The 288,358-nt window shown below is 44.9% G+C and overlaps 3 protein-coding genes across 3 annotated transcripts; all 3 read right to left on the reverse strand.

Annotated features, from left to right (window-relative positions):
* Positions 1-12,348: 12,348 nt before the first annotated feature.
* On the reverse strand, positions 12,349-221,593 carry LOC138666644 (zinc finger protein 850-like). The gene is made up of 22 exons (XM_069754836.1): positions 221,287-221,593; positions 173,097-173,246; positions 168,252-168,431; positions 168,046-168,169; positions 167,865-167,962; positions 167,560-167,650; positions 144,264-145,510; positions 83,577-84,145; positions 82,419-82,610; positions 81,700-81,805; positions 81,457-81,613; positions 80,513-80,720; positions 80,293-80,345; positions 62,694-62,897; positions 62,389-62,577; positions 62,169-62,301; positions 55,043-55,184; positions 46,610-46,789; positions 46,403-46,526; positions 43,023-43,120; positions 42,752-42,842; positions 12,349-15,504 (listed from the first exon to the last, which is right to left on the reverse strand). Exons 1-22 carry the CDS (start codon positions 221,368-221,370, stop codon positions 13,970-13,972), a joined length of 5,955 nt encoding a protein of 1,984 aa, XP_069610937.1. The 5' UTR covers positions 221,371-221,593; the 3' UTR covers positions 12,349-13,969.
* LOC138664126 (zinc finger protein 707-like) lies at positions 87,529-95,902 on the reverse strand. The gene is made up of 4 exons (XM_069750563.1): positions 95,292-95,902; positions 89,499-89,596; positions 89,225-89,315; positions 87,529-89,158 (listed from the first exon to the last, which is right to left on the reverse strand). Exons 1-4 carry the CDS (start codon positions 95,422-95,424, stop codon positions 89,028-89,030), a joined length of 453 nt encoding a protein of 150 aa, XP_069606664.1. The 5' UTR covers positions 95,425-95,902; the 3' UTR covers positions 87,529-89,027.
* Positions 214,076-215,734, reverse strand: LOC138664122 (uncharacterized). The gene is made up of 2 exons (XM_069750553.1): positions 215,249-215,734; positions 214,076-215,097 (listed from the first exon to the last, which is right to left on the reverse strand). Exons 1-2 carry the CDS (start codon positions 215,593-215,595, stop codon positions 214,212-214,214), a joined length of 1,233 nt encoding a protein of 410 aa, XP_069606654.1. The 5' UTR covers positions 215,596-215,734; the 3' UTR covers positions 214,076-214,211.
* Positions 221,594-288,358: the final 66,765 nt, after the last annotated feature.

Here is a 288,358-nt window from a genome sequence, read left to right on the forward strand (position 1 = left end):
GATTAGACCACATGTTACCACCACATAGTGACTGAACAATACCACATACAGGTGATTAGTACAGTCACATCATGACCAGACCACATAGTGACCAAATACTATCACATACAAGAGAAATACCACCAAATCATTACCAGATCACATATTGCCACCACATAGTGAAAGCACTACAATATTGATAATTAATAAAAACTACAATACTAATAACACTAATATTACCACCAGTGACTTTATACACTGGAGCTCTGTATACAGTGTCAGTGTACAGGCAACACAGTGATCATTGGTGACATTATACACAGGAGCTCTGTATATAGTGTACATGTAATGCAGTGATCACCGGTGACATTATACACAGGAGCTCTGTATATAGTCAGTGTGCAGGTAATTCAGTGATCACCAGTGACATTATACATAGGAGCTCTGTATATAGTGTATAGTGTACAATATAGTGTATAGTATACAGGTAATACAGTGATCACTGGTGACATTATACACTGGAGCTCTGTATACAGTGTCAGTGTAAAAGTAATACAGTGATCACCAGTGATATTATACACAGGAGCTCTGTGTATAGTGTCAGTGTACAGATAATACAGGAATCACCATTGACATTATACACAGGAGCTCTGTATATAGTTTCAGTGTGCAGATACTACAGTGATCCCCAGTGACATACACAGGAGCTCTGTATATTCTGTACAGGTAATACAGTGATCACCAGTGACATTATACACAGAAGCTCTGTGTATAGTGTACAGGTAATACAGTGATCACCAGTGACATTATACACAGAAGCTCTGTGTATAGTGTACAGGTAATACAGTGATCACCAGTGACATTATACACAGTAGCTCTGTATATAGTATCAGTGTACAGGTAATACAGTGATCACCAGTGACATTATATACAGGAGCTCTGTATATAGTTGTCAAGGATGTGGTTTGTGGAACCACTGTGCCACAGACCGCAGAGAGATTGGAGGGGCGTGACTAATCAAACGCCTGACTGTTCACTAGAGCCTCAGATGGTGAGGTTAGATTTGGCTCCCAATGAAGGCCAGGTGCCACTCCATGACAGACCAACAGATGCGCAGCAGCTTAACCCAGAGGACAGACTGTAGGGAGCAGCTGGCAGAGTTTGTATTATAATGCAGCAGACAGAGTTCGCATCAGAGTGCAGCAGGTAGGATTTGCATCAGAGTGCAGCAGGCAGGATTTGCATCAGAGTGCAGCAGGCAGGATTTGCATCAGAGTGTAACAGGCAGGATTTGCACCAGAGTGCAGCAGACAGGATTTGCACCAGAGTGCACCAAGCAGGATTTGCACTAGAGTGCAGCAAGCGGGGACAGGTATGCAACCTTACACAACTTAGACTGCAAAACAGGAAGGTTACAGGCACCTCCCCAGTGGGGAAGAAGCGATATTTACATAATGTCCCAGAGCTATTGGCTGGGGAGGAAATAGCAAGTGCACGCACTGACCCTTAAAGAGGGTGGGAGTGCATGTGCACATAACCTAAGGACATGGTTAGAGGACTGGCTGGAAGCATGCAGAGCATGGGAAAGGGAAGAACTGACCACAGCACGAGAAAGTGAAGTTACACCCCAGAGACCCTGCATGTCAGAGCAGGGATCCGGCATGATGCTAACAATAGTTTCAGTGTATAGGTAATACAGGGATCACCAGTGACATTATACACTGGAGCTCTGTATACAGTGTCAGTGTAAAAGTAATAGAGTGATCACCAGTGACATTATATACAGGAGCTCTGTGTATAGTGTCATTGTACAGGTAATACATTGATCACCAGTGACATTATACACAGAAGCTCTGTACATAGTGTACAGGTAATACAGTGATCACCAGTGATTTTATACACAGGAGCTCCGTATATAGTGTATAATGTACAGGTAATACAGTGATCATCAGTGACATACACAGGAGCTCAGTATATAGTGTATAGAGTACAGGTTATACAGTAATCACCAGTGACATTTTATACAGGAGCTCTGTATATAGTTGTCACAGACGCGGTTTGTGGAACCACTGTGCCACGGACCATGGAGAGATTGGAGGGGCCTGACTAAGCATACACCTGACTGTCCACTAGAGCCACAGATGGTGAGGTTAGATTTGTCTCCCGATGAACGCCAGGTGCCACTCCATGACAGCACGGGTGAGTGAAGTGACACCCCAGAGACCCTGCCTGTCAGGGCAGTGATGCGGCATGATGCTAACAATAGTTTCAGTGTACAGGTAATACAGGGCTCACCAGTGACGTTATACACAGGAGCTCTGTATATAGTGTTGGTGTACAGATAATACAGTGATCACCAGTGACATTATACATAGGAGCTCTGTACACAGTATACAGTATATAATGCAAGTGTACAAGTTAACACACTGACTCACCGGTGACGTCTGTAGTTGAAGTCTTTCATCTTCATTCAGTGCAGGCTGCCATCACTTCTACCAGCCAGGACTCGTTTCTGCAGAAAATAACACAGTTCTCTATAGATGATCGCTTCCAGAGTACATTCCCCACTATTTTCTCCGACTTCTACAGTATGTCAGATGAAGAAAAAAAAGACAGTGCCACCCTGCACAGTAGCAGGACCCCCTTTTGTTCTCCCTCATGGAAGACAGTAACCTCAAAAGTAATGCTTACCTGGCCCAGGCCTCCAAAAACAAATTCACTATCAGGAAGCAGTGGACCGATTAAAGATGGCTGCAGCACAGGTGCAGCAATACTGATAAAACAACCACTCTCAGCCTACCAATCCATGGAGGGATGGTTGTTTGGTATATTAGTGCACAAAAGATACTAATCTCCCGTCTCCAAGACTTTACACGTGCTGCGCCGATTCTTTGGAATGCACTACCTAGGTTAATACGATTAATCCCCAATCCCCACAGTTTTAAGCGTGCCCTAAAAACTCATTTGTTCAGACTGGCCTACCGCCTCAATGCATTAACCTAACGATCCCTGTGTGGCCTATTTATAATAAAAAAAAAAAAAAAAAAAAAAAAGGTTCCTCGCATCATGTTCTCATACACTTTATGCAGTATTAGCCCTCTGTGTCTGTACTGCTACATACTTAGGCAGGTAACTGGTTCATGCAGCTTTACATGAACACCTGAGCCTTACACTATAGCTGGTCCGAATAACTAAAGCAATTGTTACCATCCACCTCTCGTGTCTCCCCTTTTCCCCATAGTTTGTAAGCTTGCGAGCAGGGCCCTCACTCCTCCTGGTATCTGTTTTGAACTGTATTTCTGTTATGATGTAATGTTTATTGTCTGTACAAGTCCCCTCTATAATTTGTAAAGCGCTGCGGAATATGTTGGCGCTATATAAATAAAATTATTATTATTTATTATTATAATCTGTATGTGGCGTTATTAACATACAGGTGAATACATTTGTTTGGAGGCCTGGGCAGGTAAGCATCTGTCTTTTTTTGTGTGTTTAAATTTTTTTGGAGTATTTCTTAGTCCTCTTTTTGTGTCGATAACCTCAAAAGTAAATTAAATTACAGCAGTAATAATGTCCCTTGATTGGCCCCTACAGTGCTTATGTTCCCACTTGCACCATAAACCAATAATGTATGTTCCTCATCCTGACCTCCATACAGTAATTATGTCACCCCTTAATTTAAGAAGGTGCCAGATCCTGGGCCCCTTTATTTAATGTTCCCATCCTGGACCCCAATGTCCACTTTAATAAGATCCCTATCCTGGGCCCCTTCCAATAATAATGTCCCCATCCTGGACCCCTTTAAACAATGTCCTCATCCTAGGCCCTTATGTCCACTTTAATAAGGTCCCCTCCCTGGACCAATATGTCTGCCCCTACGGCCACTAGCTTGCCCAATCTGCTCTGTGACAGGCCGCGCGCTGACGTCACATAGCAGTAACATTGAAAGTCCACCAGCCTATCAAAGGCTGCAGGAGTCAGTTATTGAAACTACTATGTGACGTCGACGCATGGCCTGTCACAGAGTAGAGTGCCCTGTCATAGCTGCAGCTGGCATCCAACTTGATGTGCGTCGCCACCAGGGTCAGCGCTAGGTTTTCCTGGACCTCAGGCGAAAGCGTATCAGTGGGCCCCTTTAACACATGCCACGATTCCTGATGCACAGATAAAAAATACAGGTATAGTACAATATATGGGCACCACATAGGCCGCCATACAGTATTATGGTCACCACATAGTGCTCCATACAGTTTTATGGGCAACCACATAGTTCCCCATACAGTTTTATGAGCACCACTAAGTCCTCCATACAGTATTATGGGCAACCACATAGTCCTCCATACCATATTATGAGCAACCACATAGTCCACCATATAATATTATGGGAACCTCATAATCCTCTATACAGTATTATGGGCAACCACATAGTCCGCCATACAGTATAATTGGCACCTCATAGTCCGCCATACAGTATTATGGGCAACCACATAGTCCGACATACAGTATTATGTGCAACCACATAGTCCTCCATACAGTATTATGGGCAACTACATAGTCCTCCATACAGTATTATCGGCCCTATATAATGCTCATTCATACAGTATATCACGGGCCGCATATAATGCTCCTCCATACAGTACATCATGGGTCCCATATAATGCTCCTCCATACAGTATTATGGGCCCCATGCTCCATACAGTATTCTGAGCCCAATGTTCTTCCATACAGTATTAGGCTTGGTTCCCATTGCGCCCATTCACGGCAATGGGAACGCGCAGCACTAGCGCGTGCCATGTTCGGCACGCGCTAGCGACGCGCCGGTGTTTCCTGGCGCGCCACGGACGCTGCTTGCAGCGTCCGAGGCACGCCCGCGGTCCGTTCCTTGCTCTCGCAGATCGGGGATCTGCGAGAGCGGGGGACGTTACCGCGACCCCGGGACGCGGCCACATTAAAAACATTGCGTTAGCGCAACCCACTAGCGCTAAACGGGTTGCACTAAGGTAATGTGACCCTAGCCTTATGGGTCCCATGCTCCTCCATACAGTATTGTGCACCCCATGTAATGCTCCTCCATGCAGTATTCTGGGCCCCATGCTCCTCCATACAGTATTCTGAGCCCCATGAACCTCTAAACAGTATTCTGGGCCCCATGCTCCTCCATACAGTATTATGTGCCACATGTAATGCTCCTCCATACAGTATTCTGGGCCCCATGCTTCTCCAAACAGTATTATGGGCCCCATGCTCCTCCATACAGTATTATGGGCCCCATGCTCCTCCATACAGTATTATGGGCCCTTGTATTGCTCCTCCATACAGTATTCTGGGCCCCATGCTCCTCCATACAGTATTCTGGGCTCCATGCTCCTCCATACAGTATTCTGGGCCCCATGCTCCTCCATATAGTATTCTGGGCCCCATGCTCCTCCATACAGTATTCTGGGCCCTATGTTTTTCCATACATTTTATGGGTCCCATGCTCCTTCATACAGTATTATGGACCGAATGTAATGCTTCTCCTTACAGCATACTGGGCCCCATGCTCCTCCATACAGTATTCTGGGCCCCATGCTCCTCCATACAGTATTCTGAGCCCTATGTTTTTCCATACATTTTATGGGTCCCATGCTCCTTCATGCAGTATTATGGACCCAATGTAATGCTTCTCCATACAGGATTATGGGCCCCATGCTCCTCAATGCAGTAATATAGCCCCATGTAATGCTTCTCCATATAGGATACTGGGCCCCATGCTCCTCCATACAGTATTATGGGCCCCATGCTCCTCCTTACAGTATTATGGGCCCCATGTAATGCTCCTCCATACAGGATTATGGGCCCCATGCGCCTCAATGGAGTGTTATAGCCCCATGTAATGCTCCATACAGTATTCTGGGCCTCATACTCCTCCATACAGTATTCTGGGCCCCATTATCCTCCATACAGTATTCTGGGCCCCATGCTGCCCCATACAGTATTCTGGGCCCCATGCTCCTCCATACAGTATTGTGCGCCCCATGCGCCTCCATACAGTATTCTGGGCCCCATGCTCCTCAATACAGTATTCTGGGCCCATGTAATGCTCCTCCATACAGTATTCTTGGCCCCCTGTGTCTCCATACAGTTTTTTGGGCCCCATGCTCCTCCAGACAGTATTCTTGGCCATCTGCGCCTCCATATAGTATTCTGTGCCCCATGCTCCTCCATACAGTATTATGCGCCCCATGTTCATCCATACAGTATTCTGGGACCCATGTAATGCTCCTCTATAAAGTATTCTGGGCCCCATGCTCCTCCTTACAGTATTCTGGACCTCATGCTCCTCCATACAGTATTCTGAGCCCTATGTTTTTCCATACATTTTATGGGTCCCATGCTCCTTCATGCAGTATTATGGACCCAATGTAATGCTTCTCCACACAGGATTATGGGCCCCATGCTCCTCAATGCAGTAATATAGCCCCATGTAATGCTTCTCCATACAGTATACTGGGCCCCATGCTCCTCCATACAGTATTATAGGCCCATTGCTCCTCCATACAGTATTATGGGCCCCATGTAATGCTCCTCCATACAGGATTATGGGCCCCATGCGCCTCAATGGAGTGTTATAGCCCCATGTAATGCTCCTCCATACAGTATTCTGGGCCCCATGTTGCCCCATACAATATTCTGGGCCCCATGCTTTTCCATACAGTATTGTGCACCCCATGCGCCTCCATACAGTATTCTGGGCCCCATGCTCCTCAATACAGTATTCTGGGCCCATGTAATGCTCCTCCATACAGTATTGTTGGCCCCCTGTGTCTCCATACAGTTTTTTGGGCCCCATGCTCCTCCAGACAGTATTCTTGGCCATCTGCGCCTCCACATAGTATTCTGTGCCCCATGCTCCTCCATACAGTATTATGCGCCCCATGTTCATCCATACAGTATTCTGGGACCCATGTAATGCTCCTCTATAAAGTATTCTGGGCCCCATGCTCCTCCTTACAGTATTCGGGGCCCCATGCTCCTCCATACAGTATTCCGGGCCCCATGCTCCTCCATACAGTATTCTGGGCTCCATGCTCCTCCATACAGTATTAAGCTCCCCATGTAATGCTGCATACATTAAAAAAATCAAAACTCAATTACTCACCTAAGCCGTTCCCACCACAGGTGCGGTGCACTCAGCGTCTCTCCCAGCTCTGCAATGCTCAGGACAGAGAGGCTGAGCGTGCAGTGATGATATCATAGCTCCCTCTGCCCTGAGACATCGCAGAGTCAGAGGCCGCTGAATACAGTACAGCTGCCGGGAACGAGGAGAGCGGAGAGGTATTGGAGGGGGGAGCCCATACCAGCGCTGGCATCGGGCTCACCCGACTCACGGACCGCATAGTGTGTCCCCCACCTCCCCCGGTCGCCCAGGGCCCCCAGCGCTTACCTGGGTTCGCCGGTGGTGCAACCGGCCCTAGTCATTGTGGTGGGTCAGGACCGCGTGCATATGTCTGCTCGTGCCTCTGCCTCCTGTAGTTTCAAAGGGCCCTGTCCCTAAAATGTTTTTCCCCTTCTTCCTCCTTCTCTCTGGGGCACCCCGGGCATTTCAACGGTGTCCCGGTGAGCCAGTCCGACAAATGAGTCAATTGAACAAGAGTACGGTAAACAAGTCTGTATTACACAAATAGACGTAGGTGCAGCAAGAGAGCTACAGTTGAAGAACATACAGCAAACAGGGAGGTACTAGAAGTAGTTCATATGCAGTACTGCAGCAAGCAGTCTCTTGGGAGAGGCACACACGAGGGAATGCTGATTAGAAGATATAGTTCATAACAGGGCTGGCAGTCTCTGAATAACTCCCAAAAGCAGTGCAGAGCTGAGAGCCTCGTAGGAAGTCCAAAACAGTCAAATGTACTGCCACTGTGTAACAAGGTGGCACGTGGTGGTAGTCATAGTCGAGTCCACTGGGTCACAGTCAGTGAGCACCCTAAAACATCGCATAGCACTCGGCCCAGTATTCATCTATGGGGCAGCTCACATCAGCATTTTTTTCTCAGCGGTTTTCAACGTGTGAGTGAAATTGCAGCATGCTGCGATTGTCACCGACACTCGACCGAGTCTTGGCTCACTCGCACCCATATAAGCCTATGGGTGTGAGTGAGACAACGCACATCACTCGGGGGGGTTGTGAGATATATGCTGACCCCGGCAATGGAGGAAATGGAGAAATTCATTTCTCCACCTCCTCCGCAGCTGTGCTCCGATCCTCTCTGTGTGAGAGGCTCAGAGCATAGACGCATGACAGTTGACTCCAACTCGCAGCAGAGCAGGAGCCGATGGTCATTAGAATATCACATCCGATGCTCTCGCATCGGATGCCATATGCTAGTCTGACCCCAGCCTAACTCTGGACTCCATTCAGCTATGTGCTTCTTTTCAGAGGTGCGCAAAACTGTGCTTGACTGCGCTTTTATGCACACCTAAAAAGACAGACACCACCGGATCATAGGAAGCCACACGGCATCCACAGTGACTCCATCTGCCTCATTATAGGGAATCTTCTAACAGAGGTTCCATCTCAATCATGTATTTCAGAGATTTACACGGAAAGCCTGATGTAAGGGCTCAGCATAGAGCACAGAATAAATATGAGCCCAGCCTTACTGTGATTTTTGGGAGGCAGAATGAACAAACTAAAAGTATGTGAATGTCACAATAATGTCAAAATGCCATATTGTGATTTTAGTTCTAGAAGGTACTATGGCACAGACACGCTGTGGATTCGACCCCCCTTTCTCCCCCACTGCATTCGCTGGTTCAAGAACAAAGCCCTATGGCAGACATACTCTTTGCAACTTGATACCAATGTGTAGCAGCTCATTGAATAGTTTAATGGCTTTTAGCTGCACCAAACAAATCTCTCTACCCATTCCCCCCTCCCACCTGGTACTGGTTGAAACTGGTATATAGAAACCATGAGCTTCTATTGTTCTATTACAGTGATATATAGGGGCACCGATCTGGGCTAGAGATATAATAATTATATATTCTGCATGTCCATCGATAAATCCATCACTCGCTGAAACCGCTAGCAGCTAAACGCAACAAGTGCAAAGTGCAGGTTCCTCCATAAGCGGTTCAGGTAATTACTCTGGGTTTACACTTAAAATAATCTCCATGATGTGGGGCACATTCTGATCATCGTGTCTTTCGTATACGAGACTCATACAGCGAGCTAGGCGTAAAAGTAGTTTTCATAATTCTAAGTAAAGGGGAGGTTTCAGCCTCTAAGTGAGGTAACCACAGGAGGAGTGCCTGGATTTTGGGCTGTGAGATAACTTAGTGAGACAGCAGTCTTCAGTGTCTTTTGTCCGGGGTCTAGCTGCTGTACAGATGCCTGCTATGCATCTAGATGTGCGCCTCCTCCTCAGCACACGGCCAACCATGATGATGCAATGACATAACGACCTGTAAGTGTTCTTTTCAATTTTAATCCTTCTTTTATTTGTAATTGTATCGTACACATGATTTGTCTTCTTTATAATATCTTTTTATACTTTGAAAACACTGCCTACCTTTTTAGAGTAAAATATAAAATTACTAGCTTGTGTCTCCATGCTCTATAATGAACTGTCGCATCCTCTGAGGTACGCTACTGATGTGGGTTGGCTCCGGACCCGTTAATAATTAAGAAAATCGGAGCTGGTGGCAGCATACTTTGTACTGTGCAATTGGGCGTCTTTGCAGTGACTGGCTGTGTTGATAGTTATTGTTCCCGCCTCTGTGGGAGTAGTTATATCACCCTCGCTGCAGCATGCCCAATATCTAGTACATAGCAGGCAGCCTTTCTGATGACTAATTACCCTAGGTACAGTACCCTGACTGACCTGAGTGTAAGGGGGCGCCAGAGAGCTGCAAGTTCCAAACCAGAACTGGGAAGTGCGATATAGAAAAATCCCCTTCAGAAGGAACCAGGGGCAACCAAACAACCCCTGTTTGTGACAAATTGGTGTGAGTGGTGGGGATAATAAAGGTATCCTCCCCGTGAACCGTGACATATTGGTGGGATCCCGGTGGGATTCGTGACAGTAAAGTATTGGTTTTATTTATTTTTTACGGTGTTGATCATGTGGTATAAGTGATTAGGCAACTTTGTTCTTCGGGTCAGTGCGATTACAGTGATACCAGAGATTGAGACACAGGGGTCAGCGGGTGCTCTAGTCTGCTAGCATAAACCGCATGGACCAGGGATCATCCCACTGAACATCTGCTAACCTTTTACTGAGGGCATAATACTACTCAGACAACACCGGTAAAACAGTGTGGCAACACTTTATTGAACCACAAAACAGGCAAACAACATATAGAACAGTCCCAGCAAAATACCCAAGATGATGAAAAATTACAGAGACACACTCTTCCGCTGATTCGCCGGGTAAAGAGCAGCTGTGACTTCAGATCTTCCAGGGCCGAATACCCCACCTGTGGAACGCACATGAGGTAAAAACAAGGTGACAGTCCACTGAGGTACAAGGCCAGGTGACAGGAGGGTCACATCCTGGCTTCTCTGAACATCTCCATGGAGTCAGGCGACCGGTGGATGACAATGTTGGCTATCCCAAACGTATCAATGGTTCTCTGGTGACTGGTGGGTCCAAATCCTGACTACCCCAAACATATCCATGGTTCAGCGATGGTCATTGAAGCAGATCTGTATTCTTTCAGCCACTGGGTCACTTAAGCAGGTATCCTGTAAAATGTCAAATCTGCTTCCCTTGTGATGGAGCCATGATCTGCCAACTGTCCTGTAGAGCAGAGGTGTCAAACTGCATTCCTCGAGGGCCGCAAACAGGTCATGTTTTCGGGATTTCCTTGTATTGCACAGGTGATAATTTAATCACCTGCACAGAATGATTCCAGCACCTTGTGCAATACAAGGAAATCCTGAAAACATGACCTGTTTGCGGCCCTCGAGGAATGCAGTTTGACACCTCTGCTGTAGAGTGTTCCTGGCTGTGGTTTTGTAAAGAGCCTCTGGTTCTTTGGCTCTCTGGATCTCTTGGCTCTCTGGATGTCTTGGCTGTCTGGATGTATATTGTTAGATGCATACTCCACTTATAAAGCTCACAATTGTTGTCCTTTAAAGGGACTCTGTCACCCCCTCCAGCTGTTATAAACTAAAAGAGCCACCTTGTGCAGCAGTAATGCTGCATTCTAACAAGGTGGCTCTTTTAGTTTTTGGTGCATTTATTCCCAAAATAAAGTGTTTTATGACTTCTCCAAAATACCTGTCTTTAGCCAGGGAGGCAGGTCCTCACCCCCCTGCTTGAAACGCCACACTGCCGTCACTCAAAACTTCAGGGGCGCCGCCCCCTCCGCGCTGTTTTCGCAAGAAATCCAGCACCTGCACTGTGTAGTACTGTCTAGTGCAGGCGCAGTGAGTTCTGGCCGTCTGACGTCACAGCCAGGCTTGCAGACTGCGCCTGTGCGACCAATGTGGCCACCCACCTTGGGAATCCCAGCCCCGCAGTGTGTTATGCATTATGCACAGTGCGGGGCTGGGATTCCTGGGCATGTGCACTGCGTGTGTGAGCGGGGGACCTGGGTGAGTGGCTGACGGCCAGAGCTCACTGCGCCTGCACTAGACAGTACTACACAGCGCAGGCGCTGGATTTCATGCGAAAACAGCGCGGAGGGGGCGGCACCCGGCACCCCTGAAGATTTGAGTGACGGCAGTGTGGCGTTTCAAGCAGGGGGGTGAGGACCTGCCTCCCTGGCTAAAGACAGGTATTTTGGAGAAGTTATAAAACGCTTTATTTTGGGAATACATGCACCAAAAACTAAAAGAGCCACCTTGTTAGAATGCAGCACTACTGCTGCACAAGGTGGTTCTTTTAAGGTACCGTCACACTAAACGATATCGCTAGCGATCCGCGACATTGCAGCGTCCTGGCTAGCGATATCGTTCAGTTTGACACACAGCAGCGATCAGAATCCTGCTGTGATGTCGTTGGTCGCTGCAGAAAGTCCAGCACTTTATTTCGTCGCTGGACTTCCTGCTGACATCGCTGAATCGGCGTGTGTGACGCCGATTCAGCGATGTCTTTGCTGGTAACCAGGGTAAACATCGGGTGACGTCACCGCTCTGCTTTCCGGCCGCTGTGCTTACACAGGGCAGAGAAGCAGAGCGCCGAGGGACAGACAGCGGAAGGTAAGTATGCAGTGTTTGTTTTTTTTTACTTTTACGCTGGTAACCAGGGTAAACATCGGGTTACTAAGCGCGGCCCTGCGCTTAGTAACCCGATGTTTACCCTGGTTACCGGCATAGTTGGTCGCTGGAGAGCTGTCTGTGTGACAGCTCTCCAGCGACCAAACAGCGACGCTGCAGCGATCCGGATCGTTGTCGGTATTGCTGCAGCGTCGCTTAGTGTGACGGTACCTTTAGTTTATAACGGCTGGAGGGGGTGACCGAGGCCCTTTAAGCCAATATCCAGAGGTCAAGAGGAAGATATGATGAAGTTAATTTGCATACATCACATACATCATGGTCTTCTAAAGATAACAGACAATAAGTTTTAGGAGCTGATATAAGAGGCAAACATTAGCTATTCAAAATGATCAAAATTCAATGTTTAAAGACTAATATGACAACAGAATATGGTTCTTGACCAACTCAAGAACAAACGCGTAAATGCTAAACTCAATATATAGACAATAGTCTATTTCAGATAAATTGCTGTGTTGTCACACCAGATTTATATTTTTTTTGTTTGTCTGCTGTCACACACTGACAGACACTTTTTATTACGAAAACTGGATTGCCATATTTTCAGAGCTATAATTTTTCCATAGTTTTTCTGACAGAGTCATGTGAAGACTTGTTTTTTGCAGGATGAGTTGACGTTTATTGGTATAATTTTCGGACACAACTTTTTTTAATCACTTTTTATTCTGATTTTTGGGAGACAGAATCAACAAAAAACAGTAATTCATATATTATTATTATTTTTTTTTTTTTATGCATTTCCACATGTAGTAAAATTGATAAGGCAGTTTTATTCTTCGGGTCAGTACGATTACAGAGATACCTCATTTTTTTATGTTTTAATGGTTTTGCACAAAAACTATTTTTATTTTTCTGCTGACAGACCCATATGGAGGCTTGTTTTTTGCAAGACAAGATGACGTTTTCAGCTGTACAATTTTTATGTAAACTGCTTTTTTATCGCGTATTTTTCCATCTTTTGTTCAGTAATATGATGATAAAACATTGTTTTTTTACCTTTTTTTGTTTGTTTTTTTACGATGTTCGCTGAAGGGGACAGTGGGACAGTTTTATAGAGACTAGTGGGACAGTTTTATAGGTCAGGACGTTCCAGAAGGGGTGATATCAAATATGTGTACTTTTTATTTTATTTTAAACATAAATAAATGTATTTATTGGATTAATATTTTTCTTTTTTTTTACAATTAAAAAAAAATAATACTTTTACAATTTATTAACTTTTTTTATACTCTTTTACATTGTCCCCGGATGGGACATCAACTGTTTAATGACAGATCGCTGATCACAGAGCCATATCTATATGGCGGTTTGTGGGAACACAGATCCTGCGGCGCCGTGTATATACAGCGCAAGTCGGGAAGTGGTTAACTGATGCTATCTATAAATGAACAATGAGCCAAGTTGTGCCCTTTCAAATACCTGTCTCTTCCTAAGCCAACAATAGGAGATATTCCTTCTAGTACAGATCATTTGCTAAACCCCCTCTAAACTGAGAATCCAGGAGCTAAGGTGCCAGGATTGACACCTACCTCCAGAAAAAGCCCCTTTGTGCTTACAATACCAGTATATTCAGTTTCACCCTTTTGTCAACTAAATGTAACTCTACTGCCTTATTGATTTTCCTTATTGATTATTTATTTCCCTCGCACTCTACATGAGTTTAGATGATGAAGAAATGATTCCCAGGTATAACATTTCCCACATTCTTAACATTAAAAATGGTTTCTACCCTGTATGAGTTCTCTGATGTGCAACAAGTTTTGAACTCGAACTATAACATTTCCCACATTCTGGACATAAATATGGCTTCTCTCCTGTGTGAATTCTTTGATGTTTAATGAGATCTTGTCCCTGGATAAAACATTTCCCACATTCTGGACATGAATATGGCTTCTCTCCTGTGTGAATTCTTTGATGTTTAAGAAGATCTGGTTTCTGGATAAAACGTTTCCCACATTCTTGACATGAATATGGCTTCTCTCCTGTATGAATTCTCTGATGTTTAAGAAGATCTGATTTGTAATTAAAACTTTTCCCACATTCTTGACATAAATGTGGCTTCAGCCCTGTGTGATTTCTCTGATGTACGTGGAAATGTGATTTTTGGTTAAAACATTTCCCACAATCTGAACAAGAAAATAGCTTTTCTCCTGTGTGAGTTCGCTGATGCATAATGAAATGTGCTTTCTGGTTGAAACACTTGCCACATTCTACACATGAATATGGCTTCTCTCCGGTGTGGATTCTTTGATGTTTAAGAAGATCTGATCTCTGGATAAAACATTTCCCACATTCTGGACATGGATATGGTTTCTCTCCTGTGTGACTTCTTTGGTGTTTAAGAAGATCTGATTTGTAGTTAAAACTTTTCCCGCATTCTTGACATAAATGCGGCTTCACTCCTGTGTGAGTTCTCTGATGTATACGGAAATGTGATTTCTGGTTAAAGGATTTCCCACATTCTGAACATGAAAATAGCTTTTCCCCTGTGTGAATTCGATGATGCATAAGGAAATGTGATTTCTGGTTGAAACATTTTTCACAATCAGGACATGAATATGGCTTCTCTCCTGTGTGAATTCTTTGATGTTTAATAAGATCTGGTCTCTGGATAAAACCTTTCCCACATTCTGCACATGAATATGGCTTCTCCCCTGTGTGACTTCTGTAATGTGTAATCAAATTTGACTTATGGTTAAAACATTTCCCACATTCTGAACATGAAAATGGCTTTTCTCCTGTGTGAATTCGCTGATGCATAAGGAAATGTGATTTCTGGTTGAAACATTTCCCACATTCTGGACATGAATATGGCTTCTCACCTGTGTGAATTCTTTGATGTTTAAGAAGATCTGGCTTCTTGGTAAAACATTTCCCACATTCTGAACATGAAAAAGGCTTCTCCCCTGTGTGACTTCTGTAATGTGTAATCAAATTTGACTTATGGTTGAAACATTTCCCACATTCTGAACATGAAAATGGCTTTTCTCCTGTGTGAATTCTCTCATGTGCAAGCAACTTAGATTTATGTTTAAAATATTTCCCACATTCTGAACAGGAAAATGGTTTCTTCTCTGGGGGAATTATTTGATGTTCAACATTACTTTTGCCGCTTTCATTTTGCTTATCAGTCTGTGATGAATCCAAATAGGTGACTGATTGAAAAGGCTCTGATGATTCATTTTTGCTTTGAAGGGCTGGTGATATAGCTGGAATAATGGCATGCTCTTCATATATATCCGGTTTGACACCACAGTCATCTGCCAAGAATAAAACGGATTGTATTATTTTTCAATATCGATGCCTTATATTTCATATAATTGCTATATACATAATTCTATACAAATCAAAGTATAATGAAACTATGACCTAAGACAGTGGTGAGCCGCCTGTTCACAAATCCCATTGTACTGAACCTCTAAAGTACAATGGACAAACATAATACACAAACGTAGAACATTTTTGAAGTAATAAAGGGAGGATTAAAAGTAAGCTTTATTACTTTACAATCGATAGCAACAGATAAAAATATACACCATAAAAACATGTAAGATTCGTAAAGGGGTATTCCCAGCTCTGATCATCTATCCCAATATGTAGTAGGTGTAATAATAATAATAATAATAATAATAGGAAATATGTCCAATTAGAAATGTAGTATAGTTCTTCTGACTCGCTATGTTGCTCATCCCATGTGCAGGGCATTGCATTAGCTTATGTGTCCATGGTTACTAGTACTACCACTCATATGGTGACTGTTAGTTGCTAGTCATCATAACCATGGATACCTAAGCTACTGCAATTCCCTGGACATGGGGTAAGCGACATAGAGAATCAGGAAAACTATACCACATTTCTAATTGGAGGTATTTGCTATTATTATTACACATACTATATTTTGGGATAGGAATTTGGAAATGAGAGTACCTCCTTAAAGCCTTCTTCACACGTTAGTGTCTCTGGTATGTCGTGACAGTTTTCATACGTATCGGAGACACTTAAACATGTAGACCCATTCAAGTGAAAGGATCTGCACACATGTCAGTGTGTTTCCACGGACCATGTGTCTCTGGGAAAGGCACGCTGACATGACTTTTTTAGCAGCAGCATGGGCCGCAAAGCATCTAGCACACATGCACACTAATGACATCCGTGTGTCATCAGTGTGACAACTACCGGCGCCTATTTGCACTTATCCCCAGCGCCAGGTGTTGAAGACAGCTCACATCATTATACCCTGCTCTGCCTGTAATCAGCGTGAGCAGGGGACAATGTTGAGAGTTGTATTCAGCCCCCGCTGTCTACATAGAGTAAAATGAACTTTAAAATAAAAAAAATCATATTATACTCACCTTAATACCTAATCCAGTGAAGCCATTGTCCCCTGTAAAGAAACAAAAATGAAAAAAAAAAAAAAAACACAATATCACACCACCTGTCCAAAGTTGAAAGAATCCAAATTGTCCCACGCTATAGTCCATCTGTGCGACATTTGCTCATCACCATGAGCGGTGACCCGAGGCGACCGCTCACGTTGAAAAACTGGGGAGAATGACTTGTTGCACCCTGATTTCTCATGGTGAACTGCGATGATCTCACTGAGCTCAGCACAGTTCATGGGCTGCAGTTCTCGCTGCAGGGAGTCATTTTTTCCAACTCTTCAGTGGGAGCGGTTGCCTCATAAGGGTATAAACACACGTAGATTTGCCTGTGGAATTTTCTGTGCAGATTCTTCTCTCTCTTGTCAGAAAACGCAGGTATGGATTTGATGAGTTTTTGATGCCTTTTTTATGTGTTTTTGATGCGTTTTTTTCATTGAAAAATAATGTTTACACATACAGATAGATAGATAGATAGATAGATAGATAGATAAATAATACCAAGCCCGATGTTTAGTAATAAACTGGTAAAATGGTACATAAAGAGTTAAATAAAGACACACACACACAAAATCTGTTTTGGCTGGAGTCACACTAGCGAGAAACTCACTCGAGTCTCGCACCTCAATACCCAGCACTGCCGTGGCCGGCACTGGGATCGGAGAGTTCAGCTACATAGAAATACATGCAGCCGCACACTCCCGTCCCAAGTGCTGGTGTAACACGCCAGATTAACCTCCCGCCCAGAATATACCAGGGGTTAAAGTGGCCTAGGCCACATTATACCCTGGGTATATTCTGGCCTAGGCCAAACTATACCCTGGGTTATACATTGGCCTAGAACAGATTATACCCCTCCGGGTCAGAATATACCCCAGCTGCTGTAAATTAGATTTTTCAGGCTTTTGAGAACCATTGCGTGATATACTCAGTAACGGGGCACCAGATAGCACATGGGGTCCCAGGCAGAACACAGGGGCCTAGGTAGCACATGGGGGGGCAGAGACAGCGAATGGGATCCCAGGCAGCACACGGAGGACAGAGACAGCGAAAGGGGTCCCAGACAGCTCACGGGGCCCCAGGCAGAACACGGGGGAGGGAAAGGCACAGGCAGCACACAGGGCCCCAGGCAACACACCGGGGCCCAGGCAGCAAAGAGGGTGCCAGGCAGCGCACAGTGGTGAGAGGCAGTGCACAGGGCCACAAGCAGAAAACAGGACCCCAGGCTGTACACGGGGGTCTCAGACAGTGCACAGGGCTCCAGCCAGCACACAGGGGCCCCAGGCAGCGCACGGGACCCCAGGCAGTGCACAGGAACCCAGGCAGCACACAGTGGCCCCAGGCGGCACATGGGGGGCAGAGACAATGAACGGGGTCCCAGGCGGCACACGGAGCCCCAGACATCGCACAGGGCCCCAGGCAGCGCACAGTGGCCCCAGGCAGCATACAGGGGACCCTATCAGTGCACGGTGCCCCAGGCAGCACACGGGGGCCCCAGGCAGCGCACAGGAACCCAGGCAGCACACAGTGGCTCCAGGCAGCACATGGGGGACAGAGACAGCGAACGAGGTCCCAGGTGGCACATGGGGCCCCAGACATTGCAGAGGGCCCCAGGCAGCACACAGGGGCCCCAGGCAGCGCAAAGTGGCCCCAGGCAGCAAACAGGGGCCCCTGGCAGTGCACAGGGCTCCAGGCAGCACACGGACCCCTGGCAGTGCACGGGGCCCCAGGCAGCACACGGGGCGCCAGGCAGCGCACAGGACCCCAGGCAGCACATAGTTGCCACAGGCAGCACATGGGGGCAGAGAAAGCGAACGGGTCCCAGTAAGCACACGGGGGCCCCAGACAGCGCACAGGGCCCGACAGCACACAGGGCCCCAGGCAGCGCACAGGGCCCCAGGCAGTGCACAGGGACCCCAGGCAGCACATGGGGGGGCAGAGACTGCGAATGGGGTCCCAGGTAGCACATGGGACCCCAGGCAGAACACGGGGGCTCCAAGCAGCGCACAGGGCTCCAGGCAGCACACAGGTCGCCAGGCAGCGCAGTGGCCCCAGGCAGCATATAGGAGCCCCTTAGCAGCGCACGGGGCCCCAGGCAGCACACAGAGGCCCCAGGCAGCATACAGGGGCCCCTGGCAGTGCACGGGGCCCCAGGCAGCACATTGGGCCCCTGGCAGCACACAGTGGCCACAGGCAGCACACGGGGGCAGAGACAGCGAACAAGGTTCCAGACAGCACACAAAGCCCCAGACAGCACACGGGGACCCAAGACAGCACACAGGGACCCAGGCAGCACACAGGGGCCCTAGGCAGCACACAGGGTGCCAGGTAGTGCATAGTGGCCCGAGGCAGCCTACAAGGGGCTGGGAGTACACGGGGACCCGGGCAGCACACGGGGGCCCAGGTAGTGCACAGGACCCCAGGCAGCAGTGACCCCAGGCAGCATATAGGGGGCAGAGACAGCGAATGAAGTCCCAGGCAGCACATGTGGACCCAGGTAGCATATGGGAGCTTCAAGCAGCGCACAGGGCCCCAGGCAGCACACAGGCGCCTCAGGCAACGCACAGGTCGCCAGAAAGCGCAGTGGCCCCAGGCAGCATACAGGGGCCCCTGGCAGCGCATGGGGCCCTAGGCAGCACAGAGGTCCCAGGCAGTGCACAGGGCCCCAGGCAGCATACAGGGGCCCCTGGCAGCGTACAGGGCCCCAGGCAGCGCACAGGACCCCAGGCAGCACACAGTGGCCACAGGCAGCATATGGGGGGGGGGGCAGAGAAAGCGAACGGGTCCCAGGCAGCACAAAGAGGCCCCAGACAGTACACGGGGCCCCAGGCAGCGCACAGGGTGCCAGGCTGTGCACAGTGGCCCCAGGCAGCAAACAGGGGCCCCTAACAGTACGCGGGGACCCAGGCAGTGCACAGGATCCCAGGCAGCGCACAGTGGCCCCAGGCAGAGACAGCGAATGAAGTCCCAGGTAGCACATGGGGCCCCAGGCAGAACACGGGGGCTCCAAGCAGCACACAGGGCCCCAGGCAGCACACAGGGGCCTCAGGCAACGCACAGGTCCCCAGGCAGCCCACAGGGCCCCAGGAAGCATACAGGGGCCTCTGGCAGTGCACGGGGCCCCAGGAAGCACACAAGGGCCGCAAGCAGCACACAGGGGCCCCAGGCAGTGCAAAGAGAGGCAGAGACACCGCATGGGACCCCAGACAGAGCACAGGGGGGCAGAGACAGCGCATGGGACCCCAGACAGCGCACAGGGAGGCAGAGACAGGGCGCAAGGGGGGGGGGGGAAGAGACCGGTGGCTTTCTGTACCGCAATATATTGCAACTGAATGTGCCTCCTCAGATGCACATTTATTTGAAAATTGCGGGTCAGGAAACCAGATTGCGGCACCACTTCTTGACGGTTCGGGCAACTACCTGTTATTTTTACAAGCAGTGTTACTGAACTGGTGAGAGCCCCCTGAATCACACCACTGCAGCCAGTGTCTTAGGGTATGTTCCCACAGTCAGTAAACACTGGGGGTTAGACGCTGCATACATCCGCCATGTCCAACCCGCAGCGTCCAGATGTTACAGCATAGTGGATGGGATCTGAAGAAATCTCATCTCCACTATGAGTTCACGGATGCCTCCGGCTTCCCTGCGTATACGCACATGCGGAGCGTCTTTCCAGACCACAGCATATCAATTTAGCTTGCAGAGACGCTCCGTCTCTGCAAGATTAATATCACCGTCCAATGTATTGGACGCGGTGATTCCACACAGTTCAAAGAACACAGGACGAATCACCGGCGTTCAAAAACCGGCAGCGCTTTGGACAGAGCGGACATGTGCTGTCTCCAAAGCGCTGCTGGTTTCTGCCTGTGGAAACATACCCTTAGGATATGTTTCCATGGTCAGTAAATACTGTGGAATGAACGCTGCGTACAACTGTGGTGTCCAACCCGCAGCGGCCAGATGTTACAGCATAGTGGATGGTATTTCAATTAATCCCGCCTCTACTATGCGTGCATCGACAGCTGCAGCTTCCCTGCGGAGACGGACATGCAGCGCCTCTTTCCAGACAGCAAGCATGTCAATTTATCTTGCGTAGACGCTCCGTCTCTGCAAGATAAATGTCCCCGTACACTGTATTGGATGTGGTGATTCCACACGGTTCAATGAACACATGCGGAATCACAGCACGTACAAAAGTTGGCAGCGCTTTGCATGGAGCAGACGTCCTGCGTTCAAAGCACTGCCGGTTACTGACCGTGGGAACATACTCATATATATATACTAGATGGTAGCCCGATTCTAACGCATCAGGTATTCTAGAATATGTATGTAGTTTATTTATGAAGATTTTAGAATAATACATTAAATACACAGGATTTGGACTGCGCCTGTCGATGATTGTTCGCGGCCGGCCACGTAGTATATAGCACAGCCACGTAGTATATTGCACAGCCACGTAGTGTATTGCACAGTCCATGTAGTATATTGCACAGCCACGTAGTATATAGCACAGCCACGTAGTGTATTGCCCAGCCCGCGTACTATATTGCCAAGCCCGCGTAGTATATTGCACAGCCCGCATAGTATATTGCACAGCCCACGTAGTATATTGCCCAGCCAACATAGTATATTGCCCAGCCCACGTAGTATATTGAATAGCCCACATAGTATATTGCACAGCCATGTAGTATATTGCACAGCCACGTAGTATATTGCACAGCCACGTAGTATATTGCACAGCCACGTAGTATATAGCACAGCCACGTAGTATATTGCCAAGCCCGCGTAGTATATTGCACAGCCCGCGTAGTATATTGCACAGCCCGCGTAGTATAATGCACAGCCAACATAGTATATTGCCCAGCCCACGTAGTATATTGAATAGCCCACGTAGTATATTGCACAGCCATGTAGTATATTGCCCAGCCCTCGTAGTATATTGCCCAGCGCGCGTAGTATATTGCACAGCCCACGTAGTATATAGCAACGTAGGCATCATATCCCTGTTAAAAAAAAGAATTAAAATAAAAAATAGTCCTATACTCACCCAGATCCAAGTGAGGCCTTTACCGATACTCCTCGCGACGCTCCGGTCCCAAGAGTACATTGCGGTCTCGCGAGATGATGACGTAGCGGTCTCGCGAGACCGCTACGTCATCATCTCGCGAGATTGCAATGCATGGAGCGGTCACCGGGGCGTCGCGAGGAGCGGGAAAGGCCTCGGCTGGATCCAAGGGGCCTGACGGACGGTGAGTATATAACTATTTTTTATTTTTTTATTATTTTTAACATTGGATCTTTTTACTATTGATGCTGCATAGGCAGCATCAATAGTAAAAAGTTGGTCACACGCGGTCCGTTAACGCTGCCATTAACCCTGTGTGAGCGCTGACTGGAGGGGAGTATGGGGCGGGCACTGACTGCGGGGAGTAAGGATCGGCCATTTTGTCGCCCGCCTGTGCCCGTCGCTGATTGGTCGTGGCTGTTTTGCCGCGACCAATCAGCGACTTGGAATTTCCGTGACAGACAGAAAGACAGACAGAAAGACGGACAGACAGAAATATTGAAGTGACCCTTAGACAATTATATAGTAGATATATAAACTTCTCACGTGTGTCTTGCCTCTCTGTTGTGTTTTCTGTCTCTCTTTTTACATCTTTTCTCTCTCCCGCTCTGATTTTTATATTTCCTTTCTGCCTTCTTCTCCCTGCTTGTCTGTGGCTCCACCCCCGACATTTAGCCCCACCCCTCCATGGGTCTTCACAGTGTGGGAGCTGTGACGCTGCTGGAGGGGAGGGATCCAAAGCTTCTGCTGCTGACTGCAGGTGCGGTGCAGGGGGTGAGTAGTGTCACAGCGTGTGTGACTGTGTGCCCCTGCTACACTGCAGCCAGCAACTCTTTGCACGGCCGCGCACACTGCCAGCGCTCTGCTCCAGTCCTCACTATGCAGAGAGGGAAGGAGCAGAGAATGAGTGCGCGCAGCCGAGCTAATACCCGGTGTTCCAGCACGCCGGCTTAGTACCAGGAGAGCAGAAGTGAAGGGCCACTCGGGGCCCCTCTCTGCTCCCCGGGCCCCATACGCCAGTAATGGCTGTAATGCCCTGATGGCGGCCCCGCCCCGGGGTATAGTTTGGCCTATGCCAGAATATACCCGGGGTATAATGTGGCCTAGGCCACTTTAACCCCGGGTATATTATGGGTGGAGGGTTAATCTGGCCTGTTACACCGGGTATTGAGGTGCGAGACTCATGCGAGTTTCTCGCAAGCGTAAGCCCGGCCTTAAACGCAATATCTGTTTCATTTTAAAAAATGGGAAAAAAATTGTATGGGTTTCCGTGCAATTTTCAAGTCCAGAATGGGAAAGCCAGCGACTGGGGGCCGATGTTTATAGCCTGGGAAGGGGTTAATACCCATGGAGTTTCCCAGGCTATGAGTATCAGCCCGCAGCTGTATATTTAGCCTTTACTGGCTAGTTAAAATAGGGGGACACCCCCCCCCCAAAAAAAATGGTGGGGTCCCCCTATAATTTATAGCCAGAAAGGTTATGCAGACAGCTGCAGGCCGATATTCGTAGCCTAGAAAGGGACCATGGATATTGGTCCCCCACTGGCTACAAATACCAGCTCCCATCTGCCCCAGAAAGTGCACATCTGTAGGATGCGCCAATTCCGGCACTTTAGCCTCTCTCTTTCCATTGCCCTGTAGAGGTGGCATATGGGGTAATAAGGGGTTAATGTCACCTGTGATTGTAAGGTGATATTAAGCTCGGTTCGTAATGGAGAGGCGTCAATAAGACACCTATCCATTACTAATCCTATAGTAGTGAATGAGTTAAAAAAAGACACAGCCAGAAAAAACTATTTTAATATTCTTAATTTCATTATACTTACAACCACGCCTAATTACTCGAAGCCATCGATCACCTGCAAAAAATAATAAAATAATAAACCAACCGTATACTCCCTGTACGACGCAGTCCAATTAACCCCTTAATCCCATATGACGTACTGGGATGTACTTAATTCCCAGTGACGGGATATTACGTCATAGTCGATCGGCTGCGATCACGGGGGGAGAGCGGCCGATCACCGCCGGGTGTCAGCTGATTATTACAGCTGACATCCGGCACTATGTGCCAGGAGCGGTCACGGACAGCTCCCCGCCCATTAAACCCCGGAACACTGCGATCAAACATGATCACAGCCTTCCGGTGGCATAGGGAAGCATTGCGCAGGGAGGGGGCTCCCTGCGTGCTTCCCTGAGACCCTTGGAACAAAGCGATGTGATCGCGTTGTTCAGAGGGTCTCCTACGTCCTCCTCCCTGCAGGCCCGGATCCAAAATGGCCATGGGGCTCCTTCCTGGTCCTGCAGGGAGGTGGCTTGCAAGCGCCTGCTCAGAGCAGGCACCAGCAAGCCTCCCTGCAGTGCCTGTCAGATCGCTGATCTGACACAGTGCACTGCAAAGTGTCAGATCAGCGATCTGACACTATATAGTGATGTCCCACCCTGGAACACTGTAAAAAAGTTAAAAAAAAAACAAATAAAATTAACATGTGTAAAAAAATTTTTTTTTAAAATTCCTAAATAAAGAAAAAAATTAAAATAAATATTTTTCCAAAAAATACATTTCTTTATGTATATGAAAAAACAATAAAAGTACACATATTTAGTATCGCTGCATCCGTAATGACCCGACCATAAAACTATCCCACTAGTTAACCCCTTCAGTGAACACCGTAAAAAAAAAAAAAGAGGCAAAAAACAAGCTTTATTCTCATACCGCCAAACAAAAAGTGGAATAACACGCGATCAAAAAGACGGATATAAATAACTATGGTACCGCTGAAAACGTCATCTTGTCCCGCAAAAAATGAGCCACAATACAGCATCATTAAAAAAGAAAAATTAAAAAAGTTATAGTCCTCAGAATAAAGCAATGCAAAAATGATTATTTTTTATATAAAATAATTTTAATCGTATAAAAGCGCCAAAACATAAAAAAAAATATAAATGAGGTATCGCTATAATCGTACTGACCCGGAGCATACAACTGCTTTATCAATTTTACCAAACGCGGAACGGTATAAACGCCTCCCCCAAAAGAAATTCATGAATAGCTGGTTTTTGGTCATTCTGCCTCACAAAAATCGGAATAAAAAACGATCAAAAAATCATGTGCCCGAAAATGGTACCAATAAAAACTCAACTCGTCCAGCAAAAAAAAAAAAAGACCTCACATGACCCTGTGGACCAAAATATGGAAAAATTAGAGCTCTCAAAAAGTGGAGACGCAAAAACTATTTTTTGCAATAAAAAATGTCTTTGATTGTGTGACAGCTGCCAATCATAAAAATCTGCTGAAAAAAACCCACTATAAAAGTAAATTAAACCCCCTTCATCACCCCCTTAGTTAGGGAAAAATAATATAATAAAAAAATGTATTTATTTCCATCTTCCCATTAGGATTAGGGCTAAAGTTAAGGTTCGGGCTATAGTTTGGGTTGGGGCTAAAGTTAGGGTTAGGGCTACAGTTAGGGTTGGGGCTAAAGTTAGGGTTTTGATTACATTTACGGTTGGGATTGGGGATTTGATTAGGATTATGGTTGGGATTAGGGTTAGGGGTGTGTTGGAGTTAGGGGTGTGGTTAGGATTCGGGGTGTGTTGGGCTTAGGGGTGTGGTTAGAGTTATGGTTGGGATTAGGGTTAGGGGTGTGTTTGGGTTAGAGTTTCAGTTGGAGGTTTCCACTGTTTAGGCACATCAGGGGCTCTCAAAACGAGACATGGCATCCGATCTCAATTCCAGCCAATTCTGCGTTGAAAAAGTAAAACAGTGCTCCTTCCCTTCTGAGCTCTCCCGTGTGCCCAAACAGGCGTTTACCCGAACATATGGGGTATCAGCATACTCAGGACAAATTGGACAACAACTTTCAGGGTCCAATTTCTCCTATTACCCTTGGGAAAATACAAAACTAGGGGCTAAAAAATAATTTTTGTGGAAATTTTTTTTTTATTTTCACGGCTCTGCATTATAAACTGTAGTGAAACACTTGGAGGTTCAAAGTTCTCACAACACATCTAGATAAGTTCCTTAGGGGAATCTTCTTTCCAAAATGGGGTCACTTGTGGGGGGTTTCAATGTTTAGGCACATCAGGGGCTCTCCAAACACAACATGGTGTCCCATCTCAATTCCAGTCAATTTTGCATTGAAAAGTCAAACGGCGCTCCTTCCCTTCCAAGCTCTGCCATGCGCCCAAGCAGTGGTTTACCCCCACATATGGGGTATCAGCGTACTCAGAACAAATTGTACAACAACTTTTGGGGTACAATTTTTTCTCTTACCCTTGGGAAAATAAACAATTGGGGGCGAAAAGATCCTTTTTGTGAAAAAATATTTTATTATTTTTACGGCTCTGTATTATAAACTTCTGTGAAGCACTTGGTTGGTCAAAGTGCTCACCATACATCTAGATAAAGTTCCTTAGGGGGTCTACTTTCCAAAATTGTGTCACTTGTGGGGAGTTTCCATGTTTAGGCACATCAGGGGCTCTCCAAACGCAACATGGCGTCCCATCTCAATTCCAGTCAATTTTTTGCATTGAAAAGTCAAAGGTGCTCCTTCCCTTCCGAGCACTCCCATGCGCCCAAACAGTGGTTTACCCCCACATATCGGGTATCGGCGTACTCAGGACAAATTGTACAACAACTTTTCGGGTCCATTTTCTCCTGTTAACCTTGGTAAAATATAACAAATTGGAGCTGAAGTAAATTTTTTGTGAAAAAAAGTTAAATGTTCATTTTTTTTAAACATTCCAAAAATTCCTGTGAAACACCTGAAGGGTTAAAAAACTTCTTGAATGTGGTTTTGAGCACCTTGAGGGGTGCAGTTTTTAGAATGGCGTCACACTTGGTTATTTTCTATCATATAGACCCCTCAAAATGACTTCAAGTGTGATGTGGTCCCTAAAAAAAATGGTGTTGTAAAAATGAGAAATTGCTGGTCAACTTCTACCCCTTATAACTCCCTAACAAAAAAAAAATATTGGTTCCAAAATTGTGCTGATGTAAAGTACACATGTGGGAAATGTTACTTATTAAGTATTTTGTGTGACATATCTCTGTGATTTAAGGGCATAAAAATTCAAAGTTGGAAAATTGCAAAATTTTCAAAATTTCGCCAAATTTCCATTTTTTTCACAAATAAACGCAGGTAATATCAAAGAAATTTTACCACCATCATGAACCCCAATATGTCATGAGAAAACAATGTCAGAATCACTGGGATATGTTGAAGCGTTCCAGAGTTATAACCTCATAAAGGGACAATGGTCAGAATTGTACAAATTGGCCCGGTCATTAATGTGCAAACCACCCTTGGGGCTTAAGGGGTTAACCTCACTTTTCTCAATTGCCCTGGTGCAGTGGCAAGTGGGTTGATGGTTGGATTGGTTGATGGCACCTTTGTATTGTCAGGTGACACCAAGCCCAGAGGTTAGTAATGCAGAGGCGTCTATAAGACATCACGATTACCAAACCCCATAGTCAAATTGCATTAGAAAAAAAAAACAAAAAACACACATCCAGAAAAAAGTCCTTTATTTGAAAGAATGACACAAACTCCTTTAAAAACTCCTTTAACAAACTTAAATTATACCACACTCACATCATCACCCAGTCCACTGAAGCAAACGTGCCCTGTAACAGAATTAAAATAATAAACAACCATATTTTTCACCTGTCTGCCAAGAAGATAATAATCCATTTGTCCTGTGACGTGTCTAGCTCTGCTACATCTAGATGGCAGGCTGCTTTGTTGCATGATGAGACATGATGAAATGTTTTCAATAGTCAGCAAGAACTAGTTCTGGGTACATGGTAAATAAAGCATGACTCTGGGTAACAGGGGGGCTACATGAGTTACATTGAGTTGCATTGCTGTAAATGGTATAAAATACTGCCTCGTGTTTCAATAAGTCAGAAAAGTGATTTGCTCACAACCTGTGTGCATTCCTTTCTCCAACGCTTGTGAATTTGAGGGCGTAACCTCTTAATTTGGCTTCACTGGAGATCTGGCATATCTGACTTATGGTTTTAGATTCTTTAACCCCTTTCTGGCATTAGACATAATATTCCATGTGACCTGAGCCTATTTGACCACGGATGGAATATTACGTCTGAGCAATCGGCCGCGCACACGAGGGATGCGCGGGCGATCGTAGCCGGGTGTCAGCTGATTCTCACAGCTGACACCCAGCACTTGGTGCCAGGAGTCGTCACAGACCGCTCCCGACACTTTAAACCCAAATCGAACATGATCGCAGCATTCCGGAAGCCGGCACAGGGCTGACAGCACCTCTGCCTTTGGATCGGAGACCCCACGGTGTGATATGGGGTTCCGATCGCTGCCATGGTGGCCCAACGTCGTCATGACTACATCCGGGACACCAGACCTAGCAAACTTGTTGATCATGTGCAGTGCATGATCATCAACTCTCCCTGTCAGTGCAGCGCTGACAGCTTCTATGGCTTTAAGATGCTGATTCATCTGCATGCTATAGAAGTGATCAGCCTGCCAAAAATGATTGTCCCATAGTGGGACTAAGTAAAAAAGTAAGAAAAAAAAGTAAAAAAAAATGTTTTAAATAATTGTAAAAATATTTTTTTAAAGAATAATTATAAAAACAATCAATATATATTCTATCACTTAATAAATATATGAATGAAAAAAAAAAAACGGTTGTTACTTACTGGTAATAGGATTTTCCACGACAGCACCCTATGAGAGAGGGAATCCGCCCACCATCAGGACAGGAACCTACAGGTTAAAAAGGGGTGGTCCCCCTTGCCTCCTCAGTTTGTGTTTCAGAGTAAAAGGGGAACTGCTGTCCAATTAGTACATGATAATCTAAATTATAAAATCTATAAGGAACACCTTCCACTAGAGTGCAAGAATCCAGTGATTAACTACGGGGGGAAATGTGCGGGTGCTGTCGTGGACTCTGTAAAATCCTATTACCGGTAAGTAAAAACCGGTTTTCCTATCGCCACGACAGCACCCTACGAGAGACTTTCAGAGACTTTTCAACTGGAAGGGACCACAGCACTAAGTACTGATCGCCCAAAGTCTAGGCTGGAGTTGGATGATAGATCAAGACAGTAGTGCCTATAGAAGGTGGAAGGTGATGACCAAGTTGCCGCCTTACAAATTATGTCAATGGAGACATCCGCTTTTTCCGCCCAGGATGATGCCATAGCTCGAGTGGAGTGGGCCTTGATCCCTTCTGTTGGAGTTTCCCCCTTAGCTGAATAGGCCAAACTAGAGTTGAGCGACTTTTACTTTTTTCAGATCGAGTCGGGTTTCGCGAAACCCGACTTTGTCAAAAGTCGGGTCGGATGAAATCGGCCGATTATTGCAAAAAGTCGGGGGCCGACTGAAACACGAAACCCAATGCAAGTCAATGGGGAATCAAAGTCGGCAGTGAGTGGAGGACAGGAAAACACCTACATTGCCCATTTTAATGCCAAAAACATCAATTCTTATTACTTAAGCTTGTCAATCTTAATTTACTTTATAATAATAGTTAGGTATTGAAAACTGGGGGTCATTTGGCTAAAGTTGTGGGGAGGTAGGGCTGGCTCAAGATTTTCGTTGGCCCAGGAAATGCGGAATACGTCACGGCGGTGGAGCAGGGAGAGGTAAGTATTTCAATTTTGCAAGTGCTGTGATCCTGAGCAAGCAGGGGGGGGCCCATTCGTTGGCACTGGCACAGGTCCCCTCATAGTACGGCGGTGTGTTTGACAGCGGGTGGCGCCTCCCACCGGCATAGAGACACTTTTGTGTACTATGAGGTGCCCTGTGCCAGTGACATCGCCAACGAGTATGCCCCCCCACCTGATGAAGGAACCTGCACTTTCATCAGCACCTTCCTCTTTGTCCCCGTGTAAGGTGCTATAGTATGCGGGAAGGGCAACCTAACTTTCAGCAGAGTCAGATTCTGGCTGTGTAGAGTGCAAGGGAAATGTATTGGTCTCGGTCAATGTACCAGCAGACTCATCTAGCAGTGGCTGGGCAATGGGCAGGATGAGGAGGAAACACAGATATAGGCCCAAATAATAAAGTAGGCTAAATGCAGTTCAAAATTGGTAACAGGACAAAACAGGCGCCATTGCTTTGTTCAGTGGAGGAAAACTGTAATGAGTTGCAGACACAGTTAGTAGGCCCAAATAATAAAGTAGGCTAAATGCAGTTCAAAATTGGTAACAGGACAAAACAGGCGGCATTGCTTTGTTCAGTGGAGGAAAACTGTAATGAGTGGCAGACATAGTTAGTAGGCCCAAATAATAAAGCAGGCTAAATGCAGTTCAAATGTGGTAACAGGACTAAACAGGCGGCATTGCTTTGTTCAGTGGAGGAAAACTGTATTGAGTGGCAGAGACAGTTAGTAGGCCCAAATAATAAAGTGGGCTAAATGTCTGCCAAAAAATTGTTCATAAATAAACAGGTGGCATAGCTAGGTTCAGAGGTGGGCTCCTCTGCTGAGTAGCAGACAGTGGTAGTAGGAGCAAAGTATTAACTGGTCTAAATGGAGGCCAGGGCCCCTGTATATTTTAACTATCATCTATCATTTCAACAAATTTGTATTTGCAGTGCCATTGAAGGATTTAACAGCACAGACTACACAGTGGTGGAGCAGGGAGAGGTAACTATTGCAAGTGGTAGAGCACTGTTCGAACTGGGGGGGAACACTCTCTCGTGGGCGGCGGTACTGGCACAGGGCCCCTCATATTACGAAGGTGTGTCTGACATTGGTTGTGCACCACCACCGTCAGAGACACTTCATTTGTACTATGAGGGACCCAAGAGTGGGTCCACTCTCCTGTCTGGGCAAACTGCACTCGCACGGGTGCTTGCACCAGGTGGTGATCACGGCCCTGTGGGGGGAGTCAGCCCATTTAGGGAGGTATAAAAATGGCCTATGGTGGACATTCAGCTGCTGCAAATGGAGGAATTGGAGAAGTCATTAAGAGGAGGCGAAAAGCAAGATATTTTTCAGGCAAGCTACGTGTCAGCAGGGGAAGGTGGGGCAAAATAATTTGAAATCCATGATTGGTTCATTTTAATGAAGGTTAGATCATCAACATTCTGGGTAGCCAAACGTGTCCTTTTTTCGGTCAGTGTTGAACCAGCGGCACTGAAGACTCTTTCTGATAGCACACTAGCAGCAGGGCAAGCGAGCGCCTGTAATGCATATTCTGCCAATTCAGGCCAGGTGTCTATTTGAGATGCCCAGTAATCAAAGGGGAATTACCTGTGAGAGAGAACATCGATAAGGGAGGAAAAGTAGTTCGTAACCATACTGGACAAATGCTGTCTCCTGTCACTTTGAATCGATGCAGCAGTACCTGCCGTGTCAGCAGTCATTGCGAAATCACTCCACAACCTGGTCATAAAACCCCTCTGTCCAACGCCACTTCGGATTTGTGCACCTCTAACACCTCTGCCATGTTGCCCCATACGGCTCGTGTGAGAACCATCACCGCCGCTGTGTGCTGGGAATGCCTGAACCAAACGGTATTCAAGAGTTGCTTGTTTGGTAGCCAATATTTGCTCAAGGTTCTCATGTGGCATGATATTTTGTAATTTTCCTTTATATCGTGGATCCAGGAGGCAGGCCAAATAGTAATCGTCATCGGTCATTGTTTTGATAATGCGGGGGTCCATTTTTAGGATACGCAAGGCATACTCAGCCATGTGGGCCAATGCTCCAGGTGTCAATTCACTGCTTGTGCTGGGTTGAGGAGCACTTTCTTGCAAATCAACATCACTTGTGTCCCGCAAAAACCCTGTACCTGACCTTGCAACGCCACCAGTTTCTATTGCCCCCTGAGAAGCATCCTCCTCCCATAAATATTCATCCTCATCATCCTCCTCCTCTTCGTCCGCCACCTCATCCAGGAGAGTTCCATGAGCAGACAATGGCTGACTATCATCAAGGCTACCCTCCTCCTCGGCTGCAGACACCTGCTCCTTAATGTGCGTCAAACTTTGCATCAGCAGACGCATTAGTGGGATGCTCATGCTTATGATGGCGTCGTCTGCATTTACCAGCTGTGTGCATTCCTCAAAACACTGAAGGACTTGACAGAGGTCTTGTAGCTTCGACCACTGCACACCAGACAACTCCATGTCTGCCATCCAAGTGCCTGCCCGTGTATGTGTATCCTCCCACAAATTAATTACAGCACGCCTTTGTTCGCACAGCCTCTGAACCATGTGCAGTGTGGAGTTCCACCTTGTTGCAATGTCGATTATTGGGCGGTGCTGGGGAAGATTCAGCGATCGCTGATGGTTCAGCATACGGCTGGAGTGTACGGGCGACTGGCGGATGTGCGAGCAAAGTCTTCGCACCTTCAGGAGCAGGGCTGGTAACTCCGGATAATTTTTGAGGAAGCACTGCACCACCAGGTTCAATGTGGGAGCCAGGCAAGGTATGTGTTTCAGTTCTGAAAGGGCTATGGCAGTCATAAAATTCCTTCCGTTATCACTGACTACCTTGCCTGCCTCAAGATGTAGACTGCCCAGCCATGACTGAGTTTGTTGCTGCAAGTACTCGGCCAGTACTTCCGCGGTGTGTCTGTTGTCGCCCAAACACTTCATTTGAAACACAGCCTGCTGACGCTTACCACTAGCTGTTCGATAATGGGACACCTCGTGTGCAACACTGGCAGCTGCGGATGGAGTGGTCGTGCGACTGCGCTCTGTGGACGAGCTTTCGCTTCTGGAGGAGGAGGAGGCGGAGGGGTGACGATACCTCCACATTTGCTGCTGGTGGTGTCCTAACCGGTGGGCTTACAGTGAGGGAAGCAATGTAGCTTTGCTGACTGCCTTCATTCTGAGCAGGTGCACCAACAGTACGGGACATTTGGTAGTTAGTCCAGGCTTGCAAGTGCATGCTGGTTAAATGTCTAAGCATGCACGTTGTATTTACATTTTGAAGATTCTTCCATCTGCTAAATGTCTTTGAGCATTTCTAACTTTTGACTGATCATTCGGATCTTGGTTAAAAAATTGCCACACTACACTCTTCCTACTATGGAATACCTTTTCAGGCATTGCACGCTGTGCTACTTTCACCGGATGGCCGCGCTGTCCTAAAACTGTTTTTGTTTTTGACAAACATTTTTGGCCTGATATGGGCCTGCCAGATGACAGCTTTTGCGATGTAGATGGCTGCTGCGGATCATCCTCCTCCGCTTCTGAGCTACTGGCAGCGGCACCCTCTTCCCCCAATGGCTGCCAATCTGGGTCAACAACTGGGTCATATATAATCTCCTCTTCAATGTCATGTGCACCTTCCTCTGTGTCACCGTGTAAGGTGCTATAGCGTTTGGGACGGGGCACCATAGTCTCATCAGGCTCAGATTCTGGCTAAGTACACTGCGAGGGCAATGTAGTGATCTGAGTCAATGGAACAGCATAATAATCTAGCTGTGGCTGTGCATCAGTGCACTCCATGTTAGATTCATCTTGTAATGGGCAGTTAACAATTTCCCTTTCTAACCCAGGCACGGTATGTGTAAAGAGCTCCATGGAGTAACCTGTAGTGTCGCCTGAGGCATCCTTCACTTTTGGTTTGGGTGAAGGACACAAGGAAACGTCTTGTTCCTGACCGGGAGCATCCACTGACGATTTGCTGCTTTTATATTTGGAACTTTTTGAAGAGGAGGCGAAAGAGCTAGAGGCTGAGTCAGCAAGGAAAGCCAGAACTTTTTCCTGCTGCTCCGGCTTTAAAAGCTGTTTTCCTACTCCCAGATAAGGGAGCCTTCGAGGCCTTGTGTATCCAGACGATGACGCTGGCCCAACACCTCCAGCCTTAGGTGCTATTGTGCTTTTGCCGCTACCACCAGATGCACCACCACCAACAGTACCAGCTGGCAACCACCGCCCACGGGCTCTTCCACCAGACTTCCTGAGTTTTTGGAAAATCTAACCAAAATAACAACCGTTATATGGTACTGTAAAACAAGGTAGAAGGTGTTTATAAACTTGTTGAGAATTTGAATCTCCCTTTTTGGGGAGACTGAACCAAAACTCAGGCCCAGTGTATATAACAACGCAATCTAAGTGGCAGAAAGTGGCTGGCTGATATACGACAAACTAACAGGACTGAAGTATAGCCACTTTGTGAAAATTTGAATCTCACTTTTTGGGGGGGAGACTGAACCAAAACTCAGGCCCAGTGTATATAACAACGCAATCTAAGTGGCAGAAAGTGGCTGGCTGATATACGACAAACTAACAGGACTGAAGTATATCCACTTTGTGAGAATTTGAATCTCACTTTTTTTGGGGGGGGGGGGGGGGAGACTGAACCAAAACTCAGGCCCAGTATATAAAACAACACAATGTAAGTGGCAGAAAAAATAAAAAGGACTGCTGCACACAAAAGTGTGGACAAATAAACAAGATAACTGTGCAGAAAGGAGCAACAGGATTTTTGCTTTTAAAAAAGCAGTTGGTTTGCACAGCAGCGTGCAAACAGCAATGCAGCTATCAGGGAGCCTTATAAGGCAGCCTAATAAACTTACAGAGCTGATGCACAAAATATATATACTGTTCCTGCAAAAAAAATGGTGGTGTTTGACAGTGGAAATCGCTGCAGCACAAGCAGTTTTGGGGGTTAATCTTCCTCCCTAACTATATCCCTTCTTCTGATGAAGCTGCAGCAACCTCTCCCTATGCTAAGAACGGCAGAAGTAAGATGGCGGTCGGCGTGCACGCCCCTTTATAGCCCCTGTGACACCGTAGAAAGCAAGCCAATCACTGTCATGCCCTTCTCTAAGATGGTGGGGACCGTCATCACGCGGCCCACACTCTGCGTCCTTCTTCATTGGCTGAAAAATGGCGCTGAAAGCGTCATACGAAACACGACTTTTGCGCGCAGATCGGCGACCTCATGGCCGATCCCACACTAGGATCGGGTCGGGATTAATGAAGACATATCGCATCTCTAATCCATCTGGCGATAGAGTTCTTTGTAACACTCAAACCTTTCCTTTGAGTCTGGAAGGAAACAAACAGAGCCCTACTCTGCCTCCAGATTTACTCTACACTGATCTTCTAACGTCTAGAGCAGTGTTCTCCAACTCTGGTCCTCAAGAGCCACCAACAGGTCATGTTTTCAGGATTTCCTTAGTATTGCACAGGTGACTGAATGCTTGCCTGTCCATGTGATGCAATTATCGCCCGTGCAATACTAAGGACCGGAGTTGGGGAACACTGGTCTAGAGTATGGAACCTCTGTTCTTCTGCTGTGACCGGATTATCGTAAAAGGACGGAAAGTAGATTTCCTGGCTTCTGTGAAATTTAGAAGCTACCTTTGGTAAATTTTTGCTGCGGATCTGCAGCGTTTCCGCAGCTGCGGATCCGCAGCAGTTTCTCATGCGTTTACAGTTCAATGTAAAACTATGGGAAACCAAAAACGCTGTGCACATGCTGCGGAAAAAAACGCACGGAAACGCAGCGGCTTACATTCCGCAGCATGTCACTTCTTTGTGCGGATTCCGCAGCGGTTTTAAAACTGCCCCTATGGAAAACCGCAGTTGGAAAACCGCAGTGAAAACCGCGGTAAATCCGCAATAAATATGCAGCGGTTTTCCACTGTGGATTTATCAAATCCGCTGAAATCCACTGCAGAAAAATCCGCAGTGGACCTAGAATACGTGTGCACATAGCCTTAGGCTGTTTTTAGGGTCAGCACCTTGATTGAGGCAGAACTTAAAGGCTCAAAGGGAGGTTGTGTTAATGCATTCAACACCAAGTTCAAATCCCATGGCGGTAATCTAGCAATATTTACCGGGTTACATTAGCCCTAATAAATCTAGAGATCCATCTATTTCCTGCCACGTTACTGTTATACAAGGCTCCCAAAGCTGACAGCTGAAGTCTAAGGGTATTCACTGACAGCCCCAATTCTCGGCCTTTCTGTAAGAATTCCAGAATTGCCGGAATCGGAACATAATCTGTTAGGGGATGTTGATGGAACAATAGAAATTTTTTCCAGACTTTAAAGTAAATATTAGTAGTGATCTCTTTCCGGCTAGCCGACACAAAAAGAGAACTTAGAAATCCTCCAAAAATTGAAAAAAGTCACAGAGAAAAAAGCAGAGATGTTTACCTGCTGAATACCTCCTTTTGTGGTATTAGTGCACAAAAAGATAAGAGATAATAGTCTGTATGTGGCATTATTCACACAGGCAATGCAGAGCATCTGGTTTACAGCCTATTAGTAATGCACATACAGGCGGGCTGCCCAGTGCTACAAAATGCATGCTGTGCGAACAGAGGCCAACAGTTTATCTTTTTGTGTAATAATACCAAACAGCCAACACTAGATTGAAAGTGGTTGTTTCATCGGTATTTTTTGCACCTGTGTCTTTGCCATCATTAATCGGGTCCGCTGCACCCTGCCAGTGCATTTGGTTGGAGGCTTCAGCAGGTAAACATCTCTGCTTTTTTCTCTGTTACTTCCTTCTGGCTAGCTAACAAGGTAGAAACGAAGGCCTCTGAAAATCCCCTATGCCTTAGTAACTCCCTCTCAAATTCCACGCCGTCAAGTGGAGAGCTTCCACCTGAGGATGACGGAATGGGCCTTGAGAAAGAAGCTTCGGGCTCCATGGCAACACCCAAGGGTCAGTTACTGACATTGCTCTGAGTAAAGAAAACCATGGCCTCGGGCCAGAAGGGGGCAATTAGTATTACCCTCGCCCCTTCCTCCCTGATCTTCCTGAGAACCAGAGGAATCAAGCACATTGGGGGAAAAGCATATGCCATAGGAAAATCCCACTGAACCTGCAGGGAATCTACTATGTATGGTGTGTCTGCTACCCGAAGTGATGCAAACTTCCCGACCTGCCTGTTGCTTCTTGTGGCAAACAGATCTATGACAGGCAGACCCCACACCGGACTATTTGTTTAATATCTGTCGGGACAATTCCCTCTGATGTAAGAAATGACGGCTGAATCTGCCTCCACATTTTGTTCCACTCTTATGTGGAGTGTCGATAGAGAAAGGAAGTGAGTCTCGACTAAGGTAAGTATGTCTGCTGTGGTGGACATCAGTGATTGTGATCTTGTCCCTCCCTGATGGTTGAGGTAGACTACCACTGTCATGTTGTCGATCTGTACCCGCACATGTAAACCCCACAGAGACGGTAGAAACTGAAGGAGTGCATATTTGACTGCTGTGAGTTCCTTTACGTTGGAAGAATTTTGGGTTTCCAAGACTGACCACTACCCCTGGGCTAAAACGTCTCCCATGTGAGCTCCCCACCCTACTGGGCTGGCATCGGTCGTGACTGTATTGTCTGGTTTTAATCCCCACTGCACCCCCTTTGACAAGTGGCGAAGGTCCAGCCACCAATTTAGATTGCTGAGAGTGACGGTTGACAATCTGAGTCTTTCACTTAAGCAACCCTGAAGTCTTCTGTCTGCTTCGAGAATCTCGAATTGTAACATGCGGGTGTTGGACTGAGCCCACCGAACGGTTGGTATGCACGATGTCAATAAACCTAGTAAGGACATTTCATTCCTTAATGTTAAATTTGGATCTCTTTCTACTGCCATGACTTTGTGAATGATCCTTAGTTTTTTGTCCTCTGGCAGGAAACACAATTGATCTTTTGAGTCCAGAAGAATGCCGAGGAAAATCTGACGAGTTGAGGGTTCTAGCTTTGACTTCTTTAGATTGATGAACCAACCAAGGCCCTGCAGGGATGATATTATACTGTTTAGACGGGCTCTACATTTTATGACTGAATTTCCCACAATCAGGAAATCGTCCAAGTAGGGTATAACCATGGTATCTCGTTCTCTGAGATGAGCCATTACCTCTGCAATTACCTTATTAAATACCCTTGGGGCAGCCAAAGACAGACAGCCCAAACGGCATCGCCGTAAACTGAAAATGTCTGACCTGATCGTTAAGCCGAATAGCCACTCTGAGGAATTGTTGGTGATCCTTGTAAATAGGCAGATGGTAGTAAGCATCTTTTAGATTCAGCACTGTCATGTAACACCTGGGAAATAGAAGTTTAGTTGTAGATGTAATGTATTCCATTTTAAAGGTGTGATATTGTACAAATGTATTACATTTTCGCAAGTTTATGATGATCCTAAAGGAACCATCAGGCTTGGAAATTAGAAATAAGGGAGAATAAAACCCCTTCCCATCTTGATCTTTAGGCACTTCTACAATAACTTCTTTTTCCCTCATCTGCCGAATCTCTATTTCTAGGGCCTGCTGTTGATCTGGAGAATTTAAAGTTGTTGATACAAAGAAATTCGGAGGTACACTCCGAAATTCCAATTTTAGCCCGGACGCAATTATCCCCAAGACCCAAGTATTAGATGTTGTCTTGGCCCATTGGTCAAAAAAATAATTCAATCTACCCCCCACTGGGAGGGCTGTGTTATCGATAGTTGCGTCTACGTCTTGACGTTGAAGTGACACCTTTCTTCTTTGGCTCTGCCGGTTCCCAATCACGGTCTGAATAAGTCTTCCAGAAAGGCATCTGTCTCCTGAAGGCATTTCTAAAAGTAGGATTAAATAATTTAGGAAATCCTTTCTATTGTTTGCCTTTGCAAGGATATCACGGGGCCAAATAAGTACTCACCCCTGCATAGAATCGCACATAACTTTGCTCTAGCTTGAGCATAACCCTTCCAGCTTTTAAGCCAGAGTGCACGTCGGGCAGCTTTTAAGCCAGAGTGCACGTTGGGCAGCATTTGAGAGGCCTGCCGATCTGGCTGCCAGTTTTATAGACTCTACAGACGCATCCGCCAGATATGCTTATCTTCGCGGATTTGAGATAGAGAATCAAGTAACTTGTCTCTAGGAATCTTGGCCTTTAGCTGCTCCTCCAGCTGACCCACCCAAACCATAACAAATCTGGCAGTACAGGTGCTCGCAATTTCTGGTTTAAAGGCTCTGGCCGACGATTCTCAAACCTTCTTCAAGAACATATCCGCTTTCCTGTCGGATAGATCTTTAAGAAGGCTTATATCCTCCAGGGGTAGAGTGGATGATTTTGATGTGGAAGCAACAGCCGCGTCCATCTTAGGCATTTTTACCCACTCAGCTAGTACCTCGTCATCAAAAGGGTATCTCCTGTTTGCGGATGATGGCAGCAAGAAACACGGGTATTACATACCTGGTAATGTGTTTTTTCATGAGACATGACGGCACCACGAGAGAGGGGATCCGCCCATCAAGGACAGGAAACCTTCAAGATAAAAGGGGCGGCTCCTCTCTCCACATCAGTTGTTTTACAGAGTACGAGAGGAACTCCGCTGGTTAGTGTACACATAAATAATACATCCTATACGGTTCTATTCACCGATACCCCAGGGAGTGTATAATACAAATAATGCTAATAATGCACCCAACTAATGACGTGATCAAAAGGGTGGGAATATAAGGGTGCCGTCATGTCTCATGAAAAAACACATTACCAGGTATGTAATACCCGTGTTTTTCCATCATACATGACGGCACCACGAGAGAGTTACAGAGATTTGTATTCTCTTCTAGGGAGGGATCACTGCTTGTAACACTCTTCTCCCAAAGGTGAGATCAGAGGTAGCAGATAGGTCTAGCCTATAATGTTTAAAGAAAGTAGACGGAGAGGACCAAGTGGCCGCCTCCCAAGTGCCACCGCTGGGTTCTGCGCGCGCACCCTGCACTTACTTCCGGTGCGCGCTGCTCTGCCAGCGTCCATGCACTCACCTTCCAGGCGCGCATCCGGCCCTTACTTCCGGTGCGCGCCGAAGATTCCTGTCCTCCTGCCCCAGTGCCCTGCACAAACGTTCCGAGCGCTGCTGCCCAGCGATGTGCGCACGCGCGGCCGCCTCCTGGGATCATGGCGCCGGCCAGGCAGGAAACTCTGCAGTGTCCCCTCCGTCCGACACGCCACGCTCACCTCCAGATCCATGCTGTCAGATACCGCTCCACACCTCTCCGCTTGTCTCAGGTACCGATCAAGGAAGGAAGGAGAGGAGGGAAGGGGAGGGGGTGGGCTGGGGGGGGACCATCTGCAGTGCTCAACAGGGATGGCATAAAACCTCCAAGGAGCCTTACCTAGCCTGGGCACCGATGTGTCTCACAGGCTGCATGGCCACCATAGTCAACAGGGAGGGAGCACCTTTGTGACCCCGAGGACAATTGGCAGGTGGATTTTTTTTTTTTTTGGTAAAAGGAAAGGCCTCCGAGGCTCCAACTTCACCCGGGCATTCGCCTCGCGGGCTGTGGCCATGCTTCGCTCAGGGGGGGCATGGTATACATTGACCCCCGAGGCGACTACGGGTACCTGGTGACAGGTGCAGCAGACAGCGCCTGCCCAAATCCACCCGACCCAGATCCCGGCATCCTCTTCAATCTTCATCAGATGTCTTCCATCTTGAGGGTTCCCCATCAAGGACAGGAAACCAACTGATGTGGAGAGAGGAGCCGCCCCTTTTATCTTGAAGGTTTCCTGTCCTTGATGGGCGGATCCCCTCTCTCGTGGTGCCGTCATGTATGATGGAAAAACCCTTATCCTGTTTGTCCCATTCACATTTAACAAGATCTTTAACTGTATCAATAACTGGAAATGATTTGCGATTTTTCTGACACAGACCCGCAAACATGATGTCCTGGGTTGATTTGGGTTATTTATTATCTGCAACCCCCATGATGGTGTGAACCGTTCTAACTAGCATGTCCATATTTTTAAAGGGAAACATGGTCTACCTTCCTCGTCCGAGGAAGATAGCGCTGAGGATTCTGAATGTTCATCCTGCTACCCTGCTATAGATGGGCTGAACTTAACTAGCTTTTCCATGACGTCTGCTTTTAAGGGAACTCTTAATCTCTTCCTGGATAACAGCTGTTAGATCAGATGTACACAGGGGAGCATCTTCTTCTAGGGTCTGGCATATGCAGGCCTGACAAAGATTTTTTATATAGCTGTCCGGCAAAAGTGCTGTGCATAAAGCACACTGTTTTTGTTTGCTTTAGCTGTTTTTTTAACCTAAAACAAAGCACAAAAAGCGGGGAAATTCAGCTAGTAGGTGCACATCAAACACTCACCACAGAAAGCTGTCTAGCGGAGTACCGGTTCCGGAGGAGGAGAATCTCTGCGTGACGCTGGGGCACTCGAGTGCTGCCGCCCCCGTACCACTCCGCTGCCGCTTCTAGAGCGGAGCTACCGCTGCCCTTCCTGTGCTGCTCGGGCACCTCCGACACCTGTAGGTGCTCTGTATCCCCCACAGAGGACATCTTGCTGCACGCCCCCAGCTGTCCCCTTTCCCTCGGCTGGTTAATAAATTGTCGGGGGACCCCCACACCAGTTTTTTTACAGAAAATAATTTTTTTTATCAGATTACACTTGTCCGTTTTCCTCGCAGATGAATAAGAGCCCTTAATGTGACTATAATGTGATTTTTTATTTTGTTCTAAATTTTACACTCTATTTAGACAGCGGGGGCTGAACACAACTCTCAATATTGTTCCCTACTTCAACTGATCGCAGGCATAGCAGAGGACAATGATGTGAGCTGTCTGCAACACTCGGCGCCAGGGATTAGTGCAAACAGTACCGCTGATTCCCAGGCGCAGGTACATGTGATACTGATGGGGCACATGGTTGCCACACGTATGAAACACATGGACACGGAGCGGGATAAAGGTTTATTATTTTTTTATTTGTTCGTTTGTATGTATGGATGTATAGAAAAACAGCAGCGCATGCAGGATAGGGGAGCATATAATAGGATGGGGGACAAATACCAAGCTGAGGGAGAATATACAAGGATGGGGGAGGATATACCAGGCTAGAGGGACAAATACAAAGATGGGGGAGCATATACCAGGCTGGAGGGACATATACAAGGATGGGGGAGCATATACCAGGCTGGGGGAGCATATACCAGGATGGGGGAACATATACCAGACTGGGGGAGCATATACCGGGTTAGGGGAGCATATAGCAGGTTAGGGAAGCATATTCCAGAAAGGGAGAGCATATACCAGACTAGGGGGAGCATGTACCAGGATGGGGAGCATGTTCTTGGATGGGGGAGCATATACTAGGCTAGGGGAGCATATACCAGGATGGGGAGCATACACCAGGATGGGGGAGCATATACCAGAATGGGGGAGCATATACCAGGATGGGGGAGCATATACCAGAATGGGGGAGCATACACCAGGATGGGGGAGCATATACCAGAATGGGGGAGCATATACCAGGATGGGGGAGCATATATACCAGGATGGGGGAGCATATACCAGGATGGGGGAGCATATACCAGGCTGGAGGAGCATATACCGGGATGGGGGAGCATATACCAGGCTAAGGGAGCATATACCGGGCTGGGGGAGCATATACCCGGCTGGGGAGTATATACCAGGCTGGGGGAGCATATACCAGGCTGGTGGAGCATATACAAGGATGTGGGACCATATACCAGGATTAGCTATGAACCCGTTCTACGCCCGAGTTGTGAGCATTTTTATTGGTACATTTTTGTGCTATATTAAAGGGAACCTGTCAATAGAAATAACGTTGTTAACCTGCAAATATGCAGTCAATATGCAGGTTAACAGTGCTATTATGCTGCCTGGTGCCCTCACGCAGGTGAGGATAAAATTATGAGCTCATACAACACATCACGTAAAGCAGGGCATCAATAATCAATTGTGTACAGAAGGTATAAACACCTTTGTACATAGAAGAACTTCATATGCTGTCATGCCACATCTAACCATAACTACTCTGTAATGTCACTTTTCTAAGCAGCCTTCGCAATGTAGTCCATGGTTGCGCTGGTGGAGATGCTGCACTAAATTCACAGGGTCACTTAGTTCATTGTGTAAGAGTCAAAATCTGTTATTACCAGAGCTAAGTTGTTACCTGGCTTTGAGTAGATTATTACCGGACCCTACTTCTAAATCCTTTCCTGATCAGCCTACATATTTTTGGTGACTTCTCACTTGACTATCCTTCAAGGACCGGTAAGGCCACTAGAAATTCAACATATAATTACAGTAGAATCTGTAACTTCTCTGCATTTAGTGGTTACTACTCACCTGGGTAGCCATATGTAGGAATCTCCTCTTTACACCGCTCATCACCCCTCACATATGTCTCTGTAGTATTAATATGGGTCAGGTCTTCACTCTGAAATAAATATTATAATAGTCACAGACAGAAGGAGAAGTCACATCTATGATGAGCTCTAATCCTGCCATCTCCACCGTTCACACAAGTAAAAAACATATAATACTGGAGGATAAAGACTAAGACTAAGCACGAGACCTTCACATAGGGGAGATCTCATGACACATTCTCTCCATCTACCTGATGATCCTGAGGAACATTGGGATCTTCCGGTTTACAGTCCTGTGCAAGAGGAGGACGGTGACATCTCTCTGATGTTGTCCTCTTACTGGATAGATCTGAAGGAAACACATAAAGAGACTGAATTCATTCTTTACATACAGATAATTAAATGCCTTGTGTATTCACAGCTTTCAACCTCTGAAACACATAAAGACGGTAACACCCTTGACCTGGTCTTCGTGTGGCTCTGTTCAATCTCCAACCTAGATAACTCATCGCTTCCCCTCTCTGACCGCAACATTCTCTCCTTCACGCTCACAAATCCTCGCCCACCCAGCAAACTCCTACCTACCACACATTCAGAAATCTACAAGCCATTAACCCTCAGACACTTTCAGACTCCCTACACTCATCACTGTCCCCAATCTCCTCTTTTTCATGTCCTGATCTGGCTGTACACCACTACAATGACACTCTTAGAAGCATCCTTGACCAAGTACCGTCCCTCACCCTCAGAACCTACAAACACCAAGCAAAACACCCCTGGCTCACATCGCAAACTCAACTTCTCCGGCGATACTCTAGGAGTGCTGAATGCTTATGGAGGAAAACTCGCACACCAGAAGACTTCACCCACTTCAAATTTATGTTAAGAACCTATAACTCTGCCCTTCACCCAGCCAAACAGACCTACTTCACCACCCTGATCTCCTCACTAGCCAACAACCCCAAGAAACCTTTTGACACCTTTCACTCCCTCCTCAGTCCAAAAGCACAAGCCCCTATCACAGACATTTATGCTGATGACCTTACTTCCCTCTTTATAGAGAAAACAGATTGTCAGTCAAGAAATTTGCTCCCAACCACCATGTGCTGTGACTCCCATCCCTCCCTGCATTTCCCCTGGCTCACTTTCCACATTTCATTCCATCACAGAAGAAGAAGTCTCCAGACTCCTCTCTTCTTCTTGTCCAACTACATGCACTACCGATCCCATTCCTTCACATATACTCCAGTCTCTCTATCCTGTTGTCACAACTCACCTATCTACAATCTTTAATCTCTCCCTCTCCTCTGGCATTTTCCCATCCTCCTTCAAACACTCTATCGTTACTCCATTACTAAAGAAACCCGCTCTCGACCAATCCTGCACAAATAACTACAGACCAGTCTCCAATCTCCCCTTCATTTCTAAACTCTTGGAGCACCCAGTCTACTCCTGCCTTACCCGTTACCTCTCCACTCACTCCCTCCTAGACCCTTCACAGTCCGGCATCCGCCCCCTACAGAAACTGCACTCATCAAAGTTATCAATGACCTTCTGACAGCAAAGTGTAATGGTGACCACTCTCTGCTCATTCTTCTCAACCTTTCTGCAGCTTTCGACATTGTTGACCATCGTCTCCTACTCTCTAGGCTCCAGTCATTTGGCATTAAGGACACTGCTCTCTCCTGGTTCTCTTTCTATTAGTGATGAGCGAATATACTCGTTACTCAAGATTTCCCGAGCAGGCTCGGGTGACCTCCGAGTATTTTTTAGTGCTCGGAGATTTAGTTTTCCTCACCTCAGCTGAATGATTTACATCTCTTAGCCTGCTTGATTACATGTGGGGATTCCCTAGCAACCAGGCAACCCCCACATGTACTTATGCTGGCTAACAGATGTAAATCATTCAGCTGCGGCGATGAAAACTAAATCTCTGAGCACTAAAAAATACTCGGAGGACACCCGAGCGTGCTCGAGAAATCTCAAGTAATGAGTATATTCGCTCATCACTACTTCCTACCTCTCTGACTGCTCCTTCAGTGTTTTTTTTCGCTGGCTCCACTTCATCCCCTCTTCCTCTCGCTGTCAGGAGTACCTCAGGCCCCAGTCCTTGGCCCCCATTGGACAGACCATCAGCAGATTTGGCTTTCAGTACTATCTTTATGCTGATGACAGATAACTATACACTTCATCCCCTGACATTACCACTGCTGTACTACAGAACGCCAGTGACTGTCTGTCCGCAGTCTCCAACATCATGTCAGCCCTCTGTCTGAAGCTCAACCTCTCCAAAACTGAACTTCTGCTATCAAACCCCCCCCCCCCCCCCCCGTCTACTAACCTCCATAAATCTGACATTTTCCACTCCATGGGTGGCACCATAATAACACCCAGGCAGCAGGTGGACTGCCTGGGTGTTATGTTTGACACCAGTCTCTCCTTCACCTCCCATATACAATCTCTTGCCTGCTCTTGCTGCTTACACCTAAAGAACATCTCTTCTCACCAGTGAAACAACAAAAACCCTCACTGTCGCCCTGATCCACTCCCTCCTAGAAACTGCAACGCTCTATTAATTGGCCTCCGTTACTCAACTTTCCCCTCTACAGTCCATACCTAATGCAGCAGCCAGGGTCATCCCTCTGTCTAATTGGTACTCGGATGCGTCTGCTCTTCCCCAGTCCTTACATTGGCTGCCCATTCATTATAGGATCCAATTCAAAGTACTTGTTCTCACCCACAAAGCTCTCCACAGTGCAGCACCCCCCTACATCTCCTCCATCATTTCTGTCTATCAGCCTAACCGATTGCTGCTCTCTGCAAATGACTTTCGACTAACCTCTGCACTAATCTGCACCTCACACTCCCAACTCCAAGACTTCTCCAGCGCTGCGCCAATCCTCTGGAATGCTCTACCCCAAGAAATTAGGAATATCCACAATTGGCATAGTTTTAGGCGCTCCCTCAAAACGCATTTATTCAGAGCGGCGTATCATGTTCACTAATCTAAGTCAATTTATGTGTAAGTGTGCATGTGTAGCCCATTCACCAGCTCCATCTATCCCTCAAGATGGCTGGACCATCATTGTATATATATCATTGTAAATACACTCCTGTACTTTGTATCTCCCCCAACTCATTGTAGATTATGAGCTGTCACAAGCAGGGTTGTTTTATTTTGCTTTAATGATTGTATTGTTAACGTTGTTACTTATGACTTGTGTTTTGAAACGGTTAGGCTTTGTGCCCACGTTGCAGAATGTTAGCAGAATTTTCCTGAACAAAACCGGACTACTTTCGCAGGAAATCCACTAGTGTTGTTTTTTCGCAGCTTTCCACTACTATATTAGGAGATTTTCCTCAAAATTAATGAACATGCTGCGTTTTTTTCCGCAATGTGTTTTTTTTTTTGCGGAAAAAAAACGCAGCATGGACATAAAAATTGCGGATTGTATTCTAATAATGGGATGCTTAATGTAAACTTTTTTAGCGTTTTCGAAGCGGAAAACCGACGAAAAAACACTAAAAATCCTGAGCGTAGGCACACAGCCTTAAACTGTAAAGCGGTGCGGAATATGTTGGTGCTATATAAAAATAAAGATTATTATTATTATTTAGTCCTGTCTATTACCTGGTGATGTGAGGGGCCAGGGAACCTCCATCATGACGTCCTTGTACAGATCTTTATGTCCTTCTAAATACTCCCACTCCTCCATGGAGAAATAGATGGAGACATCCTGAAACCTTATAGGAACCTGACACATACAATGATATCGTCATCCACCCCATCCCTTCATAGCATTACTGTATAATGTCCCAGCATTCCCAGCAGTGTCACCTCTCCAGTCAGCAGCTCAATCATCTTGTAGAGAAGTTCTAGGATCTTCTGGTCATTGATGCCCTCATGTTTCAGGGGGTGAGGTGGAGGCCCCGTGATTGAGCTAAGGGGTCTTTCCCATCCCTCAGACACAGGGGCCTGACAGTGCTCACTAGAGGTCTTCTTCACTATTGTGTAATCCTGGTTATGGAGAGACATATTAATAAATCACACTACAGACAATTCCAGAGTCCTCACCTCTCCAGTTCTGTCCATCTGTTATTCCTATAGATAATAATGATGTTGTGAAACGAAGCCATGAAATATGTGGAGAACTCTTGCAGGAGGTGCCACTGATGAAGAGAGGCTGCCATCTGCTGGCTAGGCAAAATCAAGTGGTACCAAAGTATGCTGGAATGTTTGCAGGGGGAGTGACCTTGTGTGCTTGACTGGATCAGGTGACCCACAGGAAAGACTTCCCAAATATATAAAAGCCCTGCACGCCCATCAACGAGGATAAAGTGACCAATGACCTACTAACCGCCAAGAGCAAGCGACACTACTTTGTCCTCCTCCTCCTGGACCTGTCTTCTGCCTTTGACTCTGTGGACCACTCCCTCCTGTTACAGATTCTCTCATCTTTTGGCATCACAGATTTGGTCCTATCCTGGATCTCATCATATCTAACTGACCGGACATTCATTGTCTCCCTCTCCCACACCACCTCCTCATCTCGCCCCCTGTCTGTCGGTGTTCCCCAAGGCTCAGTTCTAGGACCCCTACTCTTCTCCCTCTACACCTTCGGCCTGGGACAGCCCATAGAATCGCACTGTTTACAATATCATCTCTTCGCTGATGACACGCAGATCTACCTATCTGGACCCGACCTCACTTCCTTACAGACCAAAATCCCACAATGTCTGTCTGCTATTTCATCCTTCTTTTCTGCTCGTTTTCTAAAACTGAACATGGACAAAACAGAATTCATCATCTTTCCCCCACCTCACTCTACCCCTCCACCCGACCTATCCATCAATTTCAATGGCTGCTCACTTTCCCCGGTCCCACACGCTCGGTGCCTCGGGGTGATCCTTGACTCTACCCTCCCTTTCAAGCCACATATCCAAGCCCTTGTCTCCTCTTGCCGATTCCAACTCAAAAACATTTCCCGGATCCGTGCATTCCTTGACCATGAAACCACAAAAACACTAGTACATGCCCTTATCTCCCGCCTCGACTACTGCAACCTCCTACTCTCTGGCCTCCCCTCTAGCACTGTGGCACCACTCCAATCCATCCTAAACTCTGCTGCCTGACTAATCCACCTGTCTCCCCATCACTCCCCAGCCTCTCCTCTCTGCCAGGCCCTTCACTGGCTTCCTATTGCCCAGAGGCTACAGTTCAAAACACTAACAATGACATACAAAGCCATTCACAACCTGACTACTCCATGCATCTGTGACATGGTCTCCCGGTACCTACCTACACACAACCTTTGATCGTCTCATGATCTCCTTCTCTACTCCTCTCTCATCTCTTCCTCCCACAACCGCATCCAAGGCTTCTCCCGTGCTTCCCCAAAACTCTAGAACTCTTTACCCCAATACATCAGGCTCTCGCCTACCACGGAAACCTTCAAAAGGAACCTGAAGACCCACCTTTTCCGACAAGCCTACAAACTGCAGTGATCCCCAGTTTACTGAACCGCCGCATGACCAGCTCTACCCTCTCCTAGTGTATCCTCACCAATCCCCTGTAGACTATGAGCCCTCACGGGCAGGGTCCTCTCTCCTCCTGTACTTGTGAGTGCCTTGTTTTACTCATATTTATTGTACTTGTCTATATTTGCCCCGTTCACATGTAAAGCTCCATGGAATAAATGGCGCTAGAAAAATGTATAATAACAATAATATTATTATTATTATTTGGCACCAGGGAAGGGATCTGGGCCCACGTGCTCCAGAGACACCATTGAGACCAGCATGGCAGGCCTCAGGGGGAGTATATGCCACCCAGATGTCGGTAACTGTCTGTCATGGTCTGGATTTCCCAGAAGATATCACCAAGAACGGCTTACACTGGTCAGTCAGAAGCTGCTCCCTGCGCTGGTCAAGTCTCAGAGGCCCGACTATGTCCATCAAGAGCTGATGCCTAGTCCTCTCCGCCTTGAGCCTGAGAGACTTCCGTTGATGGTCAAGCCGAGAAGACCCATGACCCATCACTTCCAGCTATCAAACAGCAACGGGGTCGGCTGGGACTAGGAGTACAGGTTGGAAGGGGGCCGGTTGGCGCGTTAGAGGCTCAATGGGGTTTAATACACTATTTTAGGAAGAGACTTGCAGCCTAGTAGGAAAACCCGGTGACCCCTGCTAGAACCAGAGCTTTGAGTGAGAACTCACGTGGTGACCCCAAGACTGGGCGCACCACCTTTGTAAAAAGGACACTAACATTAACTAGTGAAAGACTGTTTTGTTTATTCTAAACCTGTTGTTATTCCCTCTACTGTTAAATTGAATAGCTACTAACACTAATTGTTTAAAAGTTACTGTTGTATATTGATAGCATTATATCAACCCTTGGATATTTCCACTTCGTGATCTGTGCTCGTTGCATCCAGACACCCGCATTACTTTTGGCGTATTTGGCAGGATGCAACTTTCAGATACAGAGATGGCGGACCACTCTGTGACCAAGCCCGGCAAGGGAAATATAACCTTGGGGGCTATGGTCAGCAACCTTCCGAAGTTCACAGGGAGCAGCGCATTGCTGTGGGACTGGGCAGAGATGCTGAAAAGTATGCTACGCATGGATTCCCTGACCTTTTCCATTCAGGCCGAGTTAACCCTCCTGACCCTTGATGGGGAGGCCTGGCAGACGGTTATGTACCGCCCACCTAGGGACACTGTGGAAAACATCATCTTGGAGGATATGCATGGTGACACCACGCACTTAAGGCACCTCCGCATGCAGTTGTTCCAGCGGGTCCAAGGGGAAAGTGAGACCATAGCTCAGTGTCTTAATGCATTGCAGGAACTGACGACTCATATCACCAAGAAGACACAAGACAGGCACCTAGGACTGGGTCTCTTGGATGAAGTGATGCGGGACCAACTCGTTGCTGGACAAAAGGACTCCTCTTTGAAGCAGATATTAAAGGAGAGCCCATGTCTGAATCCCAGTCTGGGTTTCCTTGAGGTAGGGGGTCAAAGTTACAGTCTCGGAGAGAGAGACCCCTGTTCTCATCGCCGCTGTCCGGAGTCATGAAGAAGTGGTCACCCCTGAGTCAACATGTACTGATCCCGACTGGGTGCAGGAGATACATCAAGAGATGTGTGACATTCGATGTGAGCTGTGCAGCATCAAGGGGACCCTTGCTGCCAATCCTCCAGCTGATCACCCGAACTCACGTGAGAGGAGGTCAGAGGAGGAAAGTTGCTCCTTCTAGATCACAACATGTCGCGTACGTACCCCATCAGCGGAACGCGACTGAGAGTGTTGGACCTGAGGTGGAAGGGGGCACATTTCAAAAGACTGTCCGAATTGAGAAAGGTGGAGACGGGGGCGCCAGCTAACTAATGCACCCCACGGAAATGGAGTATACCATGGGGTTTCGAGCCTCAGAGGGTGGAAGAGAGAATTCTGAGGATATTGTCTCAGCGACAAATTACCTGGGCTGAATTCAAAGGGCAAAGCATTCACTGCTTGATTGACATGGGGTCTCAGGTGACCACAATGCCTGAGCCATATTTCCAAAGTCATTTTCCCAAAGTTGCATGCTCCAGAACAGAAAACACCATCCGACTGGTGGCGGCTAATCAACTGCCTATCCCAGTAGCAGGAGTAGTGTGGTTGTTTGTTCGGATGTGGGGGAAGGATCTGGGCCGAAAAGGAATAGTGTTGACAAAGGGGTCCAGAGGCAGAGGACCCATTGTAACCCTGGGCATGAATGTGCAAAAAGAGGTGGGACAATTCTTAGCTGAGGGCCCTGATAAAAACAGATGGACCCGTTCCACCCGTGACCCGGCAAGTAAAAAAGGTGTTCTAGCAACTAGTGTGAGTCAGCGAAATTCAGAAGTTACCCACTGCCTCCCAGTATCTTGGCAAAGTATTGATATCGTCCGAAGCCACAGTGACACTGCCAGTGGGACAGACTGTACTCACTATGCCAGTACTGGCCCATGTATCCTTAGAGAGTGTGGACATCCATGTTGAGCATATTGATGGAGAAGAAGCGATCTCCAGATTATTGGTTGCCCGCACCCTGGCCACCGTGCGACAGGGACAAATATATGTGTGCTGTAAAAATGTAAGTGGAGCAATTCTACAGTTGATCCCCAACAAGAAGTGGTTCGAGTTTATATAATGGCAGAAGATCTCCCCAGACCTGATGCTATAGGACTGACACCTGTGGGAAGAGACCCATGGACCAGAGCGGTGTCGCTTGATAGTCAGGAAAGCCAAAGCGAACCACTGGCTGGACTTCACCTCTTGGAACAGATGGAGGACAACCTCACTGAGTTTTCCTCGAGGTAAGTTTGGCAGGTTGAACAGTTATTACAGCGATATCGAAGTGTTTACACAGCACAGCATGAAGAGGACTTTGGGTGCACCCATACTTTTTCTCATGAGATCCCTACAGGAACAACTGCTCCCATTCAAAAGAGTCATCAGCAGGTCCCACCTCAGATGTACCAGAAGGTGAAAGAACTGTTGGCCCGCATACTGCACAATGGCATGATCTGTAAGAGCCAGAGTCCCTTGGCGGCCCCCCATTGTGTTCCGAAAAAAGATAGTATCCTGAGTGAGTTTCTCCGTGGACTACTGGAGGCTGAACACATGTACTGTACGGGACTCCTATCCCGTCTCCAGAACTGAGGAGTCCCTATCTGCGTTAGGAAAAGCCAAATATTTTTCCTCACTTGATTTAGCCAGTGGCTACTGGCAATTCCCGGTGGCTGAGAAGGACTGCCAGAAAAAAGCCTTTGTCCTCCCTACGGGCGTGTTCGAGTTCAACCGGATGCCTTTCAGACTGTAGAATGCACCAGGAACCTTTCAGCGGTTGATGGAAAGATGCTTGGCAGACCTGAACTTTGAAGCCACTTTGATCTATCTGGATGATATAATCATCTACTCCGCCACGTTTGAAGAATATCTTCACCAGCTGGAGCAAGTGCTGGGGCGGCTTCAAAGACAAGTATTAAAAATAAAGCCCCAGAAGTGTCACCTATTCAAGTGAAAAATTGAACACCTGAGACACATCCTGCCTAGTGAGGGAGTTTACCCTACCACAGAGAAGGTGGCTGCAGTACTGAAGGGGCCCACGCCTACCGACCTTAGAAAACTGTGAGCATTCCTAGTGCTGAGCTGGATACTACCGCAGTTTCATAAGGGACTTCGCCAAGATTGCGGTACCACTCAATGAGTTGTTGCAGGCCCAGCTGGGTAGCCAAACGTCAACCCATTCAATTGGGCCCATGACAAGAGTTAGCATTTCAGGCACTGAAGATGACATTGACAGATGCCCCAATTTTGGCCTACCCTGACTTCTTGCAGCCCTTCGCGCTGTACACCAATTGAAGCCTTTAAGGTCTAGGGGCACGATTGGCTCAGGTACAATAAGGAAGAGAGTGGGTGATCACATATGCTAGTAGGTCACAGAGACACAGAGGATCCGGACAATTACAGTTCGCTCAAACTAAAGTTTCTGGTGCTGGTATGGGCCATGACTGAGAAGTTTGCTGAGTATTTGTCAGGGTCAGAAATACACATGTGGGCGGACAAGAACCCCCTGGCTCATCTAGAAAATACAAAGCTGGGAGTTCTAGAACAGTGGTGGCTCTCAAGGATGTCTAAATATCAGTACAAGATCTCCTATCGGTCCCAGAATACGCATGCAGATGCCTTGTCCCGAATCACCCAAGCCGGACCAAAAACAGACTTAGATGAAGAGCTTGAGAGTGATGAGATCCCAGATTTTAAGCAGTTCGCTGCGGCTGTAGTAACCACTCAGGAGTCTAGAGAAGAGCCCAGACTCCCCCAAATTCTTGGCCACTCAAGGGACGAGTGGATACACCTGCAACAGTCCGATCTGGAGCTGGCAAGGCTGAGGAAGTGGGTTTCCCTGGTGCAAAGGCCTGATCAGGAAGCTAGGGCTGCTTTGACCCCAAGTATCCTGCAGATCTTCGGCCAGTAGGAAAGGCTCTTCCTGAAAGATAGCCTGCTGTGCCTAAGGATTCAACACCCTTGAGAGTTCGATGTTACCTGGCAAGTAGTGGCTCCAGAAGTGCTGATAATGCCACTCGCTAAAGAAGCTCATGAGAGTGGTGCCCACTTCGGTGTAGAGAAGACCTTTTGGTGGTTGCAACGACTGGTGTACTGGCCCTAATTGCGGCAGAAGGTCAAAGGAGTTTCCCAAATATGTAATCGGTGTGAGCTTAACAAACCTCGGAACAGAGGGCTCCTATTTAGGATATCCGAACCTATGCGCTTTTGGAGGTCCTGATGATCGGAACTTCATACAATGGCTACGGATATTGCTTGGTGATGACTGATCACTTCACCAAGTTCGCAGTGGTGACGCCGACCCTGGATCAGACAGCCGAAGCTGCAGCCAGAGCCATCTGTCAGGACTTAATTCACATACATGGATGCCCGAAGTGAATTCCCTCCGACCAAGGGGCATGCTTCCAGGGGCAAGTAATGGATGAACTGTATTGTATCTAAGGAATTGACAAATTGAGAACCTGGTTGAGCAGAAGTTTCGGGAAGTGGAACATTCAAGTCAATCTCCAGTGTCAGGAGGACAACCTCAGCCAGGGGACTGTGTATTGGTGCAGGCCAAACGACCCGGGAACAAGCTGGATCATCATTGGTAGGCAGTACCCTATGAGTGGTGGTGAGGAAAATTTACCCGGATAACTCAGTCTACAAGGTTTTTCCTGAGGGAGATGACGCTGTGGCACCTCGGGTGTTGCACAGAAGTATGCTGTGACCCTGCTCTCCTGCAGCAGAAGGCTGTAATGAGGCAGGGCCCCCAACAGAATTAGCTGAGGTCATGCAAAGCGGAGTCTTAGAGGAAGAGGGAGAAAGGCTTGCAGGGCCAATGAGTACTCCGGAGATGCCGATGCCGCTCTCAAGTGTTAGAGAAAACTAACTTGGAGTTAATTTGCCAGCTCCAGAGGCTGAGTCTCCAAGTATTCCAGACGCGCCTCTATAGGAAGATCTCAGCTGGACTGAGCTGGCCAACGCTGGAATTCCTCCTCCTAACTGTCTGGTCCCACATACAGCAGAAGACCAAGGAATGCGTTCAGCTGTTGGCCGAACTCGGCATACCTGTGGTGAAACTTCGACCTCAAAAGAATTCTACTCACCTAAGGACTAGTGAGCAAAAAGGGGGCATGAATGTAACAAGAAGCCATCACATATCTGGAGGATTTTTGCAGTAGGTGCCATTGATGAGGAGAGGTTGCCATCTGCTGGACAGCTGAAATCAAGTGGAACCAAAGTAAGCTTGAAGGTTTGCAAGGGGAGTGACCTTATGTGCTGGACTGAATCAGTTGACCCACAGGAAAGACTTCCCTGCTATAAAAGCTCGGTGCACCCATCCATGAGGAGATTTGGTGAGAAGGAAGGTAGCGGGGCAGACGTGCTCCAGAGACATCGCTGAGACAAGCGCTGCAGGACTCAGCGGGGAGTCTACGCCACCTAGGTGTTGTTCTCCGTCTGGCAAGGTCCGGATTCCCCAGAAGATATCCCCAAGAACAGCGTACACTGGTCAGAGCCAGAAGCTGCATCCTGCGCTGGATAAGTCCCCAAGGCCCAACTACGCCTGTCAAGAGCTGATGCCCAGCCCTCTCTGCCTTGAGCCTGAGACACTTCTGTTGAAAAGCCAAAAAGACCTGTATGGAGACTGCGACAGGAGAGGCACGCCTTCGATTGCGGAGGAAACGTGCAAGAGAGCAAGACCATCACTTCCAACTATCATCAACGGTATCGGGGTCAGCTGGGACTATTAGTACAGGTTGGGGGTGGGCCGGTTGGTACATTGGAGGCTCAATGGGCTTTAATAGACTACATGAGGAAGAGACTTGCAGCCTAGCGGGAAAACCTGGTAACCCCTGCTAAGGCCAGAGCTTTGAGTGAGAAATCACGTGTAGTGATGAGCGAGTGTACTCATTGCTCGGGTGACCTCCGAGTATTTATGACTGTTCGGAGATTTAGTTTTCATCATGGCAGCTGAATGATTTACAGCTAGTACACTCACTCATCACTAATCTTGTGGTGACTCCCAAGACTGGGCGCACCACCTTTGTGAAAAGGACACTAGTGAAAGACTTGCTTGTTTATTCTAAAAGTTTTATATTCCCTCTTCTGTAAAAATTGCATAGCTACTAACACTAATTGTTTAAAAGTTAGTGCATTACAATGTAATTTGATGTCATCAGAATCTCTCACCTCTCCAGTAAGCCAGAAGAGGATCTCCAGGGTGAGGTGTAATATCCTCTCTGCCATCTTGTCTCTGTCCATATCCATCCTTGAAGGGTCAAGGCAGATTTTGTAGTAGATGTCAACGTAAAAGACAAAGTTTATCAGGAACCTGAATGAAAAGAAGGTGAAATTCTGTATAATCATACAAAATACTATGGAAAAAAAACAACAACAAATTACTGGGTTGGTGCTGCTAGTTGAGAGCAATAACCTAAAATGTAGAGTTCAGACTAACACCATTGCAGGTGCCTCTTCATGGTCTTCCCTCTATGCAGCGACACCGGTTTCCTCTCCTTCCATGCAGGTACACTGGCATATTGACTACCCCAGCCATGCGGGGTGGTCCCCAGCATGTTACCTTCTTCCTGGCTGGTGTGCGTACCGCACCTCCCAGTACTCACTCCCGTGTTCGTAGGGGGGCAAGATTCACACACAGTAAAATGTCTCCAGTCATTAGCTGGGAAGCATTTAGTTTAAGAGTCCACCTGCAAGATGGCTCCCAGCCAATAGCTGGGAGGCATCTTGTTGAAAAGCCACCCTCCCCAATAGGGTGACGTTAAGCACTGCAATGATTTATTAGTGAGTGAGGTGGTCTCCTAGTGAAATTGTGAGGTCCCCTGGTACTGATGTGGCCAGTGCCCTAAACCCATAGTCCCTGGTCATTGTGAGGACAGACCTGAATCCAAAGTTCTTTGTCCTTGTGCGAAAAGTCCTGAACCTTGTCTTTGGTCCTAGTGCGGCCAGTCCCTAGATCAGTATCTGAGACCTGTGTGTCTGAATGTGTGATATCTGAAGCCCCTGAATATCCGCACTGTAACCGTTCTATAGAGGATCCATAACTTAGTAGTCAGAATGGAGCCCTAGACCTATCCGTGTCTGCGTACCTGACCTTTGAGGTCAGCAGCTGCAGTACCGTGGACTGCCTAGAATTGGTACCTGGCGGTGAACTGCAGCCAAGCCTGACTCCACTATCAGGAGCTCCAGTGAACACCTGGAATCACGCTAGGCCCCTCCTATGTAAGCCTGGCACAGTGGGCCCACAAATCACGTGTGCCACCTTCGTGCGTAACACAGATACCAAGTATCTTTCAAGTTTCAGTTGGAATCACAAAAAAACTTAAAAATTAATATAGATTAAGGAGTATGAGGCTGTGGCCTCTGATACAGCTAGGGGGGGTTTGTTCTCCCCAGAATGTGCATGCAGACGGATGAAGTCCATAGGTGTGCATGACAGTCATGGATTTCCGGTCCGGGTTTTCCAGGTGGCTGAAGGCCACAGGATTGTGTGTGTTTAAAAGCCCTGCAGTAAGGGGTATAGGAGTGTCAGGTGTCTGGCCAGTTGTGCGAGGTGCACATCAGTGTCAGTCTGGTGTGTGCTGGTCTGCAGAGTGCATGGAGGCCAGCAGAGCCAGCATCCAGGGCAGCTGAATAGCCTGGCACCCGCAGCGTACACAGAGATGCAAGTCGTCCATGGTACTGGTCTCGGATGGGGACAGTCCTGTGCCCGGAGGTGGATATCCTGTGCCCGTAGGAGTCGGATGAGGATGAGGATAGTCCTGTGCCCGGAGGTGGATGTCCTGTACCCGAAAGAGGACTAGCATGTGTAACGATTGTAAACAGGTGGATATGGTGCCCGGCTGCTATCCGGAGGATATCCTGAACTGTGTACGACTGTGTGAGTAATGAGTCTGTAAGAGACTGTGATACAGCGATGCAGGACACCCACAAGAATTAGTCAGAGGAGGGCTGGCGTGAGTAGTGTCTGCAACATATGAGGCTGTGTGTACGGAGACGTATAGAGACTGTGAGATGGCGTGCGGTCGCCCAGGGAAACTGGACAAGGGAAGTCTGGCCTGTTTAGGGACCGCAAATCTAAAGCCATGTGATATGCATTACTTTGAACTGGTAAATTGATCACTGAAGTTATATGCATTTATGTGAAGTGGACTTTAATGCTGTGAAGAAACACATTAGAAGAGACTTTTGTGTTTGAATTTGTGGGTCACTGCTTCTTCACTGCGTACGATGCTACTGCAACTTTACAGGAGTTATTGAATAGTACAATTCAATACACTGCCTATTGGTTTCCAATGGAAATCAAAAAAGAAAGAGTGACAGACTATGCATAGCTGCCACGGCAAAATTCTTGACATGCCCTTAACTGCACCCATAGCCGGAACCATTTACCGTTTTTTCCTACCCTCGCTAGATGAGATGTCAGAAGGGGGCATGATGGCAGTCAGGGATATTCCGCAGACTGCCTGGGATGACAGGACATAGACCCAAATCTGAGACTGTTCTGCTGTATTCGGGATCGTTGGGACCTATGGAATTATTGTTTGTTCATTCCTTCATAGTTTTAGCCGTCAGAACTTTTTCATTTTTACATAAGGTTCACTATATGAGGTCTTGCTTTTTGAGTGAGACGAGCTGTAAGTTTTTTTTTTTTTTAAGGCCATTATGCAAAACACGTCTGTTTGGCTGTGTTCACACATAACCTGCTTCGTTTAGGCTTTCACGCACTTCTTTTATATGGACGTGGGAAGGATACACAAGGTAGTTTTTTTTTTTTTACTATTTTGTGTTGTATGACTACCTCAATTAAAGGTATAAATATTCAAAGTTTGAAAATTGAAAAAAAAATGTATAAATAAAAGCAAAACATATAAACCTAAATTTACCACTAACAAAATACAATGTTTCATGAAACAAATAATCTTAAAATCACTCAAATATGTGGAAACATTTCAGCGTTTTTACCACAGACTGTAAATTTACATGTTAGATTTGAAAATTTTTGCTTGGTCACAAAGTGGAAAAAAAAACTGCAATAAATCATTATTCTAATTGTTCTTTGTTATTTTATAGGAAGAACAAAAATCAGACTTTTATTTCAGCTCTAGAATGCAGGTACATAGAAATACACTGGTATATAGAAATGTATCTCCATGTATCAGTACAAGAAGTTGTGTGTTTTTGAACCGCCAGGGCCCAGACTTGAAGTGAAGAATGAGTTAATTAGAGCACAGAGATGCCTGCCTTCCCTCAGCGTCAGAGAAGGAACTAGTGAGCACTAAACACAGTGAGCGGGCAGGAGAGGAGGCGACTTACAGGTGCAGCGTGAAAGTCGGTACGTTGCCCTGAATGCCATGGACTGCACCACCAAATTGGGACTGTCCTGCTAGACGGTTGGAAGCAATGAATAATGGGGAATCTCCAGCACCTACCTCCACCCACAGAGCCGCACTCCACATATATGTTCTGTGCGCACAGGACCTGTGATGAGGTCACATGAAGGGAGGAGTCAGGGGTCACATGATCAGGGGCCTCAGTGTATGGAGGACTCTGCTGTGCTGGTTGTCATGGTGCTGGATGAGGGGAAGTTTCTGTGTGGGGTCAGGAGGGGTTTACAGGGTGGATGTAGCAGAGCCGTGTGTGTGCGAGGTGTACGGAGCGGAGCAGTGTGTGTACATGGTGTACTGAGCGAAGCCACGTGTGTACGAGGTGTGCGGACCGGAGGCGCATGTGTACAGGGCGTATGGAGCAGTGTGTGTTCAGATATGTTGTCCACATAAATTATATACTATAGAGGAATATACCCGTCTAACTCCACAGTGCAGGAGGACGATAGATAATAAATAATAATAATCTTTATTTATATAGCGCCAACATATTCCGCAGCACTTTACAGTTTAACAGTTTCAAACGCAAGTCATAAGTAGCAACGTTAACAATACAATAATTAAAGCACAATTAGATGACCCTGCTCGTGAGAGCTTACAATCTGCAATGAGGTGGGGGAGATACAAAGTACCGGAGCTTATTTACAATGATGTATTTACAATGATGGTCCAGCCATCTTCAAGGGGTGGGGGATAGATGGAGATAGTGAATTGGCTACACACGTGCCCTTACACATAAAATTACTTTTATTAGGGAATGTGATAGGCCGCTCTGAAGAAATATGTTTTGAGGGAGCGCCTAAAACTATGCAAATTGTGAATGGTCCTAATTTCTTGGGGTAGAGCATTCCAGAGGATTGGTGCAGCGCGGGAGAAGTCTTGGAGACGGGAGTGGGAGGTACCGAGTAGTGCAGGGGTTAGTTGGAAGTCATTTGCAGAGCGCAGCGGTCGGCTAGGCCGATAGACAGAAATAAGGGAGGAGATTTAAGGGGGTGCTGCACTGTGAAGAGCTTTGTGGGTGAGAAAAAGTACTTTGAATTGGATCCTATAATTAATGGGCAGCCAGTGTAACGACTGGCGAAGAGCGGCTGCATCTGAATAACGATTAGCCAGGTAGATGACCCTGGCTGCATTAAGGATAGACTGAAGAGTGTTACAGTAGTCCAGGCGGGAGTGTATCAGGGCAACAGTGAGGGTTTTTGTTGTTTCCATGGTGAGAAAAGGGCGGATTCCAGAGATGTTCCTTAGGTATAAGCAGCAAGAGCGGGCAAGGGATTGTACAGTTAGGGCCAGAAATATTTGGACAGTGACACAAGTTTTGTTATTTTAGCTGTTTACAAAAACATGTTCAGAAATACAATTATATATATAATATGGGCTGAAAGTGCACACTCCCAGCTGCAATATGATAGTTTCCACATCCAAATCGGAGAAAGGGTTTAGGAATCATAGCTCTGTAATGCATAGCGTCCTCTTTTTCAAGGGACCAAAAGTAATTGGACAATGGACTCTAAGGGCTGCAATTAACTCTGAAGGCGTCTCCCTCGTTAACCTGTAATCAATGAAGTAGTTAAAAGGTCAGGGGTGGATTGCAGGTGTGTGGTTTTGCATTTGGAAGCTGTTGCTGTGAGCAGACAACATGCGGTCAAAGGAACTCTCAATTGAGGTGAAGCAGAACATCCTGAGGCTGAAAAAAAAAGAAAAAATCCATCAGAGAGATAGCAGACATGCTTGGAGTAGCAAAATCAACAGTTGGGTACATTCTGAGAAAAAAGGAATTGACTGGTGAGCTTGGGAACTCAAAAAGGCCTGGGCGTCCACGGATGACAACAGTGGTGGATGATCGCCGCATACTTAATTTGGTGAAGAAGAACCCGTTCACAACATCAACTGAAGTCCAGAACACTCTCAGTGAAGTAGGTGTATCTGTCTCTAAGTCAACAGTAAAGAGAAGACTCCATGACAGTAAATACAAAGGGTTCACATCTAGATGCAAACCATTCATCAATACCAAAAATAGACAGGCCAGAGTTAAATTTGCAGAAAAACACCTCAAGAAGCCAGCTCAGTTCTGGAAAAGTATTCTATGGACAGATGAGACAAAGATCAACCTGTACCAGAATGATGGGAAGAAAAAAGTTTGGAGAAGAAAGGGAATGGCACATGATCCAAGGCACACCACATCCTCTGTAAAACATGGTGGAGGCAACGTGACGGCATGGGCATGCATGGCTTTCAATGGCACTGGGTCACTTGTATTTATTGATGACATAAGAGCAGACAAGAGTAGCCGGATGAATTCTGAAGTGTACCGGGATATACTTTCAGCCCAGATTCAGCCAAATGCTGCAAAGTTGATTGGACGGCGCTTCATAGTACAGATGGACAATGACCCCAAGCATACAGCCAAAGCTACCCAGGAGTTCATGAGTGCCAAAAAGTGGAACATTCTGCAATGGCCAAGTCAATCTCCAGATCTAAACCCAATTGAGCATGCATTTCACTTGCTCAAATCCAGACTTAAGATGGAAAGACCCACAAACAAGCAAGACCTGAAGGCTGCGGCTGTAAAGGCCTGGCAAAGCATTAAGAAGGAGGAAACCCAGCGTTTGGTGATGTCCATGGGTTCCAGACTTAAGGCAGTGATTGCCTCCAAAGGATTTGCAACAAAATATTGAAAATAAAAATATTTTGTTTGGGTTATGTTTATTTGTCCAATTACTTTTGACCTCCTAAAATGTGGAGTGTTTGTAAAGAAATGTGTACAATTCCTACATTTTCTATCAGATATTTTTGTTCAACCCTTCAAATTAAACGTTACAATCTGCACTTGAATTCTGTTGTAGAGGTTTCATTTCAAATCCAATGTGGTGGCATGCAGAGCCCAACTCGCGAAAATTGTGTCACTGTCCAAATATTTCTGGCCCTAACTGTATATGGGAAGTGAAGAAGAGATTGGTGTCAAATGTAACACCCAGACAGTGTGCCTGCTGCCTGGGTGCTACTATGGTGCCACCCATGGAGAGGGAAATGTCAGGTTTAGGGAGGTTAGTAGACGGTGGGAGCAGAAGAAGTTCAGTTTTGGAGAGGATGTATTTCAGATAGAGGGTGGACATGATGCTGGAGACTGCGGACAGGCTCGCTGAACTGTCCGTAGATCCTAGTTTGCTCTTCACTCCCTGAATTGTCCCTAGATCCTAGTTTGTCTTCGCTTGGTGAACTGTCCGTAAATCCTAGTTTGCTCTTCATTCCCTGAACTGTCTGTAGATCTTAGTTTGCTCTTGGATGGGCCTTGGACAGTAGAGGAGTTGGAGGAGGCAGTGAGTAAACTCCAAAATGAAGAAGCCCGGGATCTTATTGTTTCCCAGGAGAATCCTATAAAGAATATGGAGGGATCTTGTTACCAGAATTATTGGGCTTTTTGAGGAGCTCCATCAGTAGGAAGATCGCCGACATCTATGAATGAAGCAATTATTTTCTGGGAGAAAACCCTGAATCCCCAGACTCGTATTGTCCGATATCCCGACTCACTGCAGATAATGAAGTATTATCCAAAGTACGGTACTCGCCAATACAGGGCCGTCCCGAGAGATTACGGCGTCCTAGGCGAAACTATTTTGTTGCGCCCCCCCCTCTACCCTTGGCAGTAGATGAAAACTTGGGATATAAATTTAGGCGCAAAATAAACCACAACAACGATTAATTAACTCTCTCCTAACTCTTTAACCTTCTGAGAAGTTGTATAGGACAAATATATACAAAGTAATCAATAACACAAAACAAAAACGACCATGGGTAATTAAAATTTTTGTTTCCTTGCCTTTTTTTTTTTAAAGGATGACACCAACTCACCGAGATTAATTTGTTTAGCAACTTCAGATTCTATCGAAATTGTTGCCAACCCAACCAACCTCTCTTGCGTCATATTTGCCCTTAAATAGGGTTTAATTAGCTTTAGTTTTGAGAAGCTTCTCTCTCCTGAGGCCACGGACACAGGCAGAGTCAAACGAATTCTTAGAGCCACCACCAGGTTGGGTACACTTTCTTTCAAGTCAGATTTAAGCAAAAGTTAAAGAACGTCTTTTGGTGATGAATCTTCTGGAACACGTCTTGACATTGCCTGCAGTTCACCACATATGTCTATGGCATCGATGTCTTTTACTTCGTTGTGTGTAAGAGACTTTTCCAGAGCTTTACACTTATCCAGAACAAATTTGCTTAGTTTTCCCTCAAGTGAACGGATGTGGTACAAAAATCCAAATTTCAATTCCATTTCTTTCAGCTGAGTGAACCGCTCATCAACTGAATTTATAGCACTATCTAAGATCGCAACGCAAAAGTTAATTTTGATCTCTGTTTCTCATCTCTTATGGGCTCATCTTTCCCTTCGTAAGAGAACTGTCTGTTTTTCTTCTTTAAACGTTTTGGCGCAGAACTTGACTCAAAATTAGCTGGTATGCCAAGCTCTTCTGCGATTTCCCTTGCATCAACTAACAGCTTCTCAAACTCTTCATCGCTTCTTAATGATTGCAGATATTTCTTTGTTTTGTCAAGGTGTTGAGAAGCAGCAGCTAAATCGAATTCTTGTGACTGAAGTAACTTACTAGTCAAATTGATTTCGTACAAAATGTTGAACCATACTAGAACAGATGTAACAAAAGAAAAGGTTCCAACTTGTTTAGCCAGACCTTGAGCTTCTAGCCGAGAGACATTTCCAGAGCTTCCTGTGAGACTAATATTTTCTGCTGTCTATTAGGGCATCATGGACTTCGCTCAATTGGTAACGGAGGGGGGCCAGAGCATCAATTCTAAAGCAGTTAATACAAGAGAAGATAGTATTCTGCTACAGATGGATCTGGATAAGTTGGAAACTTGGGCTGAAAGGTGGCAGATGAGGTTTAACAATGATAAATGTAAGGTTATACACATGGGAAGAGGGAATCAATATCACCATTACACACTGAACGGGAAACCACTGGGTAAATCTGACAGGGAGAAGGACTTGGGGATCCTAGTTAATGATAAACTTACCTGGAGCAGCCAGTGCCAGGCAGCAGCTGCCAAGGCAAACAGGATCATGGGGTGCATTAAAAGAGGTCTGGATACACATGATGAGAGCATTATACTGCCTCTGTACAAATCCCTAGTTAGACCGCACATGGAGTACTGTGTCCAGTTTTGGGCACCGGTGCTCAGGAAGGATATAATGGAACTAGAGAGAGTACAAAGGAGGGCAACAAAATTAATAAAGGGGATGGGAGAACTACAATACCCAGATAGATTAGCGAAATTAGGATTATTTAGTCTAGAAAAAAGACGACTGAGGGGCGATCTAATAACCATGTATAAGTATATAAGGGGACAATACAAATATCTCGCTGAGGATCTGTTTATACCAAGGAAGGTGACGGGCACAAGGGGGCATTCTTTGCGTCTGGAGGAGAGAAGGTTTTTCCACCAACATAGAAGAGGATTCTTTACTGTTAGGGCAGTGAGAATCTGGAATTGCTTGCCTGAGGAGGTGGTGATGGCGAACTCAGTCGAGGGGTTCAAGAGAGGCCTGGATGTCTTCCTGGAGCAGAACAATATTGTATCATACAATTATTAGGTTCTGTAGAAGGACGTAGATCTGGGTATTTATTATGATGGAATATAGGCTGAACTGGATGGACAAATGTCTTTTTTCGGCCTTACTAACTATGTTACTATGTTACTATGTTACTAATTCTACTTTCCCACCTTCTTTCGCTTAGAGGTTTTAGAGTCAGAGATGGCAAATGACGCACGAGTACTTCCCAATGCAGAGTTGACGAAGAGAAAAATACGTAGAGATTTTGAACTAACAACAAAAAAGTTGTCGCTCCAAAACAACATTTAGCGGCATCGTTGACGACTAAGTTTAGAGAATGGGAGCTGCAAGGCACAAAGAATGCACGTGGGTTTATGTCCAAAATTCGTCTTTGTAGTCCAATGTTTTTTCCCTTCATGTTGCTCCCATTGTCGTAGCCTTGCCCTCGTAAGTTGTCCACAGAGAGCGACAGTTCTTCAAATTTGTTCAAGACAGCGGCTGTCAAACCACCTCCAGTTGTATCAAACAGGAATGAATCCCAAGAAGTGCGCTTTAATTTCAAACTTTTTGTCTTCTGATGTGGAAACAAACCGAACAATAATAGTCATTTGTTCAACATGAGACACGTCTGAAGTACAATCCAGCACTACAGAAAAGTATTTTTCAGTTTTGACATCGTCAAGAATCTTTTCCTGAATACCATTACTTAGCAGTTGAATCATCTCATTCTGTATTGTTTTTCCCAAATAATGTGTATGAATCTCTTTGTCCCGGATTTTCCAAATGTGCTCACACATGACGGGATCGAACATAGCCAAATACTCCACAAATTTCAAAAAGTTCCCATTATTAGATGTAAACAATGCATCATTTGATCCATGGAATGCTAAGTTTTGCGTACCTAGTACCCTCACTAGAGCCATTAACCTTTCTAACATTTGATGCCAGTATTTTTCTTGCTCTTCAATTTTGCGTAAGTGTTCTTCGTCAATGGTCTTGTTCATCTTAAGTCTATTTTCGAGTTCCTTCCATTTTTGAAAGCTAATCATGTGATCTTTGCTTTTTTTGTGGCTGGCTAAAATAGCAGATATGTTTTTCCAGTCATTTACACCATCAGTACCTAAGGCTGAGCGTTTGATGATTCCTAGTTGAAGTGATTGGAAACAACGTGCAGCAAAAACAAAAAACTGAATTTTTCTGAATAGAATACGTTAGCCAATTGCGTTCAAGACTTTCACCATTGACAAGATGACGTTTATAGTGAACACAAGAAAATTTTCTACGATTAGTGTCCAAAGGAAAATCAAAATCTTTAACTTGTGTGGGGCCGAGTTTTACTACATGTAGGCGTAAGTCATCATTGATTACGGTCCACGTAGCGGGATCGTCCGAATAGTCTTTGCGTAGTATTTCTATAGATGTACCAGCCTCCATGTCAGTACTGGTACTTTGATCAGACCTACCACCAGATATTAATGGCTGTAGTTCACTATTTTCAGCATGAGAAACAAATTCTATTTCCACATTCGATATTTCAGAGGCAACAGAAGCCGGTTGTTCCAACGTTTGGAATTCCACGTCTTCATTTCTATTGCTTAGATATTTTAAAAATGACCCTTTGATCTTTGAAAGTAATTTCTCCTCCTCAGCTTTTCTTTTACGGTTCTGAAACCCCGAAAGTTTTTTCTTCTTATCAGCCATGACTCGTTACAACACACAGCATTTACCTAAAAGTTAACGCGCCGATTAAAATTGTTATCTAAACATTATATAATACGATTTTACTTTTAAGACAAAAACCACAAATTTCTTTAACAATTTCCAATGTTTCCAATATTTTTGAAAATCAAAACAATATACCTACCTTGCAGCGCCTAACACTTTCGAACCTAGGCCAAAAATTTACTAAAAACCTCCTATTTTCTATTTGCATTCATGAAACCTCATGGAACAATGAATCTAATGAATATACAAAATAACAGCAATGGCTCACATGATAAAGCATGCAAACAGTAGAGACATACCTTGAAAATATTATAATCACGCGCGCTGATATGCAAAAAACGTAGATACTATCTATCTCCCCTGCCTTAGCTGGCCTGACTGGCAGTCCAGCCAGGCAGTCTACGCCAATGCGTCAAAACAGACTCCTCCCACTAGCCACATCGACTGCTGATGACATCTATCAATATAATCGCCAACTAGTACCTAAAGTCCAAACTACGTATAAATAGGCCATATGGTACACCTACCTTTTTAAGTATACGTATTTTTTTCTCGTCTCGGGCGCCCCCTTAGAGTAGTGTGTGCTAAGCGTGCATTTTTGGTTGTTTGCTTTGCTTTGCCAACATTTGAAAACTTAGGAGCAAAATAAACGCGCGGGATCAAAGACCTGTCAGCAGACGATGCAAACGACTCACGTCCGTAGTTTAGCGCCTCCTTTCCGTGCGTAAATTGAAGCTCAATGGTTTTTCTTTTAAATTTATGGTAAAAAAATTTATGTACACTTTTCTTTCCATCCCTAAAACTTTTTGCCTTTTGAAAAGATTTTTTATAATTTTTTTTCTATTTTTTTCTCTGGCGCCCCCTTTAGGTCGGCGCCCTAGGCGGCTGCCTAGTTAGCCTATACGTTCGGGCCGGCCCTGCCGCCAATAGTGAAATAAAATGATAGTGAAAGTGATCCATGAAGACAAACAGGATTTATGCCGAACAGATCTACGGCATCAACTTCAGCCTGTGATATCTTACTGTACAGATGAGTAGTAACGAGGCTGGAAATAGAGCAATAATGTCCCTGACGCTATGAAAGCTTCCGACAGCGTCCAGTGGAATTATGTATGGAAAGCACTGGGCAAAATGGGATTTGGTCATAAGTTTATAAATTGGGTCAATGTTCTCTATGGGTCACTGTCCGCTAGATTGAGAGTAAACGGTTGATTGTCAGGGCCATGTGAGTTGGGCAGGGGTACACGACAGGGGCGCCCCTCTCACCTCCTACTAGTTCCATTAGCAATGAGCCACTGACATGTAAACAGAGATTCCAAGGACTCAATTGGTTTTGCATGTAATAACTTCACAAAGAGGGTGAGTCAGTGTGCCAATGACGCTACTGTATGTGGGCAATATAGAGTCATCTGTGGGCCAATAATGACAGATATATAATGGAGTTTGGTGCGAGATCAGGCCTAAGCATCAATTGGGATAAGTCCTCTATATTCCCACTGACTCTCTCCCACATATGGAAACAATTGCAGCAGCTCGGACACAAGTGGTGGAACAGATTAAATATCTCTGTGTGGTGGTCGGGTCTAATATTACAGACTATATAGTGTTAAACATTAACCCCTTACTAGACAGATTTACATCCAAAATAACTGTGTGGTGTAATTTCCTCCATCTGTAATAGGTTGGGGGAATCTCATTAAAGTGACTTTGATGCAACAATTGTTGTATTTGCTTCACAATTCCCCATATTGGATCCCTCCTTCCATATTCCAAAAGGTGCAGTCATTGTTCAGAGAACTGATATGGTGCAAGAGAAATGCAAGGATAAAACAGGCGCCACATCAAAGGGACAAAACTGAAGGAGGTTTGGAGATTCCAGATCCATGGATCCATTTTAAAGCTTCGCAAGATGTAACATTTTCATGGGTGGTGAAAAAGAGAGTCTGGGCAAGAATGGTAGTCATGTCCTTCAAGACAATAAATGTGTGTCACCCATATAGGTGGTGGAGGTGGGCACTGAGCACAGATAGAGACCGACCTTAGCAATGATATACAAGGTGTGGGACAGGGGAAGAGACTGTAGCGGATTAGGGAATATTCTAATGTTACCCCATTATGGCAAACTCAGAGACTGTTGGAGTTTGACAAGTTGGCTGGTTTCAGAGGTTGGGAATCAAGGGAAATTCAGACTTTAGATCAGTTAGTAGAAAATTGAACACTTAAAAGCTTTAACAAACAACAAGAGTTTGGATAGCATCACAGCCTCTTCTTTCGATACCTACAACTTAGGCATGCATATCTGACTCAACTTAGCGCTGTAGCACCGGATGTACAGAAAAATTATTTACTAGTCTCAATAGTGGTGGCAAAATACACAACCGGACTAATTTCAAACATCTATCAGCAACTCTTACAGTCTCACATGGGAGACCATCCCCTGATAGCTACATTAAAATAGGAAGCAGATGTGAGGCTGATTATGGAAGAACAGTAAAAAGAGGTATTGGAGTTCACACCTAGACTGTCCCCATGGGAATCTCAGAGCCTCTCCCAGATATACCTTGTACATAGGAGTATATAGAACAAGGCTTTCTTTTTAGAATTGGGGTACGTCATGCAGATTGTCCAAGATGTGGAACAGGAGATGCACATTTTATCTTTAATAAAAATGGTATTTGGTGATTTCTCTGGAGTGTTATTTTTGTATTTGTTTCCATGAAAAAAAAATCAAATCCTTGGAAGATGACAACTTTATTGTATTTCATGTACAACAATAACATAATGATATCCTGTAACATTGATAATATCTTTGTAAAAACTTTGTGTAATTTTCTTAATAAAAATGATCTAATTAAAAAAAGTGTGTCTCAGTCCAAGAAATACGGTAAGGCTACGTTCACATTTGCGCTGTTGGGCGCAGCATCGTCGACCCATACCGACGCATGCATCATGCGCCCCCCATCTTTAACATGGGGGGCGCATAGACATGCGCCGGAATGCGTTGTATTGCGTTTTACAACGCATGCGTCAGTTTGACGCACCAGACAGGGCACGGAGGACGCTACTTGTAGCGTTTTCCCTGCGCCAAAATTCAGGAACATTGCTTATGTCAACGCATGCGTCAAAAAACGCAGCGTTGTGTATTGCGTTGTTGGTTGCGTCGATGACGCAAATGTGAAGGTTACCTAAGTTCTATGGTAATTTCCCTTTCTCATTTAACTACGTATATTATGTTTTTGTACAATTTGTCAATAACATATACAGTGGCGAAAATACTGTAAATATTCGATGCACTGTTTTTGTATGTTTTCGCATCTACAAAGAATGGAGAGGTCAGTAATTTTTATCATAGAAATACTTCAACTGTGAGAAACAGAATAAAAATATCCAGAAAATCACATTGTATGATTTTTACATAATTAATTTGCATTTTATTACATGAAATAAGTATTTGATACAATATAAAAAGCATTAAACTACTCCACGAGAGAGGGGATCCGCCCCTTAGGAACAGGAAACCCACAGATACAAAAGGGCGGCACCTCTCCTACGTATCAGTTGTATTACAGAGCCTGAGAGGACTACCGCAGTTAATGACAAGCAAACACAACATTATATACAGTTAAATACAATATCTTTAATAAAATAACAATACAGATATCACATGTGAGAAAATCTTTTTCTTTTTTTTTTTTTACATTCTAAGGATGTGCAACCCCCACGTGAATAGGGAGGGAACTAAGGGTGCTGTCATGGGCCTCCGAAAAATGCCGCTACCGGTAAGTAGCTTAATGCTTTATTCGGATGTAAGCCATTTTAGGGAGGGACCACAGCCTGCAGCACCCTTAACCCGAAGGTGAGATCTGAGGAGAACCCCAAGTCCAACCGATAGTGTTTGAAAAAGGTGGAAGGGGATGACCATGTGGCCGCCTTACATATCTGATCGATTGACACTCCAGACCTTTCCGCCCAGGATGATGCCATGGCTCAGGTGGAATGCGCCCTCAGATTCTGTGGAGCCGGACCCCCACCTGCCGTGTAAGCCAGAGATATAGCCTCCCTAATCAATTTAGCTAGTGTGTATTTTGACGCTCTAACCCCTTTCCTAGGACCTTGGAAAGATAGGAATAGTGCATTATCTTTCTTCCAGTCATTAGTAAAGGTACCGTCACACATAGCGACGCTGCAGCGATACCGACAACGATCCGGATCGCTGCAGCGTCACTGTTTGGTCGCTGGAGAGCTGTCACACAGACAGCTCTCCAGCGACCAACGATCCCGAGGTCCCCGGTAACCAGGGTAAACATCGGGTAACTAAGCGCAGGGCCGCGCTTAGTAACCCGATGTTTACCCTGGTTACCATCCTAAAAAGTAAAAAAACAAACGCTACATACTTACCTACAGCCGTCTGTCCTCGGCGCTCTGCTTCTCTGGTCTGGCTGTGAGCGCCGGGCAGCCAGAAAGCAGAGCGGTGACGTCACCGCTCTGCTTTCCGGCTGACCGACGCTCACAGCCAGAGCAGGAGGAGTGCAGAGCGCAGCGCTGGAGGACAGACAGCGGTAGGTAAGTATGTAGTGTTTTTTTTTTTTTACTTTAACGATGGTAACCAGGGTAAACATCGGGTTACTAAGCGCGGCCCTGCGCTTAGTTACCCGATGTTTACCCTGGTTACCAGCAAAGACATCGCTGAATCGGTGTCACACACGCCGATTCAGCGATGTCTACGGGGAGTCCAGCGACGAAATAAAGTTCTGGACTTTCTTCCCCGACCAGCGATCTCCCAGCAGGGGCCTGATCGCTGCTGCCTGTCACACTGGACGATATCGCTAGCGAGGACGCTGCAACGTCACGGATCGCTGGCGATATCGTCTAGTGTGACAGTACCTTAACTGAAAAATATTGTAAAAGGCATCTCCTGACATCTAATGTATGGAGTTCATTTTCTTTAGGGTTAGAAGGAATAGGGATAAATGAAGGTAAAACTATCTCCTGCGTTCTGTGAAACTGCAATGCTACCTTTGGTAAGTAGGCTGGGTCTGGCCTGAGGATAACTCTATCCTGTAAAAATTCCATATACGGGGGAAGTCTAGAAAGCGCCTGCATGTCTGCGAGCTGATGTTATAGCTTTTAGAAAAGCTGTTTTGAGGGATAACATTTTGATTGAGGCTTAATTTAAGGGCTCAAAGGGGACTTTTGTTAGAGAAAAAAGGACTAGATTTAACTCCCACGGTACCATTTTATTTTTATGTAACGGTCTAGCTCTATCGACTGCTTTAATGAATCTCGACACCCAATGATTGTTGTCAATATTACACGAGAACAGGGCACCAAGTGCTGACACCTGTACTCTCAGAGTGCTTGTAGAGAGATTTAACTCCAACCCCCTCTGCAAAAATTCTAATATTTGGCGTATCGGTACCCCTTCATTGATGTCAAAATCTAAGAAAGTTAGGAACTTTCCAGGTTCTGGAGTAGATTCTTGTTGTTATTTGCTTCCTACTTTTTAAAAGGGTATCTACCAAATTTGGGGAGAAGCCTTTATTTTTTAATAATGACCGCTCAAACTCCAAGCCGTTAAATGGACTCCCTTCACTTGTGGATGGAATACCGGCCCTTGGAAAAGTAAATTCGGAATGTCTGGTAGCACCCAGGGATCGTCTACCGACATTGTTCTGAGCCATGCAAACCAGGTTCTCCTGGGCCAGAAAGGAGCAATCAGAATGACCTTCGCACGATCCTCTCTGATTTTCCTCACCACTAGAGGTAACAGGTTCAATGGTGGGAAGGCGTAGGCCAGAGTAAAATCCCATTTTTTGAGGAATGCATCTACTGCCAGCGGGTTTTCCCTGGGTTTCAGAGAACAAAAGTTTTTTACTTTTTTTGTTGTCTCTTGTAGCAAATAGGTCCACCACTGGCCGACCCCATCGGCAGGCAATCTGATTGAAGACGTCTCCATTTAGAGACTATTCCCCTTGTCTTAGTATATTGCGGCTGAGAAAGTCCGCTTTTATATTTTCCTTTCCTCTGATGTGGAGAGCAGTCAAAGACTGAAAATTCGTCTCTGCCATCTGGAACAGGCGATCTGTGACCTGCATCAGAGTCTCGGAACGTGTTCTGCCTTGATGATTTACATAGGCGACTGCCACCTGGTTGTCCGAGAGGATCCTGATGCGGTGGCCCTGCAGATACATGAGGAGATTTTTAACTGCAAACTCAATTGCCAGTAATTCCCTCTGATTGGATGAAGATGTTATGTAAGGTTCCCATCGTCCCTGAACCATCATGTCATCCATGTGAGCCCCCCACCCTGATGAGCTAGCATCCGTAGTTATCACCGTAGTTATCACCCGGGATATATCTAATACCCAGGGAACTCCTGCCGATAAATTATCCCTATCCAGCCACCACTTTAGGAATTCAATAGTTGCTGGTTTCAAGGTTATTTTTCCTCCTAATACACCCCTCAAGATTTTGTCATTAATCGACACATCTTTTTGAAGGGGCCTAGAATGAAATTGTGCCCATCTTACTGCTGGGATGCATGATGTAAGGGACCCCAGCAGGGACATAGCTTGTCGAAGGGTCATAGAGGGTGTATTGATCGCCTTTAATACCTGATGCTGAATCTGATTTAATTTATTTTCTGGAAGGAGACACTGTTGTGTAGTTGAATCTAATAACAACCCTAAAAACATTTGAATTTTTAGGGGCTGCAACCGGGATTTCTCATAATTAATTATCCAGCCTAGGTGTTCCAATCTAACTTTAGTTACCTCTAATTGAGACAGTGTTCCCCAGAGTTCCCTGCTATGAGGAAATCATCGAGGTAGGGAACAATAAGAATATTAGATTCCTGCAAATGAGCAGGAATTTTTGTAAATACTCTAGGGGCAGAAGTTATACCGAAGGGAAGAGCTCTGTACTGAAAATGGTGAACTACTCCCCCCATTAATACTGCTACCCTCAGGAATTGCTGGAAATCTTCATGAATGGGCACATGATAATAGGCATCTTTTAATTCGACTACTACCATAAAACTTCTTTTGAACAGCATTTTTATTGTTGAGTTGATGGACTCCATCTTAAAGGTATTTTTAACCAGGTAACTATTAAGATGTCTGAGATTTATAATGTCTATAAAGGCACGGATGATTGACCTCGTGGAGACCAAAACATCCAACACCGCAGAGACACCATCACGTGTTTCTCAACGCAGTGACCCAGAACACTGCCCCCAAATATGCAAATGCATGTAGAGGAGCTGCGGAGACACCATCACGTGTTTCTCAACGCAGGCAGTGAATAGCCAAGCCTTTCCCCGGGAAGTAACAACCAAGGGAAGGGCAGCATCCAATAAAGGAAAACATCCAATAAAGGAAAACCACCTATGCCAAGCATGGTATACATCCACAGACAGCTGTTTCAGGGTTTTTGCCCCTCATCAGTGTGGAGTAGGAAACTGGCTATCAGGAGCAGTGCCTAGTAGAAAGTCTATAAAGGCACGGATGATTGACCTCGTGGAGACCAAAACATCCAACACCGCGGAGACACCATCACGTGTTTCTCAACGCAGTGATACAGAACACTGCCCCCAAATATGCAAACTACCGTATTTTCCGGCGTATAAGACGACTTTTTAACCCCTGAAAATCTTCTTAAAAGTCGGGGGTTGTCTTATACCCCGGGAATCGTCTTGTATGCCGGGTGTATATGGTGGGTGGGTGGGGGAGTGGTCCCGATGACGGAGGGGGCGTCTCACAGGAAAGTGTGAGTGGAGTATGCCCCATTACCTCACATTGTAGCTGCAGCCAGCGTCAGCGTGGGGTGCTTGGGAGCGTCGGTTCCTCTTGGTACAGCGTCGGGGCTCTGTGCTGTGGGGCGGCAGTGGCGGCGTATCTTCCTGCAGAGTCAGTCGGGGCTCCTACCGCATCTCCTGAAAGCCCGGAGGCGCCGGCAGCTCCATTGCTGCGATGCGGTGGCCTCCGGGAAAATGGCCGCTGGGGGCGGCACATGCTCAGATTCAGATATCGTCCCGAGATATCTGGAAAAGTTAGGGGGTCGTCTTATACGCCCAGTCGTCTTATACACCGGAAAATACGGTACATGCATTTGCATGGTTTTCCTTTATTGGATGTTTTCCTTTATTGGATGCTGCCCTTCCCAGGGAAAGGCCTGGCTATTCACTGCCTGCGTTGAGAAACACGTGATGGTGTCTCCGCAGCTCCTCTACATGAGATTTATAATGGTCCTATAAGTCTTATCAGGCTTCTGAATAAGAAATAGGGGAGAATAAAACCCCTTTCCTCTATCAGACTTTGGAACGTCTATAAGGACTTTTTTAGCACAAAGTGACCACACCTCTTCATCTAAAGCAGATTGTTCCAGGGGAGAAGAACGTATAATTTAAAATTATCCCATGGGGTACGGATAAACTCAAGCGTGAGACCCCGAGAAATAGTGTTTTGTACCCAAACACTATTTGTGATCTCTGACCATTCTGAATAGAAATGCAATAGTCTACCCCCCACCGGGATTCCTAGTCATTTGTCCTCCTTCTTTCTCTCCTTTGAGGAACGACGTAACATATATCCTGTACCTCTTCTACGTCTATCGTCCCATCTAGACCGATGTCTTACAGGTGAAAAGGCACGCTTCCTTCCCCGACCAAATCTCTTCTTAATAAAGGAACGACGATAGGACCCAAATAGTGTCATGGGGAGCCTAGGTAGACTAAAGCTAATAACCCGGGCCCCTGCGATTTCCCTCAGACTAGGGAAACCCTGTCTGTTCCTCTCCCAGAGAATACACTGATGGTGTGCTTGTCTGGGCCGCCAGGCCTGACCCTGACTCCTGATTCAGTACTAATCTGAAACCTCCACCCTCCACCCAGTGATAATCCTCACACCAACCCTTACAGAAAGCACAGACAGGGAAAACCAAAAATGCACCACGCCGCAAACACACCCAGGAAAACACTATAATGTGCACAGGGCAAAACAAACACGAATAAAGGAAGGAGAAATATGACAAAGGTTCATACACCACCAGATATGATATTTCCACTTCAAGACCACCACTCCGAACCGAGATCACCAGGCACAAGCTATAATCGGCGACGCCCAAAGTTCAGAAGAACTATTTAAAGGCCGTGGGCGTGCCCCAGCCTCCAATCCGAGTATGAGCTAGATTAACCCCGGACAACCTAGATAAAATCTAGCCGGCGCCACTGAGCGCATAGTGGACGAATTCAGAATTACCGCTGTCTGTCGGACGCCCTAGTGTGAATAGCGTCCGACATGACAAATAGATTAGGGAACTTCTTTTTGTCGTCCCCTGCTTTCTCTAGGAGTTCTTCCAAGGTGGGACCAAATAAATATTCTCCTTTGCACGGAATGGCACAAAGCTTTGATCTCGTTTGTATATCACCTGGCCAGCATTTTAGCCACAGGGCTCTCCTAGCCGCATTCGAGAGTCCCGCTGCTCTAGCAGCCATTTAAAGAGAGTCAATGGAAGCATCCGACAAGGCAGCTGCCTCCTGAATCACCGGTAAAGCAGTAAGTATAGAGTCCCTGTAAGCTCCCTCTTTCAACTGGGTCTCTAACTGATCCAGCCAAACCATCATTGATATGGCTGTACAGGTTGAAGCTACCACAGGTCTTAAGGAACCGGCCGCCATCTCCCAGGAACCCTTTAGAAAAGTATCCGCCTTCCTGTCAAGGGGGTCCTTAAGGGTTCCCATATCTTCAAAGGGGAGAGAGGCCCGTTTTGCCACTTTGGCTATTGCCGCATCCAACTTAGGGGCTTTCTCCCAATTGAACACTGCCGGGTCATCAAAGGGATACCTGCGTTTCTGTGCTGGTGGTAAGGAACCTTTTTTCTCAGGCTTCTTCCACTCCTTATTAATAAGTTCTTGAATATTTTCATTGAGCGGAAAAACTCTACGCTTCTTTTGCTCCAGTCCACTAAACATAATTTCCTCCTCGGAAAGTTGGGGTTTTGGTTCTGTTATGCCCATTGTTCCTCTGACCGCTTTAACTAACTTATCTATCATCTCAAGGGGTAGACAGAAGCGAGCGGTGTCTTCATTCGAGGAAGAGGACGATGCAGCTGAGCCGGAGAAAACTTCCTCCCTATCTCATCCGCTGAAGAATCGGAGAACAATGGAGCTTTATATTTAGAACTTCCCGCTTGAGATAGGCACTTTATGGATTGTTTGACTTCCATCCTGACCATCTCTTTCAGGCTTGCGGCCATAGTAAGGGATTCTTCCGCTACTTGAGGGGGCAAGTAAGGCAATCTAATCTATGTAGATATATGCTCTCACCCCTCCCACTTCCTGAGACCACACCGTCTGCTGGATACAGGGGGCACAGTTTTTTAGGGCATGAATCAGGTAAGGGAACCCCGCAGATGCCACATTCTGTGTTTCGCCTTACTGATGCATTTCTTCCCCTATAATAAAACATATGAGGGGGAATCACATCACTGGGTGAACTTTCACGAAGATCACTTACCAGCCGCTGCCCAAAAAAAATACCGGAATGAGGGGGATTCTTCCTGACTGATGCTCCAGACCCCTGTCTGGAGGAGCTTTTGCAGCCAGATTCACTATTCCTTCTGTCGTGTTCCTTTACTTTGGGCTTCTGAGACACCTCTTCCAGCAGCTCAGGCTGCTGTTCATGCTCATCCTTCATACTCACAAAATGAGGCCAGAAGCAAGGACCCACGATCTGGAGTTCTTCATATAACCCCTTCTCCGGTCAGTAGATATGCCCAACGCTCTCCTGATTTGCTGCCTGCCTCCCCCAGGTGCAGGAGGTCATCTCCGGGGTCTGAATTTCAGCGGCGTGCAATTATCGGTGGGCGCCACCATCTTGGATACACCGCGCATGCGCGGGACCCCGAAAACCCAGAAGTGACTGCCGGCTCCGCCTCTGACATCACCCCGGCTCCCAGCGCTTCCTGTCGGCGCTTAGAGCAGCGTGGGACACCGGCTAGCCTGCTGCACACCGGGTGGCGCCAATTGCGCTGCCGAACACACAGCCCCCAGTCAGACCATCCTACCAGGAAGAGGAGCCCAGGGGACATACTCACCTAGCGCTGGTCCCGGAGACAGGACACTACCGGCGACCGCTCTCTGCCGAAATGTCACTGCCGCGCAGCCCTGCCAGGACCACCATGACATCTCCAGAATCTCCGCACTGGCCGAGGTAGGAGACCCCCCACCCCCCCGAGTCGGCCGGCCGGCGATCCTTTTTTAAATTCTGTAGGATCCCGTCCCTTTAGGAACAGGACACCAACTGATACGTGGGAGAGGTGCTGCCCTTTTGTATCTGTGGGTTTGCTGTCATGGGAGTCCAAATAAACAGAACTTAATATTTGGTACAGAAACCTTTGTTTGCAATTACAGAGGTCAGACATTTCCTGTAGTTCTTCACCAAGTTTGCACATATTGCAGCAGGGATTTTGGCCTACTCCTCCATATAGACCTTCTCCAGATCTTTCAGGCTTCGGGGCCGTAGCTGGGCAACTGAGTTTTAGCTCTCTCCTAAGATTTTCTATCAGGTTCAGGTCTGGAGACTGGCTAGACTACTCCAGGACCTTGAAATGCTCCTTACGGAGCCACTCTTTAGTTGCCCTGAGTGTTTTGGGTCATTTTCATGCTGGAAGACCCAGCCACGATTCATCTTCAATGTTCTTATTGAGGGTAGGAGGTTGTTGGCTAAAATCTCACAATATATGACTATCCATACTCCCTTCAATATGGCGCAGTCTTCCTATCCCCTTTGCAGAAAAGTATCCCTAACGAATGTTTCCTCCACCATGCTTCACAGGTGGGACAGTGTTCTTGGGGTTGTATTCACTCTCCTTAATCCAAACATGGTGAGAGAAATTGATACTAAAAAGTACTATTTTGGTCTCATCTAACCACATGACTGTCTCTCATGCCTCCTTTGGATCATCCAGCTGGTCACTGACAAATTTCAAACAGGCCTGGACATGTGCTGGTGTGAGCAGGGGACCTTGCGTCCCCTGCAGGATTTTAATCCATGACGGCGTAGTAGGTTACTAATGGTAATGTTTAAGACTGTGGTCCCAGCTCTCTTTAGATCATTGACGAGGTCCTCCCAATTGTGACTGATTCCTGACCTTTATCAGAATCATCCTTACCCCACAAGGTGATATCTTGCATGGAGCCCCAGACCGAGAAAGATTTACAGTCATCTTGTTTCTTCCATTTTCTAATAATTGAGCAACCAGTTGTTCCCTTCTCATCAAGTTGCTTGCCTATTGTCCTGTGGCCCATCCCAACCTTGTGCAGGTCTACAATTTAATCCCTGGTGTTATTAGACAACTCTTTGGTCTTGGCCATATTGGAGAGTTTGGAGTGTGATTGAGTGTGTGTACCGGTGTCTTTTATACAGGTAACGAGTTCAAACAGGTGCAAATAGTCTTAGTTACTTTCTGTAATTCTCTCCGTGGTGCTGTCATGGACGACCGATAAAGTCTTAGTTACTCACCGGTTAACTGTGTTTTTCAGATTCCATGACAGCACCACAGAGAGAGGGGATCTGCCCTTCAGGAACAGGAAACCTACAGATACAAAAGGGCGGCACCTCTCCAACGCATCAGTTGGTTTACAGAGCACAAGAGGACCACCAAGATTAACAGCATAATTAATATACAATGATACTACTGCTAACTATTCACCCCGAGTGACTTATATAAACAAAAGGAAGAGGTGTACACCCAGAACTGAAGAAGATGGGAGGGTATGTACGGGTGCTGTCATGGACTCAGTTACTCACCGGTTAATGGTGTTTTTTGAAGACTTTATCGGTCGTCCATGACAGCACCACGTAGAGAATTACAGAGAGTAACTGTTTAGGGAGGGAGTACTGCTTGCAGCACCCTTACACCGAAAGAGAGGTCAGAGGAAGCACCCAGGTTTAATCTATAATGGTTTTAGAATGTGTTTGGAGAAGACCAAGTAACAGCCTTACATATTTGGTCGATCGGCACCTCTAACCTCTCCACCCACGAGGTAGCCATGGCTCTGGTGGAATGCGCTCCAAGGTGCCGGCTTGCCCTTTGAGACGTACAGTATGCCAGCGAAATAGCCTCTATCTCTTAACAGTGACCGAGGCCAACCGCCCGAGGATGGTAGACTGGGCCCTGGGATAGGAGATCTGGGATGTCTGGCAAGACCCATGGTTGGATATTGACATGGTCCTGAGGCACGAAAACCACGTCCTTCTCGGCCAAAAGGGGGCAATTACTATAACTGTGGCCTTGTCCTTCCTGATTTTCCTCACCACCAGAGGAAGTAGACACAGGTGAGGAAAGGCGTAATCTAGCCTGAAGTTCTAGTCCATGAGGAGGGCATCTACTGACAGAGGATTTTCTCTGGGGTTCAGAGAGCAGAATTGTGTCACTTTTCTGTTTTCCCTTGTGGTGAAAAGATCTACCTCCGGTTGAGCCTATCTTTCCACAATGAGGTTGAAGATGGCGTCATTTAGTGACCATTCTCCTTGCCTCAAGGTGTTGCGGCTTAAGAAATCTGCCGTAGTATTTTCTATTCCTCTTATATGAAGAGCTGTCAACGAGAGGTGTTGCTCTGCTAGCTTGAACAGACAATCTGCTTCGTTCTTCAGTGGTTTGGAACGGGTTCAGCCTTGATGATTGATATATGCCACGGTGACCCGATTGTCAGAGAAAATCCGCACATGGTGGCCCTGTAGATAGACAAGGAGTTTTTTAACTGCCTGTTCCACTGCTGTTAACTCCTTTAGGTTAGAGGACATTTCCGTCTGAATCTGGTCCCAGAGTCCCTGGATTAATATCTCACCCATGTGAGCCCCCCAACCAGAAGGGCTAGCGTCTGTGGTGATTATACGGGTTACATTATATTCCAGGGGACCCCCGTGGACAGGTTATTATGGTCTAGCCACCATTCGAGGGATATAATAGTGTTTCGGGACAAGGTTAGCTGGCTTTCCAGGTGTCCCCCCAAAATTTTTGGTTGCAATAACACTTCGCCCTCAAGTACCCTTGTATGATACTGGGCCCATCGGACCACTGGAATGCAGGACAAGAGAGAGCCTAACAGAGACATCGCTTTCCTGAGGGACATGGTGGGGTTTTTGGATGCGTTTAGCACCTGAAAGTGCAGGTGATCTATTTTTTTGTGAGGCAAACGGCATTCCTCATGAACCTGGGAATCTAAGGTGAGGCCCAGAAAACTCTGTACTTTCATGGGCTGTAACTGGGATTTTTTGATATTTAGTAACCATCCTAGTCGCTCCAGGGCAGACTATCGTCGAGATAGGGGATTACCAAAATATCAGATTCATGCAGGTGGGCCATGACCTCAGCTACGACTTTAGTAAATACCCGGGGGGCGACCGATATGCCAAAGGGGAGTGCCCTATACTGGAAATGCCTGACCACCCCATCTAACCGGACCGCTACCCTCAGGAATCGTTGGTGCCCTGCATTAATGGGGATATGGTAATAGGCGTCCTTTAAATCCAACATCACCATGAAGCAATTTTTAAACAGTAATTTTATTGCGGTATTAATAGTCTCCATTTTAAACGGTTGAATGGTCAGAAATTTGTTTAGAGCCCTAAGGTTGATAATAGTTCTGAAGGAGCTGTCTGGTTTGCGTATTAGGAATAGAGGAGAGTAGAATCCTTTACCCCGTTCTCCTTCCGGAACCTCTGATAGGACCCTCTTACTGAGTAGGTCGTGAATTTCCGTTTTCAGGGCCATCTGTTCTGCCAGAGAGGACCTGAGCGGGGTAATACTGAAGAAATTATAAGGGATTGAAGAGAACTCTAGCTGTAGACCTATAGCTGTTATTCCCAAAATCCAATTGCTACTGGAAATTTCTGACCAGGCCAGGCAGATAGTCTACCTCAAAACCGGGGCAACTAGATATTGGGGTGGCTTTTTTACCTCACGGGATGGTTCTTGACGTCCCCAACTTCCAAACATGAATCCAGTACCTCTTTTCTTTTTATCGTCCCATCTGCCTTGGTCCCTGGCCGGCCTTCTGCGAAAGAACCATTTCCCTCTGAAGTGGTCGGTAGACTGGGAAATTTGTTTTTCTCATCTCCGGCCTTCTCCAGCAGTTCGCCCAGAACCAGACCGAACAGGTATTCTCCTTCACATGGAATAGCGCAGAGACGTGACCTGGCCTGAATGTCGCCGGGCCAACACTTTAGCCATAGGGCTCTGCGTGCCGCATTTGATAACCCTGCAGCCCTAGCTGCCATCCTTGCAGAATCTGAGGATGCATGAGCGAGAAAAGCAGTGGCATTCTGGATTGTCGGCAGGGATTTTAATATGGATTCCCTAGAGGCCCCATCTTCCAGCTTAGACTCTAGCTGGTCCAGCCAGACCATCATTGATCTGGCTGCGCATGTCGCAGCTACTGCAGGCCTAAGAGCATCAGCCGACATCTCCCAAGTCCCTTTAAGAAATGAAGCTGCCTTCTTATCAAGAGGAAGAAGCCATGTCATCGAAGGGAATGGAGGATTTTTTAGAAGCCTTAGCCACCGCTGCATCCAATTTTGGTGCTTTATCCCACGTGCTCACTAAGGGATCATCAAAGGGATATCTCCAATTAAAGGTCGGTGGTAGGAAGCCCTTTTTTCCCGGCTTTTTACACTCCCTTTAGATAAGGTTCTGAACTTTATCATTAAGAGGAAATTACTTCCGTTTTTTTGGGTCTAGTCCACCGAACATTAGGCCTTGCGCCGACAGTTCTGGTTTTTTGTCAGCTACCCCCATGGTGGATCTAACTGACTTAATCAGTCTGTCCATCTGGCCTAGCGGGAAGCAAAATTGATTAGCATCCTCCTCTGAAGAGGATGCAGAGGAGATGGAGGCTTCCGAACCATATTCCTTCTTAGGGACAGTAGACGAGTCTGAAATGCTAGGTTCCCTTCTTCTCTTGGAAGGCCCCCCCTGGCACAAGGACCTTACGGAATCCTTTACTTCTCTCCTGATGATCTCTCTAAGGTCTGAAGTAAAATTAGGAGATTCTTCCGCCACCTATGGGAGCGGAAAGATCCTATGTCATTTAAGTATTACAACCGCTAAAAAAAAAAAAAAAAGTATCCCATTCCTTTTTTCCCTACTGTTTGTCGGACGCACGACTGACATAGTCTCTTAGGGTAGGCGTCTGGCAAAGGGCAACCACATAGTGCACACTGCTTATTCTTAACTTTACCAGCGCTTTTACCCCTAAGAAAAAACAGGAAACAGGGTACGTTCACGAAGGTCTCTTACCCAGGCAGCAGCGGTAGGTACCGGATTACTGGGGGAGCGAACCAGATCCTTCAGTCTGGATGAAGTCCTGCGACTGGGCTGATCACTGCGTCCACGGGTCTTCTGCTGTGGCTTTGCGTGGGACCTCTTCGAGGCCCTGTCCTGCTCCTCCAGCAGACCGACGGGAGCTTCTGGCTCATCCATGGTGCAAAATAAGCTCACAAGCAGCTCTGCAGCCATTACTGTGGCCTTAAATAGGCCTTCCCCCAGATCCAGAAAAAAAAATGGCAGGGGCGTGGCCAAGGTTCTGACCCCCCATGCAGGTTACCGCCAGTATTCCTGCCGCTCTCCCGCCGCCGCCATTACTGCAAGCAGTCGCAGCATAGCGGCGCCTGCAGCAGAAGCTGGCCGGCGTCCGACTTCCGGTCCCGTCACTTCCAGCGCCGAAAAGGAGAGCGCAGGGATGCGCAGGGAGGTCCGATACGGCGCCGCCGCCCAACCACGCCGCCACGCACACAGAATGGCCGACGACACGCAGGGCGAGCCCTGAGGACACCGGACGAACTCCCGGGAGGGGGGAAATACTTACCTCGCTGGCCTGCTCCATCTGCTCTGCTCACTGTCGTGGAGCCCTACCCGTAGCCACCGTGACACTTCCAGGGACCCGAACTGATCGAGGTAGGAGACCCCCTCGCTACCTGCATTGGACAGCCGGCCTGGGTTCCTCAGATAATCACGGATGATCTGTAGGGCATCCTGTCCTCCAAAAACAGGAAACCAACTGATGCGTGGGAGAGGTGCCGCCCTTATGCATCTGTAGATTTCCTGTTCCTGAAGGGTGGATCCCCTCTCTCGTGGTGCCGTCATGGATGACCGATAAAATGCAGGTAATGAGTGCAGAGTAGGCAGCTTCTTGAAAAACTAACAGGTCTGTGAGAGACAGAATTCTTGCTGGCTGGTAGGTGATCAAATACTTATTTCATGCAACAAAATGCATTTTAGTTATTTAAAAATCAAAGAATGTGATTTTCTGGTTTTTACTTTTAGATTTTGTCTCTCGCAGTTGAAGTATACCTACTATAAAAATTTCAAACCTCTCCATTGTAAGTGGAAAAACTTGCAAAATCAGCCGTGTGTCAAATACTTATTTTCCCCACTGCATCGTTTCTTCCCGTATAAGTTATTTTTGATGTTCAACAAAATATGATTTTCCAGTAATTCACTCTAGGTATGATAATGACTTCTCTCTTTATAGGATTTTGACTTCTAATTCCTCATGTTTGGTCCTGTTAAAATAAAAACACTTCTATAAACCTCCTATGCCGGCTCCAGTGGTGTCAGCACTTGTGTTTCAGGGGCTCTGCTTGTTATGTAATGTGAGCCCTGCATCCAATTAGTGCTGGCTTCACTGTTCCTATCTTCGGACAAATCGAAATATAAGAAGTCAAAGAGAAGTCGCAGCCCTGGCTTCCTGTTAATGTTAAATACGTCTGAGGGTGGGAACAGTGAAGCTGGGGCTGATTGGGCACAGGGCTTATGTGATGTAACAACCTCATATGACCCCAAGAATGCGAGTGCCGATACTGCCAAAACAGCACAGGCACGGAAGGTGAATATGATTTTTTTATTTTAATGATGCCTAATATGACGACAACCCCTTTAAGAAAATACAATTTGCATTTTCAATATTTCCCATATTAAGAACATGAAAAAGGCTTATCCCCTATGTGAATTCTCTGGTGATTACCCAAATCGTATTTCCGGTAATAAACATTTCCCACATTCTAAACATGAAAAAGGCTTCTCCCCTGTGTGAATTCGCTGGTGCCTAACCAAATCTGATTTCCGGTTAAAACATTTCCCACATTCTGAACAAGAAAAAGGCTTCTCCCCTGTGTGTGTTCTCTGGTGGAGATCAAGATGCGCTTTCTGGGTAAAACATTTCCCACATTCTGAACATGAAAAAGGCTTCTCCCCTGTGTGGGTTCTCTGGTGGTGATCAAGATTCGCTTTCCGGTTAAAATATTTCCCACATTCTGAACATGAAAAAGGCTTCTCCCCTGTGTGGGTTCTCTGGTGGTGATCAAGATTCGCTTTCTGGTTAAAATATTTCCCACATTCTGAACATGAAAAAGGCTTCTCCCCTGTGTGAATTCTCTGGTGATTACCCAACTCAGATTTCTGGTAAAAACATTTCCCACATTCTGAACATGAAAAAGGCTTCTCTCCTGTGTGAATTCGCCGGTGCCTAACCAAATCTGATTTCCAGTTAAAACATTTCCCACATTCTGAACATGAATAAGGCTCCACCCCTGTGTGAGTTCTCTGGTGTATAACAAGACCTGACTTCTGGTTAAAACATTTCCCACATTTGAAACAAGAAAATCTATTTTCTGCTGTGTGAATTTTTTGATGCTTAAGAAAAGACTTTTGAAGGGGAAAACTATTTCCATATTCTGAACATAAAAATGGCTTCTTTGCTTTAGGAGCAGTTAGTTTTTTAATGCTTATTGTGTGACTTTGATTTTCCTTAGTAGTCGGTAATGAATCAGAGGACAGGATCTGTTTGAAAGGATCAGATGACAGATATTTGCTGTGAATGGATGATGGTATATCTGGAGTAATGGCATTCACTTCAATTGTATCCTGTAGGATCTCAAGATCATCGGATTTAAAAATTGAAGATGTCAGCTGTCCCTCTGATCTCCTGGTACAGTCATCTGCTGAGAAAAAAAAACTTATTTTTCAATAAAATATCCTCAAATTTTATATTTCTGAACATTTCTACTTAAACGGTCAGTGAAAATGGCAAGTTATGTAAAATATTTAATCATTCACCAAGAAACTGACAGTTCACAGTAGAATAGAAAACTTTATAGCATGAACCAGTAGAACGTGGTGTCCAACTGTTTTTTCATTCTGCCTCCCACATATGGAATAAAAAGCCACCATTGTTATGTAACAGAAAATAATGCCAATAATAAGTTACTGTATACTCATCGTACAAAAAACAAGTCCCCACTCAAGTCCATAATCTGTCAATGGAAAAACAGAGTTTTTCACATTATTAGTGGCTCAGTCTCTTTAAAAGAGACATGGCTTCCATAAACAAATCCAGCAAAATCTGCTCTCCCAAAGTCAAATCTCTCCCTCGCTTCTGAGCCTTGTAATGTGCCTAAACCACATTGGTTTATGTGGGGATATCTACTGCTCTGTTTTGCCATTTTGTCATATTAGTGCATCTGCAAATGATGTGGTTATATCTCCTCTGGGACCTGCTCCTATGACGTCTGCTTCTGTCACCAGGCGCTGCCTTATTCATTCTGCAGGTGCTGGAAATGGAGGAGACATTGAAAACAATCTCTGGGCAGTGCAGACTCTGTCCAGTCACTAAGAGTAAGGACGGTGTCACACTCGGCGTATGAAAATATGGTCCGTTTTTTACGGCTGTAATACGCAGAAATGTTCCCAAAATAGTGATCCGTATGTCATCCGTAGGCAGGGTGTGTCAGCGAATTTTGCGCATGTCGCGCATGTCATCCTCCGTATGTAATCCGTACTGCGAGATTTTCTCGCAGGTCTGCAAAACGGACATACAATGGATCCATGGTCTCAAATATTCGTTAAAACATATATACTGTATATATATATATATATATATATATATATATATATATATATATATATATATATATACACATATATATATAAATATGGTCCGTTTTTTACGGCTGTAATACGCAGAAATGTTCCCAAAATAGTGATCCGTATGTCATCCGTAGGCAGGGTGTGTCAGCGAATTTTGCGCATGTCGCGCATGTCATCCTCCGTATGTAATCCGTACTGCGAGATTTTCTCGCAGGTCTGCAAAACGGACATACAATGGATCCATGGTCTCAAATATTCGTTAAAACATATATACTGTATATATATATATATATATATATATATATTTTAATATTTCATACAGCGCTAGATAGCAGAAAAGCCAGTAATTCAATTGCCGGCTTTTCCTATCTCCTCCTCAAACCCGACAGGATATGAGACATGGTTTACATACAGTCCTCATATGAACTCGAGCCTGGGAACTTTTCAGAATATTTTCCCACGCTCGAGTTCATATGAGGACATCCAGCAAAGGGCGCATCACCGCGACTCGAGGTAACTACAGGTCATTCCCCTGCATTCGATTTATTCCCCGGGTTTTTACAGCCATGAGCACAGCTGCATTAGCAGAGCTCCTGGGTGTAAAATGATTTAACCCCTTCAGATACATTTACAGCGTGGGACAAGACTGAACGACGGAAGGTATGGAATATTGTTGTTTGTTTTTTTTTCTTTGTTCCAGGTGACAAGGGTCTTCAGGTGGATTAAGAGTATAATAAAATATTAAAACACCCTGTGTCTTTATTTCATTAAAATACTTTGTAATAATGCGTGTGTTTTATTAACCATTTCTTACTATTGGATTAATAATGGATAGGTGTCATAATTGATGCCTCTCCATTATTAATCTGGCTTAATGTCACCTTACAATAGCAAGGTGACATTAACCCTTCATTACCCCATATCCCACCACTACACAGGAGTGGGAAGAGAGAGGCTAAGTGCCAGAATAGGTGCATCTTCCAGATTTGCCTTTTCTGGGGTGGCTGGGGGCAGATGTTTTTAGCTAGGGGGGGGGGGGCAATAACCATGGACCCTGTCCAGGCTATTAATATCTGCCCTCAGTCACTGGCTTTCCCACTCTGGCAGAGAAAATTGCACAGGAGCCCACGCCAATTTTGTCCGCGATTTAACCCTTTAATTTAATAGCTAGAGCCCCCAAAATTTACACCAAGACACTTCTTACATTACTAAAGAGGAATATGTAATAAAAGAAGGGATATGAGATGGTTTACTGTATGTAAACCATGTCTCATATCCTGTCGGGTTTGAGAAGGAGATAGGAAAAGCCGGCAATTGAATAACCGGCTTTTCTGCTATCTAGCGCTGTATGAAATATTAATATATATATATGTATGTGTGTCACTGATATATATATATATCCCTATACTATGTGTAGACATTTATTTTATCTATTCTATTATATTCTGTCAGTGTGATTTTACTATACACCTCGCTGAATTGCCGGCTTTTCTATAGAACACCGCTGCATATTTCTCGCAAGTCACACTGTTGGTCCCTGTGTAATCCGTATTTTTCTCGCCCCCATAGACTTGCCGATTTTTTTGCGCAATACGCTGACAAACGCAGCATGCTGCGATTTTCTACGGCCGTAGAAGACCGTATAATACGGATCAGTAAAATACGCCTGATAGGAGCTGGGCCATAGGGAATCATAGTACCGTGTGCAATCCGTATTTTCTGCACCTCTCATACGTCCGCAAAACTCGCTAGTGTGACGCCGACCTAAGGTGCCTGCGACCTGTGAGAACCATCCAGTCTGGCAGTATAGGTGTGTTTAAAAGCACAGAATACCTAGAACTTATCCAAAGATATAAAAATATCGAAAAATATACATATATATGTATATTAATAATACCCAGGTAGTCGTGGTGTGCTGAGAAGATTATTTAGTGGAAACCACTACAGAGAAAGCACCAAAGCCAGAGTAACACCGAACATGAGGTTACCAGAAATTATACAGGCTGAGTTCAGATTAAAATATGCCTTTATTCATAAAAAAGTGGCAAATAGTTACAGTAAAAATATATAATATTAAAACCAAATGTGCGCAAGACTAGGACTAATAGGTTATGATTATTCACAGCAACCCCAGAAGGAACACAATATAAAGATGGTAATATATTACTTCAACTGTGTATACACATTTTTCTATAGAAAATAATTGATTTTACCATAATAAAGTGAAAAAAGTGCATAGATCAAATAAATCATCAATTAAAATTTATATATATAGACAAAGTGCATACGTGCAAAAAAGATCACATATTCAAGGGCAAAAACATGTGCAAAAAATATGCAGTGCTAATAAGTACATATAAAGGCTGGCACAGTGAAATGCATGCCCTATACCTGGGATAAACACTATAGTGCAAAGAAAGAACAAAGGAGCCACATATATAGGGCCAGAAACGGTGTGCACAATCACCAAGGAAGTCACAGTATAACCAAATGCGTACAAAAGAAATAATGGCACAGTGAAGTATATGTCCTATACCTGGGGAATGAGCTGGGTCCCGTCTCTGCGCAGAGGATAGGGGAGCATATAATAGGATTGGGGACAAATACCGAGCTGGGGGAGAATATACAAGGCTGGGGGAGCATATACCAGGCTAGAGGGACATATACAAAGATGGGGAACATATACCAGGCTGGAGGGACATATACAAGGATGGGGGAGCATATACCAAGATAGAGGAGCATATACCAGGCTGGGGAAGCATATACCAGACTGGGGGAGCATATACCGGGTTAGGGAAGCATATACCAGAAAGAGGGAGCATGTACCAGGATGGGGGAGCATATACCAGGATGGGGGAGCATATACCAGGATGGGGGAGCATATACCAGGATAGGGGAGCATATACCAGGATGGGGGATCATATACCCGGCTGGGGGAGCATATACCAGGCTGGAGGAGCATATACCAGGATGCAGGAGCACATACCAGGATGCAGGAGCACATATCAGGCTGGAGGAGCATATACAATATATCAGGACTAGCTATTGAACCCGTTCTATGCCCGGGTTGTGAGCATTCTTATTGGTACATTTTTGTGCTATGTTAAAGGGAACCCGTCACTAGAAATAACATTGTTAACCTGCAAATATGCAGTCAATATGCAGGTTAACAGTGCTATTATGCTGCCTGGTGCCCGCACGCAGGTGGGGATAAAATTATCTTTATTTTTAGCAGTATGGTAATTTCAAAAAAGTTTGCTCACTTCTGCATCAAGATGTTTATTCTTCCCAAGTGAGCTCATACAACACATCACGTAAAGCAGGGTATCAATAATCAATTGTGTACAGAAGGTATAAACACTTTTGTTCATAGAAGAACTTCATATGCTGTCATGCCACGTCTAACCATGACTACTCTGTAATATCACTTTTCTAAGCAGCCTTTGCAATGTAGTCCATGGTTGCGCTGGTGGAGATGCTGCACTAAATTCACAGGGTCACTTAGTTCATTGTTTAAGAGTCAAAATCTGTTATTACCAGAGCTAAGTTGTTACCTGGTTTTGAGTAGATTATTACCGGACCCTACTTCTAAATCCTTTCCGGATCTGCCTACATATTTCTTGGTGACTTCAAAACAGTTTGGCTTCTCACTTGACTCTTCTTCCAGGACCGGTACGGCCACTAGAAATTCAACATATAATTACAGTAGAATTTGTGACTTCTCTGCATTTAGTGGTTACTACTCACCTGGGTAGCCATATGTAGGAATCTCCTCTTTACACCGCTCATCACCCCTCACATATGTCTCTGTAGTATTAATATGGGTCAGGTCTTCACCCTGAAATAAATATTGTAATAGTCACAAACAGAAGGAGAAGTCACATCTATGATCAGCTCTAATCCTGCCATCTCCACCATTCTCATTACACAAGTATAAAACATATGGTACTGGAGGATAAAACAAGACTAAGCACAAGACGTTCACATAGGGGAGATGTCATGACACCTTCTCTCCATCTACCTGATGATCCTGAGGAACATTGGGATCTTCCAGTTTACAGTCCTGTGGAAGAGGAGGACGGTGACATCTCTCTGGTGTTGTCCTCTTACTGGATAGATCTGAAGGAAACACATAAAGAGACTGAATTCATTCTTTACATACAGATAATTATAGGCCTTGTGTATTCACAGCTTTCAACCTCTGAAACACATAAAGACGGCAACACCCTTGACCTGGTCTTTGTCCTGCTCTGTTCAATCTCCTACCTAGATAACTCACTGCTTCCCGTCTCTGACCACAACATTCTCTCCTTCACGCTCACAAATCCTCACCCACCCCAGCACACTCCTACCTACCACACATTCAGAAATCTACAAGCCATTAACCCTCAGACACGTTCAGACTCCCTACACTCATCACTGTCCCCAATCTCCTCTTTTTCCTGTCCTGATCTGGCTGTACACCACTACAATGACACTCTTAGGGTACCGTCACACTGAAACGACGCTGCAGCGATACGACAACGATGTCGATCGCTGCAGCGTCGCTGTTTGGTCGCTGGAGAGCTGTCACACAGACAGCTCTCCAGCGACCAACGATCCCGAAGTCCCCTGGTAACCAGGGTAAACATCGGGTTACTAAGCGCAGGGCCGCGCTTAGTGACCCGATGTTTACCCTGGTTACCATCGTAAAAGGAAAAAAACCAAACAGTAGATACTTACCTACCGCTGTCTGTCCCCGGCGTTGTGCTTTCCTGCACTGACTGTGAGCACAGCGGCCGGAAAGCAGAGCGGTGACGTCACCGCTGTGCTTTCCGGCTGGCTGGCGCTGACACAGGATGCAGGAGGAGTGCAGAGAAGCAGAGCGCCGGGGACAGACAGCTGAAGGTAAGTATGTACTGTTTGGTTTTTTTACGTTTACGCTGGTAACTAGGGTAAACATCGGGTTACTAAGCGCGACCCTGCGCTTGGTAACCCGATGTTTACCCTGTTTACCAGTGAAGACATCGCTGAATCGGCGTCACACCGGTGATTCAGCGATGTCAGCGGGAGATCCAGCGACGAAAGAAAGTTTCAAACGATCTGCTACGACGTACGATTCTCAGCGGGGTCCCTGATTGCAGGAGCGTGTCAGACACAGCGAGATCGTAACGATATCGCTGGAACATCACGAATCGTACCGTCGTAGCGATCAAAATGCCACCGTGTGACGGTACCCTTAGAAGCACCATTGACCAAGTACCGTCCCTCACCCTCAGAACCTCCAAACACCAAGTAAAACTGCCTTGGCTCACATCGCAAACTCAACTTCTCCAGTGATACTCTAGGAGTGCTGAACGCTTATGGAGGAAAACTCGCACACCAGAAGATTTCAACCACTTCAAATTTATGTTAAGAACCTATAACTCTGCCCTTCACCTAGCCAAACAGACCTACTTCACCACCCTGATCTCCTCACTAGCACACAACCCCAAGAAACTTTTTGACTCCTTTCACTCACTCCTCAGTCCAAAAGCACAAGCCCCTATCACAGACATTTGTGCTGATGACCTGACCTCTCACTTTATAGAGAAAATAGATTATGTCAGTCAAGAAATCCGATCCCAACTACCATGTGCTGTGACTTCCATCCCTCCCTGCATTTCCCCTGGCTCACTTTCCACATTTGATCCCATCACAGAAGAAGAAGTCTCCAGACTCCTCTCTTCTTCTCATCCAACTACATGCACTACCGATCCCATTCCCTCACATATACTCAAGTCTCTCTCTCCTGTTGTCACAACTAACCTATCTACAATCTTTAATCTCTCCCTCTCCTCTGGCATTTTCCCATCCTCCTTCAAACACTCTATCGTTACGCCATTACTAAAGAAACCCGCTCTCGACCCATCTAGCACAAATAACTACAGACCAGTCTCCAATCTCCCCTTCATCTCTAAACTCTTGGAGCACCCAGTCTACTCCCGCCTTACCCGTTACTTCTCCACTCACTCGCTCCTAGACCCTCCACAGTCCGGCTTCCGCCCCCTACATTCGACAGAAACTGCACTCATCAAAGTTACCAATGACCTTCTGACAGCAAAATGTAATGGTGACCACTCTCTGCTCATTCTTCTCGACCTTTCTGCAGCTTTCGACACTGTTGACCATCGTCTCCTACTCTCTAGGCTCCAGTCACTTGGCATTAAGGGCACTGCTCTCTCCTGGTTCTCTTCCTACTAGCGATGAGTGAATATACTCGTTACTCGAGATTTCCCGAGCACGCTCGGGTGACTACCGAGTATTTTTTAGTGCTCGGAGATTTAATTTTCCTCACCTCAGCTGAATGATTTACATCTCATAGCCAGCTTGATTACATGTGGGGATTCCCTAGACACCAGGCAACCCCCACATGTACTTATGCTGGCTAACAGATGTAAATCATTCAGCTGTGGTGATGAAAACTAAATCTCCGAGCACTAAAAAATACTCGGAGGACACCCGAGCGAGCTTGAGAAATCTCAAGTAATGAGTATATTCGCTCATCACTACTTCCTATCTCTCTGACTGCTCCTTCGGTGTTTTTTTCGCTGGCTCTACTTCATCCCCTCTTCCTCTCGCTGTCGGGAGTACCTCAGGCCCCAGTCCTTGGCCCCCTTCTCTCTCTACACGGCCCCAATTGGACAGACCATTAGCATATTTGGCTTTCAGTACTATCTTTATGCTGATGACAGATAACTATACACGTCATCCCCTGACATTACCACTGCTCTACTACAGAACGCCAGTGACTGTCTGTCCGCAGTCTCCAACATCATGTCGGCCCTCTGTCTGAAAGTCAACCTCTCCAAAACTGAACTTCTTCTGCTCCCGTCGTCTACTAACCTCCATAAATCTGATATTTCCCTCTCCATGGGTGGCACCATATTAGCACCCCGGCAGCAGGTGCGCTGCCTGGGTGTTATGTTTGACACCAATCTCTCCTTCACCTCCCATATACAATCTCTTGTCTTCTATTGCCGCTTACACCTAAAGAACGTCTCTAGAAACCGCCCTCTTCTCACCAGGGAAACAACAAAAACCCTCACTGTTGCCCTGATCCACTCCCACCTGGAAACTGCAATGCTCTATTAATTGGCCTCCCTGTTACTCGACTTTCCCCTCTACAGTTCATACCTAATGCAGCAGCCTGGGTCATCCATCTGGCTAATTGATACTCGGATGCATTCGCTCTTCTCCAGTCCTTACATTGGCTGCCCATTCATTATAGGATCCAATTCAAAGTACTTGTTCTCACCCACAAAGCTCTCCACAGTGCAGCACCCCCCTACATCTCCTCCCTCATTTCTGTCTATCAGCCTAACCGATTGCTGCTCTCTGCAAATGACTTTCGACTAACCTCAGCACTAATCTGCACCTCCCACTCCCAACTCCAAGACTTCTCCGGGGCTACGCCAATCCTCTAGAATGCTCTACCCCAAGAAATTAGGACTATCCACAATTTGCATAGTTTTAGGCACTCCCTCAAAACGCATTTGTTCAGAGCGGCCTATCATGTTCACTAATCTAAGCCAATTTATGTGTAAGTGTGCATGTGTAGCCCATTCACCAGCTCCATCTATCCCTCAAGATGACTGGACCATCATTGTATATATATCATTGTAAATACACACCTGTATTTTGTATCTCCCCCACCTCATTGTAGATTGTAAGCTCTCACAAGCAGGGTTGTCTTATTTTGCTTTAATGATTGTATTGTTAACGTTGTTACTTATGACTTATGTTTTGAAACTGTTAGGCTATGTGCCCACGTTGTAGAATGTTAGCAGAATTTTCCTGAACAAAACCGGACTACTTTCGCAGGAAATCGGTTCGCGTTGTTTTTTTCACGTTTTTTTGCATATTTTTCTGCAGCTTCCCACTACTATACAGTGGGGCAAAAAAGTATTTAGTCAGTCAGCAATAGTGCAAGTTCCACCACTTAAAAAGATGAGAGGCGTCTGTAATTTACATCATAGGTAGACCTCAACTATGGGAGACAAACTGAGAAAAAAAAATCCAGAAAATCACATTATCTGTTTTTTTAACATTTTATTTGCATATTATGGTGGAAAATAAGTATTTGGTCAGAAACAAAATTTCATCTCAATACTTTGTAATATATCCTTTGTTGGCAATGACAGAGGTCAAACGTTTTCTGTAAGTCTTCACAAGGTTGCCACACACTGTTGTTGGTATGTTGGCCCATTCCTCCATGGAGATCTCCTCTAGAGCAGTGATGTTTTTGGCTTTTCGCTTGGCAACACGGACTTTCAACTCCCTCCAAAGGTTTTCTATAGGGTTGAGATCTGGAGACTGGCTAGGCCACTCCAGGACCTTGAAATGATTCTTACGAAGCCACTCCTTCGTTGCCCTGGTGGTGTGCTTTGGATCATTATCATGTTGAAAGACCCAGCCACGTTTCATCTTCAATACCCTTGCTGATGGAAGGAGGTTTGCACTCAAAATCTCACGATACATGGCCCCATTCATTCTTTCATGTACCCCGATCAGTCGTCCTGGCCCCTTTGCAGAGAAACAGCCCCAAAGCATGATGTTTCCACCACCATGCTTTACAGTAGGTATGGTGTTTGATGGATGCAACTCGGTATTCTTTTTCCTCCAAACACGACAAGTTGTGTTTCTACCAAACCGTTCCAGTTTGGTTTCATCAGACCATAGGACATTCTCCCAAAACTCCTCTGGATCATCCAAATGCTCTCTAGCAAACTTCAGACGGGCCCGGACATGTACTGGCTTAAGCAGTGGGACACGTCTGGCACTGCAGGATCTGAGTCCATGGTGGCGTAGTGTGTTACTTATGGTAGGACTTGTTACATTGGTCCCAGCTCTCTGCAGTTCATTCACTAGGTCCCCCCGCATGGTTCTGGGATTTTTGCTCACCGTTCTTGTGATCATTCTGACCCCACGGGGTGGGATTTTGCGTGGAGCCCCAGATCGAGGGAGATTATCAGTGGTCTTGTATGTCTTCCATTTTCTAATTATTGCTCCCACTGTTGATTTCTTCACTCCAAGCTGGTTGACTATTGCAGATTCAGTCTTCCCAGCCTGGTGCAGGGCTACAATTTTGTTTCTGGTGTCCTTTGACAGCTCTTTGGTCTTCACCATAGTGGAGTTTGGAGTCAGACTGTTTGAGGGTGTGCACAGGTGTCTTTTTATACTGATAACAAGTTTAAACAGGTGCCATTACTACAGGTAATGAGTGGAGGAAAGAGGAGACTCTTAAAGAAGAAGTTACAGGTCTGTGAGAGCCAGAAATCTTGATTGTTTGTTTCTGACCAAATACTTATTTTCCACCATAATATGCAAATAAAATGTTAAAAAAACAGACAATGTGATTTTCTGGATTTTTTTTTCTCAGTTTGTCTCCCATAGTTGAGGTCTACCTATGATGTAAATTACAGACGCCTCTCATATTTTTAAGTGGTGGAACTTGCACTATTGCTGACTGACTAAATACTTTTTTGCCCCACTGTATTATATAGTGGCAAATCCGGAGATTTTCCGCAAAATTAATGAACATGTTTTTTCCATAATTTTTTTTTTTTGCGGAAAAAATCGCAGCATGGACATAAAAATTGCGGATTGCTTTCTAATAATGGGATGCTTAATGTAAGCTTTTCTTTTAGCGTTTTCGAAGCGTGAAAACGACAAAAAAAAATGCTAAAAATCCTGAACGTAGGCACACAGCCTTAAACTGTAAAGTGGTGCGGAATATGTTGGTGCTAATAATAATAATCTTTATTTTTATATATTATTTAGTCCTGTCTATTACCTGGTGATGTGAGGGGCCAGGGAACCTCCATCATGACGTTCTTGTACAAAGCTTTGTGTCCTTCTAAATGCTCCCACTCCTCCATGGAGAAATAGATGGAGACATCCTGAAACCTTATAGGAACCTGACACATACAATAATATCGTCATCCACCCAATCCCTTCATAGCGTTACTGTATAATGTCCCAGTATTCCCAGCAGTGTCACCTCTCCAGTCAGCAGCTCAATCATCTTGTTGAGAAATTCTAGGATCTTCTGGTCATTGATGTCCTCATGTTTCAGGAGGTGAGGTGGAGGCCCCGTGATTGAGCTCAGGGGTCTTTCAAATCCCTCAGACACAGGGTCCTGACAACGCTTACTAGAGGTCTTCTTCACTATTGTGTAATCCTGACATTTCCAGAGTCCTCACCTCTCCAGTTCTGTCCATCTGTTATTCCCATCTATATATATAATTGTCTAAGGGTTTTTCCGTCTGTCTGTCTGTGTCTGTCTGTCTTTCTGTCTGTCTGTCTGTCCTGGAAATCCCGGCTCTCTGATTGGTCGAGGCCGCCAGGCCTCGACCAATCAGAGACCGGCACAGCATCGACGTAGAAATCCCGCGTCTCTGATTGGTCGAGGCCGTCAGGCCTCGACCAATCAGCAACGGGCACAGCGACGATGATGTCATAATGGTTGCCATGGCGACGATGATGTCATAAAGGTTGCCTCGACCAATCAGCGACGGGCAGTCTGCCGCGAATTCTGGAATCATCATTGTCCATATACTACGGGGATATGCATATTCTAGAATACCCGATGCGTTAGAATCGGGCCACAATCTAGTAGATAATAATGATGTTGTGAAACGAAGCCATGACATTCAGTGTCTCCCTCTTCCACACCACCTCCTCATCTCGCTCCCTGTCTGTCCTCTCCCACACCACCTCCTCATCTTGCTCCCTGTCTGTCGGTGTTCCCCAAGGCTCAGTTCTAGGACCCCTACTCTTCTCCATCTACACCTTCGGCCTGGGACAGCCCATAGAATCCCACGGTTTACAATATCATCTCTTCGCTGATGAAACGCAGATCTACCTAACTGGACCCAACCTCACTTCCTTACTGACCAAAATCCCACAATGTCTGTCTGCTATTTCATCCTTCTTTTCTGCTCGTTTTCTAAAACTGAACATGGACAAAACAAAATTCATTATCTTTCCCCCACCTCTCTCTACTCCTCCACCCGACCTATCCATCAATGTCAATGGCTGCTCACTTTCCCCAGTCCCACACGCTCGGTGCCTCGGGGTGATCCTTGACTCTACCCTCCCTTTCAAGCCACATAACCAAGCCCTTGCCTCCTCTTGCCGATTCCAACTCAAAAACATTTCCCGGATCCGTGCATTCCTTGACCATGAAACCACAAAAACATTAGTATATACCCTTATCATCTCCCGCCTCGACTACTGCCACCTCCTACTTTCTGACCTTCCCTCTAGCACTCTGGTACCACTCCAATCCATCCTAAACTCTGCTGCCCAACTAATCCACCTGTCTCCCCGTTACTCCCCTGCCTCTCCTCTCTACCAGGCCCTTCAATAGCTTCCTATTGCCCAGAGGCTACAGTTCAAAACACTAACAATGACATACAAAGCCATTCACAACCTGACTCCTCCATACATCTGTGACATGGTCTCCCGGTACCTACCTGCACGCAATCTTCGATCGTCTCATGATCTCCTTCTCTACTCCTCTCATCTCTTCCTCCCACAACCGCTTCCAAGACTTTTCCCGTGTTTCCCCTATACTCTGGAACTCTCTACCCCAATATATAAGGCTCTCGCCTACCACGGAAACCTTCAAAACGAACCTGAAGACCCTCCTCTTCCGACAAGCCTACCGCATGAACAGCTCTACCCTCTCCTAGTGTATCCTCACCCATCCTCTATAGACTTTGAGCCCTCGCGGGCAGGGTCCTCCCTCCTCCTGTACTTGTGTGTGCGCCTTGTTTTACTCATGTTTATTGTACTTGTCTATATGTTCACATGTAAAGCGCCATGGAATAAATGGTGCTTTAAAAATGTATAATAATAATATTTGGCACCAGGGAAGGGATCTGAGCAGATGTGCTCCAGAGACACCATTGAGACCAGCGTGGCAGGCCTCGGGGGAGTATATGCCACCCAGATGTCGGTAACTGTCTGACAAAGTCTGGATTTCCCAGAAGAACGGCTTACACTGGTCAGAGCCAGAAGCTGCCCCCTGCGCTGGTCAAGTCTCCTAGGCCCGACTATGTCCATCAAGAGCTGATGCCCAGTCCTCTCCGCCTTGAGCCTGAGAGACTTCCGTTGATGGTCAAGCCGAGAAGACCCATGTGGAGACCAACAGGATAGGCACGCATGCAATTGAGGAGGAACGGTGCAAGTGAGCAGGGCCGTCACTTCCAGCTATCAAACAGTAAGGGGGTCGGCTGGGACTAGGATTACAGGTTGGAAGGGGGACGGTTGGTGCATTAGAGGCTCAATGGGGTTTAATATACTATTTTAGGAAGAGACTTGCAGCCTAGCGGGAAAACCCGGTGGCCCCTGCTAGAACCAGAGCTTTGAGTGAGAACTCACTGGTGACTCCCAAGATTGGGCGCACCACCATTGTAAAAAGGACACTAAAGTTAACTAGTGAAAGACTTTCTTGTTTGTTCTAAACCTTTTGTTATTCCCTCTAATGTTAAATTGACTAGCAACTAACACTAATTGTTTAAAAGTTACTGTTGTATATTGATAGCATTATATCAACCCTTGGCTGTTTGCACTTCGTGATCTCTGCTTGTTGCATCCAGACACCCGTATTACTTTTGGCGTATTTGGCAGGATGCAACATTCAGATACAGAGATGGCGGATCACTCTGTGACCAAGGCCGGCATAACCTTGGGGGCTATGGTCAGCAACCTTCCGAAGTTCACAGGGAGCAGCGCATTGCTGTGGGACTGGGCGGAGATGCTGAAAAGTATGCTATGCATGGATTCCCTGACCTCTTCCATTCAGGCCGAGTTAACCCTCCTGACCCTTGATGGGGAGGCCTAGCAGACGGTTATGTATCGCCCACCTAGGGACACTGTGGAAAAGATAAAAATCTTGGAGCATAAGCATGGTGACACCATGGACTTAAGGCACCTTCGCATGCGGTTGTTCCAGCGGGTCCAAGGGAAAAGTGAGACCATAGCTCAGTGTCTTAATGTATTGCAGGAACTGACGACTCATATCACCAAGAAGACACAAGACAGCACCTAGGACTGGGTCTCTTGGACGAAGTGATGAGGGACCAACTCGTTGCTGGACCAAAGGACTCCTCTTTGAAGCAGATATTAAAGGAGAGCTCATATCTGAATCCCGGTCTGGGTTTCGTTGAGGCAAGGGGTCAAAGTTACAGTCTCGGAGAGAGAGACCCCTGTTCTCATCGCCACTGTCCGGAGTCATGAAGAAGTGGTCACCCCTGAGTCAACATGTACTAAGCCCGACTAGGTGCGGGAGATACATCAAGATATGTGTGACATTCGATGTGAGCTGTGCAGCATCAAGGGGAACCTTGCTGCCAATCCTCCAGCTGATCACCCGAACTCACGTGAGAGGAGGTCAGAGCGGGAAAGTTGCTCCTTATGGATCACAACATGTCACGTACGTAGCCCATCAGCGGAACGCGAGTGAGAGTGTTGGACCTGAGGTGGAAGGGGGCACATTTCAAAACACTGTCCGAATTGAGAACGGTGGAGACGGGGGCGCCAGCTAACTACACCGTGTTCCAAATTATTATGCAAATGATATTTTTCTCGGATTTTCCTAAATGGTCGGTGCAAATGACAGTCAGTCTGATAAAAGTCATCACCCGTTAGAGTATATATTGAATTTTATTGAAGAAACTTCCCAATGATAACAGTATAATCTCCAAAATGAATAAAAACTCAAAATGCACTGTTCCAAATTAGTAGGCACAGTAGAATTTCTAAACATTTGATATGTTTTAAGGAACTGAAAATGCTCATTTGTTGAATTTACAGCATTAGGAGGTCACATTCACTGAACAAAAAAGCTATTTAACTCCAAAACATCCTAGCAGGCCAAGTTACATATTAACATAGGACCCCTTCTTTGATGTCACCTTCACAATGCTTGCATCCACTGAACTTGAGAGTTTTTGGAGAGTTTCAGCTTGTATTTCTTTGCATGAAGTCAGAATAGCCTCCCAGAGCTGCTGTTTTGATGTGAACTGCCTCCCGCCCTCATAGATCTTTTGATTGATGATACTCCAAAGGTTCTCTATACTAGGGTTGAGGTCAGGGGAAGATGGTGGCCACACCATGAGTTTATCTCCTCTTATGCCCATAGCAGCCAATGACTCAGAGGTATTCTTTGCAGCATGAGATGGTGCATTGTCATGCATGAAGATGATTTTGCTCTTGAAAGCACGTTTCTGCTTTTTATACCATGGAAGAAAGTTGTCAGTCAGAAACTCCATAAACTTTACAGAGGTCATTTTCACACCTTCAGGAACCTTAAAGGGCCATAACAGCTGGTTCCCCATGATTCCGGCCCAAAACATGACTCCTCCACCTCCTTGCTGATGTCGCAGCCTTGTTGGGACATGGTGCCCATCCATCATCCATCCACTACTCCATCTATCTAGACCAGGGTTGCTCAACACTCATCAGTAAACAAGACTGTTTGAAAATTAGTCTTCATGTATGTCTGGGCCCACTGCAACCTTTTCTGCTTGAGAACACTGTTTAGGGGTGGCCGAATAGTAGGTTTATGCACCACAGCAAGCCTTTGAAGGATCCTGCACCTTGAGGTTCGAGGGACTCCAGCGGCACCAGCAGCTTCAAATAACTGTTTGCTGGTTTGTAATGGCTTTTTAGCAGCTGCTCTCTTAATCCGATGAACTTGCCTGGCAGAAACCTTCCTCATTCTGCCTTTATGAGCACGAACACGTCTGTGCTCAGAATCAGCCACAAATCTCTTAACAGTACAATGATCACGCTTAAGTTTTTAGGAAATATCTAATGTTTTCATCCCTTGACCAAGGCATTGCACTATTTGATGCTTTTCGGCAGCAGAGAGATCCTTTTTAGTTCCCATATTGCTTGAAAACTGTGGCCTGCTTAATAATATGGAACATCATTTTTAAGTAGTTTTCCTTTAATTAGAATCACCTGGAAAACTAATTATCACATGTGTTTAAGATTGATTTGAGTCATCCATTGAGCCCTGAGACACAATACCGTCCATGAGTTTATTTGAAAAACAAAGCAATTAAATCATTATGACACGTAAATCCAATTTGCATAATAATTTGGAACACGGTGTAATGCGCCCCACGGTCGTGGAGCATACCATGGGGTTTCGAGCCTCAGAGGGTGGAAGAGAGAATTCTGAGGGTATTGTCTCCGAGAGGCAAATTACCTGGGCTGAATTCAATGGGTAAAGCATTCACCGCTTCATTGACACGGGATCTCAGGTGACCAGAATGCCTGAGCCATATTTCCAGAGTCATTTTTGCAAAGTTGCTTGCTCCAGAACAGAACACACCATCCGACTGGTGGTGGCTAATTAACTGCCTATCCCGGTAGCAGGAGTAGTGTGGGTGTTTGTTCGGATGTGCAGGAAGGATCTGGGCCAAAAAGGAATAGTGTTGACAAAGGGGTCAAGAGGCAGAGGACCCATTGTAACCCTGGGCATGAATGTGCAAAAAGAGGTAGGACAATTCTTAGCCGAGGGCCCTGATAAAAACAGATGGACCCGTTCCACCCATGACCCGGCAAGTAAAAAAGGTGTTCTAGCAACTAGTGTGAGTCAGCGAAATTCAGAAGTTACCCACTGCCTCCCAGTATCTTGGCAAAGTATTGATATCGTCCGAAGCCACAGTGACACTGCAAGTGGGACAGACTGTACTCACTATGCCAGTACTGGCCCATGTATCCTTAGAGAGTGTGGACATCCATATTGAGACTATTGATGGAGAAGAAGCGATCTCCAGATTATTGGTTGCCCGCACCCTGGCAACCGTGCGACAGGGACAAATACCTGTGCACTGTAAAAATGTAAGTGGAGCAATTCTACAGTTGATGCCCCAACAAGAAGTGGCTCAAGTTTATATAATGGTGGAAGATGTCCCCAGACCTGATGCTATAGGACTGACACCTGTGGGAAGAGACCCATGGACCAGAGCGGCGTCACTTGATAGTCAGGAAAGCAAAAGCGAGCCACTGGCTGGACTTCACCTCTTGGAACAGATGGAGGACAACCTCACTGAGTTTTCCTCGAGGTAAGTTTGGCAGGTTGGACAGATATTACAGCGATATCGAGAGATGTTTGCACAGCATGAAGATGACTTTGGGTGCACCCATGCTTTTTCTCATGAGATCCCTACAGAAACAACTGCTCCCATTCGAGAGAGGCATCATCAGGTCCCACCTCAGATGTACCAGGAGGTGAAAGTCTTAGTTACTCACCGGTTAACGGTGTTTCTCGGAGTCCATGACAGCACTACAGAGAGAGGGGATCCGCCCTTCAGGAACAGGAAAACCTACAGATACATAAGGGCGGCACCTCTCCCACGCATCAGTTGGTTTACAGAGCACAAGAGGACCACCAAGGTTAATAGCATACATAATAAACAATAATACAATATTAACTATTCACTACTCGTGAATTATATAAGCAAAGGAAGAGGTGTACACCCAGAACTTAAGAAGACGGGAGGGTATGTACAGGTGCTGTCATGGACTCCGAGAAACACCATTAACCGGTGAGTAACTAAGACTTTATCGGTCGTCCATGACAGCACTACGGAGAGAATTACAGAGAGTAACTAACTAGGGAGGGACTACAGCTTGCAGCACCCTTACACCAAAAGAGAGGTCAGAAGAGGCACCCAGGTTCAATCTATAGTGGTTATAGAATGTGTTTGGAGAAGACCAAGTAGCAGCCTTACAAATTTGGTCGATCGACACCTCCAATCTTTCCGCCCACGAAGCTCTAGTGGAATGCGCTTTTAGACCTTCAGGCGCCGGCTTGCCCTTTGAGACGTATGCCAGCGAGATAGCCTCCCTGATCCATCTAGCTAAAGTAGATTTTGATGCTCTATGACCTTTCCTACTACCCTGATAGGACACGAATAGGGCGTTATCTATCTTCCAGGGATCGGTTACTGCTAGATATTCCAGGATACATCTTTTTACATCTAAAGTGTGTAGCTTCCTTTCCTTATCGTTAGTAGGATTGGGGAGAAAAGATGGAAGAACTATTTCCTGTGTTCGGTGGAATCTGGACACTACTTTAGGAAGATATGCTGGATCAGGGGACAGTATTACTCTATCATCCCTAAGCTGCATGTAAGGGGGAACCCTGGATAATGCTTGGATGTCGCCTATCCTACGTGCCGATGTTAGGGCTACCAGGAAGGCTACTTTAAGGGATAGATTTTTAATAGAGGCTGAAGTAATTGGCTCAAATGGGGCCTCTGTCATGGCTGAGAGGACTAGGTTTAGGTCCCATGGCATGACCCTATTCTTTACCATTGGCCTAGACCGTTTTGTCGCCCTGATGAATCTGCTGACCCAGTGATTTTCAGCAATATTACAGCCAAAGAGGGCCCCTAAGGCTGATACCTGCACTTTAAGAGTATTTGGGGATAACCTCATATCTAATCCCTTCTGTAAGAATTCCAAGATCTGGTCAATCGGTATTGACTGCCCTGCTATTACCCCCGAGTTCTGAAGAAATCTCTTCCAGATCCTGACATAGATTTTTGTGGTGATTGTTTTTCTGCTTTTCAGCAGAGTGTTAATGAGGGCCGGAAAGAACCCCCTATCCTTTAACAGCGCCCGCTCAAAATCCACGCCGTCAGATGAAGGCCAACCACCCGAGGATGGTAGACTGGGCCCTGGGATAGGAGATCTGGGATATCTGGCAAGACCCATGGGTTGGATATCGACATAGCTCTTAGGCATGGAAACCACGTCCTTCTGGGCCAGAAGGGGGCAACTAATATCACTGTGGCTTTGTCCTTCCTGATTTTCCTCACCACCAGAGGAAGTAGAGACAGGGGAGGAAAGGCGTAAGCTAGTCTGAAGTTCCAGTCTATGAGGAGGGCGTCTACTGACAGAGGATTTTCTCTGGGGTTCAGAGAGCAGAATTGTGTCACTTTTCTGTTTCCTTTTGTGGCAAACAGGTCTACCTCTGGTTGACCCCACCTTTGCACGATGAGGTCGAAGATGGAGCCGTTCAGAGACCACTCTCCCTGCCTCAATGTGTTGCGGCTTAAGAAATCCGCCATAGTGTTTTCTGCTCCCCTTATGTGAAGAGCCGTCAATGAGCGAAGATGTTGCTCTGCTAGCTGGAACAGACGATCTGCTACACACATTAGGGATTTGGAACGGGTCCCGCTTTGGTGGTTTATGTATGCCACGGTGACCCGATTGTCCGAGAATACCCGCACATGGTGGCCCTGTAGATAGACAAGGAGTGTTTTAACTGCCTGTTCTACTGCCGTTAACTCCTTCAGGCTAGAGGACATATCTATCTGACACTGATCCCAAAGCCCCTGGACCAATGTATCCCCCATGTGAGCCCCCCACCCAGAAGGGCTGGCATCCGAGGTGACTATACGAGTTACATTATATTCCCAGGGGACCCCCGTGGACAGGTTCTCTCGGTTTAGCCACCATCCGTGGGATACAATAGCGTCTTGGGATAGAGTCAGCAGGCTCTCCAGACATCCCCCCAACCTTTTTTGTTATATCAGCACCTCGCCCTGAAGTATCCTTGTATGATACTGGGCCCATCGGACGGCTGGAATACAGGACGAGAGAGAACCTAACAGAGACATGGCTCTTCTAAGGGACATGGTGGGGTTTTTAGAGGCATTCAGCACCTGAAGGTGCAAGCGATCAATTTTCTCTTGCGGCAAACGGCATTCCTGAACCTGGGAATCCAGGGTCAGGACTAAAAATCGCTGCACCGTCATGGGCTGTAACCGTAATTTTTAATATTTAGCATCCACCCCAGACGCTCCAGAGCAGACATCACTTTATGTAACTGTTCCAGACAGTGATCTGCCGTATTACCTACGATAAGGAGATAGTCTAGGTAGGGGATTATTAGAATGTCGGACTCATGAAGGTGCGCCATAACTTCAGCCATTACTTTGGTAAACACCCGAGGGGCGACCGATATACCAAAGGGGAGGGCCCTATACTGGAAGTGTCTGACTACCCCATCCAACCGTACCGCCACCCTCAGGTATCGTTGGTGACCTGCATAAATAGGGATATGGTAATAGGCGTCCTTTAAATCCAATACTACCATAAAGCAGTCTTTAAACAGTAGCTTTATTGCGGTGTTAATGGTATCCATTTTAAATGATTGAACGGTCAGGAAATTATTAAGAGCCCTAAGGTTAATAATTGTCCTGAAGGAGCCGCCAGGTTTACTTATCAGGAATAGCGGAGAATAGAAGCCACTACCCTGTTCTCCTTCTGGAACTTCAGATAGGACATTCTTATTGAGCAGGTCGTGAACTTCCGTTTCCAGGGCCGCCTGTTCTGCTGGAGAGGACCTGAGCAGGGTAATCCTGAAGAAATTCTGAGGGATAGAGGAGAACTCTAGCCGCATACCCGTAGCTATTATCCCCAAAATCCAATCGCTACTGGAGATTTTGGACCAGGCCGTGTAGAAGGCAGATAGTCTACCTCCCACCGGGGCGACTAGTCATTGGGGTGGTTTTTTGACCTCACGGGATGGCTCCTGACGTCCCCCACCTCCAAACACAAATCCAGTACTTCTCCTTTTTTTATCGTCCCATCTGCTCTGGTCTCTAGCTGGTCTCCTTCGAAAGAATCTTTTCCCTGCGAAGGGACGTCTGTAAGAAGTAGTTGGTAGATTGGGAAACTTCTTCTTCTCGTCTCCAGCTTTCTCCAGCAGTTCGTCTAGGACTGGACCAAACAGGTATTCCCCTTCGCACAGAATAGAGCAGAGACGGGATCTGGATTGAAGGTCACCCGGCCAACATTTCAGCCATAGGGCCCTGCGTGCTGCGTTTGATAGTCCTGCCGCTCTAGCCGCCATTCTTGCAGAATCCGCAGATGCATCCGCGAGAAAGGCAGCGGCATTCTGAATTGATGGTAGGAATTTCAACATAGAATCTCTGGAGACTCCCTCTTCCAATTTGGATCCTAGCTGATCCAGCCAAACCATCATTGATCTGGCTGCACATGTCGCAGCTACAGCAGGTCTCAAGGCACCCGCCGACATCTCCCATGTCCCTTTAAGGAACGAGTCAGCCTTCTTATCGAGAGGATCCTTTAGGGAAGCCATGTCATCAAAGGGGATAGATGATTTTTTAGACGCCTTAGCCACCACTGCGTCCAATCTTGGTGCCTTATCCCATGTGTTCACCATGGGGTCCTCAAAGGGATATCTACGTTTAAAGGCCGGTGGAAAGGAGCCTTTTTTCTCTGGCTTCTTCCATTCCCTTTTGATGAGGTTCTGAACCTTGTCAATGAGCGGAAAAGACCTACGCTTTTTTGGGTCTAGACCGCCAAACATTAGGTCCTGCGCTGAAAGTTCTGGCCTTTCGTCAGCCACCCCCATGGTGGATCTAACTGATTTAATCAGTTTGTCCATTTGGTCCAACGGAAAACAGAAACGGTTAGAGTCCTCTTCCGAAGAGGACGCTGAGGAGCCAGAGGCGTCTGAATCATTCACCCTACTAGGGCCAGCGGACGAATCCGAATCTGAGGCGCTAGGATCCTTTCTTCTTTTGGAAGGCTCCCCCCGGGACAGGGATTTCAGGGAATCTTTCACCTCCTTTCTGATAATCTCCCTAAGGTTTGACGTAAAATCAGGAGATTCTTCCGCCACCTATGGGAGCGGAGAAAAGGGCTTTGTAATTTTAACCCGGTGCTACCGCTATACCGTGTTCCCATCAATTTATTTCCTACCGTCTGCCGCACACACGACTGACAAAGTCTCTTAGGGTAGGCGTCTGGCAAAGGGCAAGCGCATAGCGCGCACTCCTTGTTTTTAACTTTACCAGCGCATTTTTTTCCCCTACGGAAATAAACATAGGAAAAGACTGCATCAGGGTACGTTCACGTAGATCTCTTACCCGGGCAGTAGCGGTAGGTACCGGATCACTGGGGGGGGTCGGTCCAAATCCTTTTGTTTAGATCTGCGACTGGGCTGATTACTGCGTCCGCGGGTCTTCGGCTGGGGGTTCGCATGGGACCTCTCCGAGGATCTGTCCTGCTCCTCCAGCAGACCGACGGTAGCTTCCGGCTCATCCATAGCTGCAGATGGGCTCACAAGCAGCCCTGCAGCGCTCTGTATGGCTATATATAGCCCTTCCCCCAGATCCGGAACATGTGCAGGTGCGTGGCCCAATCCACCCGCACACCTGCAGATCCTTGCTCCACCCCCCCCCCCGCCCTCAACCGCCCTCCCCCCCCCCCCCCGCCCCGCCGCATGCAAGATAGCGGCGTTTTTTGTTTTTAAAACGGCCGGCATTTCACTTCCGGTTTAGGCCCCGCCCCCTCAGTGCGTCACTTCCGGTATTGGGCAGAGAGCTCAGGGACCGCCGGTCCCCCCAGCCTCCCACCGCCACACTATCGCCGCCCACAGCCGCAGCATAGCGGCGATTGCGGCAAAAGCCGTCGACCGACCCCCGACTCCGGACCACCCCCCCCCAAACCGGAAGGAGCGCACAGGACGCTGCACCGCACCGACGGGGATCAGAGGTGGGGAAAACCGAGGCCCAGGGGGGTGAATGGACCTCAGGGGGGGGGACATACTCACCTCGCTGCCACTGGGGATGGACGTCCACCGGATGCCGCTTCACGCTGCACCGCTCACTGTCGTGGAGTCCTACCCGGACCCACCGTGGCGCTTCCAGGGACCCGCACTGCCCGAGGTAGGAGATCCCCTCGCTACCTGGGTCGGACAGCCGGCCTGGGTGTTGATAGGTGATCGAAGTATCTGAAGGGAATCCTGTCCTCCAGGAACAGGAAACCAACTGATGGGTGGGAGAGGTGCCGCCCTTATGTATCTGTAGGTTTTCCTGTTCCTGAAGGGCGGATCCCCTCTCTCCGTAGTGCTGTCATGGACGACCAATAAAGAACTGTTGGCCCACATACTGCGCAATAGCGTAATCTGCAAGAGCCAGAGTCCCTGGGCGGCCCCCCATCGTGTTCAGAAAAAAGTTAGTATCCTGAGTGAGTTTCTCTGTGGACTACAGGAGGCTGAGCGCGTGTAATGTACGGGACTATTGTCCCTTGTCCAGAACTGAGGAGTCCCTATCTGCGTTAGGAAAAGCCAAATATTTTTCCTCATTTGATTTAGCCAGTGGCTACTGGCAAGTCCCGGTGGCTGAGAAGGACTGCCAGAAAACAGCCTTTGTCCTCCCTACGGGCGTGTTCGAGTTCAACCGGATGCCTTTCAGACTGTAGAATGCACCATAAACCTTTCAGCGGTTGATGGAAAGATGCTTGGCAGACCTGAACTTTGAAGCCACTTTGATCTATCTGGATGACATAATCATCTACTCCGCCACGTTTGAAAAATATCTTCACCAGCTGGGGCAAGTGCTGGAGCGGCTTCAAAGACAAGGATTAAAAATAAAGCCCCAGAAGTTTCACCTATTCAAGTGAAAAATTGAACACCTGAGACACATCATGCCTAGTGAGGAAGTTTACCCTACCGCAAAGAAGGTGGCTGCAGTACTGAAGGAGCCCACGCATACCGACCTTAGAAAACTGTGAGCGTTCCTAGTGCTGGGCTGGATACTACCGCAGTTTGTTAAGGGACTTCGCAAAGATTGCAGTACCACTCAATGAGTTGTTGCGGGCACAGCTGGGGGAGCCAAACGTCAACCCATTCAATGGAGCCCATGACAAGAGTTAGCATTTCAGGCATTGAAGATGACATTGACAGATGCCCCAATCTTGGCCTACCCTGACTTCTTGCAGCCCTTGCCGCTGTACACCAATTGAAGCCTTTAAGGACTAGGGGTACTATTGGCTCAGGTACAATAAGGAAGAGAATGGGTGATCACGTATGCTAGTAGGTCACAGAGACACAGAGGATCCGGACAATTACAGTTCGCTCAAACTAAAGTTTCTGGTGCTAGTATGGGCCATGACTGAGAAGTTTGCTGAGTATTTGTCGGGGTCAGAAATACACATGTGGATGGACAAGAACCCCCCGGCCCATCTAGAAAATACAAAGCTGGGAGCTCTAGAACAGTTGTGGCTCTCAAGGATATCTAAATATCAGTACAAGATCTCCTATCGGTCCCAGAATACGCATGCAGATGCCTTGTCCCGAATCACCCAAGCCGGACCAAAAAAAGACTTAGATGAAGAGCTTGAGAGTGAAGAGATCCCAGATTTTAAGCAGTTCTCTGCAGCTGTAGTAACCACTCAGGAGTCTAAAGAAGAGCCCAGACTCACCCAAATTCTTGGCCGCTCAAGGGACGAGTGGATACACCTGCAACAGTCCGATCTGGAGCTGGCAAGACTGAGGAAGTGGGTTGCCCTGGTGCAAAGGCCTGAACAGGAAGCTAGGGCTGCTTTGACCCCAAGTATCCAGCAGATCTTCGGCCAGTAGGAAAGGCTCTTCCTGAAAGATAGCCTGCTGTGCCGAAAGATTCAACTACCTTGAAAATTCGATGTTACCTGGAAAGTAGTGGCTCCAGAAGTGCTGATAATGCAGCTGGCTAAAGAAGCTTATGAGAGGGGTGTCCACTTCGGTGTAGAGAAGACCTTTTGGTGGTTGCAACGACTGGTGTACTGGCCTTAATTGTGGCAGAAGGTCAAAGGAGTTTCCCAAATATGTAATCGGTGTGGGTTGAACAAACCTCGGAACAGAGGGCTCCTATTTAGGATATCCGAACCTATGCGCCTTTGGAAGTCCTGATGATCGGAACTTCATACAATGGCTACGGATATTGCTTGGTGATGACTGATCACTTCACCAAGTTTGCAGTGGTGACTCCGACCCTGGATCAGGCAGCCAAAGCCAAGGGGCGTGCTTCCAGGGGCAAGTGATGGATGAACTGTATTGTATCTAAGGAATTGACAAATCGAGAACCTGGTTGGGCAGAAGTTTCAGGAAGTGGAACATTCAAGTCAATCTCCAGTGTCAAGAGGACAACTTCAGCCAGGGGACTGTGTATTGGTGCAGGCCAAATGACCCGGGAACAAGCTGGATCATCACTGGGAGGCGGTACCCTACTGAGTGGTAGTGAGAAAATTCACTCGAATAACTCAGTCTACAAGGTTTTTCCTGAGGGAGATGACGCCGTGGCACCTCGGGTGTTGCACAGAAATATGACCCTGCTCTTCTGCAGCAGAAGGCCATAATGAGGCAGGGCCCCCAACAGAATTAGCTGAAGTCATGCTAAGCGGAGTCTTAGAGGAAGAGGGAGAAAGGCTTGCAGGGCCAATGAGTACTCCGGAGATGCCGTTGCCGCTCTCAAGTGTTAGAGAAAACTAACTAGGAGTCAATTTGCCAGCTCCAGTGGCTGAGTCTCCAAGTATTCCAGACTCGCATCTATAGGAAGAGCTCAGCTGGACTGAGCTGGCCAACGCTGGAATTTGCCCTAATTGTCTGGTCCCACATACAGCAGAAGACCAAGGAATGCGTTAAGCTGTTGGCCAAACTTGGCATACCTGTGGGGAAATTTCAACTTCAAAAGAATTCCACTCGCCTGAGGACTAGTGAGCAGTAAGGGGGCAGGAATGTAACAAGAAGCCATGACATATCTGGAGGATTTTTGCAGGAGGTGCCATTGATGAGGAGATATTGCCATCTGCTGGCCAGCTGAAATCAAGTGGAAACAAAGTAAGGCTACTTTCACACTAGTCCGTAGGTAAGGGCCGTCGCAAACCGTCGGCCCGACGTACAGTGTGATTGATTAGCACAACGTGGGCAGCGGATGCAATTTTACAACGTAATTGTAATGTCCGGGGAGGAGGGGGCGGAGTTCCTGATGCGCATGCGCGGTCGGAAATGGCGGACTCGACGCACAAAAAAACGTTACATGCAATGTTTTTTGTGCCGACGGTCCGCCAAAACACGACGCATCCGTCACACGACGGATGCGACGTGTGGCCATATGTTGCAATGCATCGGTAATACAAGTGTATGGAGAAAAAACGCACTTTTGCAGGACACATTTGCAGGATGCGTTTTTTCACCAAAACGACGCATTGCGACGTCCGTCACACGCTAGTGTGAAAGTAGCCTTAGCTTGAAGGTTTGCAAGGGGAGTGACCTCATGTGCTGGACTGAATCAGGTGACCCACAGGAAAGACTTCCCTGCTATAAAAGCTCTGTGCACTCATCCATGAGGAGATTTGGTGACAGGGAAGGGAGCGGGGCAGACGTGAGACCAGAGTTGCAGGACTCAGCGGGGAGTCTACGCCATCCAGGTGTTGTTCACCGTCTGGCAAGGTCCAGATTTCCCAGAAGATAACCCCCAAAACAGCGTACACTGGTCAGAGCCAGAAGCTACGTCCTGCGCTGGTTAAGTCTCCAAGGCCCAACTACGCCTGTCAAGAGCTGATGCCCAGCCCTCTTCGCCTTGAGCCTGAGAGACGTCTGCCGATGGTAAAGCCGAAAAGACCCGTATGGAGACTGCGACAGGAGAGGCACACCTGGGATTGCGAAGGAAACATGCAAGAGAGCAAGACCATCACTTCCAGCTATCATCAACGGTATCGGGGTCAGCTGGGACTAGGAGTACAGGTTGGGGGTGGGCCGGTTGGTACATTGGAGGCTCAATGGGCTTTAATAGACTACATAAGGAAGAGACTTGCGGCCTAGCAGGAAAACTTGGTAACCCCTGCTAGGGCCAGAGCTTTGAGTGAGAACTCACGTGTAGCGATGAGCGAGTGTACTCGTTGCTCGGGTTTTCCCGAGCATGCTCGGTTGACCTCTGAGTATTTATGACTGCTCTCAGATTTAGTTTTCATCACGGCAGCTGAATGATTTACAGCTAGTACATTCGCTCATTACTAATCACATGGTGACTCCCAAGACTGGACGCACCACCTTTGTGAAAAGGACACCACGTTAACTAGTGAAAGACTTGCTTGTTTATTCTAAAAGTTTTATATTCCCTCTTCTGTAAAAATTGCATAGCTACTAACACTAATTGTTTAAAAGTTATGGCATTACAGTGTAATTTGATGTAATCAGAATCTCTCACCTATCCAGTAAGCCAGAAGAGGATCTCCAGGGTGAGGTGTAATATCCTCTCTGCCATTTTGTCTCTGTCCATATCCATCCTTGAAGGGTCAAGGCAGATTTTCTAGTAGATGTCAACGTAAAGGATAAAATTTATCAGGAACCTGAATGGAAAGAAGGTGAGATTATGTACAATCATACAAAATACTATGGAAAAAACAACAACTAATTACTGGGTTGGTGCTGCTAGTTGAGAGCAATAACCTAAAATGTAGAGTTCAGACTAACACCATTACAGGTTCCTCTTTATGGTCTTCCCTCTATGCAGCGACACCGGATTCCTCTCCCTCCATGCAGGTACACTGGCATATTGACTGCCCCAGCCAAGCGGCGTGGTCCCCAGCGTGTCCCCTTCTTCCTGGCTTGTGTGTGGAGCGTGGGGTACTCGGTACCGGGTCCTTCGGTTCACAGGAGGATGTCACGGTGGCTGACCCAGTCTGTGGCCCTGGGATGTCCGTGTAAAAGGGAAAGGTCTTTAAGGGGATTGTTCGTGACGCCCAGGGCCGGCTCCAGGTTTTTGAGGGCCCCGGGCGAAAGAGTCTCAGTGGGCCCCCACCTTTAAGACATACCCCAATTCATGATGCCCAGATACGGCAGAGAAATGTATAGTACAATGCCAGGTTTCACTTCTTACATGAGTGACAGCTATTGTAAATTCTGCAGTGTATATATACAGGACAGGAGGAGCGGTACTGTGCAGTGTATATATGCACAGGACAGGAGGAGCGGTACTTAGCAGTGTATATATATAGGACAGGAGGAGCGGTACTGTGCAGTGTATATATACAGGAGGGGTGGTACTGTGCAGTGTATATATACAGGACAGGAGGAGTGGTACTGTGCAGTGTATATATACAGGACAGGAGGAGTGGTAGTGTGCAGTGTATATATACAGGACAGGAGGAGTGGTACTGTGCAGTGTGTATATACAGGACAGGAGGAGTGGTACTGTGCAGTGTGTATATACAGGACAGGAGGAGTGGTACTGTGCAGTGTGTATATACAGGAGGAGTGGTACTGTGCAGTGTATATATATACAGGACAGGAGGAGTGGTACTGTGCAGTGTATATATACAGGACAGGAGGAGTGGTACTGTGCAGTGTATATATACAGGACAGGAGGAGTGGTACTGTGCAGTGTATATATATAGGACAGGAGGAGTGGTACTGTGCAGTGTATATATATACAGGACAGGAGGAGCGGTACTGTGCAGTGTATATATACAGGACAGGAGGAGTGGTAGTGTGCAGTGTATATATACAGGACAGGAGGAGTGGTAGTGTGCAGTGTATATATACAGGACAGGAGGAGTGGTACTGTGCAGTGTATATATACAGGACAGGAGGAGTGGTACTGTGCAGTGTATATATATATATATAGAAGGAGTGGTACTGTGCAATGTATATATACAGGAGGAGAACATCCCAGAGAACTCCGCAGTGCAGGCTCCTGGAGACCCCCGGATTCCTGCATATGCACCCCACATCCCAGAGAGCTCCGCAGTGCAGGCCCCTGGAGACCTTCAGATTCCTGCAGCTGCACCCCCACATCCCAGAGAAATCTGTAGTGCAGGCTCCTGGAGACCCCCGGATTCCTGCAACTGCACCCCACATCGCAGAGAGCTCCGTAGTGCAGGCTCCTGGAGACCCCCGGATTCCTGCAGCTGTACCCCCACATCCCAGAGAGCTCCGCAGTGCAGGCTCCTGGAGACCCCCGGATTCCTGCAGCTGCACCCCCACATCCCAGAGAGCTCCGCAGTGCAGGCTCCTGGTGACCCCCAGATTCCTGCAGCTGCACCCCACATCCCAGAGAGCTCCGTAGTGCAGGCTCCTGGTAACCCCCGGATTCCTGCAGCTGCACCCCCACATCCCAGAGAGCTCCGCACTGCAGGCTCCTGGAGACCCCCGGATTCCTGCAGCTGCACCCCCACATCCCAGAAAGCTCCGCACTGCAGGCTCCTGGAGACCCACTGGAACTAAAGTAGCTCAGTCATCTCCCGCCATAGAGAACACGCAATATGCGGTCACGCTCGCAGGGTAGGTCCTGGCAGCCAGCCTTTTACCTCACAACCAGGCTCATGTCCACTCTCTGCACAGACCGGACTCCGGAGCACTGCAGCCAGCCAGGGGCAGAGAGCAGAGCAGGAGAACATGCTCTCTCCGCCCACAAAGTCACGGCTGGCTACGTTCTCCTAACCCCTATGTGCCTGCTGCCTGCCTGGCTGCACTGACTGAGTGAGAAGATGCTTGTGCCGGCAGCTGTATCTATGACAGCGTGAGTGGGCCCCCCTCTCTTGCCAGGGCCCCGGCATTTGCCCGGGTGCTGACGCCGGCCCTGGTGACGCCACTTGTGGTATTCGGTCATGGTGACTCACACTGCTTTAAAGGGGTCCGCTGGGGTGATGTTATGGCAGCTAGATGGTATACCTTCCCACAGGTGAAGTGTACCCCCAGGGCTTCCCGGTGCGTACCGCACCTCACAGTACTCACTCCCGTGTTCTTAAGGGGCAGGTTTCGCACATAGTAAAATGCCTCCAGCCAGTAGCTGGGAAGCATTTAGTTTAAGAGTACACCTGCAAGATGGCTCCCAGCCAATAGCTGGGAGGCATCTTGTTGAAAAGGCACCCTCCCCAATAGGGTGATGTTAAGCACTGCAATGAATCATTAGTGAGTAAGGTGGTCTCCTAGTGAATTGTGAGGTCCCCTGGTACTGATGTGGCCAGTGCCCTAAACCCGTAGTCCCTGGTTATTGTGCGGACAGACCTGAATCCAAAAGTCCTGAACCTTGTCTTTTAGTCCTAGTGCGGCCAGTCCCTGGATCAGTATCTGAGACCTGTGTGTCTGTATGTGTGATATCTGAGGCCCCTGTGTATCCGCACTGTAACCGTTCTATAGAGGATCCATAACTTAGTAGTCTGAATGGAGCCCTAGACCTATCCGTGTCTGTGTACCTGACCTCTGGGGTCAGCAGCTGCAGTACCGTGGACTGCAGCCGAGCATGACTCCACCATCAGGAGCTCCAGTGAACACCTGGAAGCCCGCTACGCCCCTCCTATGTAAGCCTGGCACAGTGGGCTCACAAATCACGTGTGCCACCTTCGTGCGTAACACAGATACCAAGTATCTTTCAAGTTTCAGTTGGAATCACAAAAAAAGTTAAAAATGAATATAGATTAAGGGGTTATTGAATAGTACAATTCAATACACTGCCTATTGGTTTCCAATGGAAATCCAAAAAGAAAGAGGGACAAACTATGTAAAGCCGCCACGGCAAAATTCTTGACATGCCCTTAACTGCACCCATAGCCATTTTTTCTACCCTCACTAGAGGAGATAATAATAATAATAATAATCTTTATTTATATAGCGCCAACATATTCCGCAGCGCTTTACAGTTTAGTGGGGACATGATGGCAGTCAGGGACATTCCGCAGACTGCCTGAGATGACAGGATATAGACCCAAATCTGAGACTGTTCTGCTGTATTCGGGATGGTTGGAGTCTATGGATTTATTGCTTGTTCATTCCTTCATAGTTGTAGCCTTCAGAACTTTTTCATTTTTACATAAGGTTCACTATATGAGGTCTTGCTTTTTGAGTGAGATGAGCTGTAAGTTTGTTGTTTTTTTTTAAGGCCACTATGCAAAACACGTCTGTTTGGCTGTATTCACACATAACTTGCTTCGTTTAGGCTTTCACGCACTTCTTTTATATGGACGTGGGAAGGATACCCAAGGAAATTTTTTTTTTTTTTACTCTTTTGTGTTGTATGACTACCTCAATTAAAAGGTATAAATATTCAAAGTTTGAAAATTGTAAAAAATAAAAAAGTTTTATAAATAAAAGCAAAACATATAAACCTAAATTTACCGCTAACAAAATACAATGTTTCATGAGACAAACAATCCTAAAATCACCGAAATATGTGGAAACATTTCAGTGTTTTTACCACATACTGTAAATTTACATGTTAGCTTTGAAAATCTTTGCTTGGTCACAAAGTGGAAAAAAACTGCAATAAATCATTATTCTAATTGTTATTTGTTATTTTATAGGAAGAACAAAAATCTCTGACTTTTATTTCAGCTCTAGAATGCAGGTACATAGAAATACACTGGTATATAGAAATGTATCTCCATGTACCAGTACAAGAAGTGTGTTTGAATTACCAGGGCCCAGACTTGAAGTGAAGAATGAGTACTTGTGTGCGCCTTGTTTTACTCATTTTTATTGTACTTGTCTATATTTGCTCCGCTCACATGTAAAGTGCCATGGAATAAATGGCGCTATAAAAATGTATAATAATAATAAGAGCACAGAGATGCCGGCCTTCACCCAGAGTCAGAGAAGGAACTAGTGAGCACTAAACACAGTGAGCGGGCAGGAGAGGAGGCGACTTACAGGCACAGCATGAAAGTCGGGACGTTGCCCCGAACGCCATGGACTGCTCCACCAAATTGGGACTGTCCTGCTAGACTGTTGGAAGCAATGAATAATGGGGAATCTCCAGCACCTACCTCCACCCACAGAGCCGCACTCCACATATATGGCTGTTCTGTGTGCACAGGACCTGTGATGAGGTCACAGGAGGGGAGGAGTCAGGGGTCACATGATCAGGCGCCTCAGTGTTTGCAGCCAGGACACTGCTGTGCTGGGTCAGGAGGGGTTTACAGGGCGGATGTAGCAGAGCCGTGTGTGTACGAGGTGTACAGAGCGGAGCCGTGTGTACGGAGCGGAGCCGTGTGTACGGGGTGTACCGAGCAAAGCCACCTTTGTACGGAGTGTAGCCGTGTGTGTACAAGGTGTACGGAGCGGATTCCTGTGTGTACAAGGTGCACTGAGCATAGCTGCCTGTGTACGAGGCGTACGGAGCGGAGTCGCCGGTGTATGAGGTGTATGGAGTGGAGCCGTGTGTGTTCAGATATGTTGCCCACATAAATTATATACAATAGAGGAATATACCTGTTGAAGGGTAGGTTTCCACGTGCAGGAAACGCTGCGTGTTTGACGCTGCATAGAGCCGCAGCGTCAGACACGCAGCGTCCAGATGTTACAGCATAGTGGAGGGGATTGAATGAAATCCTGTCTCCACTATGCGTGGTAACACGCACGCGGCGGCCCTGCGACTCCGGACATGCAGCACGTCTTTTAAGATCGCAGCATGTCCGTATACCTTGCGGCGACGCTGCGTCGCCGCAAGGTATAGCACAGGGCCCTATGGTGGGGTGCGATGATCCCGGATGTGTGCTATGAACACATCTGGCGTCATCGCGTCCCAGAAAGGGGGCGGGGCTTACCGCAGAGCGGGTTTGCCGCTCTGACGAAACCGCCGGCCATCCTGATCGTGGAAACATACCCTAACTCCACAGAGCAGGAGGACGATAGATAATAATAATCTTTATATAGCGCCAACATATTCCGCAGCGCTTTACAGTTTAGTTTCAAACACAAGTCATAAGTAACAACGTTAACAATAGATGGAGATAGTAAATTGGGCTACACAAGCGCCCTTACACATAAAATGATTTTTATTAGGGAATGTGATAGGCCGCTCTGAAGAAATATGTTTTGAGGTAGCGTCTAAAACTATGCAAATTGTGAATGGTCCTAATTTCTTGGGGTAGAACATTCCAGAGGATTGGTGCAGCGCGGGAGAAGTCTTGGAGATGGCAGTGGGAGGTACGGATTAGTGCAGAGGTTAGTCGGAAGTCATTTGCAGAGCGCAGCGGTCGGCTAGGCCAGGGGTGGGATTCGGCTGGTTCTCCCCGGTTTGATGGAACCGCTTGATTCAGAGCCACGATCCGGTACTTTCATAATCCGGCACAGAGCACTGAGAGTAGAGCATCGCGCCGCAGCCTAGCTTGCAGCAGAGTGATGAGGTGATCATGCTGTGTCACGATTCACACCGTGACCGTCACCCCTACGTCACGGATCGGGGTGACTTTAGGCCAACAGAGGGCTATCACATGTGCAGGGGGGCTTATCTTAGTTATCCCTCCACTGCTAACAATGTGATGAAAAAACACACACAAGGCTATTGACCTCTTAGTTTACATCAGGGGCTTATTCTAGGTATCCCACTGCTCTACAATATACCACAAACTGCAGGGATTTATGTATAGTGGGGGGCTTATCTTAGTTATCCCTCCACTGCTAACAATGTGATGAAAAAACACACACAAGGCTATTGACCTCTTAGTTTACATCAGGGGCTTATTCTAGGTATCCCACTGCTCTACAATATACCACAAACTGCAGGGATTTATGTATAGTGGGGGGCTTATCTTAGTTATCCCTCCACTGCTAACAATGTGATGAAAAAACACACACAAGGCTATTGACCTCTTAGTTTACATCAGGGGCTTATTCTAGGTATCCCACTGCTCTACAATATACCACAAACTGCAGGGATTTATGTATATCCCGCTTACAGTTCCACTTAACACTTGCAGCTCTCTGGCGCCCCCCTTACTCTCAGGTCAGATTAGGTACTGCACCCTGGGTAATTAGTCGCCAGACAGGCTGCCTGCTATGTACTGGTTATTTTGCACGCTGCAGTGATGCGATGAACCTATTGGGACCTATTCTCTTCAACATATTCATTAATGATCTGGTAGAAGGTTTACACAGTAAAATATCGATATTTGCAGATGATACAAAACTATGTAAAGCAGTTAATACAAGAGAAGATAGCATTCTGCTACAGATGGATCTGGATAGGTTGGAAACTTGGGCTGAAAGGTGGCAGATGAGGTTTAACAATGATAAATGTAAGGTTATACACATGGGAAGAAGGAATCATTATCACCATTACACACTGAACGGGAAACCACTGGGTAAATCTGACAGGGAGAAGGACTTGGGGATCCTAGTTAATGATAAACTTACCTGGAGCAGCCAGTGCCAGGCAGCAGCTGCCAAGGCAAACAGGATCATGGGGTGCATTAAAAGAGGTCTGGATACACATGATGAGAGCATTATACTGCCTCTGTACAAATCCCTAGTTAGACCGCACATGGAGTACTGTGTCCAGTTTTTTGGCACCGGTGCTCAGGAAGGATATAATGGAACTAGAGAGAGTACAAAGGAGGGCAACAAAATCAATAAAGGGGATGGGAGAACTACAATACCTAGATAGATTAGCGAAATTAGGATTATTTAGTCTAGAAAAAAGACGACTGAGGGGCGATCTAATAACCATGTATAAGTATATAAGGGGACAATACAAATATCTCGCTGAGGATTTGTTTATACCAAGGAAGGTGACGGGCACAAGGGGGCATTCTTTGCGTCTGGAGGAGAGAAGGTTTTTCCACCAACATAGAAGAGGATTCTTTACTGTTAGGGCAGTGAGAATCTGGAATTGCTTGCCTGAGGAGGTGGTGATGGCGAACTCAGTCGAGGGGTTCAAGAGAGGCCTGGATGTCTTCCTGGAGCAGAACAATATTGTATCATACAATTATTAGGTTCTGTAAAAGGACGTAAATCTGGGGATTTATTATGATGGAATATAGGCTGAACTGGATGGACAAATGTCTTTTTTCGGCCTTACTAACTATGTTACTATGTTACTATGTTACTCCCACTCAGACAGGAACAATAATTATTAACGCCGCAGTCGCTACAACATCACCCAAAAGCCTGCACACTATCGCTGCCACCAACTTCGATTAAACGGGTCCGAAGCTAACCCAACACAGTAGCGTAATTCCCTTCAGGAGACTTAGGGTAAGTTTTTAGAGCATGGAGAAAGAACTAGTATTAAATAATATACCCCACAAAATTTAGGCAGTGCTTTATCAAAATATTTTACAAAGATGTTACAAATGAGACAATTGCAAATATGTACAAGGTAATTATAACATAAAGGGATTACAGGAGAAAAGATAACACTCACATGTTCTCAGAGCATTGCAGGCAACCAGGCTAGTGGAGTTTCCATACGTCCCAGTTCATTGGACGTGCTCCGGGCTCTCCAGGAAAAAGACTAGAAGTCCCTGCTGGGAGCCTGCCAGAAACTTAAAAACCTGCAGCCTGTGACATCACAGAAAGGCTGGCTTATCCAGACCCTCCTCTCTCTATATTCTGAGTATGTCAACCTTAAATTTGTCTACTTTCTATAACTTCGCTACAAAACATGTCATTGTCATAACAAACCCAGCATTCATCTCGGATTAACGTGGGCATTCTAATGAGATCAAATGTCCTATCTGTGATACGTATTTACAGAGAAATCCCTACTTCTTTACCAGATGGAGTTAGAAGCTCATGTTTAGAGTGGCGGATAGATCCGCCGAGGGAGATTAAGAATATATATTTTCCTGTTCCTATCTTCAATGGTTGGCCTAATATCTTACAAAAATGGAACAAAGGACTTCCAAGTATTCTAGAGATTTCTAATCCAGTTCCTGCTGGAGGAAGATTCTAGCCTGGTCGTAAAAATTCCTTTAGGCAATAAAACTCTTTTCCCCCATGTACATTGGCAAGGCAGCTCTTGCCTGAGTGAAAGGGAAGGGGTTTTTTTTTTTAGCCCACCTCATGAGCCGAAGAGCAACTAAACTTATATGATATTTCATACAATATCATGACATGCTGCGACCTTGTCACACTGCTGCTGCTAGCAATGCAGAGCGGGGCAGAAGAGGCGGGGACGCGGTGGGCCGCATGAAGAATAGTGAGCAGCGCTCGGAGCAGTAGCTGAGTTGCTGAAGATTAATGATCTGACTTTTGCTGTGTATAGGGAATGGGCCATGGTGTTAGTCCACGAGGGCACAGCATTGTATGTGTGTGTGCAGGGCCATATTTAGAGTTTCTGCTGCCCTAGGCACTTTTAGTGCTGCCTCCCCCATTGGTAAGTATGACACTATCGGCATAGACTTTGGCAAGAATCGCTGATGTGAAAGTAGCCTTTTGCAGCAGATCGGGCAGTTTTTCTGCATCTGCCGTGTAACAGATCACTTATGGCAACACTGTGTTTGGCCTCATTCATTCCCCATGGGATTTGTGGCACTTGCCGTGATCTGGCAAATGTGGTACCATACCTCCCAACTTTTGAAGAAGGGAAAGAGGTATAAAGTTTGCGGCACACTTAGTGCGCCGCGGCAAATTTTAGGCCACACCTCTGACCACACCCATTTCACAACTAGTCACACCCATATCCACATCCCAACCACACCCATTTAGCACTGCTGATCACACTGTTTCATATACAATAATTATAAACAAAATTAAATATGGCCACAGTGCTCCATACTGTATAATGGCCGCACATGATGCTCTATACTGTATAATGGCCACACATGATTGATGTTCATTACTGTATAATGGCCCCACATGATGCTCAATACTGTATAATGGCCCCACACGATGCTCAATACTGTATAATGGCCCCACATGATGCTCCATACTGTATAATGGCCACACATGATGCTCCATACTGTAAAATGGCCACACATGATGCTCCATACTGTATAATGGCCACTCATGATGCTCCATACTGTATAATGGCCACACATGATGCTCAATAGTGTATAATGGCCACACACAGGGGTGGATTATAATAGGGTCATTCTGGGCGGTAGCCCAAGGCACAATGGTGTGGGGGGCCCTGGGCTACCGCTCAGATTGCCCGCCGCCATCAGGGCATTACAGCCCTGACTGGCGTATTGGCCCGGTGGGCAGAGGGGGCCCATATCGGGCCCCTACTGGCGCTGTGGCAGTTTCACCTATTGACGTGGGGCAGATTCCTGGACACACTGGGGGTAATATGCTGGACACACTGGGGCAGATTGCTGGACATTTTGGGGGCAAAATGCTGGACACACTGGGGGCAGGATGCTGGACACATTGGGGGCAGGATGCTGGACACATTGGGGGCCGAGATGCTGGACACATTGGGGGCAGAGATGCTGGACACATTGGGGGCAGAGATGCTGGACACTGGGGGCAGAGATGCTGGACACTGGGGGCGGAGATGCTGGACACTGGGGGCGGAGATGCTGGACACTGGGGGCGGAGATGCTGGACACTGGGGGCGGAGATGCTGGACACTGGGGGCGGAGATGCTGGACACTGGGGGCGGAGATGCTGGACACTGGGGCAGAGATGCTGGAGACACTGGGGGCAGAGATGCTGGAGACACTGGAGGCAGAGATGCTGGACACTGGGGGCAGAGATGCTAGACACACTGGGGACAGGACTGGAGACATGGGCAGAATGTAGATACGGGGCACGGTTGGAGACACAGGGCAGGATGAAAGACATGGGGCAGGATTGGAGACAGATCGTGCAGGATCATGGGGCAGGATGGATACGATGGAGACTGATGTGGCAGGATGGGGAGATCATATGGGGCAGGATGGATACTCATGACGGCAGGATGGGAGAACATATGGCTGGAGCCAGGAATGAGATACATGGGGCCAGGATGGGGGATATTATTATTACCATAGGGGCTAATTAAGGGATATTATTGCTGCAGTGATGTATTTATTTTATTTTTTGAGGACAGTTTTAAATGGGGGGCGGTCCTGTTACTGTGTAGAGTGACACTATCGCGCCTTTTTCTTCATGTGGTGTAATGTAGAAGTTGGGAAAAATTAAGTAATGTGTTCTACAAGCAGAGCTCGAGATAACTGTTTCCTGCAGAGAAGAGTCCTGGCTGGATGAAGTGATGGCGGTCTGTGCTGGATGAAAGATGAAGGACTTCACCTAGAGACGTCACTGGTGAGTCAGTGTTACCTATACACTGACACTATACACTGTATACTATATACTGAACTGAAGGGTAAATTGACTAGATCAATGGATGTTTTACAGGATATAGTTTCACACAGCAACTATTTATCTCGAATAATCTGGTTCAGGTATATAACCCTGTCGCATGACCCCATCACATGACCGGGGGGCCTACCATGTCTGAACAGCCCGAGGCCATGGCTACCCTTAATCCACCCCTTGCCACACATGATGCTCAATACTATATAATGGCCACACATGATGCTCAATACTGTATAATGGCCCCACATGATGCTCAATACTGTATAATGGCCACAAATGATGCTCAATACTGTATAATGGACACACATGATGCTCAATAAAGTATAATGGCCACACATGATGCTCAATACTGTATAATGGCCACACATGATGCTCAATACTGTATAATGGCCACACATGATGCTCTATACTGTATAATGGCCACATGATGCTCAATACTGTATAATGACCCCACATGATGCTCCATACTGTACGACCCCACATGATGCTCAATACTGTATAATGCCCCCCTCCCATCTTGTATGCATGGCTCATCTCCCTCCCATCCCATATGCATGGCTCATAATCCCCCCTCCTGTATGCATGGCTCATATTTCCCCCCCTGTATGCATGGCTCATATCCCCCCCTCCTGTATGCATGGCTCATAATTCCCCCCCCCCCGTATGCATGGCTCATATTCCCCCCCTCCTGTATGCATGTCTCATAATTCCCCCCCACCTCTTGTATGCATGGCTCATAATCCCCTCGTATGCATGGCTCATCTCTCCACCCCCCAGCTCCTTCTCCCATGGCTCTGCTCCCCATCCTCCTTCTCCCCCCCCATCCCTCATACTTACCTGTCCCACACCGTGTGGCCATGCCGACATCCCTCTGGCTCTATCCCGGCGCAGCACCTTCTTCATGAGTGAGCAGTCATGTGGTACCGCTCATTAAGGTCATTAAGGCAGGCGGGCGGGGGGGGGAGGGAGGCGGTCGGTCGGAAGGTGGTCGGTCGGGAGGTGACCCAGGACTTTAAAAAAAAAAAAAAAGAACCTTGCTCAGGTGCCGCCCCCCCCACATCGTCCCCGCCCTAGGCACGTGCCCTCAAGTGCCTAGTGGCAAATATGGCCCTGTGTGTGTGTGTGTGTGTGTGTGTATGTATGAGTGTGTGTACGTGAGTGTGTAAAGGCTCATGGTCACATACGAGAAACTCGGACGTGTCTCGCACGTCAATACCCGGCACTCGGATCGGAGCGTTCAACTGCATAGAAATACATGCAGCAAAATGCTCTGATCAGAGTGTCGGCGGCAGTGCCGGGTATTGACGTGCGAGACACGTCCGAGTTTCTCGCATGTGAGTATGAGCCCTAAGACTGTGTGTGTATCAGTGTGTGTATGAGAGTATGTGAGTATGTTCCCACGGTCAGTAAATGCTGCGTACACCCACAGCATCCAGATGTTACAGCATAGTGGATGGGGTTTCATGAAATCCCATTTCCACTATGCGTGCAGGGACTCCTGCGGCTCCCCCGCGAAGACACAAGATCCACGTCTTTACGGACCGCAGCATGTCTATTCATATTGTGGAGACGCTCCATCTCCGCAATGTCACCAGAACAATGTATTGAACGCGGTGATTCTGCACGGTTCAATGAACACATGCGGAGTCACCTGCATTAAAAATCCGGCAGCACTTTGGACGGAGTGGACATGTGCTGCGTCCAAAGCTCTGCCAATACTGACCGTAAGAAAAGGAGAGAATATACCATCATGCATTCAGGCAGGGATCATCATAAAAAATATATAAAAGTTTATTAGACTATATGTAAAAAAACACAAAAATACAAAAACATGCACTATGAGGACAGGGCCTGCGGAACCCTGGCCAACACTCAAAGTTTAGCCCCAATGGGCTTAGTACCAAATATTTAGGCTGTTATTGTTTAGTGGCAATTAAACAGTATAGCTTCATTGCAATGTCATTTAAATAGCAAAAAACATGATTATACAGTATTATATACATTATCTTTACATGATTTCTAAGTAGAAAAGAAAGCAGCAATGAATAATGTCCGACCAATAAAATCCCATCCACTATGCTGTAACATCTGGACGCTGCGGATTGGATGCTGCGGCTATACGCAGCATCCAATCCACAGCGTTTACGGACCGTGGGAACATACCCTTATAGGTTTGGGAATATTGTGGACTAATGAAGTCTTGTACCCAATAAGTTTTGGATGTTTGGTACCTGACTATGCAGGCTATTGCTAGCATCATTTTGGTTTGCTCTCAATGTTAGGTAACATATTTATATTGGGTACCAATCATTACCTTCTTATTGGTCGGACTTTCTTTTCTACTTAGAAATCATGTAAAGATAATGTATATAAGGCCGGGGTCACACTTGTGAGAAACTCGCACGAGTCTTGCACCTCAATACACGACAATACCGCTGGCACTTGGGACCATAGTGTGCGGCTGTATGTATTTCTATGCAGCTGAACGCTCCGATCTCAAGTGCCGGCGGCAGTGCTGGATATTGAGGTGTGAGACTTGTGCGAGTTTCTCACAAGTGTGACCCTGGCCTAAGGCTGCCGTCACACTAGCAGTATTTAGTCAGTATTTTACATCAGTATTTGTAAGCCAAAACCAGGAGTGGAACAATTAGAGGAAAAGTATAATAGAAACATATGCACCACTTCTGTATTATCACCCACTCCTGGTTTTGGCTTACAAATACTGATGTAAAATATTGACCAAATACTGCTAGTGTGACGACAGCCTAATACTGTGTAATCATGGTTTTTGCTATTTAAATAGCATTGTTTGGTACTAAGCCCGTTAGGGCTAAACTTTTCGGGTGTTGGCCGGTGTTCCGCAGCCCCTGTCCGCACAGGGCATGTTTTTAATATATTTGTGTGGTTTACATATAGTCTAATAAAATTTTATATATTTCTTTCATGGTGATCCCTGCCTGAATGCATGACAGTCTATTCTCTCCTTTTCTCATTGATTTTCAGTGACATGCAGCGGGTTGACTCCACTTACTAATTTGTTTATGGTGCCCTCCTATCTTGGGTTCTCTACTAATACTGACAGTGGGAACATACCCTAAGTGTTCAGATGGGCAGTGTGGAGGGAGGACATTATAGCGACTAGGGACAGTATGTGGGGGACATTATGGAGACGAACATTATGGAGAGAGACGGTGTAGGCGGGATATTATGGCGAGCGGTGGTGTAGGGGGTATATTATGGAGAGAGGCAGTGTAGGGGTATATTATTATTGGTAGGTGTGGTGTAGGAGGTATATTATGGGGAGGGGCAGTGTATGGGGTATACTATGTGGAGGTGTGGTGTAGGGGGAATATTATGGAGAAGGGTGGTGTGGGAGGGATATTATGGAGAGACAGGTGGGATTTTTTTGTGCAGGAAGCACATTGGCAATCATTTAGTCAGGGGCACAGAATGGTAGATATTTATATTTTGTTGGCAGTATAATGATACTTTTTATTTTTAAGGGCACCGTGTCAGCAAATGCTGCTGAAGTTGGAAAAGAGGGAAATTTGCAGACAATAGCTATGGGCATGAAATCTCATCATGGTGCCTGTACTACATGAAGAGAAAAGGGACAGAATGACTCAAATGAAGTATGATGTCATCTCTAAGGTACCAGGATGTAAATGTTTGTAATACTGACTACATCTCATAAGTAGTGAGGTCACTGTTTGGTCCACAGTCTGATGATGAAGGTAGCAACAACTCCCAGTATCTCCTTACCATAGTTAAGGACATACTGGGAGGTACATGTTCATGTCATACAAGTGTATCATGGGGCTGATCTAAAACTGAAATTGATCGCTGTAATAAGCATGGTGCTGCATTCATCTACTGATGGCGATTCTGACCCTGCGTTCATCTACTGACTGTGGTTCTGACCCTGCATTCATCTACTGACAGTGGTTCTGACCCTGCGTTCATCTATTGATGGTGGTTCTATCGCTGAATTTATCTACTGATGGGGGTTCTGTCCCTGCATTTATCTACTGATGGGGGTTCTGTTGCTGAATTTATCTACTTGTCAGTGGTTCTGTCCCTGCATTCATCTACTGATGGGGGTTCTGTTGCTGAATTTATCTACTTGTCGGTGGTTCTGTCCCTGCATTTATCTACTGATGGTGGTTCTGGCGCTGCATTCATCTACTGATGGTGGTTCTAATGTTGTATTGATTTGCTGACTGTGGTTCCAATGGTTTATTATTTTACTTATGGTGGTTCTCACCCTGCTTTCATCTACTGACGGTGGTCCTCACCCTGCATTCATCTACTGACGGTGGTTCTATCGCTAAATTTATCTACTGATGGGGGTTCTGTCCCTGCATTTATCTACTTGTCGGTGGTTCTATCGCTGCATTCATCTACTGACGGTGGTTATCACCCTGTGATCATCTACTGACGGCGGTTCTATCGCTTAATTATCTACTTGTCGGTGGTTCTGTCCCTGCATTCATCTACTGATGGTGGTTCTGTCCCTGCATTCATCTACTGATGGGGGTTCCATGGTTCTGGCGCTGCATTTATCTACTGACGATTCTGTCACTTCATTCTACTACTGGTTCTGGACATGTACACATGTAGCAAACCATAATGTGCTTCATGGCTATATAAAAACTGAAAATTATATGATTCCATATGTGACATCTAAGGGCCTGTGCACACGATGCAGGTTTAGTGCAGAATTGGTGCAGAACTGCACTGTAATTTACGGTACAATGTAAATCAATGTGAAAAAAAAAAATCTGTGCACATGGTGCAGAAAAATCTGCGCAGAAACGCTGCAGATTTCAAAGAAGTGCACGTCGCTTCTTTTGTGCAGTTCTGCAGCGTTTCTGCGCAGATTTTTCTGCACCATGTGCACAGCTTTTTTTTTCACATTGACTTACATTGTACTGCACAGAAACTGCATAAAAACTGCACAGAAACTGCATCAAATCTGCAGATGCAGATTTAGTGCAGAAAATTCTGCACATTTCCTACGTGTGCACATAGCCTAAGGCTATGTTCACACATAGCGTCGGGTCCCTGCGGGTTCTCCCACAGCGGATTTGATAAATCTGCAGGGCAAACCCGCTGCGGTTATCCTTGCAGATTTATCGCGGCTTGTCTTGCGGTTTCCGCTGCGGGATTTTACTCCTACTATTGATGCTGGCGCCATGGGAGTGATTCGGAAAAGCTACAGGTACGGTTTACATTTAATATGGTCCCGCTTTTAACACAATTAGGAGGCCGTAATGGCACAGTGAGTAAAACATAAAAAAAACTTACAGCGGGACTAATGTGGTCTTTCTCCTAGCATATTAAGGAGGCCGTAATGGCACAGCGAATATAAAAATCGTAGAGCAGGACTGCCCCAAGAGATTGCCGTGACGTGGCGGGGTGGCTCAAAGAATTGATCAATTGTTTGCTAAATATCTCATTTTGATATACAGTCAGAATTTAATATGCGCATTTGCGCTTTTCAAATTGCGTTCTGACCACAAGCAGCGCTGGCTTCTCTCTTTTTGTTTTGTATTGGTTTGTGGCTGAGCACCACTGTTGCTGTGCGCGCTTGGGTCATTTACGCCATTCTTTCTGTTTTCATTGTGATTGATCTGGGCTGCTGTACACACTTACAGCAGCCCTGCCCGGGCTGTTTTAATTAGTGCACCTGTGCCTGGGCCTGTCTCTCTCTTTAAGCCATGGTGCTGGTCAGGCATTGTGGAGGTCAGATCTGACATGTCCATGCTTGGACCTGGTCGACCGTTATTGTCGCATACCCTTTCTGGCGTCATGGGAGTGATTCGGAAAAGCTACAGGTACGGTTTGCATTTAATATGGTCCCGCTTTTAACACATTTAGGAGGCCGTAATGGCACAGTGAGTAAAACAAAAAAAAACTTACAGCGGGACTAATGTGGTCTTTCTCCTAGCATATTAAGGAGGCCGTAATGGCACAGCGAATATAAAAATCGTAGAGCAGGACTGCCCCAAGAGATTGCCGTGACGTGGCGGGGTGGCTCAAAGAATTGATCAATTGTTTGCTAAATATCTCATTTTGATATACAGTCAGAATTTGATATGCGCATTTGCGCTTTTCAAATTGCGTTCTGACCACAAGCAGCGCTGGCTTCTCTCTTTTTGATATGCAGCAATATGCAGCATCAGTAGTAATGTTAAAAATAATAAAATAATTATATACTCACCCTCTGACGTCCCGATCTCCTCGGCGCTGCAGGCGGCGGTCTGGTTCCAAAGATGCTGTGCGATGACCTTCGTGACGTCACGGTCATGTGACCGCGATGTCACCGAAGGTCCTGGTCGCATAGCAACCTGAGACCGGACGGCCACATGCAGCGCTGAGAGGTGAGTGTATCATTTTTATTTTAATTCTTTTTTTTTTTACACAAATATGGTTCCCGGGGTCTGGAGGAGAGTCTCCTCTCCTCCACCCCGGGTACCACCCGCACATTATCCGCTTACTTCCCGCATGGTGGGCACAGCCCCATGCGGGAAGTAAGCGGATCAATGCATTTCTATGGGTGCAGAATCGCTGCGATTCTGCACAAAGAAGTGACATGCTGCGGGTTGTAAACCGCTGCGTTTCCGCACGGTTTTTCCCGCAGCATGTGCACAGCGGTTTGCGGTTTCCAAAGGGTTTCCATGTTACTGTAAACGCTATGGAAACTGCTGAGGACCCGCAGCTGCAAAATCGCCGCGGTTCCGCGGTAAAAACCGCAATGTGTGAACATAGCCTAAAGGTTCTGTAGGCAGGTCAAGGTGTGACCAGTATAGAGCATTGTAAAAAAAAAAAAAAAAAAATCCTAGGTAATTATGAGCAGCATAATATATACTTTGCTTTATTACATATCTAAAATTGTGTATCCAGTTTAAAAATAATACATGAGCAAAATATGTGATTTGTCTGATTAGAAACGCTCATCTGAGCTGATCCGAGTACTTTCAGGTTTTTCACTGAGCAGCTGTCAGACAGGCAATATAGTAGTAGGAATATAGGCTATGAAGCAGCCGGAGGAAAACATGTTAAAGGGGTTGTCCAGTTTTAAGTTACAAGTCACTCTGTGACTGCAGACTCGTGAATCCTCACATTGCTCACAGTGCTGTGGTGATTCGGCGGGCATGTGACTGCAGGTAAGTGATTTGCATACATGACAACTAGCCTTGTTTAGCTTCACTTATTACACTTGTATTGAACAAGGCCAGAAACAGTCTAGTTGTAATGTGGCAGAGCATATACAGTGGGGCAAAAAAGTATTTAGTCAGTCAGCAATAGTGCAAGTTCCACCACTTAAAAAGATGAGAGGCGTCTGTAATTTACATCATAGGTAGACCTCAACTATGGGAGACAAACTGAGAAAAAAAAATCCAGAAAATCACATTGTCTGTTTTTTTTAACAATTTATTTGCATATTATGGTGGAAAATAAGTATTTGGTCAGAAACAAACAATCAATATTTCTGGCTCTCACAGACCTGTAACTTCTTCTTTAAGAGTCTCTTCTTTCCTCCACTCATTACCTGTAGTAATGGCACCTGTTTAAACTTGTTATCAGTATAAAAAGACACCTGTGCACACCCTCAAACAGTCTGACTCCAAACTCCACTATGGTGAAGACCAAAGAGCTGTCAAAGGACACCAGAAACAAAATTGTAGCCCTGCACCAGGCTGGGAAGACTGAATCTGCAATAGCCAACCAGCTTGGAGTGAAGAAATCAACAGTGGGAGCAATAATTAAAAAATGGAAGACAGGACTTCCGGGAGGCGGGGCATCTGAATGGCCGCATCTTATCAGAGCTCCTGCATGCAGTGCCAGAATCCATGTCCATCTGGCTTCACATCTCCACAGAAAGGGGAGAGAAGACGCTGAGGAACTGTGGTTACCATCAGGCAGCAGGAGCAGTGTGCTTATCCCGGAAGACAGGGCTGGAAGAGCCCGAAAGCAGACAGTCGACATCGTGGGTGCAGACGGCCGCCATCTTAGGGGCCTGGAAGACCCGACCATCGGAATAAACTGCTGCACTACCTGGCAGTTGAAAGCAGGTAGGAGTGAGCCTGATAGTGCCCTCTCCCTGGAGCTGTGTGCCTGCCGAGGACTGTACGGGCTGCAGCAACTGTGAGCACATTGTCCCTCTCCCCCTCCTACATCGTCCATCACTGTAGTGAGGGAGAGTCTGTTCTACGGGGATCCCAGACTCACGCAGAGAGACAGCAACACCTCCTTCCCCCAGCAAGGACTTAACCCTATAGGAGGCACAAAGGAGAGAGTCACTTGGAGGGTTGTGCAGGGGTAGTGTGTAGGGACAGACGGGGCCCTTCCCCCCCCCCTCCTCTCACAGGAGAGCTACTCGGTGCAGGACAGTGAAGACTGTGTTAACCCCTCTGCCTGAAAGTCACCTAACGCATCAGCTATCAGTCTGTGGCTGAGGTGAAATAAGATTATCACACGCACAGGACTCACTATGGAGCAGATTCTCTGGGGTGGGGGCTGTGTGTAGAGGAGTGATTATAAGCTTCATCTCTGCAGGAGTTACTGCTGGGGGTGTGCTGCTTACATGGCTGCTGTTTGATCACTGTCTGACAGAGTAACTGTTAACCCCTGTGGTACTGGTTGCTGCACAGCCTTTCTTGCACTGATCGGAGACTGTTACAGGGCTGCATGTGACTCACCAGAAGGAGCTGAAAGTGCTTCCGAGCTCAGTAATAATCCACGCAATGGAAGGTTTTGTAGCCCTTTGTTAAATGATTTGAAGTCCCGTGAGTAGAGACATGGGGTAGAAGGTCGTACAGTTCTCCGAAGCCGCCACATAAGCCTCATTTTTTTTTTTTTTTTTTTGATATTGCTAATCTAATGGAAAGGTTTCTTACAGTACCTGAGTATAACATGGCACCCAAATCACTAAAAAAGACCACAGACCTTATCAGTAAGGACAAGACAAAAGCAATGACTGAGCCTGCTCCATCACCTCCTAAACATGCAGGTACAGGCTCGCCCTCAAGTGGGCAACCTGCTAAAGTACACCCCCAGAACAACTCAGGGCAAACCAAAGCTGACACTCTGGCTCTGGATGTTTCACGTATCCTAATGCCCATGTTTGACAAGAAATTCGATGAATTACAGGACTCAATCACAGCAGTGCTGGTGCAGGTCACGACTCTATCGCACACAGTGGGGAACCTGGAGGCTCGCATCCAGACATGTGAAACATCAACCACAGAGCTCCATCAGATGCTTGCACAGCAACAGGAGGAAATTAAGCAACTGAGGGAGCACAATGATGATCTGGAAAATCGCAGCCGAAGAAATAATCTACGATTTGTGGGTATCCCAGAAAACATCAGAGGAGAGGACCTTACTCTTTTCCTGACCAAGGACTTGCCCGCAGCTCTGGAACTCTCCTTTCCACAATACCCCCCACTGCTTGAAAGGGCTCACCGTATAGGGGACACCATGCCAGCAGACAACAAGAGACCGAGACCTGCAATAGCCAAATTCCTGCACTACGTGTCTAAGGAAGCAATCCTTAGAGCATATCGACAAAAGCGCAATGTCTCAGTCCGAGGTTTCAAGATTTTAATTTTTCAGGACTTTTCAAAACAGGTCTCAGACAAAAGAAAATTATTTACGCCTGTGTGCTCCTATCTGGCGGAACACAACATTAGATTCCAGTTGCAATATCCTACTAAACTCAGAGTGCTGGAAAATGGGCGTTTTACGGTGTACACAGATCCTGATGAGGCTGGGGCTAGGCTCATTCGCCAAGAGGACACTGGCTAGGAGAAGTTATTGGGTGTTAAACACCTAGCTTGAGATTATTGCAATGTTCTACCCTGTATGCTCACGACTTCAAATTAATGCTTTTATATGTTATAATTGATGTTTTTCTATCATAGGTTTGTTCTTATGCTGTTTTTACCCTTGTGTGGACTCCCCTTCCCCTCCCCACCAGCACACGACTCCGTACGCCTTACCGACTTCCTGGAGGCTCCTGCTCGCTGGGACAGGGACCACAGGATCCAGATGCAGGATTTTCAGCATTTTGAGACGCCCAGGACTGGGGTAGGATGAGTAACACACCGCTTAACACACAGCCATACGCTTTTGTATCCTGGAATGTGGCGGGCCTGAATTCCCCGATTAAACGTAAACGGGTCCTTACGCACCTAAAGAGGCTGAAGCCTGATGTGGTCTTCTTGCAGGAGACTCACTGGAGGCAAGGGGATGATAACACTTTGAGAGCACCTTGGATTCAGCATTGCTATTCAGCGCCGTTTGTTTCCAAGTTGCGCGGAGTGGCGATTTTGTTGGGGAATTCTCTGCCTTACACCTTGCTTGATGAATACTCAGACACGGAGGGACGGTTTTTATATCTTGCGATCCAAATTGGAAACACAGTATACACACTATTGAATATCTACGCCCCAAATTATCCCAATACTACTTTCTTTTCAGAGTTATATCAATTTATTCTGACAAAGCGCACAGATAATTTAATTGTGGGCGGCGACTTTAATGCTGTCCTTGCTCCACACCTGGACAGGTCTTCCGCGGCTTCCCATGACAAACGAGCTACTTTAATCATTTTAAAGATTATGCAGCGCGCTGGGTTGTGCGATCCGTGGCGGGTGCTTCATACCACGGAAAGGGATTACACATTCTACTCGAGGGTCCATGATACCCATTCTAGGATAGATTACTTCTTAGTAGCAGAGGCTCTATTCGAAAGGATATCAGAAACCACAATAGAGACTATCATGATATCTGACCACGCACCAATTAAACTGCAACTGAGGATGGAGTCTTCGAGGGGCTCTTCGGCGCCCTGGAGGTTTCCATCCTATTTGGTTGACTCAGAGGATTTCAAGCGGTTTCTCCAGGTCCATTGGAACAACTTCTTGGACGATAACATGTCCTCATCTTCGGATACCTCACTGATGTGGCGCACATCTAAGGCCGTCATGAGAAGCCATATCATTTCATACATGATACACCAAAAAAAGGAGAGGAGGTCTAGGTATAATCTTCTTCACACTGACCTGCTAGCCATGCACCAGGAGTACTTGAGAGACCCTACAGACATTAATAAACAAAATTACTTCTCCGCCAAACAACTGCTAGATGCTTTTACTATCACCCAGGCAACCAGGAATATAGAGTTCACAAAAAATCATTACCATAGATGGGGGGGGGGGGGGAAGACGGGTAGTTTACTGGCCCGTCTGACTAAGCCGCATACCTCCAAGCGCACAATCCTGCAGATTCAACAACCCAAAAGTAACCGACTAGTCACCTCGCCACTTGAGATACAACAGGCGTTTATAACATACTATACCACACTTTATAAAGAGAGACCGTATGACGCCCAGGGTGCATGGGACTTAATTTCCTCGGTGGAGCCCACAAAGCTGACAGCAGAGCAGAGAGATTTCTTGTCTGCCCCGATAACCATTGAGGAGGTGCAATCGACGATTAAATCTTTCCATAATAATAAGTCTCCGGGACCTGATGGACTGACCATAGAATATTATAAGCTTTTGCAACCGTATAATACCCCTATTCTAGTGGATATACTCAATGATATTTATCTTAAAGGGGAGGTGGTGGAGGGCTTTCATGAGGCCCACACAATTCTTATACCCAAACCAAATAAAGATCCCCTTGATGTGAGCTCCTTTCGCCCTATTTCACTAATGAATGTTGACTACAAACTTTTAGCTAAAATATTGGCGAATAGACTGCAGGTATTTCTGCCACAGGTATTGACACCCTCACAGTTGGGGTTTACGAGGGGGCGACACTCGACCTTAGGGGTCCGATTGGCGGTGGCGGCTACGGTTATGGCCAAACAACAAAACTACCCCCGGACAATGCTTCTCAGCCTTGACGCGGAGAAAGCGTTTGATTCGATCTCATGGAAATTTTTAAATACAGTATTGCGCTACAGGGGTTTTGGAGATACTTTTCTGGGATTTCTGCAGAATATTCAACGTGGCGCGACTACTAGGCTATGGGTGAACAACTTGATGTCTCCCCGGATTAATTTGGAAAGAGGGGCGAGACAGGGATGCCCGATATCACCCTTATTGTTCAACCTGGCTTTGGACCCTTTCTTACAGTATCTCCATGGCTGGACAGGTCTTCAGGGCATACGATATGGGGCGACAGAAATTAAGATTGTGGCCTTTGCTGATGACTTATTGATTTTCCTGTCAAACCCGCGGGAGTCCCTGGGCCCGCTCCTTAGAACAATAGAACAGAAGGGGGCGTTGGTGGGTTTCACCATAAATGTTGGTAAGTCTGAGGCAATGATGCTCTCTGGGCCTTCTGAACCACGTTGGACACAGGAACACTCTTTGCACTGGAAGACTCACTCCTTGACTTACCTGGGGGTCCAGATCACGAGAGACCCGGCAAAACTTTACAAAACTAACCTGCAAACATACATCACCTCATTACAGGACGAGTTGACAGCATGGGAAAAGTTTACCTTGTCCTTCATAGGCCGGGCAAATTTGATAAAAATGATCTCATTTCCCCGATTATTATATCTATTTAATGTCCTGCCATTTTATCTGAGACCAGTGGATGAACATAATATTAACCGTTTGTTTCGCAGATTTATTTGGCAAGGGAAGAGGCCCAGAATAGGATTCCACACCCTCACACAAACCCGAACCAGTGGCGGAGTGAATTTCCCAGACATTAAGCTGTATAACCTGGCAGCAAATATGCGAATTCTCCGAGACTGGTTGAAGGGTACCTCTATATACTCAGCTCTAGCGGTTGAAACATCACTAATGGGAGGTAGGTCACTGGTAAACGTATTACATGAGCCTTATACATTGATGCCCCAGGAGCTGAGAGCCAATCCTCTGTTTACAACAATTTGGCGGTCTTGGGTTGTCATACGCCGTGGGTTGGGGCTATTGCCACGGGTGTCACTGGCACAGACGTTTTGTACTAATTCTAGGTTTCAGGCAGGGAAGGCACACCACATTTTTCATGGTTGGCAAACACTAGGCCTGGGCAGGGTGGGAGACATAGTGGATGTACATTCCAAAAAGGTCCTTACTTTCAACCAGGCGACACTTTTATTTGATTTCATCAATACACACCCTTTCCACTTCATGCAACTACAGAGCTATGTGACGAGTGTTACTTGTGGCTTCAGTGATAATGACTGGCAGGATAAGCTGATAACCAAACTTACCACATGCAAGCTGACGAAACGGCTTGTGTCAGACTACTATACATTCCTAAGAACTGAGACCAAGAGGGAAGAACATTCCACAGGAATAATGAAGTGGCAGCTCCGTGACCCGTCATTGACACCTACTCTGATTTTACAAATGTTGAGGAACACGCTTAAATTTACACCGTTTATATCTTATTGGGAAATGGCGTTGAAGATTATGCATAGATCCTATATCTCGCCAAGGCGCAACTTTCTTATGGGTAATATACCGAGTCCGATCTGTTCCAGGTGTGGAGAGGCCGAGGCAGACATGTTCCACTGTTTATGGGCTTGCTCACAAATCCAACAATTTTGGCAACACATACTTGTATTTACTCATACGCATACATCATATAGAGTAGCTCTCACCCCAGCCTGGGCTCTTTTCGGGTACATTACTAATGAAGGGGCTGTGATCCCCACTCATGGTAGAAAATTCTTGTACATGATTTCGGCCTCGGCCCGGAAAACGATTTTACAAACCTGGCTGGCACCTAATGTGCCCACCCTGAGGATCTTCCTGGACAAGCTCTCCTTCCTATTTAGGATGGATTGGGTGGAAGCATCCCTTCAGAAGGAACTAAAAACCCAAAATTTTTTTGAACTATGGCAGCCACTTATACCCATCCTTCCAACGCATATACAACAGAGGCTCAAACAATGCTTCTGTACAACTACATGGTTTCTGGAACAGGTGGTAGCGGGCCGAACACCCTTGTGAGCGGAGTTGTCTCCTAAATAACACATTGGGCGAAGTGCGGAGCCGTGTGTCCCACCCCCCCCCTTCCCTCCCTTCGACTTTCCCTAGTCTGTTTGTTGACCCCTCTTTTTTGTTTTTCATTTTTTCTCTAGCTATAACTTCCCCTCTCTCATCATTTGAGGTTATCTAGTTACAGAGTGGTAGTCCACTCATATTGTATTTCCATGTTGAATTCTATGTTTTTAGCCTTATGTTTATCTTGATTGAGAGGTACTTTGCCTTAATTTGCAAATTGGAACGCTAAAATAGTTACCGTCTTTAATAATGGGCTTCTGTAATACCGGAAAGAGGGAGGTAATTCCTTGTACCTATGTTTGCATGTTAATATACTAATGTTGAAAATGTTTAATTGAAAATGTTTAATAAAAACAGTTTGGAAAAAAAAAAAAAGAAAATGGAAGACATACAAGACCACCGATAATCTCCCTCGATCTGGGGCTCCACGAAAAATCCCACCCCGTGGGGTCAGAATGATCACAAGAACGGTGAGCAAAAATCCCAGAACCACGCGGGGGGACCTAGTGAATGAACTGCAGAGAGCTGGGACCAATGTAACAAGGCCTACCATAAGTAACACACTACGCCACCATGGACTCAGATCCTGCAGTGCCAGACGTGTCCCACTGCTTAAGCCAGTACATGTCCGGGCCCATCTGAAGTTTGCTAGAGAGCATTTGGATGATCCAGAGGAGTTTTGGGAGAATGTCCTATGGTCTGATGAAACCAAACTGGTAGAAACACAACTTGTCGTGTTCGGAGGAAAAAGAATACCGAGTTGCATCCATCAAACACCATACCTAATGTAAAGCATGGTGGTGGAAACATCATGCTTTGGGGCTGTTTCTCTGCAAAGGGGCCAGGACGACTGATCCGGGTACATGAAAGAATGAATGGGGTCATGTATCGTGAGATTTTGAGTGCAAACCTCCTTCCATCAGCAAGGGCATTGAAGATGAAACGTGGCTGGGTCTTTCAACATGACAATGATCCAAAGCACACCGCCAGGGCAACGAAGGAGTGGCTTCGTAAGAAGCATTTCAAGGTCCTGGAGTGGCCTAGCCAGTCTCCAGATCTCAACCCTATAGAAAACCTTTGGAGGGAGTTGAAAGTCCGTGTTGCCAAGCGAAAAGCCAAAAACATCACTGCTCTAGAGGAGATCTGCATGGAGGAATGGGCCAACATACCAACAACAGTGTGTGGCAACCTTGTGAAGACTTACAGAAAACGTTTGACCTCTGTCATTGCCAACAAAGGATATATTACAAAGTATTGAGATGAAATTTTGTTTCTGACCAAATACTTATTTTCCACCATAATATGCAAATAAAATGTTAAAAAAACAGACAATGTGATTTTCTGGATTTTTTTTTTCTCAGTTTGTCTCCCATAGTTGAGGTCTACCTATGATGTAAATTACAGACGCCTCTCATCTTTTTAAGTGGTGGAACTTGCACTATTGCTGACTGACTAAATACTTTTTTGCCCCACTGTACATATCACATACTTGATCACATAACTGCCCGCTTCCACTGCCAGCACCAGAGATGGGCCGCTACTCATGGGCCCTGCTGTGTGTGAAGGAGAGAATGTTGTGCTCAGAGAGGGGAAGTGGTGAGTTATATAGATAGGAGATCGAACAGAGCCAGACAAAGACCAGGTCAAGGGTGTTACCATCTTTGTGTGTTTCAGAGGTTGAGAGCTGTTAGAGGCTGAGAGAAGTGGTTAGTGATAGAAGCTGGGATGCAGATGTGGAAGATAAGGGTTGGGAGCTCTCAGGACATGAAGTGCGGCAGCCAGGCTGAGAAGTGGTCAAGGAACTGGGTGGGCGAGCCTGGGGCCAATATATGACCGCTACTCTGAGGGAGAGAGGATGAAAGAGCCTGATTGTGTGGACCTCAAAGGAAGGGAATGAGAGTGATTGAATTGGGGGTTGAGGTTGGGGGAGATATCCCCCAAGATCAGAAGGAGTATGAAGATAAAGAACAAGTAGTTTTTGGAATTGTACAAAGTTTTTTTTGTTCATTGTGTTTGGGCAAGATGGGCTGAGAATTTTCAGGAAGGTGAGAAGTGGATGGGAGCTGTACATGGGAGAGTGAAGGAGAGAGGAGCTGATTTATGAGTCGTGATGGAGGGGGGATGGGGCAGTGAATGTGGATGGCAAGGGAACATAAGAGGATGGGAACAAAGCACATGGATAAAAGGTAGATCAGAGTGTGGGTTACCTGACCCCTGCCCTAACTGCCATGGAATAACTGCTTGATCTCGATGCTTATCTTCGGGATGCTTGGTTTCTGGGAATCTCACGATAGATCCCTGTACTTACACATTATAATGCTCCCTGAACTGTCCATAGATCCTAGTTTTCTCGTCGCTCGCTCAACTGTACGTAGATCTTAGTTTGCTCTTCACTCGCTGAACTCTCCGTAGATCCTAGTTTGCTCTTCGCTCCCTGAACTGTCCATAGGTCCTAGTTTGCTCTTTGCTCCCTGAACTGTCCTTAGATCCTAGTTTGCTGTTCATTCCCTGAACTGTCCCTAGATCCTAGTTTGCTCTTCACTCCCTGAACTGTCCGTAGATCTTAGTTTGCTCTTGGATGGGCCATGGACAGTAGAGGAGTTGGAGGAGGCAGTGAGTAAACTCCAAAATGAAGAAGCCCCGGGGTCCGATGGTTTCCCAGGAGAATCCTATAAAGAATATGGGGGGGGATCTTGTTACCAGAATTATTGGGCTTTTTGAGGAGCCGCATCAGTAGGAAGATTGCCCACATCTATAAATGAAGCAACTATTGTCCGGGAGAAAACCCTGAATCCCCAGACTTATTGTCCAATATACCGACTGCAGATAATGAAATATTATCCAAAGTACTCGCGAATAGGAAAATAAAAGGATAGCGAAAGGGATCCATGAAGACAAACAGGATTTATGCTGAACAGATCTATGGCACCAACATCAAGCCAGTGATATCTTACTGTACAGATGAGTAATGAGGCTGGAAATAGAGCAATAATGTCCCTGACGCTATGAAAGCTTCCAACAGCGTCCAGTGGAATTATGCATGGGATTTGGTCATAAGTTTATAAATTGGGTCAATGTTCTCTATGGGCCACCATCCACTAGATTGAGAGTAAATGGTCGATTATCAGGGCCATGTGAGTTGGGCAGGGGTACAAGACAGGGGCGCCGCTCTCACCTCTCCTAGTTCCATTAACAATAAGCCACTGACATGTAAACAGAGATTCCAAGGACTTCATTGGTTTTGCGTGTAATAACTTCACAGAGAAGGTGAGTCAGTGTGCCAATGACGCTGTTTATGGGCGATATAGTCATCTGTGGGCCAATAATGACAGATATATAATGGAGTTTGGTGCGAGATCAGGCCTAAGCATCAATTGGGATAAGTCCTCTATATTCCCACTGACTCTCTCCCACACATGGAAACAATTGCACCAGCTCCGACACAAGTGGTGGAACAGATTAAATATCTATGTCTGGTGGTCGGGTCTAATATTACAGACTATATAGTGTTAAACATTAACCCCTTACTAGACAGATTTACATCCAAAAATAACTGTGTGGTGTAATTTCCTCCATCTGTAATAGGTCGGGGGAATCTCATTAAAGTTACTTTGATGCAACAATTGTTGTATTTGCTTCACAATTCCCCATATTGGATCCCTCCTTCCATATGCCAAAAGGTGCAGTCTTTGTTCAGAGAACTGATATGGTGCAAGAGAAATGCAAGGATAAAACTGGCGCCACTTCAAAGGGACAAAACTGAAGGAGGTTTGGAGATTCCAGATCCATGGATCTATTTTATAGCTTCGCAGATGCAACATTTTCATGGGTGGGGAAAAAGAGAAAGTCTGGGCAAGAATGGTAGTCATGTCCTTCAGGACAATAAATGTGTGTCGCCCATATAGGTGGTGGAGGGGGGCACTTAGTACAGATAGAAACCAACCTTAGTAATGACATACAAGGTGTGGGACAGGGGAAGAGACTGTAGGGGATTAGGGAATACTGTTACCCCATTATGGGAAAATCAGCGACTGTTGGAGTTTGACAAGTTGACTGGTTTCAGAGGTTGGGAATCAAGGGAAATTCAGACTTTAGATCAGCTAGTAGAAAGTTGAACACTTAAAAGCTTTTAACAAACAACAAGAGTTTGGATAGCCTCACGGCCTCTTCTTTCAATACCTACAACTTAGGCATGCATATCTGACTCAACTTAGCGCTGCAGCACCGGATGTACAGAAAAATTATTTACTAGTCTCAATAGCGGTGGCAAAATACACAACCGGATTAATTTCAAACATCTATCAGCAACTCTTACAGTCTCACATGGGAAACCATCCCCTGATAGCTACATTAAAATAGGAAGCAGATGTGAGGCTGATTATGGAAAAACAGTGAAAAGAGGTATTGGAGTTCACACCTAGACTGTCCCCATGGGAATCTCAGAGCCTCTCCCAGATATACCTTGTACATAGGAGTATATAGAACAAGGCTTTCTTTTTAGAATTGGGGTACGTCCAAATGCAGATTGTCCAAGATGTGGAACAGGAGATGCACATTTCTTAGATATGTTCGGGGAGTGCAGGAGATTGGGCTCCTACTGGAGAAATCGCTTTATCTTTAATAAAAATGGTATTTGGTGATTTCTCTGGAGTATTATTTTTGTATTTGTTTGAATGAAAAAAATCAAATCCTTGGCAGATAAAATACAATAAAGTTATGTATAACAAGAACATATAACGATATCCTGTAACATTTAAAATATCTTTGTTCTACTGATGTTGTCTTTGTAAAAACTTTACTGTGTAATTTTCTTAATAAAGATGATCTAATTAAAAAAAGTGTGTCTCAGTCCAAGAAATACGGTAAGTTCTAAGGTAATTTCCCCTTCTCATTTAATTATGTTATGTTTTTGTACAATTTGTCAAAAACATACAGTGGCCAAAATACTGTAAGTATTCGATGCACTGTTGATTTTGTATGTTTTCCAATTTATAAAAAAAGGGAATTTTTATCATAGAAATACTTCAACTGTAAGAAACAGAATAATAAAAATATCCAGAAAATCACATTGTATGATTTTTACATAATTAATTTGCATTTTATTACATGAAATAAGTATTTGATACAATATAAAAACAGGACTTAATATTTGGTACAGAAACCTTTGTTTGCAATTACAGAGGTCAGACATTTCCTGTAGTTCTTCACCAAGATTGCACACATTGCAGCAAGGATTTTGGCCTACTCCTCCATATATGAAGCAACACACCCTCATATCCAGTAACAAGATCCCTTCATAAACAAACACTACACACCAATAAAGAACTATGAAGACTCTGGATCAAGAAGATAATTACTAAAACCACAATTTTATTAGAAAAAATCTAAAAATACATATAGATAATATAAATACTATAACACACTGGTGAGACGTTAAGATAAACAGATACAAGGTCAGAACAGAAGCTACAGACTGGTACAACCCCCTAACATATATCACATAAGGTAACAAGTGACCATAATCAGCTGATAACTCCCTTATAAGTGCTGATAATGCAGTGATCCCACAGGGCATGTAACTATTCCTACACTCCAATATAGTGATATCAGTATAGGCGCAATAGTCTCCAGAAAAATGGGAGAAGCTTGCAGCTAGGAGTGATATCTACCTGTGGTCATGCTGGAGCGAGGGAGAGAGGGGTCGTACCGGCTGGGCGCACCTCGACGCGCGTTTCACTGCAACGGCAGCTTCGTCAGGAGGGGAGATCCTCTTGTTGTTGAAGCCCTTATATAGTGGACTCTGATATACAGATATCCAACACCTGTACAGCGGCGCACCGGCGCCATGTTGCGGCGTCACCATATAGACCAGTGTTTCTCAACTCCAGTCCTCAAGACCACACAACAGGTCATGTTTTCAAGATTTCCTTAGTATAGCATAGGCAATGGAATTAATGATTGAGCAGGTGATGAAATTATCACCTGTGCAATACTAAGGAAATCCTGAAAACATGACCTGTTGTGGGGTCTTGAGGACTGGAGTTGAGAAACACTGATATAGACCTTCTCCATGTCTTTCAAGTTTCGGGGCTGTAGCTGGACAGCTCTCTAAGATTTTCTATCAGGTTCAGGTCTGGAGACTGGCTAGACCACTCCAGGACCTTGAAATGCTCCTTACGGAGCCACTCCTTAGTTGCCCTGAATGTTTTGGATCATTTTCATGCTGGAATCAATGCGCTTATTGAGGGTGGGAGGTTGTTGGCTAAAATCTCACAATATATGACTCCATCCATACTTCCCTTCAATATGGTGCAGTCTTCCTGTCCCCTTTGCAGAAAAGCAACCCTAACGTATTACGCTTCCCCCACCATGCTTCACAGGTGGGACAGTGTTCTTGGGGTTGTATTCACTCTCCTTCTTAGTCCAAACACGGTGAGAGAAATTGATACTAAAAAGTACTATTTTGGTCTCATCTGACCACATGACTGTCTCTCATGCCTCATATGGATCATCCAGTTGTTCACTGACAAACTTCAAACAGGCCTGGACATGTGCTGGCGTGAGCAGGGGACCTTGCGTCACCTGCAGGATTTTAATCCACGATGGCGTAGTATGTTACTAATGGTAATGTTTAAGACTGTGGTCCTGGCTCTCTTTAGATCATTGACGAGGTCCTCCCAATCTTGACTGATTCCTGACCTTTATCAGAATCATCCTTACCCCACAAGGTGAGATCTTGCATGGAGCCCCAGACTGAGAAAGATTGACAGTCATCTTGTTTCTTCCATTTTCTAATAATTGAGCAACCAGTTGTTCCCTTCTAATCGAGATGCTTGCCTATTGTCCTGTAGCTCATGCCAACCTTGTGCAGGTTTACAATTTAATCCCTGGTGATATTAGACAACTCTTTGGTCTTGGCCATAGTGGAGAGTTTGGAGTATGTGTGTACTGTGTGTACGTGTGTGTCTTTTATACAGGTAACGAGTTCAAACAGGTGTAAATAATGCAGGTAATGAGTGCAGAGTAGGCGGCTTCTTAAAGAAAAACTAACAGGTCTGTGAGAGCCAGAATTCTTGCTGGCTGGTAGGTGATCAAATACTTTTCATGCAACAAAATGCATTTTAGTTATTTAAAAATCATAGAATGTGATTTTCTGATTTTTACTTTTAGATTCTGTCTCTCGCAGTTGAAGTATACCTACTATAAATATTACAGACCTCTCCATTGTTTGTAAGTGGAAAAACTTGCAAAATCAGCAGTGTGTCAAATACTTAATTTCCCCACTGCATTGTTTCTTCCCGTATAAGGCTACGTTCACATTTGCGTTGCGTCGGGCGCAGGTTCGGCGATGCATAGCGACGCATGCGTCATGCACCCCTATATTTAACATGGGGGCACATGGACATGCGTTGTCTTGCGTTTTGTGACGCATGCGTCATTTTTGGCGCAAGCGTCAGGGCGCAGAGGACGCAGCAAGTTGCATTTTTTTGCGTCCAAAATCAAGCCAAAGATGGACGCATGCGTAACAAAACAATGCGTTTTTGGAAGCGTTGTGCGTTGCGTCACCGACAAATCGAAATATAAGAAGTCAAAGAGAAGTCGCAGCCCTGGCTTCCTGTTAATGTTACATACGTCTGAGGGTGGGAACAGTGAAGCTGGGGCTCATTGGGCACAGGGCTTGTGTAATGTAACAACCTCATATGAGCCCCAACAATGCAAGTGCCGATACTGCCAGAACAGCACAGGCACGAAAGGTGAATATGATTTTTTTTATTTTAACGAGGCCTAATATGACGACAACCCCTTTAAGAAAATACAATTTGCATTTTCAACATTTCCCATATTAAGAACATGAAAAAGGCTTATCCCCTATGTGGGTTCTCTGGTGATTACCTAAAGCGGATTTCCGGGTAAAACATTTCCCACATTCTGAACATGAAAAAGGCTTCTCTCCTGTGTGAATTCTCTGGTTCCTAACCAAATCCGCTTTCCTCTTAAAACATTTCCCACATTCTGAACAAGAAAAAGGCTTCTCCCCTGTATGGGTTATCTGGTGGTGATCAAGATACGCTTTCCGGGTAAAACATTTCCCACATTCTGAACATGAAAAAGGCTTCTTCCCTGTGTGGGTTCTCTGGTGCTGATCAAGATGCGCTTTCTGGTTAAAACATTTCCCACATTCTGAACATGAAAAAGACTTCTCCCCTGTGTGGGTTCTCTGGTGGTGATCAAGATGCGCTTTTTGATTAAAATATTTCCCACATTCTGAACATGAAAAAGGCTTCTCCCCTGTGTGGGTTCTCTGGTGCTGATCAAGATGCACTCTCTGGTTAAAATATTTCCCACATTCTGAACATGAAAAAGGCTTCTCCCCTGTGTGGGTTCTCTGGTGCTGATCAAGATTCACTTTCCGGATAAAACATTTCCCACATTCTGAACATGAAAAAGGCTTCTCCCCTGTGTGGGTTCTCTGGTGGTGATCAAGATGCGCTTTCTGGTTAAAATATTTCCCACATTCTGAACATGAAAAAGGCTTCTCCCCTGTGTGGGTTATCTGGTGCTGATCAAGATTCACTTTCCGGATAAAACATTTCCCACATTCTGAACATGAAAAAGGCTTCTCCCCTGTGTGGGTTCTCTGGTGGTGATCAAGATGCGCTTTCTGGTTAAAATATTTCCCACATTCTGAACATGAAAAAGGCTCCTCCCCTGTGTGAGTTCTCTGGTGTATAACAAGATCTGACTTCTGGTTAAAACATTTCCCACATTTGAAACAAGAAAATCTATTTTCTGCTGTGTGAATTTTTTGATGCTTAAGAAAAGACTTTTGAAGGGGAAAGCTATTTCCATATTCTGAACATAAAAATGGCTTCTTTGCTTTAGGAGCAGTTAGTTTTTTAATGCTTATTGTGTGACTTTGATTTTCCTTAGTAGTCGGTAATGAATCAGAGGACAGGATCTGTTTGAAAGGATCAGATGACAGATATTTGCTGTGAATGGATGATGGTATATCTGGAGTAATGGCATTCACTTCAATTGTATCCTGTAGGATCTCAAGATCATCAGATTTAAAAATTGAAGATGTCAGCTGTCCCTCTGATCTCCTGGTACAGTCATCTGCTGAGAAAAAAAAACAACTTATTTTTCAATAAAATATCCTCAAATTTTATATTTCTGAACATTTCTACTTAACTTGAAATTTTCACTGGCAGTTTATGTAACATATTGAATCATTCACCAAGAAACTGATAGTTCACAGTAGAATAGAAAACTTTATAGCATGAACCAGTAGAACGTGGTGTCCAACTGTTTTTCCATTCTGCCTCCCACATATGGAATAAAAAGCCACCATTGTTATATAGGAGAAAATAATGGCAATAAAAAGTTACTGTATACTCATCTTACAAAAAACAAGTCCCCACTCAAGTCCATAATCTGTCAATGGAAAAACAGAGTTTATCACATTATTAGTGGCTCAGTCTCTTTAAAAGAGACATGGCTTCCATAAACAAATCCAGCAAAATCTGCTCTCCCAAAGTCAAATCTCCCCCTCGCTTCTGAGCCTTGTAATGTGCCTAAACCACATTGGTTTATGTGGGGATTTCTACTGCTCAGTTTTGCCATTTTGTCATATTATTGCATCTGCAAATGATGTGGTTACATCTCCTCTGGGACTTGCTCCTATGACGTCTGCTTCTGTCACCAGGCGCTGCCTTATTCATTCTGCAAGTGCTGGAAATGGAGGAGACATTGAAAACAATCTCTGGGCAGTGCAGACTCTGTCCAGTCACTAAGAGTAAGGACGGCGTCACACTCAGTGTATGAAAATAAGGTCCGTTTTTTTAGGGCTGTAATATGCAGAAATGTTCCCAAAATAGTGATCCGTATGTCATCCATAGGCAGGGTGTGTCAGCGTATTTTGCGCATGCCATTCTCCGTATGTAATCCGTACTGCGAGATTTTCTCGCAGGTTTGCAAAACGGACATACAATGGATCCATGGTCTCAAATATTCTTTAAGACATATATACTGTGTGTGTGTGTGTGTGTGTGTGTGTGTGTGTGTGTGTGTGTGTGTGCGCCGCCGATCGCGGCCGGGTGTCAGCTGCTTATCGCAGCTGACATCCGGCACTATGTGCCAGGAGCGGTCACGGACCGCCCCAGGCACATTAACCCCCGGCACACCGCGTACAGGGAAGCATCGTGCAGGGAGGGGGCTCCCTGCGGGCTTCCCTGAGCCCCCCGCAGCAACGCGATGTGATCGCGTTGCTGCGAGGGTCTTACCTCCCTCCCTGCCTGCTCAAGGCCCGGATCCAAGATGACCGCGGATCCGGGTCCTGCAGGGAGGGAGGTGGCTTCACAGAGCCTGCTCAGAGCAGGCACTGTGAAGCCTGCAGTGCTGCAAGTCAGATCAGTGATCTGACAGAGTGCTGTGCAAACTGTCAGATCATTGATCTGTGATGTCCCCCCCCTGGGACAAAATAAAAAAGTTAAAAAAAAATTCCAAATGTGTAAAAAAAAAAAATAAAATAAAAAATTCCAAAATAATGAAAAAAAAAAATATTATTCCCATAAATACATTTCTTCATCTAAATTAAAAAATAACAATAAAAGTACACATATTTAGTATCGCCGCGTCCGTAACGACCCAACCTATAAAACTGGCCCACTAGTTAACCCCTTCAGCAAACACAGAAAAAAAAAAAAAGATAACGAGGCAAAAAACAACGCTTTATTATCATACCGCCGAACAAAAAGTGGAATAACACGCAATCAAAAGGACAGATATAAATAACCATGGTACCGCTGAAAACGTCATCTTGTCCCGCAAAAAACGAGCCACCATACAGCATCATCAGCAAAAAAATAAAAAAGTTAGTCCTGAGAATAAAGCGATGCAAAAATAATTTTTTTCTGTAAAAGTTTTTATCGTATAAAAGCGCCAAAACATAAAAAAATGATATAAATGAGGTGTCGCTGTAATCGAACTGACCCGAAGAATTAAACTGCTTTATCAATTTTACCAAACGCAGAACGGTATAAACGCCTCCCCCAAAAGAAATTCATGAATAGCTGGTTTTTGGTCATTCTTCCTCACAAAAATCGGAATAAAAAGCGATAAAAAAATGTCACGTGCCCAAAGTGTTACCAATAAAAACGTCAACTCGTCTCGCAAAAAACAAGACCTCACATGACTCTGTGGACCAAAATATGGAAAAATTATAGCTCTCAAAATGTGGTAACGCAAAAAATATTTTTTGCAATAAAAAGCGTCTTTCAGTGTGTGACGGCTGCCAATCATAAAAATCCACCAAAAAACTCGCTATAAAAGTAAATCAAACCCCCCTTCATCACCCCCTTAGTTAGGGAAAAATTAAAAAAAGTATTTATTTCCATTTTCCCGCTAGGGCTAGGGCTAGGGTTAGGGTTGGGGCTACAGTTAGGGTTGGGGCTAAAGTTAGGGTTAGGGTTTAGATTACATTTACAGTTGGGAATAGGGTTGGGATTAGGATTAGGGGTGTGTCAGGGTTACATAGTTACATAGTTACATAGTTATTAAGGTTGAAGGAAGACTATATGTCCATCTAGTTCAACCCATAGCCTAACCTAACATGCCCTAACATGTTGATCCAGAGGAAGGCAAAAAAAACCCATGTGCAAAGAGTAAGCTCCACATTGGGGAAAAAAATTCCTTCCCGACTCCACATACGGCAATCAGACTAGTTCCCTGGATCAACGCCCTATCAAGGAATCTAGTGTATATACCCTGTAACATTATACTTTTCCAGAAAGGTATCCAGTCCCCTCTTAAATTTAAGTAATGAATCACTCATTACAACATCACACGGCAGAGAGTTCCATAGTCTCACTGCTCTTACAGTAAAGAATCCGTGTCTGTTATTATGCTTAAACCTTTTTTCCTCCAACCGCAGAGGATGCCCCCTTGTCCCTGTTTCAGGTCTATGATTAAAAAGATCATCAGAAAGGTCTTTGTACTGTCCCCTCATATATTTATACATTAAAATGAGATCACCCCTTAGTCTTCGTTTTTCCAAACTAAATAGCCCCAAGTGTAATAACCTATCTTGGTATTGCAGACCCCCCAGTCCTCTAATAACCTTGGTCGCTCTTCTCTGCACCCGCTCCAGTTCAGCTATGTCTTTCTTATACACCGGAGACCAGAACTGTGCACAGTATTCTAAGTGTGGTCGAACTAGTGACTTGTATAGAGGTAAAATTATATTCTCCTCATGAGCATCTATGCCTCTTTTAATGCATCCCATTATTTTATTTGCCTTTGTAGCAGCTGCCTGACACTGGCCACTGAATTTAAGTTTGTCATCCACCCATACACCCAGGTCTTTTTCATTGACGGTTTTGCCCAGAGTTTTAGAATTAAGCACATAATTATACATCTTATTACTTCTACCCAAGTGCATGACCTTACATTTATCCCCATTAAAGCTCATTTGCCATTTATCAGCCCAAGCTTCTAGTTTACATAAATCATCCTGTAATATAAAATTGTCCTCCTCCGTATTGATTACCCTGCAGAGTTTAGTGTCATCTGCAAATATTGAAATTCTACTCTGAATGCCCCCTACAAGGTCATTAATAAATATGTTAAAAAGAAGAGGGCCCAATACTGACCCCTGTGGTACCCCACTGCTAACCGCTACCCAGTCCGAGTGTGCTCCATTAATAACCACCCTTTGTTTCCTATCCCTGAGCCAGCTCTCAACCCACTTGCACATATTTTCCCCTATCCCCATTATTCTCATTTTATGTATCAACCTTTTGTGTGGCACCGTATCAAAAGCTTTTGAAAAGTCCATATACACTACATCCACTGGGTTCCCTTGGTCCAATCCGGAACTTACCTCTTCATAGAAACTGATCAAATTAGTCTGACATGAACGGTCCCTAGTAAACCCGTGCTGATACTGGGTCATGAGGTTATTCCTCTTCAGATACTCCAGTATAGCGTCCCTTAGAATGCCCTCCAGGATTTTACCCACAGTAGAGGTTAAGCTTAGTGGCCTATAGTTTCCGAGTTCAGTTTTTGTTCCCTTTTTGAATATTGGCACCACATTTGCTATACGCCAGTCCTGTGGCACAGACCCTGTTATTATGGAGTCTTTAAAGATTAAAAATAATGGTCTATCAATGACTGTACTTAATTCCTGCAGTACTCGAGGGTGTATCCCATCCGGGCCCGGAGATTTGTCAATTTTAGTGATTTTTAGACGCCGCCGCACTTCCTGCTGGGTTAAGCAGGTGACATTTAATTGGGAATTTTTATCACTAGACATTTTGTCTGCCATGGGATTTTCTTGTGTAAATACTGATGAAAAAAAGTCATTTAGCATATTGGCTTTTTCCTCATCCTCATCCACCATCTCACCCAGACTATTTTTAAGGGGGCCAACACTATCATTTTTTAGTTTCTTACTATTTATGTAGTTAAAGAATATTTTAGGATTATTTTTACTCTCTCTGGCAATGAGTCTCTCTGTCTCAATCTTTGCTGCCTTGATTTGCTTTTTACAGAATTTATTTAATTTTCTGTATTTATTTAATGCCTCCTCACTACCTACTTCCTTTAATTCTCTAAATGCTTTCTTTTTGTCCCTTATTGCGCCCCTTACAGCTCTATTTAGCCATATTGGTTTCCTCCTATTTCTAATATGTTTATTCCCATACGGTATATACTGTGCACAGGTCCTATCCAGGATGCTAATAAACGTCTCCCATTTTCTCTGTGCATTTTTGTGTCTCAGGATATCGTCCCAGTTAATTGCACCAAGATCCTCTCTCATCCGTTGGAAATTTGCCCTCCTGAAGTTTAGTGTCCTTGTAACCCCTCTACTACACATCTTTTTAAAGGATACATGAAAACTTATTATTTTGTGATCGCTATTTCCCAAGTAACCCCCAACCCTTATATTTGATATGCGGTCTGGCCTGTTGGTTAATATTAGGTCTAGCAGTGCCCCCCTTCTTGTTGGGTCCTGAACCAGTTGTGAAAGGTAATTGTCTCTCATAATTGTCAAAAACCGATTACCTTTGCTGGAACTGCAGGTTTCTGTTCCCCAATCTATTTCAGGGTAGTTGAAGTCCCCCATAATAATGACTTCTCCTTGAGTCGCAGCTTCATCTATTTGCTTTACGAGGATATTCTCCATTGCTTCCATTATTTTTGGAGATTTATAACAAACCCCTATCAGTAATTTATTATTTTTTCCCCCTCCCCTTATCTCCACCCACAGGGATTCTACATTTTCATTAAATTCACCTATATTATCGCGCAGGATGGGTTTTAAGGATGATTTTACATATAGACACACCCCTCCCCCTCGCTTATCTGTACGGTCATTTCTGAACAGGCTATAGCCCTGCAAGTTAACAGCCCAGTCATGGCTCTCATCCAGCCACGTTTCAGATATCCCCACCATGTCATAATTATGCTCCAACAACATTAGTTCTAATTCGTCCATTTTGTTGGCGAGGCTTCTGGCATTAGTATACATGCACTTTATGTTCCTCTCTGTACTTCTATTTCTTAAATTATTAACTGTTCTGACCCCACCCCCCATGCCACCGCCACCCCCAACTTCCTTATTTGTGCCCAGGACTCTGTCTGCACTATCTTCCCCTCCTATAAAATGAATACCCTCCCCCCCCCCCAATTCCTAGTTTAAACACTCCTCCAACCTTCTAGCCATTCTCTCCCCCAGCACAGCTGCACCCTCCCCATTGAGGTGCAGCCCGTCCCTAGCGTAGAGCCTGTAGCCAACTGAGAAGTCGGCCCAGTTCTGCAGGAACCCAAACCCCTCTTTCCTACACCAATTCTTGAGCCACGTATTAACCTCCCTAATCTCCCGTTGCCTCTCTGGCGTGGCACGTGGTACCGGCAGTATTTCGGAAAATACCACGTTGGAGGTCCTTGCTTTCAGCTTGCAGCCTAATTCCCTGAAATCATCTTTAAGGACCTTCCACCTACCTCTAACTTTGTCATTAGTGCCAATGTGCACCATGACCGCTGGGTCCTCACCAGCCCCTCCCAATAATCTGTCCACCCGATCAGCGATGTGTCGGACTCGAGCGCCAGGTAGGCAGCACACCGTTCGACGATCCCTGTCTTTGTGACAGATTGCCCTATCTGTTCCCCTAATAATTGAGTCGCCCACTACCAGCACCTGTCTGGCCTGCCCTGCTCTCCTATTTCCCTCCTTACTGGAGCAGTCACTCCTCCGGCTTTCAGAGGACATGCCTGGCTGCAGCAGTGCTACCCCTGTACTGGCACCCCCCTCATCTGCCAACTTAGCAAACTTATTGGGGTGTTCCAGATCAGGACTAGCCTCCCTGGCACTCTTCCCTCTACCCCGCTTCCTAACTGTCACCCAGCTTGCTACTTCATCGTCCTGCAGCTCCATCCCACCATCCCCCCCCTCATCTGTCCCATTGAGCGTCTGCTCCGTGAGCAGAAGACTCCTCTCCATGTTGTCTATGGATCTCAGTGTTGCCAGCTGCACATTTAGAGTCAGAATCTGGGTTTCCAAATGCACAACGTGCTCACATCTCGCACAGCAGTATGCACCCTCGACCGGCTGCTCAAGGACTGCATACATGTGGCAAGATGTGCACTGGATGGCATTAACAATCGTGGAGCACATTTCCTAATGGGGATTGCACCAGACAGAACAGTTCAATAAAAAAAATAAATAAATACAAAGTATTAATAAAAATCAGACAGCAATTCAGTAATTCCTCCCCTAAAAACTCCCTGACTCCAAAGTCACTGAATCACAAGTCACACTTACCGCCGTCCACACTTACGCTCTGGTCACACTCAGCTCGCTCACACTCGCTCTGCTGAAGATTTATAGAGATTTTTTTTTTTTCCTAGTTCCCCTCAACAGCAATCAACCTTGCTGTTCAAATGCACTTCCAAAAAGGACTTGAGCCCCTAACAGCTGCCCCTTATAAACCCTTAACTATGAGCCCCCACCCTAAGTTAACCCTTATGAATATAGCTACCCCCAATTCAGCAACTCACACCAATTCACACAGGTATTTGTTAAAGGCTTTCCAAATACCTCTTCACTGAATCACAAGTCACACTTACCGCCGTCCACACTTACGCTCTGGTCACACTCAGCTCGCTCACACTCGCTCTGCTGAAGATTTATAGAGATTTTTTTTTTTTTTTCCTAGTTCCCCTCAACAGCAATCAACCTTGCTGTTCAAATGCACTTCCAAAAAGGGTTAGAGGGTTAGAGGTGTGGTTAGGGTTACCATTGGAATTAGGGTTAGGGGTGTGTTTGGATTAGGGTTTCAGTTATAATTGGGGGGTTTCCACTGTTTAGGCACATCAGGGGCTCTCCAAACACGACTTGGCGTCCGATCTCAATTCCAGCCAATTCTGCGTTGAAAAAGTAAAACAGTGCTCCTTCCCTTCAGAGCTCTCCCGTGTGCCCAAACAGGGGTTTACCCAAACATATGGGGTATCAGCGTACTCAGGACAAATAGGACAACTTTTGGGGTCCTATTTCTCCTGTTACCCTTGGGAAAATACAAAACTGGGGGCTAAAAAATAATTTTTGTGGGAAAAAACTTGTTTTATTTTTATGGCTCTGCATTATAAACTTATGTGAAGCCCTTGGTGGGTCAAAGCACTCACCACACATCTAGATAAGTTCCTTAGGGGGTCTACTTTCCAAAATGGTGTCACTTGTGGGGGGTTTCTACTGTTTAGGTACATTAGGGGCTCTGCAAACGCAATGTGACACCTGCAGACCATTCCATCTAAGTCTGCATTCCAAATGGCGCTCCTTCCCTTCCGAGCCCTCCCATGCACCCAAACAGTGGTTCCCCCCACATATTGTGTAAAATCGCACTCCGGACAAATTGGACAACAAATTTTGGGGTCCAATTTCTCCTGTTACCCTTGGGAAAATACAAAACTGGGGGCTAAAAAAATAATTTTTGTGGGAAAAAATGTTTGTTTTATTTTTACGGCTCTGCATTATAAACTTCTGTGAAGCCCTTGGTGGGTCAAAGCGCTCAAAAAACATCTAGATAAGTTCCTTAGGGGGTCTACTTTCCAAAATGGTGTCACTTGTTGGGGGTTTCAATGTTTAGGCACATCAGTGGCTCTCTAAACGTAACATGGCGTCCCATCTCAATTCCTGTCAATTTTGCATTGAAAAGTGAAACGGCGCTCCTTCCCTTCCGAGCTCTCCCATGCGCCCAAACAGTGGTTTACCCCCACATATGGGGTATCAGCGTACTCAGGACAAATTGTACAACAACTTTTGGGGTCCAATTTCTTCTCTTACCCTTGGGAAAATACAAAATTGGGGGCGAAAAGATAATTTTTGTGAAAAAATATGATTTTTTATTTTTACGGTTCTGCATTATAAACTTCTGTGAAGCACTTAGTGGGTCAAAGTGCTCACCACACCTCTAGATACGTTCCTTAGGGGGTCTACTTTCCAAAATGGTGTCACTTGTGGGGGGTTTCAATGTTTAGGCACATCAGGGGCTCTCCAAACGCAACATGGTGTCCCATCTCGATTCCAGTCAATTTTGCATTGAAAAGTCAAATGGCGCTCCTTCGCTGCCGAGCTCTGTCATGCGCCCAAACAGTGGTTTACCCCCACATATGGGGTATCGGTGTACTCAGGACAAATTGTACAACAACTTTTGGGGTCCATTTTGTCCTGTTACCCTTGGTAAAATAAAACAAATTGGAGCTGAAGTAAATTTTTTGTGAAAAAAAAGTTAAATGTTCATTTTTATTTAAACATTCCAAAAATTCCTGTGAAGCACCTGAAGGGTTAATAAACTTCTTGAATGTGGTTTTGAGCACCTTAAGGGGTGCAGTTTTTAGAATGGTGTCACACTTGGGTATTTTCTATCATATAGACCCCTCAAAATGACTTCAAATGAGATGTGGTCCCTAAAAAAAAAATGGTGTTGTAAAAATGAGAAATTGCTGGTCAACTTTTAACCCTTATAACTCCCTGAAGTAGACATGTGAGAAATGTTACTTATTAAGTATTTTGTGTGACATATCTCTGTGATTTAATTGCATAAAAATTCAAAGTTGGAAAATTGCGAAATTTTCATAGTTTTCGCCAAATTTCCGTTTTTTTCACAAATAAACGCAGGTACCATCAAAGAATTTTTACCACTATCATGAAGTACAATATGTCACGAGAAAACAATGTCAGAATCACTGGGATCAGTTGAAGCGTTCCAGAGTTATAACCTCATAAAGGGACAGTGGTCAGAATTGTAAAAATTGGCCCGCTCATTAACGTGCAAACCACCCTTGGGGGTAAAGGGGTTAATATTTCATACAACGCTAGATAGCAGAAAAGCCAGTAATTCAATTGCCGGCTTTTCCTATCTCCTCCTCAATCCCGACAGGATATGAGGCATGGTTTACATACAGTCCTCATATCAACTCGAGCCTGGGAACTTTTCAGAATATTTTCCCACGCTCGAGTTCATGAGGACATCCAGCAGAGGGCGCATCACCGCGACTCGAGGTAACTACAGGTCATTCCCCTGCATTCGATTCATTCCCCTGGTTTTCACACCCATGAGCACAGCTGCATTAGCAGAGCTCCTGGGTGTAAAATGATTTAACCCCTTCAGATGCATTTACAGCGTGGGACAAGACTGAACGCCGGAAGGTATGGAATATTGTGTTTTTGTTTTTTTTACTTTGTTCCAGGTGACAAGGGTCTTCAGGTGGATTAAGAGTATAATAAAATATTAAAACACACTGTGTCTTTATTTCATTAAAATACTTTGTAATATTGTGTGTTTTATTAACCATTTCGTACTATTGGATTAATAATGGATAGGTGTCATAATTGACGCCTCTCCATTATTAATCTGGCTTAATGTCACCTTGCAATAGCAAGGTGACATTAACCCTTCATTACCCCATATCCCACCACTACACAGGAGTGGGAAGAGAGAAGCTAAGTGCCAGAATAGGCGCATCTTCCAGATGTGCCTTTTCTGGGGTGGCTGGGGGCAGATGTTTTTAGCTGGGGGGGCAATAACCATGGACCCTGTCCAGGCTATTAATATCTGCCCTCAGTCACTGGCTTTCCCACTCTGGCAAAGAAAATTGCACGGGGGCTCATACCAATTTTATCCGCGATTTAACCCTTTAATTTAATAGCTAGAGCCCCCAAATTTTACACCAAGACACTTCTTACATTACTAAAGAGGAATATGTAATAAAAGAAGGGATATGAGATGGTTTACTGTATGTATACCATGTCTCATATCCTGTCGGGTTTGAGAAGGAGATAGGAAAAGCCGGCAATTGAATAACTGGCTTTTCTGCTATCTAGCGCTGTATGAAAATGTAATATATATATGCATGTGTCTCACTGATGTGATGCAGTGACCCCTGTAACAGGTAGGGGGCGCTGCATGGTCTCCCCAGTATACGCACAGAGGCGTATTGAGGCTGTGGGAGTGCATGGCAGTTGCATGCATGGATGTGATTATGTGACAAAGTCCGGCATTGTGGTGAATGGCCGATATATGTGTCGCAGAGGAGGGGACTCTGCGCTGCCAGCCTGAAGCGATGTGGTGTTCTGGGACCTGTAGTCCTACAAGTATAATATTGTATATTGTATATTGTATAATAGTCATGGGAGGTTTGGCAGGGCTAGTTATGTGAGATGGGCGGGACAAACTAGCCACACACCCACACTCCCACCTAGGGGAGTGGTTTAAGTGTATATATATGTGACCAGGGTGTGGGTCACGGGGTCCCTGTGTATGGTTCCTGTGTGGTTCCAGTGGAAGGTCCTGGAGAGCCTGTGTGTTGGGAGGCCCTGGGAGTAGGACCGGATCCCTGAATAGCACACTGAACCACCTGTGTTGAATTTCCTGGGAGTAGGAGTTCTGAAGAGCACATGGTGGGGCTTTGGACTTGCGGGTGGCCTGGGGTGTTGGACGAGGTCCTGAATAGCACCTGGACAGGTCACATGTGCGGTTCATGTGGGGAAGCTACAGTCTTTCGGTGGGTCTGGACTGATTAATGTGTGCCGACCAGGCAAGTTGGTGATCCCCGTTTGGCAGCTTTCCCGGAAGAGTGAGGACTGACAAGGAGTCAGCAGGTGGAGCTGGAGCTCCCAGAAGGTACCATTGATTGTTGGTGCTTCATATGTTAAATTAACTGTGTGGTAACCCACGGCAACTGGTCAGGAGGACCAGCGTGTTTAGTTGCTGCAACCTGTGTGATATGAACTATGTGGTAACCCACGGCAACTGGTCAGAGGAGGACCAGTGTGATTAGTTGCTGCAACCTGTTAATGTGAAGATTGATGCAAAGACTGTTTGCTTATTGTTCGTATTTCTGTGGTTTATGATGCCATTTTGTTTGGAAAAAAAACGTGCCTGTGTACGTGAATCCCGTGCTAAGCGAGTGTCCCCCAATACACTCAGTAAGAGCAATCTTACACATAATATATATACATACATACAAACACACACACATATCCTGCTGTATGCAGATGACCTGCTGCTGCTGTCACCAACCGAGAAAGGCCTCCAGGACAACCTGAAAATCCTAGAGAAATTCAGCTCCACCTGGGCTCTACCGGTCAACCTAAAGAAAACTAACACCATGGTGTTCCAGAGGAGAAAGAGAAGATGAGACCAGCACCCATCATTTGTCCTCAACAACTGCGACCTCACAGGAACGGACAAATATACCTACCTGGGCCTAGAGATTCACCGGTCAGGGAGCTTCAAACAAGCCATAGAGACCCTGAAAGACAAGGCCTGCAAAACCTTCTATGCCATCCAAAGGAAACTCTACCATCTGAAGCCACCAGTGAGGGTCTGGCTAAAAATCTTCGACTCCATCATCGCCCCAATCCTCCTGTATGGCAGCGAAGTCTGGGGTCCTCACACCTACCCAGACTGGTCAAGGTGGGATTCCAGTCCAACAGAAATATTCCACCTGGAATTCTGCAAGCACCTTCTCTAGGTCCATCGGAGCACCTCCAACAGTGCTTGTCGGGCCGAGCTGGGCAGATTCCCTCTACACCTAACAGTTCTAAAGAGGTCGCTGTCATTCCGGGCTCACCTGCATAGGAGCAATCCCAGCTCCCATCACCATAAAGCCCTGATACATGTAGGGGAAACAGAAAAACCAGAACCGTCGGAACAGCCCAGCCAAAACCAACCGGACCAGAACACCAATCACAACAACCTGACAAAAGCCGGAATCTCAGGAAGATGGCAGACGAAGGCCAGGAGAGGTATGTCAGTGACTGGAAGAAAGATATCAGCTCACAAAAACTGATCATGTACCGGAGTCTACAGAGAGACTACAGACTGGCCCCATATCTGGAGAAACTCCCGGACCCCAGAGATCGCAAGATCCTGAGCCGATATAGACTCAGTGCCCACAGTCTGGCCATCGAATGTGGCCGACACAGGCAAAACTACAAGCCCAGGGAGGAAAGGCTGTGCCAACACTGATCAGGAGGCCATAGAGGACGAAACCCACTTCCTGCTACACTGCTCCAAATACTCAGCAGTGAGGGACACTCACTTCAGGAGACTCATCTCTTCCCGGACTTCATCAACATGAAGGAGGAAGAGAAAACATATATCCTGCTGGGAGAAGAAGAGAGAGCGGTGGAGATAGCAGTGCGGTATGTGAGCGAATGTCATAGACTGCGAGAAAGAGAACTATGATGCCATGGACTATAGCCCCCACAATGGATCTGCCCCATCCACCTCCCCTATGCCATGGACTATAGCCCCCACAATGGACCTGCCCCCATTCACCTCCCCTATGCCATGGACTATAGCCCCCACCCTGGATCTGCCCCCATCCACCTCCCCTACAGCTCCTACCCAACATCCCCACAGTCCCTATCCCTATTGCCTTTATACACTTGCTTTGGCAAAACTGATGTGTATTTGGTCCTGCCAATAAAGCTTCTTTGAATCTTGAATATATATATATATACACACACACACACACACACACACACACACACTCATGGCCAAAAGTATTAACTCCCCTGCAATTCTGTCAGATAATACTCATTTTCTTCCTGAAAATGATTGCAATCACAAATTCTTTGGTATTACTATCTTCATTTCATTTGTCTTAAATGAAAAAAACACAAAAAGAATTGTCCTAAAGCCAAATTGGATATAATTCCACACCAAACATAAAAAAGGGGGTGGACAAAAGTATTCACACCTTTCGAAAAATCATGTGATGATTCCCTAATTTGTGTAATTAACAGCACCTGTAACTTACCTGTGGCACCTAACAGGTGTTGGCAATAACTAAATCACACTTGCGGCCAGTTGACATGGATTAAAGTTGACTCCACCTCTGTCCTGTGTCCTTGTGTGTACCACATTGAGCATGGAGAAAAGAAAGAAGACCAAAGAACTGTCTGAGGACTTGAGAAACCAAATTGTGAGGAAGGATGAGCAATCTCAAGGCTACAAGTCCATCTCCAAAGACCTGAATGTTCCTGTGTCTACCGTGCGCAGTGTCATCAAGAAGTTTAAAGGGAACCTGTCACCCCGAAAATCGCGGGTGAGTTAATCCCACCGGCATCAGGGGCTTATCTGCAGCATTCTGTAATGCTGTAGATAAGCCCCCGATGTTACCTGAAAAAGGAGAAAAAGACGTTAGATTATACTCACCCAGGGGCGGTCCCGCTGCTGGTCAGGTCGGATGGGCGTCTCCGGTCCGCTGCGGCGCCTCCTATCTTCTTTCCATGACGTCCTCTTCTGATCTTCAGCCATGGCTCCGGCGCAGGCGTACTTTGCTCTGCCCTCTTGAGGACAGCGGATAGTACTGCAGTGCGCAGGCGCCGGAAAGGTCAGAGGCCCGGCGCCTGCGCACTGCAGTACTTTGTCTGCCCTCAATAAAAGTACACATATTTAGTATCGCTGCGTCCGTAACGACCCGACCTATAAAACTGGCCCACTAGTTAATCCCTTCAGTAAACACCGTAAGAAAAAAAGAAAAAAACGAGGCAAAAAACAACGCTTTATTATCATACCGCCGAACAAAAAGTGGAATAACACGCGATCAAAAAGACAGATATAAATAACCAGGGTACCACTGAAAGCGTCATCTTGTCCCGCAAAAAATGAGCCGCCATACAGCAACATCAGCAAAAAAATAAAAAAGTTATAGTCCTCAGAATAAAGCGATGCAAAAATAATTATTTTTTCTATAAAATAGTTTTTATCGTATAAAAGCGCCAAAACATTAAAAAAAATGATATAAATGAGATGTCGCTGTAATCGTACTGACCCGAAGAATAAAACTGCTTTATCAATTTTACCAAACGCGGAACGGTATAAACGCCTCCCCCAAAAGAAATTCATGAATAGCTGGTTTTTGGTAATTCTGCCTCACAAAAATCGGAATAAAAAGCGATCAAAAAATGTCACGTGCCCAAAGTGTTACCAATAAAAACGTCAACTCGTCCCGCAAAAAACAAGACCTCACATGACTCTGTGGACTCAAATATGGAAAAATTATAGCTCTCAAAATGTGGTAACGCAAAAAATATTTTTTGCAATAGAAAGCGTCTTTCAGTGAGTGACGGCTGCCAATAATAAAAATCCGCTAAAAAACCAGCTATAAAAGTAAATCAAACCCCCCTTCATTACCCCCTTAGTTAGGGAAAAGTAAAAAAAAATTAAAAAATGTATTTATTTCCATTTTCCCATTAGGGTTAGGGCTAGGGTTAGGGCTAGGGCTAGGGTTATGGTTAGGGCTAGAGTTATGGTTAGGGCTAGGGTTATGGTTAGGGCTAGGGTTATGGTTAGGGCTAGGGTTATGGTTAGGGCTAGGGTTATGGTTAGGGCTAGGGTTATGGTTAGGGCTAGGGTTATGGTTAGGGCTAGGGTTAAGGCTACAGTTAGGGTTAAGGCTACAGTTAGGGTTAAGGCTACAGTTAGGGTTGGGGCTAAAGTTAGGGTTAGGGTTTGGATTACATTTGCGGTTGGGAATAGGGTTGGGATTAGGGTTAGGGGTGTGTCTGGGTTAGAGGTGTGGTTAGGGTTACCGTTGGAATTAGAGTTAGGGGTGTGTTTGGATTAGGGTTGCAGTTATAATTGGGGGGTTTCCACTGTTTAGACACATCAGGGGCTCTCCAGACGCAACATGGCATCCGATCTCAATTCCAGCCAATTCTGCGTTGAAAAAGTAAAACAGTGCTCCTTCCCTTCCGAGCTCTCCCGTGTGCCCAAACAGGAGTTTACCCCAACATATGGGGTATCAGCGTACTCAGGACAAATAGGACAACAACTTTTAGGGTCCAATTTCTCGTGTTACCCTTGGGAAAATACAAAACTGGGGGCTAAAAGATAAGTTTTGTGGGAAAAAAAAGATTTTTTTAATTTTCACGGCTCTGCGTTATAAACTGTAGTGAAACACTTGGGGGCTCAAAGTTCTCACAACACATCTAGATAAGTTCGTGGGGGGGGGGTCTAGTTTCCAATATGGGGTCACTTGTTGGGGGTTTCTACTGTTTAGGTACATTAGGGGCTCTGCAAACGCAATGTGGCGCCTGCAGACCATTCCATCTAAGTCTGCATTCCAAATGGCGCTCCTTCCCTTCCGAGCCCTCCCATGCGCCCAAACGGTGGTTCCCCTCCACATATGGGGCATCAGCGCACTCAGGACAAATTGGACAACAAATTTTGGGGTCCAATTTCTCCTGTTACCCTCGAAAATACAAAACTGGGGGCTAAAAAAGAATATTTGTGGGAAAAAAATTGTTTTATTTTTACGGCTCTGCATTCTAAACTTCTGTGAAGCACTTGGTGGGTCAAAGTGCTCACCACACCTCTAGATAAGTTCCTTAGGGGGTCTACTTTCCAAAATGGTGTCACTTGTTGGGGGTTTCAATGTTTAGGCACATCAGTGGCTCTCCAAACGCAACATGGCATCCCATCTCAATTCCAGTCAATTTTGCATTAAAAAGTCAAATGGCGCTCCTTCGCTTCCAAGCTCTGTCATGCGCCCAAACAGTGGTTTACCTCCACTTATGTGGTATCAGCGTACTCAGGACAAATTGTACAACAAGGTTTGGGGTCCATTTTCTCCTGTAACTCTTGGCAAAATAAAACAAATTGGAGCTGAAGTAAATTTTTTGTGAAAAAAAGTTAAATGTTAATTTTTATTTAAACATTCCAAAAATTCCTGTGAAACACCTGAAGGGTTAATAAACTTCTTGAATGTGGTTTTGAGAATCTTGAGGGGTGCAGTTTTTAGAATGGTGTCACACTTGGGTATTTTCTATCATATAGACCCCTCAAAATGACTTCAAATGAGATGTGGTCCCTAAAATAAAATGGTGTTGTAAAAATGAGAAATTGCTGGTCAACTTTTAACCCTTATAACTCCCTAACAAAAAAAAATTTTGGTTCCAAAATTGTGCTGATGTAAAGTAGACATGTGGGAAATGTTACTTATTAAGTATTTTGTGTGACATATCTCTGTGATTTAATTGCATAAAAATTCAAAGTTGGAAAATTGCGAAATTTTCAAAATTTACCATATTTCCGTTTTTTTTACAAATAATCGCAAGTAATATCAAAGAAATTTTACCACTATCATGAAGTACAATATGTCACGAGAAAACAATGTCAGAATCACCGGGATCCGTTGAAGCGTTCCAGAGTTATAACCTCATAAAGGGACAGTGGTCAGAATTGTAAAAATTGGCCCGGTCCATAACGTGCAAACCACCCTTGGGGGTAAAGGGGTTAAAGAACTAATTCTATTAGTTCAGAGCTGAGGTGTCATAAATATAGATATACAGCCATGAACCAAGCACAGCTTAGAGATACAGTATATCATGGCATAGGTGTAATGTGTTTTATGGAGTTTATCACAATCCTTCTTGCAGTTAGTCGGTTTTAAAAGAAATTGAAAAGTCAGGATAAAGGGAAACTCTGTTGTTATTGTTCAGAAATTCACACTTGGCCTTCACTGCACATTTTAGGTTATCAATCATAAAAGTGAAATTTGGCCAGAAAGACTGAACCTGGTCTTGTAGGGACCAAATGGGCAAATTCAGCAGCACAGAAGGGAGAGAAGGTAGATTCATCCAATAAGATATCAGGGATCTACGAAGCCAACAGCATCATTACCCTCCGATTTCTCTTACAGGCCCATCATAATATTTTTCTTCAAGTGATTTTCTAACTTTTCAGCACATTCTACGTAGACGGTCATTTGGCTTTGTAGTTTACCGATCTGGGCAGGTAAGGGTCAGTGTCTTCTAATCCCAGTGTGCAGGTTACATAGTTACATACAGTTAGGGCCAGAAATATTTGGACAGTGACACAAGTTTTGTTATTTTAGCTGTTTACAAAAACATGTTCAGAAATACAATTATATATATAATATGGGCTGAAAGTGCACACTCCCAGCTGCAATATGATAGTTTCCACATCCAAATCGGAGAAAGGGTTTAGGAATCATAGCTCTGTAATGCATAGCATCCTCTTTTTCAAGGGACCAAAAGTAATTGGACAATGGACTCTAAGGGCTGCAATTAACTCTGAAGGCGTCTCCCTCGTTAACCTGTAATCAATGAAGTAGTTAAAAGGTCAGGAGTGGATTCCAGGTGTGTGGTTTTGCATTTGGAAGCTGTTGCTGTGAGCAGACAACATGCGGTCAAAGGAACTCTCAATTGAGGTGAAGCAGAACATCCTGAGGCTGAAAAAAAAGAAAAAATCCATCAGAGAGATAGCAGACATGCTTGGAGTAGCAAAATCAACAGTTGGGTACATTCTGAGAAAAAAGGAATTGACTGGTGAGCTTGGGAACTCAAAAAGGCCTGGGCGTCCACGGATGACAACAGTGGTGGATGATCGCCGCATACTTAATTTGGTGAAGAAGAACCCGTTCACAACATCAACTGAAGTCCAGAACACTCTCAGTGAAGTAGGTGTATCTGTCTCTAAGTCAACAGTAAAGAGAAAACTCCATGACAGTAAATACAAAGGGTTCACATCTAGATGCAAACCATTCATCAATACCAAAAATAGACAGGCCAGAGTTAAATTTGCAGAAAAACACCTCAAGAAGCCAGCTCAGTTCTGGAAAAGTATTCTATGGACAGATGAGACAAAGATCAACCTGTACCAGAATGATGGGAAGAAAAAAGTTTGGAGAAGAAAGGGAACGGCACATGATCCAAGGCACACCACATCCTCTGTAAAACATGGTGGAGGCAACGTGATGGCATGGGCATGCATGGCTTTCAATGGCACTGGGTCACTTGTGTTTATTGATGACATAAGAGCAGACAAGAGTAGCCGGATGAATTCTGAAGTGTACCGGGATATACTTTCAGCCCAGATTCAGCCAAATGCTGCAAAGTTGATTGGACGGCGCTTCATAGTACAGATGGACAATGACCCCAAGCATACAGCCAAAGCTACCCAGGAGTTCATGAGTGCCAAAAAGTGGAACATTCTGCAATGGCCAAGTCAATCTCCAGATCTAAACCCAATTGAGCATGCATTTCACTTGCTCAAATCCAGACTTAAGACGGAAAGACCCACAAACAAGCAAGACCTGAAGGCTGCGGCTGTAAAGGAATGGCAAAGCATTAAGAAGGAGGAAACCCAGCGTTTGGTGATGTCCATGGGTTCCAGACTTAAGGCAGTGATTGCCTCCAAAGGATTTGCAACAAAATATTGAAAATAAAAATATTTTGTTTGGGTTATGTTTATTTGTCCAATTACTTTTGACCTCCTAAAATGTGGAGTGTTTGTAAAGAAATGTGTACAATTCCTACATTTTTTATCAGATATTTTTGTTCAACCCTTCAAATTAAACGTTACAATCTGCACTTGAATTCTGTTGTAGAGGTTTCATTTCAAATCCAATGTGGTGGCATGCAGAGCCCAACTCGCGAAAATTGTGTCACTGTCCAAATATTTCTGGCCCTAACTGTAGTTATTAAGGTTGAAGGAAGACTATAAGTCCATCTAGTTCAACCCATAGCCTAACCTAACATGCCCTAACATGTTGATCCAGAGGAAGGCAAAAAAAAACCATGTGGCAAAAAATTCCTTCCCGACTCCACATACGGCAATCAGACTAGTTCCCTGGATCAACGCCCTATCAAGGAATCTAGTGTATATACCCTGTAATATTATACTTTTCCAGAAAGGTATCCAGTCCCCTCTTAAATTTAAGTAATGAATCACTCATTACAACATCATACGGCAGAGAGTTCCATAGTCTCACTGCTCTTACAGCAAAGAATCCGCATCTGTTATTATGCTTAAACCTTTTTTCCTCCAAACGCATAGGATGCCCCCTTGTCCCTGTTTCAGGTCTATGATTAAAAAGATCATCAGAAAGGTCTTTGTACTGTCCCCTCATATATTTATACATTAAAATAAGATCACCCCTTAGTCTTCGTTTTTCCAAACTAAATAGCCCCAAGTGTAATAACCTATCTTGGTATTGCAGACCCCCAGTCCTCTAATAACCTTGGTCGCTCTTCTCTGCACCCGCTCTAGTTCAGCTATGTCTTTCTTATACACCGGAGACCAGAACTGTGCACAGTATTCTAAGTGTGGTCGAACTAGTGACTTGTATAGAGGTAAAATTATATTCTCCTCATGAGCATCTATGCCTCTTTTAATGCATCCCATTATTTTATTTGCCTTTGTAGCAGCTGCCTGACACTGGCCACTGAATATGAGTTTGTCATCCACCAATACACCCAGGTCTTTTTCATTGACGGTTTTGCCCAGAGTTTTAGAATTAAGCACATAATTATACATCTTATTACTTCTACCCAAGTGCATGACCTTACATTTATCCCCATTAAAGCTCATTTGCCATTTATCAGCCCAAGCTTCTAGTTTACATAAATCATCCTGTAATATAAAATTGTCCTCCTCTGTATTAATTACCCTGCAGAGTTTAGTGTCATCTGCAAATATTGAAATTCTACTCTGAATGCCCCCTACAAGGTCATTAATAAATATGTTAAAAAGAAGAGGGCCCAGTACTGACCTCTGTGGTACCCCACTGCTAACCGCTACCAAGTCCAAGTGTGCTCCATTAATAACCACCCTTTGTTTCCTATCCCTGAGACAGCTCTCAACCCACTTGCACATATTTTCCCCTAGCCCCATTATTCTCATTTTATGTATCAACCTTTTGTGTGGCACCGTATCAAAAGCTTTTGAAAAGTCCATATACACTACATCCACTGGGTTCCCTTGGTCCAATCCGGAACTTACCTCTTCATAGAAACTGATCAAATTAGTCTGACATGAACGGTCCCTAGTAAACCCGTGCTGATACTGGGTCATGAGGTTATTCCTCTTCAGATACTCCAGTATAGCATTCCTTAGAATTCCCTCCAGGATTTTACCCACAGTAGAGGTTAAGCTTACTGGCCTATAATTTCCGAGTTCAGTTTTTGTCCCCTTTTTGAATATTGGCACCACATTTGCTATACGCCAGTCCTGTGGTACAGACCCTGTTATTATGGAGTCTCTAAAGATTAAAAATAATGGTCTATCAATGACTGTACTTAATTCCTGCAGTACTCGAGGGTGTATCCCATCCGGGCCCGGAGATTTGTCAATTTTAGTGATTTTTAGACGCCGCCGCACTTCCTGCTGGGTTAAGCCGGTGACATTTAATTGGGACGTTTTATCACTAGTCATTTTGTCTGCCATGGGATTTTCTTGTGTAAATACTGATGAAAAAAAGTCATTTAGCATATTGGCTTTTTCCTCATCCTCATCCACCATCTCACCCAGACTATTTTTAAGGGGGCCAACACTATCATTTTTTAGTTTCTTACTATTTATGTAGTTAAAGAATATTTTGGGATTATTTTTACTCTCTCTGGCAATGAGTCTCTCTGTCTCAATCTTTGCTGCCTTAATTTGCTTTTTACAGAATTTATTTAATTTTTTGTATTTATTTGATGGCTCCTCACTACCTACTTCCTTTAATTCTCTAAATGCTTTCTTTTTGTCACTTATTGCGCCCCTTACAGCTCTATTTAGCCATATTGGTTTCCTCCTATTTCTAGTATGTTTATTCCCATACGGTATATACTGTGCACAGGTCCTATCCAGGATGCTAATAAATGTCTCCCATTTTCTTTGTGTATTTTTATGTCTCAGTATATCGTCCCAGTTAATTGCACCAAGATCCTCTCTCATCCGTTGGAAATTTGCCCTCCTGAAGTTTAGTGTCCTTGTAAGCCCTCTACTACAAATCTTATTAAAGGATACATGAAAACTTATTATTTTGTGATCGCTATTTCCCAAGTGACCCCCAACCCTTATGTTTGATATGCGGTCTGGCCTGTTGGTTAATATTAGGTCTAGCAGTGCCCCCCTTCTTGTTGTGTCCTGAACCAATTGTGAAAGGTAATTGTCTCTCATAGTTGTCAAAAACCGATTACCTTTGCTGGAACTGCAGGTTTCTGTTCCCCAATCTATTTCAGGGTAGTTGAAGTCCCCCATAATAATGACTTCTCCTTGAGTCGCAGCTTCATCTATTTGCTTTACGAGGATATTCTCCATTGCTTCCATTATTTTTGGAGATTTATAACAAACCCCTATCAGTAATTTATTATTTTTTTCCCCCTCCCCTTATCTCCACCCACAGGGATTCTACATTTTCATTAAATTCACCTATATTATCACGCAGGATGGGTTTTAAGGACGATTTTACATACAGACACATAAATTATTAACTGTTCTAACCCCACCCCCCATGCCACCGCCACCCCCAACTTCCTTATTTGTGCCCAGGTCTCTGTCTGCACTATCTTCCCCTCCTATAAATTGAATACCCTCCCCCCCAATTCCTAGTTTAAACACTCCTCCAACCTTCTAGCCATTAGCCTTCTAGCCACGTGGATCCTCCAGGTTCTAAGTTCTATAGAAAAGGGCTTTCATTACCCAAAGTCATTTGAACAGTTTTGTGTGGAGGAGAATGTAGTGGTCTAAAAGCAAAATGGTGATCACACGATTGTAATACGGCCGGACTACACCACTGATAAAGCAGCCACAGCTGGTGACTGAGAAGAATCTGTGACTTCTCAGTATTTAGCGGTCACTACTCACCTCGGTGGTCATATGTAGGAATCTCCTCTTTACACCACTCATCATCCCTCACATATGTCTCTGTAGTATTAATAAGGGTCAGATCTTCACCCTGAAACAAATATCGTAATAGTCACCGACAGATGGAGAAGTCACATCTATGATCAGCTCTAATCCTGCCATCTCCACTGTTCTCATTACACAAGTATATAACATATAATACTGGTGCATAAAACATGACCGAACACAAGACCTTCACAGCCATCTACACATCATGGGGGGGGGGGGGGGGGGGTGGAATCTCATAACACCTTCTCTCCATCTACCTGATGATCTTGAGGAACATCGGGATCTTCTTGTTTACAGTCCTGTGGAAGAAGAGGACGGGGACATCTCTCTGGTGTTGTCCTCTTACTGGATAGAACTGGAGGAAAACCATACAGGGACTGAATTCATTCTTTACATACAGATAATTATAGGCCGTGTGTATTTAGTCCTGTCTATTACCTGGTGATGTGAGGGGCTGGGGAACCTCCGTCATGACGTCCTGGTACAGATCTTTGTGTCCTTCTAAATATTCCCACTCCTCCATGGAGAAATAGACGGTGACATCCTGACACCTTATAGGAACCTGACACATACAATGATACAGTCATCCCCCGATCCCTCCATAGCGTTACTGTATAATGTCCCAGCATTCCCAGCAGTGTCACCTCTCCAGTCAGCAGCTCAATCATCTTGTAGGCGAGTTCTAGAATCTTCTGCTCATTGATGTCCTCATGTATCAGGGGGTGAGGTGGAGGCCCCTTGATTGGGCTCAGGGGTCTTCCCCATCCCTCAGACACAGGGGCCTGACAGCGCTCACTAGAGGTCTTCTTCACTACTGCGTAATCCTGGTGATGGAGAGACACATTAATAAACCTCACTACAGACATTTCCAGAGTCCTCACCTCTCCAGCTCTGTCCATCTGTTATTCCCATAAATAAGAATGATGTAATGCAGACATGGGTTAAAGTGCAGAGCGCGGGCTACATCCAGCCTTGTGGCTGTCTCAGTCTGGCCTGGGAACAAAGGCAGCCATGGGGATGGAAACTAGAGGTCCAGGGGCCGCACCGTGCCCACCTGCTCGCTGTCTCCATCTACGCTGACTTCTTTGGTGGAGGAGTGGCCTCATGCAGTATATAGGGAGGCTGTGTGGGCCTCATGCAGTATATAGGGAGGCTGTGTGGGGCTCATGCAGTATATAGGGAGGCTGTGTGGGGCTCATGCAGTATATAGGGAGGCTGTGTGGGGCTCATGCAGTATATAGGGAGGCTGTGTGGGGCTCATGCAGTATATAGGGAGGCTGTGTGGGGCTCATGCAGTATATAGGGAGGCTGTGTGGGGCTCATGCAGTATATGGGGAGGCTGTGTGGGGCTCATGCAGTATATGTGGAGGCTGTGTGGGGCTCATGCAGTATATGTGGAGGCTGTGTGGGGCTCATGCAGTATATGTGGAGGCTGTGTGGGGCTCATGCAGTATATGGGGAGGCTGTGTGGGGCTCATGCAGTATATGGGGAGGCTGTGGTGCTCATGCAGTGTATATAGGGAGGCTGTGTGAAGCTCATGCAGTATATATATAGGGAGGCTGTGTGGGGCTCATGCAGTGTATATAGGGAGGCTGTGTGAGGCTCATGCAGTATATGGAGAGGCTGTGTGAAGCTCATGCAGTGTATATATAGGGAGGCTGTGTGGGGCTCATGCAGTGTATATAGGGAGGCTGTGTGAGGCTCATGCAGTGTATATAAGGAGGCTGTGTGAGGCTCATGCAGTGTATATAGGGAGGCTGTGTGAGGCTCATGCAGTGTATATGGAGGCTGTGTGGTGCTCATGCAGTGTATATAGGGAGGCTGTGTGGGGCTCATGCAGTATATAGGGAGGCTCTGTGGGGCTCATTCAGTATATAGGGAGGCTGTGTGGGGCTCATGCAGTATATGGGGAGGCTGTGTGGGGCTCATGCAGTATATGTGGAGGCTGTGTGGGGCTCATGCAGCATATAGGGAGGCTGTGTGGGGCTCATGCAGTATATATAGGGAGGCTGTGTGGGGCTCATGCAGTATATATAGGGAGGCTGTGTGGTGCTCATGCAGTATATATAGGGAGGCTGTGTGAGGCTCATGCAGTGTATATAGGGAGGCTGTGTAGGGCTCATGCAGTATATAGGGAGGCTGTGTGGGGCTCATGCTGTATATGGGGAGGCTGTGTAATGCTCATGCAGTATATATAGGGAGTCTGTGTGGGGCTCATGCAGCATATATGGAGGCTGTGTGGAGCTCATACAGTATATGGACAGGCTGTGAGGCTCATGCAATTTATATAGGGAGGCTGTGTGGAGCTCATACAGTTTATGTAGGGAGGCTGTGGGGGGCTCATGCAGCATATGGGGAGGCTGTGTGAGGCTCATGCAGTATACAGTGAGGCTGTGTGTGGCCTCATGCAGTATATGGGGAGGCTGTGTGGGGCTCATGTAGTATATAGGGAGGTTGTGTGAGGTTCATGCAGTATACGGGGGAGGCTGTGTGGGGCTCATGTAATGTATATAGGGAGGCTGTGTGGGGCTCATGCAGTATATGGGGAGGCTGTGTGAGGCTCATGCAGTATATGGGGAGGCTGTGGTGCTCATGCAGTATATATAGGGAGGCTGTGTGGGGCTCATGCAGTATATAGGGAGGTTGTGAGGTTCATGCAGTGTATATAGGGAGGCTGTGTGAGGCTCATGCAGCATATGGGGAGGCTGTGTGGTGCTCATGCAGTGTATATAGGGAGGCTGTGTGAGGCTCATGCAGTATATGGGGAGGCTGTGTGGTGCTCATGCAGTATATGGGGAGGCTGTGTGGTGCTCATGCAGTATATATAGGGAGGCTGTGTGGGGCTCATGCAGTATATATAGGGAGGCTGTGTGGGGCTCATACAGTATATATAGGGAGGCGGTGTGGGGCTCATGCAGTATATATAGGGAGGCTGTGTGAGGCTCATGCGGTATATATAGGGAGGCTGTGTGAAGCTCATGCAGTATATATAGGGAGGCTGTGTGGGGCTCATGCAGTGTATATAGGGAGACTGTGTGGGGCTCATGCAGTGTATATAGGGAGGCTGTGTGGGGCTCATGCAGTATATAAAGGGAGGCTGTGTGGGGCTCATACAGTATATATATATATATATATATATATATATATACACACTGTGTGGAGCTCATGCAGTTTACGGGGAGGCTGTGTGAGGCTCATGCAATTTATATAGGGAGGCTGTGTGGGGCTCATACAGTTTATATAGGGAGGCTGTGGGGGGCTCATGCAGTATATGGGGAGGCTGTGTGTGGCCTCATGCAGTATATGGGGAGGCTGTGTGGGGCTCATGTAGTGTATATAGGGAGGCTGTGTGGGGCTCATGCAGTATATGGGGAGGCTGTGTGGAGCTCATACAGTTTATATAGGGAGGCTGTGTGAGGCTCATGCAGTATATATAGGGAGGCTGTGTGGGGCTCATGCAGTATATATAGGGAGGCCGTATGGGGCTCATGCTGTACATGGGGAGGCTATGTGGGGCTCATGCAGTATATATAGGGAGGCTGTGTGGGGCTCATGCAGTGTATATATGGAGGCTGTGTGAGGCTCATGCAATGTATATAGGGAGACTGTGTGGGGCTCATACAGTTTATATAGGGAGGATGTGTGAGGCTCATGCAATGTATATAGGGAGACTGTGTGGGGCTCATACAGTATATATATATATATAGGAGGCTTTGTGGGGCTCATACAGTTTATATAGGGAGGATGTGTGGGGCTCATACAGTGTATATATATATATATAGGAGGCTTTATGGGGCTCATGCAGTGTATATAGGGAGGCTGTGTGAGTCTCATTCAGTTTATATAGGGAGGCTGTGTGGGGCTCATGCAGTATATATATATATATAGAGGCTGTGTGGGGCTCATACAGTATATATAGGGAGGCTGTGTGGGGCTCATGCAGTATATATAGGGAGGCTGTGTGAGTCTCATTCAGTTTATATAGGGAGGTTGTGTGGGGCTCATACAGTATATATATGGAGGCTGTGTGGGGCTCATACAGTTTATATAGGGGGGCATTGTGGGGCTCATGCAGCACATATAGGGAGCAGAGACGGACTGTCCTGGTGCGACAAAAACCGAAACAATTATAAAGTGAGGTGTTACATCAAGTAGAAAAGCAGAAAGAGAATAAAATAACCCCTAAAATGTAACCTTTAATAGAAAGTTGTCTAAAAATATTGCCTTATCGGTCAGGATATAGTATATATAAAATTCTCAAATCAACCAGTGTCTCAATTAGGAAAAATATGAACAGAAGGGAAAAACAATTCCACCCGCAGCTATTGTGATCATCATATTGTTTCAGGGTTATGGGGCACCATCATTCCGTATGGGGGACCATCAAACTATATGAGGGACTGTGGAGGGACCATCACACCATATGGGAGGCTGTGGGGGCACATAATACTGTGTGGGGGTTCCATCACACTGTATTGGGGATGTGGGCGGACTATCATATATAGGCTGTCACGATATTGTATGAAATATCATATAAGTTTAGTTTCTCTTGTCAGCCCAGGATGAAACGTACCCCAAGTCTCCTGAAGGGAATTACGCTACTGTTTTTGTTTTGGGTTAGCTTCGGACCCGTTTAATCGAAGCTGGTGGCAGCTTACCGTGTGCAGGCTTTTGGGTGTTGTTGTAGCGACTGCGTCGTTGATAATTAGTGTTCCTGCCTGAGCGGGAGTAGTTTATCGCGTCGCTGCAGCGTGCCCAATAGCCAGTACATAGCAGGCAGCCTTTCTGGCGACTAATTACCCCAGGTGCAGTACCTAATCTGACCTGAAAGTAAGGGGGGCGCCAGAGAGCTGCAAGTTTTAAGTGGAACTGTAAGCGGGATATACATAAATCCCTGCAGTTCGTGGTATATTGAAGAGCAGTGGGATACCTAGAATAAGCCCCTGCTGTAAACTAAGAGGTCAATAGCCTTGTGTGTGTGTTTTCATCACAATGTGGAGTGGAGGGATAACCAAGATAAGCCCCCCTGCACATGTGATAGCCGTCTGTTGGCCTAAAGTCACCCCGATCCGTGACGTAGGGGTGATGGTCACGGTGTGAATCGTGACACAGGCCTATGGGGGAATCATATTATATAGTGGTGTGGGGGGGGACCATCATACTATATTGGGGAACCATCACACTGTATTGGATCTTTGGAGAACCATTGTACTATGTGAAGGGCCGTGCTGGGACCATAACATCCCTGTGTGCGGATCATCATACTATATGGAAGGCTGTGGATGGGACCATTATTATGTGTATGATGACCATCATACTGTGTGTAGTGACTATTAAACTGTGTGGGGGCAGTGGGTTAACCATTATAATGTGTGGGGAAACCATCATAATGTGTTGGGGGCTGTTGAGACCATCATGCTATGCAGGGACCCTTGGGAAAATTAATTGTCCACCCCTGATGTAATGTGACGTCATCAGAATCTCTCACCTCTCCAGTAAGCCGGAAGAGGATCTCTAGGGTGAGGTGTAATATCCTCTCCGCCATCTTGTCTCTGTCCATATCCATCTTTGATGGGTAATTCAGAAAAATTATTTTATATGGAAGATCTTCACAGAGAGGATCCAATATTGTAGAAACCTGAATGAGAAGAAGATGAGCCGATGTAACATCATAAAAATCCTGTGTAATAATACAATTACTGGAGATAATAAGGGAAATATACACTGCTCAAAAAAAAAAAGGGAACAACAACAGAATAACTCCAAGTAAATCAAACTCCTGTGAAATCAAACTGTTCACTTAAGAAGCAACACTGTTTGACAATCAATTTCACATGCTGTTGAGCAAATGGAATAGACAACAGATGGAAATTATTGGCAGTTATCAAGACACACTCAAAGGAGTGGTTCTGCAGGTGGGGACCACAGACCACATCTCAGTACCAACGCTTTCTGGCTGATGTTTTGGTCACTTCTGAATGTTGGTTGTGCTTTCACACTCGTGGTAGCATGAGACGGACTCTACAACCCACACAAGTGGCTCAGGTAGTGCAGCTCATCCAGGATGGCACATCAATGCGAGGTGTGGCAAGAAGGTTTGCTGTGTCAGCATAGTGTCCAGAGGCTGGAGGCGCTACCAGGAGACAGACCAGTACACCAGGAGACGTGGAAGGGGCCATAGGAGAGCAACAACCCAGCAGCAGGACCGCTACCTCAGCCTTTGTGCAAAGAGGAACAGGAGGAGCACTGCCAGAGCCCTGCAAAATGACCTCCAGCAGGCTACAAACGTGCATGTGTCTGCACAAACGGTTAGAAACGGACGCCATGAGGATGGTCTGAGTGCCCGACGTCCACAGTTGGGGGTTGTGCTCACAGCCCAACACCGTGAAGGACGCTTGGCATTTGCCACAGACCACCAGGATTGGCAAATTCGCCATTAGTGCCCTGTGCTCTTTACAGATGAAAGCAGGTTCACACTGAGCACATGTGACAGACATGACAGAGTCTGGAGACGCCGTGGAGAGCGATCTGCTGCCAGCAGCATCCTTCAGCATGACTGGTTTGGCAGTGGGTCAGTAATGGTGTGGGGTGGCATTTCTTTGGAGGACCGTACAGCGCTCCATGTGCTCGCCAGAGGTAACCTGACTGTCATTAGGTACCGAGATGAGATCCTCAAACTCCTTGTGAGACCATATGCTGGTGCGCTTGGCTCTGGGTTCCTCCTAATGCCGGACAATGCCAGACTTCATGTGGCTGGCTGGAGTGTGTCAGCACTTTCTGTAAGATGAAGGCATTGAAGCTATGGACTGGCCCGCCCGTTCCCCAGACCTGAATCCGATTGAACACATGTTGCACCACAGACTGTCCAGGAGTTGTCGGATGCTTTAGTCCAGGTCTGGGAGGAGATCCCTCAGGAGACCATCTGCTGCCTCATCAGGAGCATGCCCAGGCTTTGTAGGGAGATCATACAGGCATGTGGAGGCCACACACACACTACTGAGCATCATTTCCTTGTCTTGAGGCATTTCCATTGAAGTTGGATCAGCCTGTAACTTCATTTTCCACTTTGATTTTGAGCATCATTCCAACTCCAGATCTCTGTGGGATATTAGTTGTGATTTACCTTGATCATTTTAGGTTTTATTACTTTCAACACATTCCACTATGTAATGAATAAAGATTTACAACTGGAATATTTCATTCAGTGATATCTAGGATGCGGGATTTTAAGGTTCCCTTTATTTTTTTGAGCAGTGTATGAGATTTATTATTTTACAGTATTTAGTTTTCTTCTTTACATCTACTAATAAAACCTATATATTTTAGGCCACAGACAACAAGCAGTTTGCTCCTCGGAGTCGGCAGCTGAATACATGTCTCATGGACTCATCTTCTATAACGCTAATTCTCGTCTCATTTACCGACACTGGAATCGGCATTAGCAATACTGCAGGAGATATTCATTACACGTGACATGAGAAATAACTACTTCATGATGAGGACGACATCTTCATCTTCTACTACGGATCTAGAAACATATTTGGCCTCAGTCCGTCACTGACTCCATCACCACCGGCTGTCTATATGAATGTTTCTAGTCATCCCCGCACTGTAATCATCTATAATATTAGATTTCATGTCTGATTCACACACAGAAGTTTGAGGTTTTTAGAAAATCTTGTTTGTAAGAACAACAAGACAGCAGATATTTGATATTTCTGTAACAACTTTGCTGGCATCACGGCATGGCCTCTCATCTCTCACACACCATCTTACCCACTGCTCCAGGTCACGTTGTGATTTCTGTCTGCTGCCTGGCTCCATGTTCTGTGTCTCCTGCTTTCTGCCTGCTCTCTGCATGCTTCATGGCTGTGCGCATAGGGGCGGCGCCAGATCTCTCTGGTTCTTATGGAATCAGTGCGCACCTGTCTAAATGTGTCCCTGACCAATTATCAAGAGGCCTCCAGTATTTAGGGCAGCTTCACCCTATGCAACTTGCCTGTGCAATGTCTAAACTCAGTTAGTTTCTAGCTACTGAGCTGCCATGTCTTGCTCTGTGTTCCTCCTTTTCTGGAGGCTCTGGTCCTAAAGGTACCGTCACACTGAACGATATCGCTAGCGATCCGTGACGTTGCAGCGTCCTGGCTAACGATATCGTTGAGTTTGACTGGCAGCAGCGATCAGGATCCTGCTGTGCCATCGTTGGTCGGCGCAGATGTTTACCCTGGTTACCAGCATAAACGTAAAAAAAACCCAAACACTACATACTTACATTCCGTGTCTGTCCCCCGGTGCTGTGCTTCTCTGCACTGTGTAAGCGCCAGCCGGAAAGCAGAGCACAGCGGTGACGTCACCGCTGTGCTTTCCGGCTGGCGCTCACTGTCAGTGCAGAGAAGCACAGCGCCGGGGGACAGACACGGAATGTAAGTATGTAGTGTTTGTTTTTTTTTACATTTATGCTGGTAACCAGGGTAAACATCGGGTTACTAAGCGCGGCCCTGCGCTTAGTAACCCAATGTTTACCCTGGTTACCAGGGGACTTCGGGATCGTTGGTCGCTGGAGAGCTGTCTGTGTGACAGCTCTCCAGCGACCAAACAGCGACGCTGCAGCGATCGACATCGTTGTCGGTATCACTGCAGCGTCGCTTAGTGTGACGGTACCTTTACTTTGCTTGGCTATTCTCTGTCTGCCCTCCAGGAGGCTGAATATCCTGGTCCCTGTGTCTTTGTTCTTGTAACTTGTCTTGTACCATTTCCTTGTCTGAACTCTGTCTCCCTGCCACCTTATCTCTGGCCTCTTTCCCTGCTGTGTCTTTCTTTGTGTCCTCTCTGTTTGCTTATGCTCCGCACTCTTGTGGCTCTGACTGCTCTGTACCCTTGTGACTTTATCCCTGCACCTTGGTTCTGCGCCTCCGTTGTACTCTGCTCGCTGCTCTGCGCCTCCGTTGTACCCTGCTCGCGGCTCTGCACTCTGCCTATGCTGAAAAAAAACCTACAAAAAAGAACCAGTGCAGAAGTCCATAATGCAAACAAATATAACAAATTTATTGAAAAATACAAAAGTATCTAATAGCTAAAGGGGTAAAATCGGCAATCACAAACATACTATATGTCAAGGGAGACAGGCTGACACATCTGCTAAAGTAAGCTAAAGGCTATGTGCACACGTTGTGGATTAGGCTTAGGAATTTCCGATGCGGATTCTGCCTCTCCTGGCAGAAAACGCACCTGTGGATTTGTTGCGTTTTTTGTGCGGTTCCGCAGCGTTTATGCTGCGGTTTTCTTGCGGATTTGCTGCGTTTTGTACCGCTTCGGTTTTCTATAATGGAATGGGTACAAAAACGCTGCAGATTCACAAAGAAGTGACATGCTACTTTTAAACCGCAGCGTTTCCACAACGGATTTTCCGCAAAGTGTGCACAGCATTTTTTTTCTCATTGATTTACATTGTACTGTAAACAAATTGCGGATCTGCAGCGTTTCTGCACCTCAAAAAACGCTGCGGATCCGAAGCAAATCTGCAACGTGTGCACATAGCCAAAGCACATCGCAATGCTTGTAACAATCAGAATGTTGTACATAAAACATCATATAGTACCAAATAGCATTACTGCAATAATCAGGGAAGTTCCTATGCACAAATGTGTACTAAACAATATAGTACAAATACATGCTATAAGAGTGGGACAGAATACCTGATACAAGTACACAGTGTGCCGCACCGACTCCCGCCCTCCCCAACGCGCATTTCGGATATTACCTTCCTGCCTATGCTCTGTACTCCTGCAGTTCTGCTTCATGCTGGTTCTGCTGCTGCAGAATCTCTTGCTGCTCTACAGCCCTTATCTGCAGCCTTTCGGTTCTCCTCCTGTGTGAACAGGTCCCTACCTGTTCCTTCATACACCACACCAGCCTGCCCTGTGTCTCAGCCGTGCCCACCTGGCAGGGTACCAGCTATGCTCACAGCTCTCTGCTACTCGTACATGTCCCAGTGTGCCGTCTCCCCAAGTGGGATCAGCAGCCACAGCCAGACACCACCCTGGAGTAGCACCTGGCAGCTGCCTGCCGCACAAGCCTGACCTCACCATCAGAGGCTCCAGAGCAGACCAAGGCAGCTGTCCTAGTCACGCCCCTTCACAAACCCCCTGGCGTGAGCGTGACAATTTCTATGTACGGGGTTGTTTTTTTAGCATCTTCCTGAAGGCTTCCGTATATTACATGAAAAACACCCCCCCAAACAAACAAAACAGTACGATGGGAACATTACACTGTGTGCGGGGGCCAAGAAAGAGGCCCTGTACTAAGAGTAATACTTGTTTCTTTGGTTCCCGTCTTTCATAGTTGGGTCATTTGTATCTATCAACGGAAAAGTAATAAAACCATTGTGATTCTTAGGCCGGCGTCACACTTGCGAGTTTTACGGACGTAAGAGCGCAGAAACTACGTCCGTAAAACTCGCAAAAAATACGGCACAATTATTCTCTATGCCCCTGCTCCTATCTGCCGTATTAAACTGATCCGTATTATACGGCTTTCTACGGCCGTAGAAAATCGCAGCATGCTGCGTTTGTCACCGTATTGTGCAAATAAAACGTCAATGAAAGTCTATGGAAGCCCCAAAAATACGGATTCCACACGGACCAGCAATGTGACTTGCGAGGAATACGCAGCGCTGTTAGAGAGAAAAGCCGGTAATTCAATTACCGGCTTTTGCTTTCTCCTTCCTAAACCCGACATGATATGAGACATGGTTTACATACAGTAAACCATCTCATATCACCATTTTTTTTGCATATTCCACACTACTAATGTTGTTAGTGTGTATGTGCAAAATTTGGCCGTTCTAGCTAGTAAAATAAGGGGTTAAATGGCGGAAAAAATTGGCGTGGGCTCCCGCACAATTTTCTCCGCCAGAGTAGTAAAGCCAGTGACTGAGGGCAGATATTAATAGCCTGGAGAGGGTCCACGGTTATTGGCCCCCCCTGGCTAAAAACACCTGCCCCCAGCCACCCCAGAAAAGGCACATCTGGAAGATGCACCTATTCTGGCACTTGGCCACTCTCTTCCCACTCCCGTGTAGCGGTGGGATATGGAGTAATGAACGGTTAATGCCACCTTGCTATTGTGACATTAAGCCAAATTAATAATGGAGAGGCGTCAATTATGACACCTATCCATTATTAATCCAATACTAGTAAAGGGTTAAATAAAAACACACACACACACATTATTAAAAATTAATTTATTGAAAAAAAATCACAAAGGCTGTTGTATTAATTTATTCTACTCTCAATCCACTCACTGAAGACCCTCGATCTGTAAATTAAAAAAAAAAAAATAAACCAACAATATACATACCTTCCGAGGATCTGTAAGGTCCAACGATGTAGATCCATCTGAAGGGGTTAAAATATTTTGCAGACACGAGCTCCGCTAATGCAGGCTGCTCATTTCTGCAAAACCCCGGCGAATGAAGCTAAATATAGATCAATGAGCTATATTTAGCTTCATTTGCGGTGAGGCGCCCTCTGCTGGCTGTTCCTAGATCGTGGGAACTTTCCTTGAAAGCTCCCTTGCTCGAGTTCATATGAGGACAACCAGCAGAGGGCGCCTCACCGCAAATGAAGCTAAATATAGCTCATTGATCTATATTTAGCTTCATTCACCGGGGTTTTGCAGAAATGAGCAGCCTGCATTAGCGGAGCTCGTGTCTGCAAAATATTTTAACCCCTTCAGATGGATCTACATCGTTGGACCTTACAGATCCTCAGAAAGTATGTATATTGTTGGTTTATTATTTTTTTTTTAATTTACAGATCGAGGGTCTTCAGTGAGTGGATTGAGAGTAGAATAAATTAATACAACAGCCTTTGTGATTTTTTCAATAAATTAATTTTTAATAATGTGTGTGTTTTTTAACCCTTTACTAGTATTAGATTAATAATGGATAGGTGTCATATTTGACGCCTCTCCATTATTAATTTGGCTTAATGTCACCTTACAATAGCAAGGTGACATTAACCCTTCATTACCCCATATCCCACCGCTACACGGGAATGGGAAGAGAGTGGCCAAGTGCCAGAATAGGTGCATCTTCCAGATGTGCCTTTTCTGGGGTGGCTGGGGGCAGATGTTTTTAGCCAGGGGGGGCCAATAACCATGGACCCTCTCCAGGCTATTAATATCTGCCCTCAGTCACTGGCTTTACTACTCTGGCGGAGAAAACTGCGCAGGAGCCCACGCCAATTTTTTCCGCCATTTAACCCTTTAATTTACTAGCTAGAACGGCCAAATTTTGCATAGACACACTACTGACATTAGTAGTGTGGAATATGCAAAAAAAATGGTGATATGAGATGGTTTACTGTATGTAAACCAGGTCTCATATCATGTCGGGTTTTTAGGAAGGAGAAAGCAAAAGCCGGTAATTGAATTACCGGCTTTCTGCTATCTCGCGCTGTATGAAGCAATAATATATATACATATATGTGTCTACTGACATAGAGAGAGTGAGAGTGTGAGAGTGAGAGAGAGGGTGTGAGTGAGCGAGAGAGAGAGAGAATATGTGTTTTGTTTTTTTTTAACACATGGATCCCTTGTATAACTGTATGTCGGTTTTGCAAGCCTGCTCTAAAAACACGCATTACGGCTGCCATACGGATTACATACGGAGGATGCCATGCGCAAAAAACGGTGACACACCCTGCCTATGGAGGAGCTACGGACCACTATTTTCGGGACTTTTAAGCGTATTACGGCCGTAATATACGGACCGTATTTTCATACGCTGTGTGTGACGCCGGCCTTATAAGGTGAGAACACAAAAAACTCTAAGGCCATGTTCACACTTTGCGGTTTTTACCGCGGAACCGCAGAGATTTTGCCGCTGCGGGTCCGCTGCTGTTTCCATTGCGTTTACAGTAACATGTAAATCCTATGGAAACCGCAAACCGCTGTGCACATGCTGCGGGAAAAACCGCGCGGGAACGCAGCTGTTTACAACCCGCAGCATGTCACTTCTTTGTGCAGAATCGCAGCGATTCTGCACCCATAGGAATGCATTGATGATCCGCTTACTTCCCGCATGGGGCTGTGCCCACCATGCGGGAAGTAAGCGGATAATGTGCGGTTAGGCTACGTTCACATTAGCGTCTTGCGACGCTGCGTCGTCGACGCACGACAACGCATGCGTCATGCGCCCCTATCTTTATCATTGGGGACGCATGCGTTGCGTTTTCGGTAAAACGCACGACGCATGCGTCGTTTCACCGCACCTGGGTGGCGTCGGAGACGCTACATGTAGCATTTTTGTAGCGTCAAAAAAACGCACGCGTCGCGTCAATGCGTTACAATTTCCCATTGAAACCTATTGACAACGCACTTGCGTCGCGTGTGCGTCGTGCGTGCGTTGTGCGACGCATGCGTCGTTAGATAAAATTAAACAAAAAAGTGTCTAGACAGTGTCTAGACAGTGCAAACAGTGAGAAAAACATCCCCCATATAAAAAGAAAATGTTGGATTGTTTGTCACTTCTGCTGCAGCATCTAGAGGCAAGACATCACACCAGACGACTTCTACTATTCATCCGCTGTCCAGAGATGTAAGTATGGAATGATTCTGTGCATTTTCTACATGTTTTTTACAATTATTTTTGCAAGTTGTGTATTATATTCTGCACTGTGGTTAAAGATATTGTGGTATTTTTAGTCTGGTTGTGATGTATGGCGTTGTATAGGATGGCGTTTCATTGTCTGCGGCCTTGATTATTGTTCTTTCCAGGATAGATTTTTTCGTTTCCATTTTTTGGTTTGGTGGTGTTTTTTGTATTCAGTTGTGATGTTTTATTCTTGCGTTATATGATGGTGTTTAATAGTCTCCGGCCCTGTCGGTTTTATTGTAAAGTATGGTAGTATAGAATGATTCTGAGCCCTTTTATTACATTTATTAATTTTTTATTGCAAGTTGTGTATTATGTTCAGCACTGTGGTTGTGTAAAGACATCGTTGTATGTTTCTGGTTGCGATGTATGGCGTTGTATGCCCTTTTATTGTCTCCGGCCCTGTCGGTTTTATTGAAAAGTATGGTGTGTTATTAATGTTTCTGCCCTTAATTTTTGGGGGTTGTTAATTTTTTCCTTGAAAAAATCTATTGTGTTTTTTGGGTTGCTCCGTGCATACTGTACTTTAAAAAAAAAAAAAAAACTCTTTTGGGATTACTACATTGGGTTTGTTGTAGATTAGTTTTCTTATCTTTAGGCTATATTCACACTTAGCGGTTTTTACCGCGGAACCGCCGCGATTTTGATGCTGCGGGTCCGCAGCAGTTTCCATAGCGTTTACAGTAACATGTAAACCCTATGGAAACCGCAAACCGCTGTGCACATGCTGCGGGAAAAACCGCGCGGGAACGCAGCGGTTTACAACCCGCAGCATGTCACTTCTTTGTGCAGAATCGCTGCGATTCTGCACCCATAGGAATACATTGAACCGCTTACTTCCCGCATGGGGCTGTGCCCACGTTGCGGGAAGTAAGCGGATAATGTGCGGGTGGTACCCGGGGTGGAGGAGAGGAGACTCTCCTCCAGGCCCCGGGAACCATATTTGGGGTTAAAAAATAAAAAATCTGGTTATACTCACCCTCTGATGTCCGGAGCTCCTGGGCGCTGCACGCGGCCGTCCGGTCAGAGTTGCTGTGCGACCAGGACCTGCGGTGACGTCGCGGTCACATGACCGTGACGTCACGAAGGGTCCTTCTCCCACAGCATCTTTGGAACCGGAACGCCGGGTGCAGCGCCCAGGAGATCCGGACATCAGAGGGTGAGTATAACCAATTTTTATTATTTTTAACATTACTATTGATGCTGCATATTGCTGCATATGCAGCATCAATAGTATAGGCGGAAACCCGCAGCGGAAAACGCAGAACAAACCGCGATAAATCTGCAGGGAGAACCGCAGTTGTTTTGCCCTGCAGATTTATCAAATCCGCTGCGGGAGAACCCGCAGGGACCCGACGCAAGGTGTGCACATAGCCTTAGGCTTTTGTTTACTCTGGCATTGGGTTGTCTCTGCCATTGTTTCTTTAATTTAATCAATGTGGCAGTGTTGTTTGCTCAGCGTTAGTTCAGTTGGAGTGCAATGTTCTTTGTGGTTTAAATGAAAATGTTTTGTTTTTTTGTTTTTTTTATTGCTGGATTGTGCATAGGAGCATAGGATCAATGTTATTTTGTTCTTTTTTTCAGAATCAGAATTGCATTATGGCCAGCGATTCCAGCAACACCCCACCGCTGAGTAGTCCGGTGAGTACATGATCTACTATTACTATATTCGCTGTCATTTGTAGATGGGTCACTCAACTTTTTGGTAAACTATTTTGCAGGCTTCTTCAAGTGAGGAGGAGAACCAGGAGGAACAGAGGGAGCAGGAGCAGAGACCACGGGGCCAAGCTGTGGTTGCAGGACGGAGAGTAAGTTTTTATTTCAAACCTATTCCTTTTTTTTCTGTAATTTTTTTGTTTTTGCGGGTATGGGGGGTGGTGGGAGGGGGTGGTGGTGTGTGTGGTAGGTGGCGGTGGAGGAGGTAGGGACACCTTTTTTTATCTTGGAAACATTAATATTTTCCATTTATTCTAGGTTTCACAACGGGCCCTGGATGAGCCACTTGATATCGACCTTATGGTGGCATCCATAGAAGCACGGGGCCCGTTGTGGGACAGCCGTGACCCCCGACACGCGGACCAGGGCATATTGCGGCGTCTGTGGTTAGAGGTGGCACAATCGTTGTGGGATGGCTTCGACAGCGCTTCCCCCAAGGCCAAAGCTAGTTTCCGTAAGTATTTCCAAAATGCTGCTGTGACCCATCATGCCAGGATTACACAACCGTCTGTGATGTCTTCTATTGGGATTGCACACGGTTGCGTAATCGTTTTCAATATATTCTCTAAAACCTTTTTTATTTTTTTAATTTATACACAGTTAAACAATTGAGGACCAGATGGCGCTCCATGAAGGACAGTTTCAAGAGGGGCCTGAAAAAGGAGGGACAGGCCCGTAGTGGTGCTGCAGCTTCAAGGACCTCTGTGTACAAGTACAACCGTATACTGCAGTTCTTGCGACCGGTCCTTGAAAGCAGAGAGTAAGTATAGTACCTATGCACACACCTAGTTTTTACAACATGCATATTCACATACTATATTCCAGCCACGTAGCTTGTTGCCCAGCCATTTATTTTGGCAAGTACAAAGTATAGAAATGAAGAAAAAAAGGCAAGTTCACCGAGGCGTGAAAAGTAAAAAATACATACTTTTATCATCTTCAATCATAAGCAGAGGATGAAACATCAGCACAATACAATAGACACTCTACGCGTTTCAGGAGACAGGGAACATCAGACCTGAAACGCGTAGATAGTGTTTTTATTTATTGTATTGTGCAGATGTTTCATCCTCTGCTTCTGATTGAAGTGAATAAAGTATTTTGTTTTTACTTTTCACGCCTCGTTGACCTTGTATTTTTTATTCATTTCTGGTCTTCTCACACTTGACACAGCGGCTCCCTTCTGGGATTACTACAATGGAGAGCTTGACTTACTAGTAATTTCCCTGAAATCAGAAGTACACAGAACACAGAAAGATAGTAGATTGGCCATGCCCAGGCAATATTTCATAGTGGAGTAGTATAGTGCCTATCCAGGTGTATCCCAGATTTTTTATACACAAAAAATTAAAATATAATAGACACGGCATACATTCCACTGCAAAGCAGGTTATGTTCCCATGGTTGCTCCGCTCGCAGGACCTGTGATGAAGTCTCGGTCACATGACCGTGACGTCATGGCAGTTCCAACGTAAGCATAATTGTCTGGCGTTACAAACCGCAACCAGGGGTGACTATTTTGAATTAAATAAATGCATTTTTTTTTAATATTGATGGTGCATATGCAGTGTCAATATTAAAAATAGGTTAATATTGTGGAGACCAGACTGAACCAAAGGATCCATTTTGTCTCCCAGATGAAATCTGCTTCTGCACAGCAAACTTGACATTTCCTTTTATAGAAGTAATCACGCGCGCATTTCTCCTTGATATTGTAGCCTTTCACCCACATACCAGATATTGTAACTTTTCACTAGTATAGATTTGCTTCGTAAGTGATTATGAAATATGAGCGCTTGTGCGCATGTCTGTAAATGCCTAACTTCTTACTATATAAAGAAGGGGCAGCGCCCAGTGAGGCAGGCGTGCTCCGGGGCTACCCCTGTTTATGAACACACAACCTTTGTGCTGCGTGTCATTTACTTGGATTCCTCAATCCAGGAACGGAAGAGGACTCAACATTTCTTGGCGCCCGAAACAGGGACCCGAGGCGAGAGTGTCTACTCGAGATTCACCTACGGATACGGACAACGGAGATCTGGGATAATGGACGGCAAATGAATTGAAAAACCTGGCCAGGTAAGAGACATTATTAGTTCTCTTTTATCTGCCCTGTATTATCCGAAAGATCTCTACGAGCCGTGTCACGCTGGGTTAGTCTAGTAGTGAGTAGATACCTATAAAACTCGGGTTACCATATTGTATAGATTTATGAGTCCTGTCCCTGGCAGTGTGTGAACAAGTGTGAAGGTTGTGGCATGTTATGAAAGAAGGATAAAAGTACGTAAAACAATAAGCCGAAATTGTTAGGACAAGTCTTATTAGTGAAGTCAGCCTAACTGGGTCATGTGGTTGCGTCCTTTCGGGGAGACCTCCGCCCATGCTTGACTCTCTTTGAGAAACTTGTTCCTTCATTTTTGGATAAGAGTTTGATAGAATGAGCCCAGGACACGAGTCCATGAGCCTGGGACAAGTATGATAACAGAGACGGAGAGTTTGGTGATCTGTTTGGTGTTGCTGATCCTGTTTGCGTGCATTGTAGGAATCAAGTTTATTCTGCACATTAGAAAGAACGGAGCAAATCAGCCCTTCAATATCTTAGCTCCCTAGGAGAGAAGGCAACGAGACATCACTCCAGAGAGGTGGTTGTCCAAACGTCACCTAGGGTAGATACAGCTATTATTGAAAAGAAAAATGGGAAATAAACAGACAAAATCCGTCTTAGGACAAGTAGAAGCAAAAGATATCATACAGGAAAGATGTGGAAAGACAGTCAGAAGGCAGATCAGAAGGGTAAGAGAAAAATTGGGAATTTCAGAAGCACTTATGTTTAGCACTGAATGGGAAAGACTGAGTAAAGAACGAGGTGGAATTATCAAAGACAATGGGTGGGAAGAAATCATACACTGTATGATAAAGGTCTCAAAAACAGCTAAAGAGGAGAATTGGAAGTATGATCCAGACACTTCCAAATGGAGTATGGGTACGGGAAAATGTTGTGCCACGACTCATTCAGTTCCTCCTCCTTACCTAGATCCGAATGTTCAACCATTTGTACCTTCTGAAGGAGGACAAACCAAACCAAACTGCCTGTGGGGCCCCCAGAGGTCATCAATTGTTAGCTCCTGTTAGGATAGTACCGAAACCCTTCAGAGAAACTGGTGTAGATGGAGCAATGGCAACTAGATATCACCAAACCCGACAATACTTCCCTTGGTCCCCCGCTGAAGGAATGTCTCTTCTACATAATGCACCAGATCCTACCCAGTACCCAGTTTGATTCGCACAGTATATACAGCAAATTATGCAGACTCATGCAGGAGTCTGGGCAGATGGAGAGGAATTATGTAGAATGAAAATGACTCCTGGTCTCTTCCAGGAACTGCTAACACATCTACAGGGACACAGGCCACAGGTGGGACAGGAGCTACAAGAGGGACAAGCGGGACAAGGTGCCTTACAAACGATAGAATCAGGAACACAATTTGTAGACCATTTAATAGTTTTCATGAGGCAGAAACAGAGGCAGAGAGGAACAACGGGAGTGGTGGCTCAGAGACCTGGACAATCGGTAGATGAATATTATCTAGGGGTAGAGAATAATTTTAGAGATGAAGGAATAGATCTAACCGCTCCAGGAATGATGAGGTTAATTACAAAAACCTTTATAGATGGATTGTCTCCAAAAGTAAAGGAAAAACTTAAGGCTGCAACTCCTGATTGGAGAACCTTGGAAGACCCACACTTGGCCAGGCAAAAAGCCGTAGGGATAGAGTTGGATTTAAGAGAAAATCATAAGCCTGTCAGAATAGCGCAAGCAAACACAACAGGTGGAAGGGCAAGACATAATTTTCCCTGTCATTACTGCAAGAAACCAGGACATTTCCAGAGAGAATGTAGAAAGAAGCAGGCAGACATAAAATCAGGAAAATTTGTACCAAAAAATAAGCCCACAGACATCCATAGTGGATGGTCCCATACCAGACTCAGATTGACTCAATGTGTTACAAACTTCCCTACCAGCTAGAAGACCTATAATACAGGTGAATGTAGGGGGAGAGAGATTCCATTCTTGATAGATACAGGTGCAACTTCCTCAATTTTGAATCAAGATTTTCTTCCAAACCCGGAAGATATTTCACAACAAACAACTTTTGCTGAGGGTTATGATGGGGTAATTCGAACACTACCATATACTGTGCCCCTAGAGGTCTCATTAGGACCTAAATGTTTTGCATCCAGATTTTTGTATGCCAGAGGTGCCCCAACATGTTTGTTGGGAACTGATGTCTTGAAGAAATTAGAAGCTAACATCAATTTTAGGGAAGATGGCACAGTCATGCTGACTATCCCTGATGATACGCACTCAAAGACCCCTCACATAAATAATCAGAGGGATCACATGAATGTATAGTTCAAAATATAAAACAATTCTTTATTGAAACATACAATTAAAACACTTTTCTCCCACTATACAGTAGGTCATAAAATTGAAAATACCTCCGATCTACAAAATAGCAGGTCTTATGCCCTCATGTGAACAAAATACCTATAAAAGCCTATTGTTGGTCAACCTAAACATCAAAATGACCTAAACAATGGCACAATAGTTGTGGTAACTGTAAAGTATCTGTAAGTAACAATAATATAAAGAGTGTAACACATATAAATATAGCGCTCTGTGATTGCAATAAATTACACAGTAAGAAACATATCTGTAAATATCATTTATGCATTTATATTGATACTCAAACTGCGTAACACCAATCCATGCAGGTAACCGGTACTACAAATGTACCAAACAATACATCACTACTAAAACTGCATATTTCCCATTTTGCACGATGTGCTAATTGAATGTCTAAATGCAGAGAGGAACGTTGTGCCTACACCAATACTAAACCAATAGTGCAAATTATGTCAGGTGTTTTAATTACCACCGTTACCACTGCCCAATGGGCATAGATGTAATGAAGCGCTATATATATGCCAAGTACTCAACCGCTACTCTAATGCGATGTATTTGCCTCTAAGTAAATAATATGGAGATAAAGACTACCACTGTTTCACTCCATGGTGATAAATCAATTATACCACACAAAGAAAGCTGGAAATATATTTACCATGTGTCACGGAGCACAGGACCTGCTCGCCCGACGCGCGTTTCGATAGAATATCTTCTTCTAAGGGCGTGCGTGTAGGTAGGAAGTGGGATGTATTTAACCTAATGCCGACCAATCAGGTGTTATGCGGCTGCTCATAGGGGTTGAAACAAATCTGACGGCATTATCCCCACGTGGGGATGTAACCTGGATACCAGGACGCTTTACTCGCCGAACTCCGTCGGGCGAGCAGGTCCTGTGCTCCGTGACACATGGTAAATATATTTCCAGCTTTCTTTGTGTGGTATAATTGATTTATCACCATGGAGTGAAACAGTGGTAGTCTTTATCTCCATATTATTTACTTAGAGGCAAATACATCGCATTAGAGTAGCGGTTGAGTACTTGGCATATATATAGCGCTTCATTACATCTATGCCCATTGGGCAGTGGTAACGGTGGTAATTAAAACACCTGACATAATTTGCACTATTGGTTTAGTATTGGTGTAGGCACAACGTTCCTCTCTGCATTTAGACATTCAATTAGCACATCGTGCAAAATGGGAAATATGCAGTTTTAGTAGTGATGTATTGTTTGGTACATTTGTAGTACCGGTTACCTGCATGGATTGGTGTTACGCAGTTTGAGTATCAATATAAATGCATAAATGATATTTACAGATATGTTTCTTACTGTGTAATTTATTGCAATCACAGAGCGCTATATTTATATGTGTTACACTCTTTATATTATTGTTACTTACAGATACTTTACAGTTACCACAACTATTGTGCCATTGTTTAGGTCATTTTGATGTTTAGGTTGACCAACAATAGGCTTTTATAGGTATTTTGTTCACATGAGGGCATAAGACCTGCTATTTTGTAGATCGGAGGTATTTTCAATTTTATGACCTACTGTATAGTGGGAGAAAAGTGTTTTAATTGTATGTTTCAATAAAGAATTGTTTTATATTTTGAACTATACATTCATGTGATCCCTCTGATTATTTATGTGAGGGGTCTTTGAGTGCGTATGAATTATTGAATGTGTTCTTGTACATGGATTATGGACTAATATGTATGCTCATTTGATCTCTGTTTTCAGACAGACAGTCCGCTACAATAGAATGGATTACAAAGCCAGAGAATCAGTCTGGCGTAAGAAAGCCACTAATATATTTACTAGTAATGCCTCCGCTTCTAATGTTGATTTACCTGTGTCAGATCAGGAGATTTTTAGGAAGTATAAAAATGCTATGTTTAAAAAAACTAGATTTTGGTGGACAAAGACAGCGCTGCAGAACTATGTTGATCAAGAGATTATACCTAGAGGTCTGCGGGTGCAGCTATTCCCCACATTTGATTTAAAGGACGAAAGATTGATTAAAAGGTGGTCAAATGCTGCCACATCATGCTCTCTTGAATTTCTCAAAATTATTATTGAGAGTAACACACAAGTAATAGCTGAGATTGAATCCGAATTGGAAAAACTAGAGGAATCAATGAAAAGAGATATTCCTAAGGAGAATTTTGAAACATGGTCCAATGACTTTAGTAAGGACCTTGACAAATGGGAAAATGAGATCAGTCAAAGGAAACATAAAAAATATCTGAGGGATACGAGAGACTATGAGGAGAATAAAATTTATAAATGGCAGTGGAAAAAGGCCAGTATGGACTCCGATAGACATCGGAAATCTTCATTCAACTCCACTTCATCGGCATCAGACTCTAGTACGTCCAGCATTAATCGTGGGCCTCACATGACCACCAGGTTCGGGGTGAGAAAAAATGAATATAAAAAACAAGCCGATATATTTACTAAAGCTTCAAAACACCGTGATGACAAATTCAAGGTAATAAATTTATCCAAGCATTGTCTCACGGAAACACAACTTGAGGTCCTTGCTAAAGGATTAACCTTTTCTCCTTCTCGGTATTTAGATCCCTTCATAGCGATCAAGGATCTTCATTTATTTTCAAGGAAAATGATTTTGCAGAGAATGCATTATAAATCGGACCTTGATGAATTATTTCCATCTGCTCATGAAAAAGAAGCATTGGCCAATCTAGAAGCTCTTGAGAAGGAGAACACCACATCGGGAAGCTGCAAATTTCCTGCATCCTTATTAGGTAAATCTAAAAAGTTTCCTCCATTGGGTCTATGTTCAGCTGTTGACGTCTTCACCAGACTAGTCGCTACTGATATTGAAAGTTTAAGTCACAATGGATATGGTAGTTCCAATTGCAGTAGAAAGGAGAGGGAGGCCATTGATGCCTTAGCCAATTTAACCGATGTGGTGTTCAAACCCTCTGATAAGGGTGGTAACATCGTGATTTGGCCCAATGCAATATATGAGAGACAGGCCATGAAATTGTTGAACGATAGAAACTGCTATCGGAAGCTTAGCAGTAATCCAACGTCTTTGTTCCATAATGAACTGATTAAAATTTTGGATGAAGCCTTCATTCAGGGCATCATTCCAAAAAAATTTGTGGACATCATCAAAAACATGCACCCAAGACTACCAACTTTATATTTGATCCCGAAGATCCATAAAGATCCTGTGGACCCGCCCGGGAGACCTATTATTTCTGGCTGTGGTGGCTTATGTGAAATGGTTACGAGGGTAATTGATTATTATCTCAAGCCCCTGGTTAGCACACTGCCTTCATATATCCAAGACACAAATGCTGCCCTGCGCCGTATCGAGAATATTCATCTTAGCGACACGGCGGTAATGGTGACCGCCGATGTCGAAGCCCTATATACATCTATTCGACATGAAGACGGGCTTCAAGCCACTAAGTTATTCTTAATCTCTAGCAACTTGGATCGTGATGTAGTAGAGCTATTGATGTTGTTGTTGAGCTATGCCCTTACACATAACATCTTTATATTCAAAAATGTAACATACCTCCAGCTCCAAGGTACGGCGATGGGGGCCAGTTGTGCCCCCTCGTACGCCAATCTTTTCCTTGGAGCGTGGGAACGAGAGACCTTTGTATGTTCACCGATACCCCTGTCCAGCCTGGTTTCAGGCTGGATGAGGTTTATCGATGACATTTGGTTTATATGGGAGGGCTCAATGAATGATCTGACTACGTTTATGGATCAACCTAACGATAACAAACTGAACATCAAGCTCACTTTCCATGCTGGTAGAGTGGTTGAATTTCTTGATCTTTCTATCAGCGTAGATCCTAGTGGTCAGCTTCAAACTAATCTCTACAGAAAACCGACGGCGACTAACTCTTTCTTGCATGCCACTTCATCCCACCCCCTTTCCACTATAAGGGGTATTCCAATTGGTCAGTTCCTTCGGGCCAAAAGGATTTGCTCTGATCCAAACGATTTTCAAATTCAGGCCAAAATATTAGCTGAACGGTTCCGAGATAGGGGCTACAGCAAGAAGAGTATAAAAAGAGGTTACAACAGGGCAGCCGGCAGCTCCAGGCAAGAACTGTTATATGGGGCATCAAATAAAACAAGAGATAATGACCAAGGATATGTTAGGCTGATTACCACATACCACAACAAATGGGGCCAATTTAGAGGAATCGTGGATAAACATTGGCAAGTGCTACTGACTGACCCAATATTGAGAAAGATCCTGCCCACCAAGCCCTTGGTAACAGCTAGAAGATCTAGGAACTTATCCGACACTCTGGTGCATAGTTTTTATAATCCTTGTGAATTGAATACCCACAAGAAATCAGAGTTAGGCTTGAATGCTGGATTTTATCCATGTGGCCTTTGTAAGGCTTGTGCAAATACAATAAAAACAAAAGTTTTTACCAATTTTGACGGCTCAAAACAGTTCGATATCAGGAAAAACATCAACTGTTCCTCCAAAGGCGTGATTTATCACGCCACATGCCCATGCGGGAAGATCTATATTGGTCTCACTACTCGCGAACTCAAGATCCGCATTCGTGAACATTGCAGGGATATCGAAAGAGCTAAAACAAGTGAGGATGAGATCAGTTTAAAAACGCTACCTCGCCATTTTAAAAAATTCCATAACTCTAATCCAAGAGGTTTGGTGGTGAAGGGTATTGACATGATCTCCATGGGTGTTCGGGGTGGTGATTTGGGCAGAGTACTGGCACAAACTGAGAGCCGCTGGATATATAGGTTGGGTACCATGACCCCTCAGGGTCTAAATGAAAGTCTGGGATTTGGTGCTTTCCTATGATTTTGTGGCGTGTTCTTGTCTGCCTATTTTCTTTTTTCCCCTTCTTTTTCTTCTCTTCTGACATAGTTTTATGGGAAATTGGGTTGTTTTTATCTGTTTTTAATAATGTTTTGTTGTTTCATTATTAGTGTACGTCATTTGCCTTGGACCGATTACTTATGGCTGCGTTTATACACCATATAACGAACTGGAATCGGCATTATAGTACATGGCTTGCTGAACTGTCACGTGAATTTATCAAGAAGAAATATACTTGCAGTGGCGGAATTGCATGATTTGCTGATAGAATATCTGCCAGAACACAGAAACCTTTGACTTCAGTTACATTTTTTTCATAGATATATTTTCTTACTATGTCTATTCATTGTATTTATGTGACTGTATAATGATGGTATGAAGAAATGTATGTTCACTTAGCACAGTAATTAGATACTGGTAGTGCGCATGCGCTTTGTGGTCCCCGCCGGACCCTCCCCCTGACGGCTCGGGACGGCTTGGTATCCTCACCTGGATATGCTGGGTCAGGGTGCTGGGGTGTTCACTGCCGTCGGTGGGTGGATCCCTGAAGCGTGAGGATCTCAAGTGCGCATGCGCCGCCAATACCAGTTTAAATTACTTATATGTGTGAAGCTTAGTAGGTCAGTATAGGCACAATGATAGTATCTTACAAATAATTATGACCACAAGTACACACTGCTTCATGTGTCACATAGACTTATTCCCGTGCACTGTTCCTGGAGTTCGGCGAGTAAAGCGTCCTGGTATCCAGGTTACATCCCCACGTGGGGATAATGCCGTCAGATTTGTTTCAACCCCTATGAGCAGCCGCATAACACCTGATTGGTCGGCATTAGGTTAAATACATCCCACTTCCTACCTACACGCACGCCCTTAGAAGAAGATATTCTATCGAAACGCGCGTCGGGCGAGCAGGTCCTGTGCTCCGTGACACATGGTAAATATATTTCCAGCTTTCTTTGTGTGGTATAATTGATTTATCACCATGGAGTGAAACAGTGGTAGTCTTTATCTCCATATTATTTACTTAGAGGCAAATACATCGCATTAGAGTAGCGGTTGAGTACTTGGCATATATATAGCGCTTCATTACATCTATGCCCATTGGGCAGTGGTAACGGTGGTAATTAAAACACCTGACATAATTTGCACTATTGGTTTAGTATTGGGGTAGGCACAACGTTCCTCTCTGCATTTAGACATTCAATTAGCACATCGTGCAAAATGGGAAATATGCAGTTTTAGTAGTGATGTATTGTTTGGTACATTTGTAGTACCGGTTACCTGCATGGATTGGTGTTACGCAGTTTGAGTATCAATATAAATGCATAAATGATATTTACAGATATGTTTCTTACTGTGTAATTTATTGCAATCACAGAGCGCTATATTTATATGTGTTACACTCTTTATATTATTGTTACTTACAGATACTTTACAGTTACCACAACTATTGTGCCATTGTTTAGGTCATTTTGATGTTTAGGTTGACCAACAATAGGCTTTTATAGGTATTTTGTTCACATGAGGGCATAAGACCTGCTATTTTGTAGATCGGAGGTATTTTCAATTTTATGACCTACTGTATAGTGGGAGAAAAGTGTTTTAATTGTATGTTTCAATAAAGAATTGTTTTATATTTTGAACTATACATTCATGTGATCCCTCTGATTATTTATGTGAGGGGTCTTTGAGTGCGTATGAATTATTGAATGTGTTCTTGTACATGGATTATGGACTAATATGTATGCCTATCCCTGATGATGCAGAAACATTAGAACAATATGTCAGAATTCAGGCTTTTGAGGATTATACTGAAGAAAAAGAGTACACCACAGATCTAGACCTCTCAACGGTCCCAGAAACACTGTGGGCACAGGGTGACACTGATGTGGGATTATTGCATATCTCTCCTGTAAAACTATCTGTGCAACCAGGAACTGTTCTCCCACAGCTCAGACAATACCCTGTGAGTGCCCAGCAGGAACTAGCGATTACAAAACAGATAGAGGGATATAGAGAGAAAGGGGTTTTGGTAGAGATACAATCACCTGCTAACACTCCTCTGTATCCAGTCAAGAAGAGAACTCTTGATAAGGGTTCTATGCCCAAATATCGTATGGTACATGATCTAAGAGAAATAAACAAAGTTCTAGATCCAATCACCCCAGTTGTACCCAATCCTCATACGTTACTATCACAGATACCAGCCAGTTCTCAAGTGTTTACTGTAATAGATCTTTCAAATGCATTTTTCTCGGTTCCTTTACACCAAGACAGTTGGCATTTGTTTGCATTTACATTTAAGGGCAAACAGTTGGCGTGGACACGCCTTCCACAGGGAATGATACACTCCCCTACTCTTTATTCAAATGCCCTACAAACAGTCCTTCAGAGGTTTGAACCCGAACCACAGGTAGTAATTTTGCAGTATGTGGATGACCTACTACTTTGCTGCCCAGATCTAGAAACTGCAGAAAGGTCCACTGTGAGTTTACTATGTTTTCTAGAAAAAGAAGGGTGTAAAGTGAATAGACAAAAGCTACAAGTTTGTCAGACCAAAGTGGTCTTTCTAGGTCATTGCAATTCTCAAGGTAAAAAGCATCTTACACCTCAAAGAACTGAAGCAATAAGACAGATGAATGAGCCTAGAAATCATAAACAGCTACGAGCATTTTTAGGAATAGTGTCTCATTGTAGACAATGGATTATACATGCCAGTCAACTAATGCAACCACTGTATGACTGTGTAAAAAGTGAACCTTACATGTTGACAAAAGAAGGTCAGATTTCGTTCCAACAATTAAAAGATGCCCTTGTTTCAGCTCCAGCGTTAGGGCTACCAGACTACACCAAACCATTTCAGCTTATGGCTGCAGAAGTTGATTCCCATGCTACAGGAGTTCTTACCCAGAAGCATGCAGGGAAACAAAGACCAATTGCATATCTTTCAGCAAGGTTAGATGCTGTCTCACTATTGTTGGACAAAGCATCAGAAATTGTCCTAGAGCATCCACTCACAGTTCAAACTACACATGATGTTTATGGGATATTAAACCAGGTCCAACCAAAACACATTTCCATGGCCAGACATTTGCGGCTGCAGTGTTCTTTGCTGCTCCCCTCTACTATCACATTTGCAAGGCTTCAGACTCTCAATTTAGCTACACTGCTACCTCTCGAGTCTAAAGGGGGGAATAAGGACACTGATCCACACGCAAATTTTTTCCCTACAGATACACATGATTGTACAGAAGTAGTGTATAATAGCCAGGTTTCGTCAAACTCAATCTGACAGGTGCCCCGCCCCTATCAAAGTGTATCAAAGTGTGTAACCCCTCCCCTCCCCTTGTTTGACGGCTGGCCCCCTCCCCTCCCCTTGTCTGACGGCTGGTATCCAGCTGTCCCTCCTTGTTTGATTTCCCCTTTTGATATAGTTTAATATAGTTTAATTTGTTGTAGTTTTGATATTATTCCCGTATTTTGTGGAATAACACATGTTTATAATTATAGCCTAGTCGTGTATTTATTTTACACGTGGTTTATAACACCTTTTTCATTTGTTTTATAATAGATTTTATACGTAGCCCCGAGTTTGATTCTGTAAGCTTTTGTTTTATTCACAGTGTATCCATATAGTGAATAGGGCTGATGTTTCTGTATGCAATCCTACAGCCTGTTATGTGAAAAGTATTCTCAAACACTAACTAAATGGTGAACATTACCTAAATTAGGTTAACTGTGGGTCAGCGGCTTATAGCACCTAGGTCAAGCAATTGTTGTTGTATTTGCGTACCCCATAAATGTTTATTCTCACAAACAGAAAAGTTATTGTGTCCTGAAGATGGCATCTGAGGTTATTTGTTTTTTGTATTAGCTTTCTCAGAAAACAGCTGTGTTATCTGAGGGTCAGATATTTTTGTACAAACTCATGCTGTTTGGTGATCTTTGTGAAGCAGAACTTTGTTTTATAACACATTTGTACTTGTATTGTACCTGAATTGATATTTGCTTTCTCTTTTTTGTGTCCTGAAGATGGCATCTGCAAAGTTATTTGTTATCTACTGAGGCCATTGCAAGTTGTGTTTATTCACATTGTAGCAGGTTTTATCCTTGTGGCTGCCTTATATACACAGAAGAGATATGCACCAATGTCACAACACAAGTTATAATATGACCCAATGTTACAACACAAGTAAGAAGCGGCGTGTTTTATACGAATAAAAGTCATTTAGGACTTATGTTATCATGTTTTTGCACTTTATTAATATGCTGACCACATAGGTCAGTGATTTTTTGCACTTTATTAATATGCAGGCCACATAGGTCAGTGATTTTTGCACTTTATTAACATACAACACACAAGAAATAGACATTTAGAACTTATTTATGATTAATATGCGATTATTAGGCATTTAGGACTTATGTTATCATGTTTTTGCACTTTATTAATATGCTGACCACATAGGTCAGGGATTTTTGCACTTTATTAATATGCGGTCCACATAGGTCAGTGATTTTTGCACTTTATTAACATACAACACACAAGAAATAGACATTTAGAACTTATTTATGATTAATATGCGATTATTAGGCATTTAGGACTTATGTTATCATGTTTTTGCACTTTATTAATATGCGGTTATTAGTCATTTAGGACTTATGTTATCATGTTTTTGCACTTTATTAATATGCTGACCACATAGGTCAGGGATTTTTTGTACTTTATTAATATGCGGGCCACAAACACTTCTGCACCCACGGGCGCTTCTCAACCAACCATGCATCCGGTACTCATCAGTCACTGTGAAATAATGCAAAAATACATCTGTGCGCGGCTGTCGGCATCAACATTGTGCTATTATATGTTTATGGTTCTGTAAAGAACACGCAACACATACAGAACTCACACACACACACAAATACACACAGCACACAACACGCACACATTTCTCAAAATGCCATACACTTCAGAATATATTTGCAATTCACTACGCATGTAACACATATTTCTTCGCCCCACACGCATTTAACAGTCTTTCATATGTATCGCAGAAAGATTTTAGTTCCAACTGCGGGTCAGCGGCTTAAAGAAAAGTTATTGTGGCCTTGATTCTGGGGTAACACATGTTTATAAATATAGCCTAGTCGTGTATTTATTTTACACATGGTTTATAACACATTTCATTTGTTTTTGTTGTTTGATTGTCATGTAAGAAGCGTTGTGTTTTATACGAATATAAAAGTGACACATTCCCATATATTATTACAGCTTTCATTAATTCTACATTATTTTAGCACATATTAATTTTACACTATTAATTTTACAGGAGCCTGTGCTGCCTATAATTTGACTCCTTTTTATACAAAGACATCTAACATATACAGACTTTTAATATTTTTGTGTAAAATCGCGGTCAGACAGGCACAAACACACACACACACACACACACGCACACAACACAGAACCACACACAACAAACACACAGAACCCACACACACACACACACACACACACACACAAGAAATAGACATTTAGGACTTATTTATGTTATTATCTTTATGCACTTTGAATGTGCTGTCTATAATTTGACTCTATCCTTGTTTTGTTGAAAATAACTGGACATACATAAGAAACCGGGCAATATATCTTTATAGAAATAACACTTCTGCACTCTTTGTGTATTTCTATCAGTTTTATTCAGGCATTTATAACACAACATGTTTGATATTGGTAATTTGATTCTGGGAACACATTTTAAGTTACTGCTGCACATGTATTACTGTTTTTCTTGTTTTTTGTGTAAAATTTCGTTGTTGGCTTACAAAGACATTTCTTTGAGAAATGTGTAGCATAACCAATTACCCATCACGGCCACTAGATGGCAGAATATCATATTAATTATTCTGGGATAACATTTCTCTTTGTGCCTATTAATTTTACAGGAGCCTGTGCTGCCTATAATTTGACTCCTTTTTATACAAAGACATCTAACATATACAGACTTTTAATATTTTTGTGTAAAATCGCGGTCAGACAGGCACAAACACACACACACACACACACACGCACACAACACAGAACCACACACAACAAACACACAGAACCCACACACACACACACACACACACACACAAGAAATAGACATTTAGGACTTATTTATGTTATTATCTTTATGCACTTTGAATGTGCTGTCTATAATTTGACTCTATCCTTGTTTTGTTGAAAATAACTGGACATACATAAGAAACCGGGCAATATATCTTTATAGAAATAACACTTCTGCACTCTTTGTGTATTTCTATCAGTTTTATTCAGGCATTTATAACACAACATGTTTGATATTGGTAATTTGATTCTGGGAACACATTTTAAGTTACTGCTGCACATGTATTACTGTTTTTCTTGTTTTTTTTTTTGTGTAAAATTTCGTTGTTGGCTTACAAAGACATTTCTTTGAGAAATGTGTAGCATAACCAATTACCCATCACGGCCACTAGATGGCAGAATATCATATTAATTATTCTGGGATAACATTTCTCTTTGGGCATTTCTATCAGTTTTATTTATGCTTTTATAACACAACATGTCTGCTATTGTTAATTTGATTCGGGGATAACACATGTTTATAAAAATAACGCTATAGCAAGCGGTAATGTCAAATTCTGAAAATAGCCATTTTATATTGAATTACTAACATTTTTCTATTTTAGCGCTGACACAGCCACATATATTATTCCAGCTTTCTTTAATTCTGCATTATTTTATCACATGATGAAAATAGTCATTTTATATTGAATTACTGCAGCTCGCGGCGCGTTACCACTGGACTCGTTTCTCAATTAATTTCCCAGCTGACGACGCTATCTATAATTCTGCGTATACCTTAGGCGTGTATTTACATGACAGTGTAATTATTTCTCACAATAAAACAACAGCTCAAATTTTAAGTTAGCTAACAGCATAATGATGACAAATGCATCTTTGCGGAATCTGATAACGACACGCTGAACAAAGGACGGAGCCTGACAAATACACACAACACACAACACGCACATATTATGAAAAATGACAACCATTGTATGTGATTTAAAAGACTTTAGTTAGATTTATCAGGGGTGATTTAGTTTGAAAGCACGCAGCTCCTCGGTAATGTCATGTGTTGGACACGCATTTAACAGTCTTTCATATGTATCGCAGAAAGATTTTAGTTCCATCTGTGCGAGTTTGCTTTGAGCGTACTGCGCAGACATGTCAGTAAACATTTTGACATGGTCAGCATCCCACGAAGGACGACCTGTGTAAGGTGTATGTACAGCAACTTTCTGCTTTCTACCTACACGTCGTCGGGATACGGTTCGTTTCTTTAGAGGTAATACAGGGGCAAAAACGCTAGAAAAGTCTGCAAGAGCAGTATCTGCAGATTGCACAGTCTGGCACACAGGTATATTGAGGGGCTCTGTGGGTGACCACATACCCTCGGAGAGCTGTTCAATTTCTCTGTTTTCAGGCGTAACTTGGGGTATGGCGCCTGTGCTATTGGCGGGCCGAGTTATGCGGGGCCTAGCGTTCGGCGCTGCACGTTTCTCTCTTGAAACGTTCGTATATTTCTGATGTGAAATCTTGGGGCTTGGATTCCCGGGTTGTTTTGGTGCAGCGTAGCATTCATCACGATCCACAACACAGATGGGCGAGAGAGATGTTGTTCGCACCGCCGTATTAGCTCTTTGTGGTTGATTCTCTTCAGTGTCGTAATTACGCCGGTGCAAAACTCGTTGTTGAAGAGGCGACGTATCTAAAAGAAAAGATACAAGTGGCGGTTAGCCGCGAAACGGCGCAAAATTGGAAAAGCTAAACGGCGACGCATAGCTATGATCATACGTAATATTTGAAAAGTTAATGGGGACAGGTAGCCATGAAATCATTGTAACAATATTTACATAAACCTGTATAGAGCAGTCCAGATATATACTTACAAGTATGAAGCGGGAATTGTCCCACATCAGCTCCTGGTTTAACGGGAGGCGCAATGCTCAAACTCGCAGAGGCGGGAATATTCTCTTTTTCAAGCTGTATTTTCCGGGCAACTAGATTAGCGGGTGTAAGTAAAAATATACCGATTAGCGAACACAGAATTGATTTTCTACACAAAACTGCAGCGGTGAGAAGAATATATATATATATATATATATATATATATATTCAAAAATGAATTTTCTGACAGTTAGCTAGCAGCTGTAAGTAAATATGAGTATTACACAAAAGTGAGAATCGACTGTATTTCAAGTGAACAGATACCTTTTCTATTCTTGAAACATCGGCGTAACGAGTTGCCGCGTCTTTTAGGCGCATCGGGTTTCGCTGAAGTTGCAGGGTTCTTGACATCTATGATCTCCACGTCTGAACCCAGCGTATCGCGTGGTTCGGGAACACACCAGTTTTCAGCCATAGCGTCAGATGTCTCCGTGTCAGTATCTGTATGAGAAATTGCGCGTAGTTCGTGTTTACATACAAAGGATTAAAGCAACTGATATAGTATAATATAGTTTTACGGTATAAACATATTTGCGGTGTAAATTAATATAGCAAGACTTATGCCGCTATATATTAATAATTCAGTATTATATTGATGGCTACCGCTATTATTTGTTTTATTAATTTAATCATATATTTATTATGCCATAATTTGTGTAATACAATAGTTAATAGATGCTATAGTTTTACGCCATAAACAGTATATATTAACATAGATAATATATATATATATATATATTTAGCTTTCTTACATGTGATACATGAAAGATAAATATCTTTGTACCGTGTTACAATGACATTTTTCCCTATCTAAAAGCAAAAAGGTGCTCCTAATTACCCATGATGAGATGAAGAGCAGGCCCATTATCGGCTATCGGCGCCACGGCTTCAATGCGCGCATAATTCTGCGTTATGAAATTATTGCGCCAATCGGGCATGAATATATAATTAATATAATTTACTTATAATATAATGACACAATCAGAATGAGTCAATACTCTGTACATTATACGCGTATAATACCGAGTTAATACATGCATTAATTGCATGTATGACTGTGTTCTGGGTGTTAACAGAAGGCGTGTGATGTGGCGTAACTGGCTGTGTTTCTGGGTGTTAACACCTGAGTTGCTTTCTGACACTCAGGATAAATACAGCTGCCTGTCCCACTACAGTACAACAGACATCCACCAGAAGTCCGACTAGGATAAAAAGCAGAGCTATTCTAAATGTAAGTATATAAGACAGTTGTGTTATTATTCGCAAATGCATAATTATATTTAACTATGCATCTCTAAACCATAATTAAGGATGTTATTTGTTTAATAAGTTAGTGTTATACTGGCAGCTAACTGCATATTTAGTAGCGATGTATAATATAGTTTTTTACTGTATAAGCAATATTTGTGGGACATAATTAATATAGAAAGGCTTATGGATGGGGCATAACAACCATTGTTATCTGACATGTGCGCGCAATTAGTCACGGGTGCCGTATAATGCTGTTTCCTGTAGGTGTGTTCACGGTGGGTGGTAATTTCTCTCTGAACAGTTGCGCTACTCTCTGAAAAGTAGGTGTTTACTGTTTTATTTGCGGTCTAATATTATCAATGCCTGTAAAGCATATTTTTGTAACGTAGTTTTAAACTGTATTTATTGGCGGCGCAGTTATAGATAAAACTTATCCCCTATTTATTTAAGATGGAAGCCCAATACCCTCGCGAGCAATGCAGCCCCCTTCTTGCAAGCACACAATTAGGTATTATACGCGTATAATGTACAGAGTATTGACTCATTCTGATTGTGTCATTATATTATAAGTAAATTATATTAATTATATATTCATGCCCGATTGGCGCAATAATTTCATAACGCAGAATTATGCGCGCATTGAAGCCGTGGCGCCGATAGCCGATAATGGGCCTGCTCTTCATCTCATCATGGGTAATTAGGAGCACCTTTTTGCTTTTAGATAGGGAAAAATGTCATTGTAACACGGTACAAAGATATTTATCTTTCATGTATCACATGTAAGAAAGCTAAATATATATATATATATATTATCTATGTTAATATATACTGTTTATGGCGTAAAACTATAGCATCTATTAACTATTGTATTACACAAATTATGGCATAATAAATATATGATTAAATTAATAAAACAAATAATAGCGGTAGCCATCAATATAATACTGAATTATTAATATATAGCGGCATAAGTCTTGCTATATTAATTTACACCGCAAATATGTTTATACCGTAAAACTATATTATACTATATCAGTTGCTTTAATCCTTTGTATGTAAACACGAACTACGCGCAATTTCTCATACAGATACTGACACGGAGACATCTGACGCTATGGCTGAAAACTGGTGTGTTCCCGAACCACGCGATACGCTGGGTTCAGACGTGGAGATCATAGATGTCAAGAACCCTGCAACTTCAGCGAAACCCGATGCGCCTAAAAGACGCGGCAACTCGTTACGCCGATGTTTCAAGAATAGAAAAGGTATCTGTTCACTTGAAATACAGTCGATTCTCACTTTTGTGTAATACTCATATTTACTTACAGCTGCTAGCTAACTGTCAGAAAATTCATTTTTGAATATATATATATATATATATATATATATATTCTTCTCACCGCTGCAGTTTTGTGTAGAAAATCAATTCTGTGTTCGCTAATCGGTATATTTTTACTTACACCCGCTAATCTAGTTGCCCGGAAAATACAGCTTGAAAAAGAGAATATTCCCGCCTCTGCGAGTTTGAGCATTGCGCCTCCCGTTAAACCAGGAGCTGATGTGGGACAATTCCCGCTTCATACTTGTAAGTATATATCTGGACTGCTCTATACAGGTTTATGTAAATATTGTTACAATGATTTCATGGCTACCTGTCCCCATTAACTTTTCAAATATTACGTATGATCATAGCTATGCGTCGCCGTTTAGCTTTTCCAATTTTGCGCCGTTTCGCGGCTAACCGCCACTTGTATCTTTTCTTTTAGATACGTCGCCTCTTCAACAACGAGTTTTGCACCGGCGTAATTACGACACTGAAGAGAATCAACCACAAAGAGCTAATACGGCGGTGCGAACAACATCTCTCTCGCCCATCTGTGTTGTGGATCGTGATGAATGCTACGCTGCACCAAAACAACCCGGGAATCCAAGCCCCAAGATTTCACATCAGAAATATACGAACGTTTCAAGAGAGAAACGTGCAGCGCCGAACGCTAGGCCCCGCATAACTCGGCCCGCCAATAGCACAGGCGCCATACCCCAAGTTACGCCTGAAAACAGAGAAATTGAACAGCTCTCCGAGGGTATGTGGTCACCCACAGAGCCCCTCAATATACCTGTGTGCCAGACTGTGCAATCTGCAGATACTGCTCTTGCAGACTTTTCTAGCGTTTTTGCCCCTGTATTACCTCTAAAGAAACGAACCGTATCCCGACGACGTGTAGGTAGAAAGCAGAAAGTTGCTGTACATACACCTTACACAGGTCGTCCTTCGTGGGATGCTGACCATGTCAAAATGTTTACTGACATGTCTGCGCAGTACGCTCAAAGCAAACTCGCACAGATGGAACTAAAATCTTTCTGCGATACATATGAAAGACTGTTAAATGCGTGTCCAACACATGACATTACCGAGGAGCTGCGTGCTTTCAAACTAAATCACCCCTGATAAATCTAACTAAAGTCTTTTAAATCACATACAATGGTTGTCATTTTTCATAATATGTGCGTGTTGTGTGTTGTGTGTATTTGTCAGGCTCCGTCCTTTGTTCAGCGTGTCGTTATCAGATTCCGCAAAGATGCATTTGTCATCATTATGCTGTTAGCTAACTTAAAATTTGAGCTGTTGTTTTATTGTGAGAAATAATTACACTGTCATGTAAATACACGCCTAAGGTATACGCAGAATTATAGATAGCGTCGTCAGCTGGGAAATTAATTGAGAAACGAGTCCAGTGGTAACGCGCCGCGAGCTGCAGTAATTCAATATAAAATGACTATTTTCATCATGTGATAAAATAATGCAGAATTAAAGAAAGCTGGAATAATATATGTGGCTGTGTCAGCGCTAAAATAGAAAAATGTTAGTAATTCAATATAAAATGGCTATTTTCAGAATTTGACATTACCGCTTGCTATAGCGTTATTTTTATAAACATGTGTTATCCCCGAATCAAATTAACAATAGCAGACATGTTGTGTTATAAAAGCATAAATAAAACTGATAGAAATGCCCAAAGAGAAATGTTATCCCAGAATAATTAATATGATATTCTGCCATCTAGTGGCCGTGATGGGTAATTGGTTATGCTACACATTTCTCAAAGAAATGTCTTTGTAAGCCAACAACGAAATTTTACACAAAAAAAAAAACAAGAAAAACAGTAATACATGTGCAGCAGTAACTTAAAATGTGTTCCCAGAATCAAATTACCAATATCAAACATGTTGTGTTATAAATGCCTGAATAAAACTGATAGAAATACACAAAGAGTGCAGAAGTGTTATTTCTATAAAGATATATTGCCCGGTTTCTTATGTATGTCCAGTTATTTTCAACAAAACAAGGATAGAGTCAAATTATAGACAGCACATTCAAAGTGCATAAAGATAATAACATAAATAAGTCCTAAATGTCTATTTCTTGTGTGTGTGTGTGTGTGTGTGTGTGTGGGTTCTGTGTGTTTGTTGTGTGTGGTTCTGTGTTGTGTGCGTGTGTGTGTGTGTGTGTGTGTGTGTTTGTGCCTGTCTGACCGCGATTTTACACAAAAATATTAAAAGTCTGTATATGTTAGATGTCTTTGTATAAAAAGGAGTCAAATTATAGGCAGCACAGGCTCCTGTAAAATTAATAGGCACAAAGAGAAATGTTATCCCAGAATAATTAATATGATATTCTGCCATCTAGTGGCCGTGATGGGTAATTGGTTATGCTACACATTTCTCAAAGAAATGTCTTTGTAAGCCAACAACGAAATTTTACACAAAAAACAAGAAAAACAGTAATACATGTGCAGCAGTAACTTAAAATGTGTTCCCAGAATCAAATTACCAATATCAAACATGTTGTGTTATAAATGCCTGAATAAAACTGATAGAAATACACAAAGAGTGCAGAAGTGTTATTTCTATAAAGATATATTGCCCGGTTTCTTATGTATGTCCAGTTATTTTCAACAAAACAAGGATAGAGTCAAATTATAGACAGCACATTCAAAGTGCATAAAGATAATAACATAAATAAGTCCTAAATGTCTATTTCTTGTGTGTGTGTGTGTGTGTGTGTGTGTGTGGGTTCTGTGTGTTTGTTGTGTGTGGTTCTGTGTTGTGTGCGTGTGTGTGTGTGTGTGTGTGTTTGTGCCTGTCTGACCGCGATTTTACACAAAAATATTAAAAGTCTGTATATGTTAGATGTCTTTGTATAAAAAGGAGTCAAATTATAGGCAGCACAGGCTCCTGTAAAATTAATAGTGTAAAATTAATATGTGCTAAAATAATGTAGAATTAATGAAAGCTGTAATAATATATGGGAATGTGTCACTTTTATATTCGTATAAAACACAACGCTTCTTACATGACAATCAAACAACAAAAACAAATGAAATGTGTTATAAACCATGTGTAAAATAAATACACGACTAGGCTATATTTATAAACATGTGTTACCCCAGAATCAAGGCCACAATAACTTTTCTTTAAGCCGCTGACCCGCAGTTGGAACTAAAATCTTTCTGCGATACATATGAAAGACTGTTAAATGCGTGTGGGGCGAAGAAATATGTGTTACATGCGTAGTGAATTGCAAATATATTCTGAAGTGTATGGCATTTTGAGAAATGTGTGCGTGTTGTGTGCTGTGTGTATTTGTGTGTGTGTGTGAGTTCTGTATGTGTTGCGTGTTCTTTACAGAACCATAAACATATAATAGCACAATGTTGATGCCGACAGCCGCGCACAGATGTATTTTTGCATTATTTCACAGTGACTGATGAGTACCGGATGCATGGTTGGTTGAGAAGCGCCCGTGGGTGCAGAAGTGTTTGTGGCCCGCATATTAATAAAGTACAAAAAATCCCTGACCTATGTGGTCAGCATATTAATAAAGTGCAAAAACATGATAACATAAGTCCTAAATGACTAATAACCGCATATTAATAAAGTGCAAAAACATGATAACATAAGTCCTAAATGCCTAATAATCGCATATTAATCATAAATAAGTTCTAAATGTCTATTTCTTGTGTGTTGTATGTTAATAAAGTGCAAAAATCACTGACCTATGTGGACCGCATATTAATAAAGTGCAAAAATCCCTGACCTATGTGGTCAGCATATTAATAAAGTGCAAAAACATGATAACATAAGTCCTAAATGCCTAATAATCGCATATTAATCATAAATAAGTTCTAAATGTCTATTTCTTGTGTGTTGTATGTTAATAAAGTGCAAAAATCACTGACCTATGTGGCCTGCATATTAATAAAGTGCAAAAAATCACTGACCTATGTGGTCAGCATATTAATAAAGTGCAAAAACATGATAACATAAGTCCTAAATGACTTTTATTCGTATAAAACACGCCGCTTCTTACTTGTGTTGTAACATTGGGTCATATTATAACTTGTGTTGTGACATTGGTGCATATCTCTTCTGTGTATATAAGGCAGCCACAAGGATAAAACCTGCTACAATGTGAATAAACACAACTTGCAATGGCCTCAGTAGATAACAAATAACTTTGCAGATGCCATCTTCAGGACACAAAAAAGAGAAAGCAAATATCAATTCAGGTACAATACAAGTACAAATGTGTTATAAAACAAAGTTCTGCTTCACAAAGATCACCAAACAGCATGAGTTTGTACAAAAATATCTGACCCTCAGATAACACAGCTGTTTTCTGAGAAAGCTAATACAAAAAACAAATAACCTCAGATGCCATCTTCAGGACACAATAACTTTTCTGTTTGTGAGAATAAACATTTATGGGGTACGCAAATACAACAACAATTGCTTGACCTAGGTGCTATAAGCCGCTGACCCACAGTTAACCTAATTTAGGTAATGTTCACCATTTAGTTAGTGTTTGAGAATACTTTTCACATAACAGGCTGTAGGATTGCATACAGAAACATCAGCCCTATTCACTATATGGATACACTGTGAATAAAACAAAAGCTTACAGAATCAAACTCGGGGCTACGTATAAAATCTATTATAAAACAAATGAAAAAGGTGTTATAAACCACGTGTAAAATAAATACACGACTAGGCTATAATTATAAACATGTGTTATTCCACAAAATACGGGAATAATATCAAAACTACAACAAATTAAACTATATTAAACTATATCAAAAGGGGAAATCAAACAAGGAGGGACAGCTGGATACCAGCCGTCAGACAAGGGGAGGGGAGGGGGCCAGCCGTCAAACAAGGGGAGGGGAGGGGTTACACACTTTGATACACTTTGATAGGGGCGGGGCACCTGTCAGATTGAGTTTGACGAAACCTGGCTATTATACACTACTTACAGAGCTCATTTTACAAGAAACGGTAGGCTTACCCAATGTATCCGAAACACCACTTCAAAATCCAGATTTAGAGCTGTTTATAGATGGCAGTAGGTTTGCAGATGACACAGGTAACTTCCATACAGGGTATGCAGTTGTGTCAGAATCTGAAACTCTCAAAGCAGAACCGCTTCCACCGAAACAATCTGCACAAGAAGCAGAACTAACAGCATTGATTGAAGCTCTAAAAATAGCTGAGAATCAGACAGCTAATATATACACTGATTCTAGGTATGCACATGGTATTGTGTTTGATTTTGGAGTAATCTGGAGAGCTAGAGGTTACATGACAGCGTCAGGACAACCTGTAAAACATGCTTCTCTGATCAAACAGATCTTAGAGGCTGCACAAGAAACAAAAGAAGTAGCAGTAATCAAGGTAGCTGCACATGTGAGACTCGACACTAGGGAATCTAGGGGAAAAGATAGGGCTGATAAAGCAGCCAAAGCAGCAGCAGTCAAACCCTTACAACAGGTCCATACTGTAAACCTCACAGAAAATACTGAAGATAGACTGAGACAAGCACAGGAAGATGCAGGAGAAGAGGAGAGGGACAGGTGGAAAAAGGAAGGGGCAGAAGAACAAGAGGGAATTTGGAAGAAAAATGGACTAATATGTCTACCTAGAGCCTGGTACCCGATAGTAGTTGGTGGATTACATCACCCTACGCATGTGTCTGCAAATGCAATGACACTACTGGCAAAGCAAGTCTGGTTGGCTCCAGGTTTTGGCAACTACGCAAGAGACTATTGTGCTGCATGCGCTATATGCCTGACACATAATCCCGGACAGACAGCAAAGACCCCTATGAAGCACCACGTCCGACCTCTCTACCCGTTTCAACGGTTGCAGATAGACTTTATCCAGCTGCCAAAGAGTAATGGGTATGAGTATGTGTTGGTGTGTGTGGACATGTTCTCGGGGTGGCCAGAGGCCTATCCAGTTCGGAAGGCTTCAGCTAAAAACACTGCTGTAAAGCTAGTTACCGAACTGGTGCCCCGTTATGGTCTCCCTGAAGTGATCGAGTCAGATAGGGGTACTCATTTCACTGGAGAAATATTTCAAAATGTACTAAAAATGTTGGGTGTTGAAAGTCAGTTACACACTCCGTATCATCCTCAAAGTTCTGGTAAGGTAGAACGCATGAATGGAACTTTAAAATTAAAAATACAGAAAGCCATGGCTGAAACAGGAAAGCCTTGGACAGAATGCCTTCCACTGGCCCTTTACTCAATACGCAATACCCCAAGGGGTAAGACTAAACTGTCTCCATATGAAATTTTGTTTGGCAGGACTGCCAATTTAGGATGTTATTTTCCACAGCAACTTGTGTTAAATATTGAATCACTGACTTCCTATGTGCAAAATCTTCAGAAACAATTAACTAAGGTGCATGCACAAGTTTTTGCTTCCCTTCCAGATCCTGACAACACTGAAGGAAGTCACAAGTTGGAACCAGGTGATCAAGTCTATATAAAAAGACACACCAGAAAGGCTCTTGAACCAAGATTTGACGGACCCTTCCAAGTCCTGTTGACAACACCTACATCAGTCAAGCTTGAAGGAAAGGCATCATGGATACATGCAAGCCATTGCAAAAAAGCAGTATAAAACTCATGATATTGATGTTAATAATGTTAACCACAACGAAGGCATGGGAAAGACTAAATTCTTTAGCCCCTTTGAACAATAGATTCGTACAACATCATAGAAAATTAGTGCACGACTTGTTAAACAATACACAAACCCTGACAGATTGTTGGATCTGTACCCATTCGCCGGTATCAGCCACAAGTATACCTTTTCTAGCAGTTCCCGTATCAGCAGAAGAAATATTCGCTTGGCCTAATTGTTCAGACAACCTGGCCAACAACCAAACTGGTAATACTAGGCTATGGAATACTACAATCGCCATACCAATTGTGGGATGGGTAGAATTTCCTTGGTGGCAGGGTAATCTCTCAGGGAGTAGTACACATCTACAATATTTGGCCTATAAGGGTGGAGCCTGGGTCCCTAGGAATAAGACTGGATTAACTAATTTAGGACAGGTCCCCACAGAAAATCTACAGCTCAGTTTCAGTACAACCGCCCCTCCCTCTGATGCTTTCAAACCTGTAGTATTGGAAAGATACATACATAATAGAAAATGGGAACATTCTGAGTTGTTCCCCCAAGGTGATGATAACAGTTGTACAAGTAAGCCGGGGAACCTGGTTTGTAATGAATCTGATGAGTATGTCAACGGAATGCATGTATGTGGTAATCCCGCAGCCGGGTACTGTAGCCCCTTGGGACAAAAACCCTCTTGGTGTATGCTTCAAAATGTATCTAGTTTTGTGGATTTGGCTCACAGATTGGTATTGCAGCACTCAGCTCTATGGGATCTGCCTGAAGGTACATTTTGGATATGCGGAGAAGGAGCATATAAATGGCTTCCCGTAGGTATAAAGGGTACTTGTACATTAGGACGCCTAACCCCAGCTACTTTCATAATTTCAAATAAACAAGTGAATATGCAAGCCGTGCCCAAGCACACACTGTATAAAAGAGCTGCAGATAACTCACCACGTCCCTCGGGGAGGCCACATATAGTACAAATGGGAATTCCCAACAAAATTGCTAGTACCATTTTTATTTATCCTATGTTAACACAAATGTGGGATAAATTAGTTAGAGCCACGGATTATCTAGATGATCAGATCTGGGATATATTGGATATACTAAACACTAGTGTAGCTGTACAGAATCAGCTTATAATAGTCGTCAACCAACATACCCTGGTATTGGATTACCTAACTGCCTCACAAGGGGGTATGTGTCAAATCATTGGACCCACCTGCTGTCATTATATAGACCCGAATAGTACTATGAGTATGACATTCAAATTAAAGGACGTACAACGACTCAGAGATCAGTATGACAAAGACAATGACCAGAATAAGGATAGCTGGTGGTCAGATACCTTTTCTTTTCTTAACCCAGCCAACTGGTTCAGAGGGATCGGTGGGTGGGTTGCCGGGATTATGCAGAGCATAATACATATAGTTATGATTATTGTAATCATATATGTGTTATTCAAGATTGTATTCAAGGGTATCTCAGTATGCACAAATAAATTTGGTGTAATAGATGCAAGAGTATAAAGTTTATTATTGCCGTACTAATTTTCTTTTATATTTTAGTATACTGCCGCATAAAGAAGAAAATGCACAAGCTTCATGCAAAAATTTATGACAAATTATAAAAGAATATGTCAAAGGGGGGAATTGTGGAGACCAGACTGAACCAAAGGATCCATTTTGTCTCCCAGATGAAATCTGCTTCTGCACAGCAAACTTGACATTTCCTTTTATAGAAGTAATCACGCGCGCATTTCTCCTTGATATTGTAGCCTTTCACCCACATACCAGATATTGTAACTTTTCACTAGTATAGATTTGCTTTGTAAGTGATTATGAAATATGAGCGCTTGTGCGCATGTCTGTAAATGCCTAACTTCTTACTATATAAAGAAGGGGCAGCGCCCAGTGAGGCAGGCGTGCTCCGGGGCTACCCCTGTTTATGAACACACAACCTTTGTGCTGCGTGTCATTTACTTGGATTCCTCAATCCAGGAAGCCAGGGACGGAAGAGGACTCAACAATATTAATGGCAGCAATGGATACCTGGCGGTAAAGTTAATTAATGACGCATGTGAAATGTGATATTTAGTATACTAATGGTTTCCTTATGTTTTCACAGAACATACAGCAGCACCCGCGAGACTGTCCGACCCTCTGGAGCGGTCCTTTGTGAAGCGCCATTTGAACTGTCGCAGCCATCCCACAGCGAGAGCAGGTCTGCACCACCACAATCTGGCGAACCGGCAGCCGATCCATCAGATGTTCCCCTGGCCGAGGCCTCTGTCGCTCCTTCCTTCGGGTCTTCCCGACAGCGGGCCTCGGACAGGGCGGTCATGCCCGAATTTTTACATTTGAGCACCGTATTTCAGAATGGTTTCAAGGCGCTGTGCGATAAAATGTGCAATATCGAACGGCGTCTTGAAAACATCGAAACGGATCTCTCGAGGCCGGCCAAACATTTTTTTACTGCCATTCACAACGGCATGGTTGAACATCTTACGCCGGAACTCCAGATTTCGGTCATGCAGGGCTGCAACAATGTATATGTCACTGCTCTGCAGCAGGCTCGGGTCATGCAGTCAGCGACAAATGTGCCCGCAGTACCATCGCTGGCTGCCATGACTCCGACTCCTGCTACAGAGCACCACCACAGAGCTCCGCGTGCCGAGGGCCACCGCCACCGCCACCACAGAACAGAGCCCCAAAGTTCAGAGCATGACAGGCCTTCAAGGGCACACAGACGGGAAGCCGACCCACACCCAGAGGGAGAGAGGAGGAAAAAAAGAAGACGACGACGACAAGCACTACAACCTTGGCTATGGCTGCTCCCAAAAGTACCACCAGAACACAGCCTGGGTCGACCCGGAGCACACCAATTACCCAGGCTGGGTCTACACGGAGTACACCCAGTACCCAGCCTGGGTCTACAAGGAGTACACCTTCGACACAGCCTGGGTCTACCCGGAGCCGGAGTAGCCAGCCAAGGACACTGGTCGTCCCTCCTCCTCCCTCACCTCCTGCTTTGGCAGTCTCGCCACCATCCACTGGCTGGATTGATGTCGGCATCCCGTCTAGTGTCATAGACTATGCTGCTTCCTCCCCCTCGTCCTCCTCCTCGGTCTCCTCCACACCCACAAAAAGTGTGGGATATCAATCCCCTTTAATTGCCGATGTTGATACCCCCTAATTACATTTCCCAAATTTTTTTTTTGTATCCCTAAATAAAACTGTTATTTTTTTTTTTAAAAAATTAGTTTTTATTGTCTCAAATAAAGTTTGCACCAAATCACACCTTGCGCCGTATACACAAATCTTGTCTTTGTAACACCTGATGTGCAATGTCTGACAATATTTTATCAATTTTTTTTTTCATTGTTTTATAGGGCTGTCGCTCATTGTACTATCAGATGTTACAAACACAAACAGCATTGCTCAATATGTCAAGTTTAAAATGTACCATCACACAACGATTTCAGTAACGATATAGTTGGTTTTGTGTGTAACCAACGTTATCTTTTCTGAAATCGTAAAACGATTGAGCCACTGCTGTGATATTTTTGGTGTCAGCAAATGATTTGGAATTTTTTTTGGTAACTGATCACACGCTGTCATTGTTGGATCGGCGAGTTATACACCGATCCAGCGATGTCTTTGTTTTAAACAAGGAAATATTGGGTTACTAGCGCAGTGTTTTAAACACTCAAAGAAAAAGTGAACAATACCCCACAAATATAAAAAGGTGTCAACCACATCCCTCGCCGCCATCTTTCCGCACTGACTGACACTGTGATTCCCGCCCGTAAAGCGGAGCACACCGTTGACTTAATAAACGCTGTGCTGTGCTTTAGGGCTGGCACAGTACGGGAAGCTGACGGCGATGGACGTGTCACACACCGGAATATAAGGGTTTTTTGTATTTTTTAAAATTACATTTACAATGGTAAACATCGTGAGTGCGGCCATGCGCTTCATAACATTACCCAGATTACACGGGGACTTGCTCTTTTTTGGTCGCTGGAGAGCTGTCTGTGTGACAGCTCTCCAGCAACCACGCGACAAATAAACAACGATCACGGTCCGGTCGTATCACTGGTCGGTATCGTTGGATAATAGTTTTATTAATGTACCTTATGAATATTGGTCAGGTGAGGTGGAAGCAATGTTCACAGTGTCGCCACTATTTGACTCAGGACGAATTCTAGCATCCTGAGTACAATAGTGTTAACTCTGTAGAGTTTTGCAAACATGATCGTCTCCCTCCTTGTCAAGCCAGGTTCCATATGCAAATAGTCTGCAAGATTAAAAATGGTTGACAAGGTGGGAGCCGATCATGTTATACGTCAAAACTATGGAACACACGGCTGAAAAATTTTTTTGTTTTGTCACAGTCCATTTGGGTACTGGTGCTCACATAAATTTTGTGGGACACACATTACTTTTAATAAAATTGGATTTTACAATTCTATTAATATGGAAAAACGGATGGGAGATTTCTTTTGTAAAAACGGAAAGGCACAAGAACTTTATTTCAAAACACAATGCATTAGACAATCGGGGGACATTATAACAATAACCTTACATAGGATGGTTAAATGACATGGACTCCACAGTGTTTACATGACATCATAATAACAAGATGAATTAAACCATTTGATCTTGCCATGAAACACGGCCAACATCTGAAACAAAGTATGCAGCAAATTGGTCACTCATATGAGCAATCTCCACAGTTGTCCGCAGAGAATGATCTTGATAATCAGGCAATGGATTTGGTATGGGTTCATCGAATTCCATGTTGACTCTCTCTTTATCAATAATAAAATTGTGGAGAACCACACACGCCTTCACCACCTCATCCACTGTCTCAATTTTCAAATTTATAGCGGATCCTAAGATACGCCATTTGGAGACCAGGATGCCAAAGGCGCACTCCACAGTTCTTCTGGCCCTGGACAGTCTATAATTAAAAATACTTTTGGTGCGGTCCAACCCCCGACTGGAGTACAGTTTAAGTAGGTTGCCACTCATTTGAAAAGCCTCATCCCCAACCACAAAAAATGGCAGGGCCGGTCCTTCGGTGTTGGGAAGAGGTCGTGGCTGGGGGAAATTAAAATTGTTCTCGTATAATCTTCGGCCCATGTCTGACTCCTTAAATGTCCGTGAATCATTTGCACGGCCAAACGCTCCAATGTCCACAGCAAGAAACCTGCAGTCCGCACCTGCAATTGCCATGAGCACGGTGGAAAAGTATTTTTTATAATTAAAAAACAGAGATCCACTTCTTGAAGGCTTGGTAATCCTAATGTGCTTCCCATCCACGGCTCCAATACAGTTAGGGAAAGAACACACTTGTTCGAATTTTTGGGCATTGGCCTGCCATATTTCTGTTGTAAGGATGGGTAAAAATTCCTCCCGGAGGTTGTCCCACAATGCACGGCATGTGTCGACAATAATACCAGACAGTGTGGAGACTCCAATACGAAACTGGAAATGCAGTGATCTCAAGGTCTCTCCGGTAGCAAGGAAACTGAAAAGAAGAAAAATAAATAAATGTAATTAATTATATTGTTTTGAAAAAATTTTTCATTCTTAATTACAATCCCCCACCCCACAATACCAAAACACGTTACTTTAAAAAATGGCAAGAACATATAAATCCTAAACATAGCATTACGTACCGTAGAGTCACCAGCAGACGTTCCTCGGGGGAAATCGATTTACGGAGCTGCGTGTCCTGCCTGGAAATGGTTCCTTCCACCAGACGCAGCAGATATCGGAAGCTGTTTTGAGACATCCTGGTGTACTCGAAGTATTTCTCCTGGTTGTCATTTAACTCGCCAAACAGACAATGGTAGGCTCCACGACTCTCTCGGACTTCCACTATAGGGTGTAGCCAAAAACGCCGACGACTCCTTCTCCGTAGTTTGTCTCTTTTCCTCTGTTCATGACAGGCAATAGCATAAGCAATAGCAAGGGCTAATTCCAGCTCAAAATTGAGGTAGATACTCTCCATGGGACGATCCATCTTGATGCTCTATGGTTGGAAATAATCTAGACCGGGGTATATATACCACTATTACATTAATACCCACCCTCATCTACCCATTGGTGGCATTATCGATTGTCTAGACACTAGACCCACCCTCTTCTATTCATTGGTGGTGTTATCTAGTGTCTAGACACTAAATTGTGTGTAAAGATATAATCCTTGTGTGACAACGCATGCGTCGTAAAACGCTGCGTTTTTGGTAAAAACGCTGCGTTTTATGACGCATCCGTCCGACGCTTGCGTCAAAAAAGGTGCGTTTTTGCGTGCGTTTCCGATCCGTCGTGTGTTGCGTCGGCGACGCAGCGTCGCATGACGCTAATGTGAACGTAGCCTTACTACCCGGGGTGGAGGAGAGGAGACTCTCCTCCAGGCCCCGGGAACCATATTTGTGTAAAAAAAAAAAAAAAAAAGAATTTAAAATAAAAAATAATGATATACTCACCTCTCAGCGCTGCACGTGGCCGTCCGGTCTCAGGTTGCTATGCGAGCAGTACCTGCAGTGACGTCACAAAGGTCCTTCTCGCACAGCATCTTTGGAACCGGACCGCCGCGTGCAGCGCCGAGGAGATCGGGACGTCAGAGGGTGAGTATATCATCATGATTTTATTATTTTTAACATTACTATTGATGCTGCATCAATAGTAAAACAAGTGCAGGAGTAAACCCACAGCGGAAACCGCAAGACAAAACGTGATAAATCTGCAGGGATAACCGCAGCGGGTTTGCCCTGCAGATTTATCAAATCCGCTGCGGGAAAACCCGCAGCCCCCTTCCTACGTGTCCACATAGCCTAAATATAACACCCCACAATTTGTGGGTAAATCGCTATCTCACCATGGGATTAGAGCTGATACTATGAAGCTAAAGTGACTAAGCAGACTGTCACATCCATAAAGGGGCACTTTTCCATGTTTGTCAGAACCGTCCGAGGATTATTAGAGGTGATAGTTTCCCCTAATTAGAAGGGACACCTGTGGATATTGGGGTCTTTACCTGCTACAGTTCTGGTGTGTGGAGCTTCCACCCACATAGAGAATAATGGAGCCTCCAGCACCTACCTCCACCCACAGAGCCGCACTCCACAGAGAATAATGGAGCCTCCAGCACCGACCTCCACCCGCAGAGCCGCACTCTACATAGAGAATAATGGAGCCTCCAGCACTGACCTCCACCCACAGAGCCACACTCTACATAGAGAATAATGGAGCCTCCAGCACCGACCTCCACCCACACTCCACATACAGAATAATGGAGCCTCCAGCACCGACCTCCACCCACAGAGCCGCACTCTACATAGAGAATAATGGAGCCTCCAGCACCGACCTCCACCCGCAGAGCCGCACTCCACATAGAGAATAATGGAGTCTCCAGCACCGACCTCCACCCGCAGAGCCGCACTCCACATAGAGAATAATGGAGCCTCCAACACCGACCTCCACCCACAGAGCCGCACTCTACATAGAGAATAATGGAGCCTCCAGCACCGACCTCCACCCACAGAGCCACACTCTACATAGAGAATAATGGAGCCTCCAGCACCGACCTCCACCCGCAGAGCCGCACTCCACATAGAGAATAATGGAGCCTCCACCCACAGAGCCGCACTCCACATAGAGAATAATGGAGCCTCCAGCACCGACCTCCACCCACAGAGCCGCACTCCACATAGAGAATAATGGAGCCTCCAGCACCGACATCCACCCGCAGAGCCGCACACCACATAGAGAATAATGGAGCCTCCAGCACCGACCTCCACACGCAGAGCCACACACCACATAGAGGATAATGGAGCCTCCAGCACCGACCTCCACCCCAGAGCCGCACTCTATATAGAGAATAATGGAGCCTCCAGCACCGACCTCCACCCGCAGAGCCGCACTCCACATAGAGAATAATGGAGCCTCCAGACCCGACCTCCACCTGCAGAGCCGCACTCCACATAGAGAATAATGGAGCCTCCAGCACCGACCTCCACCCGCAAGCCGCACTCCACATAGAGAATAATGGAGCCTCCAGCACCGACCTCCACCCGCAGAGACGCACTCCACATAGAGAATAATGGGGCCTCCAGCACCTACCTCCACCCACACTCCACATACAGAATAATGGAGCCTCCAGCACCGACCTCCACCCGCAGAGCCGCACTCCACATAGAGAATAATGGAGCCTCCAGCACCGACCTCCACCCGCAGAGCCACACTCCAAATAGAGAATAATGGGGCCTCCAGCACTGACCTCCACCCGCAGAGCCGCATTACACATAGAGAATAATGGAGCCTCCACCACCGACCTCCACCCGCAGAGCCGCACTCCACATAGAGAATAATGGGGCCTCCAGCACCGACCTCCACCCACACTCCACATACAGAATAATGGAGCCTCCAGCACCGACCTCCACCCGCAAGCCGCACTCCACATAGAGAATAATGGAGCCTCCAGCACCGACCTCCACCCGCAGAGCCGCACTCCACATAGAGAATAATGGAGTCTCCAGCACCGACCTCCACCCGCAGAGCCGCACTCCACATAGAGAATAATGGAGCCTCCAACACCGACCTCCACCCACAGAGCCGCACTCTACATAGAGAATAATGGAGCCTCCAGCACCGACCTCCACCCACAGAGCCACACTCTACATAGAGAATAATGGAGCCTCCAGCACCGACCTCCACCCGCAGAGCCGCACTCCACATAGAGAATAATGGAGCCTCCACCCACAGAGCCGCACTCCACATAGAGAATAATGGAGCCTCCAGCACCGACATCCACCCGCAGAGCCGCACACCACATAGAGAATAATGGAGCCTCCAGCACCGACCTCCACACGCAGAGCCACACACCACATAGAGGATAATGGAGCCTCCAGCACCGACCTCCACCTGCAGAGCCGCACTCTATATAGAGAATAATGGAGCCTCCAGACCCGACCTCCACCTGCAGAGCCGCACTCCACATAGAGAATAATGGAGCCTCCAGCACCGACCTCCACCCGCAAGCCGCACTCCACATAGAGAATAATGGGGCCTCCAGCACCGACCTCCACCCACACTCCACATACAGAATAATGGAGCCTCCAGCACCGACCTCCACCCGCAGAGCCGCACTCCACATAGAGAATAATGGAGCCTCCACCACCGACCTCCACCCGCAGAGCCGCACTCCACATAGAGAATAATGGAGCCTCCAGCACCGACCTCCACCCACAGAGCCGCACTCCACATAGAGAATAATGGAGCCTCCAGCACCGACCTCCACCCACACTCCACATACAGAATGGAGCCTCCAGCACCGACCTCCACCCGCAGAGCCGCACTCCACATACAGAATAATGGAGCCTCCAGCACCGACCTCCACCCGCAGAGCCGCACTCCACATAGAGAATAATGGGGCCTCCAGCACCGACCTCCACCCCAGAGCCGCACTCCACATAGAGAATAATGGAGCCTCCAGCACCGACCTCCACCCGCAGAGCCGCACTCTACATAGAGAATAATGGAGCCTCCAGCACTGACCTCCACCCGCAGAGCCGCACTCTACATAGAGAATAATGGAGCCTCCAGCACTGACCTCCACCCGCAGAGCCGCACTCTACATAGAGAATAATGGAGCCTCCAGCACTGACCTCCACCCGCAGAGCAGCACTCCACATAGAGAATAATGGAGCCTCCAGCACCAACCTCCACCCCAGAGCCGCACTCCACATAGAGAATAATGGAGCCTCCAGCACCGACCTCCACCCGCAGAGCCACACTCCACATAGAGAATAATGGAGCCTCCAGCACCGACCTCCACCCGCAGAGCCGCACTCCACATAGAGAATAATGGGGCCTCCAGCACCGACCTCCACCCGCAGAGCCGCACTCCACATAGAGAATAATGGGGCCTCCAGCACCGACCTCCACCCCAGAGCCGCACTCCACATAGAGAATAATGGAGCCTCCAGCACCGACCTCCACCCGCACTCCACATAGAGAATAATGGAGCCTCCAGCACTGACCTCCACCTGCAGAGCCGCACTCCACATAGAGAATAATGGAGCCTCCAGCACCGACCTCCACCCGCACTCCACATAGAGAATAATGGAGCCTCCAGCACCGACTTCCACCTGCAGAGCCGCACTCCACTTGGAGAATAATGGAGCCTCCAGCACCGACCTCCACCCGCAGAGCCACACTCCACATAGAGAATAATGGAGCCTCCAGCACCTACCTCCACCCGCAGAGCAGCACTCCACATAGAGAATAATGGAGCCTCCAGCACCGACCTCCACCCGCAGAGCCGCACTCCACATAGAGAATAATGGAGCCTCCAGACCCGACCTCCACCTGCAGAGCCGCACTCCACATAGAGAATAATGGAGCCTCCAGCACCGACCTCCACCCGCAGAGCCGCACTCCACATAGAGAATAATGGAGCCTCCAGACCCGACCTCCACCTGCAGAGCCGCACTCCACATAGAGAATAATGGAGCCTCCAGCACCGACCTCCACCCGCAAGCCGCACTCCACATAGAGAATAATGGAGCCTCCAGCACCGACCTCCACCCGCAGAGCCGCACTCCACATAGAGAATAATGGAGTCTCCAGCACCGACCTCCACCCGCAGAGCCGCACTCCACATAGAGAATAATGGAGCCTCCAACACCGACCTCCACCCACAGAGCCGCACTCTACATAGAGAATAATGGAGCCTCCAGCACCGACCTCCACCCACAGAGCCACACTCTACATAGAGAATAATGGAGCCTCCAGCACCGACCTCCACCCGCAGAGCCGCACTCCACATAGAGAATAATGGAGCCTCCACCCACAGAGCCGCACTCCACATAGAGAATAATGGAGCCTCCAGCACCGACCTCCACCCACAGAGCCGCACTCCACATAGAGAATAATGGAGCCTCCAGCACTGACCTCCACCCACAGAGCCGCACTCTACATAGAGAATAATGGAGCCTCCAGCACTGACCTCCACCCACAGAGCCGCACTCTACATAGAGAATAATGGAGCCTCCAGCACTGACCTCCACCCGCAGAGCCGCACTCCACATAGAGAATAATGGAGCCTCCAGCACAGACCTCCACCCGCAGAGCCGCACTCCACATAGAGAATAATGGAGCCTCCAGCACCGACCTCCACCCGCAGAGCCGCACTCCACATAGAGAATAATGGAGCCTCCACCCACAGAGCCGCACTCCACATAGAGAATAATGGAGCCTCCAGCACCGACCTCCACCCACAGAGCCGCACTCCACATAGAGAATAATGGAGCCTCCAGCACTGACCTCCACCCACAGAGCCGCACTCTACATAGAGAATAATGGAGCCTCCAGCACTGACCTCCACCCGCAGAGCCGCACTCTACATAGAGAATAATGGAGCCTCCAGCACTGACCTCCACCCGCAGAGCAGCACTCTACATAGAGAATAATGGAGCCTCCAGCACCGACCTCCACCCACAGAGCCGCACTCTACATAGAGAATAATGGAGCCTCCAGCACTGACCTCCACCCGCAGAGCCGCACTCTACATAGAGAATAATGGAGCCTCTAGCACTGACCTCCACCCGCAGAGCAGCACTCTACATAGAGAATAATGGAGCCTCCAGCACTGACCTCCACCCGCAGAGCCGCACTCTACATAGAGAATAATGGAGCCTCCAACACCGACCTCCACCCGCAGAGCCGCACTCCACATAGAGAATAATGGGGAATCTCCAGCACCGACGTCCACCCACAGAGCCGCACACCACATATATGGCTGTGGTAAATGCTAGAGTGTATGGGCTCCTTCCAGGTGTGACGTCATTTCCGGGGGGCGTGTCCTATTGGGAAGGGGCGTGTTTTCAGTCACATCATGAAGGCGGCAAAGCAAAGCAGCATGATTCTAGCTTGTGGACGCCATGGCACATGGAGGTTAGTGGTTTCAGGGTGAAAAAATGCTACTTGCTGCTCGCTATTGGGGGGAGGCTCTGTGGTGGGCGACCTGCTTGTCTGTGTGGGGGGCACCGCTGCTGCTGTGGGGGACCTCTGTGGTAGGCTTTGTGGGGGGGGCACCGTTGCTGCTGTGGGGGACCCCCGTGGTGGGCTTTGTGGGGGGGGCACCGCTGCTGTTGTGGGGGATCCCCGTGGTGGGCTCTTGGGGGGGCACCGCTGCTGCTGGCTGTTGTGGGGGACCCCTGTCGTGGGCTTTTTGGGGGGGCACCGCTGCTGCTGGATGTTGTGGGGGACCCCTGTGGTGGGATGTTGTGGGGGGACCCCTGTGGTGAGATTTGGGGGGGCACCTACTGCTGCTGGCTGTTGTGGGGGGCACCTGCTGCTGCTGGCTATTGTGGTGGGACCCCTGTGGTGGGATTTTGGGGGGCACCTGCTGCTGCTGACTATTGTGGGGGACCCCTGTGGTTGGATTTTGGGGGGCACCTGCTGGCTGTTGGGGGGGACCCCTGTGGTGGGGTTTGGAGGTGACCTGCTTACGGGGTGGACCCCTTTTAGTGGGGGACCCCTGTTGTGGGATTTGAGGGCTATCTGCTTGTGGGATGTGGGGGGAGACCTGCTGCAGGCTATTGGGGGACCCCTGTGGTGGGACGTGGGGAGGCGACCTGCCTGTGGTGGGACGTGGGGAGGCGACCTGCCTGTGGTGGGATGTGGGGAGGCGACCTGCCGCTTACGGAGGGATCCCCTTTATTGGGGGGCGACCTGCTTATGGGTTGGGTTTGGGGGGCTGATGAGGGCTTAGGCTGGGTGGAGTGGACGTCCGATAAGAGTTTAGGCTGGGTCGGGGGTGGACGTCCGATGGGGGGTTTGTGCTGGGTGGGGTGTCCGCGTCTGATGGGGGTGTGTGCTGGATGGGGGGGTCCACATCCTGTGGGGGTTTGGCCGTCCGGTGGGGGTTTATTATTGGGTGGGCGTGGTGTGCGATGGGAGTAATGCTTGGAGGAGGGGTGGACGTCCGATGGGGGTTTATGCTGGGGGGTTAAGCTGGGGTGGCATCCGATTGGGGGGGTGTCTGATGGGATTTATGGTTGGGGGCAGGGGGCGTCATATGGGGATTTACGCTTGTGGGAGGGAATGTCTGGTGGGCTTTGGGTTTATCCTGTGGGGTCCGCTGGTTAATGTGAGGTGGAGGTTTCTGACTGGAGGAGTGAGGTTATGCTGTGTGGCCTTCTGGTTGATGTGGGGGAGCTAATGCTTCATTGGGGTACACAAAAAAAAAATGGGTGTATGCTGCTTATGCTATGCAAAAAAAAAATTTAGGTATTTCCTGTAGAGGAGGGTACACCACCAACTAGCACGAAGCTAATCTGTTTTAAAGGGAACCTGTCACCCCGTTTTTTCAGATTGAGCTATAAATACTGTTAAATAGGGCCTGCACTGTGCGTTACTATAGTGTATGTAGTGTACCCTGATTCCCCATGTATGCTGAGAAATACATTACCAAAGTCGCCATTTTCGCCTGTCAATCAGGCTGGTCTGGTCAGGTGGGCGTGTTCACAGCGCTCTTTTCTTCTCCAGCTTTCCGTTGGTGGCGTAGTGGTGTGCGCATGTCCAAGGTCCGAATTCCCTGCGCCCACGTGAAGACACAGCGCGCGATCTGCGCTGTAATCCCTTGCATCGGTGGGAGATGCAAACTCGGCTTTGGGAAAATGGCCGCCGCGATCTCTAATGCGCACGCGCGGCATCCCGCGGCCATTTTCCTGAAGCTCCGTGCAGCAGAGCACTCCATCTGCGCACGCGCGGCCCCAGGAAGATGGCCGCCCCCACCGATGCAAGGGATTACAGCGCAGATCGCGCGCTGTGTCTTCACGTGGGCGCAGGGAATTCGGACCTTGGACATGCGCACACCACTACGCCACCAACGGAAAGCTGGAGAAGAAAAGAGCGCTGTGAACACGCCCACCTGACCAGACCAGCCTGATTGACAGGCGAAAATGGCGACTTTGGTAATGTATTTCTCAGCATACATGGGGAATCAGGGTACACTACATACACTATAGTAACGCACAGCGCAGGCCCTATTTAACAGTATTTATAGCTCAATCTGAAAAAACGGGGTGACAGGTTCCCTTTAACTTAATGTCAATAGGAGGAAGACATGGGTCTGGACCGCCCAGCCCAGTTTAGGCCTTAGGTTTTGGGAGGTTTTTTTATTAACGATTTTTCTTTTTAATTTTTTTTTTTTCTTCCCAGATATGGCTTTTGAGGGCGACAGTGGAATTGTCACTCTAATCTCCCACCTAGAATTGTCACTACCATATCATCTGTGGTCTACGAGGCAAGGCCCTAACACATCAAGAGTGTTTGGGGTTCCCCGGAGGACCGTTCATGCCACGAATCGCCCTACCCTCTCGCCTCTCTGCGTCCAGGTTATTCCATGCCCGTCTTCATCATCGCTCTGCGAAAAAGGATTTGTGATCTTAAGGACTGGTATATCCTACGAGGCAGTAAGGGGGCTACTTTAAAAAAAAAAAAAAAAACACAGGACAAATATGTCCTAGTTTTCCCCTGAGCAATGTGGACGTCTCCTGAGGAAACCTTCCTATTCATGCAGCCTCCACGTTTTCCAGAGGCTCCAGTGACCTTGCTCTTAAAATATCCAGGCTTTGGTCTAGGCCTTCTCTGGTGGCCGGTCCACACCGCCAGCGCCCTGAACAATCATGCACGCCAACTTTCTAGTGCGTCCTACTCTGCGCCTATCAGTTTAAGAGTACTTCGCTTCTGCAACAGAGGACTAAAGTCTGCCTCCCAAGAGATCTGTTCAAATTTGGTTGTTTTGGAAATGTTCTGTCCAAAAAAAAAAAAACGACGGGACAACTTCCTGACCCGCCAGGAAAAGACGAGACCTTCCTTTAGGCCAGCTCCCTCCTGGCATCCATGAACCCACCAGTACTGGTCTGCTAGGCCTGGATCTAGCAGACTCTCTTCGACATGATGGGGCATTCCCACCTTGGATGTTTCTCAGGATCGGCTGCCGTGTCCTTCACAATTCAAGGTCGGTATTATGATCTCAGGTCCGGGACACCGAAATCTCAGACACCGGAGGCAGGCCTGAGGGGGGGGGGGGGGCTTCAGAGCCGCATACCCTACCGACAGTCCTGCCCGCATGCACCAACAGCATATTACATTTTTACAATACTTTAGAAATGCATAAAATGAAACAAGGAAAGGCATAAAGTTTTTCTATGCAAAAAAAGGCAGTTTTATAAAATTAGAAATATTTCTATATCTATTGTTAAAATGATATTTATCCAGTATTTCTATAAGTAAAAGTCTGAGATTTCTGTGAGAAATGGTAATTGTTTACCTCTTAAACCAGTTCTGAATGTAAATAAAACATTGCTCTGATTAAGTCTCCACATTGTATTTGTCTTTCATTTCATGCGTAGGGCAGGACAAGCCCATGATGTATCTGTGTAAAGCTAGGTTCACATTGCGTTAATGGGTTAACGCTAACGGACTGCGTTGCACGGCGAAAATGTCGAAATTAACGCCGTGCAACGGGTCCGTTAGCGCACCCATGGACAGCAATGTTACTTTTAGCTGAAGCGCATCACTAGCGCATGCCATTTTCGGCACGCGCTAGCGATGTGCCGTTCTTTTGAGGCCCGTTCCTCGCTACCGCAGATCAGGGATCTGCGCTAGCGGGGAGGGTGAACGCCGACCCTCTAGAAACATTGCGTTAGCGCAATCCGCTAGCGCTATGCGCTTAACGGATTGCACTAACGCAATGTGAACCTAGCGTAAGACGTAAGGTGCTATAATAACAGCCTTGGGCTGGTTTAACACCAGCATTCGGCAGGGCTGCGGATGGCAGCCTTCTTCCTCCGTTAAGCCCCGCCCAATGCCGCACCTCTTCCTTCAGTTCCGCCTACGTCTGCATGCGTCCTGCATACCCTATCTTTAACATTGGGTACGCAGGCCAAGCGGATGCCTCTGCATGCGTTGTTTTAATGCTGCGCCGACCGCAACAAAATGCAACATGTTGCGTTCGACGCAGTCCAGTGCATCGTCAAAACGACACGTGCCTGTGTACCCAATGTTAAAGATAGGGGATGCATGCAGACGTAGGCGGAGCTGAAAGAGGTGTAGCAGTGGGTGGGGCTTAATGGAGGAAGAAGGCTGCCGAACGCTGGTGTGAAACCAGTCTTAGACAGGTAAACCACTTTTGAAACAATGTTCACTTGTACAAGCATTTAACCCCTCAGTGACGGGGCCAATTTTTTAAAATCTGACCAGTGTCACTTTATGTAGTAATAACTCTGGAATGCTTCAACATATTCCATTGATTTTGAGGGGTTTTTTTCCTGACATATTAGACTTTATGATAATGGTAAACTTGGGCTAATGATAAACTTGGGTTAATGTTTTGCTTTATTTTGTAAAAATATCAGAAATTTTAAAAAATTGAAATTTTCAAATTTTGAATGATTTTCCCTTTAAGGCCGGAGTCACACTAGAGAGGAATACGGACGAGTGCTATGCGAGAAAAAAAAATTGCATAGCACTTGGACCAATGTTAATCTGTTGGGCAGCTCCCATCACTTTTTTTTTTTCACGGCCGTATTATATGTGCGAGTGAAATTGCACTATGCTGCGATTTGCACCGTATATCAGCCGAGAAACCCCAATGAAAGTCTGTTTATGCAAGAAAAACTCATACCACACGGGCCATCAGTTTGACTTGCGAGAAATACGCAATGGTGTCCTTTTAAAGGCTTGCAATTCAGGTGCAGTGTACAGTAAAATCACACTGACAGCTTATAATATTTACAAATAGTTAATTTGTCGGCTTCTGTCAAATCATTGCAGGATAGGAGACATGGTTTACATACAGTAAACCATTGCAGAACGGTTAGATTTATATAGGTCAGTGACTAATACGGTTAGTAGTATGTGTGTGTGTGTGTGTGTAAAATTTGGGACCTGTATGTATTTAATAAAAATGTTTTCACTGAAAAAACTGGCGTGGGCTCCCACACAATTTTCTGTGCCACAGAGGGAAAGTCAGTGACTGAGGACAGATATTATAGCCTAGAGAGGGACCATGGTTATTGCCACCCCAGAAAAGGTGCATCTGTAAGATGCGCCAATTCTGGCACTCAGCCTCTGTTCTCACTGCCCTGTAGCGGTGGCATATGGGGTAATAAGGGGTTAATGTCACCTTTTGTATTGTAAGGTGACAGTAGGCCAGCTTACTTATGGAGAGGTGTCTGATAGATGCCTCTCCATTACTTACCTGTGGGCTTGATGTTACTTGACAATAAAATGGTGACATCAACCCCACAAATCTGGCCCCACTGCTACAGGGCAAGTGGGAAGAGCGAGGTTAAGTACCAGAATTGGCAGATCTATAAGATGCGCCATTTCTGGGATGGCTGAGAGCTGATGGTTTTTAGCCTCTGGGGCTGCCAATATCCATGGCCTCTTCACAGACTATTAATATCAGCCTACAGCTTTTATAGGGGGACCCCATGTCAATATTTTGTGTCCCACTGTAAAATAGCCAGTAAAGGCTAAGCAAACAGCTGTGAGCTGATATTAATAGCCTGGGAACCTTTATGGTTATTGGCTCCTTTCCAGAATATTAACATCAGCTGTCAGCTTTCCCTCTGCTGGTTATGAAAATTATGCCGTGCTAGATATAGACACTGACATTCACAGCAGCGCGTCCGCCCCGATGCTCTTTTCTGACTCCTTTCTCAGGCCCCCAAAAAAGTGTTAACTAAGTACCCTTTATTTTCTTGCACTGTAGCCGTTCACTTACTACAGGGTATTCAATCATTGTTTCTGTCCCCCCCACATAAAGTACGACCACTATCTATATGCCTTTATATACAGCATTCTAGAATGCTGTGTATATATAGTAGGCCCACTGCCTGTATACCCTTATATACAGCATTTTATAAAGCACAACCACTATCTGTATGCCCTTAAGACTTGCCTAGCCCCATACAATGGGCTTTGCTAGTCTTAATCCGGGGCCTTCTCCTCTTCTATCACCGTCCTTCTTTCTTTGAGTCGATGACGCGTCCTATGTCATCCACACGGTGTCTTCCATCGTGCTCCTGTGCATCGCACTTCTTTCTGCCCGTTGCAGTACTTTGCTTTGTGCTCGGCAGAGAAGTGTTCCTGCACAGAAGCGTGATGAGGGAGGTTGTGTGGATGAGGTAGAACACATCATCCACGGGAAGGACTGTGCCGGATGAAGACCAGCGCCAAACATAACACCGGACCGCCCCGTAGGTGAGTATAAGAAGTTATTTACATTATGCACGTTGGCTTAGGGACATACCGTATATACTCGAGTAGAAGCTGACCCCCCCCCCCCCCCCCCCCAATTTTGCCACAAAAAACTGGGAAAACTTAATGACTCGAGTATAAGCCTTAGGGTGGAAAATGCAGCAGCTACTGGTAAATGTCAAAAATAAAAATAGATACCAATAAAAGTAAAATTAATTGAGACATCAGTAGGTTAAGTGTTTTTGAATATCCATATTGAATGAGGAGCCCCATATAATGCTCCATAAAGTTTATGATGGCCCCATAAGATGCTCCATATTAAAATATGCCCCATATAATGCTGCACAAATGTTAATAATGGCCCCATAAGATGCTTCATAGAAACTTTTGCCCCATACAATGCTGCATAATGGTTGATGGCCCCATAAGATGCTCCATAGATTTTACTCCATAGATTATGCCCCATGAGATGCTCCACACATTATGCCCCATTTGCTGTTGCTGCGAATAAAATAAAAAAAAAAACACATACTCGCCTCTCTTCGCTCAGGCCCCCGGCACTTTCCACTGCTGTGCGCTGCTCTGTCTTCCATCCTCTGCACTGACTGTTCAGGCAGAGGGCAGCGCGCACAATAACTACGTCATCGTGCCCTCTGACCTAAACAGTCACAGCCAGAGGACAGAGCGGCCCGCAGCGGTGGAAAGGGGAGAGGTGAATATCGCGCAATGCTCACCTCCCCCGTCATACTCACCTGCCCCCGACGCGGTCCCTGGCAGCTTCTCACTGTCAGATGGTCTCCGGGAGTCGGCAGCGTCTTCCTATGTTCAGCTGTCACGGACAGCTCATTAAAGTAATGAATATGCATCCATATTCATTAATGAGCGGTTCCACGTGACCGTTGAACAAAGGAAGAGTTGCCCGGAGACCATCGGACATGCAGGGACCGCGCCGGGAGCAGGTGAGTATGTGACAGCCGCCGCTCCCCCTCCCCCGCCGACAATGACTTGAGTATAAGCCGAGAGGGTCACTTTCAGCCCAAAAAAGTGGGCTGAAAATCTCGGCTTATGCTCGAGTATATACGGTATGTACGGTATAGCACTGTAGAAGGGTGTGTATAAGGGCATATAGGTTCTGATGGTACAATATATGGGGAAAACCTGGTGACAGGTTCCCTTTAAGAAACCTATGGAACTAGGTAAAAAATAGCATTTTTTGGATGGTGAAAAACTTGTAATTTAAATATTGATGAAGGCTGAGCTGCAGGTGGTCTGTGTCTCTTCATAAGTTTAAGGCCGGGGTCACACTAGCGTAGAATACGGACGAGCGCTATGTGAGAAAACATCGCATGGCACTCGGACCAGTGTTAATCTATGGGGCAGATCACATCTGTGATTATTTTTTCATGCCGAATCGGCATACGAGAACAATCGCAGCATATATACCTGACAGGGGCCCATACATTCTGATATCATCAGTAATATATACCTGACAGGGGCCCATACATTCTGATATCATCACTAATATATACCTGACAGGGGCCCATACATTCTGATATCATCACTAATATATACCTGACAGGAGCCCGTACATTCTGATATCGTCAGTAATATATACCTGACAGGGGCCCATACATTCTGATACCATCAATAATATATATACCTGACAGAAGCCCATACATTCTGATATCAATAATATATACCTGACAGGAGCCCATACATTCTGATACCATCATTAATATATACCTGACAGGAGCCCATACATTCTGATACCATCACTAATATATACCTGACAGGGGCCCATACATTCTGATATCAACACTAATATATACCTGACAGGGGCCCATACATTCTGATACCATCACTAATATATACCTGATAGGGGCCCATACATTCTGATATCATCAATAACATATACCTGACAGGGGCCCGTACATTCTGATATCAATAATAATATATACCTGACAGGGGCCCATACATTCTGATACCATCAATAATATATATACCTGACAGGAGCCCATACATTCTGATACCATCACTAATATATACCTGACAGGAGCCCATACATTCTGATACCATCACTAATATATACCTGACAGGAGCCCATACATTCTGACATCAATAATATACACGTGACAGGAGCCCGTACAGTCTATATCTACAATAATATATACCTGACAGGAGTCCGTACAGTCTGTATCTACAATAATATATACCTGACAGGAGTCCGTACAGTCTGTATCTACAATAATATATACCTGACAGGAGCCCATACAGTCTATATCTACAATAATATATACCTGACAGGAGCCCGTACAGTCTATATCTACAATAATACATACCTGACAGGAGCCCGTACAGTCTGTATCTACCATACTATATACCTGACAGGAGCCCATACAGTCTATATCTACAATAATATATACCTGACAGGAGCCTGTACAGTCTGTATCTACAATAATATATACCTGACAGGAGCCCGTACAGTCCATATCTACAATAATATATACCTGACAGGAGCCCGTACAGTCTATATCTACAATAATACATACCTGACAGGAGCCCATACAGTCTATATCTACAATAATATATACCTGACAGGAGCCCGTACAGTCTATATCTACAATAATATATACCTGACAGGAGCCCGTACAGTCTATATCTACAATAATACATACCTGACAGGAGCCCGTACAGTCTGTATCTACCATACTATATACCTGACAGGAGCCCGTACAGTCTGTATCTACCATACTATATACCTGACAGGAGCCCATACAGTCTGTATCTACAATAATATATACCTGACAGGAGCCCATACAGTCTGTATCTACAATAATATATACCTGACAGGAGCCTGTACAGTCTGTATCTACAATAATATATACCTGACAGGAGCCCATACAGTCTGTATCTACAATAATATATACCTGACAGGAGCCCGTACAGTCTATATCTACAATAATATACACCTGACAGGAGCCCGTACAGTCTATATCTACAATAATATATACCTGACAGGAGCCCGTACAGTCTATATCTACAATAATATATACCTGACAGGAGCCCGTACAGTCTGTATCTACCATACTATATACCTGACAGGAGCCCATACAGTCTAGTGTCTTCACCAGTGAGCTGACTAGACTGTATGGACTGCAGTCAGGACCTGGCAGGAGCCCATATATTCTGCTGGCTTTAATAATTTATACCTTGAAGGAGCACATACAGTCTAGTGTCATGTATTTACTGCAGTCAGGGCCAGGCAGCCGCCCATAAAGTCTGCTATCTTCAATAATATATACCTGACTGCAGCCCATACACTCTAGCATCTTCAGTAGTGAGCCTGCTACACTGTATGGGCTGCAGTCAGGCACCAGGAAGGAGCCCATACAGTTTAGCATCTTCAGTACTGAGCCAGCTACAATGTATGGGCTGCAGTCAGGCACCTGGAAGGAGCCCATACAGTTTAGCATCTTCAGTACTGAGCCAGCTACAATGTATGGGCTGCAGTCAGGCACCTGGAAGGAGCCCATACAGTTTAGCATCTTCAGTAGTGAGCCGGCTACAATGTATGGGCTGCAGTCAGGACCTGGAAAGAGCCCATACACTCTAGCGTCTTCAGTAGTGAGGCAGCTAGACTGTATGGGCTGAAGTCAGGTGACCTGGAAAGAGCCCATACACTCTAGCATCTTCAGTACTGAGCCGGCTAGAGTGTATGGGCTGCAGTCAGGAAACCAGGAAGGAGCCCATACACTCTAGCATCTTCACCAGTGAGCCGGCTAGAGTGTATGGGCTGCAGTCAGGACCTGGAAGGAGCCCATACACTCTAGGCTCAACCATATGGCTGTTCTGTGCGCACAGGACCTGTGATGAGGTCACAGGAGGGGAGGAGTCAGGGGTCACATGAGCAGCGGCCTCAGTGTATGCAGGACGCTGCTGTGCAGGTTGTCATGGTGCTGGATGGGGGCAAGTTTATGTGTGGTTAGGAGGGGTTTACAGGGTGGATGTAGCAGAGCCGTCTGTATATGGAGTGGAGCAGCGTATGTACGAGGTGTACAGAGCGGAGTTGTGTATGTACGATGGTGCGGAGCATAGCCGCGTGTGTACGGAGCCGAGCCGTGTGTGTACAAGGTGTGTTGAGCGGAGCTGTGTGTGTACGGGGTGTACAGAGCGGAACTGTATGTGTGTATGAGGTGTACGGAGCGGAGCCGTGTGTGTACGAGGTGTACGGAGCCGAGCCGGTGTGTGTACGAGGTGTGTTGAGCGGAGCTGTGTGTGTACGAGGTGTACAGAGCGGAGCTGTATGTGTGTATGAGGTGTATGGAGCAGAGCCGTGTGTGTACAAGGTGTATGGAGCGAAGCCGTGTGTGTACGGAGTGGAGTCGTGTGTGTACGAGGTATATGGAGCGGAGCCGTGTGTACGAGGTATATGGAGCGGAGCCGTGTGTACGAGGTGTATGGAGCGGAGCGTGTGTACGAGGTGTATGGAGCGGAGCCGTGTGCACGAGGTGTATGGAGTGGAGCCATGTGTACGAGGTGTATGGAGCAGAGCCGTGTGTGTACGAGGTGTATGGAGCAGAGCCGTGTGTGTACAAGGTGTATGGAGCGGAGCGTGTGTACGAGGTGTATGGAGCTGAGCCGTGTGTGTACGAGGTGTATGGAGCGGAGCGTGTGTACGAGGTGTATGGAGCAGAGCCGTGTGTGTACGAGGTGTATGGAGCGGAGCGTGTGTACGAGGTGTATGGAGCAGAGCCGTGTGTGTACGAGGTGTATGGAGCGGAGCCGTGTGTACGAGGTGAATGGAGCAGAGCCGTGTGTGTACGAGGTGTATGGAGCGGAGCGTGTGTACGAGGTGTATGGAGCGGAGCGTGTGTACGAGGTGTATGGAGCAGAGCCGTGTGTGTACGAGGTGTATGGAGCGGAGCCTTGTGTACGAGGTGTATGGAGCAGAGCTGTGTGTGTACGAGGTGTATGGAGCGGAGCGTATGTACGAGGTGTAAGGAGCGGAGCGTGTGTACGAGGTGTATGGAGCTGAGTCGTGTGTACGAGGTGTATGGAGCGGAGCTATGTGTACGAGGTGTATGGAGCAGAGCCGTGTGTGTACGAGATGTATGGAGCTGAGCCGTGTGTGTACGAGGTGTATGTAGCGGAGCCGTGTGTACGATGTGTATGGAGCGGAGCGTGTGTATGAGGTGTATGGAGCTGAGCCGTGTGTGTACGAGATGTATGGAGCTGAGCCGTGTGTACGATGTGTATGGAGCGGAGCGTGTGTATGAGGTGTATGGAGCTGAGCCGTGTGTACGAGGTGTATGGAGCTCAGCCGTGTGTACGAGGTGTATAGAGCTGAACCGTGTGTGTACGAGGTGTATGGAGCGGAGCTGTGTGTACGAGGTGTATGGAGCTGAGCCGTGTGTATGAGGTGTATGGAGCTGAGCCGTGTGTACGAGGTGTATGGAGCGGAGCGTGTGTATAAGGTGTATGGAGCAGAGCCGTGTGTGTACGAGGTGTATGGAGCTCAGCCGTGTGTACGAGGTGTATGGAGCTGAGCCGTGTGTATGAGGTGTATGGAGCTCAGCCGTGTGTACGAGGTGTATGGAGCTCAGCCGTGTGTACGAGGTGTATGGAGCTCAGCCGTGTGTACGAGGTGTATGGAGCGGAGCCGTGTGTGTACGAGGAGGTTTCCTTTCTATAGAATGAAATGGCCGGAGACGACAGGTTGAATCAACACCCAGGTTTATTTCTCATACATGAGGAGAAATCACTCCAGAAAAGATAAGGCATCTATTTTCATAATCAATTTCGAAGGACACTGTTATACAAGTTACATACATTTGAAACATTTCCTCACAAGTTAATTAGATTTTCAATGAGTACATTGTTTTAATAAACCATCCACATATCTTGGAGTAAGAACATTTCCCAGCCTTGAACATCCTACACAGACATTCTGGAAAAATACAGGGTGGAGCGCGGTAATTTGCTTTTTTGCACTGCATGCTGTGGCGGCACTGTCGGTCGAAGAGAGGGGAGAGTGGGTGTGGCTTACAGTGGCTGATGGGAGATTTGTATTCCTCTGCCTTTCGGTTGCCATCATGCAGTGGACACGTGAGGAGAGGTCATTTTGTGTTGAAGCGTATTTTTCAAATGCCCACTCGATCATTGCAGTGCAGCGTGCTTTTCGTTTACAATTCGCTGTTCCTCCACGCGGACGTGTTCCTGGACGGCAATCAATTGTAAATTGGGTGAATGCATTCAGAACAGCAGGGAATGTGTCATGTGTACGAAGGGGACCTGAGAGAAGGATTACAACACCACAAAACATCGAGAGAGTTAGAGCAGCAGTACTGCAATCTCCGAAACGCTCTGCTCGGAAGCAATCATTTGCTCTTGGCATTTCAAGACGTTCTCTCCACCGTTTTTTTTTTTTTTTTCAGGATAATGGTCGTGCCATAACTGTGAACTCCGAACGGTACTTGTCTATGATACAGGATTATTTTCAGCCGGCTCTTGAGGCAATGGAACTAGAGGATACATGGTTCCAACAGGATGGTGCCACTGCACACACAGCGAGGGTTACCATGAATTGTTTGAGGCAAATGTTTCCTGGACGGCTTATCTCTTTGAGGGGAGATGTGAACTGGCCAGCACGCTCACCAGATTTAGCCCCATGCGATTTTTTCCTTTGGGGTTACCTGAAGTCTAAGGTGTATATCAACCGTCCCAACACCTTGGAAAACCTAAGGAACAATATTGAAGCTGAAATTGGCAGAATACCAGTGGACATGCTTGTTAGAGTTCATGAAAACTTCAGAAAACGTATGCAGCAGTGTGTGGATAGCGAAGGTCGACATTTGCCAGATACACTATTTAAAACCATGTAATTTAAAAATTCCATTACTGTTCAGTATAATTAAAATATAAAATAAATTTTTCTAATGATCATAATTTTTTTAATTCATTCCCAAATCAGCAAATTACCGCGCTCCACCCTGTACATCACCGCACAAGAAAATCTCACGTCTGCAAAATAATGAATATAGACTTTATAGAAGATTCTCTAATATTAAGCTATCAAAGATTAATATAAGATTAGGAATTCTATAACATTCACTCCTGTTATTCATTATCCAATCTCTTTTCTTTGCGTATCTTCCTTCCTTTTAGTTTTACAAGCTCCGTCATTGTCAGAGAGGTAGATTTTTCTTAGCTCAAGGTAGGGAGCTCATCTACTTCTTGGCATTAGGCTGAATGCCCATCTTCTTCTACACCAAGGTGAGTGTCCTTTAGGTCAAGGTCATCATTAAAGGGAATCTGTCACCTCATTTTTTGCATATAAGCAGCGGCCATGGCCATTAGAGCTTATCTACAGCATTCTGTAATGCTGTAGATAAGCCCCCCCTCGATGTATCCTGAAAGATAATAAAAACAAGTTTTATTATACTCACCCAGGGGCGGTCCAGCACCTCCCATCTTCATACGATGTCGTCATCCTCCTAGCTTCGTGTCGCAGCTCCTGCACAGGCATACTGATTAGAGCAAAGTACTGCAGTGCGCAGGCGTCGGGCCTCTCTGCTTTCCAGGCGCCTGCAGTACTTCGCTCTGCACTGACCAGAGCAGAGAATTACGCCTGCGCTTGAGCTGCGACAGAAGGAAAGGGACTTCATGGCATGAAGATGGGAGGACCCTTGGGTGAGTATAATCTTTTCTTATCTTTCAGGTTACATCAGGGGGCTTATCTACAGCATTGCAAAATGCTGTAGATAAGCCCCTAATGGAGGTGGCCGCAGCTTATATGCAAAAAAATAAGGTGACAGATTCCTTTTAAGGTCTCCGGTGAGGTCTACTTCTTGTTACATTGTTCTGGTTATGGCTGTTAGTCTTTGAGCTAATCCTCTGATACAAGGTATACAACAGCAACCACAGGTGATTAAAATAGCGATTATTACAGCCAGGCTCGGACTGGCCCACAGGGTAACAGGGCAATCCCCGGAGGGCCCCTATGCAGATCTGAGCCTCCAATCTCTCCATATGGGCAGTACTTGGCATAATTCACTTGATTCACTCTGTACAGAAAAAAGCAGCATCTCATCATTCATTAACTAAACTACCCAGTTTATTATTATAGAGAGATACTAGCTATTGAACCCGTTCTATGCCCGGGTGGCGAGCATTTATATTGGTATATGGTCTCTATCCTGGTATGTGTTGCTTCCATCCTGCACCCTAATCTTGTCATGTGCTGCTACCATCCTGTGCCCCCATCCTGTCATTTGCTGCTCCCATCCTGCGCCCCCATCCTGTCATGTGCTGCTCCCATCCTGCGCCACCGTTCTGTAATTTGCTGCTCCCATCCATATGCCCCATACGCTGCTCCATAAGGGTTGATGGCCCCCATAGTATATTGCCCCGTATGCTGCTCCATTATGGTTGATGGCCCCCATAAGATGCTCCATAGTATATGCTCCGTATGCTGCTCCATTATGGTTGATGGCCCCCATAAGATGCTCCATAGTATATGCTCCGTATGCTGCACCATTATGGTTGATGGCCCCCATAAGATGCTCCATAGTATATGCCCCCTATACTGCTCCATAAATGTTGATGGCCCCCATAAGATGCTCCATTGTATTGTATGCCCCGCATACTGCTCCATAAATGTTGATGGCTGCCATAAGATGCTCCATTGTATTTTATGCACCGTATACTGCTCCATAAATGTTGATGGCCACCATAAGATTCTTCATTGTATTGTATGCCCCGTATACTGCTCCATAAAGGTTTATGGCCCCCATAAGATGCTCCATTGTATTGTATGCCCCGTATACTGCTCCATAAATGTTGATGGCCCCCATAAGATGCTCCATTGTATTGTATGCCCCGTATGCTGCTCCATAAAGGTTTATGGCCCCCATAAGATGCTCCATTGTATATGCCCTGTATGCTGCTCCATAAATGTTGATGGCCCCATAAGACGCTCCATAGTATATGGCCCGTATGCTGCTGCGATATATAAAAAAAAATAACATACTCACCTATCGTCGCTGGGCGCCAAGTGCTGGGGGGCATGAGCAGGCGGGGACACCGGCGCGCTGTGGGGGTCAGGTGCCGGGGTCGCCGCTAGCTCAGTCCCCGACACTTGCTATATTCACCTGGCCCGTTCCAGTGCTGCGTGCCGCTTCTTCCGGATCCTCTGGCTGTGACTGTGCGGAGCGCATTAAGAACTGAACATCTGCATCACAGGCAGAGGACCCGGAAGAAGCGGCACGCAGCGCTGGAACGGGCCAGGTAAATATAGCTTATACTCACCCTCCTGGCACGTCCCTGCTTCTCCGTTGGAGATCGCGGTGTGCGTTCAGTGCTTACGCATACCGCGATCTCCTGGGAGCATCACTCTGTGGGGTCCAGACTGCGCCGGCGCTTGTGCAGTCTATAAAGGCTTTGGACAGAGTGACACTCCCAGCGTTATATTATAGATAGGTAAATTTGTGAATGGGGGTAGTGTAATATTGGTATACAGTTGAAAAGTGGGCCCCCCTTAAAGTCAATGTTACTGGTGGGCCCTTGGCACTCCGGTCTGACACTGATTACACCTATAGACATACACCATGTTCCAAATTATTATGCAAATTAAATTTTCCTCTGATTTTCCTAAATGGTCGGCGCAAATGGCAGTCAGTCTAATAAAAGTCATCACCCTTTAGAGTATACATCGAATTTTATTGAAGAAACCTCCCAATAATAACAGTATAATCTCGAAAATGAATAAAAACTCAAAATGCACTGTTCCAAATTATTAGGCACAGTAGAATTTCTAAACATTTTATATGTTTTAAAGAACTGAAAATGCTCATTTGTGAAATTTGCAGCATTGGGAGGTCTTATTCACTGAACAAAACAGCTATTTAACTCCAAAACATCCTAACAGGCCAATTTACATGTTAACATAGGACCCTTCTTTGATATCACCTTCACAATTCTTGCATCCATTGAACTTGTGAGGTTTTTGGAGAGTTTCTGCTTGTATTTCTCTGCATGAAGTCAGAATAGCCTCCCAGAGCTGCTGTTTTGATGTGAACTGCCTCCCACCCTCATAGATCGTTTGCTTGATGATACTCCCTTGATGATAGTCCAAAGGTTCTCTATAGGGTTGAGGTCAGGGGAAGATGGTGGCTACACCATAAGTTTATCTCCTTTTATGCCCATAGCAGCCAATGACTCAGGTATTCTTTGTAGCATGAGATGGTGCATTGTCATGCATGAAGATGATTTTGCTCCTGAAGGCACGTTTCTGCTTTTTATACCATGGAAGAAAGTTGTCACTCAGAAACTCTATATACTTTGCAGAGGTCATTTTCACACCTTCAGGAACCCTAAAATGCCCTACCAGCTGTTTCGCCATAATTCCAGCCCAAAACATGACTCCTCCAGCTCCTTGCTGACGTTGCAGCCTTGTTGGGATTTGGTGGCGATCCACCAACCATCCACTACTCCATCCATCTGGACCATCCAGGGTTGCTTGCCACTCATCAGTAAACAAGACTGTTTGAAAATTAGTCTTCATGTAGGTCTGGGCCCACTGCAACCATTTCTGCTTGAGAACACTGTTTAGGGGTGGCCGAATAGTAGGTTTATGCACCACAGCAAGCCTTTGAAGGATCCTACACCTTGAAGTTCGAGGGACTCCAGAGGCACCAGCAGCTTCAAATAACTGTTTGCTGCTTTGCAATGGTATTTTAGCAGCTGCTCTCTTAATCCAATGAATTTGTCTGGCAGAAACCTTCCTCATTATGCCTTTATCTGCATGAACTCTGTCCGTGCTCTGTTTCAGTCACAAATCTCTTCACAGTATGATAATCACTCAAGTTTTCGTGAAATATTTAATGTTTTCATACCTTGTTCAAGGCATTGCACTATTTAACGCTTTTCAGCAGGAGAGAGATCTTTTTTATTTTCCATATTGCTTGAAACCTGTGGCCTGCTTAATAATGTGGAACATCATTTTTAAGTAGTTTTCCTTTAATTAGAATCACCTGGAAAACTAATTAGCACATGTGTTTAAGATTGATTTCAGTAATACATTGAGCCCTGAGACAATACCATCCATGAGTTTATTTGAAAAACAAAACAATTAAATCATTATGACGCTTAAATCCAATTTGCATAATAATTTGGAACACAGTGTAAGGAGTGAGGTAATTAAATCAGTCCATTTTCCAAATCCGTTTTCTCACCAATCAGAAAAAGAATCATTTATTCCCGCATTCTTTGCCAGTTCTTCAGAGAAGGATGTCAAACCTTCCAGAGCTTTAGTTTTGCTACCGTCAGGGGCAGTGTTGTTAGGGATGAAGGTACAGCAAAATGTTCCAAACATCTTACATACGCAACCTCTCTCTGCCAGCAACATACCTAATGCCATTCTATTTTGCCAAGCCATTAGGGATGTCGAACCCAGCTGTTCTGCAATGCCTTTTATCGCATCTTGAGTATAATTAACAAATCCTTGTTGATTGTAATAGATTTAAGTTATCCAATCTCCGTTTTTATTTATCGTAACCCATCATATCAGAGACGATTCAAACCCTGCAGCAACTTGATTTCTTTCTTTAAATTCACTAGGGACCCCCCTTGGAACACCTATGTCATCAATATATATCCGTGGGTCAAAGGACCCACCAGGTACCTGCTCCCTCTTAATTCTGTGCCACTCCCTCCATGGTGTTTTTCCTGATCCCTTTTAGGTTGCTGTTGTGAATTCTGTTTTTGGGCTCCCTCTGGTGGTTACTGATGGTACTGGGTGACTTGTGTTCTCTGCGGTCTCTGGTGTCCACCTGTTCTATCAGGATATGGGAGTTTCCTATTTAACCTGGCTTTCTTGTCATTTCCTCGCCGGCTATCAATGTAATCAGTGTGTCTGGTTACCTCTGCTACCTGCTTCTGTAATCTTCAGGACAAGCTAAGTTTTGATTTTCTTGTTCCACGTTTTGCTTAATTTTTGTCTTAGTCCAGCTTGCAGATATGTGATTCTTTGCTGCTGGTTGCTCTAGTGGGCTGAAATTACTCCTCATGTTCCATGAGTTGGCACATGAGTTCAAGTAATTTCAGGATGGTTTTTTTAAGGGTTTTTCGCTGACCGCGCAGTTCACTTTTGTATCCTCTGCTATCTAGCTTTAGCGGGCCTCATTTTGCTGAATCTGTTTTCATAACTACGTATGTGCTTTCCTCTCATTTCACCGTCATTACATGTGGGGGGCTGCTATTTCTGTGGGGTGTTCCTCTGGAGGCAAGAGAGGTCTGTGTTTCTTCTAATAGGGGAAGGTAGTCCTTCGGCTGGCACGAGACGTCTAGGAATCATCGTAGGCACGTTCCCCGGCTACTGCTAGTTGTGTGTTTAGGTTCAGGATCGCGGTCAGCTCAGGTTCCATCACCCTAGAGCTCGTTTTGTTATTGTGCTTGTCCTTTTGTGATCCCCTGCCATTGGGATCATGACAGTATAGCCGGCCAAAAAGTGGTAATCGTATTGGCTGAAGTAGGAGGAAAAGTAGTCTGAGGAAGTTTTTTTTTTTTCCCTCCTCAGAGTTTGCTGCCTAGCCTTAATTGCAGCCTGGCTGCTTCTTACCTCCTCTTAATCCTTGAATGGCTCTGACCTCAGCTGTTTATCATGGACGTCCAGAGTTTGGCTTCCAGCCTGAATAATCTTGCTGCTAAGGTTCAAAATATACAAGATTTTGTTGTACATGCTCCTATGTCTGAACCTAGAATTCCTATCCCAGAGTTTTTTTCTGGAGATAGATCTAGTTTTTTGAATTTTAGGAACAATTGCAAGTTGTTTCTTTCTTTGAAATCTCGCTCCTCTGGAGACCCTGCTCAGCAGGTCAAGATTGTTATATCTTTCCTGCGGGGTGACCCTCAGAATTGGGCATTTGCATTGGCACCAGGGGATTCTGCGTTGCTCAATGTGGATGCGTTTTTTCTGGCATTGGGTTTGCTCTATGAGGAACCTAACCTAGAGATTCAGGCTGAAAAAGCTTTATTGGCTCTCTCTCAGGGGCAAGATGAAGCAGAAATATATTGTCAGAAATTTCGGAAATGGTCGGTGCTTACTCAGTGGAATGAGTGCGCCCTGGCTGCAAAATTCAGAGATGGCCTTTCTGAGGCCATTAAAGATGTTATGGTGGGGTTCCCTGCGCCTACAGGTCTGAATGAGTCTATGACTATGGCTATTCAGATTGATCGGCGTTTACGGGAGCGCAAACCTGTGCACCATTTGGCGGTGTCTTCTGAACAAGCACCTGAGACAATGCAATGTGATAGAATTCAGTCCAGAAGTGAACGGCAAAACTATAGGCGGAAAAATGGGTTGTGTTTTTATTGTGGTGATTCAGCTCATGTTATATCAGCATGCTCTAAACGCACAAAAAAGGTTGATAAGTCTGTTGCCATTAGTACTTTACAGTCTAAGTTCATTCTGTCTGTGACTCTGATTTGTTCATTATCATCCATTTCCGTCGATGCCTATGTGGATTCAGGCGCTGCCCTGAGTCTTATGGATTGGTCATTTGTCAATCGCTGTGGGTTTAGTCTGGAGCCTCTGGAAGTTCCTATTCCTTTGAAAGGAATTGACTCTACACCTTTGGCTATGAATAAACCTCAGTACTGGACACAGGTGACCATGCGTATGACTCCCGTTCATCAGGAGGTGATTCGCTTCCTGGTACTGTATAATTTACATGATGTCTTAGTGCTTGGTCTGCCATGGTTACAAACTCATAACCCAATCCTGGACTGGAAAACAATGTCTGTGTTAAGCTGGGGATGTCAGGGGGTTCATGATGATGCACCTCCGATTTCTATCGCTTCATCTACTCCTTCTGAGGTTCCTGTATTTTTGTCTGATTATCGGGATGTTTTTGAGGAGCCTAAGCTCAGTTCGCTTCCTCCTCACAGGGATTGCGATTGTGCTATAGATTTGATTCCTGGCAGTAAATTTCCTAAAGGTCGTTTGTTCAATCTGTCAGTGCCAGAGCATACTGCTATGCGGAATTATGTTAAGGAGTCTTTGGAAAAGGGACATATCCGTCCATCTTCGTCCCCTTTGGGAGCAGGTTTTTTTTTCGTGGCCAAAAAAGATGGTTCCTTGAGGCCTTGTATAGATTATCGTCTTTTGAATAAGATTACAGTCAAATATCAGTATCCTTTGCCATTGTTGACTGATTTGTTAGCTCGCATTAAGGGGGCTAAATGGTTCACCAAGATTGATCTTCGGGGTGCGTATAATCTTGTGCGGATAAAGCAGGGTGATGAGTGGAAAACCGCATTTAATACGCCTGAGGGCTATTTTGAGTATTTGGTGATGCCTTTTGGACTTTCTAATGCTCCTTCTGTCTTCCAGTCCTTTTTGCACGATATTTTCCGTGAATATCTGGATAAATTTATGATTGTGTATTTGGATGATGTTTTGGTTTTTTCTGATGACTGGGAGTCCCATGATCAGCAGGTCAGGAAGGTGTTTCAGGTCCTGCGGGCCAATTCTTTGTTTGTAAAAGGTTCAAAGTGTTTCTTTGGAGTCCAGAAGATTTCTTTTTTGGGGTATATTTTTTCCCCTTCTACTATTGAGATGGATCCCGTCAAGGTTCAGGCTATTTGTGACTGGACGCAGCCTACATCTCTTAAGAGTCTACAGAAGTTCTTGGGCTTTGCTAATTTTTATCGTCGTTTCATAACTAATTTTTCTAGTGTTGTTAAGCCTTTGACGGATTTGACTAAGAAGGGTGCTGATGTTGCTGATTGGTCTCCTGCGGCTGTGGAGGCCTTTCAGGAACTTAAGCGCCGGTTTTCTTCTGCTCCTGTGTTGCGTCAGCCAGATGCTTCGCTTCCTTTTCAGGTTGAGGTTGATGCTTCCGAGATTGGAGCGGGGGCGGTTTTGTCACAGAGAAGCTCCGATGGCTCAGTGATGAAGCCATGTGCGTTCTTTTCTAGAAAATTTTCGCCCGCTGAGCGGAATTATGATGTTGGTAATCGGGAGCTTTTGGCCATGAAGTGGGCATTTGAGGAGTGGCGTCATTGGCTTGAGGGTGCTAGACATCGTGTGGTGGTCTTGACTGATCACAAAAATCTGATTTACCTTGAGTCTGCCAAGCGTCTGAATCCTAGACAGGCTCGTTGGTCACTGTTTTTCTCCCGTTTCAATTTTGTGGTTTCATACCTGCCAGGTTCAAAGAATGTGAAGGCGGATGCTCTTTCTAGAAGTTTTGTGCCTGACTCCCCTGGAAATTCTGAGCCCACTGGTATCCTTAGGGATGGGGTGATTTTGTCGGCTGTCTCCCCAGACTTGCGACGTGCTTTGCAGGAGTTTCAGGCGGATAAACCTGATCGTTGTCCGCCTGAAAGACTGTTTGTTCCGGATAATTGGACCAGTAGAGTCATCTCCGAGGTCCATTCTTCTGCGTTGGCAGGTCATCCTGGAATATTTGGTACTAGAGACTTGGTGGCCAGGTCTTTTTGGTGGCCTTCCTTGTCGAGGGATGTGCGTTCTTTTGTGCAGTCTTGTGAAGTTTGCGCTCGGGCTAAGCCTTGCTGTTCTCGGGCCAGTGGATTGTTGTCACCTTTGCCTATCCCGAAGAGGCCTTGGACGCACATTTCCATGGACTTTATTTCGGATCTCCCTGTCTCTCAAAAAATGTCCGTCATCTGGGTTGTGTTTGACCGCTTTTCTAAGATGGTTCATCTGGTACCCTTGCCTAAGTTGCCTTCCTCCTGTGAGTTGGTTCCTCTGTTTTTTCAGAACGTGGTTCGTTTGCATGGGATTCCGGAGAACATCGTTTCTGACAGGGGATCCCAGTTTGTGTCTAGATTTTGGCGGACGTTCTGTGCTAAGATGGGCATTGATTTGTCCTTTTCGTCTGCATTCCATCCTCAGACGAATGGCCAGACGGAACGAACTAATCAGACCTTAGAAACTTATTTAAGGTGTTTTGTTTCTGCTGATCAAGATGACTGGGTTACCTTTTTGCCGCTTGCCGAATTTGCCCTTAATAATCGGGCTAGTTCTGCTACCTTGGTTTCTCCTTTCTTTTGTAATTCGGGGTTTCATCCTCGTTTTTCCTCTGGTCAGGTGGAGCCTTCTGATTGTCCTGGAGTGGACATGGTGGTGGATAGGTTGCATCAGATTTGGAGTCATGTGGTGGACAATTTGAAGTTGTCCCAGGAGAGGGCTCAGCAGTTTGCTAATCGCCGTCGCCGCGTGGGTCCTCGACTTCGTGTTGGGGACTTGGTGTGGTTGTCTTCTCGTTTTATTCCTATGAAGGTCTCTTCTCCTAAGTTCAAGCCTCGGTTCATCGGTCCCTATAGGATCTTGGAAATTCTTAACCCTGTGTCGTTTCGTTTGGATCTCCCGGCATCGTTTGCTATTCATAATGTGTTCCATCGGTCGTTGTTGCGGAAGTATGAGGTACCTGTTGTTCCTTCGCTTGAGCCTCCTGCTCCGGTGCTGGTGGAGGGAGAATTGGAGTATGTTGTGGAGAAGATCTTGGATTCTCGTGTTTCCAGACGGAAACTCCAATATTTGGTCAAGTGGAAGGGTTATGGTCAGGAGGATAATTCTTGGGTGGTTGCCTCTGATGTTCATGCTGCTGATTTGGTCCGTGCATTTCATAGGGCTCATCCTGGTCGCCCTGGTGGTACTCGTGAGGGTTCGGTGACCCCTCCTCAAGGTGGTTACTGATGGTACTGGGTGACTTGTGTTCTCTGCGGTCTCTGGTGTCCACCTGTTCCATCAGGATATGGGAGTTTCCTATTTAACCTGGCTTTCTTGTCATTTCCTCGCCGGCTATCAATGTAATCAGTGTGTCTGGTTACCTCTGCTACCTGCTTCTGTAATCTTCAGGACAAGCTAAGTTTTGATTTTCTTGTTCCACGTTTTGCTTAATTTTTGTCTTAGTCCAGCTTGCAGATATGTGATTCTTTGCTGCTGGTTGCTCTAGTGGGCTGAAATTACTCCTCATGTTCCATGAGTTGGCACATGAGTCCAAGTAATTTCAGGAAGGTTTTTTGAAGGGTTTTTCGCTGACCGCGCAGTTCACTTTTGTATCCTCTGCTATCTAGCTTTAGCGGGCCTCATTTTGCTGAATCTGTTTTCATAACTACGTATGTGCTTTCCTCTCATTTCACCGTCATTACATGTGGGGGGCTGCTATTTCTGTGGGGTGTTTCTCTGGAGGCAAGAGAGGTCTGTGTTTCTTCTAATAGGGGAAGGTAGTCCTTCGGCTGGCGCGAGACGTCTAGCAATCATCGTAGGCACGTTCCCCGGCTACTGCTAGTTGTGTGTTTAGGTTCAGGATCGCGGTCAGCTCAGGTTCCATCACCCTAGAGCTCGTTTTGTTTTTGTGCTTGTCCTTTTGTGATCCCCTGCCATTGGGATCATGACAGGTTGCCCACTGAGAACAGGTGGAAGGGCATTAGCAGGTATACCAAGGCACAGCTCCCCTTCCATTTGGCCAGAAGGCTGGGCCTCAACCTCCCATCCCCCCATAACCACCGTATATCCACCCTCGGGTGTCCTGGTTCTCAAACCAGTCCTTAGGATAGTTAGACCCAGGGTCAGTTATATTTATGGACTAGGCACAGTAGTTTTTACCCAAGGTCTTTAAGTTCTTACCAGCGCCTTTTTTCTGGAAGCAAGTATAATTCCCGTGGTAGGCAGTTACCAATGGGGGTATGTCCCTACTCAACACGGGGGGATGCAACAAGGAAAGTGTCTTACATTTGTCAGTCGTTGTAATGTAAGTAGAGTTGTATAGCTGTAAAATGCACCGCAGTCCTTCTGGGTAGTAGCGTAGCTACCGCGGGGGATAGAGGGGCCCATCGCCCCAGGCCCCGCGCTCTGAGGGGGCCCACCTTTAGCTACGCTACTGTAACTTCATCGGCGTGCACATTGCGCCAATACAGTTACATTCTGCGGCAGAGAAGGGAGAATCGATCTCCCTGCTCTGCTGCCCGGCCACTATGGGGCCCCTGAGGCGGACGCGGGCCCGGTGCCAGCAGTGGGCACCCCCCGCTCGTCATCGCAGTGTCAGCAGTATCGGCCAATACAGCTACCACATTGCTGAGAGAAGGAGCGCTACGCTCCTCCCATAATCCCCTTGTCAACGTCTGACGTCACTGACACTGACCGCGGGAGCGATGACGTCACTGCTCAGCACCCGCGGTCCGGAGATGTGCGGGCACTCAGAGCAGCGCAGGAACCAGGAGGAAGAGAGGTATTTATTTTTTTAGAGGCTGCCTATGGGGGGGGCTGCATTATGTTATAGAGGCTGCCTATGGGTGGCTGCATTGTTAAAGAAGCTGTCTATGGGGGGCTGCATTATGTTATAGAGGTTTCCTATGGGGGGCTGCATTATGTTATAGAGGCTGTCTATGGGGGGCTGCATTATGTTATAGAGGCTGCTGCCTATGGGGAGTGTATTATATTGTAGAGTCTGCCGATGGGGGTGCATTATGTTATACAGGCTGCCTATGGGGGTGCATTATGTTATACAGGCTGCCTATGGGGGTGCATTATATTATAGAGGCTGCCTATGGGGATGCATTATATTAGGGACTGCATTACAATATATAGTCTGCCTATGGGGGGTGCATTATCATAGAAGCTGTCTATGGGGGGCTGCATTATGTTATAGAGGTTTCCTATGGGGGGCTGCATTATGCTATAGAGGCTGCCTATGGGGGTGCATTATGTTATACAGGCTGCCTATGGGGGTGCATTATATTATAGAGGCTGCCTATGGGGATGCATTATATTAGGGGCTGCATTACAATATATAATTTGCCTATGGGGGGTGCATTATCTACTATATAATTGTCTAAGGGTCACTTCCGTCTGTCTGTCCTTCTTTCTGTCACGGATATTCAGTCGCTGATTGGTCTCGCCAGCTGCCTGTCATGGCTGCCGCGACCAATCAGCGACGGCCACAGTCCGATTAGTCCCTCCCTACTCCCTTGCAGTCAGTGCCCGCTCCGTACTCCCCGCAGTCACCGCTCACACAGGGTTAATGCCAGCGGTAACAGACCGCGTTATGCCGCGGGTAACTCACTCCGTTACCGCCGCTATTAACCCTGTGTGTCCTGTAAGACTCATGCTGGTGTGGTAGATGGAGGCAGGTATATCTCGCCCAGGTGTTTGTCCTATGTGAATTAGGCCACTCAGTATCTTCAGGGTGCTAATGGGTTAATGATTGCAGGAATAAAAGATGACCAGCTGGGTGTTTCCAGTGTCTGCCTGGGGCACACAGATTGCCTGCCTGTGTGAGACAAACGTGAGTGAAGAGCTCTGCTCAAGATCTGTATGATGTTAGCTGGGTGGGAGAAGCCCCCCCAGTTGTTGAGATAGCAACGTATTTGTTTAGTTAGTGCCGGACAGGCTAGGGTTTATTTTTATGTTTTGTTTTTTGTGTTGCTTTCACGTTAATAAATCTGACCTGAGGTCAGCCTGCTCAGAAACCTGCTGTACGCCTCAGATTCAATGCACAAACCACGTGTCCTTTGACCCCAGCAAAGGCGATCCCAGAGTGTTTTGTCACATTGTGGTGGAGAACGCGGGCATACCGTGGCACAGGCGACAGCATGGAAGACGTGGTGAAAGCCTTAGTACAGTCCACTGCCGTACAGCAGCAGGCCACTGCCGCACAGCACGAAGCTAATCGCTTGATGGCCGCACAGCTGAAGGAGTTACTGGACATGACGGTTGCAGACCGCCAACTTCTCCAACAGGTGGCGCAGCGCCTGGTGAGCATGCCTGACGCTGACCCGGAAGCAGAGTCCAGAAGGATCCATGTGAGTCGATACTGGCAAAAGCTGACTGCAGAAGATGACGTCGAGGCATATCTGACAACTTTTGAGCGGACGGCATTGAGAGAGAAGTGGCCGAAGGCACGATGGGCCGATTTGATTGCCCCGTTTCTCTCCGGCGAGGCCCAAAAAGCTTACCATGATTTGGACCCGGAGGTCGCTCAGGACTTTGAGAAGCTGAAAGCTGAGATCCTGGCCCGGCTGGGTGTGACGACGGCTGTCCGTGCACAGAGGGTACATCAGTGGACATACCAGCAAGATAAACCAGCGCGGTCTCAGATGTTCGACCTGATCTACTTGACAAAGAAATGGCTGCAACCCGAGGTACTGACAATACCCGAAATAATCCAGCGGGTTGTCCTGGACAAGTACCTGAGAGTACTACCCCCAGCGCTGAAAAGGTGGGTAAGCCAAGGAAATCCCACGACAGCGGATCAACTTGTGGAGTTGGTCGAGCGTTATTCCGTGGCAGAAGGACTTCCCGACGACACCGCCAAACCCCGGACTGTGCCTCCTCCTCGTGGAACCGGTAAGACTGTTCCAGGGACCACGGGTGAAGGAAAATCGCTTAAAACTGTGGGGGAGGAGTCCGGGACTGCTCGCACTCCGAGACCAAGAGTATTGGACGGTGGTCTCAGTAGGGGACCTGTTAGGTGTTTCCGCTGCCATGAGAAGGGTCATGTTTCTGCGAACTGTCCTGTTACCGCTGAACCCATGCAGTGCGACGTTATAGACTCTAGAAAACGCATGTCTTTGGTTACACAGCTAGTGAGTGTGAATGCGGGTCAAAATGATACAGTGAAACACCTGTGTGAATTATCTGTTGATGGGAAAAATGTTGTGGCATTACTAGACTCTGGAAGTGTGGTGCCTCTGGTGAAAGCTAGTCTGGTCCGTCTGACAAGTTTTCTGTGACGTGTGTGCATGGTGACACCCGCTCGTACTTAACAGCGGTCATATGGATTTCTACTCCCTATGGGTCAGTGCAGCACAAAGTGGGACTCGTTCCCGCATTGTTACATGATGTAATCCTGGGCAGGGATTTTCCCTATTTCTGGCAGTTGTGGGAGAATCAGTTACTCCTTCACGGTAGCTGTACCCGTGAATCTTCTCCCATGCCATCTGGAGGTCCCGAGTCCCTAGAGGAGACCCCACAGGAAGATGTTGCTGGGGAGGTTAGTGAATCTAACCTTCAGTACCCCTTCTCCGTCATGGCGGGGGAAACAGAGGAAACTGAGGAACCTCAGCGAGAGGCGGAGGCAGACAGCCATCCGGCACCCTGCCTGCCAGATTTGGGAGTCCAGGTGGATGACTTCCACAGCGAGCAAATGAAAGATCCTACCCTGACTCCGGCTAGGAAAAATGTAAAAATGATAGATGGGGTACCCGTAGAACCTGACACTAGGCTAGCGTACCCGTATATGGTTCTTGAAAATGATTTGCTCTACCAGGTAGAAAAAAAAGGGGAAGACACAGTGCAATGGTTAGTGGTACCCAAACCTTATCGGCAGAAGGTACTGGATTTGGCCCACGGACATATAATGGGGGACATCTGGGGGTACAGAAAACCACAGAAAGGATATTGCATTGTTTTGTGTGGCCTGGAATACATTGTGATGTGCGTAACTATTGTGAGTCCTGTCCAGAGTGCCAAATCGCGGCCCCTAAATCTCAGTTCCGTAGCCCTTTGGTACCCCTTCCTATCATCGGGGTCCCTTTTGAGAGAATTGGGATGGATTTGGTTGGGCCCCTTCCCCGATCCGCACGTGGGCACCAACATATCCTCGTCATCGTGGACTATGCCACTCGTTACCCGGAAGCCGTCCCTTTGCGTAACACAGCTACCAAGACGATCGCCAAGGAATTGGTACAAGTGTTTAGTCGGGTGGGAATTCCAAAACAGATACTCACCGACCAGGGGACTCCCTTTATGTCGAGGGTAATGAAGGAGCTCTGCAGGCTCTTACAAATAGACCCGTTGCATACGTCTGTCTATCACCCTCAAACAGATGGCCTGGTTGAGCGCTTCAACAAAACCTTAAAACAGATGCTCCGGAAGGCGATAGACAAAGATGGGAAGAACTGGGATTACTTGTTACCCTATTTGCTGTTTGCCATTAGGGAAGTTCCCCAGTTTTCCACAGGATTTTCGCCTTTCGAACTGTTGTACGCCCGTCGTCCCCGGGGACTGCTGGACGTCGCAAAAGAAACCTGGGAAGGTCAAGTCACTCCCTTTAAAACGGTGATCGACCATGTAACACAAATGCAGGATCGTATTGCCGCTGTCATGCCCATTGTTAGGGACCATATGTTACAGGCCCAGGGAGCCCAGAGGCAAAGTTATGATAGAGGCGCTAAGGTCCGTACATTTGCACCCGGCGATAGGGTGTTGGTCCTAATCCCTACGGTGGATAGTAAATTCCTGGCGAAATGGCAGGGCCCATTTGAGGTCCGAGAAAGAGTTGGTGAAGTGAACTATAAAGTGTACCAGCCGGGTAAGAGAAAACCGGAACAGATTTATCATGTGAATCTGATAAAATCCTGGAAAGACCGCTCTGCCCTAACGGCGGATCTGCCCCGTCCGGTTTGTTCACCTACTGTACCAGAGGTGCAGGTTGCTGAGACTCTCTCAGAACGACAAAAATCTGAGGTTAAGCAATTTTTGTTACAGAACCGACAGGTTTTTCTCCGAAAAACCTGGCCGGACGAAGTTGGTGAAACATGAGATTGTCACAGAGCCTGGCGTCACTGTTCATGTGAAGCCCTACCGGATTCCGGAAGCCCGCCGTGAAGCCGTCTCCCGGGAAGTGATGGCAATGTTGGACTTAGGAGTCATTGAGGAGTCACACAGCGCCTGGTCCAGTCCAATTGTGTTGATACCTAAACCGGATGGCTCCATCCGGTTTTGTAATGACTTTAGGAAACTGAATGCAGTTTCTAAATTTGATGCGTATCCTATGCCCCGGGTCGATGAGTTGATCGACCGGCTTGGTAAAGCCCGATACATTACGACCCTGGATTTAACAAAGGGGTACTGGCAGATTCCTCTGGCCGAGGCGGCCAGAGAGAAGACGGCATTTGCTACACCGGAAGGTCTGTTCCAGTATGTCTATATGCCGTTTGGACTTCACGGAGCTCCCGCAACGTTCCAGAGATTGATGGATCGAGTCTTGAGGCCTCACAGACAGTACGCTTCTGCCTACCTGGATGACATCGTAATTTACAGCATGGACTGGGAAACTCATCTCCAGAAGGTACAAGCCGTGATTGATGACCTGCGAGATGGAGGTTTAACGGCAAACCCCAAGAAATGCCACATCGGGCTTGAAGAAGCCCGATACTTGGGCTACGTGATTGGCCGAGGAGTGGTTAAACCCCAGATCGACAAAATACAGGCAATTCAGGGCTGGCCACAACCAGTGAACAAGAAACAAGTGCAGGCTTTCCTGGGAATTGCCGGCTATTATCGCCGGTTCATACCCAATTTTGCAGCCATGGCTACTCCCTTGACGGATCTTACCAAGGGGAAGGGTTCCGTCATGGTAAAATGGACCTCAGCTGCTGAAGAGGCCTTCCACAGCCTGAAACGGGCTTTGTGCTCTCAGCCCGTACTAGTGACTCCTGATTTCAGAGTTTGTGGTACAAACTGATGCCTCTGATACTGGTGTCGGAGCTGTACTTTCCCAGGTGAGGGACGGAGTCGAACACCCGGTCCTCTATCTCAGTCGGAAACTGAATGTACATGAGCAGAGGTATGCCGTGGTTGAAAAAGAGTGCCTAGCCATTAAATGGGCTCTCGACTCCCTCAAGTATTACCTGGCTGGTAGGAAGTTTAGGCTGGTCACAGACCATGCCCCTCTCAAGTGGATGCACCTCCACAAGGACTGTAATAGTCGGGTAACCCGGTGGTTCCTTGCCCTGCAGGCTTACTCTTTTACGGTGGAGCACCGACCTGGGGTGCAGATGGGGAACGCCGATGCCCTATCCCGAGTGCACTGTTTCAAAAGTGTTCTTGCTCGACCGGAGTGGTCTGAGCAAGGGGGGGGGATATGTAAGACTCATGCTGGTGTGGTAGATGGAGGCAGGTATATCTCGCCCAGGTGTTTGTCCTATGTGAATTAGGCCACTCAGTATCTTCAGGGTGCTAATGGGTTAATGATTGCAGGAATAAAAGATGACCAGCTGGGTGTTTCCAGTGTCTGCCTGGGGCACACAGATTGCCTGCCTGTGTGAGACAAACGTGAGTGAAGAGCTCTGCTCAAGATCTGTATGATGTTAGCTGGGTGGGAGAAGCCCCCCCAGTTGTTGAGATAGCAACGTATTTGTTTAGTTAGTGCCGGACAGGCTAGGGTTTATTTTTATGTTTTGTTTTTTGTGTTGCTTTCACGTTAATAAATCTGACCTGAGGTCAGCCTGCTCAGAAACCTGCTGTACGCCTCAGATTCAATGCACAAACCACGTGTCCTTTGACCCCAGCAAAGGCGATCCCAGAGTGTTTTGTCACAGTCCCCAATTTTTTACTATTGATGCTGCCTATGCAGCGTCAATAGTAAAAGGATTTAATGTTAAAAGTAATAAAAAAAATAAAAAATCATTATATATTCACCTTCCGCCTCCTTTCCCGCTCCTCTCGACACTTCGGTAACCGCTCCATGCAAGCGGCAGGTTGCGGTGGCAAAGATGGTATGCGACAAGGACCTGCCATAACGTTATGGTCATGTGACCGCGACCTCATCACAGGTCCTGCGCGCCTGCGCAAGAAGGACCTGCCATGACGTCACGGTCATGTGACCGCGATGTCATCACGGGTCGTGCGCTACCAACCCTGGGACGGAAGCTGACGAGTGCACCGCACACAGGCGTCATGACTACAAGGGCTCCTTTGGAAGGTGAGCATATGTTTATTTTTTAAACAGTGACATACGTGGCTGGGCAATATACTACGTGGCTCTGTGCTGTATACTACGTCGCTGTGCAATATACTACGTGGCTCTGTGCTGTATACTACGTCATTGGGCAATATACTACGTTACTGGACAATATACTACATCACTGGGCAATATACTACATGACTGGGCAATATACTACATGACTGGGCAATATACAACGTGGCTGGGCAATATACTACGTGGCTGGGCAATATACTACGTGGCTGGGCAATATACTACATGGCTAGGCAATATACTACGTGGCTAGGCAATATACTACATGACTGGGCAATATATTACGTGGCTGGGCAATATACTACGTGACTGGGCAATTACTACGTGGACATGCATATTCTAGAATACCCGATGCGTTATAATCGGGCCACCATCTAGTTCTATATAGTCTGCCTATGGGAAGTACATTATACCATAGAGTCTGCCTATGATGGGTGCATTATATGAGGGGCCGCCGCCAGGGGTGAACCTAGCCACACTGCTGCCTAAGGCAAACTTCAAAACGGCGCCCCCCAAACACATATACAGTACAGCCCACCTATAGGGCTCCCATCTTATATACAGTCCCCCATACATTACATGAGTGATAACTATTGTACATTCTACAATAGGTCATAAATCAGACAGTATAGTCCTCCATACAGTATTCTGGGCACCACATAGTCCTCCATACAGAATAATAAGCCCCATATGTTTCTCCATACAGAATAATGAGCCTCATGTATTGCTCCATACAGAATAATGAGCCCCATATATTGCTCCATACAGTATTATGGGCACCGCATAGTTCTCCATACAGTATTGTGGGCACTGCACAACGCTCCATACAGAATAACATGCCCCATATATTGCTCCATACAGTATAATGAGCCCCATATATTGCTCCATACAGTATTATGGGCACCACATAGCCCTCTATACAGTATTGTGAGCACCGCACAGTGCTCCATGCAGAATAACATGCCCCATATATTGCTCCACACAGTACTTTAGGTACCAGAAGTGCTCCATATAGTATAATGAGCTCCATATATTACTCCATACAGAATAATGAGCCCCATATATTGCTCCATACAGAATAATAAGCCACATATTGCTCCATACAGTATTATGGGCACCACATAGCGCTCTAGACAGAATAACATGCCCCATATATTGCTCCATTCAGAATTATAATTCCCATATATTGCTCCATGAAGTATAATGTGCCCCATATAATACTCCATACAGTATAATGAGCCCTATACCTGTATATACATCATCACCAGCCCCAGCCCACTGAACCCAGCACCACCTGTATATATCATCCCCAGCCCCCTGAGCCTAGCACCACCTGTATATATCATCACCAGCCCCAGCCCACTGAGCCTAGCACCACCTGTATATACATCAGCCCCAGCCAGCCCCCAGCCCCTGTATATACATCAGCCCAAGCCCCCAGCACCTGTATATACATCAGACCAGCCACAGCCAGCCCCTGTATATACATCAGCCCAACCAGCCCCTGTATATACATACATCAGCCACAGCCAGCCCCAGCATGTGACCTGTAAATAGATCAGCCAAGCCAGCCCTCATCCCCTGTATATACATCAGCCCAGACACAGCCAGCTCCCAGCCCCTGTATATACATCAGCCCAGCCCCAGGCCCCAGCTCAGCACCTGTAGCGATTGCCTCAGGAGCGCGCGGGTACTAGGAGCTCCTCCGGATGCCGGAGACCTGATCCTGATACGTTCAGCGGCGTGCTGCAGCCAGGGGCAGGAGACGGGGAGAGCAGAGCACTCTCTCTCTGTCCATAAAGAACGTCCTGATATTCAACATCAAATGTTTTTAACCCCTCTGTGCAGGGCACACGGGCCACTGAAACACAGATGCGCGCACCTGTAAAGCTGCCATGACCGAAGATTTAAAGGGCCGGCGGCAGGAAAAACAGGTGGCCAGGCCTCATCATCATAGGTGCGCGGTGCACCCCTGCTTCTAGGGGGGGGGGCAGCTTCCCCCCCCTCGCCTCACCCATGTTCCAAGCAGCTTTAGATGTGAATGGAGAAAACCTGAAATGCCCAAGTTCTGCCTCCACCCAGACTGCTGCTCTCTGTGTGTGAATAAATAAAAAGAATGAACATAAAAACTTATAGGTCCAAAGAGATGGAGAGGTATTATAGATTTCTTATGCATCTTGGATATGAACTGAACATGAATTATATGTAAAAAATTAGGAAATCAACACATATCCCATATAAACAGGTGTATATTATATTCCCTGAGCCTGATAGGTGGGGAATGAACATGAAATATATATGTAGAGAATAGAGGAATGAACACATATCCCATATAAACAGGTGTATATTATATACCCTTAGCTTTATAGGTGGGGAATGAAGATGAAATATATGTAGATAATAGGAGAATTAACACATATCCCATATAAACAGGTGTATATTATATTCCCTGAGCCTGATAGGTGGGGAATGAACATGGAATATATGTAGAGAATAGGAGAATGAACACATATCCCATATAAACAGGTGTATATTATATTCCCTGAGCTTTATAGGTGGGGAATGAAGATGAAATATATGTAGATAATAGGAGAATTAACACATATCCCATATAAACAGGTGTATATTATATTCCCTGAGCCTGATAGGTGGGGAATGAACATGAAATATATGTAGAGAATAGGAGAATGAACACATATCCCATATAAACAGGTGTATATTATATTCCCTGAGCTTTATAGGTGGGGAATGAAGATGAAATATATGTAGATAATAGGAGAATTAACACATATCCCATATAAACAGGTGTATATTATATTCCCTGAGCCTGATAGGTGGGGAATGAACATGGAATATATGTACATAATAGGAGAATGAACACATATCCCATATAAACAGGTGTATATTATATTCCCTGAGCCTGATAGGTGGGGAATGAACATGAAATATATGTAGAGAATAGAGGAATGAACACATATCCCATATAAACAGGTGTATATTATATACCCTGAGCCTGATAGGTGGGGAATGAACATGAAATATATGTAGAGAATAGAGGAATGAACACATATCCCATATAAACAGGTGTATATTATATACCCTGAGCCTGATAGGTGGGGAATGAACATGAAATATATGTAGAGAATAGAGGAATGAACACATATCCCATATAAACAGGTGTATATTATATACCCTGAGCCTGATAGGTGGGGAATGAACATGAAATATATGTAGAGAATAGAGGAATGAACACATATCCCATATAAACAGGTGTATATTATATTCCCTGAGCTTTATAGGTGGGGAATGAGCATGAAATATATGTAGATAACAGGAGAATTAACACATATCCCATATAAACAGGTGTATATTATATTCCCGGAGCCTGATAGGTGGAGAATGAACATGAAATATATGTAGATAATAGAGGAGTGAACACATATCCCATATAAACAGGTGTATATTATATTCCCTGAGCCTGATAGGTGGGGAATGAACATGAAATATATATGTAGATAATAGAGGAGTGAACACATATCCCATATAAACAGGTGTATATTATATTCCCTGTGCCTGATAGGTGGGGAATGAACATGAAATATATGTAGAGAATAGGAGAATGAACACATATCCCATATAAACAGGTGTATATTATATTCCCTGTGCCTGATAGGTGGGGAATGAACATGAAATGTATGTAGAGAATAGGACAATGAACACATATTCCATATAAACAGGTGTATATTATATTCCCTGAGCCTGATAGGTGGGGAATGAACATGAAATATATGTAGAGAATAGGAGAATGAACACATATCCCATATAAACAGGTGTATATTATATTCCCTGAGCTTTATAGGTGGGGAATGAACATGAAATATGTGTAGAGAATAGGAGAATGAACATATATCCCATATAAACAGATGTATATTATATTCCCTGAGCCTGATAGGTGGGGAATGAACATGAAATATATGTAGAGAATAGAGGAATGAACACATATCCCATATAAACGGGTGTATATTATATTCCCTGAGCCTGATAGGTGGGGAATGAACATGAAATATATGTAGAGAATAGAGGAATGAACACATATCCCATATAAACAGGTGTATATTATATTCCCTGAGCCTGGTAGGTGGAGAATGAACATGGAATATATGTAGATAATAGGAGAATGAACACATATCCCATATAAACAGGTGTATATTATATTCCCTGAGCCTGATAGGTGGGGAATGAACATGAAATATATGTAGAGAATAGAGGAATGAACACATATCCCATATAAACAGGTGTATATTATATTCCCTGAGCCTGATAGGTGGGAAATGAACATGAAATATATGTAGATAACAGGAGAATTAAGACATATCCCATATAAACAGGTGTATATTATATTCCCTGAGCCTGATAGGTGGGGAATGAACATGGAATATATGTAGATAATAGAGGAGTGAACACATATCCCATATAAACAGGTGTATATTATATTCCCTGAGCCTGATAGGTGGGAAATGAACATGAAATATATGTAGATAACAGGAGAATTAACACATATCCCATATAAACAGGTGTATATTATATTCCCTGTGCCTGATAGGTGGGGAATGAACATGAAATGTATGTAGAGAATAGGACAATGAACACATATCCCATATAAACAGGTGTATATTATATTCCCTGAGCCTGATAGGTGGGGAATGAACATGGAATATATGTAGAGAATAGGAGAATGAACACATATCCCATATAAACAGGTGTATATTATATTCCCTGAGCCTGATAGGTGGGGAATCAACATGAAATATATGTAGAGAATAGAGGAATGAACACATATCCCATATAAACAGGTGTATATTATATTCCCTGAGCCTGATAGGTGGGAAATGAACATGAAATATATGTAGATAACAGGAGAATTAAGACATATCCCATATAAACAGGTGTATATTATATTCCCTGAGCCTGATAGGTGGGGAATGAACATGGAATATATGTAGATAATAGAGGAGTGAACACATATCTCATATAAACAGGTGTATATTATATTCCCTGAGCCTGATAGGTGGGAAATGAACATGAAATATATGTAGATAACAGGAGAATTAACACATATCCCATATAAACAGGTGTATATTATATTCCCTGTGCCTGATAGGTGGGGAATGAACATGAAATGTATGTAGAGAATAGGAGAATGAACACATATCCCATATAAACAGGTGTATATTATATTCCCTGTGCCTGATAGGTGGGGAATGAACACGAAATATATGTAGATAATAGAGGAATGAACACATATCCCATATAAACAGGTGTATATTATATTCCCTGAGCATTATAGGTGGGGAATGAGCATGGAATATATGTAGATAATAGAGGAATGAACACATATCCCATATAAACAGGTGTATATTATATTCCCTGAGCCTGATAGGTGGGGAATGAACATGGAATATATGTAGAGAATAGGACAATGAACACATATCCCATATAAACAGGTGTATATTATATTCCCTGAGCCTGATAGGTGGGGAATGAACATGGAATATATGTAGAGAATAGGAGAATGAACACATATCCCATATAAACAGGTGTATAATATATTCCCTGTGCCTGATAGGTGGAGAATGAACATGGAATATATGTAGATAATAGGAGAATGAACACATATCCCATATAAACAGGTGTATATTATATTCCCCGAGCCTGATAGGTGGGGAATGAACATGGAATATATGTAGAGAATAGGAGAATGAACACATATCCCATATAAACAGGTGTATATTACATTCCCTGAGCCTGATAGGTGGGGAATGAACACGAAATATATGTAGATAATAGAGGAATGAACACATATCCCATATAAACAGGTGTATATTATATTCCCTGAGCATTATAGGTGGGGAATGAGCATGGAATATATGTAGATAATAGAGGAATGAACACATATCCCATATAAACAGGTGTATATTATATTCCCTGAGCCTGATAGGTGGGGAATGAACATGAAATATATGTAGAGAATAGGAGAATGAAGACATATCCCATGTAAACAGGTGTATATTATATTCCCTGTGCTTTATAGGTGGGGAATGAACATGAAATATATGTAGATAATAGGAGAATGAACACATATCCCATATAAACAGGTGTATATTATATTCCCTGAGCCTGATAGGTGGGGAATGAACATGGAATATATGTAGATAATAGGAGAATGAACACATATCCCATATAAACAGGTGTATATTATATTCCCTGAGCCTGATAGGTGGGGAATGAACATGAAATATATGTAGAGAATAGGAGAATGAACACATATCCCATATAAACAGGTGTATATTATATTCCCTGAGCCTGATAGGTGGGGAATGAACATGGAATATATGTAGATAATAGGAGAATGAACACATATCCCATATAAACAGGTGTATATTATATTCCCTGTGCCTGATAGGTGGGGAATGAGCATGAAATATATGTAGAGAATAGGAGAATGAACACATATCCCATATAAACAGGTGTATATTATATTCCCTGAGCCTGATAGGTGGGGAATGAACATGGAATATATGTAGAGAATAAGAGAATGAACACATATCCCATATAAACAGGTGTATATTATATTACCTGAGCCTGATAGGTGGGGAATGAACATGAAATATATGTAGATAATAGGAGAATGAACACATATCCCATATAAACAGGTGTATATTATATTCCCTGAGCCTGATAGGTGGGAAATGAACATGAAATATATGTAGATAACAGGAGAATTAACACATATCCCATATAAACAGGTGTATATTATATTCCCTGAGCCTGATAGGTGGGGAATGAACATGAAATATATATGTAGATAATAGAGGAGTGAACACATATCCCATATAAACAGGTGTATATTATATTCCCTGTGCCTGATAGGTGGGGAATGAACATGAAATATATGTAGAGAATAGGAGAATGAACACATATCCCATATAAACAGGTGTATATTATATTCCCTGTGCCTGATAGGTGGGGAATGAACATGAAATGTATGTAGAGAATAGGACAATGAACACATATCCCATATAAACAGGTGTATATTATATTCCCTGAGCCTGATAGGTGGGGAATGAACATGGAATATATGTAGAGAATAGGAGAATGAACACATATCCCATATAAACAGGTGTATATTATATTTCCCGAGCCTGATAGGTGGGGAATGAACATGGAATATATGTAGAGAATAGGAGAATGAACACATATCCCATATAAACAGGTGTATATTACATTCCCTGAGCCTGATAGGTGGGGAATGAACACGAAATATATGTAGATAATAGAGGAATGAACACATATCCCATATAAACAGGTGTATATTATATTCCCTGATCTTTATAGGTGGGGAATGAGCATGGAATATATGTAGATAATAGAGGAATGAACACATATCCCATATAAACAGGTGTATATTATATTCCCTGAGCCTGATAGGTGGGGAATGAACATGAAATATAGGTAGAGAATAGGAGAATGAAGACATATCCCATGTAAACAGGTGTATATTATATTCCCTGTGCTTTATAGGTGGGGAATGAACATGAAATATATGTAGATAATAGGAGAATGAACACATATCCCATATAAACAGGTGTATATTATATTCCCTGAGCCTGATAGGTGGGGAATGAACATGGAATATATGTAGATAATAGGAGAATGAACACATATCCCATATAAACAGGTGTATATTATATTCCCTGAGCTTTATAGGTGGGGATTGAGCATGGAATATATGTAGATAATAGAGGAATGAACACATATCCCATATAAACAGGTGTATATTATATTCCCTGAGCCTGATAGGTGGGGAATGAAGATGAAATATATGTAGAGAATAGGAGAATGAAGACATATCCCATGTAAACAGGTGTATATTATATTCCCTGTGCTTTATAGGTGGGGAATGAACATGAAATATATGTAGATAATAGGAGAATGAACACATATCCCATATAAACAGGTGTATATTATATTCCCTGTGCCTGATAGGTGGGGAATGAAGATGAAATATATGTAGAGAATAGGAGAATGAACACATATCCCATATAAACAGGTGTATATTATATTCCCTGAGCCTGATAGGTGGGGAATGAACATGGAATATATGTAGATAATAGGAGAATGAACACATATCCCATATAAACAGGTGTATATTATATTCCCTGAGCTTGTTAGGTGGCTAATGAACATGAAATATATGTAGATAATAGAGGAATGAACACATATCCCATATAAACAGGTGTATATTATATTCCCTGTGCCTGATAGGTGGGGAATGAACATGAAATATATGTAGAGAATAGGAGAATGAACACATATCCCATATAAACAGGTGTATATTATATTCCCTGAGCATGATAGGTGGGGAATGAACATGGAATATATGTAGAGAATAGGAGAATGAACACATATCCCATATAAACAGGTGTATATTATATTCCCTGAGCTTGTTAGGTGGGGAATGAGCATGGAATATATGTAGATAATGGAGGAGTGATCACATATCCCATATAAACAGGTGTATATTATATACCCTGAGCCTGATAGGTGGGGAATGAACATGAAATATATGTAGAGAATAGAGGAATGAACACATATCCCATATAAACAGGTGTATATTATATTCCCTGAGCCTGATAGGTGGGGAATGAACATGGAATATATGTAGATAATAGAGGAGTGAACACATATCCCATATAAACAGGTGTATATTATATTCCCTGAGCCTGATAGGTGGGGAATGAACATGAAATATATGTAGAGAATAGGAGAATGAACACATATCCCATATAAACAGGTGTATATTATATTCCCTGAGCCTGATAGGTGGGGAATGAACATGAAATATATGTAGAGAATAGAGGAGTGAACACATATCCCATATAAACAGGTGTATATTATATTCCCTGTGCCTGATAGGTGGGGAATGAACATGAAATGTATGTAGAGAATAGGACAATGAACACATATCCCATATAAACAGGTGTATATTATATTCCCTGAGCCTGATAGGTGGGGAATGAACATGGAATATATGTAGAGAATAGGAGAATGAACACATATCCCATATAAACAGGTGTATATTATATTCCCCGAGCCTGATAGGTGGGGAATGAACATGGAATATATGTAGAGAATAGGAGAATGAACACATATCCCATATAAACAGGTGTATATTATATTCCCTGAGCCTGATAGGTGGGGAATGAACACGAAATATATGTAGATAATAGAGGAATGAACACATATCCCATATAAACAGGTGTATATTATATTCCCTGAGCTTTATAGGTGGGGAATGAGCATGGAATATATGTAGATAATAGAGGAATGAACACATATCCCATATAAACAGGTGTATATTATATTCCCTGAGCCTGATAGGTGGGGAATGAACATGAAATATATGTAGAGAATAGGAGAATGAAGACATATCCCATGTAAACCGGTGTATATTATATTCCCTGTGCTTTATAGGTGGGGAATGAACATGGAATATATGTAGAGAATAGGAGAATGAACACATATCCCATATAAACAGGTGTATATTATATTCCCTGAGCCTGATAGGTGGGGAATGAACATGGAATATATGTAGATAATAGGAGAATGAACACATATCCCATATAAACAGGTGTATATTATATTCCCTGAGCCTGATAGGTGGGGAATGAACATGAAATATATGTAGAGAATAGGAGAATGAACACATATCCTATATAAACAGGTGTATATTATATTCCCTGAGCCTGATAGGTGGGGAATGAGCATGAAATATATGTAGAGAATAGGAGAATGAACACATATCCCATATAAACAGGTGTATATTATATTCCCTGAGCTTGTTAGGTGGGGAATGAGCATGGAATATATGTAGATAATGGAGGAGTGATCACATATCCCATATAAACAGGTGTATATTATATACCCTGAGCCTGATAGGTGGGGAATGAACATGAAATATATGTAGAGAATAGAGGAATGAACACATATCCCATATAAACAGGTGTATATTATATTCCCTGAGCCTGATAGGTGGGGAATGAACATGGAATATATGTAGATAATAGAGGAGTGAACACATATCCCATATAAACAGGTGTATATTATATTCCCTGAGCCTGATAGGTGGGGAATGAACATGAAATATATGTAGAGAATAGGAGAATGAACACATATCCCATATAAACAGGTGTATATTATATTCCCTGAGCCTGATAGGTGGGGAATGAACATGAAATATATGTAGAGAATAGAGGAGTGAACACATATCCCATATAAACAGGTGTATATTATATTCCCTGTGCCTGATAGGTGGGGAATGAACATGAAATGTATGTAGAGAATAGGACAATGAACACATATCCCATATAAACAGGTGTATATTATATTCCCTGAGCCTGATAGGTGGGGAATGAACATGGAATATATGTAGAGAATAGGAGAATGAACACATATCCCATATAAACAGGTGTATATTATATTCCCCGAGCCTGATAGGTGGGGAATGAACATGGAATATATGTAGAGAATAGGAGAATGAACACATATCCCATATAAACAGGTGTATATTATATTCCCTGAGCCTGATAGGTGGGGAATGAACACGAAATATATGTAGATAATAGAGGAATGAACACATATCCCATATAAACAGGTGTATATTATATTCCCTGAGCTTTATAGGTGGGGAATGAGCATGGAATATATGTAGATAATAGAGGAATGAACACATATCCCATATAAACAGGTGTATATTATATTCCCTGAGCCTGATAGGTGGGGAATGAACATGAAATATATGTAGAGAATAGGAGAATGAAGACATATCCCATGTAAACCGGTGTATATTATATTCCCTGTGCTTTATAGGTGGGGAATGAACATGGAATATATGTAGAGAATAGGAGAATGAACACATATCCCATATAAACAGGTGTATATTATATTCCCTGAGCCTGATAGGTGGGGAATGAACATGGAATATATGTAGATAATAGGAGAATGAACACATATCCCATATAAACAGGTGTATATTATATTCCCTGAGCCTGATAGGTGGGGAATGAACATGAAATATATGTAGAGAATAGGAGAATGAACACATATCCCATATAAACAGGTGTATATTATATTCCCTGAGCCTGATAGGTGGGGAATGAACATGAAATATATGTAGATAATAGGAGAATGAACACATATCCTATATAAACAGGTGTATATTATATTCCCTGAGCCTGATAGGTGGGGAATGAGCATGAAATATATGTAGAGAATAGGAGAATGAACACATATCCCATATAAACAGGTGTATATTATTTTCCCTGAGCCTGAAAGGTGGGGAATGAACATGGAATATATGTAGAGAATGGGAGAATGAACACATATCCCATATAAACAGGTGTATATTATATTACCTGAGCCTGATAGGTGGGGAATGAACATGAAATATATGTAGAGAATAGGAGAATGAACACATATCCCATATAAACAGGTGTATATTATATTCCCTGAGCCTGATAGGTGGGGAATGAACATGAAATATATGTAGAGAATAGGAGAATGAACACATATCCCATATAAACAGGTGTATATTATATTCCTTGAGCCTGATAGGTGGGGAATGAACATGGAATATATGTAGAGAATAGGAGAATGAACACATATCCCATAAAAACAGGTGTATATTATATTCCCTGAGCCTAATAGGGGGGAATGAACATGAAATATACGTAGATAATAGAGGAGTGAAAACATATCCCATATAAACAGGTGTATATTATATTCCCTCAGCCTGATAGGTGGGGAATGAACATGAAATATATGTAGAGAATAGAGGAATGAACACATATAAACAGGTGTATATTATATTCCCTGAGCCTGATAGGTGGGGAATGAACATGAAATATATGTAGATAATAGGAGAATGAACACATATCCCATATAAACAGGTGTATATTATATTCCCTGAGCCTGATAGGTGGGGAATGAACATGGAATATATGTAGATAATAGGAGAATGAACACATATCCCATATAAACAGGTGTATATTATATTCCCTGAGCTTGTTAGGTGGCTAATGAACATGAAATATATGTAGATAATAGAGGAATGAACACATATCCCATATAAACAGGTGTATATTATATTCCCTGTGCCTGATAGGTGGGGAATGAACATGAAATATATGTAGAGAATAGGAGAATGAACACATATCCCATATAAACAGGTGTATATTATATTCCCTGAGCATGATAGGTGGGGAATGAACATGGAATATATGTAGAGAATAGGAGAATGAACACATATCCCATATAAACAGGTGGATATTATATTCCCTGTGCCTGATAGGTGGGGAATGAACATGAAATATATGTAGATAATAGAGGAGTGAACACATATCCCATATAAACAGGTGTATATTATATTCCCTGTGCCTGATAGGTGGGGAATGAACATGAAATATATGTAGAGAATAGGAGAATGAACACATATCCCATATAAACAGGTGTATATTATATTCCCTGAGCATGATAGGTGGGGAATGAACATGAAATATATGTAGAGAATAGGAGAATTAAACACATCCCATAAAAACAGGTGTATATTATATTCGAAAATAAAAATCATAGGGTTCATTCATAGAGTTATGCAGATGAAGTTATACTAAGGTAACAAAGCTCCAGTTAGTGATTCATGGGTTACCTTATATAGCAGAGATGAGGGAATAATCCAGTGTTCGATCTCTAGATAGTCCCGGAGAAGGGAGGGGGTTTCGCAGAAGCGTTAGTGGTTGGAGTTCAGGAAGTCTTCTGGAGCGCTGTCCCGGCCGGTGACATGCCCTCTTGCTTCTCTGGTAGATCCATGCGCAAGCATGGATCACTCGTGGTAGAAGCCGGCAGCGCGCGGTGAGCGTGCAGGACCTTGCGTGACATCAGAAATCATGTGACCAGGCACGTGACAATGTACAGAGCTCTATGTGGACTAATTCCTAAGTCTTTCGGAATGCTCAAATTCCTTCGTCAGGGATGGTTCATTGATTGACAGAGCTGTCTTTTATCTTCAGAGTGTGTCATGTGACATAGAATTTAGTCAGTGAAGGCTAAGAGTTCTACTTCACTTTTGAGACCTCTAGGTATTAGAGTGTCTTGTTCAAATATCCATCTATTCTCTGCAAGGGACATTTGTTTAATGTATTTTCCTTTTTTCCAGTCTCTTTTAACAATCTGGAGACCAGTGCGCAAGTGCTCACTGATTCTAACATTAAGTGGGCGCTTGGTACGTCCCACATAAAGTTTACCGCAAGGGCACTTTTTATTAATAAATAACTACTGAAGTATTGCATGCAATGCAATCCCTAATGGTGAATTCTGTGGTTCCGTTTGAAATATTAAATTGTTTTCCTGTTTGCAATGTTTTGCATGTTTTACACTTGTGGCAGGGGTAAAATCCTCTACGGACTCGTAAGAAGCGTGAAAGACTTATTGAGGGATTGGTGATAGCTTTCTTGTAAATACATTTGGGATAAGCTGAAAAACGATCTCCCATGATTTTGTCTTCTTTTAGGACACTCCAATGTTTTTCCACTATATTTCTTAAAATATGGCAATTTGCATTGTATTGGAAAATGATAGGGATATCTTCCCTAATGTTAGGGTCTCTCATTTTTTTTTTATTTTGGAGTAAATTTATCCTTGGTATGTTTTCCACTAGTTCTTTTGTTTGCATCAATTGACTTTTGTTGTACCCTTTGTTGATAAATTTCTGTGTCAGAAAATCAGCCTCTTTATTAAAGTCGTGGGTCTTAGAACAATTCCTATGTGCCTGTATGTATTGACTCTTTGGGTGTGAACTACGGGCAAACCTGGTCCTCTGGAATCGTTTTATTGACAATATAATTTTCATCTGGTCAGTTGGACCTAAACTTTTAACTGATTTTATTGATTAAATAAATAAAAATGATATTTTTTAAAAACTTTACGGCAACCATGAGTACAGAATCAATTAATTTTCTGGATCTGAACATTTTCGTAGAGGAAGGAACTATTCAGACCCAAACATACCATAAACCAACTGATTGTAACAATTACATCCCAATGGACAGTTGCCATCTCCCCAGCTGTCTTATTAACATCCCAAAGAGTCAATACATACGGGCACATAGGAATTGTTCTAAGACCCACGACTTTAATAAGGAGGCTGATTTTCTGACACAGAAATTTATCAACAAAAGGTACGACAAACGTCAATTGATGCAAACAAAAGAACTAGTGGAAAACATACCGAGGATAAATTTACTCCAAAATAAAAAAAAATGAGAGACCCTAACATTAGGGAAGATATCCCTAGCATTTTCCAATACAATGCAAATTGCCATATTTTAAGGAATATAGTGGAAATACATTGGAGTGTCCTAAAAGAAGACGATGTGAATATTTTTCTGCCCAATGATGACAGAAGTATTCTAGGAGTGATACCTTTATTGGCTAACCAGAAAATAATATGTTTGCAGCTTTCAGAGCACAGTCGCTCCTTCTTCAGGCAAGATTGCAAATTATTTTCTGGTTCGCCAATAAAGGTATCACTCCTAGAATACTTCTGTCATCATTGGGCAGAAAAGTATTCACATCGATTTTTCTGGCTAACACGGTACCACAATACAATTTGTTATTGTAGATCATCTAAAAGAAGACAAAATCAAGGGAGATCGTTTATCAGCTCATCCCAAATGTATTTACAAGAAAGCTAGAAATTTGGGCAATCTAATAGCCCCTACAATCACCAATCCCTCAATAAGTCTTCTTTCACACTTCTTACAAGTCCGCAGAGGATTTTACCCCTGCAGCAAGTGTAAGACATTCAAAACATTGCAGGCAGGAAAACAATTCAACCCGTTTCGTTACCCCCAAGGGTGGTTTGCACGTTAATGACCGGACCAATTTTTACAATTCTGACCACTGTCCCTTCATGAGGTTATAACTCTGGAACGCTTCAATGGATCCCAGTGATTATGATATACTTTTCTCGGGACATATTGTGCTTCATGTTAGTGGTAACATTTCTTTGATATTACCTGTGTTTATTTGTGAAAAAAAGAAATTTGGCAAAAAAATTTGAAAATTTCGCAATTTTCCAAATTTAAATTTTCATGCGCTTAAATCATACTGATTTATCACACAAAATACATAGTTAGTAACATTTCCCACATGTCTACTTTACATCAGCACAATTTTGGAACAACATCTTTTTGTTAGGAAGTTATAAGGGCTAAAAGTTCACCAGCGATTTCTCATTTTTACAACACCATTTTTTTAGGGACCACATCACATTTGAAGTCATTTTGAGGGGGTCTATATGATAGAAAATATCCCAAATTGACCCCATTCTAAAAACTCCACCCCTCAAGGTGCTCAAAACCACATTCAAGAAGTTTATTAACCCTTCAGGTGCTTCACAGGAATTTTTGGAATGTTTAAAAAAAAAAATGAACATTTAACTTTTTTTCAATTTTTTTTTAATTTCAGATCCAATTTGTTTTATTTTACCAAAGGTAACAGGAGAAATTGGACTCCAACAGTTGTTGTACATTTTGTACTCAGTAGCATATACTCCATATGTGGGGATAAACCACTGTTGGGGCGCATGGAAGAGCTCGGAAGGCAAGAAGCGCCGTTTGACTATTCAATGCAAAATTGGATGGAATTGAGATAGGAGGCCATGTCGCGTTTGGAGAGCCCCTGATTTACCTAAACAGTAGAAACCCCCCACAAGTGACCCCATATTGGAAACTAGACCCCCCCAAGGAACTTACCTAGATGTGTTGTGAGAACTTTGAACCCCCAAGTGTTTCACTACAGTTTATAATACAGAGCCGTGAAAATAAAAAATCATTTTTTTCCACAAAAATATTTTAGCCCCCAGTTTTGTATTTTCCCAAGGGTAACAGGAGAAATTAGACAGCAAAAGTTGTTGTGCAATTTGTCCTGAGTACGCTGATACCCCATATGTGGGAGAAAACTACTGTTTGGGAACATGTCGGGTCGCGGTAGGGAAGTAGTGGTGTTTTTGAACTCAAACTTTGATGGAATTGTCTGCTGGCGTCATGTTGCGTTTGCAGAGCCACTGGTGTGCCTAAACAGTAGAAACCCCCACAAGTGACTCCATTTTGGAAACTAGATCCCCCAAGGAACTTATCTAGATGTGTTGTGAGAACTATGAACCCCCAAGCACTTCACTAAAGATTATAACACAGAGCTGTGAAAACAAAAAATAATTTGATTTTTTTAGCCCTCAAATTTTTATTTTCCCACCGAAATTGCACCGAAAAACTTGTCCAATTTGTCCTGAGTACGCTGAGACCCTATATGTGGGGGTAAACCACTGTCTGGGCGCATGGCAGAGCTCGGAAGTGAAGTTTTACTTTTTCAACGCAGAATTGGCTGAAATTGATATAGGATGCCATGTCGCGTTTGGAGAGCTCCTGGTGTGCCTAAACATTGAAACCACCAATTCTAACTCCAACCCGAACACACCCCTAACCACACCCCTAACCCGAACTGGCCCCTAACCCTAATCCCAACCCTAATCACACCCTTAACCCCAACACACTCCTGTTATGATTTGGTGGTTTAGGAACAACATGAGACAAGCTCTGAAGGAGGTGGTATCTGTACTGACCGCAAACCCTGAACCTAGCAGCGCAACTAAAAATAGCCGTGGGGGGTACCTGACGCTCCCTAGACCCCTCGGCACAGCCTAAGATCTAACTTCCCCTAAAGATGGAAACAGGAAACCTATCTTGCCTCAGAGAAAATCCCCAAAGGAAAGATAGCCCCCCACAAATATTGACGGTGAGAGGAGGGGAAAATAACATACGCAGAAATGAAATCAGATTTTAGCATAGGAGGCCAGTCTAGCTTGATAGATAGGACAGGAAAGGATACTGTGCGGTCAGTATAAAAACTACAAAACTATCCACACAGAGTTTACAAAATCTCCACACCTGACTAAAGGTGTGGAGGGTAAATCTGCTTCCCAGAGCTTCCAGCTAACAGAAAAAATCCATACTGACAAGCTGGACAAATATAGAATGCACAGAACAATAAGTCCACAACATTTGGACTGAAATGAGCAAAGCCAGAACTTATCTTTGCAGAACTGGCCAGGAAACCAGGAGAATCCAAGCAGAGATGTGAATCCAGCCAGGAACATTGACAAGTGGCACAGGCTGAAGAAAGAGCCAGACTTAAATAGCGGACGATAAGTGGAGAACAGCTGATGACAGCTAACTCCAAGGAGCAGCCATACCACTAGAAACCACAAGAGGGAGCCCAAGAGCAGAACTCACAACAGTACCCCCCCTTGAGGAGGGGTCACCGAACCCTCACCAGAGCCCCCAGGCCGATCAGGACGAGCCAAGTGAAAAGCACGAACCAAATCGGTAGCATGGACATCGGAGGCAACAACCCAAGAATTATCCTCCTGGCCATAACCCTTCCACTTGACAAGACACTGAAGCCTCCGCCTCGAAAAACGAGAATCCAAAATCTTCTCAACCTCATATTCCAACTCTCCCTCAACCAACACCGGGGCAGGAGGGTCAACCGAGGGAACAACGGGCACCACATATCTCCGCAACAAAGATCTATGGAAAACATCATGAATAGCAAAAGAGGCAGGAAGAGCCAAACGAAAAGACACCGGATTAATAATTTCAGAAATTTTATAAGGACCAATAAACTGAGGCTTAAATTTAGGAGAAGAAACCTTCATAGGAACATGACGAGAAGACAACCAAACCAAATCCCCCACACGAAGCCGGGGACCAACACGCCGACGGCGGTTAGCAAAACGTTGAGCCCTTTCCTGAGACAACGTCAAATTGTCCACCACATGAGTCCAAATCTGCTGCAGCCTGTCCACCACAGAATTAACACCCGGACAATCAGAAGGCTCAACCTGCCCAGAAGAAAAACGAGGATGAAAACCAAAATTACAAAAGAAAGGTGAAACCAAAGTAGCCGAACTAGCCCGATTATTAAGGGCAAACGCGACCAATGGAAAGAAAGACACCCAATCATCCTGATCAGCAGACACAAAGCATCTCAAATAGGTCTCCAAGGTCTGATTAGTTCGCTCAGTTTGGCCATTAGTCTGAGGATGAAACGCCGAAGAAAAAGACAAATCAATGCCCATCCTAGCACAAAAGGCCCGCCAAAATCTAGAGACAAACTGAGAACCTCTGTCAGACACAATATTCTCCGGAATGCCATGCAAACGAACCACATGCTGAAAAAAACAATGGAACCAGATCTGAGGAGGAAAGCAACTTAGGCAAAGGTACCAGATGGACCATTTTAGAGAACCGGTCACAAACAACCCAGATAACAGACATCTTCTGGGAAACAGGAAGATCCAAAATAAAATCCATGGAAATATGCGTCCAGGGCCTCTCAGGGACCGGCAAAGGCAAAAGCAACCCACTAGCGCGGGAACAGCAAGGCTTGGCCCGGGCGCAAGTCCCACAGGACTGCACAAAAGCACGCACATCGTGAGACAAGGAAGGCCACCAAAAGGACCTAGCAACCAAATCTCTGGTACCAAAAATCCCAGGATGACCAGCCAACACTGAACAATGAACCTCAGAAATTACCTTACTTGTCCATCTATCAGGAACAAACAGCTTCCCCACTGGACAGCAGTCAGGCCTATCAGCCTGAAATTCCTGAAGCACCCGCCGCAAATCAGGGGAGATAGCAGAAAGAATCACCCCCTCCTTAAGAATGCCAACCGGCTCCAGGACTCCAGGAGAATCAGGCGAAAAACTCCTAGAGAGGGCATCAGCCTTAACATTCTTAGATCCCGTAAGATACGAGACCACAAAATCAAAACGGGAGAAAAACAGGAACCATCGAGCCTGTCTAGGATTCAGCCGCTTGGCCGACTCGAGGTAAATCAGATTCTTATGATCGGTCAGGACCACAACACGGTGTTTAGCTCCCTCAAGCCAATGTCGCCACTCCTCAAACGCCCACTTCATAGCCAACAACTCCCGATTGCCGACATCATAATTGCGTTACGCAGGCAAAAACTTTCTGGAAAAAAAAGCACACGGTTTCATCAAAGAACCATCAGACTCCCTCTGAGACAAAACGTCCCCTGCCCCAATCTCAGAAGCGTCGACCTCAACCTGAAAAGGAAGAGAAACATCCGGTTGACGCAACACAGGGGCAGAAGTAAATCGGCGTTTAAGCTCCTGAAAGGCCTCAACAGCCTCAGAGGACCAATTCGTCACATCAGCGCCTTTCTTCGTCAAATCAGTAAGGGGCTTAACCACACTGGAAAAGTTGGCAATGAAACGGCGATAGAAATTAGCAAAGCCCAAAAATTTTTGAAGTCCCTTCACAGATGTGGGTTGGATCCAGTCATGAATAGCTTGGACCTTAACAGGATCCATTTCTATAGACGAGGGAGAAAAAATAAAACCCAAAAAAGAGACCTTCTGAACTCCGAATAGGCACTTAGACCCTTTCACAAATAAAGCATTATCACGAAGGATCTGGAACACCATCCTGACCTGCTTCACATGAGACTCCCAATCATTGGAAAAAATCAAAATATCATCCAAATATACGACCATGAATTTATCAAGATAATTGCGGAAAATATCATGCATGAAAGACTGGAACACAGATGGAGCATTAGAGAGCCCAAATGGCATCACAAGGTATTCAAAATGGCCATCGGGCGTATTAAATGCAGTTTTCCATTCGTCACCCTGTTTAATACGAACAAGATTATATGCCCCTCGGAGGTCAATCTTAGTAAACCAACTAGCCCCCTTAATCTGAGCAAACAAATCAGTAAGCAGAGGCAAGGGGTATTGGAATTTAACCGTGATCTTATTAAGAAGACGATAATCAATACAGGGTCTCAAGGAGCCATCCTTCTTAGCAACAAAAAAGAAACCCGCTCTCAAAGGTGACGAAGAGGGCCGAATATGCCCTTTCTCCAAAGATTCCTTAACATAGCATGGCGGCATGCTCTGGCACAGACAGATTGAAAAGTCGGCCCTTAGGGAACTTACAACCAGGAATCAAGTTAATAGCACAATCACAGTCCCTATGTGGAGGAAGGGAACTGGACTTGGGCTCATCAAATACATCCTGGAAATCCAACAAAAACTCAGGGACCTCAGAAGAGGGGGAAGAGGAAATTGACATCAAAGGAACGTCACTATGTACTCCTCGACAACCCCAACTAGTCACCGACATAGTTTTCCAATCCAGCACCGGATTATGTTCCTGTAACCATGGAAATCCCAGCACAACAACATCATGCAGGTTATGCAACACCAGAAAATGGCAATCTTCCTGATGTGCTGGAGCCATGTACATAGTCATCTGCGTCCAGTACTGAGGTTTATCCTTGGCCAAGGGTGTAGCATCAATGCCCCTCAAAGGAATAGGGCTCTGCAAAGGCTGCAAGGAAAAACCACAGCGCCTGGCGAATTCTAAGTCCATTAAGTTCAGGGCAGCACCTGAATCCACAAATGCCATGACAGAAAAGGACGACAATGAGCAAATCAAGGTCACAGATAAGAGAAATTTAGGCTGTATAGTACTAATGGTAACAGACCTAGCGACTCTCTTAGTACGCTTAGGGCAATCAGAGATAACATGAGCCGAATCACCACAGTAAAAACACAGCCTATTCTGACGTCTGAATTCCTGCCGTTCTATTCTAGTCAAAATCCTATCCCATTGCATAGGTTCAGGGCTATGCTCAGAGCATACTGCCATATGGTGCACAGCTTTGCGCTCGCGCAGACGCCGATCAATCTGAATGGCTAGAGACATAGATTCGCTCAAACCGGTAGGCGTAGGAAAGCCCACCATAACATCTTTAAGGGTTTCAGAAAGACCTTTTCTGAAAATAGCAGCCAGAGCCTCTTCATTCCATTTAGTGAGCACAGACCATTTTCTAAATTTCTGGCAGTATAACTCTGCCGCTTCCTGACCTTGACGCAAGGCCAACAGGGTCTTTTCTGCATGATCCACAGAATTAGGTTCGTCATACAATAATCCGAGCGCTTGAAAAAATGCATCTACATTCAATAATGCCGGATCCCCTGTTTCAAGAGAAAAAGCCCAGTCTTGAGGATCACCACGCAGCAAGGATATGATGATTTTCACCTGCTGAATGGGATCACCAGAAGAACGGGGTTTCAAAGCAAAAAACAATTTGCAGTTAGTTTTAAAGTTCAAAAACTTGGATCTGTCCCCAAAAAACAAATCAGGAGTAGGAATTCTGGGCTCTAAAGCCAGAGTCTGGACAACATAGTCCTGGATATTCTGTACTCTTGCAGCAAGTTGATCCACACGAGAAAACAAACCCTGAACATCCATGCCAAAACATATATCCTGAACCACCCAGATATCAAGAGGAAAAAAAAAAGACAAACCAAAGCACAGAAAAAAAAAAAGTTCAGAACTTTCTTTTCCTTCTTTTGAGATACATTTAATTCATTTTTGGCCACTTGTACTGTTATGATTTGGTGGTTTAGGAACAACATGAGACAAGCTCTGAAGGAGGTGGTATCTGTACTGACCGCAAACCCTGAACCTAGCAGCGCAACTAAAAATAGCCGTGGGGGGTACCTGACGCTCCCTAGACTCCTCGGCACAGCCTACGATCTAACTTCCCCTAAAGATGGAAACAGGAAACCTATCTTGCCTCAGAGAAAATCCCCAAAGGAAAGATAGCCCCCCACAAATATTGACGGTGAGAGGAGGGGAAAATAACATACGCAGAAATGAAATCAGATTTTAGCATAGGAGGCCAGTCTAGCTTGATAGATAGGACAGGAAAAGATACTGTGCGGTCAGTATAAAAACTACAAAACAATCCACACAGAGTTTACAAAATCTCCACACCTGACTAAAGGTGTGGAGGGTAAATCTGCTTCCCAGAGCTTCCAGCTAACAGAAAAAATCCATACTGACAAGCTGGACAAATATAGAATGCACAGAACAATAAGTCCACAACATGTGGACTGAAATGAGCAAAGCCAGAACTTATCTTTGCAGAACTGGCCAGGAAACCAGGAGAATCCAAGCAGAGATGTGAATCCAGCCAGGAACATTGACAAGTGGCACAGGCTGAAGAAAGAGCCAGACTTAAATAGCTGACGATAAGTGGAGGCAGCTGATGACAACTAACTCCAAGGAGCAGCCATACCACTAGAAACCACAAGAGGGAGCCCAAGAGCAGAACTCACAAAAGTGCCACTTACAACCACCGGAGGGAGCCCAAGAGCGGAATTCACAACACACTCCTATCCCCAACACATCCCTAATCCCTACTCTAACCCTAACCATAACATTAACCACCTTCCTAACCCTAATCCCAACACTATTCCAAACCATAAACATAATCCAAACCCTAACCTCATATCTAGCCCCAACCCTAACACAAACTTTAGCCCCAACCCTAACCCTAACTTTAGCCCCAACTCTAACTTTAACCCTAGCCCTAACCCTAATGGGAAAATAGAAATAAATACTTTTTTATTTTAATATTTTTCCCTAACTAAGGGGTGTTATAAAGGGGGGTTTGATTTACTATTTATAGTGGGTTTTATAGCGTTGTTTTGCTTACAGCTGTCACACACTAAAAGACGCTTTTTGCATCACAACATTTTGAGAACTATAATTTTTTCCATATTTTGTCCCACAGAGTAATTTGAGGTCTTGTTTTTTGCAGGACAAGTTGGTGTTTTTATTGGTAACATTTTTGGGCACCTAACTTTTTTTTATCACTTTTTATTACAATTTTTGGGAGGCAGAATGAACAAAAAACAGCAATTTATGAATTTCTTTTGCGGGGGGCTTTTATACCGTTCCACGTTTGGTGAAATTGATAAGGCAGTTTTATTCTTCGGGTTAGTACAATTGCAGCGATACCGAATTTATATTTGTTTTATGTTTTGGCGCTTTTATACAATAAAAACTATTTTATATTAAAAAAAATTATTATTTTTGCATTTTTGCATCGCTTTATTCTGAGCGCTATAACATTTTTATTTTTTTGCTGATGATGCTGTATCGTGGCTTGTTTTATGCGGGACAAGATTACGTTTTCAGCGATACCATGTTTAATTATATCCGTCTTTTTGATTGCGTGTTATTCCACTTTTTGTTCGGCGGTATGATGATAAATCATTGTTTTTTGCTTCGTTTTTTTTTTATTTTATTTTCACTGAAGGGGTTAACTAGTGGAACAGTTTTATAGGTCGGGTCATTACGGACGCGGCAATACTAAATATGTCTAATTTTATTGTTTTTTCTTTTTATTTACATAAAGAAATGTATTTTTTGGAAAAATATTTGTTCATTTTTTTCCCTTTATTTAGGAATTTTTGTAAAAATATTTTTACACATGTTAATTTTTTTTTTTTTTAAACTTTTTTTACTTTGTCCCAGTGTGGGACGTCAGATCGCTGCTCTGACACTTTGCAGAGCACTGTGTCAGATCAGCGATCTGACCGGCAATGCTGGAGGCTTGCCGGTGCCTGCTCTCAGCAGGCACTGACAAACCACCTCCCTACAGGACCCAAAAAGACCCCGCTGCCATCTTGGTTGTGGGGCCGGCAGGGAGGAGACCCTCGGAACAACGCAATCACATTGTGTTGTTCTGAGAGTCCCAAGGAAACACATTGGGAGCCCCCTCCCTGCGCGATGCTTCCCTATGCCACCGCAATGCTGCAATCTTGTTTGATCGCAGTGTTTCTGGGGTTAAAGTGCCGGGAACGGTCCGTGACCGCTCCTGGCACATAGTGCCGGATGTCTGCTGTGATAATCAGCTGACACCCGGCCGCGCTTCCTCCGTGAGCACGGCTGATTGATGGCGACGTACTATCCCGTCCATGGGAATTAGATCCCAGGTCACACAAACGGCATAGTGCATCTGATGGTAGAAAGGGGTTAAACAAATGTCCCTTGCAGAGAATAGATGGATATTTGAACTAGACACTCTAATACCTAGAGGTCTCAAAAGTGAAGTAGAACTCTTAGCCTTCACTGATTGAATTCTCAGCTCCGTCAATCAATGGACCATTCCTGACGAAGGAATTTGAGCATTCCGAAAGACTTAGGAATTTGTCCACATAGAGCTCTGTACATTGTCACGTGCCTGGTCATGTGTTTTCTGATGTCACGCTAGGTCCTGCATGCTCACCACGCGCTGTCGGCTTCTACCACGAGTGCTCCATGCTTGCGCAAGGGCCTATCAGAGAAGCAAGAGGGCATCTGTCACCGGCCGGGACAGCGCTCCAGAAGACTTCCTGAACTCCAACCACTAACGCTTCTGCGAAACCCCCTCCCTTCTCCGGGACTATCTAGAGATCGAACACTGGATTATTCTCTCATCTCTGCTATATAAGGTAACCCATGAATCACTAACTGGAGCTTTGTTACCTTAGTATAACTTCATCTGCATAACTGTATGAATGAACTCTATGATTTTTATTTTCGAATATAATATACACCTGTTTTCATTCTCCTATTCTCTACATATATTTCATGTTCATTCCCCCCTATAAAGCTCAGGGAATATAATATACACCTGTGTATATGGGATGTGTTCATTCTCCTATTCTCTACATATATTCCATGTTCATTCCCCACCTATCAGGCTCAGGGAATATAATATACACCTGTTTATATGGGATATGTGTTAATTCTCCAATTCTCTACATATATTCCATGTTCATTCCCCACCTATCAGACTCAGGGAATATAATATACTCCTGTTTATATGGGATATGTGTTCATTCTCCTATTATCTACTGTACATATACTTCATGTTCATTCCCCACCTATCAGGCTCAGGGAATATAACATACACCTGTTTATATGAGATATGTGTTCATTCTCCTATTCTCTACATATATTTCATGTTCATTCCCCACCTATCAGGCTCAGGGAATATAATATACACCTGTTTATATGGGATATGTGTTCATTCCCCTATTATCTACATATATTTCATGTTCATTCCCCACCTATAAATCTCAGGGAATATAATATACACCTGTTTATATGGGATATGTGTTCATTCTCCTATTATCTACATATATTTCATGTTCATTCCCCACCTATAAATCTCAGGGAATATAATATATACCTTTTTTACGGGATCTATGTTGATTTCCTAATTTTTTTTTACATATAATTCATGTTCATTTCATATCCAAGATGCATAAGAAATCTATAATACCTCTCCATCTCATTGGACCTATAAGTTATTATGTTCATTCTTTTTATTTATTACTTTTCTTCATTCTTTTTAGTACGTCCCTCCCATCACCATCACAGCCCGTGTATGCACAAAAAAGGGGCCTGGCTTGGGTACTGAAATGCGTGCTCAGCCAGCCCCACATTGCTCTGGTCTCCTGATGGTAGGACGTTCTCCTGTGTCGGCACAAGCCGTTGGTTGAGCTGCCGGGTGGAGATTGGTGAAGAATATCAGTAAGGCTACGTTCACACTAGCGTTGTGCTAGTGTGCGTCGGGTTAGCGTCGGGCGACGCAGCGGCGACGCACGCGTCATGCGCCCCTATATTTAACATGGGGGACGCATGCGTTTTTGTTTGTTGCGTTGTGCGACTTTCGGCAAAAAACAACGCATGCGTCACAAAACGCAGCGTTTCTGCGTGCGTTTTGACGCGTTTTTGCGTGTGTTGTGCGTTGCATCGCCGACGCAGCGGCACCACAACGCTAGTGTGAACGTAGCCTAAGCGTCTTGTATTTCTAACACGGTGTCGCCCCATTTCTAGAGCGCAAAGACCCCACAGTCCTCGGTCCTGGATGTGAGCGTACAGGCTGTAATTTGAAGTGACGTGTCTGTGCTCTGGATTGCAGCTCTCTGTATACATCATGTATCTCAGCTCTGCGCTGTTTACAATGTATACATGATGTATCTCAGCACTGTGCTGTGTACCGTATACATCATGTATCTCAGATCTGCGTTGTGTACGGTGTATCCGTCGTGTATCTCAGCTCTGTGCTGTATCCGTCGTGTATCTCAGCTCTGCGCTGTGTTCGGTGTATACATCGTGAATCTCAGCTCTGCGCTGTGTTCGGTATATACACCGTGTATCACAGCGTTGCGTTGTGTACGGTGTATACATCGTGTATCTCAGCACAGCACTGTGTACAGTGTATACATCGTGTATCTCAGCTCTGTGCTGTGTTCAGTGTATACATTGTGTATCTCAGCTCTGCACTGTATCCGTCGTGTAAAGGTCTGTTTCCACGATCAGGAAACGCTGCGTGTCTGACGCTGCATAGAGCCGCAGCGTCAGACACGCAGCGTCCAGATGTTACAGCATAGTGGAGGGGATTTAATGAAATCCCGTCTCCACTATGCGTGGTAACACGCACGCGGCGGCCCTGCGACTCCGGACATGCTGCGCGTCTTTTCAGATCGCAGCATGTCCGTATATCTTGAAAAAAAAAAAAACACAAAATTGAGCTTAACTTAAGTTGGTATACATGCAGAGGTAAAACGCATGTTAAAAATGGCCACAAAACATAAAACCTACAAGAGAAAAAAGTAAATGAAAACCCTGATATAACTAAGTAAAAAAAGCAAAAATGCATTTAAATAACACAGAGTTTTTAGTAATACTGTTTTTTGATCAAAAAATAGCACAAAAGCCATCCCACCTCGTCACGGTAACTCTGATCGGGACAGTCCTAAACTATCTAATATTAAAACCTTACCATGTGTCAATGTTGACCTCAATGTGAATAAGGGCAGATGAAAGGACTGAGCACAAACAGTGAAACACTAGACTAGGGAAGCCTTATATAGTTTCTAGCTCAGAAACAGGGAGGCCACACCCCGGATTGCACAGAATGCAACAATACACAGAAAAAAAAAAAAACACAAAATTGAGCTTAACTTAAGTTGGTATACATGCAGAGGTAAAACGCATGTTAAAAATGGCCACAAAACATAAAACCTACAAGAGAAAAAAGTAAATGAAAACCCTGATATAACTAAGTAAAAAAAGCAAAAATGCATTTAAATAACACAGAGTTTTTAGTAATACTGTTTTTTGATAAAAAAATAGCACAAAAGCCATCCCACCTCGTCACGGTAACTCTGATCGGGACAGTCCTAAACTATCTAATATTAAAACCTTACCATGTGTCAATGTTGACCTCAATGTGAATAAGGGCAGATGAAAGGACTGAGCACAAACAGTGAAACACTAGACTAGGGAAGCCTTATATAGTTTCTAGCTCAGAAACAGGGAGGCCACACCCCGGATTGCACAGAATGCAACAATACACAGAAAAAAAAAAAAAACACAAAATTGAGCTTAACTTAAGTTGGTATACATGCAGAGGTAAAACGCATGTTAAAATGGCCACAAAACATAAAACCTACAAGAGAAAAAAGTAAATGAAAACCCTGATATAACTAAGTAAAAAAAGCAAAAATGCATTTAAATAACACAGAGTTTTTAGTAATACTGTTTTTTGATCAAAAAATAGCACAAAAGCCATCCCACCTCGTCACGGTAACTCTGATCGGGACAGTCCTAAACTATCTAATATTAAAACCTTACCATGTGTCAATGTTGACCTCAATGTGAATAAGGGCAGATGAAAGGACTGAGCACAAACAGTGAAACACTAGACTAGGGAAGCCTTATATAGTTTCTAGCTCAGAAACAGGGAGGCCACACCCCGGATTGCACAGAATGCAACAATACACAGAAAAAAAAAAAAAACACAAAATTGAGCTTAACTTAAGTTGGTATACATGCAGAGGTAAAACGCATGTTAAAAATGGCCACAAAACATAAAACCTACAAGAGAAAAAAGTAAATGAAAACCCTGATATAACTAAGTAAAAAAAGCAAAAATGCATTTAAATAACAGAGTTTTTAGTAATACTGTTTTTTGATCAAAAAATAGCACAAAAGCCATCCCACCTCGTCACGGTAACTCTGATCGGGACAGTCCTAAACTATCTAATATTAAAACCTTACCATGTGTCAATGTTGACCTCAATGTGAATAAGGGCAGATGAAAGGACTGAGCATTTTTCTGTGTATTGTTGCATTCTGTGCAATCCGGGGTGTGGCCTCCCTGTTTCTGAGCTAGAAACTATATAAGGCTTCCCTAGTCTAGTGTTTCACTGTTTGTGCTCAGTCCTTTCATCTGCCCTTATTCACATTGAGGTCAACATTGACACATGGTAAGGTTTTAATATTAGATAGTTTAGGACTGTCCCGATCAGAGTTACCGTGACGAGGTGGGATGGCTTTTGTGCTATTTTTTGATCAAAAAACAGTATTACTAAAAACTCTGTGTTATTTAAATGCATTTTTGCTTTTTTTACTTAGTTATATCAGGGTTTTCATTTACTTTTTTCTCTTGTAGGTTTTATGTTTTGTGGCCATTTTTAACATGCGTTTTACCTCTGCATGTATACCAACTTAAGTTAAGCTCAATTTTGTGTTTTTTTTTTTCTGTGTATTGTTGCATTCTGTGCAATCCGGGGTGTGGCCTCCCTGTTTCTGAGCTAGAAACTATATAAGGCTTCCCTAGTCTAGTGTTTCACTGTTTGTGCTCAGTCCTTTCATCTGCCCTTATTCACATTGAGGTCAACATTGACACATGGTAAGGTTTTAATATTAGATAGTTTAGGACTGTCCCGATCAGAGTTACCGTGACGAGGTGGGATGGCTTTTGTGCTATTTTTTGATCAAAAAACAGTATTACTAAAAACTCTGTGTTATTTAAATGCATTTTTGCTTTTTTTACTTAGTTATATCAGGGTTTTCATTTACTTTTTTCTCTTGTAGGTTTTATGTTTTGTGGCCATTTTTAACATGCGTTTTACCTCTGCATGTATACCAACTTAAGTTAAGCTCAATTTTGTGTTTTTTTTTCTTTCTGTGTATTGTTGCATTCTGTGCAATCCGGGGTGTGGCCTCCCTGTTTCTGAGCTAGAAACTATATAAGGCTTCCCTAGTCTAGTGTTTCACTGTTTGTGCTCAGTCCTTTCATCCGCCCTTATTCACATTGAGGTCAACATTGACACATGGTAAGGTTTTAATATTAGATAGTTTAGGACTGTCCCAATCAGAGTTACCGTGACGAGGTGGGATGGCTTTTGTGCTATTTTTTGATCAAAAAACAGTATTACTAAAAACTCTGTGTTATTTAAATGCATTTTTGCTTTTTTTACTTAGTTATATCAGGGTTTTCATTTACTTTTTTCTCTTGTAGGTTTTATGTTTTGTGGCCATTTTTAACATGCGTTTTACCTCTGCATGTATACCAACTTAAGTTAAGCTCAATTTTGTGTTTTTTTTTTTTTCTGTGTATTGTTGCATTCTGTGCAATCCGGGGTGTGGCCTCCCTGTTTCTGAGCTAGAAACTATATAAGGCTTCCCTAGTCTAGTGTTTCACTGTTTGTGCTCAGTCCTTTCATCTGCCCTTATTCACATTGAGGTCAACATTGACACATGGTAAGGTTTTAATATTAGATAGTTTAGGACTGTCCCGATCAGAGTTACCGTGACGAGGTGGGATGGCTTTTGTGCTATTTTTTGATCAAAAAACAGTATTACTAAAAACTCTGTGTTATTTAAATGCATTTTTGCTTTTTTTACTTAGTTATATCAGGGTTTTCATTTACTTTTTTCTCTTGTAGGTTTTATGTTTTGTGGCCATTTTTAACATGCGTTTTACCTCTGCATGTATACCAACTTAAGTTAAGCTCAATTTTGTGTTTTTTTTTTTTTTCTGTGTATTGTTGCATTCTGTGCAATCCGGGGTGTGGCCTCCCTGTTTCTGAGCTAGAAACTATATAAGGCTTCCCTAGTCTAGTGTTTCACTGTTTGTGCTCAGTCCTTTCATCTGCCCTTATTCACATTGAGGTCAACATTGACACATGGTAAGGTTTTAATATTAGATAGTTTAGGACTGTCCCGATCAGAGTTACCGTGACGAGGTGGGATGGCTTTTGTGCTATTTTTTGATCAAAAAACAGTATTACTAAAAACTCTGTGTTATTTAAATGCATTTTTGCTTTTTTTACTTAGTTATATCAGGGTTTTCATTTACTTTTTTCTCTTGTAGGTTTTATGTTTTGTGGCCATTTTTAACATGCGTTTTACCTCTGCATGTATACCAACTTAAGTTAAGCTCAATTTTGTGTTTTTTTTTTTTTTTCTGTGTATTGTTGCATTCTGTGCAATCCGGGGTGTGGCCTCCCTGTTTCTGAGCTAGAAACTATATAAGGCTTCCCTAGTCTAGTGTTTCACTGTTTGTGCTCAGTCCTTTCATCTGCCCTTATTCACATTGAGGTCAACATTGACACATGGTAAGGTTTTAATATTAGATAGTTTAGGACTGTCCCGATCAGAGTTACCGTGACGAGGTGGGATGGCTTTTGTGCTATTTTTTGATCAAAAAACAGTATTACTAAAAACTCTGTGTTATTTAAATGCATTTTTGCTTTTTTTACTTAGTTATATCAGGGTTTTCATTTACTTTTTTCTCTTGTAGGTTTTATGTTTTGTGGCCATTTTTAACATGCGTTTTACCTCTGCATGTATACCAACTTAAGTTAAGCTCAATTTTGTGTTTTTTTTTTTTTTTTCTGTGTATTGTTGCATTCTGTGCAATCCGGGGTGTGGCCTCCCTGTTTCTGAGCTAGAAACTATATAAGGCTTCCCTAGTCTAGTGTTTCACTGTTTGTGCTCAGTCCTTTCATCTGCCCTTATTCACATTGAGGTCAACATTGACACATGGTAAGGTTTTAATATTAGATAGTTTAGGACTGTCCCGATCAGAGTTACCGTGACGAGGTGGGATGGCTTTTGTGCTATTTTTTTATCAAAAAACAGTATTACTAAAAACTCTGTGTTATTTAAATGCATTTTTGCTTTTTTTACTTAGTTATATCAGGGTTTTCATTTACTTTTTTCTCTTGTAGGTTTTATGTTTTGTGGCCATTTTTAACATGCGTTTTACCTCTGCATGTATACCAACTTAAGTTAAGCTCAATTTTGTGTTTTGTTTTTTTTCTGTGTATTGTTGCATTCTGTGCAATCCGGGGTGTGGCCTCCCTGTTTCTGAGCTAGAAACTATATAAGGCTTCCCTAGTCTAGTGTTTCACTGTTTGTGCTCAGTCCTTTCATCTGCCCTTATTCACATTGAGGTCAACATTAACACATGGTAAGGTTTTAATATTAGATAGTTTAGAACTGTCCCGATCAGAGTTACCGTGACGAGGTGGGATGGCTTTTGTGCTATTTTTTTATCAAAAAACAGTATTACTAAAAACTCTGTGTTATTTAAATGCATTTTTGCTTTTTTTACTTAGTTATATCAGGGTTTTCATTTACTTTTTTCTCTTGTAGGTTTTATGTTTTGTGGCCATTTTTAACATGCGTTTTACCTCTGCATGTATAGCAACTTAAGTTAAGCTCAATTTTGTGTTTTTTTTTTTTTTTTCTGTGTATTGTTGCATTCTGTGCAATCCGGGGTGTGGCCTCCCTGTTTCTGAGCTAGAAACTATATAAGGCTTCCCTAGTCTAGTGTTTCACTGTTTGTGCTCAGTCCTTTCATCTGCCCTTATTCACATTGAGGTCAACATTGACACATGGTAAGGTTTTAATATTAGATAGTTTAGGACTGTCCCGATCAGAGTTACCGTGACGAGGTGGGATGGCTTTTGTGCTATTTTTTGATCAAAAAACAGTATTACTAAAAACTCTGTGTTATTTAAATGCATTTTTGCTTTTTTTACTTAGTTATATCAGGGTTTTCATTTACTTTTTTCTCTTGTAGGTTTTATGTTTTGTGGCCATTTTTAACATGCGTTTTACCTCTGCATGTATACCAACTTAAGTTAAGCTCAATTTTGTGTTTTTTTTTTTTTTTTCTGTGTATTGTTGCATTCTGTGCAATCCGGGGTGTGGCCTCCCTGTTTCTGAGCTAGAAACTATATAAGGCTTCCCTAGTCTAGTGTTTCACTGTTTGTGCTCAGTCCTTTCATCTGCCCTTATTCACATTGAGGTCAACATTGACACATGGTAAGGTTTTAATATTAGATAGTTTAGGACTGTCCCGATCAGAGTTACCGTGACGAGGTGGGATGGCTTTTGTGCTATTTTTTGATCAAAAAACAGTATTACTAAAAACTCTGTGTTATTTAAATGCATTTTTGCTTTTTTTACTTAGTTATATCAGGGTTTTCATTTACTTTTTTCTCTTGTAGGTTTTATGTTTTGTGGCCATTTTTAACATGCGTTTTACCTCTGCATGTATACCAACTTAAGTTAAGCTCAATTTTGTGTTTTTTTTTTTTTCTGTGTATTGTTGCATTCTGTGCAATCCGGGGTGTGGCCTCCCTGTTTCTGAGCTAGAAACTATATAAGGCTTCCCTAGTCTAGTGTTTCACTGTTTGTGCTCAGTCCTTTCATCTGCCCTTATTCACATTGAGGTCAACATTGACACATGGTAAGGTTTTAATATTAGATAGTTTAGGACTGTCCCGATCAGAGTTACCGTGACGAGGTGGGATGGCTTTTGTGCTATTTTTTGATCAAAAAACAGTATTACTAAAAACTCTGTGTTATTTAAATGCATTTTTGCTTTTTTTACTTAGTTATATCAGGGTTTTCATTTACTTTTTTCTCTTGTAGGTTTTATGTCCGTATATCTTGCGGCGACGCTGCGTCGCCGCAAGATATAGCACAGGGCCCTATGGTGGGGAGCGATGATGCCGGATGTGTGCGGTGAACACATCCGGCATCATCGCCTCCCAGAAAGGGGGCGGGGCTACGGCAGAGCGGCTAAGCCGCTCCGACGATACCGCCGGCCATCCTGATCGTGGAAACATACCCTCACTCAGTGCTGAGTACGGTGTATACATTGTGTATCTCAGCGTTGTGTTGTGTACGGTATATACGTCGTGTATCTCCGCTCTGTACTGTATAGTCCTGTATCTCAGCTCTGCGCTGTATCGGTCATGTATGTCAGCGCAGTGCTGTGTGCAGTATATACATCGTGTATCTAAGCTCTGCACTGTATCCATTGTGTATCTCAGCACAGCACTGTGTACAGTATATAGATCGTGTATCTCAGCTCTGTGCAGTATCAGTCGTGTATCTCAGCTCTGTGCTGTGTTCAGTGTATACATCATGTATCTCGGCTCTGCACCGTATCCATCGTGTAACTTCGCACTGCGCTGTGTACGGTGTATACATATTGTATTTCGGCGCTGTGTTGTGTATGGTGCATACGTCGTGTATCTCCGGTCTATACTCTATAAGGTATCTCAGCTCTGCACTGTATCCGTCGTGTCTCTCAGCTCTTCGGTGTGTATACGTCTCATGTGGTGGGACCTGCGGGGAGGGGGGCTGTATCTCCATGTGAGGACTGCAGAGGAATGAGAAGAATATCACCTAAGATGAGTCCATGAGGGAGGCAGTTTGGAGGAGTGGGGGTGGGGAGGGAGGGAAGTGGCCATATAGTTCTCAGATAACAGGACTTCAAAGGCAGACTCTGCAGACACACAACACAGCCCTGCAGACCCCCGGTGAGTGACAGAGCCTTGCTCTGTGAGTGTCGGCCAGCCCCGTTACAGTCACCTTCCGGTCCAGACAAATTTTGTTCATGGATGACATTACTTAGGTTGTGGGTTGTGAGCAGGGGCGCGCGCACCGCACTAGTGACACTCAGGGATGTCAGGGATTATGGAGAGTAGGCACCACGTGTTCTGACTGCCGCTCTGCCGCCTCCTGGCTTTCAGTGATGACTGCCGCCTAAAGCAAAGGGCTCAACTTGCCTCACTATAGCGGCGCACCTGGCCGCCGCATTATACTATAGACTGAGCCTGCTTATGGTAGGTGCATTATATTAGGGGCTGCATTATATTATAGAGTCTGCCTATAGGGGTTCATTATAGTAGGGGCTGCATTACACTATAGAGTCTGCCTATGGGGGTGCATTATTCTACAGTTAGGTCCATATATATTTGGACAGAGACAATATTTTTCTAATTTTGGTTATAGACATTACCACAATGAATTTTAAACAAAACAATTCAGATACAGTTGAAGTTCAGACTTTCAGCTTTTATTTGAGGGTATCCACATTAAAATTGGATGAAGGGTTTAGGAGTTTCAGCTCCTTAACATGTGCCACCCTGCTTTTAAAGGGACCAAAAGTAATTGGACAATTGAATCCAAGGCTATTTCATGGACAGGTGTGGGCAATCCCTTCATTATGTCATTCTTAATTAAGCAGATAAAAGGCCTGGAGTTGATTTGAGGTGTGGTGCTTGCATTTGGAAGATTTTGCTGTGAAGTAAACATGCGGTCAAAGGAGCTCTCCATGCATGTGAAACAAGCCATCCTCAAGCTGCGAAAACAGAAAAAAACCATCCGAGAAATTGCTACAATATTAGGAGTGGCAAAATCTACATCCTGAGAAAGAAAGAAAGCACAGTTGAGCTAATCAATGCAAAAAGACCTGGGCGCCCATGGAAGACAACAGTGGTGGATGATCACAGAATAATCTCCATGGTGAAGAGAAACCCCTTCACAACAGCCAACCAAGTGACCAACACTCTCCAGGAGGTCGGCGCATCAATATCCAAATCTACCATAAAGAGAAGACTGCATGAAAGAAAATACAGACGGTTCACTGCATGGTATGCCACTCATAAGCATCAAGAATAAAAAGGCTAGACTGGACTTTGCTAAATAACATATAAAAAAGCCAGCACAGTTCTGGAAGAACATTCTTTGGACGGATGAAACCAAGATCAACCTCTACCAGAATGATGGAAAGAGAAAAGTATGGCGAAGGCGAGGTACAGCTCATGATCCAAAGCAATCCACATCATCTGTAAAACCCGGCGGAGGCAGTGTGATGGCGTGGGCATGCATGGCTGCCGGTGGCACTGGGTCACTAGTATTTATGGATGATGGGACACAGGACAGAAGCAGCCGAATGAATTCTGAGGTATTCAGAGCCGCCATACTGTGTGCTCAGATCCAGCCAAATGCAGCCAAACTGATTGGTCGTTGTTTCATACTACAGATGGACAATAACCCAAAACATAAAGCCAAAGCAACCCAGGAGTTTATTAAAGCAAAGAAGTGGAATATTCTTGAATGGTCAAGTCAGTCACCTGATCTCAACCCAATTGAGCAGCATTTCACTTGTTAAAGACTAAACTTCAGACAGAAAGGCCCACAAACCAACAGCAACTGAAAACCACCGGTGAAGGCCTGGCAGAGCATCAAAAAGGAGGAAACACAGCGTCTGGTGATGTCCATGAGTTCAAGACTTCAGGCAGTCATTGCCAACAAAGGGTTTTCAACCAAGTACTAAAAATGAACATTTTATTTAAAATTATTGAATCTGTCCAATTACTTTTGGTCCCTTTAAAAACAGGGTGGCACATGTTAAGGAGCTGAAACTCCTAAACCCTTCATCCAATTTTAATGTGGATACCCTCAAATGAAAGCTGAAAGTCTGAAATTCAACTGCATCTGAATTGTTTTGTTTAAAATTCATTGTGGTAATGTCTATAACCAAAATTATAAAAATGTTGTCTC

The sequence above is a fragment of the Ranitomeya imitator genome, chromosome 2 (assembly GCF_032444005.1).
Source record: "Ranitomeya imitator isolate aRanImi1 chromosome 2, aRanImi1.pri, whole genome shotgun sequence".
NCBI lineage: Eukaryota > Metazoa > Chordata > Amphibia > Anura > Dendrobatidae > Ranitomeya > Ranitomeya imitator.

Excerpts from the sequence above, each read along its gene's own strand:
- LOC138664122 (XM_069750553.1), bottom strand. The coding sequence starts at position 215,595 with ATGGATCGTCCCATGGAGAGTATCTACCTCAATTTTGAGCTGGAATTA. Across the intron at positions 215,098-215,248 it reads CGTCTGCTGGTGACTCTACG|TTTCCTTGCTACCGGAGAGA; the intron begins GTACGTAATGCT and ends TCTTCTTTTCAG.
- LOC138666644 (XM_069754836.1), bottom strand. The coding sequence starts at position 221,370 with ATGTGGTGTGCGGCTCTGTGGGTGGACGTCGGTGCTGGAGATTCCCCA. Across the intron at positions 84,146-144,263 it reads GTAATCACCAGAGAACCCAC|ACAGGGGTGGAGCCTTATTC; the intron begins ATAGGGGATAAG and ends CAGAGAACTCAC. Across the intron at positions 46,790-55,042 it reads TCTTCTGGCTTACTGGAGAG|GATTACACAATAGTGAAGAA; the intron begins GTGAGAGATTCT and ends CTCCATAACCAG.
- LOC138664126 (XM_069750563.1), bottom strand. The coding sequence starts at position 95,424 with ATGTGTCAGGTTCCTATAAGGTTTCAGGATGTCTCCATCTATTTCTCC. Across the intron at positions 89,597-95,291 it reads CTGGCCCCTCACATCACCAG|ATCTATCCAGTAAGAGGACA; the intron begins GTAATAGACAGG and ends TGTTTCCTTCAG. Across the intron at positions 89,159-89,224 it reads TCCTACATATGGCTACCCAG|TGGCCGTACCGGTCCTGGAA; the intron begins GTGAGTAGTAAC and ends TTGAATTTCTAG.